Below are 243,793 nucleotides of genomic sequence, written 5' to 3'. Positions count from 1 at the left end.
CTTCTTGCAAAATCTGGGTTGGGCTTCCTGCTCACCCCAAGGAGGAGCCCAGTGCAAGTCCCAAGCTCTGCGTGTCCCCTGCCCATAACCATACCCCCTTTTCAGGGGCCTGTTTGGTTTTGCTAGTTCCATGAAAGGGAAAAGGTGTAGTCTAACTGCGTCCCATGCCTTCTGTCGCCTTGTGCTGGCATGCCTGGGTGTCTGGGGCTTTCTGCAGCCACTCTACTCCCCGAGGGGGGGAGGGGGGGGAATGTGGGTTTCTGGCTGAGCAGCTTTTTGCCATCAGTGGGAGACGTGGGGGAGAGCCGCCTGCCACATTTCACCCGGACGTGAGACCCTATGGCACCGGTTCTGACAGAGCGTGCTAGTGTGAGAGCATAGCCATGCCTCCCTTCCCCGGCCCCCGGCACCTCCTAGCCTCTGCCTCCCCATCGTCCATGCAGCAAACTTCTCTGGCTGCTTTTAAAGCCAAAGTTGAGGCCGCCTCCTCCAGGAAGCCTTCTCTGACCACCCAGGTCGCTCACACTGCCGCCTGAGATGTAGGTGTCTCTGTGCACATGTAATTCTAGTTTTGATCAATTTTATCACCTGTCCTTAGAGAAGCCTTTTCAAGTCAGACCCACTTTTTCTTCTGTTACAGCCTTTCCATCCTTGTGTATTTCTTTCCTTATTTATTTCGTATTATTCTGCAATTATTTAATTTAATTGGGTTGTTTACTCATTTATTGTCTGTCTCCCCCGCAAGGAAAGGCTTTGTAATTATTCCCCCAGTGGTTTGCATAACACCTGGTGCTCGGTTGGTGCCCAATATATGTTTGTTGGGTGAATGAATGAATGGTCACCATCGTTCAGCGTAGAGACAAAAAGCCATCAACTCTCATTCTTCATGGTATTTCAAGGGCAAACACCATCCTTTCTCTCATGAGGCCATGAACCAGCAAAAATACTGACTGTAGTCGGATGCTGGCATGTAGGTGTAGCCTAATTAATTCTACCCTCTTGGTCAGCTTGCTGTAACGTCAGACTTTTGGGCAGAGCTTTGTGGGTGAGACTTCTGGGGGTTATTCAGTATGTGTGGGGGATAAGTGTTCGTCCACCTGCCAGGGCACTATTTACCTGCATTTACCTTGTTAATGATGTAAGCTTGTCAGTCACATGAAACCAGCCTAATGTTGACTGAGCCCCAATTAAGGAGATTTTTTTTTTTAAAAAGCATATGATACAGGGGCGCCTGGGTGGCCCAGTCAATTAAGACTCCGACTTTGGCTCAGGTCATGATCTCACCATCCGTGGGTTCAAGCCCCACATCGGGCTCTGTGCTGTTAGCACGGAGCCCGCTTTGGATCCTCTGTCCCCTCTCTCCCTGCCCCTCCCCCTCTGGTGCTCACTCTGTCTCTGTCTCTGTCTCTGTCTCTCTCTCCCCCCCTGAAAATAAATGAACATAAAAAAATTTTTAAAAAAAGCATATGATGCAGTTCTCGACCCTAATGTCCTTAAAATTAATTGGAGGAGTGAGACATGCACACGTGTAAGTAACCAATGCTGAAAGACCACAGACTGCCAACATCAAGTGAATGGAGCGGATAACGTTGTGAAGGAAGTACAGAGAAGAAAACCGTCTTTGGAATGGGGGGCAGGGAAGACCATTCCAGAGGAGCTTGAAGGACACGCCTAGCACAAGGCATGGCAGAGAGGAGCCACTCAAGGGCAAACCTGAGGAGCATTCCTGGCAGATTGAATGGGTTGAGTTAGGTGGAGGTGGGGGGGTGCGGTTCATCAAGGTGGGAGGTTATAAGGATTTGAACTAGGGTGGGAACAATGGAAAAATGGACATAAGATATGTCAAAGCATGAATCAGGACGACTCAGGGAGGTGGAAGGCGGAGAGCAAAGGAATAAAAAAGGAATCGGGGCATCTGGGTGCCTCAGCCAGTTAAACATATGGCTCTTGATTTCCACTCAGGCCATGATCTCACGGTTTGTGAGTTTGAGCCCCACATTGGGCTTTACATGGGCAGCACGGAGCCTGCTTTGAATTCTCTCTCTCTCTGCCCCTGCCCCACTCACTTTCTCTGTGTCTCTCTCTCAAAATAAATAAGCTTAAAAAAAAAAAAAAAGGATTTGTGAGTTCAGCCCTGATGTCCGAGAGACCTAGAAAATCGGGGGCATAAATAAAGAATCCAGAAATGCAAACCAGTTTGTGGATGGGGTCTGACTTTGGATTCTTCTCAAAGCAGACACATAACGTGGGTACCATAAGTCATTGATCAGAGCGTTTGCGTTCAGCAGCACCAGCGGAGGACGAGGGGAGAGTGACTAGGAGGGAGAACAGGCAATCATATAAATGGTGGGTTAATGAGAAGTTACGCCGAGGGCGTCCAGGGCTGAATCTCACTGGAGACCCTCTGGGCAACTGGGTGAACTTCAGAACTGCCAAGTGGCAGGGTGAAGATGAAGTGTTTATTCAAAGACTTCCTTCCTTCCCTCATTGCTTGAGGGCCGTCCTTGGAGATGCTCTTGCCGAGAGCTAAACAGTCCCCAGGAGCATCAGGAGACAGAAAACAGGACCACAGCTGGCTGGGGCAGAGGCGGTCACTTGCTAGAAGTGCCCACCGGTGGCGTGGCTCTGTTGGGCGAGGCAGCGACAGTACGTGGGTCAAGGTGCTTGTTCTTAGGCAGCCTGGGGTGGAGACATCCGGCAGGCAGGTGGGAGACAGAGCTGGAGTCGAGCCACACTCCCTGGTGGGCAGGACTGGTGCAAGAGGAAAAGTAACCCAAGGAGGGAGACAAGTGGGCAGCTCGGCCCTGGAGCCTGGCATGTGCCCCCCTTAGTGTGGGGCGGGTGGACCCGTGCAGACCCCAGCACCTGGCACGTTACTGCAGAAGCCTAGGGAAGGAAGGATTTCGGGAAACTAAGAAGGCCCGGACAAGCTCCCTGGAGGCAGAGGAGGGGCTGAGTCTGTGTGATAAAGGCAGGTGGACGGAAGTAAGCAGGTGGCAGGCCAGGCTGTTTGGCCCCAGGCAGGTCACCCTGTGTCTCATCTGTAAGACAGCAGTGATCCTCTTTCCTATTTTTTTTAAGGTCACTGTCTGCCTGAAATGTTTAAGTGCTTGGCACGGAGCCTGCCATTTAATTAGTGCTTGATGAAATTTTTCAGAATCATTTATTATTGAGAACTGAGCATGTTGCCAAGCAGAAAGGGAAAGAATGATAGTCTTGTGACCTGGAGAGAGAGGTGTGGGCTCTGATGACTCCTCGCGTGGTTGCACATGTGACTGCACACAAACTTGGAATTTTCCAGAAATCTAATGGCTTGGCTGATCCCTTCTGAAACTTCCTGGTGGTTCTAGAGCACTCCCTTCCATTTAATTATAGCATTTTTTTTTCCTGAAATCTGTCTGAGTTTGCGTCTCTTAGTTATTTTAATCTCTGCAACCAAGCAGAGAAAAACCGGCAAGCTGGGTTTCATAATTAGAGCCCACAGATATGCCCTGTCTACTTCTCAAACATGCCCCAGTACCTTTGGCTCTTCCCTTGTGCAGTCCCTGCTTTGATATCTTCAGGTGTCGGCACCAAGTTCATCTGCGTGTTTTAACCCGCCACCGTGAGTGTCCTGGGATCTCAGTGCACAAGACAGGGGCTGTTGGGTCGGTCTTGGACTTTGTTGAATTTCTTTCATGTCAAACTATTTCCGAATGCTCCGTCTCCCTTGCACTGCTCAACTTATGAAGGCTCTCTAAATCATATTGCTAATAAGAGAAAGGATATTGTGAATCGAGAGGTGGGCATTCCATTTGTTTAAAATCAACACTCTGTCATGGGGCGCCTGGGTGGCTCAGTCGGTTGAATCTTCTGACTTTGGTTCCAGTCATGATCTTGGCAGTTTATGAGTTCGAGCCCTGCATCAGGCTCTGTGCTAACAGCTCAGAGCCTGGAGCCTGCTGGGATTCTGTCTCTCTCTCTCTCTCTCTGCCTCTCTCTGTGTGCCCCACACTGGTACTCTCTCTCTCAAAAATAAACGAACATTAAAAAAAATTTTAAATCAACACTCCGTCCAAGCCTTTTAATTTTTTTTAAATTTTTTTTAACGTTTATTTATTTTTGAGACAGAGAGAGACAGAGCATGAATGGGGGAGGGGCAGAGAGAGAGGGAGACACAGAATCCGAAACAGGCTCCAGGCTCCGAGCTGAGGGCACAGAGTCCAACGCGGGGCTCGAACTCACGGACCGTGAGATCATGACCTGAGCCGAAGTCGGCTGCCCAACCGACTGAGCCACCCAGGCACCCCATAAGCCTTTTAATTTTTAAAGTAGGATTGTGTATGTATGTAGGATTGTGCCCCCTTGCCGAATAAAAAAAATGTTTAAATGTACATCAGATGGTGCAGTTTCTGGGGCCGGGGGTGCAGCCTGAGAGTGTGCGTTTCGAGATGCCCTCCTGCGTGGCCTCCTGATGCTGATGTAACTCTGTGCAGTAGAGCTTGGGCAGCGACGGAAATGTTCCATATCTGCGCTGCCCAGTACGTTAGCCTCTAGCCACCTGTTGCTACTAAGCACTTAAAAAGGTGACTAGCGAAAGTAAGGAACTGAATTTTAAACGATTTACTTCTAATTACTTTTTCGATTTAAAGAGCCACACGTGGGCTGGTGGCTCACTGTAGGAGACAGTGCCGTTCTCAACTGTTAACTTTCTGGGATTATGTCTTGTTTATCTGTGTGCCTCTTCGGGATTTGCATGTTGTAGGAACAAGCATGATGACACTAATGTTTCCTTATGTTACACTCAGGTTGTGTTTTAGGGACTCCTTTCATGTATAGGATCTTACTGAAGCTTCCCAATGGTCCTAGTATTGCCCATGTGGGTACCGAGCGATCGCTTTGTGCCAGTCACCGTCCCAGACGTTTTCCAGGTACTAAGTCATTTGTGCCTTGAAACAACCCAATGAATGAGCCCCATTCTACAGATGAGGACATTGAGGCACAGATCCATCAGAACCCTGCTCAAGTCACTGCACTAGGCAGTGATGTCAAAGCTGGGCTTTGAGCCTAGGATCTAGTCTGGCTCAGACCGCCCGCATTTAGCTTGACGCTTTATTGCCTTAGCACATACCTTCTCTTCCATAGGTGTTTCCTTTTTAACAGGTGCAACAGTGCTGCTTAGACTTTCCCAAAGGCGTGACCGGCAGACCAGTGCCCAGCTACCACGTTTTATGTATGTTGATTGATGGAGACAAGGTGACTGGTTCTGAGCACTTCTGTCCCAAGCCAGGTCCTACCGTCACGCTGGCCCTGTGTTCTGCACTCAGGCCGCTTTACATCCGCCACCTGGCTGGTTGCCATCAGCCCCAGGACCTTAGGCAGTGCCTCCTTTCAACCAGGAAGAGTAGAATGGGTGATGGAAGAGTGTGGGCAGGGCAGGGAAGGGGCAGAAGGAAGGACAGGAGGACAGGTGGCCTCCCGCCCGAATGGCTAACATTTATGGAGCGCCTGTAATTGTCAAGGTCGCGCTGGGTGCTTCCTACTTATTCAACCACTCTCACAGCAGCTTGTGCAGAGCACCTGCTGTTCCTGGAACGAACCCCAGGGCGGTGGGTACCAGAGTGAGAGGATCAGCCCATGCTGCAGGGAAATGTATAGACAGACACACCATCTGGAACTGTGGAGGAGCCGGGGATGTTTCTGAGCCCTGACTTTGCTATTTGTTTGCTCTGTGACATGAACCGAGTCGCCTAACTGCTCCCAGCTTCGATTTTGCCTCTGACAAGTGATTAATACAACACCGGCTGCTGACACCTTGGGAAGTCATATGACACGATATGTCACAAACATTCGGGACAGTGCCTGGCACATAGCAAGCTCTCAGGAAACGTCCGCATCCATGGCATTGGTACAGGTGCTACCCCTAAAAGCAGGTGTGCAACTGGCTCTAAGAACCCCAGTAAGAGACTACCATGTGCCCTTCCCCCAGCAAAGCAGACAGGAGGATCCTGATAAACAGGAGATAAATGCATGGCCTGCAGAAACTTGGTCTATAGAAGACTCAAAGCACTTGGAGGTTGGATGGGGGTCTCTCAGGTCATGGGCTTTTAAGAGGACTTCCCGGAAGAGGTGGCATGTGAGTTGGCCTTGAAGGCTAGGTAGAAGACGAGTCCGACATTCTGTAGCTAGGGCTGGGGGCGTTCTGGCTAGAAGAGGCACAAGCAGCCACAGTGAGGGCTGGAGAAGTCTGGGGTGCTTGCAAATAGCAAGTATTCCAGTTTTTTCGGAGTTCAAGGGGATTTGTTGGTGAGTGTGGGAGATACAGATGAAGAACAGGGTTAAAGTCAGACTGCGGAAGGCTCTGATGCCAGGCCGTCGAGTTTATATGTCATTTTGTGGGCAGTGAGGGGCTTCTGGAGGTACTTTTCTTCCCCAGTTTTCACTTTTATTTACTTGAAATTTCACACCCATTCTACATTTAATATGGAAAGTCAGAGGTCCAAGAGTAGCCAAGAAACTCTTTTTTTTTGTAAAATTTTTCTTGACGTGTATTTATTTTGAGAGACAGAACAGAGCGTGAGCTGGGGAGGGGCAGAGAAAGAGAGAGGGAGAGAGAGAATCCCCAGCAGGCTCCATGCTGTCAGCACAGAGCCTGATGAGGTAACTCACGAACCGTGAGATCAAGACCTGACCTGAGATCAAGAGTCAGATGCTTCACCAACTGAGCCACCCAGGCACCCCCAGATTTCCTTAGTTTTGACCTAACATCCTTTTTCTGGGCCAGAGTGTCCCTTTAGCGTCCTCTGGGCTGTGACAGCTTTTCAGATTTTCCCTGTTTTTGTTGACCTTCACATTTTTGAGGGGGACCGGTCAGGTATTTTGTAGACTGTCCCACCATTGGAATTTTTCTCTTAACTAGATGATGAGGGGGTTACAACCACCCCTCCGCCTTTTATCCTTTACTCTTGAAAGGAAGTCACTCGAGGCAGCCTACACTTAAGGGTTCTACGTCCTTGAGGGCAGAATACCTATGTAAATTTTTGGAATTCTGCACAGATTTGTTTATTTTTCTTCATATATTTATTTATTCAATTATATAATTGTATCAGTATGGACTCATGAATATTTATGGTTTACTTTGGGTTATAATCCAATAGTACTGGACTTATTTTGTTATTCAGATTGTTCTCAACTTTGGACCAACGTTCAGTTGGTTTTTGTGTCCCTTTGATGTTCTCCCATCATTGTGGGGTGTGTGTGTGTGTGTGTGTGTGTGCGCGCGCGCACGCACGCGTGTGCATGTGCGTGCACATGCTTTCTTACTTCCTGGCACTACAGGATGCTCCAGGCTCATCTTGTATATTTCTTGCCCCAATCCTAAAATCGGCCATTGCTCTGAGGAAACCTGGTTCCTTTTATTGGGCAATTGTGATAGAGACAAACCATGGATCCAATACTCCTTGCCACCTGGGTGTCATTGTTTCTACATCCACATACAGCAGAGGGAGCCGGGAGATCTCTGTGTGTATATGAACCTGTCTACATACACATGTCTGTAAATATTCTCCAGGACTGTGAAATGATAAGTTCCTGTTGCTCTAAGGCAGCCAGTTTGTACAGCAGCTCTAGGAAATTAGTACAAGTCCCTTCCCCTCCTCTTCAGTGAGTTCCCCTTTCCTTTTTTTTCTTGCAAAAAAATTTTAATGTTTGTTTTTGAGAGAGAGAGAGAGAGAGCACAAGTGGGAGAGGAGCAGAGAGAGAGGGAGGCACAGAATCCGAAGCAGGCTCCAGGCTCCGAGCTGTCAACACAGAGCCCGACACAGGGCTCAAAGTCACAAACTGTGAGAACATGACCTGAGCTGAATTCAGGCGCTTAACCGACAGAGACATCCAGGTGCCCCTGCCTTCTTTCTTCTTTACCCTCATGGTGTCCTCCACATGGCCAGCTCTCTGCCTGCCTTTGTCGTTTTGTGTTTTGTGTGCCTCTTTGGCTCCTTCCTACCCATTCCTTCCAAACTCCACTCAGAGACCAGCCCTCTAGATGCCTTGGCTCATGCCCCTGAGCGGAGTTAGGTCCCCTGTTGCATACGGCCCTTTGCACATCCCCACAGTTACCGCCGTGTTGTATCCTCCTCTTACCTGACTGTCAGCTTCTTGAGGGAGGACTCCTACCTTTGTGCTTCCGGGGTGTGCAGGTGCTCAGGTGTCGGATAAATGAGGAGGCAGCTGCAGAAACGGAAGCCTGCGATTAAGTGCCTGGCAGCTCCAGAATGTGATCTGGGAGCGTCTTGGATGGCATTTGGTTTGCAGAAGTTGAGCCTTGAAACTGAATTTGCTTAGCACTTAACAAGTGTAAGGAAATTATAGTTGTTGAAATTAGAGATGGGGAGATCAGGCCGCCCTGTGCAGGCGGGTCAGCAACGAGTGTGGTCGCCTCCCTCTACAACCCCATGGAAGCAGTCACCAGTATCCTCTGTGTCGGATGAAGTATCCAAGGTGTACATGGGAACTCCTCCGTGAAGGTCATACACAGCTAGTTCGCGCAGGCTGGGACTGCAACCTAGCTGGGTTTGTCTGACTCCAGGGCTACCGAGGTTTGTCATCCTGGGCGGCATTTAGGTGCTTGAGGTCACCCACCTTGTGCACAAAGACCAGCCTAGACCTAACGGAGGTGAGAGCGAGGCCGGAATCCCAGCCTTACCTAAGACGGAAGGGTGCAAGGGAGCACAGCTGTTCCGTGTGGACCCCAACCGTTCCCACAGCTGTTCTGCATTTGCTGTGACTGGGTGAAGAGAACTACACCTCCCAGGAAGCAGCGCGGCGCCCTGGCTGCCCCCTCCCTACGCCCCGCCCCGGGGAGGCTCATATATAAGGGCGGAATGGCCCGGCCTCCGGCAGAGCGCAGGGGCAGCGAGGGCGCGCGGCGCGGTCCTGGGCTTGGGGGAAAGCGGCCACCAGGGCTGGCCTCCGCGGCTCCGCGCCTCTCCCCCGGCCTCTCCTGCCCCGCGGCGTCCAGCCTGCGCCGCCAGGGCCCCGCGGACCTGCCAACCCGAGGCCAAGAGTGGAATTGCCCTGCCGCTTTCCCGGGCTTGGCGGAGGGGATCCCGGCGGGGAGCTCGGCGCTCGCGATGGCGATGCGCAGCGAGGAAAGGCGAGGAGCTGCGTGCGGGCTGGGTGCCCTCGGAGCGCCGGGAGGCGGGGAGCGCCCGCCGCCGGGCCGGGGGATGCTGCCGCTTGGGAACCCCCGCGGCGAAGTCCCTCCATCTCCGCGGGGCTCCAGCACAGAGGTCGGGGCTGCAGGCCCTTTGGCCTTGGATGGAAAGTGGGAAATGGGGCGCGGGGCTGCGGACCCCCTAACGTGGATTACTTGGTGCGTGTCAGCCGGGCTCAGAAGACCCACGACCTCGTCTCCATCCTCGGATTGATTTCATTCCACCTGGCAGTCGGGCCGCTTTACCTGGAGGTAAGTTTCCCTGCGATTCGAGGGAGGGGGTTTGAGTGGACTCGTCTGCCCCCTGCCCCCCTACCCCGCGACGCTTTCTGAAGGTCTTGGAGTAAAGTTTTGTCGTTGTACTGACATCTTCGCAGAGGTCGTTTGGCCGTCCTTCTGCCTCCAGGCGGAGCCGACTGGCCGGGTCGCGGTGGTCAGCGTTCATGCCGGGCGTGCGGGGTCATCGCCGTCCGCCCCCCAGCGCCGCCAAGCCTCTGGCTGCCCCGCGGGACGGACCCTCCGCGGGGGAAAAGGCCCCTCGCCCTTACCTTTTCCCTTGTCGCCCTCCGGGGCCCGTTACTTCGGGAGCGGTGCCGCCTCGGGGAGCTCCCGACCTCTGCCCACGGGCGACCCAGAATGCGGCTGGGGCGCAGCGCCTGGCGGTGGCGCCCGGGCCGAGCCCCTCTCGCCGTGCGGGGTGGGGGCTGGGGCGTGTCTGGATGTCCCTGTCGTCGGTGCCTTGGTGAGCGGCTTTGCTGCAAGCCCCCTCCCCCCCAACTCCGGGTCAGGCGGACGCCAGGGTGGTGTGGGCAGGGCTTTCTGGAGAGGTGGGGGGACGGCAGGATTTCGGTGCACCGCGTCCACCCGCGCCCCTACCCCGTACGCCCCCACCCCAGCGCAATCTGTTTCTGGAAGGGGTTTCAGGGCCAGCGTGGCGGGGTGGGGGGGGCGGGGGCACTTAGTCTTGAGTCCTGAGCTAACCGCTCTGAATCCACAGCTCCTTCCTCTCCCTGTCCTTTTGTGTCGGTGCTGTTTGGGGCAACTCCGTGCCTGTCACTGCACTGAGTAGGCGCGGAATACTGTTTGTTGAATGAATGACTGAGCGACTCCGCCTTGATGTACAGATAAAGCCGGGTCCCTCCTTTACCTTCTCCCTCCTTGCCACTTGTCCTCAACTCCAGGACAACCTCCGCCCCCCCCCCCCCCTCCAAGATGGCTTCCTGGAGATGCTTTCCCAGATGTGGGACTCCCTTCCTTCCTCCCAACCCTGTTGGCAGCCTGTTGGCGATGGTCCTTTCCCACCCAGAAGTCCCTCCTGCGCAGATAATTTATGGAAGCTGTCAGGGGTCTCCCTCAGGGCGCCATGCCTCCAGTGAGCACCTGCTTGGGGAAGAAGGGAGGGCCAGGCGTTGCCGGAGGGAAAGAGGTAATATGTATTAATACTGCCCCCTCCCCCCAGGAGCCTGTGCCTGTGGCAGTGCCCAGGTCCCTGGACCTGTCCACGTTGGTGTGGCTCCTTTTCTTTTGGCCCTTCCCCTGCCAGCCCCTGGGAGACCGTTAAACTGCTCCACGATTGGATTGACTCGTAGCTTCACCACGGCAGCTCACTCTGACCTTAGAAGTAATCCACGCACTCTCTCTCTTTAGGAAACTACAAAAAAAGTGTAAAGAGCAGGAAAAAAAATACCCAGTTCCAAGTTGTGCTGGCAGCTTGACGTATTTGCTCACTGCTGAAATCTTGCGCCAGAGACAACTTTGTTGTCTTTCCTCTCGGTTTTACTTAACAGTCCCCACGTGATGACTGGGTTCCACTGCCCGCGTCAACTCCCGATCTGCTTGAAAGTTCCCCTACTGTTGGGCGCTAAGGTACTTGTAGATTTTTACCCTTAGAACTAAGGCATCAGTGGGGCGCCTGGGTGGCTCAGCCGGTTGAGCGTCCAGCTTCGGCTCAGGTCATGATCTCGTGGTCCGTGGGTTCGAGCCCCACGTCGGGCTCTGTGCTGACAGCTCAGAGCCTGGAGCCTGTTTCGGATTGTGTCTCCCTCTCTCTCTGCTCCTCCCCGGCTCGCGCTCTGTCTCTCTCTCTCAGAAATAAATAAACATTTAAAAAATGAAGAAAAAAAAGAACTAAGGCATCAGTGAGCATCATTTGTACATAAAGATGTGTCCACTTTTTGGATGATCTCCTTTGGAGAATTCCCAGAAATCACTCTGTCTGCTTTTAGTCAGAGTCATGGCTGCAGTGGACATTCCCATGGTGGGCTTGAAGAGAGACCCATGTCCCCATCAGATAATATCACAACTGGGAGCCAGAGTACAGGAGCTGGGAAGACACTTGCTGAGTAAATGCAGTGTTTCATTTCGAGTTTCCTGAAGCCCAGGGTTGACCAGCACTGGTGTGAGAGTAACTTAAAAATTTGTGTCCAGGATTATGATGTAAATTATTTTAGCAAGTCCCCAAGCTAAGATTTAGTAGGCAGCTGGATTAAAAATGCTGTCCTTTTTAAAAAGAATTAACTTTTGGGGCGCCTGGGTGGCTCGGTCGGTTAAGGGTCCGACTTCCGCTCAGGTCACGATCTCACACTTTGAGTTCGAGCCCCGCGTTGGGCTCTGTGCTGACTGCTCAGAGCCTGGAGCCTATTTCAGATTCTGTGTCTCCCTCTCTCTCTGCCCCTCCCCTGTTCATGCTCTGTCTCTCTCTGTCTCAAAAATAAATAAACGTTAAAAAATAAAAAAAAAAAATTAAAAAAAAATAAAAAGAATTAACTTTTGGTTTGGATGGAAATCTATATTTATAGGAAAGTCACAAAAATAGTACATGGAGGTCCCCTATACCCTTTACCCAGCTCCCCTAAATGTTAACATCTTACGTATCCACAGTGCTATGGTCAAAGCCGGCGGACTGACACTGACAGGATACTTTGAACTCACCTTCACGCCTTATTCAAGTTTCTCCAGTTGTCCCACTAATGTCCTTTTTCTGGTCCAGGATCCCGTTCAGGATCTTGCATTGCAGAAAATTCTGTCTTGTAAAAAAAAAAGTGGGAGTGGAGAGGGATTCAGAAGACCCTCTTCTTTCTTTTCAACCACTTTATCGAGGTGTGATTGACAGACACAAAGCTGTACATATTTAATGGATATCACTTGATGAGCTTGGTAATAAGTATACACCTTGAGACCCTTACCGCAACCTAGGCCACAAACATCCATTGCCTACAGAAGTTTCCTCCGCCCTCTTTATTATCATTATTATTTTGTTGATAAGAACACTCAACGAAAGATCTTCCCTCTTAGCAAATGTTTAAGTATACAATGCAGTATTGTTAACTGTGGACGCTGAGAGGGAACACTAGGCCTTGCTCATTTCAGCAGACTGTCTTTATTCTGGAGAAGGTTTTAAATGGGGACTGCTTTCCTCTTTTTCCCCAGGTTAACTTGCCCATGTCCCACCCCCCCCCCCCCACCCGGTGACAGCACAACAGCTGAGACCCTTCAGAGCCTAGAGGAGACTGGAGACCTGACTGTGAATGGCCGAAACTCCTCTGTGCACCCCTCCTTCCTCCCCCTCCCCCCCACCCCTCCACTGGGAGTGAGTCGTTTAGTAAAAATCGGGTTATAGCCTGATCTGTCCCGACACGTCTTCCAAGGGGTAGGTGGATAGATGACATCCGGTGTGCGTGAGAATGAGCTGCCGAGCACCGAATCGGCGGCTGGCAAGTCCGGCGTGCAGTGCCTGTGTGGGTGACTCACGCGGGCCCAGCAGCAGGTGTGCTGGGGCTGCTAAGCGTGCAACCCCGCCAGAGACCGTGTTTTCTGGTTATCCGGGCACACGTAAAGGTTGCTCTTGCCTCAGACTGGATGTAGGGAATTGTCAACCGGTCTGGGGCTTACGAAGTGATCCCCTTTTCTTTCGGGGACTTCTTTCTCCTGCCAGGGGTGAGGAGAGCCAGCCCGAAGGGGTTTGGGAAGCAGCTGACGCGGATGCGGGCTGGCTGGCCCTCGTGTGTCTTTGCAGAAGAGAACATCTGAGTTCACAGCTGAGGAAGCCCAAGAAACAGGCCCTGCTCCTGCCCCTACAGCAGAGACCACGTTAGCCTGAATCTTCTGCCAACAGTGTGCACTCAAATTAGGGCTGTCCCTTCCAGCTTGGGGTGGCTGCCTGCACAGAGCATAGGTGCTGTTTATTGGGAGAAGGACGTTTTGAGTTGCTTGGATCTCAACACAACAGACTTCAGTTGTCCAGGTGGAGTTTCTGTGCTGCCTTTAGGGTATGGTCGCCTAGAGTGGGTTTTTCTTTTCCTCTTTGAAGCGCTTCTGGCCTTCCTTTTCTATCTCGCAAGCTGGAAGATCCCCCTCCTCTCCCTCTCCCCGTCTCCCATCCTGCACCGGCCCAGACGTTTTCCATGACCGGGCAGCTCCAGCGAGGAGCATAACAGGAAGTCTTGGTGGGAGAGGGGTTGGGGATGTTGTGACTAACCAGCTCTGGAACAGCCCTTCCGTCTACACCTGCCTTCTCTGTCTCCTCAGTGACTCCTCACGGGCCCTCCCTCCGGAGCCTTCCCTCCGGAGCCTCTGCTCTTCCCAGTTAAGACCGTTCACCTAGCACTACTCCACCGCGGTCCCTCAGGTTGTGGTTTGCCTGAGAACAGATTGCTTGGAGACCTTGTTAAAAAGGAGTACTGATAGCAGCCATCCTGCCCTCCCCGACCTTAACGGTTTGCTTTCTGTACAGGTGGGGGCAGGGGAGGGCTCTGAGGTCTCGCCATTCCAGGACAGATGGATACCTTTAAGAATCAGAGAGTTGACTGACGTCTTGGCCAGCAAAAGTCCGAGCTGAGTTTTTTTCCCTCTGAAACTTACCAGGCACAAAGCTGCACGCTCTCTCTCTCTCTCTCTCTTTTTTTCCTCCTCTAGGAAGCCTTCCAGGCTTACCTCCCTCCACCTGGTCTGGGCCTCCACATGCACTTAACTTGGTTTGTTGGTTTCGAAACGTAAAGTCTTGAAATCAGGTATCCTTTATGCTTGGTTAGGACAGAAATGGCTGCCTTTGGGTGAACGACAGAGGATCTTCAGTTCTGGGCTTTGGGAATAAATTAGATCTGCAGGTTCTCCCCCCACCACCCGCCCGGGTCTGTGAGTTCCCCGGGAGCTTGGAAGAAGGTGCCTGGTGATAGGCAGTTTCCCGGTCTGCCTACGCAGACCACTGCCACTTCTGTTTCTGGACAGCGTCATCCTAGGCTATGTCCTCGATCGCCGTGGAGCTGGTCGGTGTCCTCCACGGCAAGGGAGCACCCCCTTCGTCACGTGGTACGTGCACCCAGCTCACTTTATGCGAGGAAGACAATGGTCCTGGACGAAGGCCCTCACTTCGAACTATGCCGTCGGCCAAAAAGGCACCCTGTTCAAAATCGCTCACTCTGCAGACCATGTTTGTGCCCGAAAAAATGTCTATACAAAACCAATCTCGGTTGATCACATGACCCGCGAAAGGCCTGGAGGGAACATCCAAGCGGTGGAATGCTGAAAAGGCTAGTTTCTGTCAAAGCATTCTTTCTGTGATGTGAATCATCGCCTACTCCCGCATTTGATTTGTTGGTACAGGTTTTCACATAGAAGCCTTGAAACCAGGTGCTTTCTGTCGTTGGTTAAGGCAGAAGTGGCTGCACTGGGGCGAAGGATAAAGTTCTGGGTTTCCAGAAATCCGTCAGACCTTCAGTCTCTCCCCTCAGCTCTGTGAGCACAACACCCCCTCCCCCACCATCCCACCATCCCACCATCCCACCATCCTTTGGAAAATGCCCCTTACAAGGGTCTGATTTTAGTGGTTTCCTGACCCATTTCCTTTCCTAAGCTTTCCTTTGACTGGACGGAGAAGCCTGAGGGGGACAGGACAGGGCAGACCATCTCTGCTGCCCCGCCGTCCATCTGGTAATGCGTTAGCCATGTCGGTGCGGGCTTTTTTTTTTTTTTTTTTTTTCCAGTTTATTTATTTTATTTTATTTATTTTTTTTTTTTTTAAATTTTTTTTTTTCAACGTTTATTTATTTTTGGGACAGAGAGAGACAGAGCATGAACGGGGGAGGGGCAGAGAGAGAGGGAGACACAGAATCGGAAACAGGCTCCAGGCTCTGAGCCATCAGCCCAGAGCCTGATGCGGGGCTCGAACTCACGGACCGCGAGATCGTGACCTGGCTGAAGTCGGACGCTTAACCGACTGCGCCACCCAGGCGCCCCGTCCAGTTTATTTATTTTGAGAGAGAGAGAGAGAGAGAGCGCGCACAAGCACGGGAGAGGCAGAGAGAGAATCCCAAGCAGGCGCAGCATCGTCTGTGTGGATTCCGATGTGGGGCTTGACCTCGCAGACCACGAGGCCACAGCCTGAGCTGAAGTCCGACACTTAACTGACTGAGACACGCAGGTGCCCCGGTGCATGCTTTTTGAGCCTCCAATGGACTGTTCCCTTTCCCTCGCTGTGGACATGTTGCCAATCATTTGCCAGTAAGGCTCCCCCTCTCTTAACTTCTGCAGGTAGTAAGTGCCTGCTGGATGCTTCCTCAGACACTGCTACAAGCCCACGGGTTCCTCTCCTGTGGCCAACTAAACAAGTTTTACCCTTTTAGTATGGGCATGCGCCTCATTCACACTGCCTTTCCATCTTCCCACCATCCGTCTCCAGAACTTTGTCAGCGTCCCCAACTGAAACTCTGTGCCCTTTAAACACGAACTCCCCGTCCTCCCCCTTGCTCAGCCCCTGGCAACCACCATTCTGCTTTCTGTCTCTATCAATAGGGACTTCATGTAAGTATAATCATAGAATGTTTGTCCTTCTGTGGCTGCCTTCCGCCACTGAGCATAATGTCCTCGAGGCGCCCCCATGTCGTAACAGGTGCCAGAATTCTTTTCCATTTTAAGGCTGAATAATTTTCCGCTGTACGTGGAGGCCACGTTTTGTTTATTCGTCCGTCCGTCGATGGCCACTTGGGTTGTGGCTGCCTCTTGGCGATGGTGGCTAATGCTGCTTTTGAACCCGAGTGTGCGGAAAGCTGTTCGAGGTCCTGCTCTCAGCTCTTTTGTGGGTATGCCCGGGAGTAGGACTGCTGGACCCCAGGGTCATTTCGTGTGTGATTTTTATTGATTGATTGATTGATTGATTGATTGATTGTTTTGAGGAACCACCAGACTGTTTTCCACAGCAGCTGCAGAATTTACATTCCCACCGGCAAGGCAGAAGGGTTCCAGTTTTTCCCCATCCTTGCCAAAATGTTTTTGTTTTTTGGTAGTAGCCATCCCATTGGGTGTGAAGCGGCACTTTAATTTTAAAGGCAGATTGACCGGGATGGTTAGATATCCCCCCCCCCCCCCCCCGGTTTACACTCAGCGTGCCCGCAGATCTCCTTTTAATCTCGGAGGAAGAATCTTCACTGGGAGCGAAGTGATGGGAAGAAAGAGCAGCCGTGGGCAGGCAGCCGTCAGCTCCCAGCCAGCTGCATCTGTTCTTGGTAAATTAAAAGGTCTGGTGATCTAGTGAGTTCTTAGGTCCTGATTATTTGCACCGGCGTTGTTCAAGCGATTCTGTGTCCATATCCCATCTGGTACCAGCCCCAACCTGGTGAAAGGGTCAGGTGTCATCCCCACTTTTCCGGAAGAAAATGGAGATCGGCATTGCCACTGGAGAGCACTCTAGGGGGAACTCTATCCTCCATGGTCAAGTTTGTGTGGCTGTGGGATTTCGTATGTGAAGTTTGCTGGCTGTGGGATTTTTTTTTTTTTTTGAAAGAAAAATTTAATTCTTCTTCTGTGGAACTCTTTTCTGCACGGTCACATGGCTGAAGAAATGCCTTTCTGAGCACGTGGGTGCCATGTCAGATTCCTGTCACAGCTCCCGCGGAGAGCCCTGGTTAGTAGCTGGGTCAGGGTGACCAGCTCCCTCTTAGGGTTTGCTTCCTGAAGCTGTGTGTGAGTCCCGAGAGCTCAGTCTGTTCTGGTTGGTCATTGGACATCCCAGGTGTGCGTCCAGCCTCGAGGGGGTTAGGCGTTTGCAGTGAGTGATGTTAGTGGACTGGGGACCGACTGTTCCCCAAGTTTGTCTCTCCCAGCCTCTGCACCTTCCCCCATGCGGCAGAAGGAAGGTGACTTTGTGTCCCTGGAGCCATAATGAATGTAGTTCTATTTCATTTAATTTTTTTTCATTCTGATATTCTTTTTCTTATTTTAGAGAGAGAGAAAGCATGAGTTAGGGAGTGGGGCAGAGGGGGAGAGAAAGAGAGAATCTTTAAAAAAAATTTTTTTAAATCTTTATTTTTGAGAGAGAGAGAGAGAGAGACAGAGCATGAGTAGGGGAGGGGCAGAGAGAGAGAGAGAGGGAGACACAGAATCCAAAGCAGCCTCCAGGCTCTGAGCTGTCAGCACAGAGCCTCATGCAGGGCTCAAACTCAGCCACCAAAGCACCCTGAGAAAGAGAAGCTTGATCAGGTTCCGTGCTCAACGTGGAGCCTGATGCAGGGCTCGATCCCACAACCCTGGGATCATGACTTGAGCTGAAATTAAGAGTCGGATGCTCGGCCAAGGAAGCCACCCAGGCGCCCCTGTTTCTTTTTATTTTTTAATTAAGCAGCAAGAAACAAAGCTCTTATTCCTCTGGATGGGGTGACAGAACAGGATGGTCCCAACCCCGAGGAGGCTGTCTTCTCTCTGGGAGGGGAGGGGAGGAGGAACCTGCCCCTGACATGTCCCCATGGCCCTGCGTGTGACCCTTCCTCCTCTGACTTCACACAAGACTTGTCTAGTGGCCCCAGAGTCACCCTGAGGGAGGCTTCTCTGAATCTAAGGAATCTGTGGCCACTGGCAAGCCAGTTGGGAAATTGAGATGTTTGGGTTTTTAATTAAATTTCTTCAGTAGAGACCAGGAATGTGGTTAACCAAAGAGCTGAGATGGTCCCGGTTTCTAATTCCACCCTGACCACTGTGCTTTTCCGCCTTTCCTGGAATTGCTGTCTTGGTCACTTTCCGCTGACCTGGTTTTATCCTGTTCCCCTCCCTTCCCCACCCGAGCCCCTCATGCTGCACCTGAACTAATGTCTTTCCTCTCCTCCGTGTTCGTTCTCTCTGCCCTTATCATCCTGGCATCTGTCCACTCGGGCTCTGACTTGGAGAAGATGCTTGTGTGGCTGCATTCATGGCTCGCAGTCGAAATGGCCATTTGATATCCCTGTCCCCTAAACTAGGACCTTGTCCTGTTCCTTCCGCACCCCTGTGTAAGGGTTCAACAGATGGAATCCACCAACCAGTGCCGGCCACCAGAGCAGGAGTGTTCTGTTGGGAAAGAGCGAGAAGCCAACCTTTCACAGGCTCGTAGCAGGTGTTCCCAGCATCTCTTTCTTAATCCTTGTAGGCCTGGAGGTGGGCATTATTACCTCTGATGTCAGACGTTTAGAGACTTGAAGGAACACCCTAATGCCCAAGAGCCTGGCAGGATGGAACCATGGTTCCGTGTCATGCCTGACACTGGGGTCCCATCCTGACCTAGTCACCACTGTCTGTGTGACATTGGGCAAGTCACTGGGCCTCTCTGGGCTCACTTCCTCATCCGTAAAAGAAGAGTCTGTTTTTAGATTGGGTGCTTTTGGTTGCGAGTTAGAGAAACCGATTCTAACTGGCTTAAACAATCAAGTTTGGGGTTGTTCATCTACCTGGAAAGTCTAGGAGTTGTGCCTTGGGGTGATTTGGCTCTCTGTTTTTCTCCAGTTCTTTTTGTTCTTAGGTTTTAAGTCCCTGATGGAAGCAGAAAGGGCAGGGGTATTGGCACATCCCTGTCTCTACAGATCCAGAGCAAGAGAATGCCTTCATTTCAGCTTTCTGGAGAGCTGGCCCGTCAGCAGGGCTCACCCCTGGACCCATCCCTGTGGCCCAGTGGGATACACTGATTGGCTGTCCTGTGGTCACATGCCTCACAGCGCCTCTGCAGGTGGAGCCGGCTTCCCTCCACCCAAAGCCACTGGGATGTGCAAATGGGAGTGAGGGCCGTAGGAACAGGGAAGGACGCAGAGAAACATCAGAAGTTTGCTATGAGTTAAACGGGACTACCGGATAATCCACCAGAATGAATGGTGGGCAGGGGGTTACTTGTGTTTCCCGTTGTATAGCTAGGACCAAGGGGGGTGGCGGGGTGTTGTAAGGCTCAGTGACAGGTGGCAAATGGATGGACCTCGCCAGTTCTTTCCTCCTCTGAGCTTCTGGACCCGAGATTCTATTTTTTTTTCACAGGACATCCTCTTGCTCCATCAAGAAATGGGATTTGGCTCTTGGACCTCCAGATCTGGCCTTGCAGGGGATTGCCCATGTCTGGGTTCTCATTTACCTGCAGGAAAGGGTTACTGGAATAGCAACTTGACGCTTGGCGTGGCAGCTGTCAGCTGAGAGGACACATTCTGTCCTATTCCTGATATGAAAAGCCCAGTGATGGGAGATGGGGCTAATGGATGTGTGCAGACTTCTTGCGAAGCTCCTGCATGTGGCAGCCTGGGGAGGAGCCTGAGCGCCCCGTTAGACCAGACAGAGGGCTTGTCCTGGCGCAAGCACATATGTGGACTTCTCTAGATGGCTCCTTTGCGTCCACACATTCACATGCCAACTGGTGTCCCAGCTTCCGGGGGCTCCGTGTTAAAGAGATGGCTTTGCTCTCCAGGCCGTTGAACTCCAGGTAGGGGGCCGTATGTGCTTGCTTTGTCTGCATGTCAGACAGGTAGGCTTTGAGGAGCACTGATTTATGCTCGTGGGTCCTGTGAGCTCTAACGGCCGCCACGCTGCCCTGGCAGGTGCTCTCAGCTGCCCTCGTTTGCCGTTGTGAGGGGGAAAGTTCACGGTCATGATGAGAGATCATTTCTACCCCCAAGCATGAGTGTGATTCGGCTTTTTCGCAAGAGTGGTGCGGTGGAGGAGAGGGGGTGATTATCTTGATTAAAGTGATGGAGGTCCTCAGACGTGTGCTAGCTTCCGCGTTTAGTACTGCTCCGTTGAATAGACGAGGAAGCTGAGGCTCCCAGGGCTTCCGTCACTTGTCCAGAGTCACCCTGCCGGCCAGTGGCAGAGCCAGACCTCCATCTGCTCCAAGTTGGCACTTGACTGCATCTATCTCGCCTCAAGCTGCAAGCGTGGATCCCTGCTTCTTTTGGAAAGTGCTCAAAGTCACGGATCAGATGGATTTGATAAGGTCTCTGTAGCTGTGATTCATCTTTCACCCCTTCCTCCGGAGCAACCGCAGACAAGTTTAAAACAGTGCTTCCTTGTCCCTTCTCAGTGAAGTCAATGTTAAAAAATTTACACCAAACCAATCGAAAGATTCTTCTGCCAGAGTTTCGCTGATGAGGAGCTATCGTCAACTTCTCCCCAGGTTCCAGGCCTTTCCCTGAGGTCTACCTCTTCTGTTTGCCATCTTCCCATTATTCCCGGCGGATGGAGGACCTGGCTGGGAGAGCTAGAAACCATTGCGTGCCATTTCCCAACCAGCAGGCATGGAGTCAGGATCCTCATGCAGGTAAACCACTACCTTTCCCTATAGTATTGTCCTGACTCTGTTCACGGGGGAGATGCTCACGTCCCAGACCCGCATCCACGTCCTCAACCCCCTTGTTGCTGAAATCCCACCAGGGATGCTCGGGCCACATTGTACTGAGTTGGGTTCCTGTGACTTTTTTCCGTCTCCTGCGACCACTGGCATTTAGAGTGATGATTGTGGGGAGGCCTAGCGTCCTCGCTCAAGGAGCCTCACGAGGTTGGGTGCACACGTTTGAGGGGGACAGGGAGGTAGATTGGCCCACGATCAAGGTGTTTAATGGAAGTGTTTGTGTTGAAGGATTGTAACTGTCCTATAACAGGGCAGTGTCGTGTGCACTTTACTCCTTGAGCTCAAAGCTGAGCTGGGCTTTCAGACCACACCTGTGGCTGGCCTGTCCTTCTGATTGACGTTGGAGGGTAGAAATAGAGCCTGGGTGGCCTTGGGGCTGGGGAGGGGTGGCAGTCAAGGTGTGTCTAGTTCACTGGACCAGGTGGACTGCATCTTGGATTCCTCCTCCCACTTCTTTTCTTGCCCCTTCTTGGCTGGAAACCTGTGTAAATGTTATAGAAATGGACGAGCTCCGTGGCTATATCTGCTTGGGCTGCCGTTGTCTCTCTACTGTGATGTCGCTGGATTTAACTGGGGAAGGAAATTTCCACTTTCTAGTCGAGGAGTCCAGTTCTCTTTGGGTTTTCTTCTCAGAAGTGAAGAATTTGGGCTACAGAGGGGAGAACTTGGGGAGTCCAGGCTTAAGTGCAGTGACCTGTGTGAAGGTGGTTTATGAGTGTGACTCACGAGTCTCGGGAGCTCTGTTGGCCTGAGGAGGCAGACAGCAGCAGGGTGTGGGGGAGGAGGCGGTGAGGTGCCCTCGATGGTTCTTCCTGGGGTCTGCATCGGGCTTGACTCAACCCACTCTTCCCTGTGACCCGTGAGCCACTCCTTTCCTTAGGGGTTGGGTCCTTCTTGTCTCTTTCCCTGGCTGTCCCTGTGCTTAGTCGGTGACACTCCCAGGTGGAGGGGACCTAGGGTCCAATACTGCTGTTACAGTGGTTGCTCAGGTTGTACTTAAACTCACCGATGGGTACTCACCCTTTCTTTTTTCAAATTTCTCTTTTATCCAGTCTTTCCCGTCCCTGAATTTGTATTACTAATGATCTAATATATACCGCCATGACCGGTTCACGTACGTGGATTTTTCTTCTTCAGTAAAATCAGAAGCGTGCTTTCCCGGCGCCTGGCCTGATGCCGACTCCAGTGAAAACAGTGTGTGCTTGATGAGGTGACAGGTCAGGGGCCCACGCCACCCTGCCATTTTGCTGCTGTGTGTGGCTGTGGATGCTGGGTCCGTGGACTCGGGCTGGTTTACCCAGACACATTGCGTTGGAAAAATGGCTTTTCACATCTTGCTTTTGGAAGGCGTTGCTGGTCTTTGCTCCAAGTAGTCCTGGGCATTGCGCACCTCTGTCCCTTGTGCCTACAAATGGTGGCTCAGCCAGGAGCGCTGGTTTTGCCTGTTTTCAGTCTCCTAACTTGCCTTGTGGCTTTGGGCAGGTTCTGCCACATCTTGGGGCCTCAGTTTCCCCCCTCTTTGTACCTTACTGTGTACTCGATGGTTCCTTGATTAATTTCGGCATAGAGGGTGCCTCCTTGTCTCCCTGGCTGTTGTTGGCAGATTTCCGTGAGCCAGGTAGGCGAGAAGAAACACCCAATTGTTCTTGGTGGACACATCATTCCCAGCTCTTTGTGCTGTACCGCTCAGCTTCTTGGAGAAGTACTCAATTAAACATAAATGAAATCAAAACATACAACGGTCTCGTGGGGGCAGTTTTTATAAAACATCATTTGTGATAGTTTGGGATGCCTTCAGAAATAAGTGAGGGTGACCTTGTACCAAAATAAACATCTAGAAGAGTAAATTACCCTCTTTGCCCTGTGGCTGGAGAGAATTTTATTTATTTAAGGGCCTGTGGCTGCTTGCCTCCCCCTTTCCACAGTGAACATTTGGACCCAAACTGCCTTCAAAGGATCGATCCTTTAGTACAGTGTAACAGAGGCCCTTCACTTAGGTAAAAATGAGATTCTTTTCTGCTTGCGGGCGGTTCCCGAGCTGGATTCGGGAAGCAGACCCAGCTGCCGGGCACACAGCCGTGTTGCCAGAGTTCTGCTCCGTGGGGTTGCCTCTTTGCTAGCATTTCTGTTGCTTTTGAGGCTGAGATGCCTGGTTATAACCTGAATTGTTCTGGGAGGGAGCCGTCCTCGCCACGCCCCCTTTTCCTTCCCGCCCTCCCCTCCCTCCCCTCCTCTTAGGGGGAAAAAAAAATCCTTCCCCTTTTCTGCATCTGTGAATTTAAGAATTCCCTCCATTGTAGCCCTGGGACAGAGACCCTTCTGTGAAAGTCTGTTGGAGGCCTGTCCTCTGTGACACCCCGCCCCCCGTATTAAAAGACCATCGGAACAAGCTCCCCATTCTCCTCTGGAGAGGGTCCCTCTGTCCCAAGCCAAGCAACTCTTAAGGGAGCGTTTATCCTGGGACACTCAGCTTACAAAGACTGTTGCAGCTTCAGATAAACTCACTCAGACCCGCGGGGAGGAGGACAAAACCCCCTTTCTTTTCACCCCTGCGGGGAGACCAATAGAGACTTTGTGCTGGAGAGCAGGGGTCTGAGCAAACAGAGGAGGGGTCTGTGGTGGGGCTGGTGGGGGAGAGCCTCCTGGGTTATTATCTTATCAGTTTATCTTTCAGGGGGAAATCTCCGCAGGGGGCAGTGGACTGTAACTCTCCCAGAACCGCTGCCTCAGCTCTGGCTCTCCCCTCCACTCCCCTCCAGGTCCGCAAGACTCTCTTGGGCAAGTTTGTCTTGGTTTGCCTGGAGGGATCCGTTTTTTGTTTTTTGTTTTTTCTTCAACCTGTTGGGTAGGGCAAAACTCACCCGCTTGGTGGGCCAGGCCCCAACTGTGTGTGTGTGTGTGTGTGTGTGTGTGTATAAAGATTCTTGGTCTAGGGGTGCCAGGGTGGCTCAGTTGGTTAAGCTTCCCAGTCTTGCTTTTGGGTCAGGTCACAATCTCACGGTTCATGGGTTCAAGCCCCGCATCAGGCTCTGTGCTGACAGCACGGAGCCTGCTTGGGATTCTCTCTCCCTCCCTCCCTCCCTCCCTCCCTCTCTCTCTCTCTCTGCCCCTCCCCAACTTATGCTGTCTCTCTCAAAATAAATAAATGAACTTAAAAAAAAAATGATTCTTGGTCTAAAGGTCTTCGGGTGGCAAGCATCATTGGTAAATTTGGCCGCCTGGGAACGTGTGTGTGTGTGTGTGTGTGTGTGTGTGTGTGTGCACTCATGCGCCTCATCTGGAGGTATGTGGGTGCCCCTGGCCCCCACATGTGGCCATTGCCGTAACTCTGGCATAGCCTTTGTTATATGTGGCAAGAGGTAAACCACAAACGTCTGTGATTCGCTATTCAAATTGGAGTCCGAGTCGAACACTGCAGGTTCCTGGCCTGGCGTCACCAGGCAGTGGGGCGCCTGAGGTTCGGCCCTGCTATGGCTGAGCCTGGAGCTTCTGTCTGCTGCTGAGCTGGAGGCCACGCGCGAGGGTCCAGCACAGCGAGAGGGCCAGCGGGGAAGAGCTGAGGGTGCCAGGGTCACAGCAGAATGAGGGTGCTACCAGGCCCTAGCCTTCCCGCCTGGCTTTGGTTTTGTCCTCTGCCTCCTGCCGTTCCTGCTGCCTTCCCCCAGGGTTGGAAATCTACTCACGGCTCTGGGTCCCCGTCTGTCTCGCACCCACGTAGGCCTGTGCCCTTGCAGTGCTCGGCTCCCACGCGTGCCCGCTGTGGTGGGGAGACGGCAGAGAGGCTGGAGCCTGCGGGGCCCAGTCGCAGCTGGGAGGGAGATGCCTGGCTGCTTGTGCACACAGGCTGGGTCGAGGCGCCTTGCTGGAGCTGGAGGAAAGCGCCTTCCCCACTGATGTCTTAGAGAGGAACTCTGACCCAGCTCCCAGCCCCAAATCTGTGACTTGGTCTTCCCATTTTCTTTTCTCAGGGTGGGGGACCCTGGGGGCCAACCTGTGTGCGGGAGCTGGGGGGTGGGGACAGGAGGGATGGCTCCTGAAATGCCCGAGTCACCTGTGCTCTGTCTCCGTGCATGATCCTCCTGCGATGCCAGGGGTGAGTGCCTAGAGGAGGCAGGGTGGGGGTGCAGGGGCAATGAGAGAGGCCTTCTTCTCTGCAGGGCTTTATGGCCAAGGGCAGAGTCCCTGTTCACATATCACAGCTGCCAGGGCAGTCGGGGTCTCGCATCCCAGGGCAGGAGGCTCCTGGGCCTTCCCCTTGTCTGGCGGAGCCTGTCTTGGCCGCGGAGGGCTGGCTGCACCCTGGGCCTGCTTGCCTCGTGAACCAGGAGGGTGAGAGTCGCCCTGAATCACTGCACATGGACCTCCTGCGCGGGGGAGGCGGTCTCAGAAGCAGGCGCTAGGCACCCACGGGGTGGGGAAGAGGGGTTTGCAGAATTCAGGATGGAGCCAAGAGGGCGTTGGGCGAGAAACAAACCGCGCTCCTTTGCATGGCTGTGCGGACCCACCGGGACCGATGACGGCAGGAGGGAAGGTTGGCCGGTGGCAGGGTTTGGGGGGACGGCATGGAGCAAAAGAGGGGAGTCCAAGTTCTTGTCTTGGGGATGGGGTGGGAAGGGTGGTGACCTCGGGGGCGAGGACGCGGAACAGCGGCCAACGTCAGCCCTGCTGGGGAAGCAGCAGCATCGCCATCCCGGACATCGGAGAGTGGGTCTCTGCATCCTGGGGGCGTTCCTGGACTCCCAGGACAGGGTCAGGAAAATGAGTACTACTGGCTCCAAGTCCCCGCCAACCGCGGGATCCAGAATAATCCCCAGGGACATTTGCACAATGGCAGCGTGCGCCAGAGGGGACCAGGGCCGGATGGGCAGGTCAGGGTCACTCCTGGCAGGATGTCTGCCTTTGTGGGGCTGCCCAGGTTGTTTCTGTACCTTTGCCACGGCGTGAGCCCTCGTTTCGTACAGGCCGGTGTTTCTGAACCACTTATTGCCGTAGATGGAGGCGGTGGTGCCACGGGATCTATCGATTGGCCGTCTGAGGGAGGGGGAGACGTGCCTTAGGTCCGGCCGGGGTCTCCATGTTTGCTTGCTTCTCTCCCAGGCGAGCGAGAGATCTCGGATCGCTCACCCTGCCTCTCTGTGCCTCCGCGCATCCCATAGGTAAAATACCGAGGATGTGTTCCCAAGTTCCGTCCAGCTCTAGACATCACGCGATCCCATGTTTTATGATGTGTGTCCACGGGGGGCTGGGAGTGTGACTGGGCATGTGCACGGGCTCCCTTGTCCCTCGGTTCTTGTGCACCTTTCCCTGTGGCTCAAGTCACTTCTGCCCCGGAAGGGTGTCATCCCACCTCTCCACCCCGTCCCAAGGAGAAGGGGACCCTTGCCTTGGCGACGGTGAGGATGTGAGAACCCATTGGCCCGTATACAGCCTGGCGGAGGGCAGGGAGGGACAGGAGAGTCAGCTTGGGATCAGAAGTCAGGCTGCTGGTCTCCTGGGGGAACTCACCTCCATTGCATCCGCCCCGATGGGTGGTTGGTGAACGGGCAGCACCGAGCGTGAGGTCCGGAGGCTCGGAGCAGGCGGTCGAGGAGGTAGGGCGGCTGCTGTCCCTTTCTGGCTTCTTGCACACCCGAGGAAAGCTGGAGGCTCTGGGGATTGTCCGGTGGGCCTGGGACGATGCTTGTGTGAGTCTGTGTCTGGGCAGGGTGACGTGTGCCTCGTCCTTTGGCTCGTTGTTCACACACACTGGCACAGCCCACATTCAGGCAGCCCAGAAGAAGCCCTTTTTACTGTATCCGACCTTCCTTGGGCACCAACACGCCCTCCCCCAGCGTGGCAGGTCGGCCTTACTGATCTGACTAGGAAAAAAGTCTGCTTGGCTTAATTCCTCCTGTCACTGACTTTTTCAGTGGGCGAGGGAGCTTTCTTGATGAGGCGTGTGTTTTGGAAAACGGACGGACGGAACATCCTTATCATCGGCGCTCTTAACTGCCACCTTTGTGTGTTCCTTTTGGTTCCAGGCCCGATCAGAAGGGTGGAGGCTGGGTTTGGGAGTTGCCCACAGGTGCAAGCCTCTCTTTGGACTGAAGCTTCACCTGGTAACACGTGGATGGCACCTTGAGCACAGGGCAGGGCTCTCCCTGCCCTGGACTCGAGCCTCCCATTCTTGCGTTGGTGGAGGGCGACACTTAGCACAAGGGAGACTTTGGCGGGAAAGGGGGAGCTGGGCGGGCTAGTGAGATAAGCAGCAGGGGTGAGGGAGTGTTGTCGTTTATTAGTGAAAACAATACAGGGTTTGTCTCCAGGGTACGGTGGTGCCTGGGGAGGCGAGTCATGTTGGTCCCAAGCAAAAAGAAAATCTGACCCCAGGGAGCAGGGAGAATAGCACCTTGTTTAGGGAGGTCAGGGCAAGTGAGGGGCGGGGAGGCCGGGAGGAGGCGGATGAGGAGCGTTCCCAGGCAGGGACCATATGTCTCGGGAACCTGGCCCCCTAAAAGGACCGCAAGCTGGGTGGGATTTGTGCGGTGGCTGGCCCCCAAGGCCTTGCATTCTGGGGTGGGTTTGGGGGAACCGTCTCCTTATCAGCTCTGCTCCTTGAGGGTGGCCTAAAGAAGGTCCCCCATTGGGAGGGAGGATCCTAGAGGGGTCTGCCTTCATGTGGGGGCCCCCGGTGGGCTCCTGTCTTGCTTCCCACTCAGCCCGACTGCATGATCTGACTCCAGGCAGAGAAGCCCTCCGAACCCGGGGGCAGGCCCTGTGGGAATCTCCCGGGGCGCCCCTCACCTGGCCGCACTGTGGGGACGGAGACCTTAGGGGTCTGGGGGCTGTAAGAGGAAGCACAGAGACCTCCCTGCTGCAGTGTTTTCTGCCTCGGACCCTCCGTGACCACGCCTGTGCACTTCCCCCAGCTGTATCTTTCCTGCAGACACCCTGCCCCCTCCTGTAGACGTGTCTCCCCAAACCCAGTGACTCACTTCTGTTTCTAGCTAACAATTCCTTATCTTTTAAAGCAGAGGGGCTTGTAGACCGTCCCTTCTCTCATTGCAGAAGCACTCCCCTGTCTGGTGTGACCCTGCAGCTCTTGGTGACTTTGCCCTTGCTCACGTGATCCGTGACTTCAGCAGGCTCAGCAGTCCCTGCCCCCCCCTTCAACCCCGACCCCCTGCTCTCTGCTGAGGGATCTTGTTCCCAGAACAGCAGCCCTCACTGCCCATAAGGAGCCCCGAGCTGGGTGAACTTGGAGCGCCAGCCACCTGCCAGAAGGAACCGAGATGGAGAATCCCGGTGGTGGGTGTGGACACTCAGCTCTGACACGCTCCTCGCAGGGTGTGGGGGGTCCGGATCACACTGGGGCCGGTACAACCCCGTTCTGAGAGAGGGGTTCTGCACTGTTGAAGTTCGGTGGTTGAGGGTTAACAAGAAAAGCTAATACTATTAGCCGATAATAGTTGCTGACACTCCAGCACGTTCTGTGTTCCGAGCATCCGTCATTCTAGGACACACACATACAGCATACGTGTAAGCTTGCTCAGACACACGCGTGCACACGCACACTCCTGTATCCCTCACAACGGCCCTGTGAGGAAGCCGTCATTATGATCCATATTTTACAGATGAGGAAAGTCAGGCACAGAGAGGGCAAGTAACCTCAAAGATCACACAGCCATCACGCGGTGCGAGCTGGCCCCAAAGCCAAGCTCTCGGGCTCCGGGGGTTGCGATTGAGCACCAGGCTGTGTTCCCAGGGAGCCGGAGGACGGCTGTGTGCCGGCTCCGTGGTCATGTCCACCCGCCCTGTAGCCTTGGAAGGGCTTTGTGTAGCCTCCTTCTCCAGTGGCAGAGCCTGAGGCTCACGGAAGTCAAATGACTTGGCTCAGGGTCACCCGCTTGCGCCCTTAGCTCAGCCAGCTCGAAAAGCCGGCGCCCCCGCGCAGAGACGAATGCTGTGGTTCCCCCTACCCGTATGCGGGTTGTCTCGCAGGAGGTTTTGGATCATCCGATCCCTGTATTTTGTTTGAGGGAGGGTCTGGAGAAGCCGGCATCATCCCCGGCTCACTGAGGGGGCGGTGGTGGGAGGAAGAGAGGTTGGCTCTGCCCCCTGCCTGCGGGGTGCCCTGTCCTGCTGTTTTCCTGGCTCAGCCCCCACGGTCCCAGCCCCTGGGCCTTGCACACTGTCGATGCGAGTCCCCCTCCTTTTTTTTCCCCCCCACTTCAGATGACGCGTCAGCCTCAAGAGGCGGCCCCCTTCGGCCCATGGGTGCCAAGTGGGACCTGTTTGTTCCTTGAAGGAAATGCATCTTCCCTGTTAAGTGTTTGGGGTCCGCCTGGCTTAGCGGGGCTTCCTTCATTGCAGGAGCTAGGGTGGGAGGAAGGGGAGCAGAGGCGGCCCTGGGCTGGGTTTCCTGGCCTTGAGCAGCGGGTCCGGTGGGTTTTCTGAGGGAGGAAGGGGGGGATCAAGGATGCAGCGTTCTGTGAGGCTGCTCCCTTCCCGGCCTCCCCTGTGAGTCTTCATCTTTATTGATTTGGGGTGTGCTCCCCCTGCCCCCTCCCTCCCCCTCCTCCTCCCCCCCACTTCGTCCCCGCCTCGTCCCCCTCCTCATCCCCTCCCCCTCCTCATCCTCCTCCTCATCCCCCTCCTTGCCCCCCTCCCTCGTCCCACCTCGTCCCCCCTTGTCCCCCCCTCGTCCCCCCTTGTCCCCCCCTTGTCCCCCCCTTGTTCCCGTCCCCCCATCCCCCCTTCATCTCCCCTTCATCCCCCCTCATCCCCCCCTCGTCCCCCCTTGTCCCCCCCATCCCCCCTCCTTGTGCCCCCCTCTTCGTCCCCCCTTCCTCCCCCTTCCTCCCCCTCCTCTTCCTCCCTCCTGTTCCCTCATCCCCCCTCCTCCTCATCCCCCCTCCTCCTCATCCCCTCATCCCCCCTTCCCCCTCATTCTCCTCCCCCCCTCATCCTCCTCCAACTCTACCTCATCCCCCCTCCACCTCCTCCCCCCTCCACCACATCCCCCCTCCTCCACCTCATCCCCCCTCCACCTCGTCCCCCCTCCACCTCGTCCCCCCTCCACCTCGTCCCCCCTCCACCTCCTCCCCCCTCCACCACATCCCCCCTCCTCCACCTCATCCCCCCTCCACCTCGTCGCCCCCTCCACCTCGTCGCCCCCTCCTCCACCACGTCCCCCCTCCTCCACCTCGTCCCCCCACCACCTCCTCCCCCCCACCACCTCCTCCCCCCTCCACCACATCCCCCCTCCTCCTCCTCATCCCCCCTCTACCTCGTCCCCCCTCCACCACATCCCCCCTCCTCCACCTCATCCCCCCTCCACCTCGTCGCCCCCTCCACCTCGTCGCCCCCCTCCTCCACCACGTCCCCCCTCCTCCACCTCGTCCCCCCACCACCTCCTCCCCCCCACCACCTCCTCCCCCCTCCACCACATCCCCCCTCCTCCTCCTCATCCCCCCTCCACCTCGTCCCCCCTCCACCTCGTCCCCCCTCCACCTCGTCCCCCCACCACCTCCTCCCCCCCCCCACCTCCTCCCCCCCCACCACCTCCTCCCCCCTCCACCTCATCCCCCCTCCACCTCGTCGCCCCCTCCACCTCGTCGCCCCCTCCTCCACCACGTCCCCCCTCCTCCACCACGTCACCCCTCCTCCACCACGTCCCCCCCTCCTCCTCCACCACGTCCCCCCCTCCTCCTCCTCATCCCCTCCTCCTCCTCGTCCCCCCTCCTCATCCCCCTCATCCCCCTTGTCTCCCTACTCACCCCCCTTGTCCTCTTCCTCCTTCCCCTCCTCCTCGCCCTCCTCCTCCCTCTCCCTGCTCACCCTCCCTTCTCTCATCCTCCCTCCTCCACCACCCTCCTTTCCTTCACTCTCCTCCTTGCCCACCCTCCCTCCCTCTTTATCCTCTTCCTCCTTGCCTTCCTCCTCCTTGTCCTCCCTCCCCCTGTTCACCCTCCCTCCTCCTCGTCCTCTTCTTCCTCCTCATCCTCCTCCTCAGCCTCCTTGCCCCGCTCCTCGCCCCCTTCCTCGCCCCCCTCCTCGCCCCCTTCCTCGCCCCCCTCCTCGCCCCCCTCTCCTCTCCCCCCTCGCCCTCCCTCCTCTCCCCCCTCGCCCTCCCTCCTCTCCCCCCTCGCCCTCCCTCCTCCTCGCCCTTGCATGGCTACCTCTCTTTAAAGGCACCCGATGATAACTGAGCACGTACTGTGTGTTGGGTTCTGTGACATTCTCTCCACGTGCCACATCACCCCTCCTGACACAGACGTTGGAAGTGATTCCATCTTGCAGCTGGTTCTGCTGATGTGGTTGAGATGTGCAATATCCTGCCCAGCATCCCAGCTGGTGAGGGGCAGAGCAGGGATTTTAAATCAGGCTTGGGGTCTGGAAAGCCGTATTCTTCCTGACCCTCCTGCCTCTGTTCGCAGCTGGCTCAGCCCCTAGCTCCCCTGAGAGGCCCTCCTGGGGACCCCTTCCTCCCAGGCCATGGCTCCACCTTTGGATTTTTTGGCACTGCGAGTTTTTGACCCTGATGATGAGGTTTTATCCTCAGCCACTGTGAGTTGCTTTTTAAATGTGTCCACAGGTTGTAAGCCTGAAAATACAAGGCACTTTTTTCTATTACTTTTGTGTCCCTCAGAGCATCCAGTACAGGGCCAGGCACACCGTAGAGATCTCTTTAAGTCTTGTTAAATGGAAAGGAAAAGCACTAATGTGGTGTTGAGTGTGTAAGGCGTGTCACCTTCTGGTGGCATGATGCATGCTGGTGAATATTATTAGCATCGTCACAGGTGAGAAGACAGGAAAGCACGTGCAGGATCAAACTGCTGATGAGGGGCTTGGCTGGTCTGAGCCGGGAGCCCACCGGCTGCAGCCCAGCACTGTCGGCTGGGGCTTTTGGCCCCTGGGGGGCAGGAGAGCAACATTCGTGGTAAGGCTTGCTAGGGTGTGGGGTAAGGCTTGCTGGGGGTGTGGGGTTCGGCTCTGAGCATGATGCCTCATTCTCTTACCTTGAGCTGCCTACCTGCACACCAACTCTTTTTTTTTTAACAGCTTTGTATTTTTATATTTTATTTTATTTTATTAAAAAAAATTTTTTTTCAACATTTTTTATTTATTTTTGGGACAGAGAGAGACAGACCATGAACGGGGGAGGGACAGAGAGAGAGGGAGACACTCCAGGCTCCGAGCCATCAGCCCAGAGCCCGACGCGGGGCTCGAACTCACGGACCGCGAGATCGTGACCTGGCTGAAGTCGGACGCTTAACCGACTGCGCCACCCAGGCGCCCCTACAGCTTTGTATTTTTAAATGTTTGTTTAGTTTTGAGAGAGAGCACGCGCTCGTGATCACGTGTGCACGCGCTAGTGGGTGAGCGGGAGCAAGACAGAGACCAGGATCCAAAGTGGGCTCTGTGCTGACAGCAGAGAGCCTGGTGTGGGGCTCGAATCCATGAACCTCGAGACCATGACCTGAGCTGAATTCGGACGCTTAACTGACGGAGCCACCCAGGTGCCCCAAAACCGGCTTTATCAAGAAATAACTTAACATCATACAAAACTCATCTATTGTAAACATTCAACTGAGTGAATTTCAGTAAATTTGGAAGCTTGAGTGATCATCACCGCAATGCAGGGGTTTTGTCCCACAATTCAGTTTTGAGATATCCATCAATCACCCCCCCCCCCCCCCCCCCCCCCCCCCGCCCTGGCCAACCCCCTGCAGATTTCTTCGGGCTGCCATTCCCCACTCCCCTGGGCAGCCCTAGGTAACCGCTGATATGCTCTGTCACTTTGCCCTATGTGGGCATTTTGTATCCATGCGATTAGACAACATCTGGCTTCCTTCGCTTAGGATGATTCTGAGAAAGTGGCCTCCACTGAGTTTTCATTGAGGTGCGTGTGTGTGTGTGTGTGTGTGGCAGCAAATGGGTTAACCGGAAACGTGCAACACGTTTATGTTATGGTAGGAGGGTGGGGGCTGTACCTGGGGATGTGAGGAGTGTCTTGTCTTCAGTGCTTCCTTCCTGCCTGGGCTCCTGATTGTACACGCCCCACCTTGCCAGCCAGCTTTAAAGGACCTGGCTTCCTCCTTCCGGGCGGTTTCAGCTTAATTAAGTCATAATGACAGACGGAGAAGCTGTTTCCTGGCAATTAAAGTAAGTGGAAGATTGGAACCTGGGCCAGCCCTCCTCTCAGCCGGGAAGGACTTGACCCTCCCGTGGCCTTGTTCCCGCTCCCCAGAGGGGGTCTGGGAGGATGTTGGCAAAGTCCCTCCTCTCTCCAGGGCTCCCCTTTGCTGCAACTGATTTTTCTCTTCCCTTGCTGATTCTCTAGACTGTTGTCTACCAGGGTAAAAAGGCCCCATTTCATGTAGTTTTAGGTTTTTTCCCTCCCCGCCTCCCCAGCCCCGATCCAAGGAGACAGAGAGAGGAGCCGTTTATTCATTCAGCGAACTGGTCTTGGGTGCCTAGCGCAGGCAGGGGAGGAGATCCAGCCCCAGACCTCTGGAGGCTTCCAGCCGGGAGGGGGAGAGGAGGCGTGAAGTGGACAAACTGAGGCCGAGAGAACAAAACCACCTGTTCCCAGATGGGGGCGACCACAGTGCCGCCTGGGATGGTCGGGAAGAAGAGGACATAGAAACCCAACGGCTCGGCTTTGGGAAGCGGGGAGGGGAGCTCTGGAAGAGAGGACCACGGTGTGGGCTGGCTGCAGGTGGAGGGGAGGCGCGTGGCCCCTGCAGGGCTGTGCCGGGGCCGTGGCCAGAGAAGGTGGGGATGCTCCGCTCCCAGGGTCCCACATCCGCAGATGTGCCATCAGAAGGCTGTGACCGCTGCTAAGCTGCAGAGCCAGGAGGAGAAAGCAGGTGGGAGCGGCCTGGTCCCACGCTCTAGATGGGTGGGGTCTTGAGGAAGCCTGCCGTGCCCCCAGACCCGCAGTCAGAGCTGTCCTCGGCTGCCGTCCCTGTGAGTTGTGCGCTGGTGACTTTCCTCCTATTTTACACCACTATTCATCCAAACCATACATTTTCTTCCCAACCACTGTGTCCTTAAGCTGTCCGCAGCGTCCCGCCTCCCTGCTGCGCGCTTGTATTTTCCCGTCCGTCCAGCCCACTCCCGGTCTGCGTCTGGGTTTCGCAGAGTCCTGATCTCTGAGCCGGCGGTTTGATTCTCCTTCTCAACCCCTCCTTCTGTTCTCGTCTTTCCATGTTCTTGCGTTCCTCGTCTCTGTGTTCGCTTTCATTGCCTGTGTGGTATTCTGCCAAACCAACGCCACAGATTGCTTCATGTGTAACTAACTAACTCTTCAGCAGAAGACCACCAGCTTTAGTTTAGGCTCATGTAAATGGGGCTACGAAACTTCTTATATTGTGCTTCTTGTGCCTTTTGGTCAAACTGGGTATTTCGGTGGCAGGATGCACGCCGCTGGCGTATTCCTGGTCTCTGGGGTCTCGGGTCTTTCTGCTCTCAAGATGCACATCTGGGAGGCGTTAGGAGAGTCTTCAGTTTTGCTCTTGGACCTGCCTGGCGCTCGGCTGCCGCTGAAGAGATGTTTCTTCCCCTTGCGTGGATTTCCAGGCTCCAGGTGGGGTGCAGAATTCTTAACCTTTAAAGGAGAAACTTGAGTCTCAGGCTTGCTCTGTGTCCCCTCTCCGTGTCCATGTTTCCATGTTGGCTGAGCCCCTCTCTCTCCCTGCCTTCCCGTCCTGGAAGGACCACTGGGCACAGGAGGGACGGGGAGAAGGGAGCGGCTTGCTCTGGGATTCCTTCCAGGCGTTGAAAAGTCTTCCTCTTTTTATAGCCCTGCCCGGGCTCAGGGGCTCTGAGCGTTGAGCAAACACCCCTTGAACAAGAAAAGCTGCTTTGTGCTCCCAGTGCCGATGGCCCGGTCTCAAGTGTCACCAGTGGCCCTGACTTGAGAATCACTAAGGGGCAGTGCAGAATGCATGTGTGTGCGTGTGTGTGCATGCATGCAGATGTACACAAACACGTTTGGGGAGGGGGGCACTGAGCTTTTATTCCAGAAGAGCTCTCGCAAGTCCTGTGGGAAGAGGGAAGGTGATGGGAAATGTTCCGGAGGTCAATGTGACCGTGAGCGATGCAGACACTGTTCCTGTTTATTCTGACGGCCATGGACATTTTAGAACACTGTCAGAAAATGAACCCTTGATGGTGGCCTAAAGATGAAATATGTCGGATGACCCCTTGACGTGCTTGACCAGACATGCGTAGTATGGGTCCTATTCTTCTGTCATTTATTTATTTATTTATTTATTTATTTATTCATTCATTCATTCATTCATTCATTTATTTATTTATTTAAAGATGTTTACTGAATCCCTACTACTTGTCAGACACTGGGAGGTGTTGAGTACCAGGGTTTACTTTTTTATTTTTTATTTTTTTAAATTTTTTTTAGTGTTTATTTATTTTTGAGACAGAGAGAGACAGAGCATGAATGGGGGAGGGTCAGAGAGAGAGGGAGACACAGAATCCTAAGCAGGCTCCAGGCTCTGAGTTGTCAGCACAGAGCCTGACGCGGGGCTCGAACTCACGGACCGTGAGATCATGACCTGAGCCGAAGTCGGACGCTTAACCGACTGAGCCACCCAGGCGCCCCTATTTATTTTTTAATGTTTTCAATTATTTTTCAGAGAGAGAGAGAGAGAGACAGAGCATGAGCTGGGGAGGGTCAGAGAGAGAGAGGGAGACACAGAATCTGAAGCAGGCTCCAGGCTCTGAGCTATCAGCCCAGAGCCCAGCGCGGGGCTCGAACTCACGGACCGCGAGATCACGACCTGAGCCGAAGTCAGACGCTTAACCGACTGAGCCACCCAGGCACCCCTGCTGTCATTTCTATAACAGGGGAGATTTTCCTGTGTCCCGGCCTACCTGGTTCATGGTCCTTCATGGCATGAGGGCCCCTGAGTCAATGGGCCATTGTTTTCTTAACAAGTCCCCGGTGCTGGGCCTTTGGATTTCCATTTTTCACCCCGAGGCTGTCATAAACATTTTTGTACTTTTTTTTTTTTTTTTTTTAATAATAAGAGCATCTGAAGTGACTTGGGTCTCTGACTTGACAATCATAACCCTTATCCAGTTTCTTAAAACTCGAACGAGGCTGGGGAAAGGAGCAAAGCTGTGTGTGCCCCTGTTCTCTCACTGACTGCAGGTGGGGCGGTGTCAGAAGCCAAGGCTGTGGGAAGTGGCCTTCACTGTGGGGGGGGGGAGGGGTCTCACTCGCTGTCTTTCTCGGGGGGGCCCTACACTCTTCCTCTCCTCATCCTCCTTCACTTCAGGTAAAAAGCTTTCTCATTTTTCAAAGCTTGGAGCCTCATTCCTGCCTGTGTTCCTCAAGCTTACCTCTGTTCCCTCCCACCCGCCCCCTCCCGAGTCTGCTTTTCCCGGGACACAAGGCTGGTTCTCCCCTTCCTCATGGAGGAGGGAGGGTGGAGGGAAGCCCAGCAGCCAGCGTTGTCCAGAGGGCCAGGTGAGATGGGCTATGGCCAGGACTGTGCAGACCCCCCCTCACCTTGCTTCTAGAATCCCCTAATCCAAGTGCTTGATCAGCACTTGACTTCCGGGCCCTGGATGATGGACCAGAGGGAAGGATGTCAGGGCGGCAGCCAAAGAAAATGTCTGTCTGTATGCACATCTGATTTTGTGCGTGCTGAAAGTTCAGTGTCCCTCTATCTCTGACCGAGCTGAGCGCTTTTAACTGAAGTTTGATGATGTCAATCATAGAGGTTTATGCTTATCCGTTCCGCTCTGAGTGCCCTCATGCCTACCAAGGGGAGAGAAGAAATACAAGGTAGCGTACAACAGAATGATCCTCAGCCATAGGAAGAATTAAGTGCTGACCCTTCCTACAGTATAGACGAACCTTGAAAACATTGTGCTCAGTGAAAGAAACAGAAAAACAAAAGGAACGCGCGTTGTCTGATTCCACTTACGTGAAAGAGACAGAAAGCCGGTTAATGATTGTCGGGTCCTGGGAGAGGGTGGGGGTGAGGGCTGTGACTGCTTAATGGGCGTGTGGGTTTCCTTTTGGTGGGTTGACGATGTTCTGGGACAGAGAGTGGGGATGGCTGCCCCACACTGTGGACATGCCCGGTTGCCTCTGAAACGTACACGTTAAAATGGTGAGTTTTGTTAGGTGAATGTTATACCAATAGGATGGAAAGGGCACACCCGGGACTTTGTGATAGGATTTGTCTCAGGAGAAGGCTCAGAGTTCCATCCGCTTGGTTTTCTGCCCCCATCCAGTCCTCTCTGCTTCTTAGGAGTCCCGGCCCCAGAACTGGATGAGGCCCTTTGCAAGGTGGACCTGATTCTGGAAGTCTCTTGGCAGCAGGAAACTATGTGAGCAAGGTGGAACCGTGCCCTGGTGTGGTGAGTGCAGAAACTCTACCCTCAGGGCAGAGGAGGAGGGGCTCCTGCCGAGCTTTCTGGGGTCTACTTGGAAGTGTGCGTGAGCCGTCCTGCTAAGAGACGCGGATCGTCCTGCTAAGAGACCCGGATCCTCCCTTCCAGGCTGCTCCTGGCTGCATGCAGACTTTGCCAGGCGCTTCTGCCTTCACGGGCCCCCTCTTCCTTAAAAAAAAAAAAAAAAAAGTAACTTTTATCACTACGAACATATTAGTATATATTAAGACATGTTCTTCAGCCTAAACGTTTGTGTTCTTTTATTCCTCTGATTTCAAAATAAAACATTTTCGTGGCCCTTAAAAATACCATAGCTTCTACCACTGTGCCTCCAGGCCTAAGTTTCCGTGACCAACCCCTCTTACTCTGAGATGAAGGTCCCCAGAGAGTGGCTACAGCGCCCCGCAGGAGCTCAGCACCCAGACTGCACCCCCCACCCCCCCCATCCTCCGTACACCTCGACAAGGTGGAAATGAGGGGAGTGGCTGGAAAAGGGCTCCCGTATCTCCGCGCACAGGCCCTGCTGAGCCTTGGTTTATGCATCAGGTGGATGTTGTTCTTGGACAAAGACTATGGTTATGGACCCAAAGCAAAGCTTATCTCCAGATCGTTTTCTCCCCGCGTTTGGGTTCATGCATCGTGGGGGACACAGGGAGAAGCAGGTGCTGCTACCTCCCAGGAATGATGGTGCATACACACTGGCTTAGCTCGTGCGTAGCCCAGAATTTCAAGGCAGCGTGCGATGCAGGCCGCTGATGGGGACCAGGCGGGAGTTCACAGGCACCTGGGGCTGGAACGAAGGCGGCTTTTCTGATCGAGGGGTGACGTGTCTTTGGGACCTACGTAGGTTCAACAGACTCCTCTTTCTTCTGGATGCGGGAAAGGTCGACGTTGTCCTTCTCTGCCCAGAAACCATGTTGGGGGGATTGTTCTTGACATACGATTTTTTTTTAGTACAAGACAGAAGTGGAGTAAGGACAGAAAATTGGAACCAGGGTATGTAACCGACGTTTCTGTTCCTATTGTGGAGTAAAAATTGGTGGCTGCTTCCTGCTGTGTTAGTTTTGCAGGCCAGTTCGGGCTTTGATGTCCCCGGTGCCCGGGGAGTCAGGCTGGGTGACCAGGAGGTCATGCCGCGCCGTCGGCCTTGGGGGCAGGAACCCCGCCTGCAAAGTGTCCGCCTGTCCTCTGGGGCTTGCACACCTCTGTGAAATTTGGGGCAGGGGCTTGGTTCCTTTCGTGTATCTTCCAAATTTCTGTGGGGCGGAACCTGCTGAGAATGAGAATAGGACGCTGGCCGTGGTGGCCGGACCACGGTGCCGGGAGGGACCCTGACTTTCAGGGCTCCCGGTGCCTCTGGGGGTGGGGAACATGCACTTGAACCAACACCCACACCCATTCCTATCTTACTTTTTAAAAATAATTTCTTTGAAGTTTATTCATTTATTATTTCTGAGAGAGACAGAGCATGAGCAGGGGAGGGGGAGAGAGAGGGAGACGCAGAATCCGAAGCAGGCTCCAGGCTCCGAGCTGTCAGCACAGAGCCCAACATGGGGCTCGAACTCACAAACCGTGAGATCATGACCTGAGCCAAAGTCAGACACTTAACTGACTGAGCCATCCAGGTGCTCTGAAAATGTGTTTTGAGTAGAGCTAGTCTTGGGATTAGTAACCTTTTCATAGTCCTAACTGATAACCCAACATTGGGCAGACACGAGGAAGAAGTTTTATTTGTATTTATTTATTTATAATATTTATTTTTGAGAGACAGAGAGAGACAGAGCATGAGTGGGGGAAGGGCAGAGAGCGAGGGAGACGCAGAATCTGAAGCAGGCTCCAGGCTCCAAGCTGTCAGCACAGAGCCTGACGTGGGGCTCGACTTCATGAACCATGAGATCATGACCTGAGCCGAAGTCAGACGCTCAACTGACTGAGCCACTCAGGTGCCCCCCGCCCCCATCTTACTTTTTATAGAGTGAGATACAGCAGTGTATGTAGCCTAAGCAGGAGCATAAATTGCAAATGTTGTAAGAACTGGGGGAGGAAGTCTCAGGGCAGATAAAGGGACTCCAGACCTCCGAATGGTGGCTTAACTCCCCCCCTCGCCCCCCCACCCCCGTTTGCTGGCAATGAGCCAAGTCTCCTGGGGACCCGCCCCTGGGCTCCACCAGCAACATTCACCCCAAGTTTATCCCAGCTCTGGGTCACCGAGGCCAGCACTTCTGAGAACGGCCTCCCGTTTGCCTTTTGGGAGGTGCTGGGCTACTGTGAAAAGCACCCCGTCCGGGTGACACTTGCCCAAGCTCGGCCCACAGCCGGCCCAGATCTCTGGCCATGGAGGTGACTTTGCACTCTGGGGATTCGTGCTCCTCATCTGCAAGCGGGGTGATGGAACCAGCCCCCCCAGCTGCTGCTGCTGCTGGTCTAACTGAGGTGGAATGCGCCTGTGCCTGTCGACGCGTGGGAGAAAATGTCCTGCAAAGTGATATGATCACCGGTGCTCCGTGGCACCACCTCCTTTTATCCTCAGAGCACTCAGCGAGTGTGGGAACTGCTACAAATGCAGACTGAGCGGCCCGCGGTTTGCAGCTCTGGGTGTCCCCGGGTGCCCACTCACTGACCGGGCCCGTGTGTGAACACGAACGGGCGGGGGATGGACAGGTGTCGGGCCAAGAGGGGCCTGCCTCTTGCAGCATCATGTAGCTCAGATGGTTATGGGGTCTGCAGTGGGCCTTTCTCTTATTGTGTTTCTTGTCCCTGGAGCCTGCCCAGGGCCTGGTCGGGGCCGGCCAGACTCTTGGGCTATGGTGCCCTCTAGTGTATACGTTAGGTTGTTGCAGGCGCTTTTCCAAATCGTACCAACTTCAGGCTGGGGCTGAAAAGCTGAAAATCCAAGCTGCCTTTTCTCTCCCCAGGTGGACATCGCTTTAAGGAAGTTGTGTCGCAACTTTGCAAGACGTCAAACATACTTATGCCTGGCCTGACAAGGCCAAGTGAATTTAAGGCAGTTTATTTACAATCTTATTTTTATACATAAAGAAAATAAAAGTAGGGAAAATAAAGGTGGAAAAAATAAGATGAAGCCACGAACAAAGCTAGGATCAAGTGGTCTGCTGTAATCCCTAAATGCGTCATGGGTACGATCTAGAGTAGTCTAGAGCTTTCTAGATCAGTTCTATCATTTCTCAGTAGATTACGATCTAGAGTAGTCTAGAGCTTTCTAGATCAGTTCTATCATTTCTCAGTAGATTTCATTGTCCATATGCTTTGATTGGTAGAGATGCTCAGGGCCTCTGGACTCCCTGCAAAATGCCATGTGGCTGAGGCATCGTATTCTTACGGGAATTCTGAACCTCAAGGAACTTCTGGGTTCATTCCGTGTCATTTCCCTTCAAGGAGGCCTGCGGTGTAAACAGCAAAGAGCAAGTCTGTGACTCAGAGGAAGGCCAGAACAGGGCAGCGACAGCCGGTGTGATGAAGAATGGATACTCTTGAATATCCAGAGTGGTGGTTCTCCAGGCTAAGTGCATTTGAGCTGCATGGAGTGCTGTTAGAACACGGATCCCTGCTTCCACCCCCAGAGTTTCTGATACAGTAGTTCTTGGGGGGAGGGGGGGGCGGGAGTCTGCATTTCTAATAAGCTCCCATGATGCTCCTACTGCCGGTCGAAGGACCCCCACTAGTCTAGAGAGAGTAGATGTATGCTTGCTGGCAACGGAGTTTTATGGTGTCTATTCACTGGCACAACCTTGGAAGCTTTGCTCTGCCAGACCAGGGAGGGTCTCTCTTTGATGCGGGTGTTACAGCAGAAACCCCCTGCTGAGACAGGGCGGACATTTCACCTTAAAATTAAGGGGCTCTCTCAAGAACGGGAGACCTTGTCTCTGCTCTAGCTCGACTGCCTCTAGAAAACATTTGCGTGTCTGTTACACACATGAATAACAAGAATGACAGACTCCAGTTCCAAGGTTTGGATACAGGCTGTGGTATTTTAGCCTAGAAAAAAATATTTTTTTCTTTTTTTAAGTTTATTTATTTTGAGAGAGAGAGAGAGAGAACGTGAGGGTGTGCGCAAGCAGGGGAGGAGCGGAGAGCGAGGAAGAGAGAATCCCAAGCAGTCTCCACGCTGTCAGCACAGAGCCCAAGGCAGGGCTCAAACCCACAAACCATGAGATCATGACCTAAGCTGAAATCCAGAGTCGGTTGCTTAACCGACTGAGTTGCCCAGGCGCCCCCTAGCCTAGAAAAAAATTTTAAAGCAGTTGTTCCTAAACATTCACCTTGACCTTAAAACAAAAACAAAAACATCTCAGTACCACCAGGATAAAACCTTGCCTTGTTGCCATGCAAATTCCTGGTGTCTCCCTCAAGACACGGGTTGCCTCATGTTCTCCCCGCATAAGGGGGTGGTCCGCTGTGGTGGGTTCTTCGAAACTGGCTAGAGGTTGAGACACCCTCCCACCAACTGAGCCTTCAGTTCTTGGAACTGGTTACATAGGGCAGGTATTCATTAGGGCTCCTTCTAGAGCCTATCCTGTCCATATCCTGTCCATGTGACAGCTGGGGGGTTGAGGCGTGGGGTAAATATACCCCCTCAAGAGGGGGGAACGACCACCAAAAAAAAAATGGCAAACATTTATGAAGCACTGATTGAAGTGATGTTTCCCCTGTGAACGTATTTAATCACACAGGGCATCTAGAGAGCTCGGCCCTCCTCGCCATCTCCAGGAGCCGGATGAGGAAGTGAGGTCCTTGACTAGGCCAGGTGCCCGAGGTCACTCCTATAGCAAGTGACAGAGCTGGGATTCAAACCCAGGCAGTCGGGTTTTCAATCTGGAGCTCCTGAGGTTTAAAAATGGGGGCCAGAACCCCTGTTTTCCACAGTGGTGAGTCAAGATGAGTTCTGCGAACCTTGACTCTGAAGACCGAATATAAAGATCCGTCTCAGGTGTGTGTGCATGTGCGTGTTTGTGTGTGTGTGTGTGTGTGTGTGTGTGTGTGCATGCCAATGGCCAAGGAAACACTGCCTAGCCTATAAAAAGCTTTGTTGTTCGGAAGTCTGAGGCAAAGAACAGTGTCTGAGCTAGGGATGGCCACTCCGTGCCTGGACGCCTCTCCTTGACATTGGTAGGGTCTGTCGCCACCTAGTGGTTCTTTGCTGTATCACCTCTCAGTAGAACTCTCCAGGGCCTGGGACCGTGAACGTCTGACACTCCTTCCAGTTGGGCCTGTCTCTTCCATGGCTCTGGTCTTGAAAGGCACAGGGGGGTGCTCGTGGGGAGACAGTAGGGGGTGCTCGTGAAGCACCCACATGTGCTTCAGGGCCAGCCCTGAATCAGAGGCACACCTGAATGCCAGGTGACTTTGTCGGGTTACTTAACTTCCCCCACTGTCTGTTTCCCATTTATAGGGAGGCTGATGCTCGAGGTGGTTTGGGAATTAGAGATAATGAGGTGGCCGGCATGTACTAGCTGTTCATCTGTCTTTCGTGATGGACCGTGGGTCTGTGGCCAGTGAACCTTGTGTATACAGCTTTCAGACATCATCCTGTTGTGTAATTCCTGGACGGGTGGTGGACAGGGTGGTAATGGTTCTGCCCAGTTATCCACCCGTTGTATCCAATACAATTTCTTCTTATTCTGGAATAATTCTGAATTTACCAAAAAGTCGCATCGGTAGCACAGAGAGTTGCTCTAACGTCTTCCGTAACCCTGGTATAGTTGTCAAAACTACGAAGTTAACGTGGGTGCAATGCTGTTACCTAAAGTGCAGACCTGATGTGTATTTCACTAGTCTTTTCGCCGATAACCTTCTTCTGTTCGGGGATCCAATTTGGATTCCCGCATTGCATTTAGCTCTCTCTGAGTCGGTGCAGTTTTTAATGACCTTGACAGTTCTGGAGAGGACCGGTCGTGTGTTTTGCAGAAGGCTCTTCAATTTTGGTTTGCCTGATGTTTTCTCATAATAGACCGGCATGTGGGGAAGAATACCACAGAGGGGCGGACTATCCTCATTGCATCACATCATGGGTATGTGATATCCACGTGACTTCTCCCTGGCCATGATTATGACCTTCATTACTCAGAAGGTGGCTCAGCCAGGTGTCTCCATTTCAGACTTGCTGTTTTTCCCCTTCCATACTCCGTTCATTAGAAGAGAGTCCCCGAGTTCAGCCCACACCCAGCAGGAGGGGAAGCCAGCCTATCTCCCGGACGGGGCAGTACCTGTGTGTGTTGCTGGGAATTCTTCTGTAAGGGAATTTTGTCCCTCTCCACCCCATTAACGTATCTGTTTGATCGTTTATTTATATCAGGATGGGCTCATGGATGCCTGTTAAAACACATTTCTCCTTGTCTTGATTGTGGAATAATTCTTTCCAAGCTTGGAGGGATAATCCCTAAGTTCTGGTTTTGGGGTTTTGGGTGAATACTTCTTGATCATTTCTTTTAGTGCTATGTTTATAAAAAGCCTGTAATAACGTGGATGTCTAATTACCACGTGGATTTGGACCTTGCGGGGTCTTTGGGTAAGAGAGCTGGGTTTCACGTGGGAGTCTGTTGGTGGCAGTCGAGGCGATACCCCCGTGGTGATTGAGGACTGCGGACGTCTCATTTGTGGGAGGCAGCAGGGTGTGGGCTCCACTCCCGCGGGGAAATCCCGGTGCTGCTCACACTGAGTGTGCCTCTGCGGGGGGGGCCTGCCCTGGTCCCTGCCTCCAGCTTTCCATCTGCAAAGGCAGGGGCCGGGACTGGACTTCAAGTCTGTATACCGCTGGGCACATAGGTCTTTGTTGTTACTACCCCTGAAAACGTGCTGTGAGCAGGGCTCTGGCATCACGCATCGCTCTATGTTCCTGATGAGGAAGCCCATGGGCCACACTGCTCAGGGTTCTCTGCAGGGTCATGGCCAAACCTCAGTAGGACTGGATCTAGACCATCACTCACATATCACATTCCAGCCTGAATGGTCTCCGTGGTATCCACAGTAGCACATCTTGGGGTGGGGGGGGGCTGACCTCGGATATGTATGGGGCCACCCATCCCTGCTTCCCTTGTCCTTCCTCCTGACCTCCCAGCGCCCCAGCATTAAGTGGTGGTCTGGGCTGTGAGGCAAGGCTGACGCCAGGGGGAGAGGGAAATTCAGAGGGCGTCAGAGGCCTCGCGATCCTCCAGGGTCTGGGAATCAGTCTCCGAGGTGCTGGCTCCATCGGGATTGGATGACCAGGTGCCTGGGGACAGCCCGACTCTGGAGGGAAACAGGGCGGATGTGCACATCAGGTGCTGGTGCGTCTGTGAAGGTAGGAGCCATCCTTTTCCAGGTGTTGGAATTCTCAGAGCTTCTGCCATGGCAACCCGCATCCCGGTTTCAGGGCATCTAAGAGGCCCCCTTATTGTTCAGGCTGTTGCCTGGTGAACACGGGGTTAGCGGTTGGCAGGGGGGGTGCCCTCAGCCTCCAGAGTCCGCCTCATTCTCCCTGGGTGGAGGTGGCCATGCACTGCCTCGGTCCGCCCTTCGAACCTGGGATGAGTGTGCATGACTGAGGGGGCATGTGCACACGGGAGCTGTGTGTGTGTGTACATGTGCGTGTGTCCATAGAGAACGAGGGCGTGTGTACATGGGTGTGGTTTTGTGAGTGCACGTGTGTGTGGGATGTGCACGCCTGTGCGTGGGAGCGTGCACACGCATGTGTCCGTGTATATGGTAACTGAGTTCAGGTGTATGGGTGTGCACGCACACATGTGTGATCGTGTGGGCGTGGGCATCGAGTGTGAATGCGTGCATGTGCACGTGGGTACGTGCGTGCGTGTGGGGTTTGTACAAATGTGTGGGGGGGTGTGCGTGCAGGTGTGAGTGTGTATGATGCACGAGTGTGTGCGTGCTTACAAGCGTGTGGACGTGTACATGTGTGGGGTATGTGCACGCGTGTGTGATTGCACGTGTGCGACTCGTGTGCCTGAAGGCCACTGCTTCCACGTGATGCCGCCTTTCGATGCATCCGTGTGACCTGCCAAGCGTCACAGTCTCGCTCGTCCGGGGACTGTCTGTTCTCTTTATCTGCTGCTTTAATTAGTTTGACTTCATAATAAAACATTTTTTTCTTGAATTTTTTTTCGAGTTTCCTGTGACCATCCCACGAGTCACTTACTTAGGGTTCCTCCCATGATCCATTTCGTGTTTTCCTGTGGCTAAAATTTCACTTCTATTAAACACAAACGGGCATGATGTCATGATGTTAACGTCCTTCATGATCGGCTCAAAGCTGTGGGACAGAGCACAGCATGGGGCCAGTGCGCCTAAATGTGCGTGTGTGTGCGTGTGTGTGTGCGTGCGTGTGTGTGTGTGAGGAGGTGAGTGTAAAAGGAGGAAATGCTAATGGGGTGGATCCGAGGAGGTGAGGGAAGAACTGAGTGGGGCAGAGGCTTTAGGAGCCGGAAGGAGATTCTCTTTTCCAACGGGATTCCGACACCACCCTCCCCCAGGAGTTTATGGGATGGTCGGGGTAAAGCCAGCATACTTCCAGGCATGTAACGTAAGATACGCCAGGAATTCCCCGGGGAGGAGCCTCACCTCTCTCAGTGGGGGGGACAGGGGAGGAGCCAGCAGCCGTGGAGTTTCTGTGGGATTGTTGGGAGGGGAGGTCAAGTCCAGCCCAGTGGTTTATTTCAAAGGGGACATTTGCACGTGCACTGGGGTTAGGGATGTGGATGTTGGGGACAGTCCTACGGCCGCCCCCCCAAGACCGCTTATCTAGGGGTAACACTGGAGGTCTGGGAGCGAGATGACCAGGAAGGTGTTCAGGACGAGCAATGTGAGGGAGAGTCCTGCCGAGGGTTTGGCCAGCAGCGGAAGGACCAGTGCTGACCTAAGTGACGTGGCCTTGCTGCTCAGGCCTCACCAAGGAAGTTGTTCTTCTTACTACAGTGGGAAAGACTTTAATCAAATCAGGAGATGGAGAGCAATTTAGAGGGTGTCCTGGTTAAGTGCCCCTAAATTACATTCATCTAGGACCTTCTGAGCAAGAAGGAGCTAGACTGCAGAGAGCAGAGACATGAGCACTAGCTGCAGGGGGGGGTGGGGAGTGTCAGACACGGCCTAGGGGTGCCCTGCTTAACTTTCTAGACCGAAGGGCGGAGGTCAGCGGCAGGGTCGGCAAGGGGGTGGCCGCGGGGGCCGGCAAGAGCTTGCCAGGCTGAGGAGAAGAGTCAGACTTCCGTGGTGAGTGGGCTCTGTGCGTCTACAGTGGACTTATGATTTACCCGGTTCTGTACACTAGGTTGTGGCAGAAGGATTAGTGCACAAAGTAGATTCTTAATGCTTTACATGCTGCCGGGCGGGGGACGTGGGGGTGAGGGCAGCTCGGGAGGGCCTTCCGTCCTGAGTCACGGTTTTGACCGTGATGTTGCAGGTGTTGGGTAGCACCTGAAAGGCTTCGGACAGGGGGCTTTGGGGAAGGTAAACCTGCACCCCGTCTGTGGGGGGGGGTGTGGGCAGGGGAGGACACTGGTCACTGGCTGCTGTCACCGTGCCGCGGTGTGAAACTGTGACCAGGACGCTGGCAAGGCGCAGGCTGGCCCTCATGCCGGGGGGTTGTGCCGACCTGGCAGAGAGGTCGATATTTCTACGGTTGTTCGTTTATACCCTGCCTTCATTGAAAAGAGAGTCGAGGTGGTAAGTCATCACCTTAGAATCTAATTTTCTTTCTCTTCACTCATTCAGCAAATATGCAAGTACCTCCTATGTGCCAGGCACCGTTCCCGGCACTTACTTGCTGTATTCGTGACCTAACGCTGTGTAACAAACCACCCCAAACTTAGCAGCTTGAAACAACATGTATTCTTAAAGTTTTGTTCATGTTTATTTTCTGAGAGAGGGAGGGAGAGAGCATGAGTGGAGGCGGGGCAGAGAGAGAGAATCCCAAGCAGGCTTTGCTCTGTGCACGCAGCGCCCAGCTCGGGGCTCGATCCCACGAATCGTGAGATCGTGACCTGAGCAGAAATCCAGAGTTGGTCACTTAACTGACTGCGCCCCCCCAGGCGCCCCCCTCCCCTTTATTTTATTTTTTTTCTCCAGAAACATGTGTCATCTGAGGTTTCTGTGGGGGCAGGGATGTGGGTGTGACTCAGGGTGTCAGGGTGTCTCTGGAGGCTGCAGTCAGGGTGGTGACTGGGGCTGCCACCATCTGAAGGTTCGAGCGGGGCAGGGTCTACTCCACGCTCACTCGAGGGTTGTCGGCCAGATCGAGTTCCTTATGGGCTGTTGGTTGAAGGCCTTGCCTCCTTGTCACGTGGATCTCTCAATAAGACAGGCCACATTGTGGCAGCTGGCTGAGAGAGACCAGGAGAGAGGACGAATGAGAGAGGGTCCAGCACATCGGAAGTCACAGCCTTTGGTATCCTCGACACCTGTGCTCTTGGAGTGCTGCACAGCCAGCCTGGACGTGGAGTGCTGTCCTGCCCCTTTGTTTGTTTTAAAATAAGGGTAATTAGTATTTCCCAGGTAATAAACGTGTTTTGGGCAGGATGTACTAACTGCGAGACCTTGGGCAAATTATGTGAGTCATCCATGAGATGGAAAGAATAACACCTGCGTCTGGGAGAGAAGTAATAGAAATTCTGGCTTATGGCATAGTAGTGCTAAAATCCTTTCCATTCGCTTATCATATCCTCGTATAGAAAGGTAATTAGAGTAGAGAGCACATATAATTAATACACGGTAAGTATGTCATTCCGCTCCAGGGTGATGTGCTGGGCCATGGGAAGCAGAAATGAATAAAGATGGAATTGTGTCTCACGCTCAGCTCGTGCCGGTGGGGGAGGCAGATACCTAAACGGATTATTACATCGGATGGGTGCGGGCCACTGCTCAGCTCTGCATTAGCAGTGGGGAGTGCACAAGAGGTGGGAGCCACCGTCTGGCCTTGCAGACCAGAATGCAAACACTACCCTCGTGAAAAACCCGAAGGCAAGGCATCCACCTACAAGCTTCAGGGACGGGTGGACCCTCCCTCACCTGAGAGTTTTGGCCTGAAGAATCGGGTCGTGGCCTCTGTATGACTTACAGGACTTTTGTAGGATTGTGGCTTCCTGCTTTGCAGGGAAGCAAGAGGACACAGGTTGAGACACATTCATTTCCCATCTGTAAAAACCTGCCTTACAGGTGACCACCTCAGCGTCCTCCACCCAGGAATAGCCTTACCTGCCTGGGCAGGAGGCCCGGGGCTCAGGGCCCGCGATACTTTTCGGAGCCCACAGAAATGTTTCAATTTTAATTTTTTTTTTCAATTTTTTAAAAATGTTTATTTATTTTTGAGAGAGAGAGAGCACAAGCAGGGGAAGGGCAGAGAGAGAGAGAGACAGACAGACAGACAGACAGACAGAGCCTGAGCAGGGGAGGGGCAGAGAGAGAGGGAGACACAGAATCTGAAGCAGGCTCCAGGCTCTGAGCTGTCAGCACAGAGTCTGATGCGGGGCTTGAACCCATGAACCTTGAGGTCATGACCTGAGCTGAAGTCAGACGCTTAACCAACTGAGCCACCCAGGCGCCCCGAGCTGAAGTCAGACGCTTAACCAACTGAGCCACCCAGGCGCCCCGTGCTTGTTGTTTTGATGAGGAAAATGACTGGGTGCTTGGCACATAGCAGATACTGAGTGAACGCATGTTGAAAATGTCTTTCCCGAGACCATTTAATTGTGCTCGTTTTTACTTTGCACACACTGGTAGCCTGCCCAGACTGTGGATACACAATGAAAACTAACCGAAATCCACAATGACAGAGGAAGACACAAGAATTCTTGTCTATTGGCTCAAAATGGCAGAGACTCCCTTGCACACAGATTATGCCCCAAGCTCAAGGGCCCTGGGAGGCCACGTGATGAGCTGGGTGGCTGCCCGGTGATCACGGGAACCGGAACATTGCAGGGGGGCCGAGTCGGGGACCCCCTAGACCACCCCCAGTTTCAGTGGCTCACTGGAACTCACAGGACTCCACATACAGCTATACTCACAGCTCTGACTGATTTCAGCGGAAGGATAAAATGCAAAGTCAGCCGAAGTCGGGGGAGACGAGGTGCAAGCTGCCCGGCGTCCCTCCCCTGGGGAGTCACCCGGTGCCGCTTCGCGTGCGTGAATTGAGAGGCGCTGTGGTCAGTGCCAAAAGCGGGCGCTGGATTTCAGACACTCGCTACGGAAAAGTAGCACCATCGCTCATGAATAATGTTTACAAATTTGGTTCGTGTCAAAACGAGAAGACTTGAGATGTATTGGGTTCAATAAACATTATTAAAATTAGCGATGGCTGTTTCTTTGGAGCTCTTGCAAGTGGCTGCTAGAACATTCTGGATGACTTGTGGGACTCACGGTCTGCTGCTTTTGGCCCATGCTGGCCTATGTCAAGTACTCTCTAAGCCAGTCCCTCCCCTCCACCCACCGCCACCTGCTCTGAGGGAGACCCCGCCCACATCCCATGATACAGAGGAGGAAGGCTCCGAGAAGTGATGGAACTTCTGCCAGCTGTCTGGGAAAGGCTAGATAGAGCCGGGACTTGTCCCAGGGTGTCTGGTTCCAGAACTCGCCCTCCGCACCGGACTCTCTTGCCTTTCAAGATGTCACTGTTCTCGGAAAGCTCGCCATATAGCCTGGGAAACCGTAAATCAACACTAATGTCGTAGGGTTTGCATAGTGCTGTGATGGGCATGCATAGGGCATGCCCAGGATACAGAGGGAATTGGTGTATCATTGAGGAGTCATCCTGGAGGGATTCCAAGAGGAGGTGACATTTGAACTAGGTTCTGACGGCAGTCGGCAGAGAAAGGGGTGAGCGTTCCAAGTGCTGGAATAGCGCGTGCCCAGGCACAGAGGGGACAGGCACCAGGTGCCATGCTTGGGAAATGCACAGTCTGGGATGTCTGAATGGAACGTAATCGTGCGGGGGGCCCTATGGGGAGATGCGGCAGGCACAGGGGTGACAGGAGTCTGATAATCCTGGGCTTTGTAATGCGGTCGAACCTCACACTGATGGCAAAGGAAAGACCTTGCCTGTTATGTAGAGAAACAGTGTAATTTGAAATGCGTTTGAGGAAGCTCACTCTTCTGATGAGGGGAACGGGTAGGAGGCGGGGCAACGGGTGCGCATCCTGTAGGAGGCTCTTCAGAGATCGGGAGCAAGATCTGGAGAAACTGGGCACAAGCCGGAGAGGAGGGCACGGGCTGAGGGAGGGAGATTCTTGGTGTGGTTGATGGATTCCAGGGAGACTGTTGGTGTGGCGGGAGGTGGATTCAGGACGAGTCCTGGATTTCTTGTCTCCTTGCATCATCACCTGTGCCATGCAGAAATAAGCCGAGGGAGGGCACAGGCTTGAGGGTGATGATGCCAAGAGCACTTGTAGACAAGATGAGGTCCTCAGAGGGACCACGGGTGAGCTGATCTGCAGTAGGTGCTGGAATTAGTCATCTAGTGCCCCGGACAGAGTGACGAACTGGCACTTGGGGCTGACACTGGCCATCAGGGATCGCGGAGCCCTACTACGTGCTGGACATCCTACTGAGCATTCCTCATGTATTCATGTTTTCAAATAACTTAACGGTGTTTCATCCCAATTGTACAGAAGAGAAGACGGGCTCAGAGAGGGTGACTGATTTGCTGTCGGCCACACAGCTCCTACCAGGGACAGGGTTGCGGGGGGTAGGGGTGAGGAGGGGTTAAACCCCGGGTCTGGCTGTCTCAGAGGGTACGCGCTTTCCTCTGCCACGCTCAGCTGGACATTTAAGGAGCAGGTGACGGGAACTCCATCAGCGAGGAACACGGAGAAACAGTGGCCAGCGTTGAGAGGAACACAGGGATGCCAGAAGAGAGTTTTCTGGAGCGGAAATGTAAGGGGTGTAATTCTTCCAGGGGGAAGGGCACTCATTGTACTTGGCAGCTGGGGTGTCATTGGTGACCTTGACTCAGAGCAGTTTCGGGGACAAGCAGGGCATGGCTGTCAATTGCAGAGGCCAGAGCAGTGGCCGGGAGGGGTGAATGTAGAGTGTTGCAGGGAAGCCAGCGGCAGGGGAGGGTGGGGGAGAGCAGAGGCGGATCTTCCCTGGAGGTAATGAAGCAACAGCCCCCACCTGCATGGGCCCTCTGCTCTGCATCAAACTATGTATGTCTAACCTCACATGTGCCTTTCACCTCATTATTTTTCTGAAAGAAGATGCCCCTCCCTCCAGAAAAATGTATAAGCTTCAGGTCCCATAAAACCCAAGTCTACCCCTGGGAGACAGGGGCTGGATGCAAAGAGTGGGTTCAGGAACCAATAAGCAAGGGAGTGGGTTCAGGGCTCGGAGATCCAGGTGTGGCCTTGTGACTTACCAGCTGCAGACCTCGGGCAAGTTATCTGGGTCCTTCCCTTTCCTTTTCTTTTTCTTTTTTTTTTTTTTTAATTTTCTTTTTCAACGTTTATTTATTTTTGGGACAGAGAGAGACAGAGCATGAACGGGGGAGGGGCAGAGAGAGAGGGAGACACAGAATCGGAAACAGGCTCCAGGCTCCGAGCCATCAGCCCAGAGCCCGACGCGGGGCTCGAACCCACGGACCGCGAGATCGTGACCTGGCTGAAGTCGGACGCTTAACCGACTGCGCCACCCAGGCGCCCCTCCCTTTCCTTTTCTGTACAACAAAAACCATAAAAGTGCTCATCTCCTAAGGTGGTTTGAAGATTAAATGAGATAATGTGTATAAAGGAATTAGCACAGTCATTCACACAGAGCCAACCGCTCAATGCCTTTGCAGCGATTTCCTGTTAGATACTATTTTCCCGGTTGGTGTTCTAAGGATTTGTAACTTTTCCTGTGTTGGGTTCCTCCCGTGGTCTGTGAATGGAGAGCATGTGTTTTTCTCTTGCGTTGCCCCGTAATTTGTTTCAGAGGACCAGATTCAGTCCCGGGAGGCACACGGATGGAATCACGCACCACGTCCCAGGGGAGACGTGTCCTAGTTTGTGGTCCTGGCAGGGCCAGGACCCAAACCCAGATTCTCTGGGAACACGCCAAGTGGCCTGTCTCACAGCCCTGGGGCCACACACCTGATGCGTGGCTGCTGTGTGCCTGTCTGCAGCCCCGAAGGGTGTGACCGGTACTCCTCTGCCCATCAGAGCTCCCCTTTGCTCTGGCCCCCGCTCTTCTTGGGAAACAACCCTTTTTAAGCTTGGAGCAAGTGGCTGGAGGAGAGGGTGGGTCTGGGATTGCAAAAACAGCCCCAGAGCATCCTCTAGGGCAGCCGGTTCCTGGCCAGCCCCGGGTTGCGTAGTGCGCCCGGACAGCTGGTGTCCGTCTGCAGGCTCCTGCCTGCGGGCCTGGAGTGACAGCTTGGCAGGCCCAGGCCCTGCTCCAGACCCTCCCCCGGAGCCAGTCAGGGCTGGGAGCCCTGGACCTCTTTCCCGGTCCCTGCGCGGCCGTTCCCAGAGTGGCCGCTTGATGGCGCTGTGGCTCCACTGAGCGCCTTCGCCGGTGGCCGCGGGCCGCTGCTGCCTCAGCAAGCACAAAGCCCCTGCCGGGTCCCAGCGGCTCCCCAACTTACACCCCGCATGGAAGAAGCTTGGGGCTTTGGCGTTGTTTCCCCTGCCCTTGTCCTGGCAATGCCCAGGACCCTCGCCACTGACTTTATTCTAACTAAAACTTTTTTTTTTTCTTTCTTGTTTTGATTTGTTTACTTGCCTGCACCACGTTTCCGCGGTCTTACTAATAGCTATTTACCAGGTCCGGGGCCCCAAGCCCCAGGCCTGCTGAAGAACTACAATTTAATTTAATCTCTGCTCTGATTTTGGGGAGGAATTGAACGGAGCCATGGCCGGGCTGGCCTGTTTCCTTTTTTCAAGCTTTTCTGTGGCTCTAACTTCACTCCAAAAAAAAAAAAAAAATCCTTCTTGGGTCTGGTGCTTGGGAGAGAACGGTGTTTGAACACAAAGTTCAAGCAAGCCGCTAGCATGGAATGCAAAGAAAATTAAGAAGAAAAGAAGCTCTTTAAAAATGGGCTTTTTATCTGACTCCAAACATTCTGAAGTGCACATGTATAAAATCGTGCAAAACGCAGAGAAAGAAATAGAAAGTATTCGTACTTTTTCACCCGGAAGTGACTTCTATTTCAGTATCTTATTCCAAGATATATTGTCACTGCACGGATCTGTCTTCTGTAATCCGCCCCCCCCCCCCCCGACTGGATCCGTTGATTCATCGGTTTGCTTGCCCAATTTTTAATTTAATACACGGAGCACGGTTCTCCCTGGCAAGCTGGCTTTTGAACACTCACTGAAGCAGGTCTGTGTTTGAAGTTTTGCACACAGACGGTGCTCAGCTAGGTTTTTGTGTGAAAAGGTCTCCGTGGAGCCGTGATTCAGACGTTCGGAAGAGAGTGGTTGAACGGTAGCTTCCAGGGAGGGCAGAACTCTGTAGATGTGGCTTTCCTCAAGGCCAGAGTTGCCCTGTTTCGATTTGCAAAGCGAGCTGCCCCATTTAACTCAGCAGGTCTGAGGACACCCAGAGCAGGGTGCTTGGGCTCCTGAGCTTTGAGCTTCGCCTCACAGAACCTCTGGGCATCTGTATGCAGGCGGTGGGGGGGGGGGGGGGGTGGAGGGCTCTGCAGGCTGAGAGGCAGGCTCAGGGCTCACCGAGTCAGGCCCTCGTTCCTCTGGAGGATCCCCAGACAGATGCAGAAGGCCCGGGTGTGTGTGCATGCATGTGTGTGCTTATGTGCACACGTGCGTGTGCATGTGTGTGTGTGTGTGTGTGTGTGTGTGCATGTGCGTGTCAGGTTGCTGCTTCCGGCTCTGCCTTCCCTCCCTGGGGGCAGACACAGCAGCAAGCCTGTCTGAGCCGACTGGCCTGTCCAAACCCAGGACTCTGCACGCTTGTGCTCCGCCCGAGAGCAGCAAAGGGCAGGGGCAGAAAGAAGGCTGGACCTGGCATTTCTGGGTCCCCCGAGGTCCCCTGTTCCCAGGGCAGCGGGACATCTAGCCCCAGGAGACAGAAAAAGGTTTTTTATTTGTCTTCTCTCTCTCTCTCTTTCCCCTCCTGCTGTTACTCTCCTTCTGCCCTGCTTGGCTGCCCCATGGAGGCACAAGGGGTCCCGGGCTCTCTCAGGACTCTGGGAAGAAACCGCAGGGGATGGGGACAAAGGAGACAGCACTCCGGTCATCAGAGCCTTGATGGCCCAGGTGCCCTTCAGGTCCCCTGTGCCTGCGGTGGCCCTGGGGCAGGAACAGCGTCCCGCAGACACACTGACCAGAGCTCACACCCTGGCTTTGCCTGCCTCTAGCTTTGTGTTCTTGGGGGAGTCACACAACTCTCTCAGCTTTGGTTTTCTTATCCAGAAAATCGAGAAACGTTGGCCAGTCCATAGGGTTGATGTGAAGAAAGCTGGGGTAAAGGAGGGTAATTTCTTTAAAGCTGCTAGTTATTAAATGCTCCCACGGGCCACTCATCGTGTAAGGATTTTGCTTAGATTATTCTAGTTAATCCTCACAAGACCTAGACGACGTACGTGGTATTATGGTCCCTGTGGTGGGCAACAGACACCCAGACAGGTCGTTGTTACCGTGCCCAGAGTCACCCAGATGGCGAGACTGGAGCCTCCGAGCTCGACTGGGACACCTTTGCTGAATGGCTCTCACCCCACCTCCCCCGCATCACTTTCCCCTTCTGCCCCCCACCCCGTGTGCTCCTGTGTGGGAGGCATCCAGTCAGATGGCAGCTCATCCCACCCCATGCCAAGGACCTCCGGTTTGGAGCCTTGTGGCTTTCTTCTTCTAGAAGTCATGGGATCCATTTCCTGTTTCCGAAACTACACCAGATACAACCGTAGAGCTTTGAATAAAGGAGCAGCATATTCAATAATGAATATGCACAACTGTGGTCAGTAAGACGTGAAAAGTCTCCACTGAGGAAGAACATGCCTTCCAAGGGTGTGTGTGCGTGTGTGTGTGTGTGTGTGTGTGTGTGTGAACATGCGCTTGTGCGTATGGAGACTCCTCACCCCTGCAGGTGGAAAGAATATAGGAACTGGAAGACGCGACCCAGGGCATCAGGTAGGGGCGATGCCATGAGATGAAGCATCTCTCCGGAAGGAAGGCAGGGGCAGGGGCGCGTGGGGAGGAGGACAGGAAGAGAAAGCCTTCTAGAGCAGGATGAAAGGCCGGGGTGCCTTCTGGGGCTCCCCCGCCCAAGTGCCTTCTGTCTCCTGGCTGCTGTGGTTCTTCACATCCTTTAAAGAAGAAAAAGTCCTTTCATTCGACTCTGGGGCGGGGGAGACTTAACAGGGCAGTGCCTGAGGTGACGCTCCGGTGTGAGTTGCCATTAAAGCAAAATCAATCATGGAGGGAGCACTAGCGCCTTCAGGCCCACCCACTGGCGAGGATGACGGTGGTGGTGAAGGATTGTCACCTGGTGGATCGGCGACAGGAAGGAAGACACACAGCAAACGCGGGGACGCGACTCGGCCAGGGTGACATTGCTTACTGTCTGGCGGGCCAGGTGTCTGTAGTGAGGGGCCTTCTGATAGCCAGGTGTCGGCCAGTGCGTTTCCTTCTCGGAGCTGGCCAGCTTGATGCAAGATCCTCTCCCTAGGATTTGCTATCTGAGGAATCTTTCCACCGTGTGTGACAAGGCATGAGAGAGAGCACAGTACGGTTTTAGAAAACATACACACACACACACACACGCACACACACACACACACACACACAGTTGTAAACGGAGTACATCTCCAGCTGTGATGAGAGGCTGTCATCGTCTGTGAAAGCCCAAAGTGGCCCCGGGCAGAAGGAGATGGCCCCTTGACTCCCCTTCCCATGTTCCACCCTGAAAACCCACTTGTATGGGTCCCACGTTCCCCTGATGCTCCCACAGGTGACGGCACCCGTTTCCACTTTAGGAAGCTGGTGGTTGGCCCGAGGATTGACGGCCGGGGTGGAGACGCGGCCTTTTCTTGTAGCTCTAAAAATAACCCCACAGCGGCAGTTTTGGGAAACTGTGGGGAAAATGGTCCTGGGTGAATGGTGGCATTTCTCGTCTGTCTCAGGTGGTGCGGCTGAGGCTTCTGCTGTGTTAGCTTGATTATCGCTGGCGGGAGCCTCTCGCGTGCCTGTCCCAGAGACCCCTCTGCGTTAGGAGGTGTGTGTCATCGTTTGTGCCTGCCGCCTGCAGCTAGGGTAGGGCGACAGGCCTATGCTGAGACCAGTACTTCACAGAAGCTATGAAAGGCTGCCCTCCTGGGCTTATCGGCAAACACTCCATGTCGGTACCGTAAGTAACAGCTTCTGCTTATTGACTACACGCTATGCCCAAATTTCACAATTCTGGACGGTAGGTATTATTTACGTTTTATGAATGAAGAAGCATATTCAGAGAAGTTAAGCAACTTGCCTGAGGCCACACAGCTTTAGGGGCAGAGCTGAGCGCACCCGACTGTCATCTGTCTGCCTCTCCAGATAGCGAGTGCCCTTCCTGCTTAGCTCCAGGTGACACTGAGGTCTAGAGGCCGGGCTGTGACGCACAGGGAGGGCTCAAAGCAAGTAAATGACTGACTTGCTTAACCTGACCCTCTGGAGGCGCCTGGGTGGCTCAGTGGGTTAAGCGTCTGACTTTGGCTCAGGTCACGATCTCACGGTGCGTGGGTTCGAGCCCCGCGTCGGGCTCTGTGCTGACGGCTCGGAGCCTGGAGCTGCTTCAGAGTCTGTGTCTCCCTCTCTCGCTCTCTGCCCCTCTCCCCTTCAAAAATAAACAAACATTAAAACAAAAACAAAACCAGAAACCTTTACCCTCGAATGAGGCTGCTGCAGCTAGAAACACCCCATTGGACTGACACTGCAGCCCCCCGCCCTTCTGGAGGATGAGGAGGAGGGGGGAAGTGTCACATAGCCCCCTGGGCAAAGATGACAGAGGAGCGTGTGGTTGTCTCCTGAGATTTGATCTTTGCTGTCTGGCAGGTTTTCAGAAACCAGCCGGACGGCTACGTGCTGTGGTTGGACCCCTCTGGGGTTTCTGCTTCCCCATGGGATCTGCAAGCAGGAAAGTGTCTAAGACGCAACCCGCTGACCTCGTGGTGACAGCCATGTGCACATCCCTGAGTCAGATCAGCTCTGGATGTCGATGTTGCAAGCGGGAAGCACGTGCCGTCTGGGGTTTGTACGTCGGCAGCCCTTCTCCCCGCCTGTCGACTTGGGTCCGGGGTCGGCTTCATCTGCCGGGGTTATTTCTGAGTGAGGAATCTCCTCCTTGGATTGAGGGGTCGAGAAGCCAGGATCCCCCTGCGGGGGCTTAGGACTTGAGCCTTCAAATACAGTCAGGCTGGCACCCCTACCCCTTCCCGCGTTCCTTCCTGCAGTTAGAGGCCGCTTTCTGAAGATTGTAAGTGAGCAAGAGTGAAAAGCAGGGCGGTTGTTTGCTTGGGCGAGACAGACAGTGGGGAAATTTGCTTGAGCAAATTGTAGGCGGCACACCATCCCCGTAGACTGCCCTCGGGTTGAGGTGTGGGAATGACACTTGTCAACATCTGTGCCTGCGATGAGTTGTGGTATGCGTTTTGTGTTCCAAAAAATGAAGCCTCTAATCTGGAGATCTTCATGGAAAGAAATCGATTCATTTGTTAATTAATTCAACAAATATTTGTTTGGCGTGTATTGTTGGCCTGGCGCGGTGCTGCTTGCCGGGGATACGGAGGTGCGTGCAGATACGTGCCCTCGAGGACAGTCCTCAGATGGTGGAGAGGGAGAAGCTTGAACCAGTAAGCATAATGGCACAAAGTCTGTGCTAAGTGGCTGGAGAGAGAAGTCTGGGCTTCTAGGGATCCACTGAGCGATGTATGACTCCATCTGTGGTCAGCGGGAAGACTTCGTCAGGGACATTCATTCGGTGAGCCTTGAAAGTTTAAGAGGTATTCAAAGAGTGTTGCATGGAGGAAGTGAGAGGAAGGGCATTTCAGGCAGAGGGAACAGCATGTGCGGACGTACAGAGGCTTGGAAGGGAGCCTCTTGGAAGGGAGTGTTTAAGGAACAGTACGTACAGATGCACAGAGGCTTGGAAGGCAATGTCTAAGAAACAGTAACACTGGGGCGCCTGGGAGGCTCAGTCGGTTGAGCGTCCGACTTCGGCTCGGGTCCTGATCTCACGGTCTGTGGGTCCGAGCCCCGCGTCGGGCTCTGTGCTGACAGCTCGGAGCCCGGAGCCTGCTTTGGGTTCTGTGTCTCCCTCTCTCTCTCTGCCCCTCCCCTGCTAATGCTCTGTCTCTCTCAAAAAACGAATAAACATTAAAAAAGAAACAGTAACACCAGAGCTTGGGCATATGCTGGAGGTAGAGGTTTTGGGGAGGAGAACATGAGGTGGTACGTATAAAATGCATAGCTCAGTGCCAGGCAGGAAGGCTCCAAGAAAAGGTTAGCTCTTACTATCTTTCTGGTATGAAAATGACATCATTACCCCCTTTTCTCCACCCGTCAGAGTTTATCTCCCTTCATTTTGTATCCTTGGTGTATTTCTTCATGAGATAATGAGCGGCTCTGTGATGGCAGTTATCAAAGGAAATCTTGACATAAATACTATCTTCGTGAAACCCTGGATGTTCTTTTGAACATAGTCATATCATGTGTTGCTTCGGACAGATGTGATCTGTTCCCTTTCAAGAGTGATCATAACTGAGTTTGGGTTGAATTGGATGGCTGGAATTTGAGTTCTGGAGACTTGGTATTACTGTGGGTGACCAATGTGTTTGGACGGTAGAAGGAAATTTGTTTTTAAATCGCTTTTCACACGTTCTGTGTTCTTATGCACGCTGACTTTAGGCAGTGACCCCTCAGAAAGCGTTCCTATGTATCTCGGAGTTTGCAGGGGGGCTTTAAAAAAAAACTTTTTTGAAATGTTTATTTATTTTCAAGAGAGAGCACATGCAGGGGAAGGGAGCAGAGAGGTTGGGGAGGAGAGAATCCCAAGCAGGCTCTGAGCTGTCAGTGCAGAGCCCGATGTGGGGCTAGAACCCTTGGAACTGTGAGATCATGACCTGAGCCAAGTTGGATGTTTGACCGACTGAGCCACCCAGGTGCCCCTGGAGGGGGGCTTTATTGGGAAGATGCTGAGGTCAAGGGAGAGGCCATAGTGGGTGGATCCAAGGGGAGCTTGGAAGAAGGAGAAGACATTCTCTTCCTTTAAATAATTTCCAAAGCTTTAAAAAAAATACTTATTTTTAGGAGAGCACAAGTGGGGGAGGGATTGAGAGAGGGGGGCGGAGGATCTGAAGTGGGCTTCTGCACTGAAAGGCTGACGGCAACGAGCCTGACGTGGAGCTCGAACTCACGGACCACGAGATCATGACCTGAGCTGAAGTCAGGCGCTCAACCGCCTGAGCCCCCCAGGCACCCCTAAATAATTTTCAAGTTTTAACGTCACAACACTCTCGGGAGATTATAGACACAGAAAAGAACGGAAATTCTCATAAGGTCTAGCGATTTGGCCTGGGTATTTCTTTGTAGCCTGGAGTTTTCTTGGAAGCCACCTTTATCGATTCTCAAAATTCCTGGGAATTCTGCAACCTATTCCCCCGTGAAATGTCGCATTTCACAGTGTGCCCATTGTGTGTTTCCAGTGCCCTCTTGTCCCAAACCCCAGCACCGCCTGAGAAGTTACAAAGGGTGCTTCCTTCCTGACCCTCCCCTCTCTATTAAATTAATTAATTAAAAGGCACAAACCCTTGCAGCCCGAGAACATTCTCCGTTTCTTTCAGTTGACTTCCGTGCACTCAACAAAAATCTTCCCACCACTTGGGTGACTTTACCGGGCTGCAACCTGCAACATTATTTCAGGCTTTGTTCTTAACATCTTGTGCTCCAGATAGCGCCAGCAAGGGAGTTTGTCTGTTTGTTTGTTCATAAAGTGCCTACGTGGTTGGAAAGGAGGGAGGGAGATGGTGATGAGAAAGAAGGGTTGGCCAGGGAGCCGACCTCCTGCAAGATAATCAAAATGAAAAAAGAAACAAATGTGTTGAGAGGGAGTTACTTTAAGCGTCACATGAGCTGCAGGATTTGGGCCAGGAGGGGGTTGTGTTTTCAAGCGCAAAGGGTAACCGAACTTGGGGCCTCGCTTGGCGTTATCTCTCCTGCAGCCTCTGGGTCCACAGCAACCAGTGAAAAATCTCATTAGGAATGTTTTCCCCGTCCCCGGTCCCCACCCCTGTGAGATGATCTGAACACCGAGTGGATGGAGCAGATGCAGCGGTTCCCAAATAGCAGAGTAGAGACGAGGGGAGGGAGTTTTGTCCTGGTGGGGACGGGCTGCTTGGGGGGGGGATCAGTTTTGAGGGCCAGGTATTCTCCTGTTTGGCTCTCCCTCCATTTTCCAAATTCTCAGGTTAAGTAAGAGCAAAGTGAGAAAAATCGTGGAGTTTGTACTGTGTGCACACTACTGGCTGTGACTTTGAGGGTTAGGTTGACTAGATGTTTCTTTTGGGGTGTTTCTGGAAGCGAAAATGGGAAAGGTGGTAGCGTCTTGTCTGAAAGAATCAGGGAATGGACTTACCTTTAACTGTGTCTGTGCACAAATAAATCTTGCTGCGCCTGATTGTGTGTGTGTTTACATACACCTGGGTCCATGCTTCCTGGCTGGCATATCTGTTTGTGCATAAATATGTGCAGAACTATAAATATAAACCACAAACGAATGCCTTTGAATGAAACATGAGGGCTACGCTTTCTATTTTGTGCAGGAAATGAGGCATGCACGTCTCGTTCAGAGACCAAGTCTGAACAGCAGCTCTGGGAAGGGACGGACAGGGGGTGCTGGGGCTCCCAGGGCTCTGTTTACCCAGGAGGCATATTTTCCTTATATGGAATTTAAGGAGGGATCCCTCTTTGATGCTCCAAGGTGACACGGCGTGAGCCTCAAACACAGACTGGTCATTCTCCCACGTGTCTTCCTATGGGTGACATTTGTGGGTTTCTGAGGCCACTAGACGGCCTGTCAGACTGGCTGTGCTGCGGAGTGACCCTTGTGAGCAGGTGTAGTACCCACAGTTAGCATTGTTTGAGCACCAAAGGTGTACCGAGCCCTGGGCTAAGAGTGTTATCTCAGCACTCGAGGACCCTGGGAGGTGGGTCATATTGTCATCAGTTTATACACATAAAGAGACAACTGCTAGGAGGGCCCACACATCACCAGTATCCCCCAGATTGACGTAGAGCTGGGATAATAACTCAGGATGGCAGAGCGTAAAGCCTGCATTTATCCTTCCCTCAAAAGAGAGGATGGGGTGACCGGGTGGCTCAGTGGGTTAAGTGTTGAACTCTTGCTTCCAGCTCCGGTCATGGTCTCCCGGTTCGTGAGTTCTAGCCCCGAGGGGGGCTCTGTGCTGACAGCGTGGAGCCTGCTTGGGATTCTCTCTCTCTTTGCCCCTCACGTGCACCCACGTGTGTGCACGTGTACTCCTCTCTCTCTCTCTCTCAAAATAAGTAAAACAAAACAAAACAAAAAACCTTAAGGGATATATACTAAAGAAGCTGAATAAATGCTTCCTGAGTGGATGAAATGTTCTAGCAGTTTGAGAAGTTAAAACACATACACGCTCTCTTTGTGTTTACCATGTAGGAGACGTTAGCTGTGCACCTGGAAGCAAGGTCTAGAACTTGCTCTCCATTTCTTCACTTGTACACACGGGGAAAGTCAGCACACACATTCATGAGGATTCAACGGGGTAAGGGTCACACGGCTCTTGGGACAGAGGTGCCGAGTGCCACCGCCCTTGCCCTTACTACGGCGATGGCTGCAGTTACCGTCGGGTGCGGCAGGAGCACGTGGGCGAGTGCAGGCAGAGACAGCATGCGTCACGGGTAGAGGGTGGCACAGAGGAGGCCGAAGGCACCCAGGGAGGGGGCACCGGCCGACGTGGTGTCTGGTGTGCACTGGGCCAGGTTCCCGAGGATGGCACGGATGACAAGACCGATACCCCAAGGGTGCAGGGACAACATGTGGGGGTGACAGGAAGGAGCCGGGCCTTGCCAGAAAGGTCCATTGTCGGTGAAAGTGCCAGCCGAGGAGAGCACGTGAAAACCCTGCTGGGCCAGGAGGCAGAAGGGGAGCCCGGTCAGTGGCTCTGAGCTGAAGAAGCATCGAACGAATGGATGGTATTGGGTGTGTGAGGGGGCAGCCTGGGTATTGAGATCGAGGAGGGGAAGGTGAGATGGGCTCTGCAGGCACCCGGTCCCGGCCCCCTGTGCAGCGCAACGCCCTGGTTCCTTTGCGTGAGCCCGGGTACGTGGAGGCGGGCACGTGAGCCTGGGTGTGCGCTGTGCGGGGGGGGGGGGGGGGGGGGGGGGCGTTGGGGGGTGGTCACGTGAGCGTGGGCGGGCGCTGGGGGGTGATCACGTGAGCACGGGTGGGCGCTAGGGGGGATGGTCATGTGAGCACGGGTGGGCGCTGGGTGGGGGTGGTCACGTGAGCATGGGTGGGTGGGCTGGGGGGGATGGTCACGTGAGCGTGGGGGTGGGCGCGTGAGCCTGCGTGTGAGCTGTGTGCATGTGGGGGGGTGGTCACGTGAGCATGCGTGTGCTCCGCAGGGATGGGCAGGGGAACCAGGGTTCCCTCCGTGGAGGTGAGCATGGGAGCGTGGGTGCGCTCCACAGGCGTGGGCAGGTGAGCCTCGGTGCACTCGTGGGGGTGGGTATAGGGTGGGGGACAACGGGAACGTGAGGATACCTCGCAGTTTAGGTAGATCGGCTACCAGGGCTGTTTAGAGGCAAGACGACGTCAGGAGAGTGGACAAAGCTGGTTGGTAGAGTGCCAGACAGGAGACTGAGGGTTTGTGGGTTCAGGCAAGACGAAGGGAGCTGCGCGTGGGCCGGGGAGGTCTTAGGAAGACCTCTGTGGCTGTGCCCCAGAGCCAGCCTTAGTTCGTGTCGCCAGTGCACATCACTTTCGACTCGGCTGATTATAGCATCGACTCAGCGTCGGGCTCTGAGGCTGAATCCAACGCACATTTGTACTGACCCAAGGGTGGAGCGTGACCCACCCACCATCCCGGGGACTACATAACATTAAAGCATTACGTTTCCCCCGAGGAAACAGCAAGGCCAGTGGGGACGTGAGGGATGACAGAAGAGGATTGTACACGAGACCAAGAGAGCAGTTTCCTGATTGCGAAGCCGGGAGATGAGCGGGGGTGATGGACGTGGAGAAACGGAGTCTGGAACCTTGCTCCGACTTGATAGTTGTGGAGGGCTGGCCAGTCCCAGACCTGTTGCAGGCAGCAAGCATCCTGATTGCGGAAAATACATGCTTCTTTTTGGTGTGCTTCTGGATGAGATAAAGAATTGCAGGGTGGATGGTAGAAACTAGGAACCTTCAGTGTATTTGCATCCCCAGGTGTGCAGACAGGTGGACTTGTTTCGAACCCTGTGGGCTTCGGCAGAGGCTGCTGGCATGTTGCTTGCATCATGCATGTTGCATCATGCATGTTGATTGCATCCCGCAATCAGGATAGACTGGAGCTATGGAATTCAGAGATGGCCCCAGCTGGGAGGCTGGCTGGCACACCAAGACGTTGAGGTTCCACGTGGCCAAAAGAGGCAGGGACTATGGGCTGAAATCAACAGGATGAAACTCAGCAGTGTTGGGTCCTACACAATTGTATAAGGGAGGAAAAGGGGTGATACTTTGGAAGTCGATCGTATGATTAAAATAGGAAGCTGCATCAAGACAGTCACAATGTCTGAGGTAAGGAAAGGAATAGTCAAGTGATTCTGGTCCATACAGAGCCCTAGGGGTAGCTGGTTATTTTGGGGTCCAGTAATTCGAGTGTATTTGGAAGAGGGTCTCCAGGATAGTGAGGGGGTCTGAAAAATCATCCTGTGTAAGAAATAGTTGTCATATCACTGTCGTCCACTAAATATGTCGAATGAGCGAATTGCCTGAATGAACAATACCAACGGATTTTGCTGTTTGAAAGGGTGCCATGTTGAGAAGAGAATGTTCATAAGACGTTCATGGCGTCCTATAATTCAGGAAGAGGACACGTTCGTTCAAGTTCTTGAGTGACAGATTTCAGCATGATTTGGGGGGAGTTTGGGGACTTTCCTTCCTCCAGATGACCTGGTAGAGCCAGCTTGGGTAACAGGAGTGTGGGGCTCAGGGGAGGAGAGGTAGGAGTTTGGAAGAAGGAATTAATTGTTGATTGGGACCTTTTTTGACAAACAACCTGGCTCTTTTTGGGCATGAAATAAGCCTGTGGAGACTTAAAATTTGTGTGTGTGTGTCTATGTGTGTATATGTATTACTTTTTACTAAATATGCATCGAAAATAAACAAGGACTGAATGTAGAGCTTGATGAATTTTTACATATGTATACATCTGTATAACTACCATCCATAATCAAGATCTAGAATATTTCCAGCAACCTGGAAGGTACTATTGTGCCAGTTCTTCCCCACTTACCCCAGATATTTCATGGTTCATCGTGGTGTTTTGTTGCAGAAAGGAAGGGTTGCGTGCTCACATCTAGGTGGTCGACAGATGAGCCCATCCAGCAAAGAAAGAAAGAAGGGCTTCTGGTAGAGAGGTGCCTGAAATGAAAGTGAAATGGAGCTCGATTCTGAGTTGGAATGAAGTTTGGTGGGTCCTAGAACCTTTCTTTTAGGCTGAGACATTTAGGCACTGCATTTTAAGAAAACTGTTTTGCTCATGTGTAGACTTTTATCCGGCCAGATTTCCATCCTGAGGGTTTTTCTTTCTACTTATCTGACAAACCATAAATTTTATTTCCTTTAGGGGCAAAACCAACCTTCGAGTGCATTCATGGCCCACGTTTTAAGAGTCGGCTCCCTTTCTATCTGGGTCTCTGGTTAAACACATTTTCTTTTTCTTGGAGCAGACTTCGCACAGAGGGGCTGACGATATGTATTCCTCCAGAAGGAACTCCCGCCTGCCCCGCAGGAGAAGAGAAAGCCAGGTTCCACCTCATTCTGCTCTGGTAGCTGTGCCTGTCCTGCTGAAAGTCTTACTCCTGGTGCGCGGGAATCCTTCTCTGCCTAACCTTGGTCGGTTAGCGCTTCTTGGTTTCTAGTTTCTTTTCCTCTGCCTCCTTTAAAGAGTGGCAGAGTTTTGGACTTTGGACAATTTATAATGCCGGAAATCATGTTGATTTTCGGGAGTCTGTTTGTTTCCGGAACAGCAGCCCGCTTCCCGGTGAACTGGCTGGCGATTGGTTGATGAAATGAAGGAAGTAGCCTCAGAATGCTGGGGAAGGCTTTAATGCCCCTGGTGTTGTCTCCTTGTCTTGTGTTTGGGACGTCAGAGACCGAGGCATAGGCACCAAGACTTTGATGATGTCTGTTGAAGGAATCTCCTGCCTCTTGCCCTGTTGGGAACATGGTGGTTGAAGACATAAGTTTCTCTTTGAGCACAGGAGTTTCTTTTTTCATTATTTATTTACCTATAATTGTGGTAACAGTCATACATAATATAAAATTAACCATTTTAACCCTTCTTATGTGTAACATTCAGTGCCATTAAGCACATTCACATCGTTGTGCAGACATCATCACCATCCCCCCACGGAACTTTTTTCATCTTGCGAAACTGAAATGCCGCTCTGTTGAACAAGAGCTCTCCATTCACAGAGTCCCCTGACAGCCACAATTCTACTCTGTTTTTCTGTGATTGGACTGTTGCAGGGGCTTTGTTGAAGTGGAATTATACACAACTTGCCCTTTTGTGACTGGCTCATTTCACTCAGCATAATGTCCTCAAGGTTCATCCATACTGTAGCTTGTCTCAGAGGTTCCTTCCTTTTCAGGGCCGAGTCATATTCCACGATGGACACACCCCATTTAGAGCATTGTCTTTATATATTTTTTAATTTTTATTTATTTTTCAGAGAGAGGGAGACAGAGTGTTACTGGGGGAGGGGCAGAGAGAGAGAGAGAAGGAGACATCGAATCTGAAGCAGGTTCCAGGCTCCGAGCTGTCAGCACAGAGCCTGACGCGGGGCTCGAACTCATGAACCATGAGACCATGACCTGAGCCAAAGTCAGACGCTTAATCGATTGAGCCACCCAGGCACCCCTGGAGCATAGTTTTTAATGCGAGTGCATCATGGACCGAGTCTTCTTAATTTCACGTATATGGAGCACCTACTGTGTTCCTGACCACACACCCATTATCTTGTGGCCGGGGGTGGGGGGGGGGTGGACTCCCAGGTGTAGCATCAGTGTTTTTCATGGGGAAACAGAAGTACGCATGGGTGAAGGTGAGCTCTTTGGGGGAAATACCGCCTAGAGCTCCTCCTTTCCAGTGTTTGCTGCACAGAAGGCTGTGAGGTATGGTCTAATAGTTCTCTTTTGGCAAGCCATCTTTCCTAGATTTCCAGAAATATGATTAGGATTGTTTTCCTGGGCTTCAGAGCCACAAACAGTGATGTGGTTTTAGGCATAGGCTATTGGCAAGGCTGATGAAATGTGGGATCATTTCATATCCCCCTAAGTCAGTGTTGCCTGAAGGCTTTTAATGTGATGTGTAGGTAGGTAGGTAGATACAGGGGTTTTTTTTTTTTGGAGAGACTCTAAAACACCATGCTAAAGGAATTGGAAATAAGAGGGTGAACGAGCCGAAAGTTAGACCCAGCTCTTCTGTTAATTCATTTTGAGACTCTAGGGAGGCTTTTCATTGCATTCTCTGGTTTTCTGCTTGGTCACACGTGAAGAGTAATCCTACCCTCTCTGTGTCACAGAGGTCTTCATGGGGAAGGGTGGTTCAAAGCCCAGAAACCTTTTAAACAGGGTCGTCCGTCAGTTGAAATGGAACTCCCAGCCCATCTCCAGTCTCTGGATCTGTACAACAAAATGCGTGCTCAGGTCACATGCATTATCTGTCTCACGGTTTGCCTTGAAAGGCTTATTAGCCAAACGCGTTCACCTGTTCATCGAACATTCACGGACCGATTCCCTGTGCTAGGCACTGAATGAGTGTCCCAATGGAGAGAGGGGTGAACAAAACGCCAGACATTAAGGATCAAACTGTTTTGAGGAAAAAAGGATGATTACCAGATGATTATAATGCTCGGAGGCTAATTCATACTTTGCAGCCTGTCCTTTCCCTGTCCCTCCAAGAGACAAAGAAAAAAAAATGAAAAAAAGCTGAGTTGGACTCTTAGTAGCTCTTTGTCCCTTTTGGATGAGTGTCCAGTGTGTTCCTCGTGCTCACAAGATAATCCTTCAAGGTCTTGGATGCAAACAGTTTTTCTGTGTCTCCATAGTTTTCTCTATCAAAGGGGAATATCAACAGGTGTGGATCCTAAGGGCTTGGTGGTGACTGCAGGGGGGGTGGGGCAGGGGGGGTGGGGCAGATGGGTTTTGGTAGATATTTGGTGCAGGGGTCCTTGCTGTCTGAGAAGGAGACTGTCTCAACCCAGACATTCCAAGTTCATTTTGCAAATGACACCTTCCCCTTGGGACTGAGACTGTGGTAGCCACAAGTGTTTCCCAGATTACCGGTCCCATGCTAGGTAAGACTCACATGCTGAAGAACCAAGAGGTAGTCATAAAGATGCACTCTTCTGAGTAGGGATAATAATTGCACCCTGAAAATGAAGATTTGGGGCAGAGATTCATGTGAAGGAACCCTTTTGTGAGGTGATTTCTTGGCCGGTACGGTAGGAGGCAGATCTCATTCGTGTGCTGCTCTCAGTCATGGAATGAGAAGAAACAAACTGTTGATAACTTGGAAAGTGCTGGATGTACCTCGGGGAGACCCGCCACTACCTCCCGGGGTGTCTGCTTCCCCACTGATGAGATGAAGGAGGTTGACCAGATGCCCCTGTGGCTCGTTGGTTTCTGATTCCTACACCCTGTTTCTGGCAGAGTTTGCCAGCTCAGCTCTTGGGCATAGCACGGCCTCTGGTACATGCCTTTGGGACCCGTTTCAAGAGAGTGTTGAATACACAACCCTGAAGACTCGTGCAAACCTTTCTAGGTAACACTTACTTCATTGCACTTTTAAACACGAAACAGAAAGAACACGCCGCTTAGCAGGCTCACGGTAATCGGGGCTGACAGATGTCACTCAGAATTTTATTATTGAAAGCCACAATGATTTTCCAAATAACCTAAAAATGTATAATCCAACCTCAAAATAGTGTCCTGTAACACAGGCCAGGGAACCCTGTAGGAAATGAAGTCAGAATCTTGGCACCCCTGATGTGCTTGTTCAATTGCTTTGAAGACTTTCACGTCCTCCCGGGAACACAGGCACGTGAAACCATATCAAGTTGCTCAGTGTGGCTGCCAAGCTCTCAGAGGACGGAGAGCGCCTTGGGTGTCTCACTCTGGTACCTAAGCCAAGGTGACACCTCTTCTGGTCCCCATGAAGAGCTTTCTCCCCATCCTATGAGAGCAGGGGTGGATAGAGAGCCACGTTAACACGCTTAAAAAATTAAGCACCTTTCAGTCTGTAGGTGGTTCTGTTTTACTCGGAATCTCGGGCAGGTGACTCATAGAGACACTTACAACAGGAAACCAAAGTATGTTGAGTGCCTACGATGAATCCAGGCAGGGTGCTTCATGTACCCCTCATGTTGTTTATGTATTCCTCATAGTGATTTAAGTGTATATGAAATATTATTAATATGTATGTTAACTACATTAACACAGGATGAATTGTCAGTAATGCGTTCATCATAAACAGTCTTGTGGGAATTACTGTCCCGTTCTGCAGATGAGGAAACTGAGGCCCAGAGAGGTCAGGGAACTTAAACCCTGTGGATTACAGCTAGGAGACAGAAGAACAGGAGTTTGACTCCAGGTGGGTACTTGGGGTTTTGGAGTTGGCATGAGTCTCATTGCTGGCTAACTGTCCTGAGCCAGCAGCCCTGGGACAGTGGGTGGGACCAGCGAGCTGTCTTTCTAGGACTAGGAAAGGGGCAGAACTGGTCTGGCCTGAAGGGGGAGGGAGGACAGGTCTGGGCCCCGCCCCCTCCAAGGAGCTGCCAGAAGCCACGCCCCCTGTCCCAGGTGGGCAGCCCCCGCAGCACATCCCGCTGGATGCTATCTCTCCAGATTGATCTCCAGGAAGCCTCTCCCGCGGCTTCCGAGCTGGGGGAGAGGCAGGCGGGGCTGCCAGCATCCGACTGGCCGTTATTTGGTTTTCTCTGACTAGATCTTTGTTTCTGTGAAACCCTTAGCTGCTGAGGCTCTCGCGCGTCGGCTTAATCGCTGCCTCATGGAGCGCTAGCCTGGTTAAGTAAACACCGCTGGAATATTACCTGTCTGTTAACCTGTCAAAATTGCTTTACAGCCCCCTTTTATCTCCCCCCCACGGAATTTCCCCTGGAGTGTTCTGCCTGCTCTCTGGTTCCTTTCCTCCCTGCCCTCCATCCTGCAAGGCCTCCCCACCCCCTGAGTCATTAAATATTGTCAGAGTTCCGCCACTTACCGCTGCCCTGTTTGCCCAGTGCAGATAAATTGCTGTTGACTCTGTGATGCAGACCAAGGACACCAGGCTCCTAGCCCCAAGAAAGTAACCAGGATGCCTGCCAGGTGGGCGGAGGCTGGGGGGTGGGGGGGCCGGGGTCTGGAGCTGCCCCAGCCTGGGGGACCCTGCCTGGGGAGGGAGCCCTGCCTTCCGGTTACCCAGTTTGCCTCCAGGCCAGCCGGCACTCTGCTCCTGGCACGCCTTCTTCCTTCCCTCTCCGTCCACTCCGCCCTCTCTCTAAACATGGGGTTTATGAATCTGAGGGTCTTAGGGGAACATCCAGTTCTAAGTCTCGTAGAGGCTAAGCCCTGGCTCCGTGATTGGGTCTCATGCTCCATTGAATATGTTCAAGGATTCCTTGGAGATTCGCTTCTTTCCCCAAGTTATGGTAAAATACACATAACGTGAAATGTACCATTGTAATCGTTTCATTTTATTTTTATTATTTTTTTGAGAGAGAGAGGGTACAAGTGAGCGAGGGGCAGAGAGAGAGAGAGAGAGAGAAAGAGAGAGAAGTGGGGCTTACCCGAAGCAGGACTCCTGCTCCCCCGATGCGGGACTTGAACTCATGAACCGTGAGATCGTGATCTGAGCCGAAATCAGATGCTTAACTGACTGAGCCACCAAGGCGCACCTGCATTGTAATCATTTTAAAGTGTGCAGCTCAGTGACATTAAGTGCATCCACGGTGTTATGCAACCCTCACCACCATCTGGTTCCAGAACTCTTTGACCCCGCCCTCACCCCAAAAGGAAACCCCGTACCCGTACCCTTCAGGTAGTCATTGTCCACTCCTCCCTCCCGCCGTGAGCCCCTGGCTACCACTAACCCACTTTGTGTCTCTATGGATTTGCCTGTTCTGGGTATTTCTGGATATTTCACGTAAACAGAGTTACACAAGTTGTGGCCTTTTGTGTCTGGCTTCTTCCCTATGGTTCTCAAGGTGCCGGAGACTGACTTCTGTCTTCTGCTCAGGGTGGGGACTCCTCCAAGGGACAGTGGGACAGTTGCTGGGGAACCTCTGGGTCTTGTGCCTGGCAGGCATGAGCCTCTGATCTCTCCATCCCTTGCCTTTTCCACCGGAGACTTTCCAGTGTCTTCTTGGGGAGGACGTTTTGACTTTCAGTAAAGCCACCAGGCCTTCCCCGTCTGCCAGGCTGGGCAGAGGCAAGTCTGGAGCCTGCCAGGGCCTGGGGGAGGACTTCACGAAGAGGCTCCTCTCCTGAGCAGCCCTCCATGCTTGTGATCCGTCCAAGGGCTACCATTCTTTCCTCCTTGGGGTCAGAAATCTGATAAGTCCTGGAACGGTTTCCTTTCTGGACAGCGAGCTCAGCACATGGCGTGGAGAAGATCTAACTTTTCATCGGAGAGTCAGCGGCGTTAGGGGCGTGGGCTTTGGAGTCCGCTGGGCGTTTGAATCTCCTCTGTCATCTCTTAGCTGCATGACCTCAGTTTTTCCACCTGGAAAATCGGGATGACAATGCCTTTTCCTTTAGGGCTGTGATGATTACACGGTGATTGCGTGCATTACTGACCGTAAATCGCTTCACGTTGAGTGCAGTGCGTGAGGTTTAGGATGTGTACAGTAATTGGTTATTCATAACATGTAGGATAAATGAATCGGTACATCTCCCCGCCCTCCCCCCCCCCCCCATCAACCTTTGCCAATCTAGAGTTCTGGCAACTTCTAGAAAATGCACAGGGCTTTAGGGTATCATTTAATTAGATGCATTTGCTGGTTTTCAGGTTTCTGAAAAGCTCTCAACTTTTGGTTTGCGACACGGAGGAAACCTTGCTTCTATTCAAGTCAGCAACAAGACAGGGTGTCACCATTTTTTTTTTTTTCGTTTGCTTCGCCATGTTTGGAATCTCTCCCATTCTGAGGCCATTCCTGACTCATTCATGTTTTCCATTCCAGTAGCCTGACCCCTGGGACGTTGGTGACACGGCACTCATTAATCACGTGTGACACAGAGGGGCTGTAGAAAGTGTGGAAGAATCGCTACGTGCCCTGAGTGCCCGGTCCCTTACACGACTGGGGACGAGGGGCTCCATTTCGTTTGCAGCCTGACATGGGGGCAGTATAATCTTTGTGAGGTTTGTTGAACGCCTACTAGGTGAGTGTGTGAAGCAGGCTGCAGGAACGTTGGTGGGCACGTCGGTGGTTCTGTTTTTTGGCTGTTGTGAGGGATCGGTGCTTTGTGAAACCTCTCTGGCCTCCCGTCTGTGAATCCTTTGCCCTCGGCCTGTGTGTGTCTCATGACACGAAGGGAGACTGTGGCTGAGCGTTTCACGGTACCTGGTTCCCACTCTTGTCTGGCGGGCGCTCTGTGGGTTTTCCAGGAGAGCTGGGCACAAACAAGTCGGAGCTTCTCAGAACAGCCTCTGAGCGGCCTTCTCAGAACTTTCTTGGGAACTTTTTGTTTTTTATTAACACCTCGGTCAAGCAAAAAGATGCCGATTCCCTTATGTTCTCCCTAACTTTGTGCGCATATATGTGTGTGTGTGTTTGTTTCTTCAGGAAGGACGAACCTGTAGATTTTTTTCTAAAGTCATGTTTATTGACATATAACTGACATACAGTAACACCCTTTTTTGGTGTTCAGTGAATTTTCATTTTTAAATACTTCTTTATTTTCGAGAGAGAGCGTGAGCAGGGGAGGGGCAGAGAGAGAGGGGGACAGAGGATCCAAAGTGGGCTCCACGCTGACAGCAGAGAGCCTGATGCAGGGCTTGAACCCACAAACCATGAGATCGTGACCTGAGCCAAAAGTCGGACGCTCAATCGCCTGAGCCACCCAGGTGCCCCAGATTTTCATTTTTGATGCTATGTGCCCTTCCTGCGATATCCCCTAAAAGCTGGTTTGGACTCACATTTACCTGCAGATTCGAGTAACTGGGAAGACAATGCTTGGTACCCAGCCCTGGAGATGAAATTGTTTCCGGCATGATTAGAAAGTGGTCCTAGGGAGACAGATAAAAACAGATGAAGGACATTTTTTGCCTTGACGGGGGGTGGGGGTGGGGTACTGAGGAACAATTTCTGGGCATTTGTCGTGGCATTTTAAGGAGGATACTAAGCAGAGAGCTGCGTTGTATGTGAGCAGATGAATTCGGGTGGACTCAGCCGGAAGCTTCCGGAGGCTGACCTGGGCTCTGAGTGCTTACCTGGAAGGCCCCTGAACCATCCGCACCAGGGATCCATGAAATGGGAGGGCGGGCCTGGTTCAGCCCCTTGCTGGGTGATCTCATCTTGCCTTCAAGAGACTGGGCCTCATTTTCTTCTTTGGCTATAAAAGGAGCTTCCTGGGGCTTAAAAGTCTAGGCAGAGGTTTTGTCGTCTTCTCCCCGTGTCCGACCAGCACTGTACTGTGGGGGTGTGAGCCCTAGTGACCCCCACTGCCTTCCAGTTCACTGGCTCGCTGATAACGTTCCAGTGGGTTTTGTGTTGCGTTGCTTGGAAACGGGTGGAATGAGGCCAATCACGATTTAAGTGGGGCTCCTGAACTTTCTGGGGCCACTAGGTTTGAACTGGGCTCTGTCCTCTTACTTTGCTGGTTCGTTCGCTGGCCCTGCCTGCCTCCAGAGGAGAAAACAAACAGAACTCCGTCTACACTCAGATGAGCTGCCTTAAACAAGGGAGGGAACAGAAGCAGAGACCCACTCTGCCCGCGCCCCCCCTCCCCTGGCTGCCTGCCTTCTCTTCTGGGGCTGAGGCGGGCAATTGTCTTGCCTTCAAGCCATCAAGAGACTGCAGCCAGCCTCTGAATGTCCACTCGGGGAGTATGGCTGGGACTGCGATATGCCTGTCAAACCCAAGGGAGGGTGCTTCAGAAGCCTCCAGAGAGCGGCTTTGTCTCCTCGCAGCAGCTCGTGGGCTTGCGGCCATATCCTGGCTGAGCCATGGTGCATCCAGCTTCTCTGGGGCCAGGGCTGAGTCACCACAAATCCCCCACAGCGTTGGCAGCGGCTGCTTAAAGAGACCCCGCCTGGAAGAACAGGAGCGCTCTGGGGTTTCTCTGGAATCGGGCTGGATGAGGGAAGGCAAAGGGTCAGAATCTATCAGAATCTGCTGGCATAAGGAGTGATCCCAGGGCTCCTGCAGTCAACCTTTCCACCACCTGGTAGACCCCTGCCCCGGCCTGGGCTGCGCACACGTGGAGTCAGGCCCTCTGAACTCAGGTGGCCAAGTTCACCTCCCTCTTGAGAGATGGGCACAGGGGGCTTGGCCCTGCACGTCACACCGTCTCTTCGCTGCAGCCCGGAGGCCTGGGAGGCCGGTCCAGGGGTGCCGTGGCTTTCCCTTCTGCCTCCTCTCACTGCCCACCTCTGAGTAGCCCAGTAAGGAGGGCAGATGAGAGGAGCCCCAGAGTTCCATCAGTGCCCTTGATGCCTGGAAGGGCGGAGAGGCAGGGACAGACTGGGAGTCAGCCATGGGATGAGATGCCCGCCCATTTCCTCTCTGCCTGGCTTCAGGGTGCACTGGGCACTCAAGTCACTTGGTGGGTCCTGGCTGCCCAGGAGATGTGATACCTGCCTCAGGTCCAGGGAGAGGGTTAGGGGGAGGCTGGCAGCAGGTGAAGGGAGAGGGGGATGAGTTTTCTGGACACCTGTGTTCATACACATAACCCCACACACTTCTCTGATCGATCCTGGCTACGAAAGTAAACCGTACTCTGGATGAGAGACCCAAAGCACGTTCTGAGGTATGAAGAGCCATCAAGTTCCTATAGATGTTTGCTTTGAATTTTTTGTTCTTATTTGATAGAGTGTGAGCTGGGGGGGGGGGAGGGGGGAAGAGTGGGAGGGAGGGAGGGAGAGAGGGAGAGTCCCAAGCAGGCTCCACACTGCCAGCGTAGAGCCCGGTGCGGGGCTCGAACTCACGAACTGGGAGATCATGACCTGAGCGGACGCTTAGCCCGCTGAGCCACCCAGGTGCCCCGCCCTGCAGACCTTTGCTTTAAATGCGAGTGCATACATCCTTGGAGGGATTACAGGTGCTAGGAAGGCGACTAGGCATCTTTGAAGGAGACAAGGACTCCTGTGGTTTTGTTTATCCTGTGACATAGCACCGGGGTGGCATTCTCGTCCAGGGTGCCCGAGTTGGGAGTCCTGGCTAAAGCCTCTGTAATCCAGCGTCTGGAGGGACTTAGAGGGGGTTCTCCGCCCCCGCCCCCACCTTCCCCTGTTCCCTCCTCCCTTCCACCTTCTGCCCCGCCCCCACCCCCACCCCCAGCTGACTCGGAGTCACCGCTGCAGGAGGTTTGTCTCGCTTGCTGGAGTTGTGTGTGTAGCTCAGTGGCACTAGGTTATTCCTAAATGTCAGGCCTGATTCGCTGCAAGTTTTATTTGATGCGAACAGCATGTTTTATTTATAGCACGAGGGTCCGTCCATGTATCTGCCCTCTTACAGTTTGTGCTTACAGGGCATGCGTAACTCTTCACAATTAAAAGCAAACAAACACACGCAGCACCGAGGGAGTATTGCTTACAGCTCGGGGCTTGGGTCAAAGTGTGGTCACTTGACAAAGCCCGCTCCAAGATAAGGCATACACGTGTATACGCTCACACAGTTAGAATCGTGAGGTCCGTCTGATCTTCTCATGGCTTGGGTTTTAATTTAAGCTTGAGGGCACCTGGACGGCTCCGTGTAAGCATCCGACTTCAGCTCAGGTGACGATCTGGAGGTTCGTGGGTTTGAGCCCCGCGTCGGGCTCTGTGCTGACAGCTCGGAGCCTGGAGCCTGCTTTGGATTCTGTGTCTCCTTCTCACTCTGTCCCTGTCCCTCACACTCTGCCTCTCTCTGTCTCTCTCTCTCTCAAAAATAAGCAAACATTAGACAAACATTTTTTTAATAAAAACCATAACAAATAATAATTTAAGGTTGATAGGTTGAATGACCCAAATGTCAAAGATCTCCCGGTCGGCCTAACACAGCTCCGTTAGCGACGTGTGCTCGCCTCACCCTGGAAGACACACGCTGGAGGAAAGGTGCCTTGGTTTTTAAGGCTTTAGTTTCTTCTCTGTGCGGTTACTTGCTCCTGCTAAGTTACTCTAGTACCTGCTCAGCTAACGAGGGGAAATGTCCCCTTTGTGTGAAAGGCAGGTTTTGTTTTCTTCCTCACAGCCAGATTCTGTATGTTCCGGTCCCCTCCTTCCCAACAGCCAGCGGACTGTGTGGGAAACGGGGGTAGGAATGCATTCCGGGCAGACCCTACCCCTGTAACCAATTCCATTTTTCTCTTCCCTGGGAAGATCCTCTTATCGTTTCTGGGAAGAATTCAAAAGTGAAGTGGGTTTTACCAGCTACGCAACCAGACCGCACAGGCCCCAGGGAGATGACGAGCCTCAGACCCTGGGCATTGTTCTTCTTGGGGGAAAGGGAACCTGGCATCCTTTGCCGCAAAGACTCGATCCCTCCTGACCTGAAGGTGTGGCCTTGACCAGAGTGACAAGATTGCAAACATTGGGAGCGAAGAAAGTATCTCATGTTGCAGCCCTTTTCCTCCCAGAATATTCTGAACTTCCTGTCGTTGTTCATCAGTTGCATCGAGAGGAGAGACTCTGGGTTTAAAGCAGTGTTTCTCCCCTTTAAGAGGTTGTGTTGTGTATGAATTCAAGCTGAGCTTGGCATGGAGGAGCATTCCCTCTGACCAGTAGCTTGTTTTTTCTTTTTCTTTCTTTCTTTCTTTTCTTTCTCTTTTTGCAGGCCAGGATGGCACTTAAGAATTCCCCAGCATGGGGTCTGGCTCCGTTTCCAAAACCTCTCCTGCCACCCTCTTTTCCTGGCTCCTCAGATATATAATGCTTTACAGGGCTAAGCATGGGGACAGAGTGTTTTGCATTGACGAACAGGAGTCTCAAAATAAAATACGGGCTTGTTTGGAAAAGCAAGGTGGTGGTTCCAGTTAGCATGCTGGGTAGGTTCCTGGTTTGGGTTCTCTGTGAGCCGTTTCTAGATACGAAGCCGCTTTGTGTCTCTACATCCTTCCCCTATTTCTTTCACCATAAAAAAATAAAAAAAATTAATAAATACAAAGCCTACAACTCTGCTGACCATCACGTCCTTTTGTCCTTCCTCTTGCATGCATTAGTGCACAACCCTGCTCAAGTTTTCCTTCAGGGACCTCCAGTAGACACTACAGAGAGATGAGAAGGAAATTAAACTCGGTGGGGGTCGCCCCTGCACCTCGAAAGTAATTCCATGATTGAAATGCCGAAGATCCGAAGATACCTCTCTCTGTCAGACCCGGAGAGAGGACGGTTGGGAGTAGCTTGCGCTGAAGGGAATGAAGGTTTAATTTCTAGGTGGCTCTTTGAAATGAGTCTGGTTTGCAAGGGATGTGTGGGGGGGGGGTGGGGTGGGGGGTGGAAATGCCTGTCCTGAATGTCTCTTAACTCTTTCCAGTCTGATGGGTTTTTTTCTCTAGGGTGAAGGGTCTTTTATTGTCCATATGAATTTAAAGGGACTCATCTATTGGTCATAAGGCAAATGGACTCAGGCTCTCTGGAGGTGAGGGTGGCAATATACAAGAAAAGTCTTGAAGGACATACTCCTGACACACTCTCAGCACACTTTTAGAAATGGGTTCTGAGGACGTTGTTGGACACGCACAGCCTGGGTGAATTCGTGCATTTAGGGAACAGTGAAAACCCAAAAGCGATGGGTGTGCCCTTCAAGGGGAGGGGATCGCCCGTCCATTGAGTGGGACATGTGCTAGGAAGCTATTGAACATAACGCTGTTGGCGTCTGTTCGTTGACTTAGAAATATGTTCATGATGTGCACTGTTCAGTGCAAGCAGTGTGTTTACAAACGCTAGGAGCCCTCTAGTGTGATACCCCAGACTGGATCCCGCAACAGGAACAAGAGATGTTGGCCGAAAAACTGGAGTGATCCAAAAAAATCTGTAGTTCATGGTAGCGTGTCCATGTTAACTTCTTAGTTTTGACAAATATACCGTAGTTACGTAAAATATCCATGACATTTTTTATCTTTCCTGGGTGAGGGACGTATGGGAACTCTGTACTGTCTTTGCAGCTTTTCTATAAATCTAAAATTCTTCCCCCAAAAAAATGTCTGTTAAGAAAAAGCATCTGAGCACGCTTAACACTTTGGAAGGATTTATAACCAAAGAACAGATTACCTCTGAGGGTTGCTGTGATTATAGATGATCTTAATTTTCTAGTTTGCAGTGAGAATTATTTTATGTTAAAAAAAAGTCAGGGAAGTTTATTCCCTCTGGGGAAAGAAAGTAGCACCCGATAAAATTTTGTCTTTTTTGTTTGTTTGTTTTGTTTTTTGGTATTATTGCCTATGACTCTCTTCATTAGACATCATGGATCCTTTAGGGTAAAGTTTTAGTTCATTCTTCTGGGCACAGCCAGGCAGGCAAGATATGTCACGATCAAGAGCTTTGCTCTTAAAAAAAATTTTTTTTTTTAAATCTATAAAATGGGGTTAATGACTCTTTTAAGGCCATGGCGAAAGCTAATCAAGTCTGCACGGTGTTACTCATAATGGGTGCCATGGTCACCTAGGGGACTCTGTGCCTGGCAGCTGCTCGCATTGGGTGTATCTTACCCCGATATATCTTTTCTGAAATCTTCTACACTAATCGTTACTTCTGTGATGGATGAGTGTGTGCATTATATTTATTTGTTAATTCACTTAATAAGGATTTATGGGCTGTTACTCAAACATTAAGTATTTGAGGATCATGATTATGCTGTTCCCTTCCTATCCCACTGTCCCATGCTCCATGCCCAAATAATCTTTGCGGGTTGTGTTTGTATATGTTGTGTCTAAATTAGGCCAGTTGAGAAAAATCCTTCAGAGGTGTGACTTTTTTTTTCTGAGCCCAGATTCTCTCATAAAGGTGCATTGACTTCACATGTCCTCACCCTACCTTACCTGCAGACACACTCGAGGAGTCTCCCAGTGTCCCTGGGGAGATGGCCATTGTCATCTTTCCTGGTGGTGACTGAGAAAAGACATTTCTGTAAACTCGCATGTCCAGGAAGGGTGCCCCCCCCCCCCCCCCCGGATCGTCATCTCAGAGCCTCAGAGCCGACCCGGAGATCCCCTGCGGAGACTGGAACACTCTGCACGTGGCCCTGGGAGCCAGGCCACCTGCATCCTGATCCCAGCCTGGTAACTGCTTACTTCTGAAGCAAGGTCACCACAGCCTGTCTGAGCCTCCCTCCGCTCCACAATACCATCCTGGCCGCTTGGGCTTCCTGGGTCTAATGTTCTGCGATTCTAGAACATTTGGCAAGAAGAAGCACCATCCTTCCCGCACCCCCCCCCCCCCCCCGCCTCCCCACCCAGAACACAAAGCAAAAAACCTCCCAAACCAACATCACAGGCTTCAAAGCTTTGAACATACCATTTCAATAATGTTTATTTAATATTGGATAAAAATATACTGCTTTACCTTTGAAAAAAATAATTAAATAACCAGGAGGCTTCAAAGCATTTCCTTTCCCCTCTGCTTTCCAGGAGGAGAAATATTTTTCAAAGTCATTTGCATATTAAAGAGCCAGGCCCCAGAAGCCCTTCGTGTAGGGGGCTGAGATCAGCAAGTCAATCAAGTATTTCTCGGAACACCCGTTTTGTGCACAGTTTGAAACAGAGACCCCTTCCCCTTCTCATAATGTCCCCTTCTCCCTTTCCTTTATTTGTATTTTGTTTCTCTTCAGGCCCGCATGTGTGCGGAGAAACTTAATCCATTTGTTTCTGATTCATTGACACTTAACTCACCCAAACGCCGTGTAGAGAGAGGTAGTCCAAGTCCAAGATGTGCTTCATCCCAAGGAACAGGAAATTGCGTCTTGGGCGCAGGGATCGAACGCAGACCCAGGCCGCCGCGACCGGTCTTAACCCAGACCACAGAGGGAATCTCTGCCTTGGGAGGCTCTGGGTCAGTTCTGAGCCCTCTGAGTTTTTCCCATTCGCTCCTCTCTCTGCTGCCTCTGAAAGCCTCAGCAGCTCTGAAAACTCACCACAACGAGGTGCCTTTCACATGAGGCTGTTTTGGGGTGCCCTTTCGTTTCTCTCCCCCCCACCAATATTTTATTATGGAAGTGTATAAATATACGTAAAAGTTGGAAGAAAGCATTTTACAGCAAGTGCCCATAGACCCTCCACCTCCATGCCGTGCTCGACTTTTGCCAGACTCCGTATCTCACGGCCAGCCTGATTTCCACGCATCTCTCTGCCCCATGTTCTTCGATCCATTCAGAGTAAGTTGCTAATCCCCCCCAAATACCACAGCACGAACATCATTAGCTGGACTTCAATATCTGGTTAGAGATCTTTTGCTTCCTTTCAGGCAACCTTTGCGCAAATCTCAAGTGTCCCTAGGTATGGATGCTCCCAGCACCCAGCAGGTTCCCCCATGTGACTTTGCCAGCCCCTCCCCACCCCGAGGCCCCCAGTGGCAACTACTCTTCTGTTTTTTGTTTTTTGTTTGTCCCTAGATGACTGTGCCCATTCTAGGAGGAACGCCACATAAATGAAGTCATTCCTTGCCTATTCCATCGTGTGACTCCTCTTTGACTCAGGGTAATGTTTCAGAGATCCATCCCATTCTTGGACGTCCAGGGCTTTTGTGCCCTTGAGGGCTGCCCCATTGAATGACGGTTCATTCTTCCATTCTCCCACTGATGGGCACCTGTCTTGTTTCCAGTTTGGGGCTGTGTTGAACTAAGTTGACTGGACATTCTTGAACAGAACTTTGTGGACACACATTTTCATCTCTCTCGGGTTAAATGATTATTAGGAGTGGAGTCGTGGGCTCAGGGAGTAGCTATCCACTTAGTGCCATAAGAAACCATCAGACCCTTTCCCAGTGTGCCTGTACCCTTATGCACTTCCGGTGACCTTGTACAAACAAACCTTCCAGTGGCTCTTCTCGTCATTAGCATTTGGGGCTGTCACTTTTTATTTATTTTTTTTATTTTGGATTTTTTTTTTTTCTTTTCAAACTTCTGTTTAGATTCTGGTTAACCTATAGTGCCATATTGGTTTCAGGAGTAGAATTTAGTGATTCATCGCTTAGCATGCAACACCCAGTGATCGTCATAACAGGTGCCCTCCTTGTCACGCATTTAGGGGCAGTCACTTTTGAGAAGTTTAGCCATTTTGGTAAGTGTGTGGGTAGATCTTGCGTTCTCACTGTATATTATGTGTGTCTCCTCTGCATAGACACAGAGCAGAATGTAATGGGGGAAGGAGGGATTCTTTAAAAAAAATTTTTTTTAAAACATTTACTCAGTTTTTGAGAGACAGAGGCAGTGTGCATGGGGGAAGGACGGAGAGAGAGGAAGACACATAATCCAAAGCAGGCCCCAGGCTGTCAGCCCAGAGCGCAATGTGGGCTCCAACTCACGAACCGTGAGATCAGGACCTGAGCTGAAGTCGGACCCTTAACCAACTGAGCCACCCAGGAGCCCCTGGAGGGAAGAGGGATTCTTACATGAAGAAGTGCTTATGAACCAGCTTATCTCTGGGGACCTCAGGAGCCTTCCTTTCTCTTGGCAAACTAGAACTTTCTGATTCCACTTGCCTTTCTCTGTCTTGTAGATCTGTGCTCCCTCCTTAGGGGACAAACACCCCCATGGCAGGGGCTGCGTCTCAAGTCAGCTTTCCAGCAGTGCCCTCGGGGATTTGTGCAGGTGCACCTTGTTCCCTGAGACTCCAGACTCACCCTTGTCACCAGACTGAGCCCCTGAAACCTGGGCTCCCTCAGCTCAGCTGGGCCCCCGTGTCCAGCAGAGCGAGAGACCCACGGTAGATGTTCAATACATATCTGAATAAAGGGACCAAGTGGCCTTTTCCTTCTTGCAAGTCGTGATCCATTTATTCAACAAACGTTGTCTAAGGATCTACTTAACGTCTCCGGTGCTAACCCAAGGCTGAGGACAGTTTGGAAGTAGATAGACCTGGTTGCCTGGCCTTGCGGAGCTCTGTCTGGGAGCCCCTTGACTTCCACGCAGAAAGTGAGTTGGTGCCGTGACAGAGTCATGGGAAGGAAGGGCCCTCAGCCGGCACACTGTCATTTGTCAGCTGTGTGACCCGGCCCATTGGCTTGTCCTCAGAGCCCCCATGTGCTCCCCCGTGCGATGGTTTCTACCTCACAGGATGATTGTGGGGATCAGAACCCCCGCCTCGAAGGTCCTTAGCATACTGCCTGGTACAGAATGACACTCAAGAGGGGGCGGCTCATACTCGCGTTATGTTTACAGGTATGTCTCAGAAGAGACAAAAGCCATTGGACCCTAGTAGGTTAGTTATGTCTCCCAGCAAAGGCGTACATTCCTTAAAACCTGGGATCGAGGGGCGCCTGGGTGGCTCAGTCTGTTGAGCGTCCAACTTCGGCTTAGGTCTCGATCTCATGGCTCGTGAGTTCGAGCCCTGCGTCGGGCTCTGTGCTGACAGCTCGGAGCCTGGAGCCTGCTTCATATTCTGGGTCTCCATCTCTCTCTCCTGCTCATGCTATCTCTCTCTGTCTCTCAAAAATAAATAAACATTTAAAAAAATTAAAAAAAAAAAACCTGGGATCGATCTGTCTGATTTTTCTGGGCTCTCCTCTTGTGTATGGTGCTGAGTCTGTGCCTGCAGACCAAATAGACATGCCACGCTAAATGGAGATTAACGTGCAAGGGATTTTTTTTTTCTTTAATTTTGAAAAGGAAGCCGAAATCCCACAATGGGTGTGGCATCATCGGCTCTGCCCACAGACCTGGATAGTGTCAGACAGGCCCTTCAAACCAGCGCTTTTAAATTGCGTTACAACAACGGATGCTTCATGAGGATTTGCTGATATTCTTGGACGTGGCACCTAGACTTCTCTTCCTGCCGAGCCGCAGGCTATTGGGCTCACCCGGCTGAGTCTCGTCTCTTCTGAGTAGTTGCGATTGTAAATAATCGCTGTGAAATGCCTACAGGGGACCAGCCTGTGCACAGGATAAAGTCCCAGTCCTGCTTCTAAGAATATGAGTGAGGAGGGAAATGGTGCGTGGATGCGACCCGGGAAGGGTCACCCCGAAGCTGGCCCCTTCTCCCCACAACGTGCGCCTCGCCGGGCTCCCCAGATAGGGTCACCCTCTGCTCTTTTCTTCACCCACCTCGCCAAACTGGGCCGGCTTCCCTTCTGGGTCAGATATCCTCAGCGCACTTCCAGCAGCTGGGCCTGATGTCAGAGGCAGAGAACTGTCTGGATTCCTGTCCCGGCCTCCCTCCCCACCGCCCTTTTGATCCAAGATTGAGTAAGAGACGTTGGCAAGGACCGAGAGAGACAACTCAATTGTTGCAACTTGCAGAGAAGGGGGAGATGGGTTCTCATCTGCAAGATGACTCATGCCCCCCTCCCCCCCCCCCAACCGGCCCCCTCCGACCCCGCCCTGCCATTAGAAAGTTCAAAACCAAATACAAAACCAGCAACAAACCACAAGCGAATTGCCCCCTTGTCTGGGTACACACTTGGCATTCAGAGACGCCCTTGGAGAGAGGCTGTCCGGGATGAGCTCCTTCTCACGGGCTGTGTATTTCCAGCTCTGTTTTGTGGGGTCAGGACCCTGATTTTCGGGGTGTGCGCTTTGGAGGCAGGGCCACCCCTGGTCAAAGCCAGGTTAATTGGACCGTCTCTCATGCAGCTCGCTCCCCCTGCTGACTTGCCCTTCCCCCCCTCTCCCCACCCCCCCAAGTCCCTTCTCAGTGGAGCTCTGAGAACAGCTTTTTCTCTGTTTCCTGGACTCTGAATGCGGTAGCTGTGGTCCCCGGGCCTGCAGCGCGGGCATATCATGTAACTCCTCTAGGCTTCATTCCTATGCAGGACAGGTAGGCTGCAGGCTCTAACACGCCGCCAGCCAGGCTCCACTGAGGCCTCGGCACCAGTGGAAATTTTAAAAAAAGAGGGAGCAGGAGGGGAGTGAGTGAGAGGGATTATTTTGTTTCAACGTGTTTGAAAGCGAGATCTGTGGCCAGTTGGGTTTTTTTTTTTCCCTCCCCCCCTTCCCCCCTTATTTACACAGTCTGTTCGGAGGCACACCAGGGCCTGTTTGGATTGGGTGTTTGCTTCGGAGACAGGCCAAGTGTTTCAGCCCTGCCCGGTGGCACCAGGAGGCCCAGTCGGTCACAAGACCTCACAGGGCCTCCTCGCTCTCTGCTTTCCTCCTTTTCCCCGCTCTCCCTTCCTTGCAGGGCTCTCGCTCCGTAGCAACCCTGGGCACGTAGCAGCCTTAGGGAGGCTGTCCGCTAAGGGGACTTCACCTGCAGCATGAGGGCTTTCTGAGTCCCGGGCAGGGGTGTGGGGGGTGTGGAAAGACAGAGAGGAGGGCCGGGGTGCAGACCCTGGGGTAGATGCTTCTCTAGAAGGTCTGGATTCACAGCCCTCCCCCCCCCCCCCGCCCCCGCCAAACCGGGGTCCATGAGCAAACTTGGCAGTGTGTGGAACAGTTTCACATTTGGGGAGCTAAGCCGTGGCCTGGGCCTCTGGAAGTCTGCGTAAGGGGTTTTCTCTCGGGGATGAGGAGCTGGGATAAGGCTTGTCTGGGGAGATAGTGCAGAGCAGAGCCAGCCCGCGCTGTGCTCCAGGTCTTTGCTAGGCCGAGTGGGATCCAGCAGCGAGCCGTAGCAGCCGGAACTTGCTAGAAAGGCAGGCTGTCAGGCCCCACCCAGACCTAGTGAATTAGAACCTGCTTTTACCACGATCCACAGGTGGTTCACGTGCGTGTTACTTACAGTTTGAAAAGCACAGTTCTGGACCTGCAGTTCCCCAAAGGGGGGTTCCTGACCTCCTCCTCCTACCTCGAGATGCTCTTGGACACAAGGATTCTGCGGTCAGTGCCATTGGAGAGAGTTGTAAAATGCACCTCCCACCCTTGGAAATTAATTTATGTACGTCTGCAAGAAGAAGTCTGTTTAGTTTGCTTGAACTCGGGATTTACCAAATTTGATTTAGGTCGTCTCCCACCATTTCTCTCCCGAGGAGCATGAGTTGCTGTCCCTTGGAACTAATGGTGTGTGGCTTCTCCTTGGAGAAGCACGGCTGTAGTTGATAAGGCAGTTCATCCCAAGGAGCTTACGTGCCTTCGCTGTAGAGGGAGGAAGAGAGCCTAGTGGTTACGACGTAGACTCCGCTTAAGGACCTGGGTTCTAATCCCGGCTCAGCTCCTTTACTAAGGGAGTGGCTTTTGCCATGTCACACAGCTGCTCCGTGCCTTGGGAGGGATGATGATACCTAACTAGATAGAGTTCTGGTGACGCTTAGACCATTGAATGGTGACTTAAATGAGAACGGCACCTGGGATGCAGAAGCCCCTTAGTGAGCGTCGGCTTGTGCATCATTTTGTGTCTTACTTTCTTGGGGTCCCTGTCCCACAAGTAGTCTAGATGAGCCATCCCAAACCCAGCTGTGCATCAGAATCCCCCATAGAGTTTCTGGAGCCCCATGGCAGAGCCACTGAGTCGCTCTCTAGCAGGGAGGCCTGGGAATCTGCATTTTGTAAGCCCCGGGACTGATTCCAGTGCAGTGGGCTTTTCCTTAGGTGGCTGGGGTACAGCTGCTCCAGAACCAGTCTTCCGTAGCCGAGGAAGGCCTGCCCCGATTGCTCACGCTGCTTTAAAGCTAACACTTCCCCAGGGAAGGTGCAGTCTGGTCTTGGGGGCTTGAAGTCAGCAGTAGAACTTTCTCCCTGTACTTCATTCTGCTCATCTATCCAATGAGAAGGCGGTGCAAAGTGTGGCCCTTGGATCACCAGCAGCAGAAGCATTTGGGACTTGCTAAAACTGCACTCTCAAGCCCCAGCCCAGACCTACCGAAGCGGAATCTGCATTTTAACGAGAACCCCGTAAAGATCGCGTTAAACAGAAGCAATGCCTCTCCAGGAACAGTTGAAAAAATCAGTTTGCAGAAGTCAAAATGCAGTAGCCTTTTTTCTTAATGAGGAGAACTCAGTTAAGCTGAGGACGGTACCGTGTTGGGGGACATTGGGACAGTGACCGGCTGTTATCCATCCAGCTGGGGAAGAGGAAACAGGCTTCAGGAGCCCCGGGGACTACAATCAGATTGATGAGAACCTTTCTTGATATTGAAGGTTGCAAGTTCCTAAGAAGGTTTGCAGGAATAAGTAAGCTTTGGGCTGGCTTCTCTAGTATCGATTAATATCAGATTGAGGGCTGTGTGTCCATTTTACACATGTTTATCCAGGTGCCAGCTGTGTGCTAAGCTTGGGTACCAGTGGATGGCAGGGATTCTGTATTGCTGTTTGTATTCATACTCACTCAGGATAAGCACGTATCTCTGTGCTCAGAGCTTTGCATGGACCAGCACTCTGGCATAGCTGATGGCCTTACGGAGGTGTATCAGCTATCTACTGCTGCGTAACAAACCACCCCAAAACTTAGTGGCTTCAAATAGTAACTATTTGGTCATGATTCTGGATTTGGAGCTGGGCTTGACTGGGCAGTTCTTCTACTAGTCTAGTCAGTGGTTACTCAGGAAGTGTCATTCGGCTGGAGATTGGATGGGGCTGGGCTGAGCTGGGTCCCAGGGACACTGGGCCTTTCTCTGTTTCCTCATCATTTCGGGACTTCTCTTTCTTCACATGGTGTCTCCACATGGCCCCTTGACTAGGGTGGCGTGGCTCTCAGATCTCCTTAAGACCTAGGCCTGGAACCAGCACAGCATTACTCCTGCCACGTTATGTTGGTTAAAGCAGGTCACAGGGCCAGCCTCCATTCAAGGGTGGGGAACCGAACAAGGGTACAGTGTTAGGAGGCAAGGTTCACCGCGAGCCACCGACCTCATGGTTAGCGCGGAAGCTGCTGCTGCTGGTCTCCCGCAAGCCGGCTGATGGGAAAGGTCTCATTTTGTATCTAAGAATGACAAGGTTGTCTCTGAACCAGAGGGCCGACTCTCTCATTAGATTTTACTATTCCCTTGACCTTTCTACCTAAATAATTGGGGTGGCTAAAAACCCTTGCTAAATGTTTTTTATTAGCGACAGGTGCCATCGTCCCTCTGGTTATCAGAGTCTATTAAGAAGTGGGATTCAACCCTTTCTCTTCTGTCAGGCTCCCGACACAGTTTCCTATCCAACCGACCACAGAGCAGCATATGAAGAAGGAATTGGCTGGGCTCGGTGGCTGATTTCTGTTGTTACTACCTCACGGAAGCTCTTACTCATGGTGGGTTTATTGAGAGCACTTCTAACTGACCCCTCACCCCACTAGCTCCTGTTGGGTCTGTTCGCTCCTGAAATGACCACTGTCATCTATGGTGGGTTCCAATGTCCTATAGATCAGTTGGAATTCCTTGGGTATAGATGAAACCCTTCCTCAACCCCATAGGTTCACCCCTTTCTGCTCTGAACGGATGGAGCCTGTGATTCATCCAGGGTGGCCTCCCCAGCGCCCCTCACCTTGGCTAGCTGAGTCTCGCTTCTGCACTCTTGACTTGGTTGCCCACTTCCCCTTTCCTCCTCTCTTGCTGACTGGAATCACTTCCATCTTCGGAAGTCCAGTCAAGTCCTGCTTTCTTCATGATGCCTTCTCTGAACACTTGAGCCACAAATGGTCTCCGGTGGCTTCCGATCTTGGAACGTGTATGGTCTCTACTGGTCATTTGGTGCCACTCACAGTCTGCTTTATTCTCTTGATCTCTCTCTTCTGTGACATTGCAGCCGTTGAAGCCATGCCTCTGTCTTAACAAAAATAATCGTAAAACAAAGCGCTTCCTCAACAGCTTCCTCACTACGTTCAGAGCTATAGCCCTGTAGGGAATGCTTCTTAAACGTCTTTTCTCTGTTGGAGGGATGCACTTTTCGTTCTAGATCAAGCTCTGTTCTCTGCATGCTGAAGTTACCCAAGATGTTGCCCACGAGGCCGCCAATCATTCCGCCGGGAAGCAGTCCATGTGGCGTGAAAAACGTCTTTGAGGCCGAAGAATGGAGTAGTAAGAACAACAGAGGCTCTAGAGGCCAACTTGCCCCAGTTCAGATACTGGCTTTGCCTCTTCCGAAAAAACAAAACCAAAAAACAGTGTTTCTCGACCGGGAAGTGCTGTGGGCGTTCAGGTGGGGAGGTCCTGTGCGATGCAGGTATTCGGCGTCCCTGCCACCTACCTACCGGATGGCAGCAGTGCCCCATGAATTGTGACAACCCAGAGTGTCCCGCGCCATGTGTCCCCAAGTCCCCCCACTTTAAAAAGCGCTGAGCTGAACCTGACTAATTTCCTTGGGTGAGCTCTGTATCCCGAGACTCTGCAGTTGAGCCTTGTAGGGCTGTTGGAAGAATTACCTGCGTTCATGATATAAAGTGACTGGTACGTAGCTGGTGTTTGTTGAGCACTTAGGTTATTAATTTATTGAATAATCATCTTGGCCCCTCGGGAAGTCGGGTTTGGGAGGCTTACGACCTGGAGCAGGCCTTGCCTTTCGCTTCTCCATCTGCCCTCTGCCCAGGTGGCTTCAGCACCTCTTTGTGCCTGCTTCCTCCTCTGGGGACACCTGTCTCAACCTGCCTGTGGGGTGTGGTGACATTACACATCCGTGGTAGGAACTCCAGAGCAGCTGTTGGCACACGTGGGACTTGGCAGTTTTGTCTCGGGACCTACAGGACATTTGACAGATGTTTATGGAGCACCCACTGTGCGTCTGCTTAGCTTAAGAACTAGAAAGTGGGTGTTGAGGCCAGGGGAAGGTAAGGGCAAACGGATTCCCATGCACGTTGGTGGCTAGATTGTTTCCACCTGCTCAGTCCTGGAATCGGCGAACGGATGTGTGCGCGCGTGTGTGTGTGTGTGAGAGCGATGTGTTTAATGAGGGCAGATGCAGGGAGATGATGTCGGTGCGCCTCGGTCGGGGAAGGGGTAGAATAGAAGAGGTAAGCGGCCTGCTTCACAAACGCCGTTGTAGGCAACTCGGGAAACACGTGTGGAGGTTGCGCGAGCGACGGGGTACATATGATTTGCTAAAAACGGGAATGTCTTCTCGCCGATGACGTCTTGCACAGGTAAATCGGTTTCCAGGTTGTGCTTCACGTCACCACACGTACTGCATCCCAATGGATCCTGCCCAAGAGCAGTGAGGCTCGGGGCCAGAGACGGCGACCTACGGTAATGACATGACACCTCATCGCCAGATGTAGAGGGAAGAACAAAAAGACCTGCTCCCCCCCTTCAGGTGCGAGGCACCTTGTCCGAGGTGTTCATGACGTTTAAGGTTTTAGGTTCAATGCTGACTTCACCAGGGTGACAAAAAGGGTCATCGGGAAGGAGGGAGCCCATCCACGGAGGAGAGAAGGGATGGATGGGTTCTTGCGTGTGCCTTGCTGGGGCTGTCGTGGTCCATTGTTTCCTTCAGGTCTGCTCTGTGTGGCCTCTTCTTGTGAACGGTATATGCTGAGTCCATGTAAGTCAGAGGTGGTCCTACCCAGAGGTGGCCTCTTGTAGCGCATCTGATCCATCAATGCGTCTTGCTGGGCTGACAGCGTTTGGGTGTTTTTTTTTGTTTTTTTTTTAAGGTTCGCTACCAGCATTGCAAATTGCAGCATCTCATAAAAAACAATCCAGTTTTCCAGCTTCCCTGGAAAAGTCGGAGAATCTGGCGGCAGCGGGCTCCTCTTTCCCATATGGCAAAAATCAGCGGGCTGAGTAATAAATGTCCCTTTAAGACCGGACATTCGCTCTCAATTTATTCCAATCCCCACCACTCCTGACCTGATCCCCACCATGCCTGGCCCTCGTGGCCTGATTTAAATTCCTGCTGGCCCCGTAGGCATTCAGGCCCGTGATCCCAGTCCAAATGCACGCCACCCCCGCTCGGATGCTGGGGAAAGTCGAGATGCCGCACGGCTGCCGGTTTCCTGGGGCTGGAAGTGGCTGGCAGGAATGCGAGTCTGCGCTGCTGGGTCAAAAGGCCAGGAGTTCAGAAGTCTCCTTCCAGCTGTGCCCTTGACTTTCACGATGACCTGTCAGCAGTCATTTAACCGAGGTCAAGCCGGGTGGCGCTGTGCTGAATACCAAGACTTACTCCTTCATCTGCAGTGGAATCATTTAAGAAGGGCAAAATGTCACTGTGTGAATTTTTACTGACATCCTTCTCCTTGCCCATCTCGTCCTTCTCCAGTGTCTTATATTTTGGGGGCAACAAGTGTTCTGGAAGGTCAGTTACAAGTCATTCTAATGGAGGGGCACCTGGGTGGCTCAGTCCGCTGAGTGTCCGACTTCGGCTCAGGTCACGATCTCACGGCTCGTGGGTTCGAGCCCCCGCGTCGGGCTCTGTGCTGATGGCTCAGAGCCTGGAGCCTGCTTCCGATTCTGTGTCTTCCTCTCTCTGCCCCTCCCCCACTCATGCTCTGCCCCTCTCTCTCTCCCTCTCTCTCTCTCAAAAAATGAATGAACAGGGGTGCCTGGGTGGCGCAGTCGGTTAAGCGTCCGACTTCAGCCAGGTCACGATCTCGCAGTCCGTGAGTTCGAGCCCCACATCGGGCTCTGGGCTGATGGCTCAGAGCCTGGAGCCTGTTTCCGATTCTGTGTCTCCCTCTCTCTCTGCCCCTCCCCCGTTCATGCTCTGTCTCTCTCTGTCCCAAAATTAAATAAACGTTGAAAAAAAAATTAAAAAAAAAAATGAATGAACATTAAAAAAATTTTTTTAATCATTCTAATGGATATGATCACTTTAGAAAACTGCTTGGCAGCATTTACCAAAGTTGAACGTATATATGTGTGTGTGTGTATACACATATATGTGTATATGTGCATATATATGTGTGTGTGTGTGTATGTGTATACTCACACACTTATGAACATCTCTCTATAACCCAGCAAACATACGTTCACATTTTGCCAAAAGATATGAGCCGATATTGCGAGTCAGATGCTTAACTGGCTGAGCCACCCAGGCGGCACTTTCCTATTGCATATTTTATTGCAGTAAAAAATTAAAGCTAAAAAAGGCTAAAAACGCAAAAAAAGAAAAAAAGCCCAACCTAAGAGACACCGCGCTGTAACGTCCAAGTACCAATGCTAGGATTTTTGCACAGAATCCTGTTTCCATCAGGTTCTTGTTTGCAAGCAACAGAAATGACCTCTGGCTCATTTAAGCTAAAAAAAAAAAAAAGGATTTATTACAAGCACATTGCGCTAGCTCAGCATGTCTGTGAAGGGAAGGAAACCAAGCTCGAGGCTCTGCATCCAACAACAGGTCTCAAATGCTGGTCTGATGACGGTGTCACTTGTACCGTTGGGCACGTCTGTCAGAGGCTATGCCACTGACGCTGGGCACAGGAGACTGTGCTAGAATGGCTGCCTTCCAGAGCAGGTGAGCGGTCCTGTGTCAGCTGTGCCCCACCTCGCTGGACTGGGTCTCTCAGGACTTCCAGGGCTTTGTAGCACTCCTTAACGCTCAAGGTCAGGCATGGGCGTGAACCTAAGCCTTGTTGCTCTTTGCCCTGGAGGCAAGGGAGCTGGGGGGGGTGGGGGGAGTGGAGAAGGAACCTGCATCCGGAGCTTCCTGGCCACAGGGAGCTCTGCTTCACCAAGCGGGGCAGCCCCCAGTCCCAGGAGATTGACAGATGTCCCCAGTGTGACACCTGCCCGCTGATGCCATTGGAAGGGCACTTGTCCCCACTGCAGGAATTTTCTGTGTTTATCTGATCACATTTCATGGTGCCCAAGCCTTCCTATTGTTTTAAAAATAAATTTATGTATCCCTAAACTTATCTTTTCTGTGGTCATAACTGCTCTCTATGTTTAAAAAAATTGTTTAAGTTTATGTTTTATTTTGAGGGAGAGAGAGCAGGGGAGGGGGAGGGCAGAGAACGAGAATCCCAAGCAGTCTCTTTACTGTCAGCACAGAGCCCGATGCGGGACTTGAACTCACCAACTGTGAGATCATGGCCTGAGCTGAAATCAAGAGTTGGATGCTCAGTTGACTGAGCCACCCAGGCGCCCTGGTCTCTACACTGAAAATATGTGTGCTCTGGATGGGTTGTCGGTTGATGTGGTTGCTTCTTTGTACTTATGCTCTTTGTCATGGATTCCCTGGGAGAAATAACCCAGTCTTACTAAGCATGAGGATAGTAAGATTGTTGAGAGAAAGAACAGAGAGGAAGCTGTTCAAATTAGTGGCAATAATGAAGGAGAGAAGGGATCCATGCCCTAGAGAACCTGGAAATAAAATGAGATAATGTACGAAAGCACTTAGCACTGGGTATGGTTTGTAGTCAACACCCAACAAATTATCATGACAAAGCAATTATTTACAGACGCAGATGAACACTGTGATCTCAGCCACCAGATAATAGGGTGGGACCCGCAGGCCTGACAGACTGTGGGAGAAGGGTCTCCTCCCTCCTAAGGATCTCCCTCCCCCTGCCCACCCCTTCAGCTGAAGATACATTAAACAGATGAGGAAACCCAAGTCCTAAAAAATCTGGTCGGAGCAAAGCAGCTCAAAGGTGGGAGGCAGGACACATGAGCCCCCAGAGCCCCGTGGAGCCGACCAGGCAGGTGTAACCCAGACCTCTTTGGTTGTTGCAAAGCGGGCATTTCCGGGAGCTGTACTTTGTGCATCCCGTCGAACCGGAGCACCACGAGACTAGCAGGTCTCTTCACCGTATGCTAATCTGTACTCCCATCGTGTAAGGTCCAGAGTGTGGACACTACCCAGGTGCCCTGTAGCTCTCTAGCGACTGTCCTGACGCGTGCGCCTGGGGCCGAGCTGGGAGAAACACGTGGGGGGCTCTCCATCTGCAGAGCCTGGTCTGCCGGGGCTGGAGGGACCCAGGAGCGCGCTGGTGGACCGCTGAGGAGCCTGCTGTGCTGAAGCCTGTGGATCTGAGGGCCGCAGCGTAAACAGGCTGGAAGGAAGAAGGCGGGGTGCTAGGGGGGAGCACCGCGTGTTCCCAGCCTTCCTCTCCGTCCCCTCCCTGGGTCGTCTCTCGTGCCTTTGCTCGTGCCACCTTCCAGACAGCCTGACGGGGAGAGCGGCCTGTTTCCAGGGATAGGACGGGCTCCAGGACGGGAAGATGCCTCGCTGGAAGCAAAACCTTTGCCTGCGCGGTTCTGGACACCTGAGCCGGGCCCAGCGGGGAAAGAAAGCTCCGTGACTGCAAGAGGTTAAAACTTGCCCCTGTGTTTACTTTTGTTGGCTGCAACAGTGCATAATAATCTGTCAGCACGTCAGGTGCGGATTTATTTGTGCATTAAAAATTGCCTAGAGCGGACGGATGCAGACGCTCTACAGCACGCTGGAAAATGTGCCTCCAGCACAAAAACAGCCTCTCCAAATATTTCACCCTTTTAATAAGTGCATTTAATTAAAGTCATATAACTTTTTTTATTATATTAAAAAAAAAAAGCCCTTCACTTGCTGAAGCTGAAAGTAAATTTTAGAACACAAAGGGTGTGCTTCCCTGGTCCCTATTCTTGAGGATGGAAAACTCATCCACCGGTGTGTTCCCTCTTGCCTTTTCCAGGCTCCCTGGAAGGAGGGTATCCTCATGGCTCCGGTGAGAGTGGGGTGTCCCTGCAGCCTAGAGGAGTGTCCCCAGTTGGCATGGAGACACTTACATAATGTTTTATTTTTTAGGTTTATGTGTTTTTGAGAGAGACAGGGACAGTATGAATGGGGAGGGGAGCAGGAGAGAGAGAGAGAGAGAGAGAGAGAGAGAGAGAGAGAGAGAGAGAGAGAGGGAGAGAGAGAGAGAGAGAGAGAGAGAATATATCCCAGGCAGGCTCCACACGGCACAGAGCCCGACACAGGGCTTGAACTCACAAAACCACGAGATCATGATCTGAGCCGAAATCAAGAGTAGGTCAATTTAACCGACTGAGCCACCCTGGTGCCCGGACAGTTACACTGTTTTGTTGTGCATTTCGTGTTCCTTGCCAAGCACGAGGGTATGAGCTTGGCTCTGTATTCGAAGTCCAGGTACATATATAAGAGGGTGGTGTGGCATCAGCCTTTTAGAGACAGATGACTATTTCTCACATTTATTTTGAGGATAGCCCTGCCCAAAGGCAGGAGGATAGACTGAGTGACCTCTTAAGACCTTGCCTTCCAGTAGGGGGATTATGATTTTGGGGTTGGGAGGGGGGCAGGGGAGAAAGAGGGAAGGAGACGGAGAGGACAGAATCCAGATGAGAGATAAGTATTAGTTTGAGTTCCTGCGTTTTCCTTATTCCCACCATAGCTTTGAAAGTCTCTAAATGGGTTGAGACTAAGTTTGGCTCTGAGTGGTGACAGCAGGGCTTTGTAGACTTGGTCTGCGTTTGCCAGCGGATTAGGGAACGTGTCAGTGTGAGGGTGGCGGCGGCCCTGGGGCTGCCGTGTGGGGGACCCAAGGTTGGCGAGGTGGGGCCTGGGAGGGGTGGGGGGAGGAAGGGCGGGGATGTGTGTGGCGTGGCGGCAGGGGTGGCGCCGGTGAGGAGGGGGCTCGGGGGGCTGTGTTTGGGAGTCGGGAACCACAGCATACCGGGCAAGGGCCGCCTGAAGCCCGCTAATTATGCAGCCCGAGGGAGCAATGTGGACCTGCCCGAGCCGCCCGGAGAGGTGGCAAGGAAAACCTCAGAAGGGGTCTGTGTGCCTTGGGTCTGACCAGGAAATAGCCTCAGGGGCTGGGCTGCTGAGCCTGGGTGGGAAGTGGGGGGTGGGGGGGGGAGGGTGGGACCGGACGGGACTGGATGCTCTGGCTGCTTGCTTACATGTCAACAGGAAGGGTTTTCAAAACCAGCCCTCTGCAGGTTCTCCGTGCAGGACAGTAGGCAGTTGGAGAGGTCCCCGGGAGCTTCTGAATTCCAGGATGCCCATTCCAGAAATTCTTCGGAACCAACCACCTTGGTCTTCAGCATTCTGGTCCTCACTGCTCCCCTGGGAGTGCTCATTAGGTTCTTTCCACAGCCACAGAAACAGAAATCTCCCGAGTTGGTTACTCAGAAGGCCACCCAGAAAGAGCCAGGTAACCAAAGACCAGGCAGGTTTCTTTTAAAGTTATTCTTCTCTTAGCATCTTCTAATGCCACGGGAGCATTGCTATTTAGGATTGTTTTCCCCGTTCGCAGAGGGTAAACAGATTCAGGCTGCCATTGTCCACCTTCTTCTTGAAGTAGAAAACCTCGATGCCCAGCCTGGGTTTAATTTTATGACTTTGCTACTTTTTTCCCCTGGCTTTAAAAAAAAAAAAAAAAAAGGTTTTAATTGAAATGATCATGTATTGCTGTTACTGGTTTTGAGCATTTAATAGCTCTCCCGCTCCCCAGAAGAAAATAAATTTCATCTTAGGCATCGTTATTCCGGACGTAAGCCAAAGGTATGTCCCAAATATTGTGCTTTGCATTACGGAGACAGTATTACACATAGGAGCTGGTGAAATGCTGTGTTTGTGTATCTTTATATATCCATGTAATATGCACTGTGTGTTCACAGAAAATTAGAAATAGAGGAAGAACCCAGAGAAGAAAATGAAATCGCTGGGGTTTGCCATAGGCTTTGATAATCTGTTTTTTTCCCTCCTTACTTAGCAAAATCATTAAATACCCTTCTATAGTGATGCTCCTGCCATTTTAGTCTCGGGACTCTCTTACACACTTAGATTTTTGAGAGCCCAAAGAGCTTTTCTTTTTCTTTTTTTAAGAAATTTTTTAGTGTTTATTTTTGAGAGAGAGACAGAGCGGGAGTGGGGGAGGAGCAGAGAGAGAGGGAGACACAGACTCTGAAACAGGCTCCAGGCTCTGAGCAGTCAGCACAGAGCCCGACGCGGGGCTCGAACTCAAAGTGTGAGATCGTGACCTGAGCGGAAGTCGGACCCTTAACCGACCGAGCCACCCAGGCGCCCCAAAAGTTAATTCTTTTTAAAAAGGACAGCATTTTTAATCCAGCTGCCTACTAAATCTTAGCTTGGGGACTTGCTAAAATAATTTACATCATAATCCTGGACACAAATTTTTAAGTTACTCTCACACCAGTGCTGGTCAACCCTGGGCTTCAGGAAACTCGAAATGAAACACTGCATTTACTCAGCAAGTGTCTTCCCAGCTCCTGTACTCTGGCTCCCAGTTGTGATATTATCTGATGGGGACATGGGGCTCTCTTCAAGCCCACCTTGGGAATGTCCACTGCAGCCATGACTCTGACTAAAAGCAGACAGAGTGATTTCTGGGAATTCTCCAAAGGAGATCATCCAAAAAGTGGACACATCTTTATGTACAAATGATGCTCAATGATGCCTTAGTTCTTTTTTTTCTTCATTTTTTAAATGTTTATTTATTTCTGAGAGAGAGAGAGACAGAGCGCGAGCGGGGGAAGAGCAGAGAGAGGGAGACACCATCCGAAACAGGCTCCAGGCTCTGAGCTGTCAGCACAGAGCCCAACATGGGGCTCGAACGCACGGACCATGAGATCCTGACCTGGGCCAAAGTCAGACGCTTAACCGACTGAGCCACCCAAGGGCCCCTCCCCCCCCCCCCAAGAGCTTTTCTATGTTGGCTTGTAGTTTTTGATATTTACTGTATTCGAAATGAAAGCTGAGAAAATTTTAAAAGTTGCTTACTCATTGAAAAATCAGAATAACGCATGCGTTGCATTTTTGACCTTATAATCCTTTTATTTACCAAAGCAAAAAATTGGGAAGAGTGGCATTTTTTCCCTGTGTTTGCTGGGCTCTCTGTTGTCTGGCCAGATGGACATACTTGCTTCTGTGTTCAGTCTGTAGACGTACGTGTTGCTGTGACGTATGTGCAGAAAATCCAGTCGCATTTTACACAAAGGGAGAAATATGTTCATAGCCTTTTTAGATACTTGTGGGTATTCTTCTTTGATATCTCACCCAAACTCTACAAGTGGTATTTTTTTTTTTTTTAAGTTTAGTTTCAGTATAAATTTGAAACCATCTTCATGAGCTTTCTTATTCCGTCACCTTGAGGTCACTTTGTTCTTTTCCCTGTCTCATGAGGGTAGACTTCTTTCCCAACATGGTCCTTGGGCCAGAGTAACAAAATGGTGATGGGTGATAATTGATGGAAAGCTTAGGGCAAAGAGCCACCCAAGCGTCCCAAATGAATGTAGACTGAGGTACGAATAATATTTTTGGCTTTGTTTGGAAGGACAGAGTCTCTTTAAAATTTTCCCATATCCCTGTTACTCCCAATTTTTTTTTTCTTCCTATGAATGCCTTCCTGTATCAAAACCCTAAAGACTTCTCTTTACTTATTATCCTGCCCGGAAAAAGCTCTATCATGTTACAGAACTAACGTCTGGAAAAAGCGTGAATAATGGAGGGCCTCACTTATACCTTACGGAGAGACCAGAGCTTGCCGGTTATTAAGGGTCCCCTTGCGCTTATCTGGGCTGAGCTAGAACTACAACTACCTGTTGACCAAATGGTGTCACTCGTTTTCACAGAGCGTCCTTGGATCTTTGTGTTCCTAAAGAAGCGGTCCAGTTGGATCTTTTCTGTGTGACCTCAGGGTCATGAACGGCCTCAGGTGTGCCAGGCACACTGCAAGGCTTGGTGGCGACCATGGACTTGGAGCCGCTGGCTGCCCAGGGGAGCACTGGCCTGCCAGTCAGCATGACCTCTGTGTGCGGAAGCATCATCGGTTCCCCACATCATCACTCACCATGCATCTCAACCTGTGTGGCTTGAAGAAAGTGCTAGCAGTGGGAGGAGCAAAAAAACTGGTCACTCATTAAAAATTTAGGGGCATTTTAGGCAATATGCTGTAGCCGACAGGAGCACAGGAATCTCCCTTCGGAGAAAAATCCCATTTTTTCCAAAGACAAATCATGATGTACTTCTGGCTCGTGGAGCAAGCGTGATATGTATAAAAGTCCACGGCGGCCTGAAGGGAGAGTGTAAGAAGACTTTTTTATTTGCAAAAAAAAAATGCTCTGGAATTAAAATACAGTAGAACATTCTAGACTTTCTCTGCTTTTGAAGATAAGGACTGTGACTTTATTCATCTCATCAAAATATTTTAAGAACCTTCTAGGTGCTAGGCATTCTCTTTGCTGCAGTCTTAGCAGGAAATAAATAGAATGAGACTCTGCCCTTAGGAAGCATACATTCAGATTGGGGAAATAGGTGATATCCAAGGACACAAACATACAATCCCGCCGAGCAGTAAGGGATGTGAAGAAAAAGAAAGCAGGACAAGAGGTGAGAGAGGGATATGTGGAGGATTCAGTAAGGACCATTTTGATGGAGTTGTTCCGGAAACCCCTGAGGATGTGATATTTGGATAGAGTCAATGTTTAATAAAAGTGTGGAGGGGTGCCTGGGTGGCTCAGTCGGTTAAGCGTCCAACTTCGGCTCAGGTCATGATGTCACAGTTCATGAGTTGGAGCCCCGCATCCGGCTGTCTGCTGTCAGCGTGGAGCCTGCTTCGGATCCTCTGTCCCTCCACGCCCCTCTCTGCCCCTCTCCTGCTCTTGCGTGTGCGTGAATGTGTGCTCTCTCAAAGATAGATATTTTAAAAAAATTTTTTAAATAAAGTGTGAATGAATGAACACACAGCTCAAGCCCAGAGTGCCACATCTTGTGCTAAATAAGCCATATGCATGGGCAACATGGCTGACGAGAGGTGGGGTTGGATGTGAGCATATTTGTGTCCTAGGGCCACTGGCCCCAATTGCCACTAACTGGGCAAAACAGCAGGAACTTGTTCTTTCATGGTTCTGAGGCCAGAAGTCCAAAATCAAGGTGTCATCAAGGCCATACTCCTTCTGAAGGTCCTAGGGAAACATCTTCCATGGCCTCTTCCAGCTGGAGGTGGCTACGGGCTTTCTTGGCTTGGGACAGCCCTGCTCTAGTCTTTGCCACCATATCTTAACATGTTCTTCTCCTTGATGTGTCTGTCTTTGTCTCTTCTTGTCTCTTGTAAGGACACCTGTCATTGGAGTTAGTGCCTACCTGGGTAATCCAGGAGGCCTTGGTCTTGAGATCCTTAACCTAATTCCATCTGCAAAGACCCTTTTTCCAAATAAGGACATATACAGAGATTCCGAGGGTTAGGATGTGGACTTGTCTTTTGGGGGCCACCATTCAACTCAAGAAAGTGTGCAATCTGGGAAAACCACTTCAACAGGAGGTTTTATTTATTTTATTTTATTTATTTATTTAAATATAATTTATTGTCAAGTTGGCTAACTAACATACAGTGTCCACAGTGTGCCCTTGGTTTTGGGGGTAGATTCCGATGATTCATCGCTTACGTACAACAGCCAGTGCTCATCCCAACAAGTGCCCCCCTTGATGCCTATCACCCATTTTCCCTCCCGCCCCCCCACCATCAACCCTCAGTTTGTTCTCTATATTTAAGAGTCTCTTATGGTTTGCCTCCCTCCTTCTCTGTTTGTAACCATTTTTTCCCCTTCCCTTCCCCCGTGGTCTTCCATTAAGCTTCTCAAGTTCCACATGTGAGTGAAAACGTATGATATCTGTCTTTCTCTGACTGATTTATTTCACTCATCATAATACCTTCCAGCTCCATCCACGTTGCTGCAAATGGCAGGATTTCATTCTTTCTCATTGCCAAGTAGTATTCCATGGTATATATAAACCTCATCTTTATCCATTCATCAGTTGGTGGACATTGAGGCTCTTTCCATAATTTGGCTGTTGTTGAAAGCGCTGCTGTAAACATTGGGGTACATGTGCCCCTAGGCATCAGCACTCGTGTAACCTTTGGATACATTCCCGGTGGTGCTCTTGCTGAGTCGTAGGGTAATTCTATTTTTAATGTTTCGAGGAACCTCCACACTGTTTTCCAGAACGAATGCACCAGATTGCGTTCCCGCCAACAGCGCAGGAGGGTTCCCATTTCTCCACATAGCGTTCTGTCTGGACATTTCACCAGCACCAGGCCAACAGCGCTCATGGAGGCAGGAGACCGGGTGATCTGCAGAAGTCAGCAGCTTGGGAAGCTAGGACCTCAGCCTAGGATGAGTTTTCACTGCATTGAGCAACCGTCTCTTCCGGGAATGTCCTGGCTGGGGGCGTTGCAGGTGTTCCAGAAGCGACTGTGGCATTGAACCCACCTCCAGAGGGCGGCCACTCTGCTTGAAGACTTGATTGCTTAGTCTTTCCTCAGTCAAGTCTTTTGCCAGAGGAAGGCAGGGAGGAGCAAGTCAGGGTGCCCGGAGTCTGCCTGGATTGGGGGTGATGTTTGCTCAACCCCAGCTGCTGCTCCAGGTGCTAAGTTAGAACCTTGGTAATTAGCGGGGCTAATTTATTTAATCATGTTTGTACTGTTTTTCTTCTTCCAGTTGTTCTTCTTGCCCTGACCCTTCAGGTTTTCCTGGATCCCCTCCCAGGTGTGTTTGCTGGAAGGTGGTGTTGAGAGAGGTGGATGCTCATTGATGCCAGAGATCAGAGCAAGCTCTGGCTTGGCGATGGTGGTGGGGGATGCTCGTCTCCTCCATGTTCTAGGTCAGAGTTTCCCAGCCCTGACACCGTTGACATTTGGGGCCAAATAATTTGTGTTGTACCATGTTGAGCAGCATCCTTTGGCCTATACCTGCTAGGTGCCAGCAGTGCCCCCCTCTCCATTTATGACCATCAAAAATGACTCCAGACATTGCCACGTGCCTCCTGGAGGGGCCACAATTGCTCCCAGTTGAGAAGCCCTGTTTTAGTGATGGTACTGATCACTGATGTATTTCACTTGGGCTCTCTGGATGAAAATTAGCCTTCGAAGTCCATGCCGTAGGTTGAGATGATGAATGCCCTTTCTCAACCATCTCCCGTTGCTTTTTCTGGGCCTTCCCTGACTTGACAAACTGAATCCCTCAGCCAGGGAAGGGGTTGGCTTAGGGGACAAGAAGCTAAACGCAGTGTCCTTAAACACAGGTTCTTTTCTCCAAGATGTACAATCCCTACGCCAGATGAGGAAGGAAAAAAGAAATCTGTGGCAGAGAGAGGGACCACTGGTTGCAGGGTTAGTGTCACCAGGGAGAGAAAAGAACCAGAAAAGCCACTTGCGTGTTGAAGGTAAAAAACTAAGCTTCACCAGCTGCCCACATGGAACTGATCCAACATGGCGGCCAAGCCAAAAGGGGAGGGCGTTTGCAGTTTCTGTGTTGGTGGGTTCCCCAGAGCTGGCTCTCTCAACTTCACTTCTTAAAGGGGTAAGCCAGGTCCTACAGGTCCTTAAAGGCCTCCTGTCCAAGAGTCTGATTCATTTTGGGGTCCCCCACTGATGCCAACTTAGTGCTTTATGTGCAGAAGACATGTTGGATGTCTTTGGCAAGTGAATTAAGATTGATACACTCCTTAAAAGGATCCAGATAATCTGAGGCAGCTTTGCAAGGAAGGGAGGAGGCAAGGTAGGGGGAGGAAGGAGAGAGCAGAAACTGAGAACCATTATCATAGAGCAGCGTTGTCCTATAGAAGTAAAACTCAAGCCACATGTGTAATCTTAAACCTTCTAGTAACCACATTTAAAAGAGGACAAGGACAGAGGTGCCTGGGTGGCTCAGTTGGTTAAGCGTCCTACTCTTGATTTCGGCTCAGGTCGTGATCCCACGGTTTGTGAGTTCGAGCCCCGTGTCGGGCTCTGTGCTGACAGTGTGGAGCCTGCTTGGGATTCTCTCTCTCCCTCTCTCTCTGCCCCTCCCCTGCTCTTTCGCTCTCTCTAAAAATAAGTAAATAAATGAAATAAAAAGAGCATTGCTTTGTTATAAAAAAAATTACAAGAGGACAAGGACACAGATGCAGTCAGTTTTAATAGTATATTTTATATAACCTGCTGTATCCCCAATCATATCATCTCAGCATGCAATTGATAGAAATCTAGTAGTGAGATACTCTACTTTATTTTTTGATACAAAGTCTGGGAAATTTGGTGTGTATTTTACATGACATCAGTTTCAGTCTGGACTTATCACGTTTCCAGTGCTCATCGACGAGTGGCTCCTGTACTGGACAGTGCAGGTCTGGAGAGGAAGTTGAAGTGGTTAAATTTGGGGAATAAACTGTTCTCTGTAAACAGGAATAAAAAATGAATTTAAGGACATAGGTGGACAGATTTTATCCACAAGGGCTCATTACTGCCTTTCTCTGTAGCACCTCCGTCTCCCGTCTCCCGCAAAGAGGGTCTGTTCACAGGAATCCATTGGTTGTCGCTCTCCCCTCCCCCTGACCCCTTTGTAGCCCCCTCTATTCGCTTTTGTTTCAAACGAATGAGCACACAAAAAAGGGCCCTGCATTCCACCGGGCCGGCTAATTCACGCATGGCATGGCTGCGTTTTCTCAATTAATCAGGAGCCTGCCTTTCTCCTACTGTTTTCTCAGCATCTTTAATCAGGAGCCTAGCTTGACTCTAGCTTCCAGGATCATTTCGGGGGCCAAACCGACACCTGCCCAGGTAAATAAAAACCAGTGTAGGCCTTTCGGGGTCTCTCCTCCTGTACTAATCAGAAACCTCCAGAAGACTTGGCCTCAGAAGGAATGAAGGGCCATGTTGGGGACGGGGGAGGGATGATGGGGGACAAGTCGTCTCCCTTATGAGATGCGGATTTCAAAAGGGGCCCTTGGCTTCTTGGAAATGTCTGCGTTCGGCTCCCGTTTCCATTGCCCTATCCATTGTCCCGTCCACAAAGATGGAGACCTCCGGCTACCTTGATTTTGCCTTGGCTTTTTCCTCTGGCCCAGAAGGCCATTTCATTCTCTCTGCTGGTATCCCCATGACGTTTCCAAAATGCCTCGTGGTCAGAGTTTTCCAGGTAAGCCTGATTAGGCAGCTGCCCGGGTGGTATGATTTGATGGAGCCCTTGTTCCCCAGTCTCCCCGCCCACGCCATTACCTCAGTGTTCTCAAACCAGGGCCGATCTTGCACTTCAGGGCATCATACGCAATGTTTGGAGATATCTTCTGATTGCCACCACTTAGCAGGGAGAGGGGTACCCCAGACATCACAAGCCTGTCCCCTCAATAAAGAATTATCCATCCTAGGAGCTCAGTGAAGTGTCTGACTCTTGATTTCGGCTCGCGTCACGATCTCATGGTTCTCGGGATTGAGCCCTGCATCAGACTCTATGCCGATAGCACAGAGCCTGCTTGGGATTCTCTCTCTCTCTCTCTCTCTCTCTCTCTCTCTCTCAGTCTATCTCAAATAATAAATAAACATAAAAGAATTATCCAGCCTAAACTGTCAGTAGTACCAAAGTTGAGAGATGCTATGTCAGCTTTCCTCTGAATTTTCAAAGACCTCTCTCTCTCAAAAATAACCTTTTAATCTACAAAAGCCCCTGGGAGGGGCTGGCTACACTTAGGGATATAAATGACTAAATCACTATCTTGCTTATCACTTAGCACCCTCTAGGACTTCATGGGCGGTCAGCTGAGAATAAGACCTTCGTCCAGGCTGGGTGCTTGCGGGAGGGGTGGGTGGCCCTGATGGAGAGAGGGAGGGAATGGGAGCTGAGTGGCCACCTGAACTAAATGTCACAACTTCTGAATTTTTTAAGGGAGGGCGTATGCTTTCTCGGTAAGGGTCTCTTTCATTCTGCCCCAGGCCTTCTTCCGCGAGAGAGCAAAGCCTGTGAGAATCCAGTTCAGGATCCATTACTTGTGTCTCTACCGTTAGGATAATGAGCCAGCCTTCCCGGAGGTCGCCGGGAAGGTGCTTGCGTAGATGAGCCAAGGCTAGCACTCAGCACTCAGCACTTGGCACTGCTCTTAGTAGGGTCAGAGCCAACCAGCAACATTTGTTAGGAGGTCCCAATGGGGAAAGAGGAAAATCCAAAAGAAAAGAGGTCGGCCTCCTGGTCTACCAAGCCTGAGTGTGGGTTGACCGTCACATGTACTCAGGGTGGGTGGAGCCTTTGTGCCAGGCCGCCTGGTCTGGATTTCATCTGATTCCACGAGATTCTCACCGCGGACAGAGGCGTAGATTCTGCGGAAGCAAACGTTTCAGTTCCAGGCCATTCAGTCAGGTGACCTCCGATGTCTGGCACCAGGGTGGGTATGTCCTGGGTCCAGGTACTGAGCTACTTTCTGAGCAGGGGGAAAGTAGCTTCCCTTACTGAGCGGGGGTGTCTGGAGCCTGAAGACCCTGGCACCACCTTGACTCTGCCTTGGCCCCACCCAGAGAAAACTCCTCCCAGAGGAGCCATCTGGGTGACTTGGCCGCTGGGGAGTTTCTGCAAAGGGTTTCCGACCTCGTCACGGGAAATCTGGAGTCCGTCACGCCTGGCGATCTCCTGCCCACATCTCCCCTTCTTGTATTGCTGTTGGGAGGATGAAAAGGCATGTAGGGCCTGAAGGGAAGGGAGAGAACATACGTCTTGGATACTAAACCTCCCGTTGTTGAAAAGAAATATCTGTGGCTTTCAAGATACATGCTCGGCAGTTTCTGTCCCTGTGTCACCTGAGATGGCCTTTCTAAAAATCAGTTTCTAAAATCAGTCAATGCAAACTTTTTCATTTTAATTGTGAATATTCGCACTTGTTCTTGGTTAGGAGTTTTGGTTTTGGTTTTGGTTTTTGGTTTTTTTGCCAGACTCCAAACAACTGTGGTGGCTGTACTTACGGGGGGCATAGTTCCAGACTTGGGGCTGAGAGATCTGTCACTAGCTAGCTGTGTGATCTCTGGCAAGTCATCTAACCTCTCTGGGCCTCAGTTTCTCCTTCATAAAGCGGAGTCCCACTGCCCTAGCAGGGGTATTGCAAGGATCAAATGAACTAATGTCAGCGAAGGAGCTTTGTGAAGAATGACAGCAGATGTCTAATTACCTGCACTGGGGGATGTTCTGTTCTCCCCCCCTCCCCCCACACCCAGGAGACCTCATAGTCTCAGGCAGGAGCCTTCACCAGCAGGCCTGTAACTTCTACGACCTTCCCTCACTTCGTAACCCCTGGCCTCCCGGGTTCAGAGCAGTCACTTCTTGGAAAAGACCAGAACTGGGTGGGAGCAAGAAAGGGGAGGAATTTGGAGTAATTGTAGTGGTGTTCTAATTACAGATCCCGGTCCCCATTAGTCCCCAAGCTGTGTCCAAGGATGTAAATCATTTGTGTCTCCCTTAAGGGGATCGATTCTCCCATCCCCTGTGCCCCCCACCCACCATTGTCTGCAACATTCCAGTTTTTTTTTCCCACTAAAGGTGGGATTATTCACATGAATAAATTCTTTCCCCCAATAAAAGCCAGACGGGAGCCTAGGAAAACCCACATCTGCCAGGCCAGCCCTCTTCAGGCTGCGGCCACTTTCCTCTACTGCCCACTCAGCCCATCCCTTTTGTTCCTTTACCGTTTGGTTCAGCCCGTAGCATTTTGCCACCCGGGCTCACCGGCTGTCCCTCGGAGAGGAGAGAGCAGAAGCAGGAGAGGGTGAGCAAACCCAGAGAGGAAGAGATTAGAAGGAAGGGGAGGCATGGCAGCCCATTAAAGAGAAATAAATTCTGCACAAGGGAAGCCAAGGTCTCTCCCCGTGTCTCCGTAAATCACCTTGTTTTATGGACGGGATGCAGAGGAAAGTGGGGACGCCCTGACTCTGATAACCAGTGTCATTTCTCCTACTGATGTCTGTCTGAATTTAAGGATGTTCCATCTGAGAGCCACCTTGAGCTGCCAACCGCTGGGGCTCCTCTCCCTAATTTACTGTCACCATTATTACTCCAGAATCAGAACCGCAGTTACTTAAGGAGAGCATTTTAAGAGCTTTATTAGAAAAACATAGCTGGTTTGTTTCTACTGTCTGTTTTCCCCAAGACGCCCTAAATCCTGAGCTTCTGCCTTGGCATTATGGACACAAGAGTGTGTGTGTGTGTGTGTGTGTGTGTGTGTGTGTGTGTGTGTTGAATTTTTATTTCTTTTTTTTTTCTTTTTTTTTTTTTTTGAGAGAGAGAGAGAGAGAGTGAGCGAGCAAGCAGGGGAGAGGCAGAGAGAGAGGGAGGCAGAGAATCCCAACCAGGCTCTGTGCTGACAGCAGAGTCCCACGCAGGGCTCAAACTCACAAACTGTGAGATCCTGACTTGAGCTGAAATCAAGAGTCAGATGCTTAACCGACTGAGCCACCCAGGCGCCCCAAGAATGGGATTTTTGTAGGTTGTTTGAAAGCGCCTCACTTTTAGATGTTACATTTTGTACTAAATTGTATACTTTTAGACTCAAAGTTCATTATGACCTCAGGGTCTCAGCCCTTGCTTTCCTTCTTCTTGTTAACTGGTCTTTCAACCGGAAAGGCATTCTTAAGGGTCAGAACGGACCAATCTATGGCCCCAGGGACCTGGGTATGGGTGTGATTGTTTTGTTTTGCTTTGTTTTACTTATACGTTGTTGCTACAAAGGTTTGAGTGTGTTGCCAATACTGAAGTTGTGGGTATTTCATAGGAAATTTTGGATCTCCAGCTTTACTAGGAAAAGGGAGGCACTTGAGGAAGAGCCAGTATTCCCCGTTGGCTGCAGACCCTGAGAGCTGCAAAGTGCCACCTCCTTGGGGCCGTCACAGCTCTCCCACCCTCCTAATTCATTCGTTTTTTAATTTTTAAAATGTTTTTATTAAAAAAATTGTTTTTAATGTTTTTATTATTTTTTTTTATTTTTGAGACAGAGAGAGAGCATGAGCAGGGGAGGGGCAGAGAGAGAGAGAGGGAGACACAGAATCCGAAGCAGGCTCCAGGCTCCGAGCTGTCTGCACAGAGCCCGACGTAGGGCTCGAACTCACGGACCGTGAGATCATGACCTGAGCCGAAGTCAGACGCTTAACTGACTCAGCCACCCAGGCGCCCCCCTCCTGATTCATTCTTACGCTCAGCCAGCTTGACTCGTTTCTGTGTTACCCCTGCTCCCGAATTTGAGACCCCTCTGTCTTAGGAGAAGCCTTGAATCACCTACTGCAAGAAACGAGGTGGACGATGGAACCCATGGATGCAATTGGGGTGGCTGCAGGGTGCGCTGCGGGGACCCTCTCAATTGTGGACTTACTTGTCAGGTGCAGGTGTGTTGACCAATCTGGGGGTATATGGGTGAGGGTGTAATCTCCCCTCACCGGTAGCTGTGTGTCCTTGGGTACATCATCTCCCCTCTGTAGGCCTCACCCTTGTCTTGTTGAAGGTGAACTGGCTGGAGTATATTAGTAGTTTTTTAAAAAATGTAGCCACTTATGCCTTTATGTCAACAAAATCTTGCACGGACGTCAAAGGTATGGGGAATGGTTGATTGTGGCCGCTGGAGGGGGACCGGCGGGTCGGGAAAGGCATGCGTGGGTTTTCCACCCTTCCCCAGGCTCCCACAGCCCATCCTTCACAGGGGTGAGACCTACTTGATGTGAGCCAACGTGAACCCTGCTGCCTGCCGGGTAGTCACCGTAGAGTGCTCAGAGCCTCTTCCAGGGGTTGCCGCGTGAGAAAAAGAAAAGTGTACTTATGTATCCTCGTAGCACGTATATGCTCACAGTATACGAGTGGCTGCTACGTGCACAGTGTTTCTGCTCGGCCCAGAGGTGTGAGATCTGGTCCCTGTCCCCACGTGGGGTGGCACACTGGTATAACACATGGCGGAACATGTGCACGCCAGGTTAGTGATCCAGGGCACTTTGTTGGAAGACCCAGGCAGGCAGAAGTGTCTGGGAGAGGTCTAGAAAGTTGTCAGAGAGGGATAGAGGCTGCAGAGGACCACTGACTTTTGTAGCAGAGCTGAGGTGGGCGGGAAAGATGGCCATGTCAGGTGGAAGCTTGCTTTGAGCAGGGGGCCTGAGGTGGGTCAGGGCACGCGTTCCCAGGAGTTGGCCGGGGCTGGAGGAGCGGAGTGGAGGAGATGGGGTTACAATGGTGGGTGAGGTCAGGGCGCCTGGGTGGCTCTGTTGCTTGGTCCTCTGACTCTTGATTTAGGCTCTGGTCATGCTCTCGTGGTTCATGAGTTCGAGCCCCGAGTGGCCCAGTGCTGTGAATGCAGAGCCCGCTTGGGATTCTTTCTCTCCCTCCCCCATTCATGCACTCGTGTTCTCTCTCTCTCTTTCTGTCTCAAAATAAATAAGTAAACATTAAAAATAAATGGTGGGTGGGGTCAAAAAGTGGGAGGATCTCGACAGCCAGGGCCTGGGAGTTTGCAGAACTGGGAGGGCTTTTGAGCTGGGCAGGATTTAATCTGTGCCCCACCCACCCCCCCCACCACCCCTGACATTAGGATAGGGGGAGAAATGGCTGGTGAGCAAGGAGCTGGTCACTGGACTGTGGAGCAGTAACAGAGCATCGGCAATGGTGGAAAAGTGGGCGAGGAAGCAGGTGACACTGGGGGAGGAGGTGAAATTGACAATGTGGGGACTGAAGGCTTGTGGGGGAGAGGGATACATCCAAGATGATGTCTAAAATGTCAGCCTGACCCTAAACTAATGGGTGAGTGGTTTCATTTGCATTTACTGGGTATCACCGATGTGCTAAGATCTGGATGTAATGAGGAAGCTGAGACAGAGAACACAGGAGGGATTACCATGGGTTTCTGGAGCTTCCATGATGTTCGTGGGAAGATGTCTACCTGGCCACTTGGAGATGGGAATTCAGAGGCAGGACGAGAGGCCCAAGGTAGTGCTTTGTCTCCACATTTGCTGGGTTCCTTCTTTGCATCAGATTATACCAGGGATGAACTCATGCATCCATTTTCATTCCTTTTGGCCCAGCCAATGACCGATGGTGGCAGATAAGCACGCGAACACTGAAATTATGCAGGGGTGGAGCACAGGGTGGAGTGGGGCCCCGGGAGACTGGGGAGACTGGGAGTGTACATCTGCACCCAGGAAAGATGTTACTTGGGACAGGCCTATTGTGGGAGGGCTGGTAGATGAAGGAAAGGAGGCCTGAGGACAGAATCCTGGAGGACGCAGTGACAGTAAGGTGGATGGAGGCTGATGAGCCACTGGGGACACAGGAGGAAGCCCCAGGTGTGCAGGGTGGTGGGGAGCAGCTCCATGGTGGGGACAAAGGCTGGTAAGAATAATAAATACTCATAATTGCTGGTTGCATGTGCACTATGGGTCACATGGTCTTCTAAACGCATGACATGTACCGCTTACTTATTAAACAACGGTAAGCACTGTTTCTACCCCATTTTACAGATTGAGGCCCAAAGAGCAAGAAGGGGTAGCTGACCCCCGAGATGACGGTATCTTGCATGTGGGGGGGGGGTGCTAATATCCCAAAGACTCACTTTCTGATGTGAACAGCAGCCATCGGTGTTGCCTGAAATAGAACTCACCCAAGCCAATGCCTCTTCTGAGATTCTTGAACTCCGTCGCACCTCACCCGTTTCCACCTGGCCTGCCCTGACCCTGCCACACAAACGCCAACATGCCAGCAGAGGCCAAGGGGGAATGCTGTGTTACAAATGTGCCATCTGGTTGGTTAGAGGACTTTTTGGCTGTTCAAACAAGCCCTCTGGGACCTCTGAGTTTCTCACTGCAGGAAAGGGGACTTGGTCTTTGTGCCTTGGGTCTGAGCGGGATGAGGCAGGGAGGTAGGATCCCGCAGGTGTGGTTGCTGGCCAGGGTTTGGTATGTTTCGCTGAAGTTCACGGCTAATGACAGGGCACGGGCAGGTAGGAACATGATTGAGCCCTTCGGCTCGCACATGTGTGGTTGGGCAAAAGACAATCGCAGATGTTCCTGGAATTCCCAAACCGGATACAAAATTGCTAGCAGGATGCAGAGAAAGAGGAAGGAGCCAAGTGCTTTACATAATGAGAAGCTTGCCTCCCTCCGCATCGGCCTGTTGGAGCGCCCCGGCGGGTCGGGCCTCCTGAGGATTAGGAAACCCGAGTGCGTGTCTGCAGGGCAGAGCTCTGCTCCAGCAGCCGGCTCTCTCTCGCTTTGGTCGGTTTCTATCCAGGATCCGTGGCTTTCCACCGGGTGTGGTGGCCTCATGGGCAGCCAAGGAGTTCTCTTGCACCCACATGTGCCTCGGTGTGCCCGGGATGGAGAACAAATCGGGCAGCGGCTCTGAAAGGAACTGCGGGCAGCCACCCAGCTCTCTTCCCGGCTCCGGCCCCTTTCGAACGGAATTCTCTCTGGGGGGAGCAGCAGAGGGGGGCTCTGCTAATTTTGCATCTCGCTGAGAAGGTGGAGGCTGGCAGCAGGAAGGCTGGGGCCGGGAGGAAGGCAGAAACAAGGAATACTTGGGAGACCAGAGTGTCTGGAAATGGCCGAGGCTTCTTGTGGGGAGTTGCTTGCAGGGCAGATGCTACTTTGGGGATCCCAGTGAGCCAATTCCTGCACCAGCACTGAGAGTGATGGCCAGAGATAGGCTCATATCCCTGCAGTCTGTCCCTTCACTGCACTTCTCTATGGCCCTCTGTACAAGGTGGCACTTAGCTTTTAAAATGTACCCCCCCCCCCCTCCTCCCTCACCCCAGTGCTAGATGATTCTTAGAGGTCCCTTCAAGCCCTGTTTCACTTGGGAGAAGGTTTGAGAAGGAATCGGTACAGGGAGGAGATGGGTGTCCCTCCCCATTCCGTGGCGGCTCTGATGGGAGGCTTCTCTGAACTCATCCTACAAAGCTCCAGGCAAATGGCTTCCCGGACCTCCTCTCCTCACGTCCTTCTTAATATATTCTGTTGTTGTTTAAGGATGCCAAACCCGTGCCTCCTTGTCTCTATCTGGAGTCAGATTTCTTTTTAAGTTTTTTTTTTTAATTTATTATTTATTTTAATGAAGACAGAGAGAGTGCAAGGGGGGATAGGCAGAGAGAGAGAGAGAAGGAGAATCCCAAAGCAGGATCTGCATTGCCAGCACAGAGCCCGACGTGGGGCTCGAACCCATGAAACTGTGAGATCATGACCTGAGCCGAAATCAGGAGTCAGAGGCTTAGCCGACTGAACCACCCAGGCACCCCTCGAGTCAGATTTCTTAGATGGATACCCTTACTACGTGAGCTTGGCACATTGTCTTTTCCTCAGCCTCAGTTTCCCCATCTACTAAACAGGAATATTTACCTACCTCGGGTGTTACCACCAGTGAGAACAGAAAGCAGTTTTCTTTGTCGAGTCCTTCTGTGTAATCAGTATTCAATAAATGTTAGCTATTACTATTGTTACTGTTATTTTATTTTTTTTCAAAAGGAAGAATTCGCAGAGGGTTTCCTTTTCCACGGGCCCAAACCCACCTGCTACCTGTTTTTGTGCACCTCATGAGCTAAGAATCATTTTCATATTAAAAGTTTTTTTTAAAAAGTGATGTTTTCTGCCACGTGAAAATGATACGACATACAAGTTTCAGTGTCTGTAAATAAAATTTTATTGGATCTCCGCCATGCCCATTCGTTTGCACGCCTTGCCACTACCAAGGCAGAGTTGAGTAGTTGTCATGGAGAGCACACAGCCCACAAAGTTGGAAGTATTTACTGTCTGGCCCTTTGCACAAAGTTTGCCAATCCTGGTTCTAGATCCCTGATTATTTAAACAGGCAGGGTACGCGTGGGCACTCAGAACAACAATTAGAGGGCTTCGTGCACATTGGAGTGAAGCTCACTAACAATCAGGAAAAGGAGATAAAGCTTTGCTGTGTTAAGCTAAGAGAAGAGGGAAGAGGGTCAGAGTTTTGGAACTCCTACGGTGGCGTTTATGACACGCTCTCTGAAATAAGCTCGGAGTTTCGGGATAGTAGGCTGCGAGTATTAGCAAAGTTGCACGTTCTGAAGTCCCCTTAAGGAGAGGAAGCCCCTGGTTGCTGAACGAGTCAGTTCTAGTGGGGGCAGAGCTGCAGGGGGAGTGGGATGGGACAGAGAGCAGGGGGGGAGGTACGACATATTCGTCCCCCCCCACCCCTCCTTTTGCAAGCGGGGTCCACTCATTCCACCGTGCCCTAGGAAGAATTTATGGCAGCTGGGACCCTTGAATGTTCAAAATCACAAATCACAGAAGAAACAAAGCTTAGAGGCTGGCTGAGAAGAGTAAGCTGAGTAGATAGAGTGTTATTGGTGATTTTGATTAATTTATTGTTTTAATATTTATTTATTTTTGAGAGAGGCAGAGTGTGAGTGGGGGAGGGGCAGAGAGAGAGAGGGAGACCTAGAATCCAAAGCAGGCTCCAGGCAATGAGCTGTCAGCACAGAGCCCGATGCGAGGCTCGAACTCGTGAACCATGAGAGCATGCGCTGAGCCAAAGTCACCTGCTTAACCAACTCAGCCACCTAGGCGCCCCTCATTGCTGATTTTAAAATGGTGACCCTCGGATCATCTGGATGGCTCAGTTGGCTAAGCGTCCAACTCGGCTCAGGTCATGGTCTTGAGGTTTGTGAGTTTGAGTCCCTCATCGGCCTCTGCACTGACAGCATGGAGCCTGCTTGGGATTCTTTCTCTCCTTCTCTCTGTGCCCCTTCCCCTCTCACTCTCTTTCTCTCTCAAAATAAACAAACATTTGGAAAAAAAAAAAAAACCTTAAAAAACTAAAAACAAAATAGTGACCTTGGACCTGAGCTTCAGACTTTTCAACCGAGGGAACGGAACGTTGTTTTCCTGCCTTTTTCTCTGAGCCCACAGTGACACCGTTCCCCTTCTCCTCCTAGGACCCGCTGTGTGTGCTTGGGTCCTATCGACCAAGAGAAGAGGCAGAACTGAAATAAACCTGAAGCATTTGTTTGGGATCTTAGAATTGCACTTTGGGGAGCACAGATTCAGGAAGCATTTGTTTGGGATCTTAGAATTGCACTTTGGGGAGCACAGATTCAGGTAGCAACCCCTTGAGGAGGACATGGGGGCCAGGAGGGCTTTATTGGCAAATTACCCAAGTATCAGGAAACTCACACAAGTTGTTTTCCAAAAATTATGATTGGAAGATATAGTGACATTTCACGGTTCATTGGTTTTCTGAGTGCATCGTGACGGTCACTAGAAGAATATGTTTTGCACAGTGTCCGACTTTTATCAAGAACGTGCGTGCCGCAGCCCTCCGTTCCGTCATATACCTCTGCCCAGTTCAATAGCTAAGTGTAGTTTCTGTTTCAAAAATACAAACCAGAATGAGGTGTTAGTCCCAAAACAGAGTCTCTAGTGTCGAGAAGTTTTACCCAGGTTCCCAGGGTCCCCGGTCTGATGGAGGAGAGAAGGCAGGAAGGAGCAGAGACTGCCCTAGGCAGGTGTCAGTCCCTGCACGAGGGCCGGTCTGGAGCAGCAGCCAGTGGCCCTGACTCTAGCTGTGGGAAGGGCTCAGGGAAGGCTGAGTAATGGAAGCTGCAGGTTCACGGGTGTCCCGGCTGGGAGCTCAGTTTATGAATCACCCCACAGCGGCTCTCTGCTCGCATATTCCCAGGGGAGCCAGTGTCTGGGAGACCGGGAGGAGAGTTTCAGCCACGTGTGGCCTCGGAGGAACTTGTTCCCATGGGTTACGCCCAGATCCTCAGCATGAAAAGTCCCAGGCGAAAGAGATGGGGCCCTGAACCTCCTGGAGTATATGTGCATGTGCATGCGTGTTTTAAAGGACGCGTCTTGTCCGTTCTGGGACCGCATTATTAGCTTCTGACTGTGTGTCCGTCGAGGGTGGTGAGAAGTCTCGTCTGCACGATCGTGGGGGAGGAGGTGGCTCTGATGGACCGCCCGCCCGTAGCCATCCTAGCATTTTTCCCAAAGACGCTCCCTCCACAAAACCCTGCTCCAAACCCACGATTTGCACGAAACATTGCCTCTTCGACCGCGATGTCTCCTCATTTGGCATGCACACTCGAATCGTGTGGTTAGAGGGGCTGGCCACCTTTAATTGATTTCAGAAGGGCAAGGCCAGCCGTGTGCAGTCAGTCTGCTTACTGTCTCCCAGCCTCTGACGACTTTGCCCATATAAATTGGCCCGTCAGACCTTCTTACCACAAGGATAGTCGATAGAGGCAGGGGAGAGCTCACAGTAGCCTCATGCCCCTGCACTTTTTCTTACAAACCTGATAAACACACCGAGCCAACCAAACCCTCAGATACCACGGAGGCTTTCCCTTTGCACTCTTACCCTTCGTTGCTTAATTAAGCCGTTCTTTGATATTTTTGTAAAATCTTTGTTCTCCTCACCTGTTTCGCTCTCCTATTGAAAAGCCCTCGGACCGTCCCTGCCTTCCTGGGTAGCAAGAATAGGAAAACCTATAAAATATAACGTCCCTTACAGATAACAGAACCACAAAGGGGACAAATCTAGTATGTGCCTTCTTAACAATTAACTGAAAAAACCAAGAAGCTGACATGGGGCTCCAGTGACGGTCGGTGGCGTGGCATATGAACCGGGGACGTGATTTTGTCGGGGGAGCCCACCCATCCGTAATGTTTGCAGCCCACGCTAGCGCACAATACTTATTTAAAACAAAACCAAGGGGGCGCTTGGGTGGCTCAGTCGATGGAGCGTCCGACTTCGGCTCAGGTCACGATCTCACGATTCTTGGGTTCAAGCCCCGCATCGGGCTCTGCACTGACAGCTCGGAGCCTGGAGCCTGCTTCCGATTCTGTGTCTCCCTCTCTCTCTGCCGCTCCCCTGTTTGTGCTCGTGCTCTCTCTCTCTCTCTCTCTCTCTCTCTCTCTCTCAAAAATAAATAGAAAACAAAACAAAGTTTCCCCAAAATAATAAGCAGCAGTTACAAACTCATATTTATAAACTCATTATTTCATGAGCCTGTCTGTGTGACAGCCCCTGTGGGTACCTGTGCAGGTTCATCCTAGCATAGATGGGGAAAATTTCCAGTGAGTTCCTCATTTCTTTGTGTTCTTTGTGAGTGGGTGTAGCTCCGGTGACCTTCCAGTTCCTCAGAAGCGGAGAGGACCTTTGCGGATGCTAAGCTAATACCCAGGAACTGGGTTTGGTTTTGTTTGCCCCACCCACTCCCAGTAGAGGTACAGATAGAGAGTGGCCACGCCGTGGGCACAGCCAACACAGAAATGACCAGCGCTGTGGGGATAGGAGGCCCGAGGGCCATGGTGATCCTTGGATCCCGGAGCGGTATCTGCATCACATTTGAAAAGCACTTTCCTTTTTTTCACCTCCCCCCCCCCCCCCCAACGCAGACGACTTTCTCTTTCCTTCCTGCCACACTCCTCCTGAACGCGAAAACTTGTACCCGGCGAACCTCCTCGTACAGGGCGATTTGCAGAGCCTTTAAGGGTGCCGGACTGACCCCGCCTCCTTCGTGGAGAGCTGCCTGGCGGCCGCAGCTCAGCAACTTTCTAGCGTACTGTGTCTTGAGACAGGTACGAAACACTGGTCAGGTTTTTCATTTCCCAAGGCTGCTGCTTTCTGACACGCTCAAAGCACTTAGGGTTGAATACAGGTGGGTTTCTTCCCCTCCTGCCTCTGTCACCTGGACATCACCATGGCGATAATCCTCCCTGAAACAAAAATAAGGAACAGAACCGGTTGGACAGAAAGTGTGACCGCAGACTCTTCCATTGAGACCAAGTGGTGAGGGACCTGGGGGCTGCCCGGGGCTCCTCCAGATCATGTCCAGAGGACGGGGTGGTAGGAAAGGTGAGAAGCCCGGCGGCAGGGAACAGCCACAGATTGGAGTCCCATCGGGTTGCGTTTTTAGGGGAAGGCTTCAGTTGGGTTCCTTCACGGATTAGGTGGGATTGCTTTCTGCAGCGGGCTGTCCTGTCTGGTCTCCCTCTGCCCTTGGGAGAAACAGAACAGTAGATCCGTAATCTGTCAATGGAGCTTAGCTGGGCTGTGAGTCACAAGGTGGGGAGGGAGACCGGGGATTCTGATCTGTTCTGCAGAGGCTTCCGGGCTGTACCATGGTAGAGGTTTGGCTCCTTGAGAAGGTTTAGGAAGGCAGGTTTCACTGTGTCAGCACTGAGAAACCAGTTTGGAGTTTAGGAAGCAAGGACCCACAGTAGGTAGATGAAGAGAGGTGGGTTTTATTCTCTGCTGAAAAAAATGTATTTGCTCAGTCTCCTGGAGAGCAGTGAAGCTGGCTTCTGGTGGATGCAAGGGTGAGCCATCCATCAGGAGTTGCTTTTTTTCCCCCTCTTCTCTGTCTTAGAGCCCTGCGTGGAATGTTCCGAGGGGATTGGCAGGTTCTAAGAGAAAATGCTGTTGGCTTATGGGATCTTCTCATTGGTGGCACAGAGCAGTGACCTGGGATTGCTACCAAGGAGTGTTTGACTGTCTGATTTCTCTGAGATTCTCAAAAGAGAGAAAGAAAAAAAAAAAAAGATCTGCGCAGGGTGATTTCTCCTGTAGTCTCCCTCGGGGCAGGGAGGTGGTCTGCTAACCTGGCTGACCTTTAAGTGTTCCCTGGTCCTAAAGTATGAGACACATGCATTGTTGCCTGACGTGGGCTGATGGATGGGGCAGTCACTCTTTCCTTCACCCAACAGATAGTCACTAAGTGCCAGGTGCTAATCACAAACAAAACAGAAGAACAAATCTTGGCATCACTGGAGGGAAAACAGACTTAACGGATAAACAAATAGAACCAGAAGTAATAAATGTTATGAAAAAAATTAGGGATAAAGGGATAGAGTGACGGCAGGTATTGTTGCGTGTGGCCAGGAAAGGTTTCTTCAGGAGATAACCTTTGAACAGAGATCAGGCAGGTATCTGGGGAAAGAATGTTCTAGGCCAGTGGTCAGTAGATGATGGCCCTCAGGCCAAAACCCACAGCCACTTGTTTTTGTAAATAGGGTTTTATTGGGACTCAGCCACACCCACTCATGTACGTATTGTCTGTAGCTGCTTCCTCACTGTTGCTGCCGGATTAAGTAGTATCTGGCCTTTGACAGAGTTCTCGGACTTCTAATCTAGGCAGGAGCAAAGTGCAAAGTGCAGGCACTACTCTTTGTATCTACTGTCTTGGTGACAGACGCCTAAGTTGTCCCCAACTCTTTGGCACAAGACACAGCTCTTCAATAAGCATCCTTCCCGTGTCACTGGGTTTACCTGTGTGAGATTCCAGGAGTGGTGATGTTTTTTATATTAGGATGAGCAAGGGAACATAAAGCTGTGGACAGGAGGTTTTAATCACATTATAAAACCTGCCTCATCCTGCCATGCATCCTGCCACCAGGGCTGTGGATTCTCTCAGGGGCAAATGTGGCTCCTTTGGACTTTGTTTAGGGACGGTAATAAACCCCTGGTTCATTCTCAGGGATTTGTATACATTATCAAAAGGGACCGTGTCTGTGCAGACGCCTGGAAAATGAGGAACGGCTAATAAATGTTGAGGGTGAGAGAGAGGGGTGTTCTTAACCTCAGACTTGAGGTTGGTAACTTATCCATTGCACAGGTTTTAAAAATCTCTTTCTCAGGACGCCTGGCTGACTCAGGCAATAGAGCATGTGACTCTTGATCTCAGGGTGGCGAGTTTAAACCCCACTGTGGGCACGGAGCTTACTTTAAAAAAAAAAAATAAATAAATAATCAAAAAATAAATCTATTTCCCGCCTTCCCTCAACACCTTCCAATCTGGACTGAGAGCTTCCTAGAAACAGTGGGATCTCTACTTTCTCTTCCCATATCCTAGCAAAGCACTGGAACGTAATAGGGTCATAACAGATGCTTTTTATAGGAAGACATGCCATTTCCTCTTAAGCTATCGTAATAGCTACCTTAAGTAGGAATGTTATTGCTTTAAAAAAAATCCTTTAAATCCATTACATTCTAAAACTGAAGGGAAATGAGTTCAGGTACTGGTTTTTTTCCTTCCGTTTTTTTGTGTTTGGTGGGAGTGTATCCTGCTTAATAGACAGTTGGTGTAAAGCTGAGCAGCTTTGTTTCTTGGTTGCAGAGAACACGGATGAGGGCACAGAATGATCTATTCTTCCCCTGTGCTTGGTCTTTGCCCACACCCATTCACCAGCTAGGAATGCCCCGCCTGGGTCCTATGTGCAGGCCTGTGGTTTTTCTTTTTCTTTTTCTTTTTTTTCTTTCATAATTTTTTGTAAGTTTATTTATTTTGAGAGAGAAAAAGGACAAGTGGGGGAGGGGCAGAGAGAGAGAGAGAGAGAGAGAGAGAGAGAGAGAGAGAATCCCAAGTAGCCTCCGCACTGTCATCACAGAGCCTGATGCGGGACTCGAGCTCACAAACTTCCAGATCATGACCTGGGCTGAAGTCGGATACTTAACCGACTGAGCCGCCCAGGGGCCCCAGGCCTGAGTTTTTCTTACATTCCCAGACCCAGCCCTTCCATAAAGAAGCTCTTCCTCATCCCTCAGAGATGTTCCTCTTGACTTCACAACACTTAATAACTGTGTCATTCCTTTGGCAAAGAGTCACATATCACTCTGTGGTATCTCTCTCCGTGGTTGCTAACATGCAGGATTCTCAGGGATCAGATCGTGGCTTTGTGTCTGGCTGGTCCTTGCAGGGCTAGCACTGGGCTTCCATGTGGCAGGCTAAGTGAATATCGATTTAATGATTGATAGGGCAGCCCACTGACATTATAACCATTGTAGGTTGCCGCATTAATATCTGTCACTAGCCTACATTGCTTTGATTCTCCAAATCACAAAGTAGATCCCCTGGGTGCATGGCCTTCAGGTTTCTTATCTGCACAACGGGGGCAGGAAAAGCTGCTTCCCCAGGCTGTCCTCAGGAATGCACGGGAGCATCGTGCTCCAGGGACTGAAGGTGAAGACTCCCAGGCAGACAGGGCTTGCTTGCTGTGAGGATGTGCTGTCCCGTGTTTCCCTCGGATCCTTTCTGCTGATGGTTCAGAGAACCTCCTCTTGTGAGTTGTCTTTGTCTTTGCTGTAGATGTCTGATGCTGGTCCCTGACACAGAGAAGTATTGGAGGCACAATTTTCACAATTAGACTGTTTTTTTTTTCCCGGTGTCTGTGTAATTGACAGTCTTAACTTTGCATGAACCAGGAAGTTTGGCCATTTAACTTCCTGGTGATCTGGGGACAAGCAGGTGAGGCATGAGGAATGCAATGCCACATAGGAGAGAGAGGCATGGAAGGAAAACATCCCGTGGAAAGCCCAGAGATGGCCACGCCGAGGAGCCCGTGTAGTGACTGTTCACGGCCTGCGCCCGGTGGGTGCTGGGGCCATAGGTGGTGACGGAATAGGCTTTCCTCATGCCTGCTGGGCAGCTGCCAGTGTGGGGTTTAATTATTTCGTTTATATAGCTTTGCTGCCACCGATTTGTAGCGATTGGAAGCAGCCCCCTTGTAAGCCCTTTCTTTGCCTTGGATTGTGACGCTTTCTTTTTCCTGTGTATTGCCATGCACGGCACCGTGTTGAAGAAAGTGAATAGCGTTAGGAGGCCTTATACTCTAGGCCTGTTTTGCTACAGACTGAATCTGTCCCGGGGCCCAGAGCCTTTCGTCCCGGGCCACAGTTTCTCCTTGGAAGTCCCTTCTGGGACCTTGAAACATTTCTGAATGGGCTCCACCCATGTTTCCCAATGACTGCCCTGGTCCCATCCTTTTTCTAGCTTCTAGGCAGGCCAGTCATGACAAGCAGGTGTCCACTGAGTTCTGGAGATCTGATAAGTGGGGCATGACCCCTGGGAACGGCCCGGAATGAAAATGATTTCTAAACATTCTTGTTTGCGACTTCCAGAAATGGTTGAATCTCTTGTCCGTCAGTCAGCTGTTTGTATGTTACAGGTTTTCTTTTACTGGGGCCATTTTAGTTCAGTCTTTACTATTTAAATCTGTTGTTGTTGTTGTTGTTGTTGTTTAAAGTGAATTGAATGAAAAACAGTGATTCTCAAATGGGGGGGGGTGGGTGCCTCCCCTCACCCCCCCCCCGGGAGACATTAGACAATGTCTGGAGATATTTTTGGTTGTTGCCACTTGGGTACAGCAGTGTTACTGACATCTGATGGGTAGGCAAGGTCAAAGATGCTGCTAAATATCCCACAATGCGCAGGACAGCGCCCCCCCCCCCCCCGCCCGCCACCGGCAAAGAATTATAACCAGCCCCCCAGTGCCCATGGCTAAGGTTGACAAACGCTGATTTAAAGAAAGAAACATGACCTTAAAATAGAATGTACTGAACCCATTACCACTTCCCATACAAAGTAAACCTAAAAATAATGAGCACAATGAAATCTCAACCATGTTTGTAAATTCAAGGGAGATGGCGCTTGTCTGCCAAGCCTCTGGCCTCGAGATTATCTTTCTCTTTGCCACGAAGAGAAATCAGCACGTGAAGCCATGTCACAGACCTGCCTGCATGGAGCTGAGCCTCTCTCCTTAAACGCAACCAGGATTCAAAGAGAAAGGGAAGGGGGTTGCTTCGATGCTACGTTGTGCCATCTGCTGGGCCCCCCGTGATGGTCCCCATCCCAGACTTTGGGGACTACTGCCTCAGTGCTGTGGACATAAGTACAGCTGCCCAGAGTAATTGCCCACAAGGATCTGCTCCCTGCCCCTCTGACTCCATGGGTGCTAAGAGCTGATCATTACACATGGATTCCCATTCTTTTCTCTCTTTTTTTCACAGGCAGTTATAATAATAATAGCCCCCTTTAGGCACGGGCTTTTTCATCTTCAAAGCACTTTATAAACATGAGCTAATCTCCCTGCTCCCCAGTGAGGTCAGGAGTCCCACGTTTTACTGGATGCTGCCACCAGGGCGAGAGAGATGAAGTGAGTCACCGGCAGTCCGGGCTGGGAGTTAGGCGAGGTTAGAGCCGGGATTCAACTTTACTGTTGCTGGCCTCCTGGACATGTCCTTCAGCGAGAGCCACACCTTTCTCTTGGCCAGCCCTGTCCTGGTGTTTGAGCCAAACCTCAAATTCAGGCGGGTCTAGAGAGACAGAGACAGAGAGAGAGAGAGAGAGAGAGAGAGAGAGAGAGAGATTTCTTTTCCCCTCCTCTCCGTCGGCTGCTCTCACAGGGGCCGCTAAATGCTTTTCTTACAAAAAAAAAAAAATAATAGTAATAATAATTCCCCCATGGCAGGTAAACCCCCCGAACCAGGGAGTTACTTTAAGAAAATATTTTCCTTGTAGACCCTGTTTCCCAGGATGGTGGTAGGGGCCGATCTGAAGCAATGCTTCTTTTCACAGCCTCTGTTTGAAGACGTCTGTGGTTGGCAGGGCCTGAGCGGAGCCGTAAGGACCGAGGGTGTCTGGCCGCGGGCCGTGACCGCTTCAACAAGGACCACCATGGCGCACGCAGGCCCTCGGTGCCTGTGGCCGCTGGGGTATTTCCTCTGCGCTCATCCCAGACACTCCTCGACCTGGCCGGGAGGGGAGCCAAGGCGAGGTGTCAGGGAGAACCAGGGCCAGCTTGAAAGGCAGAAGCTACAGGCAATGGCAGCCATTTCGTACGATTTCCCAAGGGTTAAAAAAAAAAAAGAAAAATCCTGAGTGTTCGAGAGACATGTGAGCCTGCCTGTGGATTACCCAGGGTCTCTGAGTCTCCTGGGGAGACAGTCCAGTCGGAGGTGCATGGGGTCCTGTGCACGGGACCGAATAAATCTAGAAAATGTACAGTGAGTCAGACAGAGCCAGAGGGTGAGAATGACTTTGTGGACGTTGGTCAAGTTACCGGTTTTGGGCTGAGTGAACTTTTTGTGGCCCAGAGACCCTCGTGTGGCTGGCATAAGGCTTCCGACCTTGTAGGTTGCTTTAAATCTTGTGGATGGACGCTAATACCTTTTGTATTAGTCAGCTTCGGCTGCTGTAACAAAGTCTCCATAGACCCGGTGGCTTAAACGACATTGATTTCGTGGGGTTCTGGAGGCCGGAAGTCCAAGATCCGAGTGCTAGCATGGTCAGGTTGTGGGTGAAGACTCTCCTCAAGGCCGCCTTCTCTCATCATGGGGGCTGGGGGGTGAAGAAAGCAAGCTCCCTCTCCCGTCTCCTCTTGCAAGAGCACGAGTGCTCTCGTGGGCCCCCCACCCTCGTGATCTAACTACCTCCCAGAGGCCCTATCTCCCAACACCGTGACACCGAAGCTTAGGGTTTCAACATAGGGCTCTTGGGGGGATACAGTATTCGATCCGTAGCACCTTTCTACGTGACTTGGGGGTTTCACAGCACTGAGTATGGATGGAGAAAAGGATACAGAGCAAATGACTACTTAGACCCCAGAGCAGCAGCAGAGTCTAGACCAGGTTTCTCCTGCATCCTTTGATGACGTAGATCACCTGTTACTTGTAGGATGTGAAGAAGGACCACGCAGGGGGGCAGGGCTGGGAAGCTGGAAGTGAGCCGGCAAGGAGGGAAAGGATGCTCCTAGCACAGGGTCCCCAGAGCTGGGGTGACATTGGGAACCTGGGCTTCAGTTGCGCCTGGTCCACAGCTGCCGCCAGCTTGTTTGTCCCATAAAGGTCAAATCCGGCTGCGGGACAGTGGGCAGCAGCCCGTGTGACATCTCACTCTTTGTTGCCGAAGGATCCAGTTCCCCAGAAAACAGAAGTATGGCCCCATGAGGCACCGTGGCCTCCTAGCATTTCAGTACTTCTTCATGCTTCCTGTTTCCATGGTTTCTAACTAAACCAGGTAAATGATATGCAGGTAGATGGGGAGGAAGACAAGGGGAGGGGGCTCCCGCTGGGGTAAATATACCCCTATCAAGGCACATGGCCTGCTCTCCTCCTGTCCTCTCCATTATATGCGGGCTCTTCCTGTTTTTCTCTCCCAGCGGCTTCTCTGCGGCTTTTCCCTTGTCCCACTTAACCCCTTCCTTCCCCAAATCACAAATACGAACCAGAGAGCCCAGAAGTACTGCCTCTCAGGCGTGTTCCTGCCTCATCCTTCACTTTGACCCTTTTCAAGCCCATTCATTCTCTCTCTCACCAGCTCCGTGAACATGTCCGAGGGCCTTTCTGAACTTAAAAATGTTCTTGGGGGCGCCTGGGTGGCGCAGTCGGTTAAGCGTCCGACTTCAGCCAGGTCACGATCTCGCGGTCCGGGAGTTCGAGCCCCACGTCAGGCTCTGGGCTGATGGCTCGGAGCCTGGAGCCTGCTTCCGATTCTGTGTCTCCCTCTCTCTCTGCCCCTCCCCCGTTCATGCTCTGTCTCTCTCTGTCCCAAAAATAAATAAACGTTGAAAAAAAAAAAATTAAAAAAAAAAAATGTTCTTGGACCTGGCCGCTTACTTTCTTTATTTTTGTTTTTCCTTCTGTCTTCAGAGAGGTAAAGATTTCTGTGAATCCTCTCTGATTTTAACAGCTCACCCATCCTTCCCTCTTGGAAATCTCACTCTGGCTTTTCCCACTCTTCCGTGTGGTTGCCTCCAAACCGCTTCAGATCTAGTTGCCTTTTCTTAGTCCTTCTGTGTTCACGCTGGCCTGTTCAACACCGACCACCCACAGACTCCCCATGCCACCTCTGCCCGCTGGGGATGAGCTTCAGCCCTGCATTTCTATTCTACAGTCCAATCTGCTGCCAGGGTTTTGGCCACACCCCTCATTAAAAAAAAAAACAGCTCTGAAATTTGCATCTTTGGTCTTGGAATTTCTTCAGGTGTCAGCTCTGTGTATCCCTTTTTACACCCATCTCCTCAAGTTCATTACCTTTGCCCCCATGCTGGGCTCTGCCCTAGGTTTCTTTCCTGTTGGGCTACAATAATTTGTCTGGACATCAGTATGAAGTTTTGTTACCTGTTTACCTCTTGGCTGGCATTCAGCTGGCCACTATAATTTAATCTATACCTGCAAGGTTGGGTCTTTAAAAACAAGGTCATTATGTCTGTCTTGTTCCTCTCTGGACTTCCTGGGAGTTCGTTACACTCTGCTGTCTTAATAAATGTATGATAATTAAACTAAAAGTATTGTTCTCTAAACTTGTACAGCACTTACGATCCTCTCTTCCTCTTATTCCCCCCTCCCTGCCCCCCCCCCCCCCCCCCCCCCCCCCCCCGCCTGGTTCTCCACAGCCCTGCCCTGGACAGGAACTTGACACCTTATCCCCAGAGCCTCTCATCCTTTTGAATGTGAAGACCCACATTAATATTATGTATTTTCACAGGCTCCTCTTGACTGAGTAATGACTTAATATTTTATCCACTAAATATTTGAAAAACTCAACATGTTTGTGTAAGGCATTATGTTGTCAGTCTTCTAACAATGCTTAGCATGCCTTCATCTTGTGGGACACTGGCGTTAAATTTTGTGGCCATCAGGTGACTGCCAGCCTCGACTTGGACAGTGGTCCCCAGCTGGTTTTCCTGGCCACGTGCCCATCTCTCCAGTCTGTCCCACTCACTAGTGGGTTGTACACCTTTTTGCATATGCTACTTCCTGTTCCTGCCCTAGACTTTATCTTGACCGTAAGCTCCCTAACCTGCCATCTGGGTCCACCACTGGCTTTCAGTCTCTCCAGCCTCAGAGTCCACTCCCCTTGAACATACATAGTCCATTTGGGGAACTTTTCCCCCCACCCCCTCAGCAGACACTTGGGCCCCAGTTGCTTGATCTTGGCACCTGCTGTTACCTGTGTGTGGAAAGCCCCACCAGTCTGTGGTGTCCAATCCTCTGCTCCGAGGGTCTCGTCCCACCGATTCGTGCTCAAAGTGCGTTCGTGAGGTGTCTTGCTTTTGTAAACATGCACGCGTGCACGTGCCCACACGTTTTTAAACTTTTAATGTGGAAATAATTCAAGCATTCTAACAATAGTACCAGATACTCCTACATCCTTTACCCAGATTCACCTGTTTTTAACACTTTATCCTATTTGCTATATCATTTACTCTATTTTTTCCTTCCTTAACCGCTTGAAGGTAAGTTACATTCATCATGGGCCTTTACCTCTCAATACATCGATGTGCATTTCCTAAGAGGGATATCCTCGTTTGAAGAGCGACCGCCTTCATAAATTTATACTGACGTGCTACTCTCGTCTACTCTTCGTCCATGGTCTGGTTTTATCAGTTGTTCTAATAATGTCCTTTATGATACCATTTCCCTCCGGAAGCGAATGCAGGCTAGAGAAAGCGACTGCGATGGGTTGTCGTGTCTCCTTGGGCCCCTTTCATCTGGAACATTTCCATAGCCTTTGTTTTTTTATGACATGGGCATTTTTGAAGAGTACAGTTCCCCCCGCCCCCGTCCTCCATTTTGCTAATGGAAAATTCCTCATTTTGTGCACGCGGTTTTCTTGTGGTTCAACTGAGGTTATGTGTTCTTGGACTACTCAATAGGTAGTGTGGTGTCTTTCTCAGCATGACACATCTACAGGTACCCAGTGTCCATCTGTCCAGGATTGGTGATGTTAATTTTGCCCACCCGTGTAAGGAAGGTATCATCTGGTGTCTCCAATGTGTAATTACTGTGTTGGTTTTTTTTTTTTTTTTTCTCTCTTGCAACTAATCAGTGGTCTGTTGGGGAGATACTTTAAGGTCAGGCAAAAATTCTCATCGAAATTTCCTCCTAGAATTGGCATCCAGTGGTAATTCTTGCCTGATCCAATCACTGTGATGGCTGCAAATGCTTTTCTACCTCCACTGTTCCCTCAACATTTGTCATTTGGTTCTTGGCATTCTACTATTATCAAGAGTCTATCTGCCTCCCTATTTATTTGTATAATAAATAAATGAGTCTGTTCACTCTTGGCAGGCACTCATGGATACCTAAGTATTCATTGGTTTATAATTCACTACTTTACTTAATTATTTTGGTGCTCAAAATATCCCAGATTTGGCCAACAGGAGCTCCTTCAAACTGGTTCCTGGGTCCTTATACAAACACACTTTCACTATATTGTAGCCCCTTAAAAAGATGTAAGCCTCTTGAGAACACATTAATATTGTGAGCCACATATGATAGTAACTCAGATGTGGCAGAAAGAGAGAGGGAGAGAGAGAGAGGAGAGAGAGAGAGGTGACCTGTGTCTGTTGGATACTTTTTTGGGTCCCTTCGTGCTGCTGTTAAGTAACATCTATGGTGCACGGATCTGAGACATACCTGCTCAAATGATTTCATGGTTAGAGACTTTGAAGTGTCATAGCACTGAAAGTTCTACTGCCTTGCACCAGGGAACTTAAGAGGGCCAGTCACTGGTGGTTACCTCTTCTATTCCCTTTGGTCCCCTTTTTACCAAGCCATGTTGTTTCTCCGTAGGCAGGAGGGCCGGGTGGGTCAGCATCTTCTTTGACATTGCCATGAAAGAGACCAAATGAGAAGCATCTAGTGGAGATGATTTTTGACCAGAATTATAAATTTAAATGTGTTCAGGGGCCACGGAGGTAACCCAAGTGAATGAATAAGGCTGGTGCTTTGGCATAGCATAGATTACCGCACACTGGAGAGCACACGCCCTGCCTTAAAGAGACTGCTGCTTCTCAACTCGCTGCCTGCTCCCGTGTAGGAATTCAAGGATGGGGTTGCCAGATCGTCTCGTTTTTCAAGACCATCCCGGAATCCGGATTTTTGTGTGCGATCTAAAAATCTCCCATCTTTGCATCTCACCACCCGATTCCAAGAGAATGTCGAAGCGCACTTCGGGTCTGTATGCCGAGCCAGCTAGCGGCATGCCTCGCGGGGCCCCCCCTCACATCAAAGTACAGAGGTGGAGAATTAATGGTTGTTGGCCTTTCACGCATCTTCCTGAGGATGTAGTTCAGCGATTCTGTGGCTTCTTATCCAGAGGAGGAAAGCTTTAAGGTTCGTCTTAAAGTCCCATTTCAAAAACAAAACAAGGTATAAAATCCACATATGTACAACCCAAACTTGTGCAAATCCCAAGCGTCTGGCTAATGACCTTCCCCCAGAGCGGCAATGCTCACTGGCTTACTGGATCCAGTTTTCATGCAGATGTGGGTTTGTTACTCGGTGTTTGGAGATGAATTATTAGCCTCTTCCCTGGGACCGAACAAAGGTGGATTGTAGTGACCGCTGCCCCCTTGTTGAGCCACACGCCCAGCCCGTCACCTTGCCAAGCCATTTCCAGGGGGAACATCTTCAGTGTGTGCAGTTGGTCGCGACTTCACAAATATTTCCACTGAATTGTTACCAAGAAAACCTTTGCCTTATGAATTTTTGTTTTATTACTTTGCTTAAGCAAATACGCTCCAGAAAGACATGCGGTAAATGCACGTCAGTCAAACGCTATGTCTACCGCTTCATCTCTCTCTCTCTCTCTCTCTCTCTCTCTCTCTCTCTCCCTCTAAAGAAAAAGCAAAAGAAATGCCAGCTGCTAACACATTGCGTTTTTCAGAGGTCCGTGTTGTTTTCTCCCCTGCTCCTCACTATGGACAGATCAGTGAGACTTCAGATTTCCAAGGCCTTCAAGCCCCGCTAGTTTTTTGACCTACAGAATCACATGAAACCTATTGATCCGTTTTTGGACCGGACAGACCTATCTGTTTACACTTGACCCCTTTGCCTCTTTTCTGAACACCTCTCCGTCTCCTCTTTCTGGATAAATGATACCAGGAAGGTGGATCTCATGATAGAGATTTTTAAAATTCTTTCTGATCTGAAGACCTCCCCCCACCAGGCTTGGGTCCTAGCCAGAACTCTCAGAGAATACCACTCGGACCCCCTGGGCCAGAGCAGGGGGCCGGACTGCGCACGGCTCTGAATAAGGGGCCACATCACTGCATTCCAGTCCTTACCCTAAAATTTCCACAGGACGTTGGCCTCTCTTTCCTGCTCAGAATAGCATCCCTACCTTGAGGAAAGCTGTCTCCTGGTGTCTCATTGAAAAGGGCAAATGAGTCTCCCTCGGCTATGGTTTTGCAGAGTCAGCCTCACGGGGCACAAACCTGAAATACAGTGGTTCGTGCCCTGTGTTTACTTTTATTTCCAGCCCCATCCGGAGGCCAAAATTCATAAATTTATCGCCAAGCCTGACAACAGTTTACTGACTTCGTACGTTGAGAGAAGGCGGGGGGGAAGAAACGGTCTCCTGACTTGTGGCGTGTAAGATGGATGGAGAAGTCGACGACGGGCAGGGCAGACCATGAGCCCCAACTGTGCTTGTTAGCATCTGAGGCCTGCCTGCAGCCAGTGGAGGTGTGAGTGGGCCGTGTTTGTCTTGGGGGTTTAGCCCAGAGAGCTCCATGGTGCACCCCCTGTATATACATACACAGCCAGGCATCTCTTTAACCCTCCAGAGACTGAGGGAGGGAAACAAGAGCTGTTCAGAGGTGGAGGACCACAGATTCGATAGGGGGAGAGAGGCAGTGGGCGCCCGGCCGTGTTTACAATTGGGCAGTACAGTGGGTGGGCCAATTCTCGTGACGTACTTGAGGCTTTAAAAAATGGTCATAAATCTGATGTCTGTCAAACAGGGCTGGCATTTTCTTTTCCTTTCACAACCAGGTTTTGTGTGACCAAAAAAAAAACCCACGATTTTTTAAAAGAAGAAATCCACTAGGCTCCTGTGAAGGGGGGGGGGGTCCCGTCCCTCCAGATCCCACCGTTAGGGTGAACCACCCCCGCTCCCCTCGACCACCACTGCCGGGAGCACGTTGGAGTATCTGGGTGGGAGGCTCACAGGGGGGAGGCGGTTGCCAGAAACGCTGGGGTGGGTGCCGCGGCACCCACGGAACCGAGACCTGAAGCTCTGTGTTCAACAGCTTGGCTCGTCGCACCAGAGATTTGCCCAACTTGCTTTGGGTCAACCTGGAGGACCTTAAAGAAGCCAAGAGCCCTTTCAGGCAACTGCTTTTTCCGCCCCAAATAAAGCAGGAACCAAGGGAGCCACTCGGGAGGGCCCCGGGCTTGGGGGGGGGGGGGGGGGGGGAGGACGTGCTGTTTGTGGCCGCCAGCCACGGACCCTCTGACTAGAAAGAAATGTGCTGGGGGTGTCCCTTTAGCAGGCGGTTTGGCTCTCCGGGACCTCACGTCTGAGGTGAGCCCGCCAAAGAAAAGGGCGCTTTTTGTGGTCAGAGCCTGGGGCTTGGACGAAACCCTTGGACGGAGGGAATATGTGCCTGGGGGAAGGCGTGGCCCCACTGAGGAGGAGAAAAACCCCCCTGTCTGGGAGGAGTGCGGCTGCCAGGCCTCTCCGCTCAGGGAACAGTGGGCGACTGTTGGAGAGCTTGGCCTGCCCCAGCGTCCAGGTGTGCCCTGGCCGGTCAGGTATGTCATCTCACGAAAAGAGGCACGAAAGTCCTGGTGCCCCCCCCCCCACCCCTTGTGCCCCACCGTCGCCCACCTCTGCCTTCCCATTCCAGAACTTTCTGTTCACGCGGGAATCGCCCCCTTCGTGATCACCGCGTGTCCCGCGGCCCTGGGCCCCCTGGTCCGAGGCCGGCTGCAGGGTGCCGAGGCCTCCTTCCCCTCCTCGCTCCACCAGACCTTCGTGTTCGTTTTCCACACGGGGCGGTGTCCCAGCCAAGCTGTGAGCCGTCTGAAGAGCTCACTGCTTTTCAAGGCATTTTTCCTGGCCGCTGGCCACACTTGACTGCTTGGTTGTTTGGGCAGGGTTGTTCAAGGCTGTGAAACCAGTCGGGCCGGAGGGGGAGGCTGGGGCTCAACCCCGTGCGGTGGGATTTCCCTGTAGGGTATGGGCAGGGGGGCATGGACGTGTCTCCAGCAGGGACCCCTGGAAGAAACACAGCCACCCCATATGCCAGTACTTTTCCGCTGGCGGGTGGGGCTGGGAAGAGGAGAACTTTGAGCCCCAGTGACCTAGCAGCCTAGGGATTTTCCAGGCTTGCCTTGGGGGGTTATCCCAATGAGGGACAAGGAATCCGGAAGCCTTTATCTTACTTATTTAATTTTATTTTAACTAAGCTTCACTCACGGTGATAAAATGTTGAGTGGTCATGCTCGAGGCCCTCATCAATGCCTTCCCAGAACCCAGTGGACCGGAGGGGTAAAATCTCACGGTTCTGCGTGGTCCCTTTAAGACCTGTTGCTGTATGCCTCAGTTCAGCGGTAGGTGCTAGAATGAGGCATTGGTCTCAAGGACGCTCTGAGTTTCCTACCTTACCTTGAGGTCATGTCTGCAGTTTGCGTTCCCCTGGCTTGTATCCTCATGGGTCTTGTGTTCTCTCAAGCCTAGTTATATTTTGCTTTAACTGTTTCAGAATTTCCACTCTGCAGTGTGGCCTTGGAGTGGGGTCCACCCCAGTTATGCCTGGGGTCCAGCCAAAGGCGGGAGCTCCCCTATGTTAGCTCACACGGCTCATGGCATTCCCTGAGAGGGGCCCTCTGCTGTCACTGTAACTCGCTTCCCGCCCCCACATCGTTCTTCTGTGCTTCTTCCCAGAAGCTTCTTGATTGATAATTGAATGCCTGTGTGTACTTATTCACGACCGGTGCCCCCACCTGGGACTGTGTCCGCTGTATGACTGACGGAGCCCCAGCTCCCAGCACAGCGTCTGACACACCGTGGACGCCCAGTCACTATTTGGGTTAATGCCTCCAGGACGGGTGCTGGGGGAACGATATACGTGGGTACAGTGGGACATTTGTGCATTCTGGCTCCTAACGCTTCCGTTGGCTCTGGTGCGTGCTAGGCCACTCCCAGAAACGGGAGAAAGAAGGAATGCTATTTAACATTCTAGCCTGATTCTTGATCTCTCAAATGGACGGTTGTGATCAGAGGTGTGGGGTTATGGTATGTTTATGTTAGATGGAGACACAATGCAGCACGATCATGGGTTCTGTTTATTTGTTGTTGTTGTTGTTGTTGTTGTATATTGCAGAGGTGGGTAGTTACAGGGGCATTTTTCTGATCCAAAAAGACAGGTCTGCAGTCTCCTGGCCACGTGGCAAGTATCTAAAAGTCCTGAGTTCTGACGTGGTGTTAGTACAAGGTGAGCCGTTAGTTCCTGTCACTGTTGGCTAGTGAGAGGTGACCCCGGTCACCTCCAAGGCCGCCCATGACGTGACCACGTCACGTGGTGCTTTCTGCAGAAGGGCTCAAAAGGCTTTGTGTGCTTTGAATTACTCACCAGGGCATCCTTTTAAATTAAGAGTTTGGTTTTGGTCACGAATTGTCAGGTGCCTCCTTATTGGCACTTTGGAGTCAGCTCTAAGCATCCGCAAGTAGCTGGAACCTTCCGGTTGAAAGGCCCAGTTGGTATGAACGTTTTTTAGGGGGAACAGCACGCATCCTACAGACTCTGAGTTCTAGGTGATAACACCTGTGCTCAGCTACCTGTGTTCTAGGCCCTGTTCTGCTGCCTCCACCCTGGGGCCTCCCTCGATGCTGAAGCTGGGCACCCATATTTCACAGCTAGCGGCTGAAATAGTGTAGACAAGCAGAGAAGAGAATGCAACAAGCAAAGAGCTAATTTATATAGTTTGTGAAGATGTACATATGCAGGCATATTAAGATGTATGTAAACACTGATGGTGACGGGACGCCTGGGTGGCTCAGTTGGTGAAACATCCGACTTCGGCTCGGGTCATGATCTCACGGTTCGTGGGTTCAAGCCCCGCATCGGGCTCTGTGCTGACAGCTCAGAGCCTGAAGCCTGCTTCAGATTCTGTGTCTCCCTTTCTCTCTGCACACCACCCCCCCACTCGTGCTCTCTCTGTCTCTGTTCTTGAGCAGGTATATCTGCATTTCCTGCCCTGCAGGGAGATTCAGGAGTGCAAAATACAGTCACCAAACTAGCAAATCAATTTAAGATGATGTGTTAGTTTGCTGGGGCTAATATTGCAAAAAGTACCACAAATAAACTGGCTTACACAATGGAAATGTATGGTCTCACAGCTTTGGAAACTAGAAGGTCAAAGGGCTGGTTCCTTCTGACGGGTTTGAAGGAGATGTGTTCCATGCCTCTCTCTTGGCTTCCGGGGGTTTGCTGGCAATCTTTGGTGTCCCTTGGTGTGTTGAGATATCACCCCGTCTCTGCCTCCACTTCCACTGTGTTGTCTGTATGCAGATTTCTCCTTTTTATTAAGACACCGGGCACATCATGGCAGGGGCCACCTTCAGTAGGACCTCATCTTAACCGATTACATCTGCCACGACCTGATTTCCAAATAAGATCACATTCTGAAGTACTGAGGATTAGGGCTTGGACATATGAATTTGTTCAGTGGGGGGCACGATTCAACCTATGACAGACGACAAATGACCAACCTTTACAACCGAGCTATAGAGGGAACTTGGATTCAAGAATTTTCAAATTACTAATCTTGCCTCATGTCTTGAGGTTAATGTTAGGCACCCAAGAAAATGTCCAGTGGGGAGTTAGAAATTGATGGGGGAAGAAGGGCAGAGTTAACCCTTCCAAACACTTCCTAAGACTTTTGTGATTTTTGCCGTGTCGCCACACACACTATTATTTTCTTTTTATTTTTTATTATAAATTTTTCAAAAAAATTTTTTGAGAGAGAGGGAGGGAGCACATGAGTGGGTGAGGGGCAGAGGGAGAGACAATCCCAACCAGGCTCCACTCTCACTCCCCACGGAACTCAACATGGGGCTTGATCCCATTACCCCTGGGATCATGACCTGAGCCAAAGTCGAGAGCTGTCCGGATGCTCAACCGGCTGAGCCACTCAGGCACCCCATACTATTGTTTTCTTAATAGTTTTCTACGTGGTTTCATATTTTCAAGTAAACATACATTAAGAGAAAAATCCACATCAGTGTCAGAAATGGAATCAGAGGCCATTGGACATAAGTGGAAAATACAGTGGAATCATAAAAGATTGAGATTTTGTGACTTTTCCCAAGTCTCTGTGCCTAAGAATCGCTCTCTCTTCTTATAGTTGGACTTGCAGAGGTATTACTGAAAACACCAAATGGGGATGCTTTTCCTGCTTGGAGCAGTATGGAAAGAGAGCAGAAAAGGGAAAAGCATTTCTGCGTGACCCGGTGTTATTTAATGCCATATTAGAGCGTGGCCAACATTTATCTCAGGCACCCCTAGGGGGTGCATCACCCCTAGTGTGGGAAACACCGGTACAGTCAGGGTCCTCATCTCGTGGTCTAGAACTTTAAGGCCTATGGGAAACAGAGACCCCTGACAGCCTTCAGATCCCATTGCTAATCTGTGGCCAACCTGACTCTAGTCTAGTGGTTCTTAACCAGGGGCCATTATGCGTCTTCCCCCAGGGGGAACATCTGCATCTTCCGCCGGGGGCACATTGGACAGTGATCTGGAGACATTTTACATCTTCCCAGCTGGGGGTTGCTACTGGCATCTGGTGGGTGAGGTCAGGGAGGTCCTGTAGGGCACAGGACAGACCCCACCACAAAGAATGATCCAGCCCCAAATGTCTCTAGTGCTGAGGTCGAGAACCCTTCTCTAGGGGCGGGCTTCTTGGCTCTTGTCTTCTTTTTGCCCGCTTGCTCCCTGCTGCCTCTTGCACTTGACTGCAAGTGCTGTCTGTTTGCAGAGCTAACCAGTAGCTTTTGCTGTACCAAAGAAGGAGTGGAAAACATCATCTTCTCTAATTTATGAGGCTTCTAAGCCATTTGGTGGCATAAGTTACCACCTCCGGTTCTCCCAGCAGTCTCTTGACCATGTGTCGTTAAAGTTTGCCTGTCATTCGTTGGAAATAGCGTGAAATCGGATGGTGGCAGGATTGGACTCCCCTACGTCCTCCTACACACAAAACACCAGAATGATCTCTCCATCCCCATCCTAAATAGAGGAAGTTTGGGGAAGTGGGGTTTCTTAGGGTGGGACTCTGAAGGATTTTGCATTCAGCCAACGGCACAAAAAGGTAAGTTGGCTTATGGCTTATGCCTTCAAGGGGCGTCCTTGTGAGGACAGTAAGACAGCGCCACTAAGTTCCTATAACACAGATCCAGCTAGAAATTCGCAGGAACCATGAGAGAATGGTGGCGGGCAGCGGGGGGGGGGGGGGGGGGGTGGCTGGGCCCAGAGCAGCTACGTGGAAGGACGTGGACGTCCACCAAGTCATACGGGAAACCACCTGTGCCAAAGCTTGTGCTGATGCCTGTGCAGACGCCGTTCTATCCAGTTCTTTCTGAAACATATAAGGCGACGGGCATACCCAGTCTCTCCCCAGTTACAAACTCGACCCTTCACCTCCGTAAGTTGATAAGACTTTGCTTGTGCGAGTCTCGCTGTGAGGCATGGTTCTGCAACCTGTGTCTGTGCATTGTGAGCCCAGTACAGTTGGGTTTTGTGGAGTTTCTGCATTAGACTCTGAGCCCTTGGTGGCAAGGTGTGTTTACTCCATGCTCCTCTATACGCACGCCCTCATGTGCAAATCCCCGCTCCCCAGCAGGCCGGTTGGTTACGTGTTTGGGGGTTTCTGAGTCTTGGCAGGAGGTCGGACCTCTCCCAGTTTGCCCTCTGTCTCTCCCAACCCCCCTCCCCATGAGCCTTCCTGCCTATCGACTGGCGGACTCAGCTGTGTCCCGGAAGGTCCTGGGTCTCACTGGAAGCCTGGAATGACCCTCTGACTCTCAGTTTAAGTCACTCTTTCTGAAGATCATACTCCAAACAGAAGTCAGTGATGCCCGGTCCTGAGATGGGGGTTGGTTGCCGTGGGATCAGGGAGCCAAGTTAAACAAGCTTGTGATCTATCCGGCTTCTGGTTACTACTCAAGGCTTTAAAATCAGCCGAGCTCAGAAAAGGAGGCATCATATTATGGGGCTTTAGTAATTCCGTTTAATATTTTTAAATATCTGCACATTCTTTCCCGGTCTCCGTTAAGTAACCTCTTTTCTGTGAGGATTTCCTGATAAGCCTGAAGAAATCGCAACCGTTGTCCACGAGTTAAATAATCTTCCAGCTCACGGCTTGCCTTTCTTCTGAAATCACAGATCTCTTACCCCACTCTCTGCGCCAGCTTGGTTCTCATGTGTCCCCAGACATCCCCGGGAGACAGGAAGGAGGAGGAACGATGGCCCAGATTTTGCTGACGGGGCTGGTAAAACGGCATAAAAGCACGGCCGGGGCCATGCTGCCACCGGGCTCCCATGAGGGCCCCTTGCTCGCTTGTCTGACTCTGAGCCCAGCCAAGCACCTCCCGACGGCCTCATTCGGGCACCGCCTCGGCCAAGCTTTCTCGCTTTTCTCTCCTTGGCAATTAATTGATCACCTACTGCCTGCCTGCTGCGTGGGGGTGTCCGTGCATCATGCGCTTTTTACTGATGCTCGAAAAGGTGTTAAAAACCCAAGATGGTACAGCGAGAAAGTGCCAGCGTGATTCCCGCGCAGAAATGCCTGCCATCCTCCTTTCCACCGAAACCAAGTGAGCCTTCTGGCTAATGACCCTGCGACCGTTTCCTCCTCTCCTGCCGAGGTGCCCCCACCCTGCCAACCCACGGAGGTGGGAGCCTCCTTCTCCCCCAGCTCTTGTAGGTATCCGTGCATGTGTACATATGTATGACATATGTATTATAATATATAATATGCACACATAATACATATCACGAGATAAAAGTGTCGGTTGTTTTGGACCTCTTCTCTCCTACCAGGTTTTCTGCTCTGGGGAGCCTGGGACCTTCCTTTCTGTGCTTTGTATTTCTTTCAAAAAAATTTTTGTATTGAGTTTATTTATGTATTTTGGGGGGGGGGAGGGGCAGAGAGAAAGAGGGAGACAGAGAATCCCTAGCAGGCTCCATGCTGCCAACGCAGAGCCCGATGCAGGACTTGAACTCGCAAAACTGTGACATCACGACCTGAGCCGAAACCAAGAGTCAGAGGCTTAACCGACTGAGCTACCCGGGTGTCCCATGTGCTTTGTATTTCTGGTGCCTGTACTAACATCTGGCACACAGTAGGTGCTACGTTGACATTGACATGCGCCCATGGTGTCTGTGGTGTGCAGTGAGTTTAGATAAGGTCTGTGCCTGTGTGGGTCGTATTTTGTTGTCGTAGGATTGCTGGAAGGCTTTGTAGTGGTTTTTCCTTAAGAAAACCCCTCCTTGGGGCACCTGGGTGGCTCAGTTGGCTAAGCGTCCGACTTGAGCTCAGGTCACGATCTCGCAGTTCGTGGGTTCAGGCCCCATGTCGGGCTCTGTACTGACGGCTCAGAGCTTGGAGCCTGCTTCGGATTCTGTGTCTCCCTCTCTCTCTGCCCCTCCCCTGCTCACCCTCTGTGTCTCTTTGTCTCTCAAAAATGAATCAATGTGAAAGAAAGAAAGAAAGAAAGAAAGAAAGAAAGAGAGAGAGGAAGGAGAGAGAGAGGGAGGGAGGGAGGAAGGAAGGAAGGAAGGAAGGAAGGAAGGAAGGAAGGAAGGAAGAAAATAAACCCCTCCTTGGGCTCAGTCGATTTAGCATCTGACTCTTGACTTTGGCTCAGGTCATGCTGTCACGGTTGGTGGGTTTGAGCCCCAACTCGGGCTCTGTGCTCACAGTGTGGAGCCTGCTTGGGATTCTCTCTCTCCCTCTCTCTCTCTGCCCCTTCTCGACTTGTGCGCACGCACTCTCTTAAAATAAATAAGTAAACTTTAAAAAAAAAACAAAACCAAAAACCAGAAAAGAAAACCCCTCCTTCCCTTCAGCGTGGTGGCTGCTCTCTGTGTCGGGCGGGCAGGCAGGTCACAGTGTGGTCCTGAGGAAGGGCTGGGTGGTGAGCGTGTACTCCCTCACCAACCTCGTGCCGCACCCTGGCCGGCCATGTGTCGTCGGCCTGCCCCTGGACACCGGCTCCTGGGAGAGCTTCTTTGTGTTTCCACAAAAGACTTTGTGGTGTGGGCAGGCTTGTGGTGTCAAATGGCAAGTCGAGTGCTTTCAGGCCTCAGCACGAGCGGTGGCTGTCACACTTTGTGCCCCGGGACCCTGCGGGGCCTTGGAGGGGCTGTGGTGGCCCCCTGGAAACAGAAAACCTGGGGGAGGGGGGCGGCGGATGGCTGCAATGGGCAAGGCCTGGCCTTCTGTGCTCCTGTCAGCCAGGACAGATCCAACTCTGTTTTCAGTTAAATGCCGGGTCCTGATTCGTGTGTGACAGGGAGGAGTGAAGGCTTTTAAACGTGCAACATCTATCATGCCCCAGATCCTGTTGCAAATGCTTTACCAAAATTAATTTAACCTTCCAAACAACTGTATAGGTAGATATTGTACTTACTGCACAAATTGTTGACGGATGAGGAAACTGAGGCACAGAGCAGTCCAAGACTTCTGGTAAATGGTGAAGGTGGGATTCACACTCACACACTCCAGCCTGGTTCTGGGTTCTCCCGCTTTAAGAAAGAAGTTTGAGAGCTTAAGAGCCTAGTCCCCACTGCCCTCAGACTCCTAAGTTTGCCGACATAGCACCCCCCCCCCCATTGGATATTTGTGCAGGAAGTAGCCCTTCATTGGTGGACAGGGGGTGTGCAGCCCAGAGTAAAGTTTGGGAGGTTCTGCGGTGCGTCCCAGGGGAAGCTGGTTGCTGGGTGTTGGGAGAGGGGAGGAAGTTGGAGACAGCCGTGGCAGTGCCCTGGGGCCCTTCCCTCTTCGCCAGCCCCGACCCCAGCCCCGGGGACGTGGGGGCCTCTTTCTCCCCGAGCCTTGCTGTACAGCTATTAAGTGGGGATTGGCCAATCAATAAATCAAGGCACCTGAAAAATGAACTGGGGAACCACACCGGCTCTCTCCCTCTTCTTGATTAACACAAACAACCTTATGAAATGTCAACCTGTCAGTCGTTTGGAAAGTTTGTGGCATGGAAAGGCGATTACCCAAATGACTTTTTAAAAGTATGAGAATTTGCCTGGCTGAACGGTTTTTAATTAATGCCCCGAGTTAATGTTAATAACTATTCATAGCTCAGGGAGCTGGACTTGGGGTGGGTTTAGGAAACATTTGGTATCTCTGGCAGAGGCAGAGTGTTGACCTGGCTGGCAAGAGCGGGGTGGGGGCTGTTGGCAGCTCTTGTAAAGCTAAAGGGACCTCGGGGTCCCTTTGGGCCTCAGAGGGGAGGAGGCTATTTGCAGGGAGGGTGTGGGTTCAGGTAGCATCATGACTTTTCGTGGCGACTATCAGGGTCGCTGCTGCCCAGGTAGCCTCTAGGGTAAGGTCTCCCCAGATACATACCCCACCCTCAGGGCATTCTTTGAAAAAAAATGTGGCTTGGGGTTACACCATTTCAACTTACCTCCCTGATTTTCTGTGATCTCATATTCCCTTAAAATATCATCGGAAAAGTGTTTTTGAGTTGAGCATTTTATTTTCCATTAACCACGGTGAAACCGACGCACGTGGAGGCCAAGACTTGGCGGGAGGGCGGGGGACCGGGAGCCTCGCGCACCTCTGCCCAGCAGCCCTCAGCAAACACTTGGCCCCAAGGCCGTGCTGATCCCGGCCAGGGATGCTCCGCCTTGATGCTCCCCTCCCGAGGGGTACTTGGGAGGGTCCTTTCTGACACCGTGTGCGGAAGGTGTCCCCGGGGGCAAAGAGGTGGTTTTAAAAGAGAAAACCGGATGGGCTTGTAAACTTTCTTCTTTTTTTTTCCCCTCCCTTTTAAGCCCAGTGGGTTAGGCTCTGTCTTTAGGTTCATGTCAGAGACTCTGCTCAGGGAAGACCCAGGAGAGAGTTCAGAGTAGCCCTAATGTTAGCAATTCCAGGTGGAGGTGGGGTGGGAAAGGCTTGAGAAGCCAGCCTCCAAGGGCACTAAGTGAGAGAGTTTTGCCGTTGTGCCGTCACCCCATCTTTGTCTTTAATTTTTTTTTTAATGTTTATTTAGCTTTTTTTTTTTTAATTTTTATTCATTTTTTTGGGAGACAGAGAGAGACAGAGCATGAGCAGGGGAGGGGCAGAGAGAGGGAGACGCAGAATCGGAAGCAGGCTCCAGGCTCCAAGCTGTCAGCACGGAGCCCGACGCGGGGCTGGAACTCACGAACCATGAGATCATGACCTGAGCCAAAATCATACGCTCAACTGACTAAGCCCCCTGGGCTCCCCAGGCACCCCCATCTTTGGAGGACTGCAGGCCAGAGTATGGCACATAGCAGCAACAAAGCTCCTCTCATTTAGGGTTTATACTGGGCTCCAGGGATCCCAACGCAGGAGGCATGTTGCCCGCCCTGAAGGAATTTAAGGTCTCTTTGCAGCGGGCAGGAGTGGGGGGAGACAGGATAGGGAACCTCTTCCTTCTTTCACCTCATGTTCAGGGCACCTGTGGGGCGGCCAGTAATACTGTGGCTCAAGTGCGAGCCACCACCGAAGGCTGGAAAGTCCGGCGGCTTCTCGTGGGAGGTGGGACCAGGGCTGGGCCTCAAGGGAAGGTGTTAGGGAGAGGCAGAGGGAGGGAGGCGTTGCAGGTGTGGGGAACGAAGATTAGATAAGAAGCAGAGAAATCCTGCAGACGAGGCTGGGGAGAGAAGAGGAAGGACAGAGCGTAGATGGCCTCTGATTTCAGGCGGGCGCATGCAGTCTGCGTGGAAGGCAGTAGGGAGCCGCTGATTAACGGTTGAGCAGAGTTTGGTAGACGTAGTTGGTATTTTAGAATGATAAACTAGGAGAGCGATACAGAAGGGTCTGGATCAGGCAGGTGGAAAGCCCACACGGGGGGTTACTGCAGCGTGGAAGGCAGAATAGCAAGGTGGCCGTCAGCTTTCCCCTTGGAGCCAGAAGAGCTTTGGTGCAAGTGTGGACTCCACTGCCTAGTAGCCTCGTGACCGGGAGCGAGTTGTAAATCTTTCTGTATGTCAATTGCCTTACCTTTCACGCAGGGGTACTAATAGTCGTTCATTTAGCCAAAAGAGGGCTGCCTCCTACAATGTATGCTGATCGTACAGTGGAGAACCAAACAGATATCATCTCTGCACGCAGGAATCTCATAGCCTGGAAGTAAGATTGTAGGCAGACACACAAACTAAAATGAAATAAATACATCTGATCATTTCAGATTAGGTTAAGTGCCGTGAAGAACACAGTGGGTTTTACTGCTTGGGTGGCCCGTGTAATAGAGTCATCATGGACGGCCTCTGCAAGAAAGTGGCAGTCTAAGCTGAGACTTTGGAAGTTAAACAGAGTGTTTCAGGCTGAGGACACCGTACGTGCAAGGGCCCCGAGGCACCAAAGAACTTTGCAGAGCTTTTCAGCCCAGACATAGAGCTTGTGTATAGAGGGAGAGAGAATAGGGTGAGACGCGGCGGCACCAGATGAGGGAATTAAGTAAAGGAACACATGTAAAAGGCTGGGACACAGTAAATGCTCAACAAATGACATTTTTATTATGGGGGTGTTCTGGACCTGAGGTTAGAGAGAGCCTAAGCTATGGTCAGGGCCATGGGGACAAAAGAGAAGACAGATCATGAACACCACCTGCAGAAGAACTGAGCCGAGGTAGGGTGATTCACGTGATTTGGGGGAATATTGCCCATGTGGATAACGGAGGGAGTGAAGTGAAATTCATTTCACAGAAAATGGAGAGGTTCCGAGGGGAGCCAGGTTGAGGGGATCAGGAGTTCCCTTTGGAGGTGGAGAATTCGAAGTTCTTTGGGAATCGGTGATCAGCCTGCCCTGCGGCTTGCACGCTGGGGCTTGGGAAAAAGGACTGGGGCAGGGATTTGGGAAGTCTTCAAGAACGGGAGGAAAGGACGGCCGTTCAGCTGGGCTGAGGCCTGAGCCGTGGGGTCCCCCTGTATGCTGGACCCAGGAGGAAGAGGAGGTTAGGGGGACGCTCCTGAACCTGGGCACCCCGAGTGAGGCCCATGAGGGTCCTGGTTCTCAGGCTCAAGTCCACCCTCCCTGTTCCACGCTGTCATGCAGCGGGCCCTTAACTGCTGGCGTGGCCTCCGCGTCTCCATGGAGCTTGGCCTCTGTTTCCAGCCCGGGCTTATGTAACAGGCTCCGGGAAGTGCACGGGGCCGTGGGTCCTGAACCAAAACGGCTAGTGTCATCAGAGCCCTCTGTCTATAATGGCACAGGTATTTGGAAAATGCCACGGAGCAGGTCTGTTAACCCTCTGGCCTGCAGCCTGTCAGCTGAGTTCGGATTCTTGGTCAAGTTTACCGTTCAAGCCAATGTTGACTGTATCCTTCAGTGGAAAGTGCCGCTCTCCTGTCAGTGACGTCTGCGGGCTGTTCCCCTCGCCGCCTGGGTGTGTCTGACCCCTGGTCTGTGGATCACACGGGAGGTCCCAGGGGGCACCCTTGCCAGATCTGGTCTCAGACCCCAACTTTGGGGCGAGCTTGCAATATCTCTTTCTGATTTCACAAGCAATCCTGCAACTTCTGTTTTGACTGTTGTTTTTTGTTTTGTTTAGAAAGAGAGTGTGAGCGGGGGAGGGGCAGAGGGAGAGGGAGAAAGAATTTTAAGCGAGCTCTGCGCTCCGTGTGGAGCCAGACGTGGGGCTCGATCCCACCACCCGGGGATCATGACCTGAGCGGAAATCGAGAGTCGGACGCTCAACCGACTGAGCCACCCAGGCGTCCCTTGGCTGGTTTTTAAAAACTGCATTTATAGCTTTATTTCTACTTGAAGACGATGAATGCCCCCCCCTTTTTTTTTGTATTTTTTTAAATACCAAGACTTTTTTTTCTTTACCAAACGATGCCTATTCACTTTCGACATGCAGAAATGAAACAAATTGTCCATAAACTTACCCTCCAGAAATGGCAATGGTTAACCTTTTGCTTTCTCCTTCCAAGTTTGTTTTTCTTTTTTTTTTTTTTTTAATCTTTTTAAATGTTTATTTATTTTGGAGAGAGACACAGAGTGTGAGCAGGGCAGGGGCAGAGAGAGAAGGAGACACAGAATCCGAAGCAGGCTCCAGGCTGAGCTGTCAGCACGCAGGGCTCGAACCTACAAACTGCGAGATCGTGACCTGAGCTGAAGTTGGATGCTTAACCAACTGAGCCACCCAGGCACCCCTAAGTTTGTTTTTCTAACTATGCAATTCTGTAACCTATTTGTTTTTACACTGATAGCAGTTATATTTATCAGTTACTTTCCATTGACCAGGTAATATGCTACACAGTTGAACAAATGGTTTAATTTAGTAGCAAGAACCCATTTGTGAAATACAGACCAGCGCAGCCCTGTTTTACATCCTCAAATAGAAATAACAAGAATGATCATGGCTAACCGTTGTGGAAGGCTTACTAGTGACAAAGAATGGTCACTACTGCTGTCTCTGCTTTTCAGGTGAGAAAATGGACACCCAGGAAGGGGTCCACGGTGATACAGCTAGCTGTGGTCAAGCTAGGATTTTAACCTTAGACTCTCTGACCCTAGAACCCAGAAGTGTGTGACATACGTTTGATCATTCGCCAAGACTCTGTGTCGTCCGTCTGCGATGGATTTGACGGATACTCGACATCCTCTTGCCCGTCTTTCTGGGCTTAGAATGGTCAGTGCTTCAAAATAAAGCCTGCGTCAGCAGAGTCACTGTTCGGAAAGAGAGACGCTTTTCTTTTTTTTTTTTTTTTAATTTTTTTTTTCAACGTTTATTTATTTTTGGGACAGAGAGAGACAGAGCATGAACGGGGGAGGGGCAGAGAGAGAGGGAGACACAGAATCGGAAACAGGCTCCAGGCTCTGAGCCATCAGCCCAGAGCCTGACGCGGGGCTCGAACTCACGGACCGCGAGATCGTGACCTGGCTGAAGTCGGACGCTCAACCGACTGCGCCACCCAGGCGCCCCGAGAGACGCTTTTCTTGGCTGCTTCCCTCCTCCTTCCACGACCCCTCAAAGCAGTCAGCATGGAATGGATGTTTGTCTCCTTCTTAAAAGCATACCCTCGTCTCAACCTTTTTGGAGTCGGAATCTGAGATTTGGCTGGAGCTCTTTACAGAGATTGTAATCCAGCTGACAGTAAATTTGCACGGTCTGGCGCCCCTTTCCTCCGCTCTTAACTGGGTCACCTAGAATCCTTATGGATTTGGTACAAGAAAACCGCATGTCTGTTGCTTTAAGTCAGAGGCTGTTGTTTAGAACGGGTTTGTTTTCCCATAAACTCATTGTCCTGGGTGTATACACATATATACATAGCCACACACAAAGACACAGTCACTCACTCACCCATATGTATATTTTTGAGCTGAGGTTGTCCATATACAATAAATTCCCATAAGAGCAAATGTTCTGTGGGCTCCACATCAAAGCCTACGGAAGCACGTGCTTTTTCTCTGAGCCGGGGCAGTCTCCTAGAGAGGCACACCGAAATAATTTCTGGGGTAGATCATGCTGGCATCGAGTGGTCCTCTGCCTCTGTGCTCATCACCTCCTTATTTCTCAGACAGACTTCCCTCTGCAGTAGCCACTAAGGCGTGAGCACTAAATCCCGCTCTGTTGACCAGTGTTTCATCTTTCATCTGTAGGGCTGACTTAGGAGTCCAGGTAGGGAATTTATTGTCCCAGAGGAGACCCCCAGAAAGGTACACTGGGAAAGAGAGGGAAAACCTCACTGTCCTGCCACAGTGCTTTTTTCGGTTCGGTGAAGGATAATCCTCACGTGGTGTCGGCTTGCCCTGACCTTCCGGTAACAGGTCTTTGGTGATCTGGCTGTGTATGAGCTAAGGAGGTAGGACCCGACTCTTAAGAGGCCTCTCCTCTTGGAAGGCTCCTTGGAAGGGAGGTGGGAAGGAGATGGACAGAGAGAGAGAGGGAGAGAGAAACAGTGTATTTAGGGAAATGTGTATACATGATTGTTCTCCAAGTACACATTTCACAGTTGAGCCAGAATAATTAGGAGGTAAATTGCCAGCTGGGCATGTCAGTTCTTTTGTTTACTTGTACTGAGTTAGTGCCAACTAATAAAATAAAGCCCTTGATTTGGGTTTGGGATGTCCCAACTTTCCTTTCGTGAAAAATTAACTGGCTGCCTGTCTACCTACCTACCTACCTACCTACCGATCGATCGATCGATCTATTGATCGATCGATCTCTGTATCTATCTGTCTGTCTCTTCTAGTTGTGCTTTGTTTGATATTAGGTAGAGTGACTTCGTTTGTGGGAAAGATCACTGGTCAGCTTGCTTGTCTAAAAGCCAAACCTGGATGGGGTGGGGAGGTGAGGGCGGGGGCGTGGGGGTGGGCAGCAGAGGTCGCCTTTCTACCCATCCTCAGCAAGAAAATTAAAGAAGACCAATAAACCCTAATCCTGACCTGGGGGCGAATCCCAATAAAGATCCGGGTTAATTTTTCCTGCCGATACAGCCCTTGAATTCATTGTACGAATTAGACGTTCTGTGGCCCTAATTTGCCAGATCAGATTGTGTAATTATCTTTTATAGGCCTGGGTGTGAGGTGTGCTCAGTGTTTATGCTGCAGGGGGCTGAGTGCGTGTTTGGATTTCAGAGATGCCTCTGTGTCTGCCAGGCTGAGCTGCTTCCACAGAGCGGGGGTGGGAGCTTGTCTGCCTGGTCCAAAGCAGGCCCAGCACACCTGCATGGAACAGAAGGACTTGGGACAGAGTCAGCGGAGGGTCGTTAGGAGGCACTTGGGGGAAGGCCTCCGGGCTGGGGTGCGGGTCTCCGAGAAAGGGCATTCAACAAAGGATCTGCGTAAAGGGTGGCAAGGTTGGAGTTTGGAAGGAAGTCAGACTCTGAGCTGGATGAGCTGCTCATGACCTTAGGCCCTTTTGCCTTCGTGAGCCCCTTCCCCACCCCTCCCCCCAAAAAGTTCAAAACGACATTTTATTACTTAAAAACAATTGTTTAAGTTTATTTATTATTTATTTATTTATTAATGTTTATTTTTAAGAGACAGAGAGAGATCGCAAGCATGAGTAGGAGAGGGACAGAGAGAGAGGGAGACAGAATCCGACGCAGGCTCCAGGCTCTGAGCTTGTCAGCACACAAGCCTGAGGCAGGGCTCGAACCTCCGACCGTGAGGTCATGACCTGAGCCAAAGTTGAATGCTTAACCCACCGAGCCACCCAGGCGCCCCTTATTTATTTTTGAGAGAGAGAGAGAGAGAGAGAGAGAGAGAGAAAGCGAGCACATGAGCGGTGGAGGGGCAGGAGAGAGAGGGAGACACAGATTCTAAAGCAGACTCCAGCCTCCAGCTGTCAGCGCAGAACCAGATGCGGGGCTCGAACCCACAAATTGCAAGATCATGACCTGAGCCGAAGTCAGACGCTCAACCAACGGAGCCACCCAGGCACCCCTAAAAATGACATGTTATGATTGCAGTGATTTTAAGGGTGAATATCATCCAGGCTGGATTCACTGGTATATAGGCATGAAAATTATACTCATTTTATTGCTTCTAATTTTATAAGAAATTAGAACATTTTCGTGGATCGGGGTCCTGGGCACTGCATCCTGTGCTCAGTGAGTATCGGCCTCAGGTACCTTCTTAGAAAGGGGGCCCGGGGGGTTGGCCAGCTGACAACTCCCTGGCCTGTTTTGTAGAAGTCACTCCCCTCTGATACTGGACCCATTCAGAAGGTCCAAGGATTCTCCTAAACTGCAACCCTTGTTTTGGCCAAAGAGGGACCCGGTGTTTGATCTTGCCCTCCCCTAGTCTTCTGCACCGTGTGGCCTTCTGTTGTCTGCGAGACTGACAGCGTGGGTGGAGAGGAGAGACCAGCGTGGGCTGGCGTGGCCTGGACGTGTTCCAGACTCCTGTCTTCTTGTGGCCTTACCTGCTGAGCCTTCAGTGGCTCAGTCGCAGGTATCCGGGAGGATCCGCCCCTTCCATCTTGGGCCGAGGTGGTTGGGCCAAGAGCCACTAGGTGGGGTTTGGCTCAGGTATCCCTGGAGATGTCTGGAAGGAACTGGTCAGGGTGGGGGGTACAGATGGAAGGGAGGGACCTTTGGGGCAGGCTGTGGGTAGCCCGATGCAAGCTCAGAGGTTTGGTGCCGGGCGTGGCCGGCTGCCATTGGCCACCTTCTAGGGAACACCATCCACTCCCTGTCCTGCCCTAGTCTGCACCGAGAATGAATAGGCAGCTGGGAGGTGGGTGTGTGGCCACAGAAGGGCTCCGTGTGGCAGGTGCTGAGCCAGTATGCCGTGGGCAGGGAGAGGCTGTATCCATGGTCCCCCAGGCTTCCCGCCTGCCCTGGATAGGCACCTTGACACAGAAAGCAAAGGGGAAAACCCCCAGAGCAGAAACAAACTGTTCCGTTGAACGCAGTGTTTCTTAGAGTGTGTTTCAGGCTAGCGTTTGGATTGCTGAGAACTGGGTTAAGTGGGGAGGGGGAGAGGGGCAGCTGTCTCTTGGGATGTGGCCCATCTGGCACTCCACAAGTCAGCTGGGTAGGTCTTGGGGCCTGCTGGAGAGGTGGCGGGGAGAGTGGGGCAGGGTGGGGTCAGTTTGCCCGAGGTTTCTGCGGAAGGGGATGTAAAGTGTTTGAGGGCATCCCTGCTAGCCCTGACTACTGAGCATGTTCTGTGGGACCACCAGCATTGGGCCGGCCCAGGAGCGTTTTAGAAAGGCAGAATCTCAGGCTGCCACCTCAGACTTGTTGATTTGAATTTTAACGGATTCTCCAGTTGATCCTTACATTTTGATGCATGTTAAACTTTCCTGGGGGAACTTAACGTGTTCCTTAACCCAATGCTCAGACCTTACTTTATACCGACCAGAGCTGCTGGGAGTGGGACCCAGGCTGCTGTAGGATTTTCCAGCTGCCAAGGGGAGTGATTTCAGTGAGTAGCCTGGTCTGGGAGCCTAGGCAGGGAGAACCATTCCTCCCCCTCTGTAGGGTTTAAGGCCCCCACTCCCCAAAGTCTACTACTACATTGGCTAAATCGAAATGTCATGGGGGCACGGTGAGCTTAGACCTCCTTGTGTTAAATGTCCTATGTCCCCTGGAAGGGTGAGACTGGAAGCATTTCCACTCATCTGCCCTTTGACTCGAATGGGGTTATCGGATGCTTTCCACCTAATGAACTGAACACAGGTTGGGTGTGGGGGTGCCCTTACATAAAGTAGTAACAGGAGGGGGAATCCATTCTGGTGCCCAAGTTGAAGTTGGAGGATACGTTGTGGTTTGCTTTGCTTCTTTTTGATGAACTTTCTAGCATGGGTGAGTCATCTAGTTATGTCTCAAGTATTGCATGGCTCAGCGGAGCTAAAATTGTTGAGTTCCTTGCCCTGTACTCAAGAGCCCTACATTGCATTTGAGGTTGCTCTTGGGATAAGTTCTTGGGCATGGTGGAAGAAGCTGGCTCGGCAGATGCGTGTCCCCAGGACTGGGGGAGGGAGTTGTGTGGCTCAGAGGATGCCGATCTGCTGGCGGGCATTGGTGGACGGGGTTGGCCACAGAGTACCAGCATGGACCCTGTCTTCCATAACTCTAGAAACCGCGGGAGTGATTCGGGCCCCAAGATGATGTATGTGTGCATCCAGCGAAAGAACAAAACACCACCCAAACAATCCTTCCCCTTGTGAGTGAAGGTTACAAGTTTTCTGTTTCAAATCTGATGGTATTATTTTTCCCCCTTTTCTTTCTTCTCCCTGTTTTCATTTGCCAACCTGGGGGTCTAGAGTGATTTCTTTGAGCCTAATGATGGGGAAGCTTAGAATAGGGCTATTATCTTAAACACCTTTTGAAATACTACTCTTCCTGGTGTCTGAATCAGGTTGAACAGAGGTTGGATTTAAAGATTAAATATCTATTTTAGCAGCAGCAGCAGCAGCAGCAACTATGCTCAGGAATTATATGGATGGCGTGGAATAGCCTTGCTCTCTAGAAGCACGTAAAGGAATAAATGAAAGTGAAGCTAATAACAATGGTAGGGGGCAGGCACAGAGCTAGATGGTCCTCCTGATTTATCCCATCTGATGAATTCAGACATACCATAAAGTCAGAACATACACAATTCAGTAGTGTCATAGGAGTCTTTGAGTAAAAGGACCCTGAAAACCAGAACAACTCAGGCCTGTGGCAAGAGATTATTATTTTTTTTTTTTTTTTTTACTAAAGATTCACTGTGAATGTAAGATTTAACTTGAAAAAAAAATTGCTATCCAATGTAATATCTGTTTCATTTTATTGTAGGTGTTGTTTATTAAGATGATAGCCTGTATTTCTTTTTTTTTTTTTAATTTTTTTATTTAAAAAAAAATTTTTTTTTTCAACGTTTTTTATTTATTTTGGGGACAGAGAGAAACAGAGGATGAACGGGGGAGGGGCAGAGAGAGAGGGAGACACAGAATCGGAAACAGGCTCCAGGCTCCGAGCCATCAGCCCAGAGCCCGACGCGGGGCTCGAACTCACGGACCGCGAGATCGTGACCTGGCTGAAGTCGGACGCTTAACCGACTGCGCCACCCAGGCGCCCCAATAGCCTGTATTTCTTTGACAGTATTCTTCCATTTGCCATGTCTGTGACGGACATAGGAAATGGATTTTTGCCTTTATTCAGAATGAATGTAATTTTATTTTATATTAAAGAATAATCAGGGGCACCTGGCTGGCTCAGTCAGTTGAGGGTCAGACTCTGGATTTTGGCTCAGGTCATCATCCCTGGGTTGAGTGAGCCCTGGGTTGGGCTCTGTGCTGAGCGTGGAGCCTGCTTGAGATTCTCTCTGTCTGTCTGTCTCTCTCTCTCTGTGTCCTTCCCCCCCTCCCATTCACTCTCCCTCTAAAATAAGTGGGGAAAAAAAGAATAAACAACTATTAAACTCCTATGTCCTTGGCAGGCTGTCTGGCATTCAGAGACCACTCCCTCTACATTTTAAGCTTGAAGATGAGTTTTATTGTCTTATTTCCTGGTGTAACTCTCCCTTCTTTTTCTAGGTGAAACCAGACGTTTGGGGCTGGCCTGCGTAGGTGCTCCGAACCAAGAAAGAAGGGCAAGACACAAAGGTGAGCTGCAAGAAGGTAACCCCTTCTTGCTTTGGGGGTTTTGTTCCTTCTACAGCCAAGTTCCTCTTCCCAGACATCCCGAATGCACCTGTACCTGCACGCCAGCCCACAGGGGTGATTGGCAGGCAGGAGCCTTGCAGTTAGCTGTCGGAGAAGGTCCAGGGACACAGGTTAATAAATACTAACGGTCATTGCAATTAATTCCAGGCAGGCTGTGTTCTCACAGCTTCTACCTGGGCAAACTCGTTCCCACCTGTCACAACCCTAGCAGGTCAGCGTGTTCTACCCAGCCTGCAGGTGAGGAGACGGAGGAACGGTCAGTCGCCCAGGGTTGCCTTCCATCACTTCCTCCCTTTGTGACTATAGGCCGATGGCCTTCACTTCCCTAGACCTCAGTTTTCGCCGCTGTTAAATGGGGACGATGCAAGGAAATCCCTGCTATGTTGGGTCATGACATGAGAGGATACAGAGTTAAGTGCTTGGCCTAGTGCCTGGGATGTATTAAGGCACACACTTAATGTCAGTGGGGTTTTTTTCCCTCTTTAGCTCCGGATACGATCTGGGGTGAATTGGTAATCCTCTCACCTATGAGATGGCGATGCTAATACCTTGTCGTCAGGGGAGGTCACAAACTAAATGAGACACTACAAAAATACAAATGAAAGTCCAGATCATAATAGATGCCCTGTCTGTTCCCTTCCTTATTTATCTTATTCCTCATGGATCATGTAGAAGGAAAGTATCCAACCGCGTTAACTCCCCCATCCCCTAGAACCCTGAATCCTGACCATTGCTCCCCAGTGATTTTCGGAGTTGATCCTTCCCCTCCCTTCTCCCGGCCACCCTGCTGATCTTGACTTTGGTTGCACACACCGGGATACTCACTGGGGGCGCCAACCTTTAGATTTCCAGTCTTTCTTTCCGCACATAATCCTAACCTGCTTTCTTAAACCCAGTATTCATCATGGCTACTTTCTGATTGGAAAAAAAAAGATAAAACAGAAAAGCAACCCTGTCATGCTTCTCTAGTTGTTATCTGAGCAACCAGACCTCACTGGATACTTAATCTTATTGCTACGACTCCCCACTCAAATCCGGATCCTTTTAGCCAAACTTATGTGCTTCGTATCCTACCTCCAAGACTGGAATGTTTCCACGCCACCCCCCAGCGCAACCCACCCCCCCCGCCCCGCCCGCCATATTGCCATCTATGTGCTCACCTCCTCAAAACCCCGTAACCATGGGGGCCCAGGGCACTGGAACCTCATCTCACCTTTGCCTCCCTCCCCCACTGGTGCCTTCACAGCTGGGGGCAGGGGCAGAGTGGGAGCTTATTTTCTGTTGGGTGTGGGTGTTTCTTCCATCTCATCCCTCCCTCCCAGCATGTCTTCTGCACACACCGGGTGCTCAGATGGCAGTGTGGACGAAGGGTGGGAGGCTGGGCCTGAGAAGGAGTCAGTCGGGGAAGTCAGTGTGGCCGCCGTCTACAGTTCGGGTGACTGGCAGGGGAGCGTGAGTGGGGGGCGGGGTGTTAATGAGTGACTCCGAGGGGATTTCCAGGCCAACTGTGGGCACTGCCTTTGTGAAAACAGCTCCCTCTGCCTTAGCCCGCCCTCTCCCCTCCCTCCCCAGGTGACCTCAGCCTGAATAGCAGTTCGTTCCCTGAGATACACAGGCCTCCATGCCCTTGGGAACGGCAGCGAGTTCCTCATTCTTTCCTTCATTCGCTCGTGCATTCATCTAACGGAGCGTTACTGGGTGCCCGGGCCGTGCCCGGGTGCTCAAGGCAGAGGACGCCATCCTGCTGTCACAGAACTGGCCGAGAGTGTGGGGAGGGTGGATGCTAAACAGCAAAATAGTAAATATGTTAATCACCTAGTACCTGGGAAGGTGCTGGGCTCTGCAAAACAACAGAGATGTAGGCAGGAAAGGCAGGCCGAGTGTGCGGGCAGGGGAGGGGAGGGCGGGTTGCAGTGTTGAATAAGGCAGGGCTCCTCACTGAGGAGGGGACCTCTGAGCACAGGCTCGAAGGAGCTGGCCGCGTGAACACTTTGGGAAGAGCTTCTACAGAGGGAAGAGGGACATTGAGACCGAGGCCCCCGCCCACCTGGTGTCTTTGAGGACAGGGGCACCGGTGGGGTTTGAAGGAGGCCCTGGCCAGCGAGAGCCTGGGGGGCATCAGCCTTTCCCACTGAGGAAACTGGGAGCCACATGTGTGGAAACGGAGAGGAGCAGAGCAGCTGAGGGGTGACGGCACGATCGGTCGGGCTATCGGGGTGCCTATCCCTGTCCCGCCCAATCACATACGTGTGACAACGGGATGACATTTAAGGTGGGGATGAGCTGAGAAGCTCCGAGGCCATTTCTCAGGAGCTGTGATTGCCCCGTTTAGGCTAGCCTCTTGCCCTGGGGTGGTGGCTCCCTGCGAGGGTCAGTCTCCTCTCCTCCCTGCCTTCGAAGCCATCGGGCATCAGACCGGTAGGCTGCGGGCTCGGCTCAAAGGGAAAGAGGAAACAGAGGGAATGGGGGAAGAATTCTGGGAGGAGAGAGGCCAGATGCCCCCGTTTTTCCCGTCCAGTAGTGGAAGGACAGGAGAGGGAGCAGGCTGCCCTCAGGGGACACCCAAGAGGCTGATCCCAGCCATCCCTGTGGTCTCCCTGCCGCCCTTCAGAGGGGGCTCTGCCTGGTGCCCTGCAGCACCTGTGTCTTCCTCACCTCTTCCTCCTGCCGTCAGAGGGAGCCTGACGGTGACGGGGCTGTCCTCACTCCCCGTGTGTCTTTCCTGTCCTGCGGTCAGAGTGACCGCCCGGCTGGGGCAGGCTCTTTGTGCCCCAGAGCTCACCCCTCAAACAGTCTGTCTCTTAGAATGCTCCCGTGGGGACCTGAAAACCTGACACCCAGGGAGGACCTGCTCTTTCCTCGGGTCCAACCGTCACGCGTGTGTGGTGGGGACAGAGAGGTGGCTAGGACGCGGACTTCTGCCGTAACCGTAATTGAGAGTGAAAAGCCGGGGCTCTGGGAGAAAGAACGAAACAAGCCCCAGTTCCGAGCGCCAGTGGGGATGACCTCAGCCGGGGGACGGGAGCCGTCCAGAGGACTCGCGGATGGAACTTCCCCTCGGGGTCCAAATGTGAGTCACCGTGGCTCGCGTCTGTGCAGCGGGCTCCGTCCCCGGGCCTCCCACTTTTCACCCTGGGACATCATGGTCACTGCTCAGGCCTGATGACTCACTTGGTGTCCCTGAGCCAGCCACGGCGGGGTGGAGCCTCTCTCTCCTGGCATCTGCACCCTCCGTGCTGTGGACGCAGCTTGGCCGGCCACGTCCTCGGACAGTATGTGCGAGACGTGTGTGGCAGACACAGCCCCTCACGCCGCACGGGGTTGAGCCACAGCTGCCAAAGCCGATTTCAGAATTCAGTCTGGAAAGGCCGGGGGGCTCCGGGCCGCAAAGAGCACGGCAGCCTCGCTCTCTGAGCCCCGGAGTGAGTTGCACTCCGACACCTGAGAGGTGGGGGACACACGCCCGCCCGCCCCAAGGGAGCACCCTGTCACCCCATCTAGACGAGCGGAGTTCACCCAAAAGGCCAGTGGCTGGCGGGGTGTCAGATTTCCCACCACACCCGGCACTCAGCCTCTCCTCTCATCTTCCCCCCTTGGTTTTCATCTTCTAATGATAGAAAGAGTGTCATCTTTTCTCAACCTGTCAGTCTCACACCTGCCGGGAGCCCCTGGCGGTGAGGCGCCCAGTGCTGTCCAATCTGATGTCATCTGTGTTTACCGTCTGTTTTAGAAACCAGGTAGCGGGAGGGACTTTCTGAGGATTAAAAAAAAAAAAAAAGTAAATCCCCAGACTATTTCAGTGAGGTGTTTGGTTTGTTTGTTTGTTTGTTTGTTTGTTTGTTTTTTTGCCTCCTGTTTTTTTCATTTTCATAATTTTCATTTTTTCCCCTCTTTCTCTTTTTAATTAAAAAAAATTATAGGAAATACCATGCAAGGGTGGGGAAGGAAGGGGCACCTGAAGAGGGGTCCACCTTCCCCCAGGTGAGGTTGATTTGGTGTATCTCCAGAAAACAGAGAAAGGTGGCCCTGCCAGGCCAGTCCTGCCTCCCACCTGACGCAGGGCATAGAGAGTATGTTGACAGTCATGGGACTCAGTTTACCACCCACAGCCTCTGTCCTTCCTGAGGGTGATGGAGCTAACTTATGGCCTCACAGTTTTGTCCTTTGGCTCATCATCTAGAACTTTCCACTTCTGGTCATGCTTGTGTGCAAATGGAGGGGTGGGCAGGTAGGAGAGCGCTCTTTAGGGTAAAGGTCAAAGGTGACAGACACCTGACCCACTGTCAGGCCTGGGTGACCACCTGTCAAGTACCCCTCTCTCAGACATCTCTCCAGACTCCTTGGGTCCGGGGTTACTGTCCCTACTGAGGGAGTGGGGAGGGATGGGGAGGGGCAGAGGCTGGGGCACGGGGACACTGTTTGGCCTAGACCTTGAGGGTCCACTTCACAGGGCCCAGCTGATGCGGAGAAGAGGTGGTCGAAGGTATAGGCACGGATGCCACTTGGCCCAGGTGTGAGAACTTGTGTGAAAGGGTCGGCCTCCGGGTGACTCAGTCTGCTAGCAAACTATAAAAGGGAAGTGACTCACTGTCAACCCTGAGCAAGAACTCCTAAGGCCAGGCCGCCAGCACCTGTCTGGGACGTGGTTAGTTATTAACGCTGCCAGTAAGAGTGTCATGGGAACCGGACGCTGGCCTAGATTGCTGGAGGTGGCTGGGCTTTTTCACAGCCTGCACACCTTCCACTCCCTTCTTACGGCTGCCCTCCGGCTTGAACCCAAAGGCAGAAGAGCCCATGGAGCTCTTTGTTGCACAGGGTCTCCCAAGGGGCCTTGAGGAGGACACAAAGTCCCACACGGGATGAGGAAGGGGACAAAGCAGTGGTTTGGTAAGGGGCAACCTTGGCTGGAAGGTTAAGTCCACAGAGCCAGCCTGAACCCGGGAATTCCAGAAGGAGTGGGCTGTGGATAGGGCTGGCCCTGCCCTGCCCTGCCCTCCCCGCCCTACAGGTGCTGCCCAAAGGGTTCTGGTTCTGGGACCTCGATCAGCTCTGCCGTGAATGCCTTGGGGCGGTATGGGCTGGTCTTTCCAGCGGCCCTGGGAAAGGAACCCTGCCTCCTCCCACGGAGGGCCAACCCGAGGATCATTAACTCCTGCCCTACTGACCTGTGGCCCCAGAAGAGGGTAGTGTTGTTCTTGCTCTGCTCTTCTCTGAAGTCACCCAGCCACTTCCTGGGGCCGCTTGAGACAGCTTGGTGAACTCGAGGGCCCGGCTCTGACGACCTCTACGGGGCAGGTTGGCAAGGCTGTAGCTTGAGAGCTGAGCCCGGCACTCGGGTCAGCTCTGCGTGCCCTCGGTCTTTCCCCGTGCCCGGAGAGGTACACACGGGCTGCTTCTGCTCCCAGATCCCAAAAGGCGTGCTCCACCGCTGTCGCAAGGGTGGCCCGGCCTGGACAGGGGTCATGCCTGCCTCTGCCGGTCCACCTCCTGCTGTGAAGCAGGAGGAGGAAAGTTGATTGAACAGGAAGAGGTGGGAGTTTTAGGGAGTCACGCTCCCCAGGGTCCAGAAAAGAAGCCCAGCACCGAGAGAAGGAGGTGCCATCATCTGATCTTTGTGGTCTCCTGTGTAAAACCCCAAAGTACTCGTGGGCAGAACATAGGTGGTGGGGATGCCATTTGCGAGCCTGGGCTGCAGAAGGAGCACTGGGCTGGTGACCGGGACATGTACTCCCTGGGTGGCCCTGAGCAAGTCCTCGAAGCGCTCAGGCGGTTTCCCCATCTGTAAAGTGGGAATAATAACAACACCTGTCCTGCTTACTTGACAGGGTTTGTGTGAGGCCAGCTGAGATCACCGAGCACGTGACAGGCTTTGGGAGTGGTTAAGGGCCACCCAGATCGGGGCCGAGGCACTGTGGTTCTTATGGTGATTAGCAGTCAAGCAGGGCCTGAGGTCTGGGCTCCCCTGGGAGGGTGGCTTTACGGGCACCCACCTGCGGCTTAAGAGCTTTTTGGGCCTCCCACAGCTGATAAATCACACCGGTAGGTGTTTTTAGTCTGGGCTGCTGCTGCAGAAAATGCTTCTCTGCCTTCTCTCCCTTCCTCAGTGGGCCAAGGAGGAGCAAATACAGATCCCAGGACCTTATCTCTTAGGCTTTCCCCAGGAACCCACCACCTGCCCCTATACTGACTCTGGTTGTCCCAAGTCTCTTTCTCAGTCCACGTAATCACTGAGGTTCAGATTGAGGTGTCTCTGGCCATGTGATTTGCCCTGGTATGTCACTGGCTTGCCATGAGGGAAGAGACAGGCACACGGGAGTGTCCGATCGGTATCTCATAAGGCGGTTCACCAAGGAGGTGCTCGACAGATAGTCGTTGAATATACAGATCATCTAATTCTTAGTTTAATTTGCTCCAGAATGTCCCACACTTTCATTGAAAGGAGGAATGTTGAGATTTAAGGGGGCCTGTCTGGTGAGGCAGTAAACATCTATCGAGTGCCTTTTCCTTGCCCAGCACTGTGCTAAGTGGATTGGGTACAACTCCTCGGCTCTTGTAAAGCCGTACTCTCCCTGGCCACCCAAATCGATCTCCTCTGCAGACCAGGATCTCCTCGGAGTCTTTCCAGGCGGGTGTTCTCTGCTGGGAACGCTGACGTGGTGCAGAACCTCTCTCTCGAGGCTGCCCTGCCCGCCATCGGCAACTCCAGCTGCCAGGAAGTTCGTTCATTTAAGGAGACTCTGTCTGCCTCTGGGTCCTTCCAGGCGGGATTGACGTCTGGGACCTGGAGGACTCCAAGAAGGCCTTGCGGAGTTGCCGAGACCCAAAGAAAAGGCTGTCTGCAGCGCATCCACGAGCGTCCTGCAGAAGCCACGGCCACCCACAACCTCACATTGTGACTGTGTTTGTAAATAGGGTCTCTGCAGATGTGATTAGTTAAGGACCCAGTGACAAGTCCTCAGAGGAGAGAGAGGGAACAGCGAGACGCAGAGAAGAAGGGGATCTCAAGATGGAAACAGAGACTGGAGTGAAGCATCCACAGGTCGTGGACTGCTGACAGCCAGCAGCAGCTGGGAGACCAGCCTGGAACGGGTTCTGCCTCCCGGCCTCTGGAAGGAACCAGCCTTGCCGACACCTTAATTTCGGACTTCTGTCCTCCTCAACTATGAGAAGAGAAGTGTCTGTCGTTTCATGCCACCAGATCGTGATCATTTGTTACGGCAGACCCCGCATGGCACGTGAGGCAGACATAAACACGCTCTGTGATGGGTTAGGGGAACAGGCTTGAGGTGAGGAGTCCAGGGGACCAGGCTACCTGTCAGGAGGGTCTGCAGGCTCGTGGGTCTGTAGCTGGAGGGGCCGTAATGCAGGCTGAAATGTGTGTGGAGCAGAGCCATTCTGCCAGGAGACGGTTTTCAGAGCCCAGAAAGGTACCGACCTTGGATTCTGACTCTCTCTGCCAAATTGTGACTTACATGATGCCAGAGGCAGTTACAAGATGCTTACCATTAGAAAATTTTATAAAAGGGGGCACCTGAATGGCTCAGTCAGTTAAGCGTACGACTCTTGGTTTCGGCTCAGGTTGTGATCTCGTGGTTCATGAGATCGACCCCGCGTCGGGCTCTATGCTGATGGCACGGAGCTTGCTTGGGGTTCTCTCTCTCTCCCTCTCTCTCTGCCCCTCCCCTGCTCTCTCTGTCTCTCACTCTCTCAAAATAAATAAATAAACTTTTAAAAAGGTTTAAAAAAAGAAAATTGTATAAAAGGCAAGGAAAATATTCAGGATCCATACTCGATTATGTCAGTGCTCTCTTTTTAAGGAATAGCATCACGGTGTTTTTATGGTCATATGGTATGCCATAGGACTGTGGCATAGCTATTTTGGAACCCTTCTTTGATGTTTCCAGCGGTGTTTTCTTCTGTGCCGAAAGGCTCTGAAGAACATCCTGGTAAGAACTTGATTCATGTCCATTGTACTTTCCGGGGGCTGCTGTAACAAATCACCAGGAACTTGGTGGTTTAAAACACGAATGTATTGTCTTATGTTTCGGTGGCCAGAAGTCTGAAATCTTATGAGTCTCATGGGGCTCAAAGCAGGTTGTGGACAGGGTCTCTTCCTTCTGGAGGCTCCAAGGAAGAGTCCTTCCTGGTCTCTTGCAGCTTCTGGCTGCAAGAGGCTGGCACATTCCTTGGCTTGTGGCCACATCACACCAATCTCTACCTCTATGGTCAACGTCCATTCTCTCTGTAGTCAGATCTCCATCTGCCTCCCTCTGATAAGGACCTTTGTGAAGGCATTTAGGGCCCATCTGGATAATCCAGGATCATCTCTCCATTTCAAGACCCTTGACGTAATCCCACCTGCCAAGTCCCTTTTGCCATAGAAGGTAACATTTATGGGTTCCAGGGATTAGAACGTGACTCTCATTCTTCTGGGGGAAGGGAATGTTGTTATAGAGCCTATCCCTAAGTCCATGACTGCTTCCTCATAGTAAATTCCTGTAAGTGGGAATACAGGGCACAAGGGTCATACTGATGCTGCGTGAAGTGTTTGGAGAAGGCACTCCGTGTCGAGTAGATTGACTGGCGTGGTTTGCTGCTGTCCCTTTAAGAGCCCTTCTTAGCCCTCCTCGGAGTCCAATCCGATAGGGAGGCTGTGGACTGAAATCCCCATTACAGGAATCATTTAGAGTCAGCCTCTGGGAAGCTCGGGGCTAATGAGATAATTCCCATTAGGAGAGGAAGGAAGTGAAGGTGGCCTGACATCCTTTCTGTCTCTAATTTATATGATTCACTGAAACCTCCCCCTCTTCCCCCATGGGGCCCCCCTCCTCCGGCTGCCCCTTTGAATTCTGGTTCCGCTGTCCACCCTCATTCTGCCAGCCGGGGCTCTGGTCTCCAGCAAGTCCCAGCATGCCGAGGAACCTTGGGAAGGTTGCCTTCCGCCCAGATGAGGCCTTCAGGCTCTTTCTTCCGCAGCTCTGCCAGAGAATCTGTTCTTCGCCTCTTTCTTCCCTTTTCCCAGAGCCTCACCCAGTTCCCCTCTCCCCCCATCCCTGCCCAACCGGTGACCCACCGACCGGTGTCTGCAGGACCCAAGAAAGGGAGAAGAGCTTTCAACAGAGCACAGGCGGGCCCCAGGGTGCCCAGAGGTACCGAAGTGGCCAAAATTTTGTTTGCCTCCCCCTCCTGTCCCCCTCCCCCCACACCATACTTTTAGAGGTTTAGAAGGGAGGGAGAACGAGAGAGAGAGAGAGAGAGAGAGAGAGAGAGAGAGAGAGAGAGATCTCTTCCTGTTTTGTTCCACTGCCTACACTTTTGGTCAAAGTTGTCTCTGTAAACATGAAAATCCAGTTTGGGTCTTTAATAGGCAAAGTGTGAAGTAGCCCAAGGTCCAGGGTGTTTGAGGTTCAGATCCAACCCTGGGAACCCATCTGGGGGCTGCAGAGCACAGAGAGGAAGACCCCATCTCATCGCGGGCATCGTTGCTGCTGTCAGAGTTCATTTTGTGACACTCGCTTGCTTTTCTGGGACCTGCTGCTGGGGACAGTTCCAGCCTCCCCTCCCCCAAGCCCGGGAAGGGTCCCTGGCGCCCAGGGGGAGGTGTGGCTCCTTCTTGCCCATCCCCCGTTTATTCTTTTCCTCCCTCTCATCCTCCCTGAGGGAGGCCATATGGTGGAGTGTTCCGAGTCAGGGCCAAGGGCCAGAGCCGCGCTGGCCCCGGGGACAGTCCAGCGGTCCTGATGTGCCGTGTGGGTGGCCTGTCCTGTGAACTTGCTGCCTGACCTCCCCCGGCCTCTGAGAGCCCAGCTGCAGCCTTGGTTAACAGCCTGGCCCCGCAGTGACGGGAGGGTGCCGAGGCCCTGCTCCCCCACCCCCCACCACCCTGTCACCTTGGCATCCGTGCCACATGCCGTGCAGGCGGGGCTGGGGCTGGGCCGGGCAGACCATTCAGAGTCCCCAGAGGCCCCTTTCTGTTGGGTTGGCCTAAGCTGGCTCTTCAGGCTGTAGTGTCTCTAATGGGGGGGGCAGGGTGGGGGGGTAGAACACGCGGCCAAGGGTTTGAGGAGGAGTCAGGGACTCCAAGTTAGGAGGAGGAGAGAAGCAAGGGCAGGACCCAGGAACTGGAGGTGGGCAGAGGACGTCCGTCTGTCCATCCTTCCTTCTGTCCATGTGCTTCCAGGTTAAACAGCGTCAAACCTAGAGGCCTGATTTACGTCAACTGGGTTGGAATCCAGGTCGCAGCCCTGTCCTGTCCTGTCCTGTCCTGTCAGTGGCTGGGCCATCCTCTTCTTGGTGGGGGGGGGGGGCGTGGGGGGACGGCTCCAGGAGGAGGGGTGCTGGAGGGAGCATGGAAGGCGTCGAGGTAACGGTTAATCTAAATGCTACAGACAGCTTTATTGATTTAACAAAAAGAGTACCAAGGATGAGTCTGGAGTTTTTATACACCTCTTAGGTCTGGTCTACACCAGGAAGATAATCGAGGCAGTGACTTACAGTTCCTCCTTCCCGAATTTTTTAGTAGAGATCGAGATAGATACAATTACAGGGACAGATTCACTTGTTGAGTCTTTCACTCCGTCCTCACAACATGGATCCTTCTCTTCTTCCCGTTTAACACCTGGGTTGGAGAGAACTGAGGTAACTGGCCCAAGATCCGGGACTCGAACCTCGCTTTGACTCCATTTCAACAAGCTGAGGTGTCCTCCGTGACATGTGCTGCCTGACGTCTTTTCCTGTTGGTAGGAGTGACTGTCCGTGCCTCACGTCCCTCCCGCACTCGTCGGGTAACTAGCCTCTGTTTCTGGTGATTCACGTGTTCGGTCATTCATACATTCATTCACTCATTCGTGTGCCTCTTCAGGGTCAGACACTAAGGGTCCTCTGAGCACCGAGAAGGAAAACGTGGTTGCTGACGGATGCCTCCAGCTGACCGGTGACCGACCTGTGAGGTGCTGAGGAACATTCAGGGCCCTCGAAGCCCGCCAGCATGGGTCCTTGAGTGCACGGGCTCTTTTCTCTCCCATGTGGTTGACAGTCCTTGGTGTTCTAGATCCAGACAAGCCACAGGTCCCACAGTGTCCTCACTGCAGGCTGGCTACGGGCCCTCAAACATTTGGGTAGACAGTAGAGTCCAATAAGAGACTTTAGGGACCAAGCGAGGGGACCTATCCATTTATCCCTCCTGAGGAGAGAGGGTAGCACGCGCCCTCCTGTGGAACCCCATCCCTGGCATGATTCACAGAGGACAGAGGAGCTCCTGCAAGTTCTCCACATAGGTGTCCCTCTGTCCCCTTGGTCCTCATGGTTGCAGCAAAGCCGGACCCTCTCTGGCCCAGTCCCCTATTAGCTACTGTTAATGGGCCATCTGAAGAAAGAGAAGAGAAGGGCCTTGTGACTGGCCATTGGGTGGCCCCTGAGGGACGTGCTGCATGATAAGGAGAGGGCAGAGGGAGTGTGGGACCGGGGTCCGTATTATCTTTAAAGTCCATCTTCAGGAACAGTCTCCCGCGGATACACAAGGGATCCAAGTCGGCTGGTTCAGAAGGGTCTTTGATCCACCTAGAAGTTAATGCTTTTCCACGGAGAACCGCAAAGCAGCCCCACCCAGGGCAGCCGAGATAACAGGCTGGTGCAATCACAAACCACCAGTCTCTCGATAATGCCCAGTTTTATTGAGGTCTGGTTTTCACCCAATGGGAACACATCCGGCGAACATCAAAGGGAGCAGGCGTCACCTTGTGCAAAGAATCCCGAGCCCTCAGGTGTGTGTGCTGGGAAGAGTGCGTGTGGGGCTGTGTGTGCACAAGGCTGCCCGTTGGCAATTACCTTTGTATAGATCAGAGGCCACCAGCCCCAAGGGGCCTTGGCCAGCCGTGAGCACCGTCCCCTTATTCCAGCTGGTCCAGCTCCTCGGATGTCCCTGCAGGTGGGGATTTCACATCTTACATGTGTAAGGGACGCTCTGTGTCGTTTTGTACTTGAGTCTGCCTCGGAGGCAGTTGGTGTAAGGATTTTGAGGGTGCTCTGAGGAGACAGAGCCCGAAGGCATGTTATTTGGGATCTCAGGCTCGCTCTTTTGGAATCTTTTGGAGGTCTCTGCACTACAGGGAGCAAACCTCAGGGGCATATGTCTCACCCATAAGGGTGGAAGAACAAAGAGGAAGCGCACGGTCGCATCTCTGCAGGGGGAGGGTTGGTGCATGAATTGGTCGAGTGTGGCCCTGGGGGAGGGGCATTTCCCCCGCTACCCCCAGGCGGTGGTGCCCCTGGGCGTCGTGCACTGGCCTCCGGAGACAGGAGCAGAGAAACACCCCCATACAAACAGAACATCTGGAAGCTTTTTAAAGTTTATTTTTTAACACATTTGCAAGAGTCAGGACATTTGCACACGAGGTTTACAGGCTGGAGGGAACCAGGAGTTTCGTCAAGCGGGAGACACATTTTGACTCTGGAGAAGGCCAGTAGTGTAGGGAAAGGAATGGGGGAGCCCTGGGAATGGCCGGTGTCAGCAGCAAAGTCCTATATGCTTTGGGCTAATTGGTAGCACAGGAACTTGTTAAGAGGCCCTCGGAGCAGAAAAGGGACCCGAGTCCTTCGCCTCTTCGGCACCCCTGGTAGAGAGCGGCTGGATTTCTTCTACTTTGTTCCGATCAGCTGCATTACGTGGTCAGGACAGAAATCAGGTCGTCTGGGAAAGAATGGGAACGTGCTGGCAGACTCCATCCCGTTGAACCTTAGCTTCTGAGAGCCTCGCTAGGTGGGGAGGGGGGCTTTTTCTGTGACCTCTTCATCTTTCCATCTAGGCTAGCCACTGGGGGGCTGACGTAGGCAGGGGACAGAAAGGCCCACTCATCCAGGTGCGTCTGTGAAGGGATGCCTAAGAAGGTCAGAGCCCTGTGAGCTGCTCTCTCGCCCTGCACTCTTTTGCCCCACCCCCTCCCTCCCTCTCTCTCTCTTTCTCTCTCTCTGTCTCCTCTCCTCTGCTCTTCACCTCCTCCTCTTCCTCTTCTTCCTCCTTTTTTCTCCACCCCCCACTTCCCCTAGTGACATCCTGGCCTTAATGGTTTGGGCCAAGGGAAACAAGGAAGAGCTTGGCTCAGCATTTCAGCAGGGTAGGCAGGGAGTGAAATAATGGAGGAAAAAGACAGTCCCAGCAGGACAGACAATTTACACATGACTTCATCTTTCTTTTCGAGGAGCCAGAGCATCAACCTGTTCGGCCCTCCCTTTCTCCATTGCTGGTTTCTCATTTAATTCTTTCCTTCCTTTCTGCTCCAACCCAGTGTGGAGCCCCGGCCAAGCTGATTTTCAGGGCTCCGTTAAATAGATGGGAAATCTCTCCTTGCTCCGGGGGCATCCTTGTGGGAGGATTGTGGTTTCAGTGCCTGGGGAGTTTACCCAATTGGAAGGAGAATTAATGCTCCCCGTTTCTGAATAGGCCCCACTGCCAATCCCACTGTCTTTATTAAGACAGTTCTTTTCGTCGAATGAGCTCATGTTTCTAGCTCGTGGGAGCTGGTTCATTGTGTGCTGTTTATTAGGGGAGGAAACTGAGGCTTTGTGTGGTTATTCATGGGAGACACTGAAAGGTGTCCACCCAGTTCTGATGGGAAATGAGGTGACACAGGGAATAGGAATTTCTATTCCACCCCATCTAGTCACCCCCATCTGGCGACTAGGATGCCGGTTCCCAGGTCCACAGCAAGCCGTGCTTATTGTAGCTTCTTGTGTGCTTCCCATAGTCAGGATTCAGGTGTGTCCCCTTCCCCAGCTCGGAGAGGTGTCTCCTCCGGGCCCACTGGCCTTCTGCAACGTGCAGTGCTTCTCGGCATTGGCCGCACACTGGGATCACCCAGAGAGCTTTAACTACTTCCTGATCCTGCCCTAGTAGGTTCTGATTTCTCCAGGTTGGGGCCAAGGTCCAGCCACTGGAATATCGAAAAGCATCCCAGGTGATTCTAATGTGCAGCCAAGGTCAAGAATGAACCACCCCTGAGAGGCAGCCTTTCTCAACTGGGAGAGATTTTGATGACCCCCCCCCTCCCTTCCCTTTCTTACCATGCCCAAGACAGTTTTGATGACCACACGGGGAAGAGGGTGCTGTTGGCATCTAGTGGGTAGAGGCCAAGGGTGCTGCTAACCATCTTACAAGCTGCAGAACAGCCCCCTGTGGTTTTGATTCAGTAAGTCTGGGGCAGGGCCTGAGAATTTGCATTTCTAACAAGTTACCCGGGTGCTTGCTGAAGCTGCCGGTCCAAGGTTACACTTGGAGAGTCACTACTCTAGACTGACTCTGAATCCTGTTTTTCTAGATCTGTGACAATACCGCCTCCATCGTGGTTACTAGAAAACTCTAAATTGGCAATGACTTACTAAGACAGAAGAGCATTCTCTCCCACATAACAGAAATCTAGAGAAAGGCTACAGCTGTTTTTCAGTTGACGGAACTGAGGCTTTCAGAGATTAAGCCACCAGCCCGAGTGACAGTCACAAACGGTATAATTTGAGAGCCTGCTTAAATCCCGGACTGCTTCTTGCCTCAGTTGCTCTCAGAGACCCGACCTTTCCCTTCTGAGCCTGCAGGGTGTCTGGTAGACGATTCTGAGCCAAATTTGGGACCCCATCCCTTCTGACCAGCTGCATTCCGTTGTCACCTGTATCCCTAACGCAATACCCTCTTCTCTGGATCCGCCGGGAGACAGGGGCATGGTAGGCCCAATTGACAACATTAGTTTCCTGCGGCTGCTGTAAAGTTACCACAAGCGCAGTGGCTTGAAACAACACAAATGTATTCTCGTACATTCTGGAGGCCCACTTCACCGGGCTAACCTCAAAGTACCCACAGGCCTGGTTTGTTCTGGAAGGGCTAGGGAAGAATCCTCTGTGTTCTGAGCCCTTCCTGAATCACTGCAGGCTCCTGCTTTCATTTTCATATTTCATTCCCCCTGCCTCCCTCTTATAAGGACACCTGTGGTGACACGTGGGGCCTACCCGGGTCTTCCAGAATCACCTCTGTATGTCAGATCTCTTCTGCCACAGAGGGGAACATTCACAGGTTGCCCAGATTGGGGCATGGGTGTCTTTGGGGGCTGATATTCCGCCAACCACAGGGGCTATCTTGCTCTTGCCCCCATCCTCCCATTCTTCCTTCCTTGGCCCCAGTTTTTCCTCCATCAGCTGTTCCCCACACAGACTCTCCGTACATTTAACTTCTGTCCCGGGAGTTTTCAAAAAGGCCAGAGACTGGTTCTGAAGGGCTACACGGTGTGTCGGAGGTTTGTCTGATCAGCTCCCAGCGGCCTTGGCAACGGGCACGAAAACATTCACGTGGAGAAAGGATTGGGGGAAGGGGATCCTGCCCTGGACGTGGCAGTGCGACTTCACCTGGGCGTGATGCACGCCGAAGAAGCATAAACAGGAGATACAGTTGTCGCGTAGCAAGCTTCGCAAAACCGTCTGGTTTGTGGGTAATCTCTCAAATCTCTAGCTGCCTGCTAATCCCTGAGCCCCCTGTTTGTTGCCTTTCTCTAGGCTAACGGAGGCGTGTCTTTGGCCAAATACAAATGCCACTACCCGGAGCAGAGTTATGTGGGGAGGGAGGACGGGGGTGTGCTTCTCTGTGGGGCTGGTTCTTCCCTAACCTTACTTTCCTTCCCTGCAGTGATCCCCTCATCGCCCCCCCCCCCCATCCCAACCGCCACCCCCACCCACCCCCCGCCCGCCTTGGCTGGGTCTGCCTGCTGGGATGAGTCTGGGGTGTTGTATGTTTTACTCTTTATTTTATTTTGCAAATGCCTCCCAACATTCCCCTCTGTGTTTAATGTCCCTCTGCCAAGTGCATGAGGTTGCCCGGCAACAAGAAGGAAGTCCCAGTGTGATTCACCCGCTGTTGCCAATTAATTTGCTAGCTGTGTGCGTCTCCCTGGGGAAAAGGCTCCTCCTGGCCCTCCGTGAGCCTGTGCAGAGGGCTGCTGCCCGGGAGGGGGGAAGGAGACCAGAGAAAAGTTAGCACAACCTTGGGGCCGTTCGGGGGTGTTTTCGGGTCCAAATGAAAGAGTGTCTGGAGAGCCCAGGCCACACCTGGGTGAGACTTACGGTTTCCTCTTGGCCGCCAATCAGAGAGCCTCCTGGAGTGCCAGAGCGCCTCTGCGTAGGCACATTGGCTGGCTTTCTGCGGGTAGGTGGCTCTCACACGCACACTCGCCCTTTGCGGTTCTCCTGCAGAGCAATGTCCTCTGAGTTCTCTGCTCAGTGCCTCCCAGCCCGCGGGGACCTCCTCCCGTCTCTGACAGTTAGCACCTTGTCTCTGGGGATCACGGCAGCTGCACACATCCCTGCCTGGGGTGTAGCCAAGCCCGCAAGAAGGAGAACACCCCTTCGTAAGGTGCACGGGGCTAAGCTGTGACGTCCGTAGGTCCTCAGAGGGGCGGAAGGGGGCCTGTTGGCCCCCGGAATCCCCAGCGTGCGTCCCTCGAGCTTGGTCCGTGTCCCCTCTCTCCCGAGGCCTGTGAGGGCCGGTTTGCCTGTGTGCTTCAGCTGGCCCGGTCCGGGACTTGGGTTCCCCGTACGGATTTGCATGGATTTGCAGTTGTCCAAGTTGTTCCGTGTGAGTTGACGGTGATTGCTGCTGTCGTGAGGGAGGCCTGGGCTATCTGTGCCTGTGAGTAGGCCCCTGGCTTGCCTTGCTGGGCCTCGTCAGTTTTAAAATGGGGAAGTCCCCCGGGGGCATTTGGTGGCACTAGCTATATTTCTCCGAAAAGGGAGCCACAGGGGGTGGCGGGAAGTGACAGAGGTGTGCAGAGCCCAAACCCGTCTTCGTTCATCTGCAGTCAGCATTAGGAAAGAGAATGTGTTAAGCTGTGTCTTTCCCTTTCCTCTAAGGAGCCCCATCTGCCCTGGATCATTTCCTCATTAGTTGTCAAGGGATTTGTGAGAATAGACAGAAGTCTCGGCTAAGGTGAACATTGGGATAGGGACCAGGCCCTTGTCATCCTGTACTGAGAACACCGGCACCCCCTGCGCCTCAGTTTTCCCAGCTATAAAGTGGGTGACCTAACACCCCATGCTTCTTACACCATGTCTCACAGACTTCACAGTGAAATGCTGAAAAAGGGAATTTTCTACTTGCTCTGGGCTGGCTGTATTCGGTGTGTTTTGGTTTGTTTTTTTAAGTCAGCTGTGGGTATCGCGGTGAGGTCTGTGTGGAGGGTTCCCCGTGATAATTCCGCGTAGGAGTTCCTTGAGTGGTATAAATACGCCTTTCTTTTTTTTCTGTCTTAGCTCGAATAGCGCGGTTAGCACTGGAGGTTCTGTTCACCGGCTAGAACATTGTGGACTAAAGACAGGAAAGTCAAGCTCACTGCTGAAAGAGCAGAAGCCAGACTCTAACTCTGATGCTGTGTTTCGGTCCACAGGCCTGGAAAGGAGGGGCGGCTAAGGGCTGCTCTTCCTTGCCCACACGTCCCGCCAGGAAGCCGGGCGGGGCTGGCGTGTGCCGCCAGGATCCCCGGGAAGGACCCGGCTAAGATGGGACCATCTCCTAAGAGGCAAGCGCTCTGGATCTGATTAAGACTTCCTCTTCTGGAGAATGAAGAACGTTCTAGATTGGAGAGGACATTGGAGGAGAAAGTAAAGACTCGTGCACTGAGGAGTAGTCTGTGTCTGGACCCGCGTGAGCCGGACGTGACCTGCATATAGCTGGCGAGACACCATCGTCACAGACCTCGTCCTTCCTTCTTGTGGGAGACATTCCCTGTACCGTCGCCCGGTCTTAAGACTCCGCCCCCCACTCCGCGCCCCAACCCCCGGGAACCACAGGGCTTTCTACCGCACCCTTTGTCTTGCCCCCCGGCTCCCCCGTCTTCTGTGCCTTTGGACGCAGTCATTCTTGTTTGCTCCATTATCCTCCAGCCGGATACAGAGTGAATAGTTAACTACACTTAGGTCAAATGGGATTTTAATTTTCGTTCCTGTTCCTTCTAAAGCGGCCGGTGTTTGCGTTGCTCTGTGAGCAACATTGGAATAGCACGTCCTCTCCCTTATTTGGGATCTGGCCCCCTGGGGTTCCAGAGCGAGGCAGGTGAGTGCTGAAGTTCTTCAGGGCTCTCCAGTGTCAGGGACACCGGAGGGGCTCCTGCAGGGGAGCTGGCTCAGGACGGCTGGCGTCCTCCGTGTCCAGCTTCTTTCGTTCAGATCACATGCAGGTGTATGTCTGGAAGAGTGAAAAAGACGATTTGTTCATCCCAGCTGCCTTCTGCCTTTTTTAAACTGTATTTTTGACATATAACTGACATACTGTTATGCTTGTTTCCCACCTGTCTTCTGTTGAGGCAGATGCACCGCCCGCTATGAAGACCCCCTCCCCCCCCCCCCCACCTCGCAGGTGGCAGTTGGGACCCATGCCAGAACATGGTGCTTCCTTACAGACAATCTGGCTGCCAGAGCTGGTGTGTTTATTGAGGATCCTCGTCCCCCAGAATGCCGATGACACTCCTGACGGCAGGTTGGGCCCCGTGAAACACGAGTCAAATATTCTGTCACCACCGTGCGCGTGGCTGAAAGCACTTCTAGATTCGATCTTGTCTGCGTTGCAGAGCCAACGATGTCTGCACGTCCTGCTTCCCCAAAAAATGGATGGCTCATTTCTGTAGAAAGAATTAAAGCTGTACATATCCACCTTCTCTATGTTGTAGGTGATGGGTTTCTGTGACCGTTTAGTGACTTTGGTGTCTTCTAAGGGGAACAACGGGGACCTTCTTGGCATCTCAGATTCACCACAAAATGAGGGAGGGGACCCTCTTGAGGAAATTTCATGCTGTTGAAATGTGAAGCTTGTCTGTGGGCTTTGCCTTCCTTCCTTGACATGCACACAGACTCCTCGTCCTGGTTAGATTCCTTCAGGTTTCAAGGAACAGAGATCCACTTACATCACTTCCGTGAATGAGGGTTTATTCCAAGTTGCATTGGAATGGAAGTAAGGTAGACAGGAAACAGTCTACCCAGCAGCTGCCTGGCAAGACGTGTCTAGAAGCCCAAAGTCATTCAAGATATCCATTCGCTACAGAGTTTCCAGGAAGAGCAGGAACTCTGACACCTTGGTCATTTTGACCTTCTGTTCAGCAGCAGGAATCACTGCTCCTGCTTCTCGCATTCGGAGCTGTTCCAGTTTGCCCAGGGCTGAGCAGTTTTCCGGGACACACGACTTTCAGCAATAAACCTGGGACAGCCCTGGGCAAACCAGAATAACCGTCACCCTAGTGGGTGACTTGATGACACTGCCTTTGCTGCTGCTTTACCTGCTGTAGCGAGCCGATGCTCTCGATTAGTCTGGCCAGCTGCCATTCGGAACCCTTGTGTCTGACCACGTCATTGACCACCGGGTAGGCTACAGATGGATGCCATTGGATCAAGCACCAATCTTGACCAAATCTGGTGTTTCCAGGGTGGTGGGGTTCCATGATACTGAACAAAAACCTGGGTGTCATGAACCAGTCAAGACCACATGCTTCAGAAGAAGTGCTGTGGGTAGTGGATATGGCAGCCATTCAAAGTATCAGGGATTCCTCTCCAATACAGTCCTACTTAAAAAGATGAACCTAACCTTTCATATTAAGAACAAAGCAAATCAGTAGGAAACAAAAACAGCTACCGGGAACAGGAGAAAACAGACTACGATGTGTGCATGCGCATGCGTGTGAGATACACGCACATACCACATAGAATAAGCCAAGAAGAAAATTATGCATCTTTGCAAGATGGAGGCTAAGAGCTAATAATCATTGGGATGGATGGGGCACCTGGGTGGCTCAGTCGGTTGAGCATCCGACTTCGGCTCTGGTCACAATCTTGCTCGTGGGTTCAAGCCTTGCGTCAGGCTCTGTGCTGATGGCTCAGAGCCTGGAGCCTGCTTCAGATTCTGTGTCTCCCTCTCCCTCTCCCTCTGCTCCCCCTTTACTCACACTCTGTCTCTCTCTCTCTCAAAATAAATAAACATTAAAAAAATTTTTTTTAATGATTGGGATGGCATTGTCTGGAGAGCAAAGGAGTTGGCTGGAGGACTTCCTGAAATTCCTTTGAACTCTAGGATTCTTTGAAATCTCAAGGGTATGTAAGTTGGACCCAAGTGTGTACTTTCTCTCCAAAGTCTCCTAGATAACCTTTGAGTTCAACTCCAATCATGTTGAATGGGACCTCCCAGCTCACTCTTACCTTTCCAGACACTGACTTTATCTGGGATAAAGGAGCGGAACTTGGTGGTGGTCGTGGGCGGTAGAGGACGGGAAGGTTGTGTCTGCCCAGTTTTCAGTGTTCATGACAAGTAAGAACAATCTGAAGGTAAATTACAGGTTCTTTTCAGGCTAGGCAGATCCAGGCTTTCGGGATTGCATGCCATTCTGAAGTTGTTGCTTCTTGTCAAGGGATCAGGCCTCCATCTTTGCTGTTGAAAGATGGGCACGAGTGTCTGCGGTACTGGAACACGAGCCTTCGGCTAATCCCGCGCCTCTTGCACGCTGTGGCCACAGGGAGGTCTTCGCCTACTGAGGTAGAATGAGCACGCAAAAGTCTAGGAACCAGTCTCTCATTACGCCTGTGTAAAAACTGAGATTCCCCCGTGCACCTGAGTCTTTGCCCTTGTTCAGACTCTCTCCGCCTTCACCGCCCTTGAAGGAACACTAGCCCAGCTCCTTGGGCGCTGTTTTTCTTTTTAAAAAGACGAACTCATTTCAGACATTTCCTTCATTTATGTCCCACGTACAGTCTTTGGTTCCAGAAGTCTCGCTGTTGTGCCAAAGGCAACAATCTCCTCTTTCTCTCTCTCCTTATCTTCTCATTCACATAGAAACACAGAACCCCAGAGCTCAAAGTGGTCTGTAGCATCACCTTTATCTAGATTTACCTCTGACTGATGCAGGAATCCCCTTTCCAACATCAGACGAGGGACCGTCCAGGCCTGGGGGAGGCAGCCATTTTGGCAGAGTGGGAGAGAATGGTGAGAGAGGGGTGGCTGGTATTCAGCTTGGTGGAGAAGTGGTAGGATTTTGAAGGGCAATTCATAGACTGTCAAGAGACCCTGAATGTCAAGTTCTTAATGAGATTTCCAGGCAGATGCTTCTTGCCCTCTCCCTGACGCACATCAGTCTCTCACTTCTGGATCTCGCGTGTCTTCTGCTGATAAAAACCACAGAGTGGGGAGACCAGGAAACCTGAGTTTTCATCTCAGAGAGCCCCTCACCTTCAATCCTTCCCTGTAAAATGGAGGGGTCGGGCCATGTGATCCCCAAAGCCTCTTCTGTCTCTGACATCCACAGGCCGTCCTATTTAATAGAGTCCATGACTTGAAGATTTGCTGGGGTTTTTTGGCTCAATATGAGAAGAGTAAATCAGATGTTGCCCGAGGTACAGTGTAAAGCCATTTCATCCACATCCTGAACCAATTCATCTTGCTGCAACTCGTTATGAACAGAACCTCAAATTAGCACTCCAGTCCCAAGATTTTGTTCAGGCTTCCCTGTGAAATTTTTCCCGTGGCACTGAATCTTGACCCACAGGGACTTTTGATCATCTACAAAGGGAAACCCTGGTGGTGATGGAGAGATAGGAGCTTCTAATCGTGAAGTAAGGCCCTCTGCTCGGGAATACGCTTTAAAGGGCATCACACTGACCTTGGGAATGGCCCTTGACCTTGGACAAGACCCTTCATGCCAGGCTGGTGGAAAGCAGGGCTGGTTCCCCCTACCTCTGCTTCAGAGTGAGACCTTCTTTGCCCAGGCTATATCTGTACTCTCGTCCTTCAGCGTTAGATCCGTTTCTGTGGGTCTCACTTTTCTCCTCCACCAAATGGGAGAAGGAAGTTGGTGATCGTCTCGGGTCCCTCCCATGTGTCAAGTTCGAAGCCTCCTCTGACCCAGCTGATGCCTGCCTTTCCTCTGCCAAGTAGCTCCTCTCCCTTGATCCTCGGCTGCACAAGCCAAAAACCAGGGCTGTCCTGGGAAGTCCATTACCAAAGAATACTTCAAAGCTGTTTGCACTGGTTGTCAGTTGCACTAAACTTGAGTTTGTTGAGGCAGAAGATAAATAGACATACAGACTGATGGCAGGCACGGGGAAGGGGGAACTACTATTTGCCCGGGTGACAAGGAGCAGGGGGGAGACCTGCCTGCAGTTTTGACCAATAAATAAAAACTGGGCGCTCTGTGTGGCTACAACTGGAGGGGATTTATTAGTTTGCTTAGTGAAAAGCAAATATTAAGTCTTAAGTTGACCCGTCCTGGGACCTGCCTTTTGGCTCTTGTATGCCGTCCGGCACCGATCACCATGTACTTTGGGTTATCGAGTTCTGTCAAAGGGTGGGGTTTTTTTGTTTTTTTTTGTTTTTTTTTTTTTGTTTTTTGGTTTTTTTTATTGTTTTCCATCTCCTCCTTTTCTCCGTCCTTTGCCTACCTTCCTCCCTGTTACTGTAACCTCAGGTCTGGGTTTTAAAGGCATGGGGATAGCAGGGTGTGGAAGATGCATCGTCCTGGTCATGAAGCTGTCTATATTCAGGGCTCCCACCGGCCTAGGGACTGCCCAGTCCCCGGAACGGAGGCTCAGGGGGGAAGGGGTTGTGAGCCCACCAGGTGGTCCTTGTGGGGCCCCTCCATCCTCGGCCCTGAGCATAATTATGGGCAATAGGAAAGGCTACGCATTCATACGTGACTGTTCATGCTGAACAGTGATTTCAGCCAGATGCACTGAAAGACGAACCACCAAAAGTAGCACTGTGAGTGCTAATTGGGGTCTGACCAAGGTTTCTCACGATCCGTGGAGCAAAACGTCCAGACCAGAGGGGCTGGACAGACACCTGATCTCTCCAGTTTCCAAGTATGAGCTGCAATGAAGCTCAACAACATGAAAGATTCTTTACCCTTTGCCTCAAGCGTCCTCAGTGCGAGCCAGTCTGTTCTAAGTCACTGCAGTCTGTGGCTTCTCGGGCCTCATGGGTGCTGCTCGCTGATACCTACCACGGTGGGCACAGTCCACCAGGGCACAGGGCTGCATGTCAGACCCTCAGGGCCCTGGCCACTCTGGCAACTGTCCACAGAGGATGCACCTTAAGGGCCAGTTCAGGATATAATGGTTCACTGCCACTACTCCTGTAGCCAAGAGTTGGGAACGTTCTGGAATGGCTTAATTAAGAAAGTTCCTTTCACATTCCAGTGGTGATTTTTGATTGAACTCGGCACGATTTTTAACCCTCTGGCAATTCTTCCTGGATGAGTCTATTTTTAAAAAGGTCGATGTTGGGTACCCAGGCTGCTGAAGTCCTACTGATCCTTCAAGGCTCAACTCAAAGGCTCCCTTCTCTGGGAAGCCTCCCTGAATTCCTTCTTCCCTGTCAACCAGGCACATGTCCTTTTAAAGCAGCTGGCATTGGACGGGTACTCGAGAGATGCTGATCTCTCCTTCCTGGACCCCGGCACTTTTCATATGTCTTTTACTGAGCTTACGCTCAACTTACTTTAACTATTCCTTCTTCCTTTTAACTATCTCCTTCTCTCCCCCGTCCCGACCCTTGTAAGAGCAGGACCTGGGTCACTCCTTATACATTGAAACTTATCCCTGAGATGCCCCCTCATGTTAATGATCACATGGCAGGCACTGTGGTTGACATTTAATCCTCAGAAAACAGAACCACATGGATCAATCGCTTGGACCAATTCTTACATGTGAGGGTTCAGATCAAAATTGAGGTCATTAAGGGGCCTCGAGTTCAGAGCTCTTCAGTTGCTGCACGATGGCTTGAACATGGCAGATGTACAAGAAGTCTGTCGAGTTGAGTTTTCCTACTCATGACCCGTCACTGTGTCGCCCACCAAACTGCCAGTTTCTTGTTTGCCCACTATTCATCAATAAAGTGTTTCCTTTTTCTGAACAGTGGAGGAAATGTGCTTGTTGCGTGATGGGTTGTTTTCCCTGTAGAAACTTTTCTTGAAATAGAATGTGTCTGTTTTTTGCTGATTATCTGAGAGGTAGGTTCATTTTTAAAGTAGGAAAGAGAAATTGAGACTCAAAGTTCTGGGGCACCTGGGTGGCTCAATGGGTTAAGCATCCGACTTTGGCTCAGGTCATGATCTCACAGTTGATGAGTTCGAGCCCCGTGTCGGGCTCTGTGCTAACAGCTCAGAGCCTGGAGCCTGCTTCAGATGCTATGTCTCCCTCGCTCTCTGCCCCTCCCCCCCCCCATGCTCTGTCTCTCTGTCTCCCAAAATGAATAAACATTAAAAAAAATAATAAAGGAAAAAAAAAGAAACTCAAAGTTTAGGTCAAAATTTCTGAAGAATTTCACAGCGTCTAATAGGAGAAACACACACACTAAAGGAAACACACACACACACACACACACACACACACACACACACATGAGATGCTCCCTGCCTTCAGGATCTTACAGTCTTAATCTCATTTGCCAGATGAACTCTTCGTTAGGGTTCCTGAATGGATGGATAATGCTGCCTGTCCTTTACCCTAATGCAAACATTTCCACCAAGTCATGGGCAAAAAAGTTGGCTAATGGTGATTAGATCCCCTGCTACAGGGGATGGGCCTGGGTTCAAGGGCTTATCACCTGGGGACAGAAGGCAAAGATGGAAGAATTGTCACTCAAAAGCAAGCAGGCCCCAGGGAGAGAGGCTGTGTTCCCATTTGCTCTCTGACTACCCCCTTTCAAGGGCAAGAGCATAGGAAGGAAAAGAGAGGGGCAGAGATCTATGTCGGAGGTTCACTTTCTTTGGGAAGAGGGGAAGAACTCAAAGCCCACCCCCTCTTCTCACTTCGTACAAACAAGTAAAATTAGAGTTTGGGGCACAGTGGATGCCATCTGTGGGCTGCGGTCACCAGCACCGATGTTAGATATGTGAGAGATGATAAGACGTTCAGCGGAGAAAAATCAGGCAGTTCAGGAAATAACATGTTCAGTGTTCTACCGTGCTTTACAATTTTAAAGCTGCTCGTTTGAATCTCACGGCCACAGCGGGAGAAGGTTTTGAGACTTCGTTGTTACAGGTGAAGGGACCACGCTGAAGGGGTCGGTGACTTGCCATAGAGCGTACCCCATGAGGACCCTGCCCTCCATGCCATGTTCCGGTTTCTCTACGGCCACCTCAAGGAGGGACTGAAAACGCAAGCCGTATCAGCCCCAGGTGGCTGCTGTAACAAAACACCCCAGATCTTTGTTGTGTCCGTGAGTTTTTCCATTCACGCCTCCATGGTATGTGAGGCAGCAGTGGTGGGGGCAGAAGGCTCCTTTTCCTGCAGAAATTTAGGGACTCTGACTCCTATTTTAGGACACAGCAACCTTAAAGAGAGGCTGAATGGCACAGCCTCTGGCTTCAGACCGTCTGCACCGAACCATCCCAACCACCCTAGTCATGAGACCTCTCGGAAGTGTAGGAAGACCTCTAGTCGGTTGCCTCCGTGGGCCTCAATTTCCCGATCTTTAAACTGCTTCGTGGGGTGGCAGCAAGGTGTAAGTGAGTTATTGCAGGCAGAGCACTGAGAACGGTGCCAGGGACTCAGCCCTCAGATGCCCCGGGGGATCTGCTCGCCAGTTCAGTCAGCGTAGGCTCTACATACACGGAGCCAGTGGCCCGCCTGCCATGACTCTTGGCCCAGATGATCTCTGTGCCTGGATGGGAAGAGAAACGTCAAGTGTGGACTCTGCCATGGAGTCTGTGTTTTCCTGATGTGCCATGGCATTGCTGCTTCTCTCTGGCTGTGAGCAGGCTCTCTGGCCTGTTTGGTTTGATACTGGGGATAGAGCTGAGCTGCTGGCCGGGGGTATTGATGTGGGTGATGTCTGGACCCTGACTCTAGGAGCACTGATTCTCCTTCCCGGGCACACTCGCCACCACATTCCCATCATCTCACCCTACTACCAGTCGCGCTTTCTTCCCCAGAGGCCAAGTTCTCTCCAGCATCTGTCCGTGGCCTCTGCCGACGAAGGGGCCCCTACCAAATGCCCGAATGGACGTGCACGTTGGGTACCCAAGCCCCTTTCTGTTGCCTCTTGCACCGGGGCAGAGAAGAGGTGATTTCACGAGCCAGACCGCCTTCTCCCTGTCTCCACACCTAGACTTCAAATCATACCCCTCTTCCGTCTCAGACCCCTGGCTGGGCGTGGCCGCCTGTAGCTGGGAGACCTCAGTCGTCCAGGATTCTGGCCACAGCTCGGTCTGTTCCGTCTTTGACGACTCTCCTGGCACCACTGGAGAATGGAAAAGCTGGTCTGTTTACAGGACACGGGGCCAGAGCAGCATTAAAAACTAAGGGGCAAATAAAATGTGGTAAACAAATTTCCTTTCCAGTAAGGATCACTCCTTTCCCCCATCCCTCCAACACGAACGGTTTTCCTCCTGTGTTTGGATAAACTTTCATCCTGTGCAATTACCATTCCCAGGGAGGGGCCGCCTATTTCCGTTGGCTATTTATTTTGATTTTGACCGTTCCTCTGCTTTTTGAGCATCACTCACCTAATAGTGAAGAAAATATGCTCCCTATCAGGACAGAGGGAGCAGCTCTACCCTGCTCTTCCTTCCCACTGCACCCTCACCTTCGGATTTCATTCACTTCAGGGTATAGACACGGGGGACGGTCTGCGCTGGCCAGACGCTGCTCTCCTCCAGGAGAGCTGGTAGCAATTAGTTAAGTGAGAATCAGGAAGGAGGGAAGGAGGGAAGGAGGTGAAGCAGAGGAGAGAAATGGTTTCCAGGAAAGCTAGAACAGATACAAAGGGGTTGTGTGTGGGCTGACCACCTCTCTACACAAAGCTCTTCGAATCCCCTTCGTGAGTTTTTATGTGAGCGGAAAGCCATTGAGCTCAGGTTTCCTGACCCCGGCAGGTAGCTTATCGTAAAACAGTTCATCCAGAGGGGGAAGAAATACCTGGTTCCAATACCTTGTTTCAACACTTAAATTTCGTTATTGTTGTTGTTGCTGTTCTGAATGAAAGGAGAGAGGAAAACCTTTTTTTTTTTTTTTCTTTCTGGCTCTGAGATACATGAAACTGTGGGGACGGGGTGGGGACACCAAAAACCAAATCCCCCCGAACCAGTTTTGAACGATTATTCTTGTTTATAGATGCACTGCATTAGTAAGGGCCCCTATTTGCGTATTCTAGACCTACCCTCTGCCCTCTGCTGTCCTGGGTTGGCGTGAAGGAGGAACACCCCACGCTGTCAGCGATATGTGTGGGTGGTCCCCACTTTCTATTAAAGTTCGCTTCACTTTCTAAATCCCTTGCCTTTGCCCGGCTGGGCGAATCGATATTCTTGGAGGTGCTGAATTCAGAGAGGCCATGGAGAACAGAGTGGCGTGGCTCACGGACAGGTCATGGCATCGGTTTGACTCCAGATTCCATAAGATCGAACTCAGTGGAGGCTCCAGGAAGTGGCCTGGGGTGGAGGGCAGGGTCTGCCGCACCCCCACAACTTCCCGATGGGCTCCCACCGGCCTCCTCTGTTCTTCCTGACTGCCCACCCCCACACCGGACCTCTGACAACATCATAGAGCTGTCCCAGGGTCCCCTGACCTAGGCTTGGTACCGGGGTTGGGAGTTGGTGGCATGATAAAGGGGAAAGCTGGACACCCCCCTTTGAAGTATGCGGGCCTTCTTCACAGCCCCGTCTCCTGAGGCCTGAGGATTCTTATTCCAGAAGGTCTGAGGGCCTCACTAGTGAAACCTGGTTGACACTGGAATGATTTCCTGGTGTGCGTGCTGAAGAGTGAAATACACAGAACCACGTGCTTTACCCAGATCCCCAAATGTGCCACTGTTGTCGTGCTGCGTAGGTAGGAGCTTTGGGTAGACTCTTCCAGAATGCAGGAAGAATGTCTGCAGACCCCCAGTCTGGTGCCCAGTCCTCCTCGAGAGCAACAGGAGACCCTAAATAAAAATTAGCACGCAACAATCTAATGTAAGACAGAGACCACAGTGGTCCTTGTTCTCAGATGTTGGTTTCGGGAACGCTGAGGTGCAGGTGGGTCAGTGGAGCCCCCCAAGCTCACTCAGCAAACTAATGGTGAGCAGTGATGGGAGCAGGCCTCTGAATCCCTGCCTGGAATAGGATCCCCTGGGTACCTCCGAGGGTAAATGCAGGGACAGGAGACCAGAGGAGGCATCCGAGATGCCCGAGAGGGAGGAGGGGTCCAGCCCAGGCAAAGTGCTGCAGAAGCAAAATCCATTTGTGGTGGCTTCGCGCCTGCCGTCAGGCTTGGGCGCTCCGGGGTCAAGAATGCTTTGAATAAGAGGCGCTGGGGGGAGACCAGCCCTCCATGGGGGACGCCGGGCTCTCGAGGGAGGGGAAGACTTCATCCGGGCTGTGGCCCCATTCTCAGTTCCGCTCTATTTAGAACACTTTTTTTGTGGAAAGCAGATTGCTGAGGAGGGAAGCAGCAGGCCAGCGGAAGAGGATTCTGCAGTGCTTCCAGAGTAGGGGGTTGGGGGAAGGCCGAGAGAAAGGCCAGGACTTGGAGCCAGCGGACTAGCCCCATAGGATTCTCCCCTTCCTCCGTCTCTGTGCCCATCACCCTCCTCCAGCCCAGCAGCCCATCTCCAGGCAGGGTTTATGGAGGCAGAGTAGAAGCGTCCAAAATTATTTCTACTTCGACAGGTGAGACAGGCAAGCAATGCTTTGAATTCCATGCATCCCTGGAACAGAAAGCCCCATTGCAGTAAACATGCCCTCTGTGGTGTGCACTGTTGAGTGGGACTTAGCACGCCTGCCTGGCTGCAGGATGGCATTATGACGTGATCTTCTTCTGGAAACGTGGGCGGCCTGAGTTAAAGGCGATCCCGGCACATCATGGACGTGCTCGCCGGCGAAGATGGCATGTGAGGCGATTGACATTTTGACTTCAGGACTCAGTTGATCCTCCCCCAGACCCCTACCCTGCAAAGGGACAGCTGTGTCAAATACAGATTAGGTCCTTGCAGACTCCGTAGGCCGAGTTGGGGGTGGCCAAGGGGTCTCTGAAAACGATGTCTTTAAAAATCATTCCCCGATCCCCTACCTTCTCCTTCGTCTTTGCCTTGCAAGAGAAGCCTGGTGTCTGAGGAGTGACCCTCATTGGCCCATACGCGGCTCACTTTGGAGCCCAGTGAGACTGGTGGCTCTACCCACTGGACTCCAGTTGGCGTCTGGATGTCCCTTCTCCGGAGACTTCTTCCTTGAAATGGATCCTAGCTTCCCAGCGAAGGTGACTTTGAGACCACTGGTGACTGTTTGCGGAACTTTGGAAGTAGCCTAGCTGTGTGCTCGCTAGTTCGCTGCTAGGACCTCCGAACCGACAAGATCCCGGTTGTGTCGATCTCGGTGCTGACAGGTGGCTTTCTGCTGAGGTCCTGGTAGCACACAGCTATTAACAGCCAGCAGAGGTTCACATGCCTGAGATGCTACATTCCTTTCCAGATGGCCGGCTGTCTGGCCCTCTGAGCCTCCACCACGAGCTCATATGTGACTTTCAAACTCGGCCGTGCTCCTGAGTTTAACCAGTGGTTCTTGACCAGCGGTGGTGTTGCCCTCTGTCCCCAACCCAGGGGCCATTTACGCTGTCTGGAGACATTTTTGGTTGTCATCGCTAGAACGGAGGGTGCTGTTGGCATTTAGTGGGTAGAGGCCCGAGGAGGCTGCCAAAAACCTTACAATGAACTGGACAACACCCCACACTGCACGGCGTTACCCAGCCCCGAATGTCAATAGTGTTGGACTTGAGAAACTGCGCTTTAAATCTCCGCTGCGGGGTTGAACCATGTGCCAACTCTGGGCCCCCGCCCCCCCACCCCCCTCCCCATCACTTTATTTACCAAAGGGGGAAAATATCTGTTATTTTTTCCGAGTGCATTTCCACCTGTATCTTATCAAGAACGACCAAGTTCAGCACACCCTTGATTAGTCACTTCCATTAACAGCGTTTACTTTGGGGTTTGTGTTTATTTTTGAGATGTAGTCTCCTTCTCCCCGCCTTCTTCCTTACGCACCAGTGGTGTGCAGCCAGCTTTCTGGCACCGACTTGTCCACACGTTCGTCGGCCATCCATAAACCCCTCCGGCCAACTTCTGAGGACATCTCTCCCCCTCCCTTCCTCCAAGGGGGTCGTGGGGGCGGGGAAGTCTGCAACTATCTGAGGTTCTCTTAAAGCGGCAGTTGTCTTCTCCCACCCCCCAATTTCTCAGACGCGCTTGAAGATCCTTTTCATTAGTGACTCCGTTGGCCAGCTGACCTGTGACAAAGCTGAGACTTTATTCCTAGCCATCCACATTCCGTGAAACCAAAGACTCTTGGTGGTTTTCTGCATTGAGTCAGAGGCAAGGAGGTTTTTGCTTTGCCGGGTCCCTCCTGTTTCCCTGCACCCCTCCTCTCCTCACTGCAGGCTAGTCTCTGGACTATATTTAAGTGTTTCTGAGTCATAGAGAACACTGGTGCCTGTTCCTCGCCACTCACCCACCCATCCGCTCTCCGAACGGCACCTAGCACTCCATCCTCAGCTGGAGGGATTTCAAGGCTTATGGCTGAGTAACTAGGAGCTCAGAGAGAACTCCATTCCGGCTTTGGACGTCTTGTTCTTTGCCTGAGCATGGCCCCCTGCCTCTGCTTCCCTGAGCTCCAGCAGCCAGAAGCTCCCCAGAGATGACTTATAGACCTCTTTTTTGTTTTAGGAAAGTTTTTTTTTTTTAAATGTTTATTTATTTCGAGAGAGCGCGAGATAAGGAGAAGCAGAGAGAGAGGGATACAGAGAATCCCAAGCAGGCTCTGTGAGTCAGTGCAGAGCCCTACTCGGGCTTGATCTCACTAACTGAACCATGAGATCCTGACCTGAGCCGAAAACAAGAGTCAGATGCTTGACTGACTGAGCCACCCAGGCGCCCCGACTTTTAGAACCTCTTAGCCCATGGGGTCCCTCTCCATTCTGGTGGGTCTCCCTTAGTGTTGCACAGAAGTCCTGGCCAGATATTTGCAAAGAAACACCGGCCCAAGTTTGCTCCCGGCAGGGAAGGCCCAGAGTACCCTTCCTCCTTCCCCCACACTCCTTCCTGGGACATTTATTTGAATACCACCGGGGAGTGGGTCACTTTGGGGTATTTATTTGTTTAAGCATGGGTGGTTCCTACAGAGGAGGGTGTCAGGTTTCAAGGTTGGAGGACCAAGGCAAACAGAGAGTGGGTGGTCTGGAAAAAGAAGTGGGCAAGGGGCAGGGGGCGAGAGAACCCATTCACCCTTTTATGTTTGTAGGTGGAAATGCTGAATGAAGCGTGACCTGACTTGTGACCCAGTTATCTCTGTCTATAAGAGCAACTTCGAAGGTGGGGGGGGCGTGTGTCCAGACTCTCGGAGCAGGCTTTTCAGAGACTGTTGAAGAGTATTTGGAAATCATGGGGTATTTAGGGGCAATACCTCTTAACTAATTTATCCTGAGGGTTCTGGTGGTTCCCAGATCACCTTGGGAAGGAGCGGAAGTGTGCAGGCTGGACTGCAGACCCAACTCCGCGATTCTGGAAGATTCCTAAAAAGCTGGGTGCAGGAGTGGAACAGCATGCCGGTGTTGACCAGAATGGATGTTCCTGCCTTGTGTCCCAGGGCTCGCCTCTTTTCTGGTTTAAAGTAACCAGAAAAATCTCTCTGATTAGTTTTTTTTGTGGTTCACATCAGGCTAGACTGACAGAGCTTGGAGTTTGACTTTTGGCAGGTCACTGTCAAAAACAAAGACAAGGTGAAGGAAGACCAGAAGTGGAGGTGACATGGCAGCTGTCCGGTCCATGATATCCTGAAACCCGGCAGCTGTGAGTAACGGCAACGTCGCGTGTTGTCCCTAAGGCCATTCCAATGTCCTCGAGTACAGGATTGGCAGGGGCAGTGGCAGGCTCACCATTAGTCTCCACAGATGGGATCCTAGTGCCCTGGAGGGTCTGCCAGGAGGGTACACACCAGGGCAGGTGGGGGGGACGTGGCGGTATCCAGTGAACGACATTGTTAAATACGAGAGATGCAGGAAGTGTGTGGCATTGGCTCATGTCCTACCAAGGGAAAGAGGAGGTGGGGCTGACAGAGGAATGTGGAATGAGGTCAAACACCAGCATTCATCTCCACTGTTCCCTCTGGACAGAAAAAAAAAGACTATCGCTAGATGAATAGCTGTACCAATTGGAAACCTTGTTAAAAATTGATGATGTGAATACCGAAGTGTTTAGGGATGAAGGGTCTGGATGTCTGCAATTTACTTTGACGTGCATTTAAAAAATGAGATGGGTTGATGGGTAGATCCATGCATAGATCCGTGACGAAACGACCATAGCGAAGTCTCGACGATCATAGAATCTAGGTGGCACGTATGTGGGCACGATATTTCTACGTGTTTGAACATTTTCAAATAAAATATTGGAACAGAGCGCCAATGCCTGGGCCACCCATGGTGATTTCGATCCAGTGAGATGGTGACGAGATCTAGGAATTTTTCAAGCATTGCAGGGAATTCTGATAATGAGCCAAGTTGGGTCAGGCATCTGTGGAATACATTGGTGTACCTCCAACTCGGATGTACACAGGAATCCCCGGGAGGTTCTGTCGAAATGCAGAGGCTGACCCAGCAGGTCGGGGGGTGGGGTGTGGGGGGTGGGCCTGGGAGTCTTCACTTCTCGTAAGCTCCCAGGTGATGCTGATGCTATGAGGGCATAGACTCCACCTTGAGTAGAAGAAAGAAATGAGAGGGTCCTCCCTTGTTCTCCCCATCTGTGTAGTCCGGTGGGTCTCAACTTGGGCTTCGCAGTGGAATCTTCTGGGGAGCCTCAAAATAAACTGATGCATGAGGGTCTCACCCCCAGAGATTCTGGTTTAAGAGGTTTAAAAGCTCCTCACATGATTCTAATGTGCAACCACTGACTTAATGTCATGAAGTGAATCCATGGAATATTGAATTTTAGGAAATGAGGTTTTGCACAGAAAAACACCAAGGACCCTCATCACCCAGGTATGCAGAGTCTCTTTCAACAACAGCGAGAGACTCAAAGCCACTACCCACCCTGGAGTCCACTTCATTCCCATCATAATGAGAATTCTTAGAAGCTGGCATTTATTAAATGTCAGGTGCTCTACTTGGTTCCATCATTGCTGTAACCTGGTGAGCAGGTAATGCCATTCATTAAAGGTGGGGATGAGCTTGACTAGGTGGCTGGTCCAAGGTGACCCAGCTAATAAGTCTTGGACAAAGATTTGAACTAGGGTCTGCCTGATTTCAAAGCCCATATTCTTCAGCCATCATATCATTCCATTGTCTTGAACTGTGCCAAGGTGTTGGAAAATTATAGCCTGTGGGTCAAATCTGGCCAGCTGCCTGTTTTTATAAATAAATCTCCCCCCTTTATTTCTAGATTTTATTTTTTTTAATTTTTTTAATGTTTATTTTTGAGACAGAGAGAGAGCATGAACGGGGGAGGGTCAGAGAGAGGGAGACGCAGAATCCGAAGCAGGCTCCAGGCTCTGAGCTGTCAGCACAGAGCCTGACACGGGGCTTGAACTCACGGCGCATGAGATCATGACCTGAGCCGAAGTCGGACGCTTAACCGACTGAGCCACCCAGGCGCCCCTCTAGATTTTATTTTTAAGCCATCTCTATACCCAGCATGGGGTTTGAACTCACAACCCCAATATCAAGAATGGCACACTCTACTGACTGAGCCGGTCAGGCGCCCCTGTAAATAAAGTTCTCCTTAAACGAAGCCATGCCCCTTCATTTATGTATTGTATCTGTTATCATGCTACAGTGGCAGAATTAAGCATTTGTGACAGAGACCCTATGGCCGGCCCCAAAACCAAAAATATTTACTATCTGGCTTTTCACATTAGAAGTTGGCTGACTTTAATGGATTGGTGAGGCAGCTGATGCAGAGCCAGGGTGCAATCTTTGGCTGGGTTCCAAGCAAAAGGAATAGCCTGTGGAGGATGAACTTGAACTCATGATCACTGCAGCTCTGTTTCTGCTCAGACTTTTCACTTCAACCTTGTGGCCTGCGTTTCGCTCCGAGGGTTACTTGCTTCCTCTCGACATATTTTATTTTGATGCCAACATTTCTGATCTGTTTTCTTAAGAGCAAGAGGTCTTGATCCCAAAGCCCGGGCCATCACACAGGTCTCTGTGGAGTGGGGTGAGGGAGGCCAGCTGCTGGCCACCTCCCCCTCCCACACTGTGGGGGGCCTTCGTGGAAAAGCTCTGAGCCCTGCTGCTCCTGGGAGGGGACAGCAGCTAAGCGGCTTCTGTCCCAGTCCCATCCCATCATCCATCCAAGGAGAAACCCTACCAAGAGGTCAGGAGGGCAGGGGGAGGGGAGGAAATGCCAATCAGTCCATCAAAGCCCCACCCTCCCATGGCTTCTAGCTTGGTGAGCGGGACCTGAGGACCCTTGGCCCACCCCCAGGGGCCGAGGGCAGGGCAGACAGGGGAAGTGCATTTGGTAATGATTCTAGATTTCCTGTTTGGTTTCTGCCCAGGGGGCTTTGGGATATGCTAACTTGTATTATGTGTGTATACATGCGTGTTTTGTTCTTTTTCTCCCTGCCTTTTTTTTTTTTTTTTTTTTTTTGCTAGTTTTCCTCCTGTAGGGCTTGTTTGCATTTTTTTTTTTCTTTTTTATTATTGTTAAATGGTTTGGGGGCAGAACAATGGGCCAGTTCCCAGCCTCCTTTGGGGAAAATTTGTGGAAAAGGAGAGATGAGAGGTAGGGAGAGGCTAGGATCTCTGGCCGGGGTGCCTGGGGATTAGGCTTGGGTGTCAGATAGGCTTGGGGTATCCTGTGCCCCTCGGACACACATCGTAGTAAAGCTGTAAAGAGTCTGTTTAGGTAAACACACACTGAGTGCCTACCGTGTGTATGGGATACAAAGGCACAGGCAGAAAGCCCAATCTTGCTTTTAAGAGATCAAAGGTGAGAGAGAGAGAGAGAGAGAGAGAGAGAGAGAGAGAGAGAGAGAGACTTCCAAGTAGTATAATAAGTACAATGGCAGAAATAGGCAGGGATCAAGATGGGGTTTGGCAGGGGGCGGGGGGATGTCAGGATCCTTCTCTTCCAAGCAGGACTGAGCCTTAGTGTTGAAGGCAGTGAGGGCACCTCTCACCAAACAACCCTCCAAGCAGTTGTAAGACCCAGCCTCACTGCTCAGCCTGTCCCAGCGACGCCCAGAGCAGGCGGACAGCCTCAGCAGCCACCATTCGCTCTCTGGGATCCAAGCCTCAGCCTCTGCAGGGCCAGGAGGCTGGGTCCCTGGGCTGCTTAGCCTCAGGGAGCCTGGCGCTCCTGGGGGAAGGAGCCTGCACTTCCTTGGGGGCACGGAGGTGATCGGCCTCCTTTTCATGAAGTGAGGACTTTGATCTCTCCAACTGGGGAGAAAAAGAGAGCTCTCCTTTTCAACACCTTCCAATATTTTCCGCCCTTGCTGTGCCTGGCCCCGCTGTCACCTCACCTACAGGGAGACAGGATGTGTTTCCAGCTGGGCCCTTTCTCCTCAGGATTTAGACTTGGAGTGAGTGAAGCTTATGGTACTGATTGTGGCTGTGGCCGCGTGGCTTAGGTTGCCCTGAAAGGAGCAGGTGGAGGGAGTGGGGGGCGGGGACACAGGGTTCTCCCTTGCTCTGCTCAGGTTTGCCCAGAGGCTGGGGGCTGGGAGATGTGGGGCTGGGGTAGCTCAGGACGCAGGACTGCAACTCAGCGGGTCAGGCAGGAGTCCATTGCTTCTGAAAAGCCCGTACAAGGCCAATCTGCCTGTGTCATTCAGCCATGCCTCTGGGTTTTCAAGCTGGTGGGGTTGTCATCTCCCCTCTTGACCTCCTGTCCCCTCTCACCAGTTGTTCTAAATACTAAATGGTTAAAAAGGAAAAAAAAAAAAAAGAAAAAAAGAAATCTTGGGCAGGATGCTCTGATGTTAGTGTTTCCGGTTTGTGTGTGAATTCGCCACCTGAACTTGTTTCAGAATCGGGCAAACCCGAGCAGTCCGTGAACTCTGAACTGAGGGAGGGCAGAAAAACAAATAGAATGCTTGCCTCCGTGTGCAACTCAGAAGGCCCAGCCCATCAGGCTGGAGCGCGCCCTGGAGCCTTTGTTACCCCCGTCCTGACAGCACGTCCTCAGGCAAGCGGCTTTCAGGGACTCACCACCCCCCTCACCGCCCCCTCCCCCTGCCGCAGATGCATGGTGGGGATGAGGTGCAGGTGTGCTTTGCTTCCCGTGAGAAAGAGTGTGGCACAGCTGGGTGCCAGAATCTTCTAGAAGTCCTGGGCTTTCCCCAGAAATGAAAGGATTTCAGAAGCAAATGGATTTCGGGTTGCTTTCCCATCTATCAGCTCAGTTTCTCTGAAATTTCCTTTCACACAGAGTCCCATGCCCAAGCCCCAACCTTGTAGACAGGAATGTCACATTTGATCATTTTGCCAAGTGAGGATTCTTGTTGAAAGGTGAATAATTACCCCCCAATTGATCTCTTTGGAGAATTCATATACATATATGTATATACATGGTCTGTAAACATACACCTTTTGTGAACATACATAACGTATAAAGAGTTTTACCAAAGACTGAAGCCCCCTATGTGCAATAACAGCTGGCCCCCCAAGATGCGCATGCTGTGCCTGGAAGGGTGACCAACTTGTCCCGGCTTGCTGGGGAATGTTCCTATTTTAAGCCGGGAAGTCCTACATCCAGAGAGCGCCCCCAGACGGGGGCAAATTGGGAACTCTGGTTGCCATAGAGCCGGGCATTTGAAGTCCATTATTTCACACATCCTTATGACGACACGGTGCATTAGATGGGTCTGCACAGAGAAGGAACCGGAGACAGACATGCCGAGTGAGTTTCTCAAGGTCACACGCCAAGTCAGTGGCTAGGGCAAGGCCTACACTTAGGCCTCATTCTACAAGCGTGCATTTTTTATGGGGACACCTCAGATCTTGCAAATACAAGTGGGGAAAGCCCTGCTGAAGATCCAGAATGATGGGCTGTGGCTCCTGGGGTTGGAAAAGGGAGGGCAAAGCCAGGAGGAGGAGGAGGAGCCAGACCTCCAGGATCTCCAGCTTGGCATTCTTAAGGAGGATGGAGGACTTGCCTCGAGGACGCTCGCCCAGGCCTTCTACAAGGAAGGACCCGTGAAAACTCCTCCCTCTTGACCGGTGTGCAGCCCTCGTCCTGCAGCCCAGCCCGTGAGCCTCCTTAATTGGCACCAGAGGAGCCTCGATTGGAGACGGGAGAATTTGCTGGGAGCCCCCCTCACAGGAGCAGCCCGCATCCCTCTCCCCCTCCGCCCCCAGCCCCATCCCAACCCATCCCCTTCTGCTGCCCCAGGGGCTTCCAAATAGGTTCTCCTTGCCTGTCGGCCAGACCTGCTGGGCCTGGTGAGCAGAGAGAGGGAGAGCTAATTACTGTTTTCTCTTTTCAGTGCCCGTAGCTCTGCCAAATGAGGATCCCCATTCTGTAGGGACCCTAATCCTCTGCGGGTGCCCAGAGGTGCCGCACGCAGATTTCCATCTTGCTCATTATCGTGGGCCCTTTTCCAGAACGCGTCCGGTCCTGGCTTCCGGGACTCCGCCTGCCGCGCACACCTGTACTTCCTGTCGCCTGCCTCCTGGAGGAAGGGGTGCTCGGTTTTCCGGGGGTCTCCTGATCCCCAGAGTGGAGCTGACAGGAAACCAGGCCAGGTCATTCCACCGACGTGGCCAGAGGAGCAGGGGCCCTCTTGGGGGTTTCCTCGTTTAAAAAGAAAGGTATGTCGGAGGACTGAGGCGTCAGTATCCTGGAGGACAGTGGTCTGGGGTAAGCAAGAGTCACAGAGGACGCAAAGGCCAGCAGGAATCAGCCTGGGGAGAGCCTCCCAGGCTGCTGTGCCGCATCCTAAGGGGGAAAAGCATAGCTCCTGTCCGTGCAGCTGGGTATGGCTCCCGGCACCCCCTGTCCCAGCCCCCTCTGCCCCGATCCCGTTCCCATTGAAATAATCACAGGGTAGGCCCGGCCTGGTAGCGTTGTCATGACAACTGTCTAATTTCTTTTAATCCCAGTGTTCCTTCCTAAAGGGACCTCCTCCAACCCCCACTCCCCCCTGCAACGTGTTTTAATTGTAATAACCCCTGGGTTTTCGGGAGGTAATGACCGTGTGTGGGGAGCCGGCGTTGGCCTGGCCCCATCCCCAGCGTGGCCCGCCCAGCGGCGCCAGGCGGCCCCTCCGCCTCCCAGCGGGAGTCCTGGAGGAGCCCAGGGCAGGCTCAGGCAGGGTCTGCCAAGGGGGTCTGCGGCCTCGGCAGTGCTAACGAACGCAAGCCGGGGGAGCCTCAGCCCCGCGGGCTTCGTGTCCCGAGGACATTTTATGGCACACCGCCCCTTACCCCCATCTGCACACTTTCCCCCACCTCTGTGCACACCTTGAAGGGAATCCACGGGCCATTACTCTGCTCCGGGCCCCAGCCAGCCACGCTGCTTCAGGGATGTGACCCTGAATGTGTGCTCATATCCCCCGGGGTCCTGTTACGATGCAGTTTCCAAGTCTCCATGAGGCCCAAGATCCTGCATTTCTCACCACCTCTCGGGGGGACGCCCAAGCTGCCTCGCTCCAGACCACGTTTTCAGTAGGAAGAGTCTGGAGCGCCCTTGTCCAACAGATCTTTCTGCAGAGACGGAAATGCCCCATATTTACACTGCACGACGTATTCGCTAGGAGCCTATACCCTTGAAGAGTTGCTATAGCACCACTGAGGAAGGGGACTGTCAATTGTATTTAATGGTCATGCATTTAAATTTAAATAGCCACACAGAGGCTGGTGGCTACCATGTTGGAGAAGGGGCAGTGCTCGGTGAGTCCCCGACTCTGCTTGAACCGTCTCTGCAAAAGGTGTCTCTCGGATGCAGTCACCTGGCCAGCGCCTGCATCTGCTCCCTGGACCCTTCCATTAACCCTGCGCTGCGGGGACCCAGCTCCTCTGCTCCACACGTGCTCCTCTCTGGCTTCTGTCCTGCTGAAAATGGACCGCAGAGAAACAAGCATGAGATCTGGTGGCCTTGCTTGGAAGTAAGAACCTGAAGTCTGACCAAAGCCTGCAAAGGTCTGCAAGGCGCCCAGCTCTTCTGGGAAGCCCGTTCTTTTCAAAGCGGCGCTGAGGTTCCCTGGGCCGCTACGGGCTATCAGATACTGTCTTGCGACTGCTCTTTCACTGCTAATAACTTAAGGGACAGTTTGGGATTGTTGCAGTAATGTTGCGGGAGCTCTCGGCCCACATTTGCTTCCACCATAGCCTTCCCATTCGCACGCTGAAATATTAGATGTTCAGTTGGGAGTCCAACAGCAAAATATTTCTGAAATTGTGTGTGTGTGTGTTTTTCTTCTAATTTAATGTGCCAGACAAGCCTCCCTGTAATTAAAACCAGAAACAAGGACCAGACTTAGACAGAGATTTGAAGGCTGTAAAATTCTAGGACAGGTTTATGTAAAGCAATTAAAAAGGGAGTTAAAAATTGTTAAAAAATTAAACACTAATTACTTTTTTTTCTCCTCGCATTTCTGCTGAGCTGTTTTGGCCGTGGAGCTCGAAGGACGATATAAAAAGGAGAAAGTTTTGCCTCGTTGCTGTAAATCATGTTCAACAAATGCTTCTCTGCGTTTTGCAGCCGGACCCATCTGCTCTCAATTAGCCTAAATCATGCCTTTTCAATTAAACGGGCTTAGGGAAGTCTGGTAGCGAAACGGGCATGTGTGTGTGCATGCGTGTGTGTGTGTGTGTGTGTGTGTGTGTGTGTGTGTGTGCGTGCGCGAGCGCATGTGTGCGTGTGTGTGCGTGTGTGGAGGGGGGCCGGGAGGGGGGTGGTTGTGGAGGGCGGGAGAAAGGTGAAGTCTGATTTCAGGCTGCGAGGTGGAAATATCTTTTAAAAGGTGTGATCCTATTTTAGTGTTTTCCATATAAAATGGGGTATTATTTGCTGTGCTGCGGGGAGCAGTGAAGGGGGAAAACACCGTGAAGGAGGTGAGCCTTGAGAATTGGGAGCAAATTAATTCTCGTGAGCTGAGTGTGCTGCCTAGAAGACACGGCGTGGGGGACTCCGGGGTCGGGAACAATGGCTGCGACCCGGGGCCCCGGGGGTTCACAGGCAGAGGCTTCCTTGGAGGGACAGGGGGCTGAAGTCCAGGACCAGGTGGCCTGTGGAAACACGGAGCAGGGAGGGAGGGGAAGGTGCTGTTGTCTTTCAAAACAGAGTGGACTTCTAACACTGGGGTGTCCTGGGAGGCCCCGTCTCCAGGGACTTCCTGGGGGGTACCTGTGTCCGACTCCACTTTCCTTTTAGAGACCCACAGGCCATGCGGCTCTGCGTCCTGTGTCCTGGTGGGTTGTGGCTCCCCCAGAGGCCAGGGCTGTTGAGTTTAGGAGCGGCGGGACGGGAGTGTTTGTGTATCTTTGCATGTGGGACCCCTCTGTGTGCTCACGTGCCCACCTCTGGCTTCCCAGCCTGCGATGGTCCCGAACCTTCCCAGCTCCTGGCTCCGTCCCAGCGCTCAGGTTTGCCAGGTGCGGCTGCACCTGACTGACGAGGCGATGCTCCGGGTGGCAGTTTGCGGCACTCGTGTCCGATATCCTGTGGCCTCCTCTCCCCGGAGGAAGAAATGCGTTTGCCTTGACTCAGCTTGGTTGGAGGAACTTGTATTCTCTCCTCCCGTCCTCGGTGGGAGGGGCGACAGATGAAGTGTGTGGTCTGCTGACGAGTGTTTATTTTTAGTCACCCAGCCTCCTCCCCCGCTGGTCCCAGCTCCCTCTGCGGGACTGCCCTGAGCAATCAGCAACCTGCCTGGAAACCTGCAACTTGTTTGGGGTTTCGGAGGGGGATTTGGTAACGGAAGGTCTAGTGACAGGAGCTAGGTCTTTGACATCCAGGCTGGCGTTGACGTTAACTGTAATGCTAATAACTGTAACACTGATTGAACATTTACAGTGTTCAAGCACTGGCCTAAACGTTTCACCCCAAATCTCTCATGATCAGCCTCACAGTCGAGCTCTGACGATAGACCATCCGTAGCTCTATTCTTCGTTAAGAGGAAGCTACGCCACAGAGAAGTTACGACATTGGCCCAAAGTCACACAGCTTGGAAGCCCAGAGCCAGGGTTTGAACGCTGCTCTGTGCCCTTGACTTCGACACGACACGGCCTCTTAGAGTCAGTGAGGCTCTGAGGGCGTCTGTGCTGTCTGCTGCTGTGCTCCCGGGAGGAGGGTGTCAGGGACCAGCGGTGGTCTTGGGTATGATGGGTAGAGTTCTGACTTTGGAGTCGGGCACACCTACGTTTGAATCCTAGCCGTACCCCCCGCTACGTCGGTAACTGCTTCGGTCATCACTTACTGTCTCGGCCCGTGTGTGAAATGGGGCAAAGCCTGACCTCCTCCAAAGGGTAATATTTCACATGTGCTGAGTGTGCCCAGCGTGGAGAAGACACTCCACAAACAGTGGGCTCTTTGCCTTCCTTCCTGGTGGCCTGATTCCATGAAGCTTGACCTGGTTTCTTTCTGGCTCTTGGCCTGTGATTTCCTGTAGGATACAGTTTCAGGTCTCTTTCCAAGTGATTCTCTCTAAACAAGACCCGGGTGGGAGCAGGTCCACACCCCTCCGAGGACTCCGGCCACGAGAAGCTTTCCTTTCCCCAGGAAAGGCCACCTCTGGAACCCAAGGGCTCTGCCCTTTGGGACAGCTGGAAGGAAAGAGTGAGGCCCGTTCAACCCCTGTTCCCTGTCCACAGCTTCTCAAGGCTGCCTGGCATCCCGTGGGCTGGGCAGAGGAGGGCAGGGCCGCCTGGCCTGGTTCCAGAACAGCCCAGCAGGCCCAGCCACGCAGACTGCCCTCACTCTGAGCCCCTTTAATCCGATGGCTGAGTGCAGTGATCCGTGCCTGGGGCTTCTAGGAGCCTCCCCGAGCCAGGCACCAGTGTTCCCAGCCATCTCCGAGGGTGGTGGAGAGGTTGCTGCCTGGCTCCAGGGAGCTGGCAGGATGTGGGAGAAGGATCCAGGGGCCAGAGGCTTCAGTTGGATGCACAGAGGTGCCAGGACCCCCGGGAGGTCCTGTCCGGGCCACGTGAAGGAGGGTGTGAGCTGCCCGTGCGAAAGAGTGCCGGGTGAACACAGGACGGGTGAGCTGGGGGAGCCCACTCTGCACGTGCCGCTTCCTTCCCATCCCGGGCTCACCATCATCATCTTCCCCCCGAGGGTGGCACATGGCAGTCCCCAGGCTGAGCCCGGATGACCACATGGTTGAGCCTTGTTCTGGCCGCCCACTCCCTGTCCTCCTGTTCCCTGATGTCAGGACGAGCTGAAAAGCTTTTCTGGTCAACAGAGGTGTGAGTGAGGGTAGAAGGGGGGCTTCTGTTCGGGCAACATCGTGCATGAGAAAAGCAGGGGCTCTGGTGTCACATGAAGCAGGTTCCGACCTCAGTGCTGTCACTCGGGGCTGGTTGACCTTGGGCAAGCCATGTAGCCTCTATGAGCCTCCCTTCCTTCGTCTGTTAGCCGAGGACAAATCACACCTCTCGGTATGATTCAGATGATCTAAAACGATGTATGCAAAGCCCCTGGCACCGTGCCTGGCACAGGTTAACAGGCAAGGAGTGAATTGTTCTCTGTCCTGTCTCCTCTCCGCAAAAAACCCTATGCTTTGCACCCACTCACCCCCATGTGGTTGTCACAGGCCTTCCTCTGTCAGACCCCATTCCACAGGACCCTGTCGGAGCCCAGTGGCCGAGCTGGGTCTGCCCCTCCTTTGGGAAGAGCCAGGCTGCGTCAACATGCTCCCCGGCCCGTAGTCAGTCACAGGATAGGGTCGACAGCAAACTCAGAGCTGCCTGTCACACGCTCCTGGTGGCCACCTGGGAGGTGGCCCTCTTTCTCATGTGCAGACACAGTCTCTGGGCAGGGCCGAGCCTCACCGTAACTGTGGAGAGAAGTTCGGCGTCTGGAATAACACCACCGGCCTTGGGGTTTTTGCTGTGTCTCCTCATCTGGGAAGGTAGCCAAGCCAAATCGGCATCTTGCTCTCCAGGGGCCTGCAGAGCCAAACTCTGGTGGTTTATCTGCTGGTCCCCAAGCTCTCACTCCGCGGAGACACAGTCCTGAGGAGCTCAGTTTTGGGGTTCTTCCCCCAGCCAGCATGCTGTTTTCATGACGACAGCTGCCATCAGAACCCTCCCTGCCACCTCAGCTCTCTGGGTCTCGGGAAACTGATGCCAACCTTGGATAAAAGACCAGCTATTGACTTGGGGGTGGGGAGACCCTGGTGCTATTCCCAGGAGACTGCATCTACTGGCATGACCTGGAGTGTCTGGTGGGTTGGGCTGGCCCAGATGGAGCCAGCAGAGCCCTGATTGGAAACAGCATCTGTCTGATCCAGGGGCTATGATTCCAGTCCAACATCACCTCCTCCAGGGAGCCTTCCCTGAGTTTTAAGAATGTTTAAAATTCTTTCCCTGGGTTTATAGTCTGCCCTGTGCTTCCCCCATCACATGAATCCATTTGAATGGTAATTGTCTCCTTGTCCATTTAGCTCCCTAGGCCATGAACTCCTTGAAGACACAGACTATATCCTAGGGGTTGACCAGTCCTTGGCTTGCAGGGAGAGGTCATCACGGTGGACATGACAAGGTTTTTAAAGATGAGCCAGCTACCCCGAATGTGCTTAAGACTCGCGGGCAGAGCCTTGGGCTTGGCTGCGTGGGTCTCAGGTATCTGGGGACTTAGCTGTGCTGGGAACATAAGGTGGGCAGAGGACACAGCAGTCAAGCACTGCTGCTGGGGCTGATGTAGGGTTAGACATAGAGTTAGAGAGTTAGATGTAGAGTTAGACATAGGGCTGGATGTAAGGTTAGATGTAGGGTTAGACGTGGGTTTGGATGTAGGGTTGGACGTAGGGTTAGACGTGGGGTTGGATGTAGGGTTGGACGTAGGGTTAGATGTGGGGTTGGATGTAGGGTTGGACGTAGGGTTAGACGTGGGGTTGGATGTAGGGTTAGATGTAGGGTAGACATGGGGTTGGATGTAGTGTTGGACATGGGGTAGACGTGGGGTTAGATGTAGGGTTGGATGTAGGGTTAGATGTGGGATTCAATATAGGGTTAGAAGTGGGGTTGGATGTAGGGTTGGATGTAGGGTTAGACGTGGGGTTAGACGTGGGGTTAGATGTAGGGATGGATGTAGGGTTGGATGTAGGGTTAGATGTGGGCTTGGATGTAGGGTTGGACGTAGGGTTAGACTTGGGGTTGGATGTAGGGTTAGATGTAGGGTTGGATGTGGGGTAGACGTGGGGTTGGATGTAGGGTTGAATGTGGGGTTAGACATGGGGTTGGATGTAGGGTTAGATGTAGGGATAGACATGGGGTTGGATGTAGGGTTGTATTTAGGGTTAGACGTGGGGTTAGATGTGGGAATGGATGTAGGGTTGGATGTACGGTTAGATGTGGGGTTGGATGTCGGGTTCGACGTGGGGTTAGACGTGGGGTTGGATGTCGTGTTGGTCGTAGGGTTAGACGTGGGGTTAGATGTAGGGTTGGATGTAGGGTTAGACCTGGGGTTAGATGCCACGTGGCAGGACAAACGCCCAGTTTCTAAAGCATGAAATGGGTTGCATTTAGCCAGAAAGCCACTCAGCCCACCAGCTCAGGAGAGCTACAGTGCCCTGGTGGGAGGGAAAGATGCCCACGTGGTATGGCCACACCTTCCAACACAGCTAGCGCGAGTCAGGCTCTTGGGCTACTTTAAAGGGCAAAGTTAGAAGTGTAGCTCAAGGTCCCAGGTCTTAGACACCCAAACACTATTTTGGAGTCAAGAGTTTGGGTATTTCGAGGTCCTCTGCCAGCAGGTCTGGGTCTCTGGGGTTTTTGTTGTTGTTGTTCTTGTTGTTCTTGTTGTTGTTGTTGTATCCCAAAGTAGAGGGTTTGGGAGGTGACTCTTGGGAGGCTCAGACCACAGAGACACTGGCAATAGTCAGAAAAGGGCTATCTTTGGGTCCAGAGGCCTTGGCCTAGTGAGGGCTTTACCCCCGCATCACTGGGTGACTTTGGTGTAGTCCCTTAACTGTCGTGCACCACACCTCCTTACTGCTGTTGAAGTGTTCTGCCTCACGTAGGTTCCAGACTTGGCATGAGAGTTATGTCAGATGATCCATGTTCAAAAGTAGCTTCCAGAACAATACACTGAACCTGTCAGGTGCTTTTGGTATTTAAGCGGCGGTGGTTAGCAGGGCTCAGGAGAGCTCAGCCCTGATCCCCACCTGCACCCACCCCACCCCCGACTATCACCATTAACTGGGTTCTCTGGAACTTTCTCTAAACCAAGAAGTTGGTCTTGCCTGTTTGTTTTGGCTTCTGAGGGAGACAAAAGCCTCATGAGAGGTGGAAAGCCTCTTGACAGCCAGGCCGATGCTCAGGACGCCTGGCCTGGATGCCGCCTCCGGGAAATCAAGGCCCTTGTGACCGGTGCCGCTGCACGTGATTTCTCTGTAGAAAGTAGGTGGGCGGGGAGTTTGGCAAGCTTGCTGTGCCATCGATCCTTCCAGCTCCTCCTGGAAAAAGCCTGGTCCGTGCCCCCAGGGACGCAATGGTCCCTTTGAGCTGGGCCAAGTTATTGTTGAACCTGTTCCTAGGTTGTCCTGTCCTCTTAGCCTGTTGTCCTGAAATACCACTTAAGCCAACACCACTCTCTCCCCAGGGCCTTCTGACTTAGCCCAAACCCTCAATTTTAGTGTATTGGCAACTCTTTATAAAGAAATAGCATTTTATACATTCAACTTGAGTGGACACTACAAGCCAACCTATAGAGGAAGTTGATGAGTCAATTAATGCAAAAAGTACAGAGAACAACAGGCTTTGTTTCATCTCAGGGACTGAGAAATACGAATTTGGACACAAAGTGTGGTATAGCAGAGGGATTACGAGGCGAGACTCAAATCCGTGGACGTTTTCAGATCTCAGCAACCCCTAATAAGCTTCTTATTTTTGGAGGCCCCACCCCTCATCTTATCAAAAGTCTTTTTTTTTTTTTAATTTTTTTTTAACATTTTTATTTATTTTGGGGACAGAGAGAGACAGAGCATGAACGGGGGAGGGGCAGAGAGAGAGGGAGACACAGAATCGGAAACAGGCTCCAAGCTCCGAGCCATCAGCCCAGAGCCCGACGCGGGGCTCGAACTCGCGGACCGCGAGATCGTGACCTGGCTGAAGTCGGACGCTCAACCGACTGCGCCACCCAGGAGCCCCTATCAAAAGTCTTAAAATGTCCCCACATCCCACATGTAATATAATTTTATGTGTGGGGGAGGGGGGAAGGAACAAGAGTTTTATTATTTTTTTTGAGATTTCGGAATAAAGGTCTATTCTCATGATTTAAACTTTATTATATTCATTAATAACTACTTGAGAATTGAGTTAAATTACCATTGGCCAGTTAACAAGGTTATTTTGAGGATATGTAGCTAAACATTTGGTAAGAATGGATTTTGTAAAAGTTCTTTTCTTTATATTTTGGAGCCAATGCGTTTTTCTTTTCTCGAAGGGTTCAAATGTTTTCTCATGGGTCCACAAAAAGCCTGTTGGCTTAGGTCCCTGCCCTTGTATCTCCTAGAAAAAAGTAAAGTCTTGCTGAAGCTGGAGGGCTGGTTTTGATTCCTGCCTTGGTAGAAACTGTTATTCACTGTGCGATCCATTTCAGCCTCACTGTCTCCATCTGTAAATGGGGCTGATTTGCTCTTGGTGTGACAATTAATAGAGATAATAAATGAAAGCACACAGCCCAGTGCCTGACTGCTACACAGAAAGCTATCCAGTTCAATATGTTAGCACTAAAAATCATACATGTAGGGAGATGCTTGGCTGGCTTAGTCGGAAAAGCATGCAACCCTTGTTCTTGAGCTTGTGAGTTCAAGCCCCACATTGGGTGCAGAGATTCCTTAAATTAAAAACAAAACAAAACAAAAACCCTATAAACAAAAGATGCATGATTCTAGAGTTCGAAAAAAATTAATTTGAATGATTTCCTCCCATTCTCAAGTAAGGTCTTGAAAGCTCAGATTAAAAAATAAATCATATACATATATTTTATATATGATTTATATGTATATGTGTGTATATATATAATATATATATTATATATATAGTAATTATCAGGGATTTCATTCATTAAGAATTCAGAATAATTTCAGAGCACCTGGGTGGCTCAGTCAGTTAAACACCCACCTCTTGGTATCGGCTCAGGTCATGATCTCACGGTTCGTGGGTTCGAGCCCTGCGTCGGGCTCTGTGCTGACGGTGCAGAGCCTGCTTAGGATTCTCTCTCTCCTTCTCTCTCTGCCCCTTCTCTGCTTGCTCTCTCTAAAAGTAGAGAAATAAACTTAAAAAAAAAAAGAATTCAGAATTATTTCGCTATGTTTTAGGTTTACCTCTAGATTTTCTGTGATAAAAAGTGTAGCCCAGGGAGTTAACGACAGAAACGATATTTGGTGGAGAGAGGGAGGGTTTTGGTCTACTTGAGGGAACAAGCTTTTCAGGCCCTTAGAAACATCTACTTGGAAACAATTAGTGTGTTAATTAGGAGGGATTCTTATCAGATCTCACAGAACCTCTTCTTGGCTATGCCCTCTTAGGTGAAGTACTGTGCAGTTGGAAATCATACAAGCATCCCTGTGCTTGGCAGCTTTTTTGTACCTGGGAGTTTTCACTAATCCAGACCAGTCTTCCTCCCTGAATTTGACCTTGGGGGCTGTAGGGGGGTGGACTTTGATAGCCGGTGTCATGGGCGTCCCCCGGGAGGCCTTCCCTAAGCACATGACGAACACACACGTGACATGAGTCACACCTGAGCCCAGATAGTTTACCCAACATGATATTTGGCAGTCAGATTTCTTGTCTTTCTAATTGGAAGGGCAGAACGGTGGGTTGATGGATGGGAAGCTGCAAGCTGGAAAATATGTGGGCATTTCGGGGGAGGAACTAACAGCCACGTGGCCCCACTTCAGTTGGGTCGGTTTCTGCTTCAAGACCATGTGCCTGGGTTGTCTCAGAGTATTCTTGATGGTATGGGAAGCACTGAGATTCAGGACACTTAAATTCCCCTGGGTTTCTGTTAACAATAAACCATAGATAAACAACAACGACAAACTATGACTGTGAATTAGTTAGGGTTTATAGCATATTGAATTCAACAGGAGTGATATATTGGGGTAGATTAGATACTTTCATAGAGTGAGCTCTAAATGAACGAGGTTTCATTTGACTCTATCGTCTGGTTAAAAGAGTACATGTGAGCTGTTGAACAGTTTTGTTCGGCAGATCCCCAGATAGTTAAACAACTCTACCCAACGTATCAATCAAAGCCTCATTTCAAACATAGTTGCATTGTGCTTTAGGCCTCCGTGGGCATCTGAATTTTTATCAGTGACCCAACTAAACATCAAGAAAGTCTGAAGATGACCCTAGGCTAGAAGGGGAGCCGGGATGATGCGTGCACGCATTCACATCCCTGATAATCTCCGTGGACCCAAATGCTCAGCCAAACCCAACAAGATAGAAGGCTTTCAACTCCTGCTGCTCAGTCTCGTGTGGTTTCAAATTCAGAAGCACAAGAAGCAGATTAGAGAGTCCTCTGTTGGCAACAGTTCACATGAAAGAGATGTGGAGGTTTTCGTTGACCACAAGTCTAATACGATCCAACCGTGTCACTGTTGCTGAAAACGCTAGAATCCTTGTAGGCTGCTCTAATGGACATAGGGTATCCAGATCCAGAGAGGTGATGCTTCAGGGTCTCCTGGACCAGGCCAGGCCACGTCTAGGGAAGCGTGTTTAATCCCGAGCGTCACTTTCAAGGGAACCAGAGTGACCGTTGGAGGCGTGCAACGGAGGAATTGCCGAAGATGTCAAAGTGGGGCGAGCGGTGCGGTAGAGACCCCTAGACGCTCCTCATCCCACGTTCTCTTCGGAGGCACGCTGGAGGTCGATATTTCCCGGCCTCCCCCCACCAAGGTTAGTTTGGGCTACGGCTGACGAGCTTCTGGATGACGGAATACGGGTAGCTCTGACGCACTCCATCTGTACTGCCCTGCGAAATGTCCCCACGACACTCTTCCCTTTCACTGGTCCTAGGAGCGTGGCAGAACAAGATCGAAGAGCCGGGCACCCCTGAATCGTTTGAAATGCCACCTGGGAGGCTCCCCATCAGACGCAGCCACTTGGTCTGTGACAAGAATGAAAAATAAAGCTTTCCAGTGTGAAACCGCTGAGGCCTGGGGAGTGTTTGTTACGGCAGCTCGCGTGAGTCGTCCTGATTAATACACTTGTGGGAGAGAGAACCCCGGGGAGATGTGACGGTTATGTACTGACAACTTGGGGGGCAGCACACTCTATTGAGTTACTGCCTTGCTCTCCCAACTACAGGACACTTAACAGAATGAAAAGGTGATTTTATCCTCCTGGAAATATTCCTGGAAAACAGCTCCCGGAGGAGCAATTATAACCCTCCCTCTCTCTGAACGTCCTCCGCCTGACAATTTCTTTTCTTTTTTTCTTTTTAGTTGATTTATTTTGAAAGAGACAGAGAGAGTGCACGTGGGGGAGGGGCAGAGAGAGAGGGAGAGAGGGAGAGAGACTCCCAAGCAGGCTCCCCTGGCTGTCCGCACAGAGCCCCATGCAGGGCTCAGACTCACGAGGTCGTGAGATCATGACCTGAGCTGAAATCGAGAGTCGGAGGCTTAACCAACTGAGCCACCCAGGCGCCCTGAACATTTCTTTTTTAATGGTCTAATCCTATTGCCCCCACTTGGCAGCTGTGTGGCCTCTGGCCAGTTACTTGAATACTTTGTGCCTCCGTTTCTTAATCCATAAAATGGGCACAAAGTAGCGCCTACTTCGTGAAGTTGTTATGAAGGTTCAGTGTGCTAATCATATAACATTCAAGAGTGCCTGGCTGTGTTGTTTTTTTTTTTTTTAAACCTTTTTTTAGGGGGCTGTCCTCAAGAAACTCCTCACTCAGGTCTTTTGGAAAGTTGGGCAGATCAGGTTCTTCACAAATGAGAAAGAGACAGGTTTTGGCTTTTCTACAGGTGACGGAGTCAAGGCCTGTCTGGCCCTTTTTAGCCTTGGATAGAGGAGAGTATTTCTGCAGGAGAGGGGTGGCGGTGGGGAGCGGGGAGGGTTAGATGCACAAACAGTGGCGGAACCCTTGTTCCAGGGGAGAAGCAGCATCTGACAGCGGGGGGAAGAGCCACCTGTGAATCCAGTGCCGTGAACCTGAGTGATGGAGGCCGCTTTCTGGAACACAAGGACTCCCCTGCGTTCAGGGAGCCACATGAGCCCTCGGGGTTTGGAGAGAATGTCTTCGAAGGGCACTGCGAGCCGAAAGTGGGGGTTATCCAGCCCTGGGGCAGATCAGTATGCTGATACGGGGCCACAGTGTGTTTATTGCTGAGGGCAGGAGCCTCGTGCCATCCCTGCCCCTGGCCCCCATGACCTTGCCTTATAATTGCTGTGTGCTCTCGGAAAAGCCACTTAACCTCTTTAAAATGGGGCTAACAATACTGCTCTGTCACTGCCAGAGGAGGTGATGTTAAGGAAGGCTGTGTCTAGGGAACATTTGCAAACTCACCTGCCAGGCACAGAGCGCTCCCCCCAGGTGCCCCTGTCTTCTGTTTTAGCCTCGAAGGAACTTCCCAACCTCTTCAGGGGACTCGAGATATTTTACCAGGCAGGGAGCACCCCCCCCCACCCCCCGCCACCACCAGAAACCGGGAGCCACCAGAGGTCAAGGACGCAGGGGTTCTGGCAAGAATGATCGTGGAACCAGGCATACTCCTTCTTGTCCTCTTCTTGGGGGTGTTTTCAGGGCAGGAGCCCTCGAAGGGGCCGCCATCTTGGGGCCGGATCCCAGCCCTGTTGCGACAGCATGCGCTGCACTGCCCTTCTTGGCCCATCTCCGTCCTCACCTGAAAGTCCCTCAACCGGCGGGGTGGGCGGGTGGTGCAGGGAGGGGGGCTGCGGGGAAGGGGAGAGCCCAGGCGCCTGAGCGTCTCACGTCATAATTCAGGACTGCCTACAGCCCAGGGAGGTGTTTCACACTCGGCAGAGGCAGATAATGAAGCATTCTTCCAAAATAAGAGAATGTGCCTTTTCTTTGCCTCCCCCGCCCCTTTTCCCAATAAAATAATTAAACAGGGATTTCTGGAGGCCTGACACCTCACCGCCCTAGCAGTTTCTGGCAGTTTCTGCAGGGGAGGGAGAGGGGAGCACTGAGCTTCGGGTGGGAGGGTAGAGGCTGGGCTGGGAAGGGGCCTGCTGGTGACAAAGAGAGAGCAGGCCCGGGGAGAAGGGCGTGGGGTGTCAGAGGGCACAAGGGAGGGGCCTGCTGATTCCTCGCCGCCCCAGATGACATATGACTTAGCACGTCCCCAGGTCTCCAGGGCTGCAGCCTGCTGTGTACTTTCAACATGTGTTTGGTATTATCAGTGTTTTTATAATAATAACTGTGGTCTTGAAAGGGACTAAAATTAATTAAAATGCAGCACTCTGCCATATTCCACATTATTATCATAGGAATGCTCGCCTGGGAAGGACCTCCCTTGGTGGGGGGGGGGGGGGATGAGATGAGCAGAGGAGTCGGGGGGGGAGCCAGGGTGGGGGGCCTCTTGCCCACCCCGCTCTCTCTGGCTGGGTCTCTACCCCATTTGGCCCTATCAGCCAGCCTGGAAGATGGCCAATGGGACAGTCTGCCATCTTGAACGTGAGAATTGTCTCTTTTAAGGAAATCTTTCTTGGTATCTTCACTACACGAAGACAGTGCAGACATTCAGATGTTGTGCTCACAGTTGTAGGATTACACCTGTGAGGTGTAATCTCACAGCCAGGAGGCCCCACTGGTTGTGCTTCTCAAACTCTGCTGCAAGCTGTCACCAGAAGGCACCTGCCTGAAATCAGCCCGTGGTTCAGAGGTGCCCGCTGGGATCCCTGAAATAAGGAAATGGCTGAGGAAGAAAATTCAGGAGCTCTGGGGTGGGGCCCGGGGGTTTGCTTCTCTAACGTGTTCCTGAGAAAAGCTGAGATTGCCGGTCTGGGAACCAAACCTGGAGACCCTCGACCCCAGGTGGGCTTCCCCAGCCTCCGCACTGCTGACATTCGGGGCCGATTATACTGGGTGCGCTAAGCATGTTTGCCCGCATTCCTGGCCTCTGCCCATCAGATGCCACTCACATTCCTCCCAAACTGTACAAACCCAAAATGTCCCCAGACACTGCCAAATATCCCCCCGGGGCACACGGTCGCCTCTACCTGAGAACCACTGATTTAGGGCAGCCTCCCTGGAATTGTTGCTGAGAACCCAGGTGTCCAGGTGGGGAGAGAGGCTGTTCCTTATTTCAGAAAATCCCACTCCTTGATCACCCCCCTCCGAGGAGAAGTGACATGTGTGTGTGTCACCGTCACTCGTGAGGAGGGGAACAAGTGACTTGCCATGAATAACGTCCTGAGGTCTGTGAGTGATTCACTCTTGAAAACAAATTCGAGCAGGTACTAACATAGCAACATGGCTTGCAGTCTCCCGGATTCCAGCAGGGTTTTCTGAGTGGCCAGAATTGGCCACTCTTCCAGGCCTGTCTCATTTAGGTCACAGCCCGGACTGACAGGAAGGGAGAGGAACTTTTGCTAATATTGTCCTGAATGGTGTCAGAATTACAAATTGCTGCCGTGTTTCACTGTTGCCTCACATCTGGGTTTGTCCACGGGACCGTGCTGCACACAGGATGGCCACCCTCTCACTCCACGTAGAAGAGCCCCTGGCCCCTCGGTGGGATACAAGGTGCCGCGAACCCCCCTGGCTCATGTCCTGTGATCTCCCATCACTCGTCTCCTGTGCTTCGGCAACAGTCCCCCCCTCTACCTCTAACGCACCTCTCCCTCCCCATGCCACCTGGAACCCTCTCCCCGGTCCTCAGGGCATGGCTGACTGCCCCTCCTCCTTCCTGTCTCCAGTCCAACGTCACCTTCTCAGAGAAAGTGGGTACACTTGGCATCTAGCTAATATTGTCCTCTTTGGCCAAGTCAACTGCTGCCATCTTGCCTTCATCTCTTTCCACAGTAGCTGCCAGTCCCCATGGTTTGTACACGGGGTGGGTTCCCCAGGAAGCAAATGCTGAGATGGGGTTAAGGTTATATTTGCTTCTATAGAAGAAGCAGAGGGGGAGAGCAGCCTTGGGCAGGAGAATGCCCCCCATGTGGGAATGTGAAGACCTGAAAAGTCTCTGCCAGCCCCCGAGGAGCTCTAGGGCAGAGACGGCCTGTTGGAGAAATCCCCTGTGGGTGGAAATGGCTTGGCTCTTGGCCCACCACCTTGCTCAGGCATTGGCCAGGGGCTTCCCCAAGAAGAGCATGACCTCAGCTGGAAAGCCGAAGAGGAACTTGGAGACACCAGTGCTTAGGTGCCGGGGGCCAGTCAAGCTCCTCGGTCAGGCAGCGAGTCCTTTCTTGAAGGGGGATCTGAGTGCCACATCTCCGTGCCTGCCCTACCAGGCTAGAACGTACATTCTCCAAGAGCGGGGATCTTGGACGTCGTTCTTGTGGCTGATCCCCACTCGCTAGAACAGAGGCTGGTGCATAACAGGTGCTCCAACGATACTGTGGAAAGACACATGCATGTTTTGGGGGTGGGCAGAGAACCAGTGCTCTGAGCCAATGTCAAGCCATTTTTTACCAAGGTTTTAAAAGCTTAAAAAAAAATCATGATGTTGAGGCATCCTGCTGCCTCTTGGGGGCTTGGAGGACGCTGGTGGGGTGACATCTCCTGAGCCTGCTTTGTAAGTCAGGAAGAGGAAGGGTGGGGAGGGGAGGGGAGCAGCAGCCCAGGCATCCCAGAGGAAAAGGAAAACAGAACTATCAGGTGGGCCAAAGGCACATACCAGGGGGCTGTGGGTGCCTGTCAAACCGGAATGGTTATCTGGTCTGGCAGAGCCCCGGCACCTTGGGTGGCCAAACAAACCTCCGATACGGTGTTCCCAGAGACGGCGGGCGGGGGAGATTGTCCTTTTCTGGTTCAGCCTCTCTGCCTCCCCAGCGTTTTCCTCTGCCAATGGATCGGGCTGGGATGGACTTGTCACCAGAACGGCTGCCCTTGTAAGGGGGAGGCTTGAAGCCCCAGAACCCAAGAGAACAGGCTCCAGGGTGCTGTATCCTATGTGTGTGCAGCACGCAGTGATGTGCAAGGGTCTTCCTGGGTGGTAGAGACGTCTGTGGGCGGGTTTTTGGGGCTTTGGGGTAAGGAGTAGAGGGTGTAAACTCTGCACCCTTTGAGGAGATTGGGGGGCAGAGATGCCTGGCCCGGAGGGCAGGTGTGAGCCTCTGTTTACAAACTCAGAAATGGGGTGCCTGAGTGGCTCAGTCTGTTACGCATCTTGATTTCGGCTCAAGTCCTGATCTCATGGTTCGTGAGTTCAAGGCCCACATCGGGCTCTGCACTGACAGCATGGAGCCTGCTTGGGATTCCCTCTCTCTCTCCCTCTGTCTCTGCTCCTCCCCTGCTCGAGCGCTCTCTCTGTCTCTCTTAAAATAAAGAAATAAACTTAAAAATATATTATTAAAGACAAACCCCTCAGGAATGCAACAGCTACAACTTGATTTTCTTACAACTCCATTCTACCAGGGCATTTCAGGGTCCTTCCTACACTTTTCGTTGGGGCTGTGCTGAATTTCTGGGGAGGGGGAAGGTTAGTGGGGGACAGTAGCACTGGGGGGGGGGCGGCAGCCTGCTGTGTCTGTGTCATCGTCCCCACTGGCCTCCTTTGACGTCTCCAATAACTAGTCAAGAGCCATTAATCCACACCAGCCACTGCTCAGTCATCTTTTGTTCCCAACCAGAGACCCTCAAGGGCCACACGCTTCTAGAAGCCTTGGAAGCACCCCTTACCTGGTTCCTACTCCTTCCTTGGTGTCGGGCTCCCTTTGCCCTCCCCAAACACAGGGACTCTCTCTTAGTCTTTATCCAAGGGCTTCTCTGCTCGTCTTCATCCTGCGTCCTCCCATGTGTGATGTATTTGCCGTACATTTCCAAAGCCTTCTTTGAAACTCCAACTGGAATTTATCATCTCTTTGATTTTCACTGTGCTGTCCATTCTCTAGTGCAGTGGATTCCATGGGGCCTCCCCAACTAGTTGAAGAAAGGCCAAGGGGCGCAAGGCGACACTGTAGCAGGGAAGCCATGTGAGCATTGGTTAAGATTTGCAAAACATTATCCCTCCACACCTGCTTTGGGAGAGCTTATCCTGCTTAGAGCCCGGCTCCTTTCCTGCCTCACCTAAAGCTCCTTTCCCTTTTGGGGGCGGGTCAGGCCGGCCCAGCTTGGAGAACTAAGCAGTTGGTGCCATTTTCCATCCTCATTGGTGGCCAAGATGCAGTCAGTTACCGGTCGGGGGTGGGTCCCTCCATTCCTTCCATTGGCGAGTCCTTCCTTTGCAACGACCAGACCCCCTTGTCCCGGGGAGGGTGGGGAAAGTGGCACAGCCCACGGAATAGAAACGTACCTCGGGACACCACTTGGGGGTCTCAGATGCCGTTAGATCCAGATTGACGTCCCCTGAACCCACATCTAGGTAGTAGTGTGCTGGTGTGGATGGGGGCAAGGGCTCCAAAAGGAGAGTGACTCAGGTTTAAATAGTAGCCTTGCAGGTGAGCCGCGGTCCTGGGAAACCTACTTCGTTTCCCAGGGAATGTCTCCATTTCCACATCTTTAAATGGGCATAATAATCGTAAAGATAAAATACGGTGATGTTTAGAAAGCCCTTTGGCCTGTCTATTCATGACCAATACTGTTCATTTGCTTCGCTTTCTCCTAGGACGTCCACAGATGGGGAGACAGCCCCCGTCTCTGTGATCCTCAGTATTTAGTGCTGAGAAGCCATAGGACACTCAACCCCCCCAAAATGAAAATCAACCAAACGCGGAGGAAGGAAGAATTACTCAGACCTTTCTATCTTTTCTTTTGTAGCTCTAATACCTGAGAAGATGGGTAACTGAGTATCTCATCTGGGCACAGATCCTAGCATGGGGTGACTCAGTCTCTTGCAATGCCCTGCGTTACTGGGGACTTATTTCATAGCCGAGAGTCTCTCGCTGGTAAGACATGTTTCCTTATTCAGTATCAATTTCTTCAGCTGACTGGCACCATGCCATCTGTCCTTGTCATGGGTGCCCAGCTAACAGAAGTACAGCTATAACACTGTAGAAGGAAATGCACAATAACATTCTTGCCTTTAAGTGAACTCACCATATACTAAAGCCAAAAGTCTGCAGGAAGGATGGTGGGAGGGATTTTTTTTCTTTAAGTCATGGAAGAAACATCTGGGATCACCACTACAGCTCCTTCTAGGCACAAAGCTGGGTTCTGTGCCCTTCTGACGTCAGATGACTTCTCAGCTTTTGTGCACTCTTGGTTCAAGGGCACTGCGAAGAGCCCTAATGCTCTGGAGGTAAAAAAGGAGTCCTGGGATGTCAAGGGAATGGCTAGTTTTGTGAGAGGAGGAGAGCTCAGAGTCTAAGGCCTCAGAGGGGCTGGGCCAGACCACAATGGGGTCACTTGGGTACTAGACCATCCTCCTGTTTAGGATGTAAGGGGGCCAAATAAAAAGGTGTACCGCACATTACATTCCTTAGATGTGAGTCTTTGGTTGAGGAAGGAGGGTTCTTGGCAACATTCCTCAGGAATGGAACTGTCTTTCTTCTGACTCAGAAGGTTGGGGCTGAGCAGGGCACAGGGAAGGAAAGGGGCGCCAGACTCAGTGAAAGTCTGTTATCTGTTTTCACCTTTACCCAGTCACCTGCCCCTTGTCTGAAAGTGGTGAATCAAGAACACTGCCTGTGGGTCAGTGGTGTGGATTTCACTTACTGACCTTGAGCACGGGCACAGGAGGCACTAAGGACTGGCCCATTTTTTACCTTCTTTGTGCCGAGTAGAGGGGGCAGGAGCTGCACAAAAGCCCCGCAGACTCACACGCGGCCCGTCACAGTCCTTCAGAGTTGGCTCTTTCCCTGCTGCTGGTGAGGTGATAGGTGTCACCAGAGTTTCCCAACCAGTGGCAAGGGCTCAAGGCCCAGGCAGAGGTCTGGACTCACAGTCATGGGAGTTAGAGCTGGAAGGCATCTAGAAAATAATTTGATCCACTCAACACCCTCGTGTTATACGTCTGCACCTGGGTGGGTCTGTCGGTTGCGCGTCTATCTTGATTTTTGGCTCCGGTCGGGATCTCAGGGCCGTGGGATTGAGTTTTGTGTCGGGCTCGCTCTGAGCATGGGCACTGGAGTAGGAGGGTGCCTAAGGCCACAGAACCAGTTAGTGGCAGAGATTCGTGCATACCCAAGTAGATGTGTGATACTGGAGCTAAACATCTGATTGTGGTCACGCCTGTCTTCCTGCATTCGAAGGGACACCTGTGCCTGTGCATTTCCCCTGTTTGCCCCTCTCCACCCTGCCCCACCTGCTCTGTGCCCCAGGAGACTAACCTCCATGAGCTGCACCAAAAGTTTCCCTGCCCCGGGACTCCTGGGTGGCTCAGCCGGTTACGAGTCCCAGTCTTGGTTTCAGCTCCGGTCACGATCTCATTCGTGAGGTCGAGCCCTACGTCGGGCTCTGCTCTGACAGCATGGAGACTGCTTGGGATTCTCTCTCTCTCCTCTCTGTCTCAGCCCTTCCCCCACTCACACTCTGTCTCTCTCAAAATAAATAAACTTAAGGGGAAAAAAAAGTTTCCCTGCCCCTCTGGCTTCCAGACATTGGCTCTGGACAATGGCGAGTTTGGAGGAAGGTGGCAGAGGAGGGAGGACAGTGAAGCTGGGGTGTTCACCGCCCCATTCTGTCGCCCTCTGTGTGTGTTCACTGGTAACTGTTCTCTCAAGGGCAGCAGCTGAGCCCCTATGGATGGTGCTACCCCCCATGATTTCCCTACACCTGCCCACACCTTGTAAAATAATCCTTTTACTAACTCACCTCAGATTACCTAATTTGAATGTGTCATGCACTTCCTGCCAAGACCCTGACTGACACCGGAACTGGAAGTTTGATGGAAGAATTTAGAAATTGCAATGGCATTTACCAACCCTTTGCTTTCACATTCCTTACGAGTAAGCTAAGCTTCTGGGAGCCTCACCCAGGAGAACCTGGGGAGCCGGGAGGGTGGACAACTCACAGGTAATCACAGGAACTAGCAAAAGGCTAGTGACTCTCCTTTGTTTTGCCTTTTATCAATACTGTCCTTGCTACTTTTGTTGTTATTCAAATTATGCAGGTGACATTCCAGTTGTAAACAAATAAAACAATACGAGAGGGTGTAGGTTGAATAATTCAGTGTCCCTTTCTGCCATCACCTCCTTCCTTCATCCCAGTGCACTTTGTACTAGTCTTTCTCGATATTTTTGTATACACACACACACACACACACACACACAGATATAGAGCTTGTAAAAGAGAAATTTGGCTTATAATATATGCATTGTTCTGCCATTCTCCCTATCAAAACATATGGACCCCTCGTTTTTTAACTGCTGTGTGAAATTCCATCACCTAATATATAATAAGTTATATAACCATTTTGTAGATGTATGGGCTTTTTGTGGTTTTTCTCTGCTACCCAAAAGATTGCAGTAAGCATTCTAACACATATGCACCCAAAGGTGGGTATTTCCTAGGGACAGATACCTATACATCGAATTAGGTTGAAGAAAGGGGGGCCTGGGTGGCTCAGTCATTAAGCGTCTGACTCTTGATATAGGCTCAGGTTACGACTGCATGGGTTTGGGAGATTGAGCCCCTCGCGGGGCTCTGTGCTGACAGCGAGGAACCTGCTTGGGATTTAGTGCCTTCCTCTCTCTCTCTGCCCTCCCCCCTCAAAATAAAGAAATAAACATTTAAAAAAAAGAATTAGGTTGAAGAGTATAATTTAAACTTGGTAGATCTGCCCAGGTGACCTCCAAAAAGGTCCCACTGACAGTGCAAGAGGATCTTTCATCACAGTACTTTTTAAAGTGTTGATTTCATTTTTTAAAAATTTTTATTAGAGAGAGAGAGAGAGAGAGAGAGAGAGAGGGAACGCGAGGGGGAGAAGGGCAGAGGGAGAGAGAGAAAATCCCAAGCAGGCTGCACACTTAGCGCAAGAGCCTGACACGGGGCTCGATCCCACAACCCTGGGATCATGACCTGAGCCAAAATCAAGAGTTGGATACTCAACCTACTGAACTACCCAGACGCCCCTGAAGTGTTAATTTCTATGATTCCCAGGAGACTGAGCATCTTTCCCTGCCTTTTGCCATTTGGATTCCTTCCACAAATCTCCTGTTCCATTTTCTGCAGTATTGTCTTTCTCCAGGGTGGCTCTTTGACTTCATTATCTTTAGGTATGGAGACAAGGATACGTCGTCTCCAGACTGTGTACTGAAGCTATATCCAAATTCAAAGCACATGGTTTTGCCAGGGGTTCTTAGCAATGAAAGAGAAAAATCCAGATCTTAGAACACATGAATCACATATTCCCTATCAGCTTATATAATTTTATATTCTATTTGATATACTTAATTACAGATTTTATCTATCTATCTATCTATCTGCCTACCTACCTACTTCTTAGATTTGCTCTGATGTTCTCTGTCATGTTCTTGGGGTACAACTGTCCCCTGAAAACATTAAGGCATGTTTCCTCAAGGACTTGTGGGACAACAATTATTGATGAGGTTGGAGAAGATTCCACTTAACTTCTACATATCCTACCGAGGCCCGGAGAAGAAAACCACCTGCCTGAGGTCCACCACCAACTAATGGTAAAGCTAGAACTTGAATCTGGCTCTTCTGATTATAAGAGCCATGCCCTGGGGCGCCTGGGTGGCGCAGTCGGTTAAGCGTCCGACTTCAGCCAGGTCACGATCTCGCAGTCTGTGAGTTCGAGCCCCGCGTCAGGCTCTGGGCTGATGGCTCAGAGCCTGGAGCCTGTTTCCCATTCTGTGTCTCCCTCTCTCTCTGCCCCTCCCCTGTTCATGCTCTGTCTCTCTCTGTCCCAAAAATAAATAAACGTTGAGAAAAAAAAAAAAATTTAAAAAAAAGAGCCATGCCCTTTCCATGACACCAAGTTAATTGTCTCAATAGAATTCAGTTCAGGGGGCATTACTGGGTACCTACTCACAGTAGCAGCTCATGACAGCATCTCACGCTGTCTCTCTTTCTCTCAAAATAAATAAATAAACATTAAAAAACGGTATGTATATCTATCATCTGTCGACCCATCCATATCATCATCTACGTAAAGATACACACACGCAAGCGTATGTACGTACATGTGTATCTTATTATTGGGTCTAGTTCTCTGGAGAGCTCTGATTCAGAGCGTTACTCTCTTGCCCGCGTTTATATTTTAGGAACGGGGGGACGGGAAGAGCCGGCAGCTGCCCAGACGGCAGAATAAAAACTTCCGAGGCCAGTCTGGACCGTGTCCTGCCTGTTGTCTCTCCAAACACACCACCCCAGTCCTGTTCCCGTCGATGCTCAGCCATACTCTCCCCTGGGTTTCCTCGCTGGCTGGTCCCTGGTCCTCTTATCAGCAAGAGAGCTCTTCTCCAGTCCTTTCTGGTGTCAGTGAATACCATCCCTGGGACAAGTCCGTTCCGTCGTTCTGTAATCCTGGACATCTGCAGGGAAGCATACGTCCCCAGACTTCTTCCAAGTTGCCAGCCCCAGGAGTGTGCCCAGCCGTCTCAAACGGGCTAACTGCTGGCAGTCCCCCAGCCAGTGATGGCTTTTCCCCACAGGTGCTTGTGCGACGTGAGCTCTGCAGAGGCTGCCCAATGGGTGACAGGTAAAGGGGCCAGCTGCCACCAGGACTAGTCTCCACACTGAACCTTCAGGGCAGACATGGCTCGCTCTCGCTGCAGCAAAACGACACCAAAAAAAAAAAAAAAAAAAGAAAAAAAGAAAAGAAAAAAGTGTGTCTCAGAAGAGATTTGCCCCATTAAAAAAAAAAAAAAGTAATAAAAAGAAAACCTCTTGGGCCATGTAGCTTTGGGGTATGGAAGAGGTGGAGATCTCGCCAGAGTAGGCCTCCGAAGCTTCCTGTTTTCAGGCAAGCGGGAAGCATAGTGCAAACATCCTTCTTCATTTATGGGCTTTGTTCTTGCTCAGCCAGTGTGCTGTTCAACAGGGTGGCCTTTCAGACGCATGCTCCCTTCTGCGTTATCTGCCTCAGATCAAAAGAGAAAATGCATGAGAATGCGCTCGGAAGGCCTGGTTACCACACACATGCCAGTTATAATCATAATCATAAATGCTTGGGCTGGGACCTCTTGGGGGAATCTAGGACTGTGTCTGTCCCTGAGATCGGCCTCCTCCCTCAAGCTCGGGCCAGCCGACACTGGCTGCGTGTTAATGTGCCACGCACCAAGCTGAGCGCTGGGGGACTCCCTCTCCAGTGGGACCCTTGGTGAGCCCCGTTGGAAGATGAGCGTTGCCATTTCTCCCAGGCAGCACAGCGACCGAGGGATCCATTCATTCAGCCCCTTTGGGCATCCACTTTTCAAATGCTGTTTGAGAAAGTGCACCTGCCTCCTCCCTTATCCCCCCCAAGATCTAGAAAATGCAAAACCACACCTCCCCATTTGGCTCGAGACAGTCCCAGTTTACATGGGTGTTCCCCATGTAGTTATTAAGAGCACGTTTCTGCTCTCAAGAGTGTTCGGATTTGGGTGAACAGGTCTGTGGGCTCACTAGCTGTAACCCCTCTATACAGCCATAACAAAGTCAAGGACCTTCCCTAGGAGCTAGAACAGGGCTTGGCACCAAGAAGGGACCTCAGAAATGGCAATTATCCAGCCGATTTGGCTGTTGGATTATCGTGGAGATTCAACGCCTGTGGAAAGCACAAGGCAGGGGGTCTGGGAGTGATTCTGTTGCATTGCCAGGACAGCCCTCGAGTGGTTCAATGTTCAGGAAGAGTGGATGGCCATTTGTGCGATATCCTTATACTCTGAGAAATTAGCCCCTAACTTCTAAATCCCATCAGTGAGGTGCCTGAATCAAGTCAAGGTCTTCGTGGAAGAAACTGGGCCTTAGGAAAATGGCAGAGTTGAGTTAAAATACAAGCGTGAACAGAACAGTGTCTGGGCCCCTACGTTGACTGCCTCACATCCAGTGAGCTGGACAGCTAGGAATATGTGTCATTTGTTTAGAATTTGGCAAGTGAGGAAGCATATTTGAATATGGTTCTGCTCTGGGCTGACAGCGCTGGGAGGTAGGAAGGATCAGTATTCTCATCCCCAATTAAAAAAAATTTTTTTTGTTTGTTTAATGTTTATTCCTGAGAAAGAGAGAGACAACACGAGCAGGGGAGGGGCAGAGAGAGAGGGAGACACAGAATCCGAAGCAGGCTCCAGGCTCCGAGCTGTCAGCACAGAGCCCCACGCGGGGCTCGGACCCACGAACCGCGAGATCACGGCCTGAGCCAAAGTCGGGGACGCTTAATAGACTGAGCCATCCAGACGCACCCCCCCCCCCCCTTATTTTTAAGCCAAGGAACCTTTTGCAACTGCAGGCTGATCTGTGGCGGAACCCAGAGTCTCCTCCGAGCCCAGCGCTCTTTCCACTCATTATCATGGAGGTGGCTTTGGCTTCCCAAGGGTGTTTTGACGCTCTCTGCAGAGTGAGTTTGCTAGTGGGACCAAGGTTGGGGTTTCGTTCTAGCAGTTCAGGCAGTGACCCGACAGATCTGGGGGCGGGAGTGGGGGGGAGGGGTGGTCCGGACAACCGATTTCCGTGCACAACTTGCCTCCTGCCCAGCCCTGTGAGTGGGGAGCAGGGGACAGACGTCGCCAGTGGGTGCCAGGCTGGCGCTCCCACTACGTGATTGGGAACATGTGAGGGCAGGGCGAGTGAACTGCGGGTGACCCCGCGGAGCAGGGAGGCTAATTAAAGCTTCTCTTCTCCGTTCTTCAGTCACAGCCCCCTGCCTTCCTCCTGATGGTGCGGCTGATAAGGAGGGATTGAATTTATGAAAAGCGATGATGTTTGGATAAGCCGCAGTACCAAGGCAAGCCGGCCAGACGAGTTAGGGCCTGATGAGGCACCGGCAGAGGGGGTGCCTGAAAGCTGGAAGGGACAGGTGAGGCCCGGCCCGGAGGAAGGGGGCGGGGCCTGAAAGTGACAGCGCGTGGGCGTGGCCTCCGGCGGGCACACCCCCGGCGGGTCAGGTGGAAGCGCGCTCCCTGAGCGCTGGGGAGACGGCTGTGTTGGCCTGTGTCACCTGGCGACCCCGACAACGTCCAGACCTGCCACCTGTGTCCCGGGTTCCCAGGAGAGCCTGTGCGGGCTGGACAGGAGAACGTGGAGCCCATGAGTAAGGAAGGGGTGAGAGGCTAGGAAAGAGCACCTCCCTCCCAAAGGTGAAGAGGTTAGACTTTCCCCAGGGGACAGGAGCAGGAAGAGGAAAATAACCATGGGGTTTGAGCATTTGCCACCTGCCGGGCACTTCACAGCAGTGGACTTTATATGAAATATCTCACTTAATCCTTTTTCTAAAAAGTTTACTTTGGAGAGAAAGAGAGTGAGCAAGGGAAAGGCAGAGAGAGAGAGGGAGACAGAGAATCCCAAGCAGACTTCACACTGCCAGCACAGAGAGGGACACAGGGCTTGAACTCACCAACTGTGAGATCATGACCTGAGCCGAAATCAAGAGTCAGACGCTTCACCCCTGAGCCACCCAAGCACCCCTCGCTTAATCCTTTGATATGAGTGGTGTGGTTGTTATATCCAGTGTACTGCTGTCCATTGTACTGTACTGGAAAATGAAGCTCAGAGAGGGTGGGTAGCTTGCTCAAGGCACACAGCTACATCTGGGAATCAAAACCAAGTAGTGAAGAAAAAAGCAAGTAAGACCCTGCAGACTCTATTCTAAATTAGTGTGCCCCCAGCCAGTCCCCGGTGCCACATGGCAGGGGAGGGGCAGGTAGGTCTACCAAGACTGGAGGGTGAGCTCTATCTTTTGTCCTCAGATGCACTGACTCATTTCTTAGCAGGGCTCCTTACCTGTCTTTCCCCACTGGTCTCTCCAGTCTTCCTCGGGGAGTAGATGCTATCTGCCAACCGGAAACACCCCCAAACCCTCAATACTGGCTCATGGGAGCACCAGCTTTGAAGGGCTTTGGGGTGAAGTGCCCCAGTAGCTGCCTAACCCCGAATACCCATGCTCTCCTGTCACAGAGGAGCCTCAGGACTCCGTGACCACCTGGCCTCCTGGTCCAGCCCACGCTTGCCCACCTCAGGGCTGCCTGAGAATGAAGGCCGCCTGCAGCTCTGTTTCTCCCTGATGCTCCCCTCCCCCCCCCCCCCCCCCCCCCGCCCTTGCACAGAGTCTGTGATTCACAGGCAGATGATGCAGGCTGAGTGGCTGTTTTGGGCCGTGTCCCTAGGGCCAAGGGTGGGACCAGGAGGAAGGCAGGCTGCCTGGTGTGAGTGTGGTGTTCTGTGGGATGAATGCATCACTTACTTCTAAATTAAGGGAGACCACCAAGCCCAGCGTGCTTGGGAAGTGGTAAAGGCAGCAGTGGGGCAGGCTTCTCTTCCTTGGCAGGGTTTCTGCAACTCAGCCCTCCTGGATCCTGACCTTCTCTTGCCTCCTGGAAGCCAGCCTCAAGGAGGTGAGAATGGTAAGCGACCCCTGCTGAATTGGATCCTCCCCGCTGGAAGAGCCCTCCTAAAACTGGGTACCCCTACCTTTTTTTTTTTTTTTTTTTTAACCATAGTGAAGACTCACACCATTTGAATTAGTCAATTCTATAGCATGCTTATCCCACCGGATTCCAAAGTCACATGTAGTACATCATTTTCAACCCTAGATTTTCCAAGAAATTTCCCCTCTGTTGGGAATCCCTTTTCACCAAGGAAGCAGAACTATGATCCCAGCAATTAAGGCCGGGACCATCTGGTGTGGTCTGGTCTGATCCAGTTGGGGCTGGGATGTAATAAGAAAGAATAAAGCCAGGGTGGAAGAAGTGTCCGTGCATTTTGATATAAAATACCCTCCATTCTGGTTAAATGCAAGGCACGATGTATAAATCAGCCTGGGTCACTTAAGTTAACAGTGTAGACTTGGTTTTCATATTGGTCATGGTGCCCGAGACTCATTAGTGTCAGTTTAACAGTTGGATACATGGGCCAGGGGTAATATTAATGATTACTTGTTAGTTAAATGGACACGGAGCTCTTACACAGAATGCCAGCGGCACAGAGACCTTGGCGGCGGCTGTTTCGGGCAGGTGCTCCTCTCCGGCGAGCTGTGGTAGGCAGGGCGCCGCCACGGGTCTGGGAAAGCGGGAGCTCCCAGGAGGACAGCTTACGAAGGATCCCCTAAAGCCCAGCAGGCCTGGCCGGGCCTCACCTGGAGCTCGGCCCAGGAGGCCCCTGGAAAGGTGAGCTTCCGCCCCTTTGGGGCTGAGTCACTGTCTGAGCAAGAGCTTTCTCTACAGAGCCAGAGACAGCTCCCCAGGATCCAGAAGAAAGGAAGGGAGCCGCCCCTGGGCCTCTCTCTTGGGGAAGAAGCCACCTTTGCAGCCTGGGATGGGTTTTTCCTTGTGCCAAGATGGGAATGCCCACCAGTGATTTATGCAGACATTTATATAGAAAGCATACAGGTTTGTTCATTCATAAAATAGAAGAACGGCGTGTTTTTTTCCTTTGCCCTGGCAGGGCCCTGGGGCAGCTCTGCGGGTAGTGTGGCTGATTGCAATCATTTCTGGAAATGCCCTGATTTGCCGTGGAGGGGAAGGCCGGGGTTGCATGGGAACAGGCCACAGATGGAGCCTGAGTACAGACCACCTGCCCCATGGAACAGAGCTGAGCTGAACTGTTAGGAAGGATCCCCTGCCTCTCACGCTGCCCTGCAGCCCTCCCCTTCCCCCATGCCTCTTCCAGAAGACAAGGAGGAGGCTGCGGCCAGGGCCACATGACAGAGCACAGGAGGTCCGCCTTATCAGAACAGTAAGGAAGGGCATTCTTCTTGGCCTTGTCTGATCAGTCAGCCCCGGGGGTTCCGGGGAGCCCGACCCGACTGTGGCCGCCAGCCTAGTGGGGGTTCAGGCCCACCCTCCCTAAGCAGCCATCGTCCTTGGTTGAGCCGAGAGTGACTCACCACACCGGTGTCCTTGGTGTGCAGCCTTACCTGCGGGCCTGGTGGGTGGGTGGGTGGGCAGAGAACCCGTTCTGTCAGAAGTCAGACACCAGTAAAGAGCGATTTTATTCCAATGTTGCCCTGACCTCCCAGCTGCGAATGCCCCGCACTGTGTTCCATGGGTTGTGGTTGGTGCACGTATCACGTCACAAGTGTGGCCAGCGGTAGTCTTGGATTTTTTTTTTTTAAGCACAAAATAGAATCCGAGGAAAACGCAAAGTCCTGTCTTTTGGGTTTTTCCACCATCTTCTTTTGAGTCAAAGGCTCAGAAACTGGAGGCCTGGACCGGGTGAGCCGTCTCACCTTGTCCCTTGAGGAATGCTACCAGTAACACGTCAGCCATGAGACTGTCCAGAAAGACCCAGGGGAGCTGGGAGCACGGCAGGCAGAGCACAGACGAAGAGAGAAGGGAGAAGGGAGAAGGGAAAGGCAGGGCAGGAGCTAAGGGGAAAGGCAGAGTTATGGCACATGTCTGTCTTCGTCTGCTCAGGTTGCCCTAACAAATCACCACAGCCCGAGCGGCTTAATCGCCACTCTGGAAGCTGGAACTCCAAGGTCAAGGCATCAGCACGGTTGGTTTCTCCCGAGGCTTCTCTCTTTGGGTTGCAAATGGCCGTCCTCTCGCCGCGTCCACTCAGCGCACACATGTCCGTGTCCCAATCTCCTTTTTACAAGGACACCGGTCAAGATGAGATTGGGACCCACCCGTATGTCCTCAGTTTACCTTTATTACATCTTTAGAGGCCCTGTCTCCAAATACAGCTCTGGTTTCTGTGTTCTCTGGGCTAGACTGAGCAGAGCAGCAGTGGGAAAATACGTTGTCTAATTTAACCACAACACAGCCCCGAGGCGGAGGGATCCCTCTTCCCATTAACAGAGGAAACAGGCTCGTGGAACCTCAGGTCAAAGTAGGTTATTCTGGTTGCCCGATTTCCAAAGCTCCCCCTTTTAAGCAAAAGACAAGTAGAAGGGCACAGGAGGAAAAGAATATAAAAATAAGGTTTACGTGAGGCCAGCGTCAGAAGCGCTCCTGCAGACTCTCCGTGGGCCTCTGGTGCCCCTGTTTTACTTAGGGAGGGACTCTGAGGTCACGATCAGTCGCTGTTCCCTGCGGTTCTAGGATGGGGGACCAGGTGACTGCAGTTTTCTCTCTGGACCATCCTCCAGCCAGCACCGGCTGACCCGTGTTACTCTCCTAATCTGTAGGCCTTGTCCTCACTCTGACCCCGGGGAGAGGGATGCATGGTGGCCCCTGAATGGACCCCCTTCTGCTGGGACATCTGGAGCCCTCACTCACCCTGCTTTGGGCGCGGTTCCTGGACAGCTGCCCTGGTCTCATCAGCGTCTTCGGTGTGCTCCAACAGGGCGGGTCCTGGGCCGCATCCCACTGTTTGCTTCTGGACGTAACCGTAGCCCCGACTCATGCTGTGTGTGAGTGGCACAGGAGAGCCGGCTGGGGGGCCTGTTTCAGTGTGAGGTCCTCAGCCGGATACACTCTTGTGCATGTGAAGTGGGTGGGGGTGAAGAAGAGCCCAGAAGTTCCTGCTTGTTTGGGTTTGCTCTCTGTTGACATGAACTGACCCAAGTCAAGGAGAGGCCAGGCTGCTAGTGACCAAATGCCTTGCCGTGCGACTGACTAGGCAAGTCTCCTGATGTTTGGGGACCTCAGTGCCACCATCTGTAAAATGGGAATAGGAAAACCTTACCTTTCTTTCTTTCTTTCTTTCTTTCTTTCTTTCTTTCTTTCTTTTTCTTTCTTTCTTTCTTATTAAGAGATCATGTGGGAGGGAAAAGGCAATAGCACAAAGAATTAGACAGCTCTGGTGCCCAAAATGAGGGCAGTCAGAGGGACTCTTGTATCCAGGCTGCTAAAAACTGCACAGAGCGCCACAAAAATGTGAAGAATGTGGCATTTAGAGCTGTAACTAGTGCAGGGGAATAACTAGTCCTGCCTCTGCCTGTGCCTCTAAATCTGTTACTCTACGGCTCCGAGAAGTATCTCAGAAAGGGAATGGCAAGTGAGCACTTCTATAGTCATTTCTTTGGCTGTGTTTCTTATGTTCTTGTTAAGGTTTGTGTTAAGAGGGGCACGTCAGCTCCTCAACAAAACAGATTCCTTCCTCTCCCCAGGATGTTGGAAAGGCCAAGGGGGGCTTCTTCCTGCTGCCTCGAAACTCTCCTGCCTTCCTGGAGTCTTCAGCTGGTGATCCCACTGGAGTATCCAAGTGAATAAGGTCCTCTTGGCACCAATTTAGAAAATGATATAAATTTAAAAAGGGATGGGGGGAGGTGTCACAGGGACACAGAAATCAGCTTGAAGGAGCGTTCCCCTTGGCTAAGTCTGGCACAAATTTGAACACCGCAATGATTTAATACGGGAATGAATTATTATCTTAGCTCCAGCTGCTATAACAAAAACACCAGAGACAGGGGTGCTTAAATAACAAACATTGATTTCTTCTAGTTCTGGGGGCCGGGAAGGCCAAGATCCAGGCACCAGTGGATTCAGTGTCTGGTGAGGACCCACGTCCTGGTTCAGAGGTGGCCCTCTCCTTGCTGTGTCCTCACATGGGCAAAGAAATGGAGGGGTCCTCTGGGGTTTTTTTTATAAAGACACCAATCCCACCCTCATGACCTAATCGCTTCCCAAAGGCCCCCCCTCCCAATACCATTTTTAGCCACGGAGACTTGGGGGCTATTTGTTATCTTAGCGTGACCCATCCTGTCCCGTCCTTACACGCTACATCTTTGCAAATGTGGCTACCTCTGCTTAGAATATTCCCCCGCCTTCCACCTGGAAATTTTTATTTGCCTTCCAATGCCCGGTTCAGGTATCACCTCCTTGCTAATGTCCTCCAAAGATAGAAACATCATTCATTCTAGGCACTGCTCCTCTGTGGCCATATGGCCAGAATTTATTGAGTGCCTGCCGTATACCAGGTACTACTCGAGGTGCTGGGATTATACGCCGTGAATACAATCGAGTCTCTGTCTTCCTGGGGCTTTCGGAGGGGGATGTTTTGCACACAGCCTCAGTGTCCTTTTCGCGATATAAGTACCGTGAGGGTAGACTCAGACTTGGCCATTTCCACTTCAACACCTGCCACAGAGTAGGAAGTCAGTAAGCGTTTGCTAAAATATGCACGTTCACCCCTTCCCTCGTGCGTCTTCAGCCCTGATTCATAACGCCCGTGTGTACAATTTGCACATATTTTCGTGACCCCTGTTTTGTCTTCCTTCCTGGATGTGGCCCCCTTGGGAGCCTGGCTGTGCCTTGTGGGTCTCTGTGTGTCGGGACTGCCGATCAAGGGGTGGGGGCTGGATGTGCAGTAGATGTCTGCAGAGTGATTCTTGCTCACACCTCATAGGAACGGGTCTGGAGATCATCATGCGGTTCCAATGACGTAATTACTTATGCAGAAAATGGTAAACAGGTGACGCCGACATTGAAGGCTTTCCATCTTCCAGGGCTACTACTGTGTCATGGGATTGTCTCGAAGAATGAACAAGTGGGCAGGAGACAGAGTTCCGGGTCTAGTCCCAGATCGACTGGTGACTGTGTTAGTCGTTTGGCTGGTCCCTTCCTTCTCTGGCCTTGATGGCCACATCTGCAAAATGGGGAGGAGACATGGATCTTTCTTTGCCTCTTTGTTTCCTCAAAGACTTAGGGCTAAGTGGGGCCACGTGGGCCAACTCTGGAAAGACTTCAGAAAGACCAGTGGGGGGAACCTACACATTTTGCACGGTCCAAGGGCAGTGGGAGGGCAGCCCTGGCCCGGTCTGAGCCCTTGGACGCACCGTCCTGTGGCCTGGGCTCCTGGGAACATTTTTGCGAAACAACACCGCTTCCCAGTCCCAAGAGAAAAATCTGGCAGAAGAGAGCCCTGCGCGCTCACCCTCCCCTCTGCGTGGGGGTAACACTTCAGTAGGCGCTATAACTCGCCAGCTCCCCTCCCTAAAGCCATGCTTGTTTTCTTCTCCTAGGAACCTGGCACAGAGCCCTAGATACTGTCATTGTCTTGGGGACAGACGCCCCTCCCCCGGCACCTTAAGTGGCCCCCCCCTGCCAGGTTGGGTGGCTTCACCCCAAAGCAGCCTCCCACCCTGGAGCACCCAGAGCATTTCTTCCGTCCCCGTGGCCGCAGGGAGCGGCACGGATGGGTTCAGCTGGTTCTGTGTGAGTGCCTGCGTCTTTCCGTTCAGCAAGTTCTCAGGCCGGGCTGGTGGGGGCCGATCTGCAGACACTTCATTCACAACTTGTTGTTGGTTGGTTTTTCTCTTCCAAGGGAGGCGGGGGTGTGGCTGCAAAATAAATCTCAGGGTTTTTTCTTCTCCCCAAAGAAATCATTGTGTTGTAATGCAGGGAGAGCCCAAGCTGATGACATTTTTATGGGGCTGCCTCTAGTGAAGACTGTGGTGTCTGTTAGGGCCATCCAGAGAGCCGGTAGATCCCTCTCTCCTCCCCCCCTTTGCCACCGCCCGCCCCCTTTCTCTCACAGCAATACAGCTTCGGCTCAATACTTGTCTAGAATTCTCAGTGGGGCTACCTAGGCCTAAAGGGGTGGGGGTGGGGGAGATGACATCATATCCTCACCAGCTGATTGGCTGCTTTCAGGCTTCAGGAATGATATCATCTCTGCTTCTGCCTCCCCACCCCCCTTGGCTTCCAGTCCTTTCCTGGCCGGGCAAGCCCCCCTCCCCAGCACCCCACCCCAGGATACCCCGTTGCCTTGGAGACCACGAGTTTCCAACCCTGTTGTCTGAAGCAATGGTAATTCATTATATGTCTGACATGGGGGTGAAGGGTACAGGGAGGGAGACCCAGGCTGGACGGTTGTGAGGGGAGGTTGTGGACAAAAAAAAAAAAAAAAAAAAAAAAAATAATGAACAAAAATATGTTTCACGCATGAGAAACTGTCAAAGATGGTGGAGAGGGAAAGGTCATTGCAAACGGCATTTGTGAAATCGAAAAATGGAGACAGAATTCTAAAAAACGAGCAGTGGCCAAAATATGGTTGAAAATGCCCCACCCCTCCACCCACCCCCAGACAGCTCATTAGGAAGGTTTTGGAGAGAGAATCACAGGCTGTCTGGGGCTGTTGTGTTATCTTTGGAGGAAAGGCCATCCCCTCGTTACCCTGTCCCTAAGTGTAGACACTGAGACAACTCTCTTCTCCCACAAGCTTCGCACAGGGAGCAAGCTGTTTCTTGCAAAAAAAAAAAAAATATATAGGACCAGATAAGGATCCACCCATACCCTTGGTGTTTGTGGGTGTCTCCAAGAACAGGAGCACCAATGCCTTGGGTTGAGTCCCCAGGAAACCAAGGCAGGAGTGAAGAATCGCAGTTAAGGTTGCATGCCTGTGTGTAGGTATATGTGTATGTGTGCGTGTGTGTGTGTATTTCAGTTACCCATAGGTTCTCTGTCTACATGGATCATATTCAGTAGGGGATAATTCAATCTCTGATTTCCCTGGGGCGGTTTAAAGGTACCATATAAATTCACCTTGGTGCTACCCAGTCTCAACTGTGTCTTCTCCACTCTCTTGTGTCTGCTTCGCTCCATGTGCTGCTAGTGTGTGTCTATTTGTGGTTTCCCCTATGCATGTTCAGTGTTGTTTTGTTTTTTTTTTTCTCTTGTCTGGACATTCTTCAGAGTCCGGAATTCCAGATGTGTGGTTTAGAACATTGGCGGGGCACCTGCCTCTTTTGGTCCCAACTCCTTACTCCTGACCCCCAACAGCTGGCCCTCCTTGGTCTTCTCAGTCCCTGACAGGGAATTCTGAAAATAGCAAATGACCAAAGGAGGTGTTACAGACATAGTTGCTGGGCAATAGAGGAAAAGTCTATAGGTTTGTTTTAAGAATAGACTCTTTTAGATGTGCTCGTGTGTAGAGATTGATGACTGTTTTACACCTAGAACATACTAAGAGCTCAATAAAAGTTGGGTATCGTTAGCTTCTTATGTATCCATACGTATGTGTGTATTCATACAGCTAAAAATATATTTTAACATAGTAGCTAGAGATGGGTGAAAACTCTAACTGTATAAATATGTTAACCGTATGTATAAATATATATACACATACACATACACACACGTGCACATCCATATGTAGGTCTGTGTGTGTGTGTGTGTATGTATGACTGCATTTCCTTATTTCTGTTTCTGAAGTTTCCAAATATTTTGCAGTGGGTAGGTATTGCAAATATAATCGGGGGGAAAAAAGCTATTTAAAGAAATCAGTCATTGGGCAGGATGTTCCAAAGGCCAGATGAATATAACTCCCAAATGAAGTAACCGGATGTCTGTCAACTCGGCGTAGCAGAGAAAACAAGGTATGCGTTTGTCCCCAGCGGGGTGGTGACGTGCACATCTCTGGAGTCCTGTGGCTTCTCTCCCGTTTTGCCATGGCCTAATTTCCGAACCTCAGAGGGGAAGCAAAAATCACCGAGTACCAGGATGGAGGTGATCTTGGATGGCCTTTTGATCCACCCCGTTCACATCTAAATTGGACATTTAATGGCTCTTGAAAAAGGGAATATTAATCCGAGGTTTGACACAAGCTGTTGCCTCAGAATCCACATGGCCGAAGGCAAAGTCATAATTTCCCCAAACCGTCTCCTACCACCCCTTAACTTTTCCCACGTCTGCCCCCAGAACCACTATTTTTGAACAAGCTAGAAAATTTGGAGTCACTTTTGACTTATCCCTAAATGTCAGTCTCCAAATGATCTGTCAAGAACAGTTTGTTTTTCCTTCCAAGTCTGCTGTTACATTCTTCCTTCCCAACATCCCGCTCTCCTAATCCAATGCATCCTTCAACTTCCAGCCAAAATGCCATCTCCTCCATGAAGGCTTCCTTGATCATCCCTGCTTTCACTGATAAACATCTAACCTGAATTCCCACAAGATGAACAGACTTAGTAGTACCATCCACCCTGGATCATGTAGCCTTGATTTGTTTGAGGGATTTGACTTGGTTTCTACCTAGACCACGTAGCTCTAGAGAGCAGGGGCTGAGTAAGGTCACATGGGAGGAGCTCAATATAAGTTATTGATTAAACAAGAGGAAACTACCTCCTCTCTTGACAAACCACGCTGGTGTTTCACCTTCTTCTGTTTATAGGTATTTTGCCAAACACCTGATCCTATGAACGCCTGCTTTTTAACTTAAGCAAACTCTTCTCTCTTGCATGTCCACGGGATCTAATGTCTTATATGTTCTTATCCTTGAAGATATTAATTAAACTCTACCTCTAGATTTTAATTGTTCTCCTAATAAGTAGTTCCAAATTCTCTCAATTGACTTAAAAGGCAGGATAGTCTAATGTTTAAGAGTGTGGAGTCTGGAGCCAGACTGCCTAGATCTGGGAGTCCAGTATGGTAGCCACTGGCCACATGTGGCTGCCCGAATTTAAATACATTAAAATGAAATAACATTAAGAGTTCGGTTCCTTAGCCACACTAGCCTCAGGGGCTCAATAGCCACACGCAGCTAGTGGCTTCTGTTTTGGAAAGCACTGATATGGGACATATCTACCCTTAGAGAAAGTCCTATTGGATAGCTCAGGCCAGATCCATATCCCAGCCCTGCCACTCACCAGTTAGGTGAGCTTACACAAAATATTTGGCTTTCTGGGCCAATTTCCTCATAGTGCCTACCTCGTTGGGTTGTTTGAACCTCATAGGAGTTAATGCATGTAAAACAGTTATGTCCAGAGCATAATAACAGATCAACATCTTTAGCCATGATGGTCCGCACCAGTCTCCTTTCCTAGCTATTGACTCGCCTACATGACCTGAACTTTATAGTCCGTGGATCCATATCACATTTTTCCTAACAGAGTTCTTACAATCTCCTTCCAAGAGTTCTCTTTGATCGCCCTTAAAATACAGCTTTATCCGGCCAGAAACTATTCATGGAGACCACCTTCTTTCTCACTCACATATCAATTACGCTATAAAGCCGTAGGCAACCCTGGGAAATGAGAATCACTTTCTGTTGGACCCTGATGGCCGTTAGGCTGGGCTCCCAGTCTTAGTTACAACCCACCCAGTTCTCTCTTGGATCTAGGGCAGCGAGTGGAGAAGCTCGGGTGACATTGCATCAGGCCGAGCATTCTTCACCGGTGACTTAATGAGCCGGCATGACTGAATGACCATTAGCTGGATGTTTGTGTGAACTGCAATAGAAAAGTTCCTCTAAACTTCCTGAAAAGGGAGATAATATATCTAAATAGCTTCCTGTCTCTCTGCCGCCAAGCAGCAGCAGAGGCAAAATAGACTCTCCAGCAGGGAAATATTTAGCACGTTGGGTGCGCTCGGCCTCTCCCTGTCGGAAGATGGAACCAAACAGGGAAACGAGGGAGCCTCCAGGTAATCCCAGATGCCCGTGGTATTTGGCAAATTGTTTCCGAGCTGGATGTCAGGAAGCCATCGAGGGTGTAGGGGAGGGTAGGAGGGGACATGGGACACAGATGGGGTGACTTTCAGGCTCCTTATTGCTCACCTTGATGTGGTGTCGAGCAATATCAATCTTTGCTTTGGCTCCTAGAAACCTCAGTTTGTGTCTTAGCAGGACAGAGGAGAACAGATTGCTTCCTGCCTGCTGGATGATTGCTTCTGAGCCTCTGTGCGTGTTGCTCTGGAAGACCTTTCCATTGCTATTAAAAACATGTTTGGGGGCTTGACTTTAAATAGAAACTGCTACTTAACACAGCCAAACCACAATGCGGACTCCAGAAAAGCCCCTCTTCCATTTGCCATGGTTGGGTGTGGGCATGGCAGAACTTTGTCAGAAGTTCACATCATGTGTCCCTCCAACCCTCACCCCCTGAGGTGTATGCAGGGGGGACGAGGCAGGTGGTTTGAGAAAGGCAAAGCATGGCCTGTCCTGCCCCACCGGCTGCATCCCCAGGGACTAGCTCATGCCTGTTTGCCCAGCAACCTGCATTCAGCCCAGATGTGAGCTTTGGGGTGCCTCTCTCAGCACCCGTCCCCAAGCGCCCTCTCCTCCCTTTCTCTGACTTCCAGCTACACGAAGCCCCATCAACAGCTGTCCTGGGGATCTAGACCTGAGGTTGGCAAACTTTTTCTTAAAAGGCCAGGGAGTGACTCTTCTAGGCGTTGCAGATCAAGAGGCAAGGTCAATTACATTATGTAGGTACTTATATAACCATTTAAAATCTAACCCTTTCAACGTTAAAAAACTAAATAAATAAACAACAACCTTCTTAGCTTGAGGGCTATCCGAAAGTGGATGGTGGCCTGGATTTGGCCTATGGGCTATATAGTTTGCTGACCCCTGATGCAGGGGGTAAGCCGTGATGCATCATTGCTGTTTCATGGATGGCGAATATTAATTGAGAAGTTACTATGTGCTAGATGCCATCCTGGGTATTGGGGACACCACTGAAAAGCGAAACAAAGTCAACAACAGGCTGTGTCCTCAGGGTTCACTTTGTAATGGGGATGATAGGTTTATAAAAAGATCATTACAAGACCAATGCCTGGGAGCACATGTTCACAGAGACAAGGTTGCAGAAGGGCCAGCTCCCCCAATTCAGGGGATTCTCAGGCTGAGGCTTTAGGACCTCGTAGATTAAATTGGAATCACTGAAGCCAAGGCAGAGGAGCAGGGAAGCAGGGAGTTTCAGGAATGGAGGGGGAAGCATGGAGGGGGGAAACTGCACAGCATTCTGGGAGCAGAAATGCAAGCCAAGAAGCGCAGGAGTGGGCCATGCCAGCTATAGTCCTTATTCTCTGGTGGAAGAGGTCACTGGGGACATCACATATGTGCTGATAATGACTTGGCGTCCGTTATCAGGGCCTCAGACACAACCCTGGAGTGTACTTGTGTGATCATCTAGAATGGTACAGAAGAGTTCTAAACCATCCTCTGGTTCCTCACTGTCATTACAGGGCCCCCAGACTCTATGGCTGACCCCTCCTTGGCTCTTCCAGCTCAGCCCACAGGGCTTTTGTCAGGAGCCCTGGTGTAAGTGGCTAACGGCTACCATATTGGATGGTGCAGGCATAGTACATTCCCATGATCGCAGAAGGTTCTACTGGCCTACAGGACCTGAACTGTGTTCGTAGCTTGGCTTTGGGGAGCAGTTACATAAGAAAAGAAAGAAAGAAATCTGTTAAAGAAATAAAGAAGGAAAGGAAAGAAAAAGAAAAGAGAGAGAAAGAAAAAGGGAGAGCGATGGGGCGCCTGGGTGGCTCAGTCGGTTGAGCGTCCGACTTCGGCTCAGGTCATGATCTCGTGGTTTGTGAGTTCAAGCCCCTTGTTGGGCTTTGTGCTGACAGCTCGGAGCCTGGAGCCTGCTTCAGATTCTGTGTCTTTCTCTCTCTCTCTCTCTCTCTCTCTCTGCCCCTCCCCCACTCACACTCTGTCTCTCTGTCCTTCAAAATAAATAAACATTAAAAAAATTTTTTTGAGAAAAAGGGAGAGAGAAAGAGAAGGAAAGAAAGAAAAGAAAGAAAAGGAAGAAAGAAAAGAAAGAAAGAAAAGGAAGAAAAGAAAGAATGAAAAGGAAGAGAGGAAGGAAGAAAGAAAGAAAAAGAAAGCAAAGAAAGAAAAGGAAGAAAGAAAACCAGCAAAGAAAGAAAAGGAAGAAAGAAAAGAAAAAGAAATAAAGAAAAAAGAAAAGAAAAGAAAGAAAGGAAAAGAAGAAAAAAAAAACCCGCAGCTCTTCTTTGCAAACCAGGGGGTCCCTCGTGATGTGGGAATGTCAGGGCCTCTCAGTGAAGTGAGCAAGACAGAAGGGAAACAAATGGAGCTAAGGTGAGGACTTGGTGTTTTCCCCAATATTACTAAGCAACCGTGTCCTAAAATCTGCAGAGCCAGCGACAGCATTTTGTTTACCAGGAAGAAAACACTTGAAAAGGAGAATATTTGGCGGAAATGCGCTTGGGATTAGCAGGGTTTTTTCTTTCTTTCTTTTTTTTCTTTTAATGCTGTTTTGTTTTTCTTCTGGGTTGTTCAAGGTACTGACCTAGCGCTCAGCCCCCTTTGCCAAGAAACTCCTTCCCGGCCTAATTAGCCTGCGGTATTGTGCGCCGTTCTGGGGAAGAGGGGGGTGCAGCAGGACCAATGGGGCCCGCAGTTGGCCCAGGGAGGTGGGGGGGAGCCGGCTGGCCATTAGATGCCGAGGTCTTGAAAATCCCTCTGTAATTAATTTTCTCCTGCATTAATTAGAGAAATGTTGGACCGGGTGGGAGAGGGAGGGGTTTGAGGGGAATCCAGTTTAAACCGGGGCTATGGGGAGGCATGAGCTTTATTTTGCCTTGGGCAGGATGATGGTACATACCTCTTCCTGAGCCTGGAGTGTCTGGGTGCGTGCACACACACACACACACACGCACACGCATCACTGCTTGTCCATCATTTGCCCACGCACTCTGAATACACAAACATTTAGCCCAGTTCTCTAGGAAGAGTCCCATTGCCCCTCTCCCTTGCCCCGATCCCACAGCTAGCAGCCCTGGAATGTAAATGGGAACCCCACTTGGTTGTATCCCCTCAAAGGACTCCATGTTCTCCTGAACAGAAGCCGTGGTCATTTTCCCTGTGCTTTTTTTTTTTTCCCTAAAGAAGCAACTACGATTACCCTCCCTCAAGTAAGTTTCTAGCCCTATGGAAAGACGGCCCTGAGAAGATTCTAATAAAAGCTTCTGGAATCATCCAGCCCACAGATTTTCTATCCGAGTCCCAGTGTGCTGAAAATGACGTTTGGGAGGCAGGAAGCCAGCACACTTCTAGAATCCAATGACAGTTCCCTGGTCCCTGTTAGACACTTTTATGGAAATTTGAATTGAGCCCAGTTCCTTCGAGACTCTGGTCCCGTATGGATTTTATTAATTCGACCAATGGCTTTAAGAGTTGTGTTCGAGCTGGTGGGCCGCTCCAGCGAGCAATGAGCCTGTGTCTTCGGGCCTGTCCCTAGGGCCAACACCTTCAGTGAATAATTCGGTGGAGTCCTCCCAAAGAGGAAGAGCCAGCCTAAGTCTGCTACTATTTTCAAAGTGGGCAAGCCAGTGCAAAAGCTTTGGGCCCAAATGCAGGAGCCTTCTTCGGGGCTTGCTGACTAAAATCAACGCATCTTCAGTAGAAAGAGGTCTCATAGGATGGACGGGCCAGTTGCTGGAATAGGGTGATGGCCGGTTCACCTGGCAGAAGCTCTTTGACTCCTCTCTCTCTCTCTCTCTCTCTCTCTCTATGGGCTTGGGTCCAAGCAACTGGACCGGGGCCCCCAGACATTCCATCTGCCATCATTATTGCCCACTGAATGCACTGCTTCCTTAAGTCTTTCCGGCTGTAGGTTTCTTCGCTAGGGCAGAGAGTCTCAGGATTCAGGCTCCCTTCGCTGCTCATGACCAGCAAGCCTTCCAGCGGTGGGAAGAATCTTTGACCCGCTCTACTTGGGCCACGTGACTCTTATGTCCCTTGAGGGAGGGATGAGAGGAGATATGAGGAGAGTGTGGGGCAAGTTCTCGGCAGGAAATGGGGTTGGGAGGAAGGGTGATAAGAACGAGATGGAATCTCCTGGAAGCTATCAGCACCTCTGGGAAGCTGTCCGTGCCCTCTCTCCTCTCTCTCCCCAGGCCCAGCCCGACCACATTCTTCCCAGCAGCTGTTTCAACTCTTCTACTCCCTCCTCAGGCCTCTAAATCCACCCCCATCATTCACAGCAGATGACTTCACCTCCGGCTCTACCGACAGGACGAAGCCACTTGTCTATACGGACTCCAGGCAGCCTGTGAGCCTGGCTGTTTGTGCTGTCAGGAGGACCTGGGTTTCAGTCAGGGCTCTGCCGCCTCCACTCTGCCACTCGTGGGCAGTTTCCTTCGCCTCCCTCAGCCTCAGTGTCCTCACCTGTAAAATGGGTTGCGGTGAGGTTTAAATTAATGCGCGGAACTTGCACGTAAACAAAAAGTGATGGCAGCTGTTAACCGTTGGGACGTGTGACACATGAAGACCGTCTCGACTGTTACCACCACCGCCGCTGCCACTCATGTCACATGCCCCAGTGTGACAGCCGCACTTCCTTCCAGCCCTTCTCGATGTTGGGGAGTCCCGTCTCTGGTCCGTGGCCAGCCTCTCCGCCGAGGCAGATGCCATCTGCCCCTCTCTCATTCCTAGCGAGCATCTCTGGCCTCTTGGAACTGCCTTCCCCTCGCAGGCATCTTCTTCCTTCCCTGGGGTTCAGATGTGCTGGGGTTCCATGTAACTCGCCCTCCCACCCCCCGCCAATCCTGGCCTTCTCTTGATTATTCCCTTAAACCACAGTCCCATCTCTTTCCTTCCTTTCACTAACACGTCTCTCCAAAGAACCGTCTGTGCTTTGTTGACACCACTTCCTGGCCTCCCACTCCCTCCCTGCCCACTGCAATTTGCCTCCTGCCCCCGCTGCTCTGGCGAAATGGAACTTTCAAAGGTCTTTCTAATGGCCCTCCTCCAGCCGACTCAGTCCGTCGGGAGCGTCTAGCTCTGAGGATCTAAACGGTCAGCCCCAAACTCTCTTCTCCCTGGGCATCCACGATTCTGTTTCTCCCTGGCTTCTCATTTCTTCTGCACATGACTCATTATCATCTGTCAGTGAGCCCCTGGAGTGTCATCTCGTCTGTCCTCTTCCTGGGTGGTCTTACACACTCCCTCTCCAGCCACGATTTCACCCAAGAGTCTGCCAAATCCACATCTCCCGCTCTGACCTCTCCTGTGCTCCAGATTCCCATTTCCGGCTCCTTGCTATGCTTCTCCACAGAGTATGTTGTTCACCCCCTTGGTTCGACTCACCTACCACCGAAACACCAGCCAGCTCACAAGCTCCCTCCTTGTCTCCTTTACCAATGCACCCGTCTTGTTGCGCTTACCCTAGAAGCGGGTCGTTGATCTGTTAATGTTCTTTCCGTGCCCATTGGTTTTTTTTCCCTTTGGAGATTCTTATTTCCTACCCAGATACTTGAAATGGCTTTTGCACAGATCTCTCCGGGGCTAGCTTCTTTTTGCCCTGGCTTCTCCCATTGACAGCACGGTGAAAAACTGCTGTGGCCACATCATTAACTGTCCAAACAGAAACACTCTGTGCGTGAAAGGGAGTTCTATTAATAATTACACAGCGGGACTGTCCCGGGCAGATAGAGATGCGGGTTCATGCTGTTAACATGACATTCGGACGATGCCACTTCCTGGTTTCGAAATCTCGTGGCCCCCACCGATGACGTGTAATCTCCGCACAGTGCTCATGGATCCCTCCTGATCTGGCCTCCTCGGTGATTTTAGCCTCGCCTTCTTTCTGGGCCCTCGTGCACCTGACCGTTCAGTTCACCCAAATGCGTCCTCATTTCCTGACATGCTTTGTCCCTTTCTGTCTCTAGCCTGTGCTCTGACAGTTCCCGGGCCCCGAAGCCTCTCCTGCACCTCCATCCCGGTCCTTCAAGGCTCAGCTCAAATGTCACAGGCTCCCTGAAGCCTTCACCACTACTACTGGCTAGAATGAATCGCTCCCTCTTCTCTGTTCCAATGGCACATTGCACGGCCATGCCTGGTACCCAACATTGCAAGCGACCTGTGCATATAAATCTTGCTCCCTAAAGACCCAGCGCTTGGAGTGCAGGGCCAGGTACCATTCTTCCCTGCACATCTCGGAGTTATTAGCACCATTCCCTGCTTAAAGAAGGGAAGAGGGAATAAAATGTTCCGTCCTACACAGTGCCGGGTGTTCTCATGCGGTCTCTTGTTCCAACGTGACAGCTCTGCACGACAGATATCATTGTGCCTCCCGCCCCCACACAGTTCTTTTTTTCTTTAAATAGAGGAAAGATAAGGCTGGGGAGATTAAGTAATTCACACAGCTGGGAAGTAATGGAACTGCATTTCAAACTGAGGCCCGTCTTCTATAGCGAAAATGCCTAAGAAGCAGGCTGCATGAATTACTTCTAATCCTGTGGGCTTTCAATACACCACGCTACTCCTAATATTTATTTATGGAATGGGATTTAAAATAAAAAAAGAAGAGGGCACGGTATACAGCAACAGGGCCCCTCAACACGCCCTTGCTCCAACGAAACAGTAAGCGAATGCCTCTATCCCTGGGGAATCAGAGAAGGGTGTGCATTACGGTCTTGAACAGGAAGACACGTCATAGGCAGGCAGCCGAGTGGAGAGTGTAGGTAGAGGAGAGGGTTTGGGGTAAATATTTTCTGTCTTAGTAACGGTGTGAGAGGTGTTTTTATGAGCAAAAGAAGCCACTGGGGCTTCTAATTTTTTTTTAAGCTTTATTTATTTATTTTGAGAGAGAGCTTGCGCAGGGGAGGGGCAGAGAGAGAGAGGGAGACAGAGAATCCCAAGCAGGTTCCACACCGTCAGTGCAGAGCCCGACTCGGGGCTCGAACCCACGAACCACAAGATCATGACCTAAGCCAAAACCAAGAGTCGGATGCTTAACGGACTGAGCCACCCAGGCACTCCTCTAATTTTTTTTTTTTTAATGCAAAATCTCCTTGTTCTCTTCTCTTATCACTATTTAACTGCCAGGATGGTGGAGTCTGTATGGAAAGCTGGCCTACGCCAGTGCCTGTATCCTGGACTCACAACCTGTGAGTTGGGATTTAGGGTTAAGAGAAAATAGGACTCTAAAACTGAACCACGTCAGGGAATCAAAACCAAGAGCCAGAAGAGGGCTTCTGGAAAAGTTCCCAATTACTGCTTTTTCTTTCCACTTAGGCCTTCTTCACTTGGTGGTTCTCAACTTGTTGTTTGATTTGGTTGTAGGGCAAAGTGACAAGGAAATAAAGACCCCTGGAATTGGTCACCTCCATTTCATAACCTCCTACCACATCACTAGGTCTGATAGGCAGGCTGCTCTGAGATGCCGTTCCTGCCTCCTGGACAAGGGTCCCATGTCTAAAATGGTTTAGATAAGGTGTCCCCACTGGAAACACACACCAGGAGTTGGGGCAGGGAAAAAGAGGTGGGAGAGGAGAGAAGGACTACCTACATCGTGATGACCTGTGTCTATGCCAAGGTGAGTGTGATGGATTCCAATCCCAGGAAGGGGGATTTCAAAGCTTCATATCGTACATAAGTGTATATACAAGTGCATCATGTGCTCTCACTGAGGGTTCAGTTTGTCTGTCTACAAAACCGAGCACCCTGCAAAACATCTCTTTGCACCCCTTTGAAAATGGCTGAGGATGCAGCTAGGGCACAGTCAGCCTTCCAACTCTCTCCTCTCCTCCCTCTGGAACACAGTGGCCGGAAGAAAACAGAACGATAGACCTAGGACCCCGGGAGCCTCTACAGCCACATGGATGGCAGAGAGTGGGAATCTCTAACCAGCTATCAGCTGTTCCAAGTCTGCATTCTCAGCTGTCATCACTTGGACTTCTGGCTTTCTTCACACCCCACCCCACCCCACCATCAGGACCCGAGTGGGTGGTGCAGAACAACCCACTTGGAAGGTGGTGTCCATGGTGGGAAGAGGAAGCACCTTGCAGTGGTGAGTAAACAGGACCCATAATGAGAGCCCTTCGCTGACTGCTTCTGAATAAAGGCTTCAGACTGACTCGTCGGGAGAATGGGGAAGAACTTTGTCTCATCTGATTCTTCTAGAAGTCTGAAACTATAGTTGTTTTTTTTTTTTTGTTTTTTTTTTTTTAGGCTGGGAGAAATTCAAATCACCCAGACCAGGAGTCGGTGAACCAAGGTTATGGGCTAAAATGAACCTGCTGCCTAATTTTGCAAATAAAGTTTTATTAGAACACAGCCATGCCCACTTGTTGACGTATCGTCTATGGATGCTTTTGCCATACAACAGCAGAGTCGAGTAGGTGCAACAGAGACTGTATGATCGGCAAAGCTTAAAATGCATTTGCTATCTGGCCCTTTCCAGGAAAACTCCACAACCTTTGATCGTCCATTGTTTAGGTTCTGGACAATGTGCTATGGCAGGACTGGGGCCATGCCGAGCTACTTAGAAACATACATGAGGCCACGCGAGCTCTTAAATAATTGTTTTAGTTATAAAATTATAAAGAAAATTAAAAAGCACCCATAATTCTATCACCTTCTAATAAGAACTGTTAATATTTTGCTGTGTTTGCATTTAGTCTTTCCCTATGCACATATAAAAGTATAAATATATGTAATTACATAATTAAAATCCTACTGTGTTTAGTTTTGTATCCCGTTGTGTGTCCTTGTGTTTCGCATTTTATGGTGGCCACTCTGCATGTCCTTGAATATTCCTTGTTAACGTGACTGCTGATAACTTGTTAATATGTGTCACAGCATCACTGAACTTCTGGGTGGTTTTACTTATTCACAAATCAAAATAGTGTGTGCTATCACAAATCCCACGGAGCAGAAATCTTTGTCCGATTCTTTGATTATTTCCTTGAGATAGATTCCCAGAAGTGAAATTACTGGGTTAAAGGGTAAGGACAATTTTCAGGGTCTTGATAACATATTACCAAATTGCTTTCCAGAAAGACTGTACCAATTTATGTTCCCACCAGCAATGTACGAAATTGCCACCTTAGCCTACTCTCACCAGCATGGAGTACTATCATTAAAAAAAGTTACCAAATTGATAGGCAAAGATTGCATTTTGTTGTTTTGATTTGGATTTCTTTGATTACCGGTGAGGTTAAACATTTTTTTCATATGTTAAACACTTCTTCATATGTTTATGGCCAAAGGGAATCTTAATAATGGTCTTCAAGTGTGCAAAGGGGTTATTTCGTAGATTGGGACCAGCTGTTCTGGAGAAGAAACTGGAAATGTTGAAACTTGAGCAAGAAAGCAATCTGCGGAAGGTCCTTCAGTGGAGGATGATCCTGAGCGTGGTCAAAGTCAAATGGAAGTCTGTGCTCCTCAGAGCCTCTTTCCTCAAGGTACAAGGGAACTGATGACAAGTAGCTACAAATTGTGCTTTTCAAGTGATAGGAAGGCTGCTGACATTTACATATGTTTGCATTTAAATGCTCACAAAAACCCTAGGAGAAACGGGGTGTGTGGGGAGGGGAGCTTAGGCATAATTTATTATTAATTATCCCAAGCAGTCTTGACATCCTCACCCCCAAATCCTGGTTTCATAACCACACGACTACACTACCTCTGAGAGAATGAATTAAATGAACATTTCTGGCTGAAGCGTTTTGCAAAGTTTTCGTAAACAAAAGGGAGTGTGAACCAAATCTCCCAGAAGACCTCAGGGAGACCTCACCTCTCAAACAAATCAGCGCGTAGACCTTTGCTACTAAGAGCCCACTCTCTGCTCTGATGTTTGCACTCTTCATTTTTGTTGAACGCGTGAGCTTGCATAGCTGGGCTTGGTTCTTTTCTCATCTTTGTCTCCTATCCCCACCCTGCTCCATAGCAGGTGTGTGCCTCCCTACACACTGTCATCCTCAGCAGCACATTGGCCAGCCGGGCGATGCTTTCTTCCTTCTGCGTCCTCCCCTGGCCATGCGGATGGTGACGAGGGTAACGAAAACCCTCCACGGGCTCTCCTCCTCTCCACCACTCAATGGGAGCTTTGTCTCTGCAAAGAACAAACCTGAAACCCATCCGACTGTGGCAATTGTCGTCTGCCGACTCCCGCACCATTTGGATTCTGACTCTGTTAGAGATCTTGTAATGTAAACTTCAACCTGCTTATTAGAAATTCAAGGAAATCATCTAATAGTATTGAAAATCTAAGGAAAAGCAGGCGAAGCCTCTACTCCCCCAGCCCCCTTCCTCTGTCTGTCCCTCACTTCTCCTTCTAGAGGTGCTCTGAGATCCGGGTTCCAGACACGGTGATGGGCATTTATTCATCTTCAACAAATACAGTGAATTGCTCAGGTGAGCAATTTCCAGGGTCGCAAGGACAGGATGGCCAGAGTTCTTTTATTCTGGGGGGAGGAACTGAGGGCATCGACTCTGGTTCTTCTGTCTCTTTGGTTTTTCAACTGAGAATTTTAGTGCTCTCATCTTCCAGAAGCTTGGAGTTCTTCTTTTTTTTTTAAAAAATCTATTATTGTTATTTTTTTTAATGTTTATTTTTTGAGAGAGAGAAAGAGAGAGTGCACGTAAGCAAGGGAGAAGAAGAGAGGAGGGGGAGGGACAGAGGATCCGAACAGGGCTCTGTGTTGAGGGTGGAGAGCCTGATGTGGGGCTCAAACTCACAAACTGAGATGATGACCTGAGCCGAAGTCGGGCACTTAACCCACTGAGCCTCCCAGGCGCCCTTGGAAGCTTGGAGTTCTTTATCCTGTGTGGCCCAACACAAGTTATTGCTCTGACTAGTGTTGTTATATAAACAATGATCCTACATCTTACCCACTTGTTCATTTCCCACCCTCTGTCTCTTTGGAGTGCTGGCCCTCATGAACCCATGTGTGTGTGCGTGTGTGTGTGTGTGTGTGTGTGTCTGGGGGGGGAATGGATGGAGAGAGGAGCTATGTTTTGCTCACTTATGGTTGAGATGACAATTCAAGCATCATCATTTCAATAATGGGCTTGCTTCTGCCCTCCTCACCTCTGAGCATAGAAGGCACCTGTGCTGCCTTGAGCAAGGAAGCGTCACTCTACTATTGTAGGAAGCGCCCTCTGCTATTGTAGGAAGAGCCAGAAAGGTTAGGTCACTGTGGCTCTGCCCTGGTTTGCTGTGTGAGCTGCCTCCTCCCACTGGGTTCGCTTCCTTCCCTTTTACAACGAAGTGGTTTTGGCCACCATAGTCCATTTCATCTCCCTAAACCTGTATTTCCACAATGGGGAGCCATTTCCAGAGTGGCAGGTGACTTGTGTGCCCAGTGTCAAAGTGTCAACCTCCTTGGCCCTCCTCCCCCAAACCTAAGCTCAACCTTCCCCAGCTCTCCCATCCAGCTTTGTCTTCCATCTGAGTAGAGAAGGCAAGTCCTAGTGATGCCTTGGCTGCATTGGATGCATGAAAGGTGATCATCTAGGGGAGTGTTTCTCCAAGACTTATCCAGGACCAACAGCATCTCATCACCTGGAAGCTTGTTAGAAATGCAAATTCTGCATCCCAACCCACACCTACTGAGTAAGACGCTGTGGGGATGGGTCCTAGAAGTCTGAGTTTTAACATCTAGAGAATTGGAATGTATGCCCAAATCCCACACCCACTGCTCTGGGCTGAATCTGCAGAGGAGAATCCAAAACATCCCAGGTCCCCTCGGTCCCACCACACTCTGGAAAAGAAAAGAAGAGGGGCAGGATCCTTTGTCCTCCCATGCATGGGAGGAGAGCCAGGTCCTGCTGGAGAGATCCGATACTTTCTAAATGAGCTCAGGCTCTTTAACACTACTTCCCTCCCCCCACCCCCCCCGCCCCGGAAAAATGGGCTTCTCCTCACTCTGGGGTGTGGCAGCAAGATTGTTTGGAATTGGGAAAACGGGTGCCTAGGGAGTGAGGATACAGTAAATAATCAAATGGAGACAATATGGTTTTCAGTTGGGCCACACAGTTTAACACTAACGGATGGTTTAGTAGTTAGTAGTGATTAATATTCCTTTCACATGTATGATCTCAGAAACCACAAGGCATGCCTGAGTTGAAAGGAACTGAGGTGCAGAAGAAGGCACGGCACATGACCCCATGGGCAGGTTTAATGTTAAGGCCTCCTGACTCCTTATGCTGGTGATGAAGGGGGTTATGCCAGGGATGTCCTTTCCTTCACCCGCAATTAAGCTGCTCTCATAGGAACTGAGTCTATAAGCAGCTGACTGTTAGATCCTTAATACATAAAATGTTATTTATCAACTGTTTGGTCATGGGTGTCTCAGTACTGAGCATTGCTTAAAACAACCAACCAAACAAATGAACCAAACCCCCAAATAAACAAAGAAGGTCTTACAAAGCTGAAGATAGTCTTACCATGCAATCCAGCAATCGTGTTCCTGGATATTTACCTACCTGAGTTGAGAACTTATGCCCTACACACAAATGTTTATAACAGCTTTACTCACAATCATGAAAAACTGGAAGCAACTATGATGCCCTCCGGCAGATGAAATTGATTGAGACACTTTGGTGGGTACCCCCAATGATCAATGGAATGCTATTCGGTGGCGAAACAGGACTAGATTACCAAACCACACAAACTACACCTCGCGAAGTGTAAGGAAGCAGCCTGAAAAGCTACATACCGTGTGATTCCATTTTTATGATATTCTGGAAAAGGCAAAAATACAGGTGGCAAAAACAGAGGAAAAAAATCAGTGATTGCCAGAGGTTCAGGAGGGAAGGAGAGTTGAACAGGCAAAGCACAGGGGATTTTCTGGGCAATGGAAGGAACAATGGTGTTGGATACAGTAATGGCATATACATGACACTATGCATTTGTCAAACCCATAGAACTTTACAGCCCGGAGAGCGAACCTTAACGTATGCAATAAAAATATACATATTTAGGAGGTTGGGGGATCCTAGGATGGAAGGAAAATGTGATAGTGGGATCTAACTGTATTGGAAATATACGCAACAATCTCATGGGAGGTTTAGGGCGGGAAAGGTGTGAATCTAAGCGACTTTGCAAATGTATCTATAAGACTAAAGGCAAAAGGAACTGCACGTAATTGTACTGTGGTTCATTAAGTTGGTTCCCATGGGAGCGTGGGTTAGCAGTTCTCATACTTGTACACGCTTCCTGGAACTGAACAAGTAAATAAATAGACAGCAAATGGTGGGAGCCCAGCTTCTCACTGTTGGAATGGACGTTTCAGATAAAGAAAGGGAGGAGGCTAGAATGATCCATGTGGTCATGGATTAGAGTTGGAAATATTAGTATGAACTCGTACTAATATGAGCTTAATATACATACAGATGATTACATACAGAAACATTTATAAATGCGTGTGTGTGTGTAAACATGGATTAGTATACACATGTATTTCCTTGCTCTGTCCATTGAAAGGACTTAGAATTAACATCACCACACTCTCAATGAGCGCACTGAATGCCCTTTGTTTCTGGTCCTGTTCTCCAGTAACGAGAACCAGGGCTCTTTAGAGAAATGGCTGATTTCCGGGCTGAGGCAGGAAATATCCAAGATGAGCCTGGAGCATCTGTCTTGCCAGATAGGAAGGGAATGCCTAAACTCCAAACAAATAAAACAAAACAAAAACCAAAACACACATACACACGATGATGAGGATATGTCAAAGGAACACAGGAGCCAAAGTGAAAGAGCTCTCAATGGCCAAATCTGAATCAACTTGAGCAAGAAAATAAATAATGTAGTATTGGATTATAAACCAAAGTATAAAACAAATATCCATGAGAGTCCATACTGATGTAAATAAATATTTCATAAATAAATAAATGGGAAAGACAATTCTCTGTGCAGAACAATTTCAAAGAACTTATGTAGACACTCAACCATCAAGGACATGGGACCTAGTGATTTCCCTCTGAAGAACACAGTCAGGAAAGGAGGAGAGAGAGGGGACTTCCCAGTGGAGAAGCCTGATGAATACTACCTCAACCAGGAGGTCAAGGTCAGTGTCAACAGTAATAAAACATGTTGAGAGCATGTAGTCTTGAGATGATATGATAACGGTGGCACTTTACCTCTGTGTCCTTCTTTCCCCAAACTTGTAACTCCTGTCTTACCGTGAGAAAGCGTCAGATGAATAAAACCAGAGGGAGATTCTCCGAAATATCTGACCAGTACTCCTCAAAACTGCCAAGGTCATGAAAAGCAAGGGAAGCTTGAAAACCATCACAGCCAAGAAACATGGGAGGGGACAATGATAACTAAATGTAATGTGTTCTGGCTGAGAAACTGGAACAGAAAAAAGACATTAGGAAAGACTGAGAACATCTGAAAAATGTATAGGTTTCATTTAATAATAACGCATCAACGTGGGCTCATTAATTGTGACAAATCTACCACAGTAATGTAAGATGTTAATAATAGGGGAATCTGGAGTGTATAGGACCTTGCTGTATCTACCTCCTGACTTTTCTGTGCATTGGAAGCTATTTTAGAATTAAAGATTTACTAAAGAAAGACCAGAGGAGATTCTCACCTTTGAGATTAAAGTCAAGAACACAGACACAGATATGAAGTCATACGGAGAGCAGATTTGATATTGAACTACGAAAGAAAGAAGTGAATGAAGTGAATATATTTTGTGCCTGAGTAAATATGTCAAGCTTATATAAGCTCCGTGAAAGCAACAAGTCATTTTATCTCCTCAGCTGCCATGTTCCCAGCAGGTAAGGGGATGGATGGCTTGGGAGTGCTGGGGAAGTTGCAGTTTCAAATATGGTGGTCCGAGAAGGCTGTGCTAAGAATGTGACATTCAAAGGGCGCCTGCCTGGGTGGCTCCATCGGTTAAGCATCCAACTCTTTTTTTTTTTAATTTTTTTTTAATGTTTATTTATTTTTGAGACAGAGAGAGACAGAGCATGAACGGGGGAGGGTCAGAGAGAGGGAGACACAGAATCTGAAACAGGCTCCAGGCTCTGAGCTGTCAGCACAGAGCCCGACGCGGGGCTCGAACTCACGGACCGCGAGATCATGACCTGAGCCAAAGTCGGCGGCCTAACCGACTGAGCCACCCAGGCGCCCCAAGCATCCAACTCTTGATTTGGGCTCAGGTCATGGTCTCACGGTTGTGAGATCGAGTCCCGCATCAGGCTCTGCACTGACAGTGTGGAGCCTGCTTGGGATTCTCTCTCTTCCTCTCTCTCTGCTCCTTCCTTGCTTATACTCTGTCTCTCTCTCAAAATAAATACATAAATTTTTTTTAATTAAAAAAAAAGAAGGTGACATTTAGTGAAAATCTGGAGGACAGAATAAGCCAGGTATTTTTGGTGGGGCAGCATGGTGGGGGGGGGGGTACTGAGCTTAATAGCATGGAGATAAATTTTTTTTTCATCTAATGACGCCAGGGTAAAAATGGCAAGACTGGATTTAAACAATGAGTTAAGCGTTCTGCTATACAGAATGACCATACATGTACTAGAACTTAATGAAGGGAAAAGTCATCAGGATTGGAGAAGTTCAACAAGGCTTTGGGGAAAGCTGAGTTTGTGCTAGGGCTGGAGGAATGGGAAGGAAGTAGGGAGAAAGACTGTGCTGCCCAGAGGATGTAGCAGGAATGCATGAGGCAGAAAGTAGCCAGAGAGAACTCACCTGGGGAGAAGCAGGAAGTAAGGCTGCCAGCGGGGGAAGGTGAATGTGATAAAGGGAAGTTGAAAGTCAGTGAAAGTTCTTGATTTTGGTAGATGGACGATGAATGTGGTATCTGGGGAATGTTGTCTTTAAAAAAAAGATTTTTTTTATTTGCAAGAGAGAAAGAGAGAGAAGGAGAGAGCATGAGCGGGAGTGGGGCACAGAGAGAGGGAGAGAGAGAGAGAATCCCACGTAGGCTCCACTCTCAGCAAGGAACCTGATGCGGGGCTCCATCCCATGACCCTGGGATCATGACCTGAACCAAAATCAAGAGTCGGTCGCCCAACTGACTGAACCACCCAGGTGTCCCCAGGGGATGTTGTCTTGACAGGAGGAGATGGAAGGATTGAAGGAGGAAGAGGAAAGAGCAGGCTCTTCCTCTAGAAACAGCTAGGGTGTCTGGATGAAGGATGCAGGGCACGTCACTTTGGGTGGTGGTGGTGAGAATGGAGAGGAAATGGTGAGTGGTGAATGGGGGATTAACTGTTGAATTGGGGACAGGAAGCGTCAGAGAACTGATGGAAGGGGTGGGGTCAGAGCAAGGCTTCTGGAAAGGCTCTTGAAACTGGCAAGAGGAGGATACTGGCGATAATTACGCTCTGTCTTTAGAATCAGTAAGAAAGCCTGTGGGCTGTGCACTTAACATAGGTACTGCTCGTGGTCAGTGGACCATTCTCATCGTCTAATGGAATTGATTGGTTATTGTCACTGAATAAAAACAGAAGGAAGCTGGTTGTCTCCAATAGTTACAATTCCCTCTATCCCAACTATAAGCCTCATACTGTCCTGAGTGTTCTGTATCAGTGGTTCTCAATGGGGGGGGGTGCAATTTTGCCCCCCAGAGGACATGTGACAATGTCTGGAGACATTTTTGATTGTCACAGCTTGGGAGAAGGGTGCTCCTGGCATATGTAGTGGGTAGAGGCCAGAGAAACTGCTAAACACACAGTGCGTAGGACAGCCCCCCCATAATAAACACTCTCCAGTCCAAAATGTTGATGGTGCTGAGGTTGAGAAAGCTTGCTCTCTGTATGTGGAAATCTCTAGGTCCTCATGACTTGAACACAAAGATAGTCTGTCTCTTTCTCATTCTAGAGGTGAAGTTTATGAGACTCTGAATGATCCAGTGGCTCTCCACTAAGTATGGGACTATCCCCTAAAGATATTTGAAATGTGTGGGATGATTTGGCGGGAGGGGGGGGTTCCCTCTAGGTGGGGCACTGCTTGCAGTGAGTGGGCTGGTGGTTTTTAGGGTAGGTCCTATGATGAATGGACCCTCCTGCCATTACCCTTCTCATGGAGGAAGCTCTGGAATCCACGTGCCCAAGGCCGATGGCTATGGGTGAAGAGCCAGGCTCGGAACCTCGGCCTGACTGCCTACCTCTTCTTCCTCTGGGATGTGTTTCCTTAGATCAGGGAACTCACAGCTCCGTGACCACCATCTCCTACCAACTATGAGCAGCGTTCATCTCAAGAGGACTCTCCGTTGGCCAAGATGCACCAGATTCCCCCGCCATCTATCATGAACTTCATGTACTAACGAATGTCCTTGATTCCTCACCTGTGAAGTGGAGGAAACAATAGAACCCGTTATTATCATGAGGATGAAATGAGGAAGTCCTATAAAGTCTTACATATTGACTACGACACAGTGAGCGGTGACAGTCTGGGAGGGGGACGAGTTCACAGCCCTCATCAGAGAACCATGAGCGGAGAACCCAGTACGGGAGTCGTCCACGACTTCAAGTCCGTGAGCGTCCTCTGCAGGGCATCAGGGAGGGCCCGGGGAAACATAATAATCGCTAGAGACCTGCCGTGGAGTATAAGCTGCTGTTGGTGAGTGTGTTTGTTCCCCGGGCTGCCATAACAAACCCCGATCGGGTGGCTTGAACAACAGAAACGTAATGTCTCACAGCTCTGGAGGCTGGAAGTCTGCTATCACCGTGTCACTGGGGTTGGCTCCTTTTGAGGGTGAATAGGACCCTTCTATCAGAAATCACTGCCCCTCTCAGCCCACCCAGTTCCTCTCCCGACCATTCTGAGACACACGCTGAGGGTCCAGCGGTGAAGGAAGCCTAGATTCTGGCCCCTCCGTGGCCAAGTGCAAGGCCCAAAGCAAAGCAACAGTGCTGGCTGTTATCCTGGGAAGGGAGCTCTTCCAGAAGAGTGACTTCAAGGAGAGAAACCAGAACTGCGTGGACCCCTTTACCACCACCACCCCTGAACCTCACACCAGGGAGCTGTCGCGTGTGGCAAGAAGCCCATCCAGCAAATATTTTTCGCCTTTGAACTATGTGTCCCCTTGCAACGTTAGCGGATGGCCATACACAGTGGCTGCATGCATGCAAATAGTTTTGCATTGGGTGTTCCTCAAAGGCACACGGAGAACCGCATTTGGTTAAGTCCAGTCTGCACCCCGATTAATCCCAGCTCCCTTTTCGCTTTCACACATTCCCTCCAACCCTTATCACTTCCCGCTTTGGGATGCCCTTGCTCTAACTCTCCGGGTTTCTGTTGTTCCGTTGCCATGAATCACCTACTGCTGTTATCTCACGCAAATAAGCAGGGACGGGTCGGGGGAGAGCTGGTGCGAGGCACCTCGGCAAACATCCCTGGTCCCCGCGCGCAGCAGCTAACATGCAGATTGCAAAGGGCATAAAATAGAGGAGTCAGTCGGCCAGGGCAGAGCCCCGGGGCGGTCAGCCTGGGCCGCTTCTGCGGGGCTCGTGGAGGTCGGGAGCTGCTGGCCGTGACTGAACTCTAACCTGCTCTCGTGACCTGCCAGAGCCATTCATCCCTTCCGAGGTTCCTCACGGATGCCACTGCCCTGCCACTTCCCGCCTCGCAGGAGGACGGTCCCGAGTCTCGTCCCTGGCTGCCTCCCGGCCTCATGCCCACACTTCCCCTCACTGGCCTCCGGTCTGGGTATCTGCCTCAGCCATTTGCACACACGGTTCTGTTGTTTTGAATGCTTTTCCTTTGAAGGGCCCAGGGTGGGGTGCTGTCTTCATGGAGAGGTCTGCTGGAGTGTTCTCTTCCCAGGGAGGCCTTCCCCCTGGACTTTGTGCACGATGGCATCTCACGAGCTCTCCGTCGCTTGCCCTGGCCTGGCCTGCCTTTCCTCCTAGCCCTTGGGACCACTCTGTGCCATCGGCGTTGTCTGCTGACAGCATGTGCCTCGGGCCTTCACCTTTGTCCCTCTGGTCACCGCCGTGACTCCACAGTACAGAGCGAGTCTGGCCTGGAGGAGGCCCGCTGTGTAGATTTGAAGGAAGGGACCACTAGACCACGCTCTCCCAGCTGTGAGGCGCTTTCACATAGGACATGTCACTTGTCCCTCACCGTGGCTCCGTGAGGTGTGCGGGGCGGGGGGTGGGAAGGGTCGAGGCCGTTGTGTAGGCGAGGAGAAGGTGGGTAGAGGGTCTCTTGGTCTCGGGGGTCAGTCGGCGCTGCATTCGAATTGCAAGGCATGCAGATGTAGAGAAACTGTGTAACATGTGCCTGGAAGACAGGGATGAGTCCACCTTTGGTCTCATATATTGTTGGCAGATTAACTGAGGCCTTGCATGTGAGATGCTTAGCACCTTGCGGACCCAGGACGCCCTTCACCCTGGGGGCTATTATAATTACTGCTGCTGTGGCGGTTATTGGGGCTCTCCTGACCGTGGCCTGCGGCTGCTGGTTCCCGTGACTCTTCATCCGACGTCTGTTCCACCGGCTCACGGAGGGGTCCCCATGTGGCATGTGGAGTGTAGGGGGCTCAGAGCAAGAGGGGGACTTGTGAATCTCACCTGCACGTGCCCCACCTGCCTTCACGGCACTCCTTTCCCATCAGATTCAGTAACTATGTTTCTGTCTTATTCCCTTCTTTCTAGACTTTCCCATCACACCCCTCCTTCGTTTCCTCATTTCCTGCAGCATTTCGAATCATCACTCTTTCATATTTCCTTTTCTTCTCTGATCAGATTGAGCTGGTCACATCTTCTTTATAACACATTTTTTTAAAGCCAGCCACCGTGCCGAAGTGTCTTGAACCCAGCACCGAGCCATCAAAAAAGAGATGCTCGGCCGGCTGCAGTAGACAGCCGGGGAGGGCGCAGTCCGGGTGCCCCGTGTCACAGATGGGCGGAGAGGCTTTCTCTAAGCTTTGAAGCTTTGGTGTCAGCAGAGAAATATGATCTCGCTGATTTCATTTTGCATTTCCCAGCTTTTCTTGGTAAGTTTTGGAATTTGGATTTTAAACCGTGCCTCTAAACGGCTTGAAGCCCTAAAATCTGTCCTTGCAACTGCTCTGGGGAATAAAGAGGGATTGGAAGGAGACACTCTGGTCCCTGCCCCACTTCCATGACACCCTCGTGACTTTGTTTTGCCGTATGGCGCGGGCATTCACATGTGAGTTTTCTGCAACTCAGCAGCTAATATTTTAGAAAATCACCATAGTGTATTTTTATATGGTTTGGAATCATTTTCGGAGATCTCACTGTACTATGGTGTAACCTTCTTGTTCTAGAGAAATACATCTCCAGCTCCTACCATAAATGCCATCAGGGAAATACGATTTGATCCTTAGGACTGTGCTTAGAGAACACTTTCCAGGAAAGGGAGATGTTGCAAATGGGATATTCCTATCACAGCCTGGGAGTGTTTGGGACAGATTATGTTGCACTCTGACTTTATTATAGCATTTATTTATTCTTTTAAGTACATATCTGTTGTGTACTTATGGTAAGCTAGGCATTAACCAGATAGCAGGGAATAAAGACCCAACATTGGTGCCCTTATGAGGTTTACTGGTAGTGAAGGAGACAGACAAGAAATATATTTGTACCATTCATGTAGATAGTGATATACTGAGAAAAAAATAAAGCGGGGTCAGAGGACAGAGTAACCACAGGGTTGTTGCAAGTAGAATGGCCAGGGGAGGCTCCCCAGAGGGACACAGGGAAGCAGAGACTGTATGGGAGCAAGCCATTGGCATGTCTGTGGGAAGACATTCCAGACAGAGGGAAGAGAAAACACCAAGCCTCTGAGGCAGGAACATTCTTAGCATTTTCAAGACACAGCCAGAAGCCCCGAGTGGCTAGAGTGGAGTAAATGAGGCAAAAGTCCTATGGCACGTGTTCAGAAAAGTAGGTAGGGACCAGATCACAGAAGGTCTTAATGGTCAGAGAAAGGAGGTTGGATGTTATTATCATTTTAAAATACATTTGTCCCG

General features: G+C 51.4%; 1 long non-coding RNA gene across 1 annotated transcript; it reads left to right on the top strand.

The window, feature by feature from the left end:
* Positions 1-8,866: 8,866 nt before the first annotated feature.
* Positions 8,867-172,063, top strand: LOC122485836. Its single transcript, XR_006297965.1, has 3 exons — positions 8,867-9,442; positions 148,019-148,087; positions 165,562-172,063. It is a non-coding gene; the product is annotated as an uncharacterized LOC122485836 (long non-coding RNA).
* Positions 172,064-243,793: the final 71,730 nt, after the last annotated feature.

This window comes from Prionailurus bengalensis, chromosome E1 (genome assembly GCF_016509475.1).
Source record: "Prionailurus bengalensis isolate Pbe53 chromosome E1, Fcat_Pben_1.1_paternal_pri, whole genome shotgun sequence".
Lineage (NCBI taxonomy): Eukaryota > Metazoa > Chordata > Mammalia > Carnivora > Felidae > Prionailurus > Prionailurus bengalensis.
The sequence above is the reverse complement of the archived record's forward strand: the minus strand, read 5'-3'. Positions and strand labels throughout refer to the sequence as shown.